This window comes from Brachyistius frenatus, unplaced genomic scaffold (assembly GCF_029030835.1).
Source record: "Brachyistius frenatus isolate BFR_SWC_R1_liver_20210118 unplaced genomic scaffold, ASM2903083v1 Contig_39, whole genome shotgun sequence".
NCBI lineage: Eukaryota > Metazoa > Chordata > Actinopteri > Embiotocidae > Brachyistius > Brachyistius frenatus.
The window spans coordinates 2,144,071-2,427,027 of NW_027210638.1; the positions used below are offsets into that span (position 1 = coordinate 2,144,071).

The following is a 282,957-nucleotide window of genomic DNA, read 5'->3' on the forward strand; positions in this document are numbered from 1 at the left end:
CTACCTGCCAGACGCTCTCCACTAGACAGAAGTGAGGCTGTGTTACCTTGTAAGGATTTGTTATCACGGAGATATTGAAGCTGCTCGTCCATGTGATTTTGAATCTGTGCGTGCGAGCGAGAGCATATGTGGCTCCAAGCAAGTGGCGCATGGCCGGAGATGATTGTGTAGTCTTCTTTTCACTTTTATATTTTGTCTTGAATCAATCCCCAGAGTGTAACAATACCTATTTCTCTCTGTATAATTGGAGTGGATGACAGGCACATCTGAAGTCAGCGGATGAAAGCCTCTCCTGACAATAGAGTGTCTGGCCTGTGACATGACTTGAATGAGGAGGAGATAATGCTGACACACACACACACACACACACACACACACACACACACACACACACACACACACACACACACACACACACACACACACACACACACACACACACACACACACACACACACACACACACACACACACACTCATTTACTGTAGGTGCCTAAGACATAGATAAGCAAAATGGCACAAAAAACTATGCACATACACTCATCACCAGAACATCAAGTGATCACAAAGGCAGATGGGAAATGAAATGATATAATTTGTGTCATGATCTCCAATCTTCACCACAATAAATCTCTTCTGTATATGCAGAAAAATAAGTTGCTGATAGATTTATTGCACTGCGCACCAAATATTTGCTGTGAGATTTCTGCATTCTGCTTGCTCTGCATAACGCTACTTTGACAGACTGTAAGTTTGACTAGCTGCCAGTGAAACAAATTATTATTCATTTTCCCCTGTATTCTGGCTTGCCTATTTATATCTGCGTGTGAGGGTGTGAATGTAAAATCCTACATCCTGATGCATATAAACCCACACAGAAGTACACCAGGATCACACACACACGGTAACAGATTGCGAACAAAACACTGTGAATACATCTCAATAAAGCACTCAAGGAGGTATTTGTAAAACCAGATTCCCCACTCGTGCCCCCAAAAGCACAAAATGTCTGTCTCTTAGTGTATTTGCTGTTCGTTTTGTCACCACGGAAACCACCATTGCCCAAACATCGGCACTCTGATGGACACTTACATTAAGTGTCTTCTCCTCTCTGCCTCTGTTAAGCCCCCTTCCTTTTCCCCCGTCCCTTTCATCTCTCTCCCCTGTCATCAGTTACCATCATGTGGTCAAGCAGGTAAACATCTCTGAGAAACTGTGTTTCTCTCACAGCCAGTGTTTTATTTTTGTTCTTGATCTTAGAAAAGAAAACAAAGCTCAGGCTCAAAAAGCCAATAAAAAAGGTGTATTCAACGTTTCTTTTTCAAATAAATTAAAGCCGCTAGTGAAACACTATGTGGCACATAAATCAATAATTTTACAAGGCAGAGAGTGAAATGTTTCTCTGAACAGAACATTTATTTATCTCCCCCAACTTGTCTATATTCATACTCTCTAATGACACCCTCTGTGTCACATCATGTACTATGGCAAAGGTCTGTGTACATGGATGTACACAATAGGTAGAGGAGGATATAATAGCAGCTATAAATCAATATGACACAATGTCCGAAAGTGATTGGTTTTCTTTTTGCCTTTTAAATCCTTCACAACCTGAACATGGATACAAAGAGTATGTATCTCTACCCAAATGTTACACCAATTAAAAAAAATGATTTATTAAAGTGGGAAATCTTCTGCAGCATACTGTGAAAAAATATTAATCATGAGACAATTTAATAATATAAACAGAGAGCAACCCGTTTTTCTTGAGCAATTTTGAGCTTTCTCTTTTTGTTAACAGAAAAACAGTGATAAGTGCTTTCTCTGCGTGTAGCAGGCAGACTTATAGTACAATTTGAAGCAATGCAAAATGAATGCAATAAATGCTGAAGTTTATAAAGTTCAGCTTATGTAGAGACTGTCAGAGAGAGGTTGATTAAAGTCTCTGGGAGGGTTTGAGGCTGCAGTTTGTGGTGTTGGATTGCATTTGATTGGATTCATGCTCTACAAGTATGTTAAAGGACATTATGATATTATAGTTTTTATGTAATCTGTTGCTTTTAAAATGTGAATTAATCCATGTATTTCCCCTTTAACCAACACATTGCCTGCATAGCCAAAGTAAGATATAGCTCTGCAGTGTGTAATATAGACCAACATTATTGGGCAGAATTGATTAAAAACAAATTCATGAGCCCAACTGTTGCACTGGATGATGTGCTTCATTGTTACAATAGACATGGACACTGTGGTTTGCTGCCATCAAATGTGTACTAATCCACACTTGGAAAAATTCCACAAAAATACAGTAACATTTGTTCAAAACTGTCCATATCTATAACACTGGATCAAAGGACTGTAATGTGCGAGGGATTGCTTGTATATATGTACCCACAAATTAGCACCCGACTCTGCAGTTCTTGTTGTCTTTTTAGTGTCTTTCATCTTGTAATGTTAATATTTGGGTACGTTTTCAGATGTAAAAGCAGCTGTACACAGCCTTACTAAAATCCAGCTGTATGCATGAGAGACACAAGCTGTGTCTCAATTTGCGTAATTACAAAGCGGCAAACAAACGGGGCATCTCCAATTGGTTTGTGAATGGCCGTTCTAAAGCTCTGAGTTTGGTATTTTGGCTCTTGCCGTCTTGCTATTTTGGGGACAGAAGTGACCTTATTGGGATGAGCTGGGGAGGAGCGAGCAGTGAATCTGACTTGATCTCCAAGAACATTATAGCAGAAACCTGACTGCGCCACAATAGACGATTTTAGACAAATAGACAAATCTTACTGCATTTGGTTGGAACTACTCCAGCTATGGATTAATAAACATTTGATGGCTGCAAACTACAGTGTCTGTTACTGTTTATTGTAATAAAGAAGCACATCACCTGCCAAGCAAACAGACTGTTTTTTGAGGCCGAATTTCTAAATAGTGACGGGATTATTTTCAGATGGACTGCCAGAAAAGTAATAAGGAGTACCTTCAGCCAATAAAACCATTATGACTTGTGGGGGAAAAAAATGAGATTTTGTATTTAATGGGAGAAATTGAATGGGAGTCTATGGAAGGTTCGCCATCAACGGTCGCCATCTTGGTTACACAGCGGAAGGGGAGGCACCAACAATTCTTTTCAATCTGTTGAAATTGGTGCAGAGGAAGCTGAATCTGTTGCGTAGTCCCACCACACTGCTGTAGGAGAGAAGCCATCCGTATGTTTATTGTCATTTCATCATCAACATTGCAGTCGCCATTTCCAGTTAGTGCAGAATAGCTTTGATGGCGAACTGAAGTACCAAAGTACGCAAATTGAGACTTAACCAAAGTTAGCAGCTGGCTGGTGAATGTAATTTTAGCAGCTAAAGGTGACAGGAGTTGGAGGAGACCAAAAGATAATCAAATATATTAATCAGGTGTCTATGTTAGGATTGACTAACGTATTTATTATATTAGCCTTTTGTTTGTTGCTCGTTCTGCTGTCCCCAATTGGCCAAAATCAGTTAATACAACTTTCAAGCTGTTGTTCTTGGGTCTGAGACATGTTTGGGAAGTCAGATTGTTCTGAGTAAGGGTCTTTGTTAGTTTTGGTCTTTTCATGGAATAGTTAACAGTAATAAATGCAGAATGACGTCAGACAAACATATAATGCAATCCAGTGAAACACCTCCACAAACCACAGTCTCGCGTTCCCTCAGCACCTCTCTGACAGTGTCTAAGTAGCATTTAATGCAGGACTGTACCATTGATCCCATTAGACTGCAAAAAGTGTCCGGCTCAAAGAAAATCAAGTCCTGTGTTATGTATGTGTTGGGGAGTTTGTACATCTTGTTAATGGTGGGAGCAGTGGGAATGATTTAATGAATTCTCCCACAGCTTAGTGAATCCATCATGATATGGCTCTCTGACACGCTGGTCAGCAGCAGCAGGTGGTATGATGTGGCTGAAGTGTAAGTGGCTTTCACAATGCAGGATAGCCTGTCAGCCTGAGGCCCTGAGGGGAACAGCTTCACACCATGCAGAATGCCCTTTACACACTCCCTTTCTGTCTCACTTTGCGCGCGCGTGCGCGTGTGTGTGTGTGTGTGTCTAAAGTTGACATAAAAGCTCATCTCTCGTTTCGTGTGCGTGTTAAAGCGGGAGAGGCAGAGGATGTTAGTCGGTGGGTGTAAATCTCTGTCCGGCAGCACATTGGGATGGGTGTTTGGGGACTGGTTGGAGAGCTGGCTCACAGGAGCGCAGATTGATGAAGTGATGGTGATGGATGGAGGTAATAAAGGCCTGGATGTCCTGTCTGTTGCCAGTGATGAAGCTGGTATGAATCACCCGTCTGGGGCTGCGGTACATGACGCTGCTCAATCCCCAGGCCCTCCACCCTGCCACCCAACTCCGCCCCTGTCCCTCCATCCCTTTATATCTCTGCCTTGTGACTTCCCGTCATTATGAGGAGGCTTCTGCCTGACCGAAACAAAGTGTAAACGTTCAAGATCATGCTATTACTGTATCAATCTGTGTTGATGCATACTTTGAAAGATATTATAAAGCTTGTTTATCCATCTCAAAACACAGCATGCACACAGTTCAAAGCATTGCACGCTGTTCATTAATTTTGTGTCCAAACATCACTTGTTGAGTGATTGCGAGGCATGCAAGAAAAAAATCCAATCAACTCAGTCCACCACTCCTCATGAATAGGGTCATTTGAATAAAGAGGGGCATCTGGAATTGCAGTGTTTGTGTCAACATAACAAGTTAATGATCTCAGATGATAATTGGTAGTTGGATGCTGGAACGCCGTGTTGTGGCCCATGAGGTTCAGTGCCAAGGACCTCCTGTGATAAAAGAACCAGCATGAGAGCCCTCAAAGTGGCACGATGCTGTAGGCAACACAATTCATCACCGCCCCATGAATATTCATTCAGCTCTCCGTTTCCTCCAGGGCTGGTAAAAACACGTCCATATTAAGTCTCTTCTATGTGTTGTGGTTTGAAGACACCTAAACCTTCTGGCCTCTCATTACCACACTGTGCTCTTGCTGCCCCGCACTCAGCTGCCTGCCAGGGAGGGAAGCCACGCGTCATTAAAATAAAAAGGAAATTCTCTCGCTCCATGCACTAACAAGGCAGAGGTCAGACAGTCAGATGATTGTGAATTCACCTCTCTGCCCATGCTCACGGGGGTCAGGATTAGTGATTGTGATTGAGCTTTGTCCAGTTGAGTGTGCACAGGACAAGTGTGCAGATGGATTTTCCAGCCCGTGCGTGGACTCAGTCTGATGCTTGTTGTTAGCAATTTAGGGAACATTTGCGGTGTCTTTTTCTCTGCCGACCTTCCCGCTGACAGGAGCCCAGAGTACCATGGATTGGTTTCTGGGGCATCTTTTCAGGGCTTTATCAGACCTGCAGGCTTCTCAGTGCTGTCCCCAGATTACAGTTTAGGAAGAGGGTGCTTGACTGACAGGCCTTGGCCCTGGTGGTCCCTCGGGGGAAGGGGAGGGGGATTTGTGATGGCTGCACTGACTCGTACTTCTCTTACAATTTTCTCCAGGCTGGTTTCAGACTGTCAGGCTGAGAGAAAGCTCTCTCTGCATAATTCATTAGATCTCCTCTCTTTTCCACTCTTGGCTGCTATGTGGCAGGCACCGTAGCCCCATTGTTTGTGAAGATAGAGTAATGGGGCTTGTCACAATATGTTAACATAGTTTATTGTTCACAGCAACAGTTTGGAAACAACTTAACTTCCTTTGAAACAAGCTATTCAGCACAGAATGATTATGAATGAAACACAAAATTTTAATGGGCTATCAGAACAAAACAGCTGAAAACCTTTGCCTCTTTTAATTTAGAATGGCCATAAAAAATGATTCATTAATTATAATAATATCTCCAATGCCTATAAACAGCTTTGGCGGTAAGAGTGTAATCCAAAACAGGATATTGCTTTACAGGTTGCCACTCCAACAAACGTTGTTTTGCAGCCAATTACCCCAGCATTGCCTGCATATGACATACACACAGGCATGTCCTTTTGAAGCTTGTATACTGTCTATGGTCATGATCTAGCTGGCATTTATTTCTCGGAAATCTGCAAGGGAAAATATCTCATCTTTGATGATACATGACATCCCCTTTCACAGAAAATGGCAACGAGCAACACACAATCCTGCATGTTGAAGCCGGAGGACAACTTCTGTCAACGTAGCAGTAAATAAGAGCTGGTAGGGAGGGACTTCATGAAAACCCTGATTGGATAAAGAATTCTTTAAGATCAGCGGTTGCAATGTGCACAATTGAACTGTAATATTAATGCCTCTGAGAATTTCATTCATTTATTTCATCTCATTTATTATGAGCCAGTTTGTTTTGCTCATTTTGTAAAAAAAAAAAAAAAAAAAAAAAAAAAAAAAAAAAAAAAGGATGATCTTTATTTGTTTGTCTGATGTCATGTCTAAAGGAATAGCTTTACTGTCGCCCTGCATGAATATATGTCATAAACTACAGAAATATGTTGCAGATGGTGATGTTTTTAGATATTTTGTGTTCTGATGGTTTGATATTGAACATCAAAAACAGTCAGACTTTATAGGTAAAAAAAAAAAAAAAAAAGTAAGATAAATTATATTTGATTGTTTAGTTGATTTTAGTAAATTATGTAATCAAACTTCTTATTTGGTTTAGTTGGACATGTTTCTAATGTTAAGTGTTCAATATATCAACTTATTGATAACTAGCAGATTTAAAAACACAAAACTGAACTCAGATCATTCACAGATGTCCCTCTTGTGATTTCTCTACAGTTAGAGCTTGTGATAGGGGCAAATATACTGTAAGTCTTAGGCTGAAGCTAAGAACACAGATTCGAAATTACAGTATTTCTGAATTTTAGCATCACTTATATTTGCTACAGGTATATTATTTTCTTTGTACTGTAGGTGTCTTTGAAGCAAAGCTGCATATTTGTGACATTATTGTCTTATATCACCTTTTAGCTCTTGTAAAGATAAATGTCATTGACTACAAGTCCTGTTTTGCTTGATGAAGATGTCATAATGTCACCACAGCAGGAAGTTGAGCATTTTGCTTTAGAGAGAAAAAAAACAAACAAACACATGAATTGAACAAAACATGCCCCGAGGGGGAAAGTTCCAAAACGCATGCAAAAAAAGTTGCTGCCCAAATATGCACATTAATATGAAAGTGAAAAAAATATTCTTTCAGGTTCGCAGCCTGGTGTTAGTCTTTTGATTCAACAGTAAAAAAAAAAAACACCCGTGGCTTCTAATTCAAAGTTACCTTTGTTGGCTGAATTAAAAGTCTCAGGAGTTTTTTCCTGTGTTGTTTTAACATGAGTAAATAAACTTGACAGGTTTCACACAAGAAATTAAAACCAAGTCAGTCAGTTCCAGTTAGAATTAAAAGGGTGGAACATGTACAAATGCAAATTTTAAAAAAAGAATCACAAATCTTGCACAGGATCATAGATACTTTCATTCTCCGTGCAATTAAATACCACCATTACATCACATTAACTTTGCGCCTTCTCTCGTAGTTTTGTTTATTGTTTTGGCCTTTTTTTTTTTTTTTTTTTTTTTTTTGCAGGTATCCCTGGTCCTGGAGCTGCATGTTTCTGGCTAGCACTTACTGGCCCAACAACAGTTTAGTGTCCCCTGTATCTCTATGCTGTTCTTTTCTCTCACCGCTCTCCCCTCACCCCAACAGATGGCCGCCCACCTCCGAGTCTGGTTCTGTCGGAGGTTTTTATTCCTATTAAAGGGGAGGGTTTTTTCTTCCGACCTGCTGCTCACGTGGTAGTTGTTGCATAGTTGGATTCTTCTAAAGTTGAAAGGTTCTGTTGTAAGGACTTTACTAGAGTTAAACTGTAGTGTAGGTTTAATACTGCAGTTCTTTTAAATGCCCACAAGGGGCAGTGAGTGTCTGTAGAGGTAGGAATGCTGACAGGTAAAAAAAATTTTAAAAAAGAAAGAAAGAGAAAGTAACTACGAGAGAGCAAAGGTCGGCGTGGTCGCTAGCTAGTTTACCTTTAGATCGGAGAAATGGAGAAATGAAATTATCTTTACTGCTTAATAGTGGACTTAAGTACTACGGAGCAGCGATAAAGTGTTGTGGGATGTGTTGAGAAGAGTAAGACAGATGGAGTTGGTGTGTCCGGTTATTTTTTTTCTCCTTCGAGTCCATTTTGTTTTACTGTGTTAACTAATAATAAAACGACATTAGCTTAAGCTAATTGGAAATGAATGTGATTGTGGAAGAAAAAAAATAATAATCAAGAGAAATGTGTGTCCGCTTAGTCTTAGTGTACATGCATTTTTGTCCAAACTCATTTAGACGTTGCTGAAAAGAATATATGAATTCTAAGACGTGGATGAACTATGGTCTCAATCTCCCCCTCTGCTCCTCAGTAATGATATTGAACAATGGACAGAAAACACTAATAATGATTTTATCCTTTCAGATATTTGTGTGAAATGTTGTCATAATTGATGTATGAATTATTTAATTATGGTCACAAACATGTTTTATGAGGTCACGGTCACCTTTGACCACTAAACTCCAATCAGTCAATCCTTGAGTATAAGTTAATGTCAGTGCCAAATTTGAAGGAATTCCCTCACGGTGTTCATGAGATATTGGATTCACCAGACTGGGACTGACAGATGGGACGGACATGAGATCATACAGACTTTGACATCTTACCTTTGATCACCAAACTATTCCCGGTTCCTCTTTGAGTCCAAGTGAAATTTTGTTCCAAATTTGAGGACAGTGGGCCTCATTCACTAATAATCTGCGTAGAAATGTTCTTACTTTGTGCACAAGCAAAATCACCGTGGGATCCATGACACATGCGCTCCATTAGTGAATCAGAATCATTCTAAATTGACAGGTGCCTGTCAGAGCTCTGCAATTAGCATACGGCCACGCCCCTGTTTCTCCATATAAGGACACCCGTTTGTCTGACGCTGTATCAAGAAGTAAGCGGTGAAGTGAAGTGAAGTGAAGCAAGAGTGAAGAGAAGTTGATAGAGATGCCACCAAAAACTAAAAAGAACACTTTCACAACAGCAGAATTTGAAACAAGAGTATCTGAGGTGAAAGTCAGAAAAGGCACATCTTTTAAAAGTATTTCTTCACAAGTAACTATGGTTAAAAAAAAAAAATTAAAAAAAAAAAAAACGGATATTCTCGGAAACTGCATGGCTTGACCTTTCCAAAAATGTCTTTGCCTCGTCTGTGTAACGAAGCGTTGCGGAGATAATCAAAGTTGTAGCGCTCCCCCCGCCCCCCTCCTCCCCACCGTCCCTACACCTAATTGAATAATTCCCAAACTCCTGAACACTTCGCAACGTACTGTAGCCTCGATCAAAAATAAACAGCAGAGCTTCCTCTTTCTGATGATACCCGCCGTTTCTCTGTACGCTTGTCCAGTTTTAAAATCACAGCTGACCTCTGTACTGTCTCCAGAATAGGGCTGACATCACATCCCACCTTGTATGAAAAAAGAAACAATGATAACAACGTATTCATGGGCCTCACTTGTAGTGTACAGCTGAGGTATTAGCAAATATCACAGGGGCAACAATGACCGAAATATGAGCTTAAAAGTAAAAGTGGTGAAATATCCTAAAAAATAGCCTGGTGTTCATAGATGTTAAAAAAAAAAAAACTAAAAAAAAAAAAAAAGTTAGCTAATTTATTTCAATATTTATATAGTGTAGCAAGACATCCTCTTCAATAGAGCATCAGGTGATCCTGAAGTCACAAGAACTTACGACCCAGGACACCACTGGTCCACTGGATAAACTCCCGAAGGCTTTCACGTCATAAAACTCACCGGGGCGAATAAACATTTTCTCCCTTTTCGGCTTGGGTTTGACTCTGTCTCATGCTGTGGACCAGCTGTGGACCAGCTTGTGGGGGACGGAAGGGTCAGCCCCACAAGGTGAAACTATCCAGACATCAAATGTCTGCTGCCCTATAGTGGAACATTGTTACAACTCCACAATGACAAACTCAATATTCAAGCTGAAACTATAATGCAAATATAAGGTTTTATTCTCGGTTTGTTTCTCATGCAAATTAATAACACATATACATATCATTGATGTTTATAAGCCTTGTTTATATAGTTAATCTGCATACTCTCTGCCTGTCTTTAGTTACTCATATTGCCTAACAATATAAACTTGTATGAAGTATTTGTGTAACTGATATCAACAAGTGTTTAACTTTAGTCATGGTGGACGAGTAATAAACTTTTATTCTTAGCCCTTTTCTTAAAAGCATTCTCCCTCTTTTCAGAGCGGGCTCAGTGATTGGTCATCTGACACTTGATCCCGCCTGCAGCCGGGCCATTCATAAAAACTGTAGACCTCAGACTGAACGCGGGCTTTTTCTCTTCTTCGCTCTCTGTCTAAATTATTCTCACACTTTCCAATTTTTTTCCATTTTCCGGTTACCACGCTCTATATTTCTTATTGTAAGAAAACTTTAAGCCAAATGAAGAACGAGAATGGTTCTACTGGGAAAGATGCACCACGAGACCAGCAGAAGAAGCCTGGACGGGACACCAGCTGCGGGAGTCAACACCCACAGCACGATGCCAAACTCCAGGCCTCTGACATCTGCACGGAGGTCCGCAGGAAAGAAGCTTGTCTGGATGACTGGGACCACCCTCCAGTAAAGATGGGACCACCTCCAGTAAAGAAGGGACCACCTCCAGTAAAGATGGGACCACCTCCAGTAAAGAAGGGACCACCTCCTGTAAAGATGGGACCACCTCCAGTAAAGATGGGACCACCTCCAGTAAAGATGGGACCACCCTCCTGTAAAGATGGGACCACCCTCCAGTAGGCAGAATCTATCTGAGTTCTTTGATCCATTGGGTTTATGTCTGATAGCTGATTTATCCAATTCTAAAATTCATAATCTCTCATTTACATCAGGAACTAGCTCTGTTTTTAATAACCTACCTATTATTCGTGCCCACCATTACTCCGCTATAGCTCAGAAATCCTGCCCATGACATCCATGATCCATACGCTACAATAAATATTCATATAGTTTATTCTTGGTGTAAATATTGTTCAATAAATATCCTTATAGACCAAGTACTTGTTTTTGTGTATTTCCTGGAAGATATTGAAAGAAATCTCTGAATGCAGAAGTCACGGTTCAGACTATGTTGACTCAAAACTTTTATATAGGCCTATGCAGCCTATTAAAATCATATCTTGGGTCTTTCTGTTAAACAGAAAATGGTGCCCCGAATACAAATCTAATTAGCTACAATAGTATTTGAAATGATCTGTCAATATGTGAATAGTTTCAATTAAGACAATAATTGATGTGGATTAAAGGGTGTCAATTTAATGGTTAGCGTATTTGGTCAATGTATTAGTAAATTAACATTTTTCGATTTAATCCCTTTTTAATTAATTCAGTTTTAATATGCTAAAAGGTGTGTGTTAACATTTCCTAAGGCAGCAGGCAGTTATCATTTGTTCGTATGCATGATCTGAGGATATTCTAAATTTGTTCAAATTCAGGGAAGAAAATATTGATGAATCAGATTTGTGTGTCAAATGAGTCCAATTGAATTGTTGTGCCACATTTGAAGAAATTTCCTCTTCGCTTTCCTGAAATATTGTGTACACTATAATAGAATGGGTGAAAAAGGGACAGACAAGAGGTCATGTTGACCTTGACCTTTGACCTTTGGTTACCAAAATAAATACACGTCACCCTCGCGTCCAAGTGACCATTGGTGCCAAATTTGAAGAATGTTCTTCAGGGCATTCTGGAGATATTGCATTCACAAGAATGGGGGAAAAACAAAAGGTCACAGTGAACGTGACCTTTGACCTTTGCCATCAAAATCAAATCAGTTCATTGTTGAGGCAGTGTGAACATTTGTGACAAATTTGAAGAAATTGTCTCCGGGCGTTCCTGAAATATTGTGCTCACGAGCATGCGTCAATGTCAGGTCACAGTCACCTCGACCTTCTGCCTTCGATCACCAAAATCGTATCAGTTCATCGCTGGTATCAAGTGAACGTTTTTACCAATTTTGAAGAAATTGCGTCAGGATGTACTTGAGATATTACGTTCAAGAGAACAATATTCAAGAGGACGGACGGATGAACTTGGTTTTAAATGAAAACACTTTCCAGATCTGGTATAACTAAAGAGGGAATAAGGACAAAACCAGAGTGCACTTAGAAATCACTGCCCAAGTATCTGCCAATATTTGAACCGAAAGAAAGGGTGAGAAGAGAATTAAAAAAGAGAATTAAGAGTTATGTGAACTCTCAGGAGTTTATTTCTTCCGTGTAAATAAATGTGTTACATGTTTGCAAATGAGGCGGTTTGGGTCACTTATCATCCTCCCTATAGAGCTTAGAGCATAGAAAGTGGTGCATTACAATCAACCAGTGGCCTGTGTTGAGTGCCTTGAAATAACCTGTGTTGTGATTTGGCTCTACCTAAATAAAATTGAATAGATACGTGTTCTTTTGACGAGTGCCTCATAATCAGTATTCACAGGAGACCAAGTTCTGCATATTGGAACATGACACATCACTACTAACATGGAAAATTCAACACGACGTTGTGGGTTCAAGTAGCGATTCACCCAGAAATCTTTTTTTTTATTTCCCTTTACGCACGGTTCGGGCAAAAACTCACATTCAAGGGTCAGGTTCAGGTCTCTGCAGCCCAATACCAACACTATAATATAGACACCGTATAAGACACTGAAGCCAAATCAGTTAATCTGTTAAGTCTGTTTCTGCAAATTATTAATACATTTGTTTTAAGGTAAATTGGCTCATATTATGGCCAATTGATGTGGATTAAATAACCAAATCTAGCTAATATGGTGTTATATGGCATCATGTTTAACATCTACTGTGAACTCAAGTTATTCCAAAGACACAAGTTGCTGAGACAATACAAAACAATGATGTTTGCATTTAAAGAAGCGCTTTTAAAAAAAAAAAAATAATAATAAAAAAAAAATTTAAACTACCCCTCTATAACAGTTTTTGTCAAATCAGGAAACTGGACTGAACCCTGAATAAAATCTAAATTTGGAATTTACTTATGTTTAATGAGCCACTTAATAAGTCACCTTTTATAACATTTAATACAATAATAAAGCATTGATTTCACAATGGTTAATAAGTTGTGCCATTTCCATGGAACTGATGCCCTTACAAATTTAAATGATGGTAATTAAAGAATTGTAATGCCCCTCTTAATTAAGTGTATTTTATCTTATGAAAGACAGGAGGCAATTTATTTGCATTTATTTAAAATAGCTTCTCTGTCCACTGTGTGAAATCATATTTAATTGTATTTATTCATTTTGAAAATTCAGATGTCATTTCTTTTAAACACCAAAGATAATCAGCTTGCCAATGCATGAAATGATTTCTTGTCACCAAAAATACCTGTCCATTCATTTCAAATACAGGGAACATTTCTGCTTAGAATACACCAGTCGATTTTTATTTAATCTCTGTTTTAGGAATATATTTAGAGCTTGTTTATTTTGAGAAGGTGCACATGACTTGTAAAAGGTAAAACCAGGCCGTCTGGAAGTGTGGACAGCTAGAGATAAGCTCCTTCATGGATTTTTGTGGTCTGCGAGAAACAGAGCTGCCAAAGTGAGTGAACAGTGCCACCTGCTGGGGAGCATTATTGTGATCATCCACAAACATTTGAGGAAGAAAACAACAAAATGCCAAAAAGTCATTTCAGACATTTGTTACGGCACATCAGTATCCATAAAATGATTATACTCTCATGTTCTCCAGCAGTTTGATGTGATGCAATGTAACGGAGAAAATGCACAATTAGCTCTCCACGTTAAATAAATCAGTGCTATGAAGCGACGAGAAACAGAAGACAATAAGAAAGAAAATTAGGTTCCTCTTTACTTTGTTCTTTATTACACATTAAATAGGAGTGGTGAGATTCATGGCAAAAAATAGACTCATTTGAGATCAGATCACCACTCTACACTGCCCACAACAGGTATGTTGTAAAGTGGTCATTCATTCACTTCCCTAGACCTGGACCCAGTCACACTCTCTAGTCACATACACAGAGCGGAGTGAAACTCCATTAAAGCAACATTCATTTAGACACACCAACGAAATGAAGCACAATTTACAAAATATGCACCTTTCAGTATCACAACTATACAAAGGTTGTTAAAATACGATCCAGGTATAAATGATACATTTCAGAAATCAGCTGTTGGCACGCAATAAAGGAAGAGGAACATTTCAAACATTACAGTAAAACTACTTTTGAAACAGTATTGTTAACAGGAGGGTTCCATAATTAAAATTGCATTAACAGTTATTATCTACTTCATGAGAAAAAGAGGTAATAATAAACTGGGTCAAAATCCATTAATCCTGAAAGCAAGACGTATCATGTCCAGATTTTCTGTGAATAACTTTACCCCCCCCCCCTCCCAAAAAAAAACAGCATTCTGTGTATCTCATGAGTACACGCAGGACAAAGTAAATGTGATCGTGGTTCTTTCTACCGTCTAAATGTAGCACCTAATGCGCAGATAAAAGGCAAATAAAAATCCCCAGGCAAACAGTGCGTGAATACAATGACAAAAGGTGAAATATGGGTTGACGCGAGAAAGAAACGAGGACTGTTTTTAAATAAATTCAGACAATTTTCTCAAAAAACCAATTTTATGGCAATTATTGCCTCATTTACAAAAATCTGTTCCAGTTACATCACTACGATACACAAGTTTTGTGAGAATCATTTTGCTGGACAATCATTTCTGTTGAAAGGCGAGCCAACAAACAATTTCAACAGTTTAGCAAATGGATCCAGAAACTCTTTTAAAGGCTCTGTGAGACTGAATCTGAAAATCCATTTGGACATTTTGAACAACCTCTTTGACTCCACACCAAGACAAATATTCCTACTTTAAAAAGATGCTGTCCGCTTTCGAGCATGTCAAGTCAACAGCTTAGGAAAACGTGCACAGCATGTGACACCTGTATGGGCAGCTAAGGGAGACTCCAATCCTTAAATTTATCATTTCGACGAACAAACATTCTGTCCACATATGAAGTCCTCCAGGAGGAGTATGCTGAAAGGTGTTTTGTTACACATAGCAATGAAATGATTATTGTCAGGAAGATTCAAAACAATCCTACAGTCGAGCCTTGGCCTAAAAAAAAAAAAAAAAAAAAAAAAAAAAAAAAAATGCAGGAAAGATTCAACAAGTAGAGTCAAACGAGGCAAGAATCCTGCAACACGAAATGACCGACACAAAAATCCCACTGCTAGCCTCATTTTATTATTACAAAAATGGACTAAAAAAAAAAATCATCATGGATCTTTGAATTTGTCATTCATCCCCCCCCAAAAAAGGGCCAATTTCGTTACAAATATTGATACAAATATTGATTACTTTTTTTTTTTTTTTTTTTTTTTTAAACCTGAAAAAGCTGACTGATGTCCACTTGAGTCAGAGTTCCTCGTCACTGGCTCTTTTAAATGCATCAACCAGAGGCAGTTTGTGATACCCATGTCATCAGGGACACAATGCATGCAAAAAGAAAAGGAAAAACGCATCTCGTCTCATGTAGGCAAGAAATCACTTCCCACACAGTACAACGCATCGACAAATTGCAAAATTAATTAAGAGCTAATTAGGGTGTTAAAACGTTCGGAGAAGTGTAGGAGTTTGCATGCATACTTATCAGTGACATTACTAAGTCATACCTAGAGGTTGTTAGAGACGGGGGACATTACACAGTGGCTGGGACATTTGGAGCTCATCTGGCTGAATATTGGTCCTTACTTCATATCTGTTTTGTCAGCAGGATGAAAATTCATTCTTTGGCATCCCATACTTGAAAAGGGCATTACAGAACATTTGCAGATCATGACCTTTCAAGCAAAGGAAATACTAACTCAGAAGTCGCTCATGAATATTTCATCAAAATGTGATTTGTGATGCAATTAGCTCCCAGCTCTGCAGTTATGCAAAATTACCCAAATCATCATCATAATCCTATAAAATCAAAATCATCAGGCTGTTGGACCAACGCACGTCGGCAACTGGCACTAAACTGAAAATGAAGCTTATCGGTGTCCAGGTAGCAAATAACAGAAAGGCAGAAAATTCAGGTCAGGTTTAGTATTCAGTAAGGTGGGTATTGAGAAAGAGGCTAATAATTTAGTGTAATGTACAAAATGTATTACTTGAACTGTTCAACATAGTTTCTTTTGTTTTTAGTCTGTCTTGAAAAGGGGTGACGGTTCACATAAGTGTACACTTTGTCTTGGACTTCTTTTTCTTCTTTTTGCCCTCCTTGCTCATCTTCTCCTTATGCTTCCGGATTTCTCGCACTAATGTGTAAAAGGCATCATCAACGCCCTGGAAAAAAAAAAAAAAAAAAAAACAATAACAAGAATTAAAAAGTTATTAATGGACAATTTAAAAACAAAAATGAAACCTAAATCTCCAAAAAATCATCCGGGATAAATTCATTTCCATTTTACATTGCGAAAAGTCATTTTCTGCCGAGTGACCCGTCAGTAAGTCTGTCAGTGTGACACACATTAGAGATCAATCTAATTGAGGCTACGTGGGACACCGCTGTATAAGTGCAGCTCAAATATGTACTTCAGGGTTAAAGTCAGCAGTGTTTCCATTGACAGAAACACAGACTGTAGCTGCAGTTACATGAGCCAATTTATTTATTTATGACTATAATCAGTCAGCAAAGGTTTAAATGGTTGCTAAATAAAAGACAGAACGAGCTGTCCTGTTTACATTTGTAATAATTGGTGTGAATCCCACCAACGCAACCAAACTTAACAAAAAATAAATAATATATTTTTTTTTTACTGGCATCGAGCACTTGGCACCAATACTGCTTTGAATTTGTACTGAAGCATCAGTTTTATAGAAATGAGTTTTTGAACAGACGGCAGGTCTGCTAACTCACTCCAAATTAATAAACTATTCAAACATGGTTCTACTGGGAAGCATGCACCACTGAGAAAAGAGGTAGGAAACTCTCATGAGCAACAAATAAAAGCAGAGTGGCACATCCTTCTCAGGAAACAGCTTTGATTTGAGTCAAGAGCGCAAACATGGTAATCTGAAAATAAAAACCTTTATAAAAAAAATTCAAACCACCTCTTTCAAACTCAGCAATTTTTTTTTTTTTAATTTTAAATGTGCCAATTTATTCAGACTCGGGTGTTTCATTAAGGTTTTTATTCTCCGGCCGAGTTCTTATTCTGATTACTGGTGAATAAGAGGCTTCATGGAAATGCAGCTCGTCTTTAGATGCCACACTGAGGTAAGTAAGTGAGTACCTGACCGGTCTGGATGGTGCAATAAATGTGACAATAATCTGCAAGGAGCTCAGCAGAGCCTGGGGCCACTTCAGCTGGTGGCAAAGACAGCAGGAAAATAAAGAGAGGAGATGAAGGGATTTGTATCCAAAAGAAAAGCTTTCTCTCACCCACGAAAACACACAAACACACTCTCTTTGTTGACAACATATCTGCCGGTTCTTTAACACACGTCCTCCACAGAAATATTTCAGCACGTGATTTGAGTCCCAGGTTCACCATAATCTCTTTTAATCACATGACAGCTCACCAGCCTGAACCCCTTTGCTCATGTTGATTTCGGCACATTAGGACACTTTCACACTGGTAGTTCAGTCTGAATCTGATGGAATGATTGCTTTTTCTGAACATAAGTGCAGACCAAGGACCCTTTAACAAGTCAACTTGAAGCAGGTGGTTATTAGTCCTTTTTTTTTTTTTTTTTTTCTTTTCTTTGGTATTTTTTAACAAAACAGGACAGATTAAATACTTCACTCAACCCCAACTTGATTCCATATTTGTTTTTAATCTTCCAGCTGAGTAGTAAAGGAGGAGCGCTTGTTTTTATTTCGCAGCCTGGGATATACATCAGTCTCCATTCAGACAAATCTCAATGCGCACCGTCATCATTAACTTATGGAAACAAGGATAACCGTCTGCACCTTCATGAGGAAATAATACAAACGTACACCTGCGAGAGAGAAAAAAAAAAAAAAAAAAAAAGAGGAGGAAGTGTGAAAGCAGCCTAGCTGGGGTCCATTTAAGTTATACAGACTCAATAAATGAACCCAGTGTGAAAATGACCTCGGATTATAAATCAACCACAATACACAGAGACACTGAAAAGAGAAGAAATCATCAGCTGTTCCAGCCTCTTGTTAGACCCTCACCACAGCCCCAGTAGAAACCAGCAGGTTAGCTTTGAGACCACATGAAGCACCAGCTCTCACTGGGTGTCAACTCACATTGCCTTCTCCACAGTTCCCACTAACATCACACACACACACACACACACACACACACACACACACACACACACACACACACACACACACACACACACACACACACACACACACACACACACACACAGAGCTGGTAGGTGCGCGGCTGCATACACTTACCCCTTTCACATCACAACACATTTTTTAAGCTTGACACAGCGCGGAGTCTTTTCTTCCTTGCTGATTTTATTGAGCCGGTACAGCCTGATCTCCCGTACCAGAGTGTAAAAGGCATCTTCCACTCTCTGTAGTATGAGACACAACTTTCCTCAATTCTGAGGAATACAGGGGGGGGGACACACTGTTTGGGTGCAGGTGGTATAAACTATAGACACAAAGGAGCGAAGCAGATCAACTGTCTGATGTGGGTCTACTGGCAATGCCTGGACTCCCTTATCATCTTCATACCCTGATACTCCAAAAATAGTCAACACTCACCTCCTGTAGGCTTGGAAAGGTTCTCACTTTCCCTCATCTGACTGAAGAAGGACTGTGGCTAGATTAAATTTCAGTGTGCATACAACAAACTTAATTTAGTCTGAATAATTAGTTTTTCCAGAATGCAGCCAAATAGACCGTTTCTGTTTCACGCTTTTTGCACTCTTTGAAGCTCTGAAAGAAGTCCTGCATTTAGCTGTGTTTTGGCCAAACAACGACAGCAACATACTGAGCATAAACGTGGACAGTGGAGGTGGATTATGTTGCAGGACTGTTTTTTTCCCCCTCATAAAAATGTCACCATTTAAGTAAATCCTAACTGAACTAAAAAAAAATACAAACCATAAGCTTTAAACAGCCACCTTTCAAGCCTGCAGTGGGTGATTGGCACTAAAAACATGGCGGTGGAGTATAACTTCAACTGTCTGGCCTATTATAAAAAGGAGAAGTGCATGCATTAGGAGCATATTTCGTGTATTGTGTCTGCGATTTTCCGGAGAAGTCAGACAAAATCATGGAGGATTTGAGAAGCTTTAAATGAGAGTGACAGTTGCTGGTCCATCAGAAGCAGCACCACTTGCACAGTGAATTACTGGTGAACTCAGGTAGGAATAGGTGAACAAAGCTGTAAGAAACGAGTCATTGTGTCATTAATTTCCCCCCCGAAACCAGAAGAAACTGTGATTCACCTTAAGTCAAAGAGACCAGGAAATATGTTTATAGATCACACCATCAGCCAGTCAGCTACCTGAGGCCATGCTCACAACACACACCGCTGGAGGCGACACCAAGGCAAATCTTTAACCCCGAGTAATTACCAACAGTTTGTCTTTTCATGCAGACTCCTTGACACACATTTACTGATTTGTTGATTATTTATAATGCAGGACCCTTCACAGGTGGGCTTAATGGTGATGTAATTTCACACTTCCGTGACGGGGTAGCATGCAATGATTACATTATCACCCATAAATAAGAAATTCAATTAACCAAAAGGGATTTAATGAAGCACAACGCGTTGCCCGAGAGATTTCCAAGCCACATCGTAAAAGAAAAAAAAAAAAGAAGACCATTAGAGACAAATCAACAGCACCACATGATTCAAACACACTTCCTGTGATCCACGTGCCAAGATTATGAAGCTTTTTCACAGATAACATTACTGAGAGTTTAATTTCTCTAAAAAAAAAAACTAAAATTTCTTATCAAAGTAATAATGTATAAAATGACTGCCAGTATCCCTGAGACCACATGCACCTTCTCACCATTCACCATGCTCTACAGACCTGCAGTGGAAATCTACAGCAGTTTAGTGACAGATTTGACAAACAAAGTGTTCGAGTCTTGAGGGCGTAGCCGTCTCCCGCCGGACTCTCACCTGTCTGGTTTTGGCTGAGGTCTCAATAAAGGGAATGCCATAGCTGCGTGCTAAGTCCTGAGCCTGCTTGGTGTCCACTGTCCGGGACGGGAGGTCACACTTGTTCCCCACCAACACCATGGGGACGTCCTCAGAATCCTTCACCCGCTTAATCTGTTCTCTGGACAGTCACAGACATAAACAGAAATTACATTGGATTTTAACCGAGGTTTATAGCCCGATGGTTATGAAATGCAATGTTAAAAAGCAGTAAGAATAAGGTCACTGTTGGCTTTAGCGCAAAGCTTCAACCGATTTTAAAAACACGTCGCTACAACTACAGGGTTTTCCCTCCCATTATAAGACTTGGATGCAGCACTCAAGCCATTTTGGCTGCCACCTAAACTGAATCATTATGGAGAGCATCAAATTAACAAATTGACTTTCCCCTTCTTTAGCAAGGTTTGTCTTTAGGCTTTTTTTTTTGTTGTTGTTGTTTGTTTATTATGCGTTGTAGCTTTTCCAAATATTTTAGACATTTTTTTACAAATATTTGGTTATATTAATGATCAAATGCTGCATTTTTTTTTATTATTATTGAAAAACGTAAGATTTGCTGGGGGGAAAACATCCCATAACTTCTCAAAAATCGTCATTTAAACTTTTTTGTTACAGATTTTGATCCTACTTGTTTCTATTTATTCAAACATAAGAATTGTGACCAACAATATATAAATAAAGAGTTTTGTCACACTAAAAATAAATTGAACATGTATTTGGACTTACTAAATTGTCAGTCAGCTTTATTTTGCCTTGTAAAAAGTTCTCCTTCACTTTGCACATAGTGCAGAGCAGTGAGGTGATGAGGTGATGACTGAACTACTATACATAAAAACTTGACAACAAGGGTTCCCAGCGACGTTGTGACTATATAGAACAATCTTTACCCCATTCAGCCGATAGAACACCCCGACATTTTTGCACTTAGTGGTGAATAAAACACTGCATTCACACCGGGTGCAGTCCTTTAGTCTCCTAGCTCACCTATAGTGGTGAATATCTTCAAAGGACTTTGTGTTGTTGATGGCAAAGACACAGAGGAAGCCCTCCCCTGTCCTCATGTACTGATCCCTCATGGCGCTGTACTCCTCTTGACCTGCAGTGTCCAGGATGTCCAGCAGACACGTCTCTCCATCGATAACCACCTGCTTTCTGTAGGAGTCCTGGAAGAGGAGAAGGTCAAAGAGTGATCAGAACTCGGGGATTAATCGTCCAAATAACAGCTTACTAGAAAATTTTTTTTTTTTACTAAACTGTTAAAAGAATTATCTTTAATTACACTTCAGGTTACTCTATGCGTGTTTTAAACATCTACGCATGACAACATTTTTAAGGCTAAGCATGACTTTCCAAAATCAAGCATATTTGTTTTTTTTTTTTTAAATGGTTGTATTTACAGCTATGTAATTAAAAGGATAATTAATATCACAATATATGTAGATAATGGCATATAACAGATCAGCAAAAAAAAATTTTTTAGCATTGAATTCTGGGAAATAGTACTAAAGTAAAAAACTATTTCCTTTTTTTTTTTATTATTATTATTATTATTAATTTGACCAGAATTTGTCATTGTTTCAACATGAATGTATTAATAAGTGTAATGACATGATGTTAATCAAAGATGTCACAGGACTCCTTTTAATTATTGGCTTTCTCTCGTTGTAGTCGGGCACTCCAATTTCCAGCACAGCTCAAATTACAACAAGGTCCTCATTTCCACTGAGTCAAAGTACTGCAGCTTTTCATCACACTGATGGCCAGACTCAATCTGATCCAACACAAATAATTACTGCCTGATCCAGTGAGCAGCCATACTTTGACATGCTGTCACGTCCTTAAATATTCTATAGAAACCTGCAACAACACATTAGTAAATGATTGAAATGATGTTGAGACTGATCACTGCAGAAATTGTTGTGCTGCTGAGACACTCGGGAGGCAGACATGCACGGAAAGTTATTAAAAACCTGCTTGGTGTCTTTTTAAACCTTAAACCAGTAGAACCTGTTGCAGCTCCTTTTTTTTTCTTTTTTTTTTAAAGAGGAGTTTCACCATGTTCAGCCCCCCTCCAACATACCCCCGCCCCCTCCATATACACAAAACCAAAGAACAGTCGCAGACTTAAGTGCACAGACATTCACACATTTACTTTACCTCAATGGTGGGGTCATATTCATCCACAAAGTGATTCTGGATGAGCTGAATAGTAAGTGCGCTCTTGCCAACACCACCAGCTCCCACCACAACCAGCTTATATTCTGTCATGATTCACCTGTGGGTCCAAAAAAAGAAGATTAATTACATGATATCATCACAGTGCCGCATTGTGTAGTCATGTCACACGGTATCAAGTCATTGGGGACATCGTCAAAGCCTTTCTCAGATGCTTAAACCTCTCTGCTCTAAAAGAAAGACGAGAAGACTCTGATGTGGATGGTTAAAACTCTTTTGAGTACTGAATCATGAGTCATCGAGCTCCATTTACTGCTTGTCGTTTCTGTTTGACAACCTGTCGGTTTACTGGGAAATCTGCGCCCGTGGATTGAGAAAATGATAATGTCTGGACATCACTTCCAGTGAGTAACTCAAATCAAAAACTCAACTGTTGCTGCCGACTCACTGGAAAATTAGATTTTACACCGTCAAGTTTCTTTTTCTTTTTATTTCAAAAATCTCCACTTTAGTATTCAACAAGAAGCTTGTAGGAGACACCACAATCATCACAAATGCAATATGATGGTTAATCTGCATGAGATCATGTGCAAATAAGGGAAATTAAACACTGAAAAATACAGCCGTATTAAATCTTGAAAGTGTGGGTTCAGGAGGCAGACACCCTCTCGACTTTTAGGATTAGGCCAAAAACCTTTTTATTTAATAAACCTTCTCATGTTCATATGATATTTTAAGTCTAGGTTTTTAACAACGGTATTTTAACAAATTTTGTTGTTATTCGTTTCCATTCTGTGTGCTCTCTCGTGATTGTAACGTGTTCTTGGACCATGTTGTGCGATGATTTTAACTTAAAAAATTACTAGATATTGAATTAAATTATCAATCCTAAAAAGGTCACCGAAATGATGAAGAAACACTTTCTGAATATTAGCTCAAATAAAAACCCGAGACAAAAATAACAGGCTTCACGATATCCAAAATATTCAGGTAGCAAGGTAAAATAAAAATTAAAAAAAAAAGATACAATCGTCTATACGTGTAGTTAAAAGTCTGAACCCAGCAACACATTGGGTGGCATTTTCTGAGTGGCGGCCACACAACAGAATCCAACCCCAGGCAGAAATCCATGACGTTACATTAAAGGCTCCAAAATTGACAGGCGACTGGGAGGCTCTCTGCTGTCTGACTGCTTTGTAGAGCAGCACCCGTCAATAGTGGTAGCTGGCCTTTTCAGAAGTTACAGTACATACTGCTCACAGCTCTGCACAGCCTGCAGTCAGGGAGGAGCTCTACTGAATAATATTGCCATGTCTAGACAAACAAAACAAAAAACCAGAGTGCGGTTTGATAGGTATTTTGGCCAACAAAAGTATACTTGTTTGTGCTCACAACACTGTCCGAGATGATCAGTTGCATGTTATAGATTAGGCCTGACCCAAGTCTGTTGATTTATCTTTACCTGAGACTACTGACAAAAAAAATTAAAAAAATCTCACGGACCTCTCCAGATCCACTCTGCCACATGCTCACCGTGCCTTTATGAATCACTTTTCCAGCCTTTCAGGCAGTGAAAATTGAACTTGGGTGGCTAAACGGTGGCTCCTGTATAACAAGCTGCCAAATCTATTCAGCAAACAAACAGGGATGTAGTGCAGCAAATTTGCGGTCTAACAAGTAGCTTCAGTTTTCTCATCCTCATTTGTGCAGCAGCATGGTTAAAGCGCATTTTTAAGGGTTGACATCTTCCCACTGGACTTCACAGTTTGTTGTGGAAAAGTTATGATGCTGTGGAATTTAAAGGGGGGTGAAAAAAAAAAATATGTGTCGTGAACATAACGCCAGTCGTGGTTGTTGACACACCCTTTTATTTACTACCTTCCCGACAACAAGAATATACCCAAAGGACAAAAAAAAAAAAGAAAAAAGACACCGAACAAAAATCAGCAGCACGATTTAATGGAGATTGATTAGCAGCTACTTGTTAGCAGTTTGACACCTCTGTTAATTACCCGGGCCCTTTTTTTTTTTTTTTCCCCAATAAAAGCCGCTCCACTTTGTCCAAGCAAGGCGGCAACACCGAGAGTGGGGGCTGGAGGAATTTGATTTAAATCCGCTGCCCTGCGGCCGCGGGGTTCCCTGAATGGTTTCGCGTGAAAGCCTCCCGAGCTCCGGGGCTGCTGCTGCTGCTGCTGCTGCGCTTAGCCACTGAGCTAACCTTAGCACCGGAGCTCGGGCACAGCCTCAACAGTGAAGCTAAGAAGCCGCTACAAGCTTAAACTAACGTATTTGACCAAAAGTCACCGATTAATTCAGCTTTGTCTGCACCGCCGAAGTGGGGTGAGGGGGTGGAGGGGGTCACCATCATCCATTCAAGAGGGGACCGGGGCAGATTTTTGGAGTCGCCATTGACATGCTAACCCACAGGTCTGCATTGCAGGGCCGGGCGTTAGGTGCACAATTGGGCGTAGTTTGCACTCTCAACGAAAATTAACATTTCCACTCCATTGTATTGTTGCGTGTTTACACAGCGGACACGGCGGCCCACCTAGTCACACGAGTCAATACGACCTTGCAATACACACCGAAAGCGCCACACCTGTAATAATCCTATCCGTTTTATTTTTTTTGTTTTACCTTTTAGCGAGTGGAGGAGTTCCGCGTCCGAAGTAGCGACCAAATAAGTCAAGCTGATAATCCTCCCGTTTCACACGATCTCTGCATTTCCTATTTCACACCCAAACGCCCGCATTTAAGTCGGTCTAAACGCCGTATCGGAAGCGAGCGGGAACATGCAACAACAACAAAACAACAAAAAAAAAGTGGGGAAATTAATCGATTGAACTTTCCATTTGATCCAGCGTCCCCCGGCCTAGCTGCTCAGTTTGGCCTCCTTTACGCGAATATGGGCGGATACCAGGGCGCACTTTACCCAGAAAGCATAGCTGGGCATTTCAGCCGGTCTGGGGAATATAACTCCACTCTGTGTCGCAATATAACCCGTAATACGCCTGTTTTCACATTTGTGTGTACGCCATTGGTATTTTAGAGAGGTTTGGTTTATTACTGTAGATTTATATGAGCCCTGCTGGTCTTTGTTATGAATATATGTGCATATTTTATCGTATTTTTCTGAACAAAATCTAAATTTGAAAGCAGACAGAGTGATGGGCATTCATACTTTAATGCTCACGTACATTATTGTTGCTATATAGTGTGCGTTTCAGGACGTCTCCATACAGTACTGTGACTGCTGCTGCCTGCTGCAGAGTCAACAAAGCCTAGGGGGCGACTCCACTATATATAGGCGCTAAATATAACTGGAATGTGCAGGAGAGACGTCATTCCCAGGCAAGGAAATGATTTGGCAATCCCATGTCAGTTTTCCAAGGTGTTCACGAGGGTGCCTCCTGCGCGCTGCATGCGCATATCTATGCGTAAACGTAAAGTTTGTACTGAAACCAATGAAAGACTGGCACACACTCCCAATTCATGTTAAAAAAAAAAGAAAATAAAAGTGAAAGCAGAAGAATCTTTATTTATCGCTCATGGTGGGTTAGATGCCATCTTATCCACGAGGCTGTGCTTGAGGAACAGCAACAACAACAAAAATAGTAATGGGACACTATCCGACAAATGCAAAAGCCTATATTCAGTGATTAAATGCATTAAATGCAAATTAAAGCAGAAACTTAGCCACCTACCACAAACCAAATAAAATACTGCTCAGTTTTAGATCCCTTTACTTTTACCTTTGAAGTTTGTACCATAGTCCTCGAGTACCTATAACTCCATATTTGATCTAACATTTTTAGATGATATTTAATCCAGATAGGTCATAGCAGAAAAAGCACAGTGTACCTGATAACTTTAACAATGTATGAGTTTATTGTCAGTGACTCACTGGACTGATGGGAAACTTAAATGCGAAATGCCTTCATTGCCATGATTTGTTACTCCAGTCTTTCCCTGCTATGACGTTAAAACGTTTGCTGTGGGTCTCTTGCACAATACCGCAGAGAATAATTTGCAGACGGTTTAAATGGTAGTTAAGGAAGTGATTACTTCACTTCATGCACTTCCATTAAATAAAGTTCATCGTTATAGCTTTACAAGAGACTTCTGATGAAGTAATACCAATTACTGTTCATGTAATACCAATTATAATTTTTTTTATTTAAAGCTGCTGGTGACTCCACTCCAACGTCCTGGAAACCAATTTGATTTCTAAGAAAAGAAAATATTAAGACAAGCTGTTATTTCATGACATCAGATAGTCTGTTCTGTCACAAGAGGGCAGTAAACCTCCACTTATCCAACGAGTCATCTGCTACTATATGTTTTCATTTATTTACTTTCTTTTTTAAAGAAACGTATGCATCCATAAATTCTCCTCAGTCAGGTGCAGTGGAAATACAATTATTTTTTTACGCTGTTTATTGCACAGTGACTGTTTACATTAATCTCTCATAATATGCAACAAAAATGGTCTTTTACCACTTTTACCAAGTGATTTTGTTGTAATGAAGTGTTTGCATTATTTTTGTTTAAATCACTGACCCATGAATTCATGATTCCGACACACATTGTGTGGTTTCATTTTACGGGGAGTGTATCTCATTTTGGCTTTATGGTGTCTGCAGAATAGGACAAGAAATATCTTATAGTGTTTCAAATATGAGGTATTTTTCACCATTTTTACTGTTGCAGAGATTACATCAGGTAGCACAATAAACATGTTTATAAAACATAGCAGACTTAATTAAAACAATAAAATACACACAAAACATGAATAAAATCAAAACTGCAAGTTGCGACAGGGACTCAAGTGAACTACAATTTTTCTGAGGTGAAAGAAATGTTCAGATCTTTTACTCAGATCAATGAAACTACCGATACAGCAATGTAAAAATACGATACGAAATAAAAAGGTATAAATCCTGCATGGAAAATCCTACATCAGTAAAAATTCATTAGTATCCAAAGCAAAATGTAGTTAAAGCATGAAAGTAAAAGTCCTGGTTTGGTCTCTCTGACAGATATATTATTATATATAACATCATTAGATTATTAATAGTGAAGCATCAATGTGTAAGCAGCATGTTACTGTTGTAGCTGCTGCAGGTGGAGCTAGTTTAAACTACTTTATATCCAGTTTTATAAACAGCAGATAAATCTCAGGGGTGGTCAGATGATTACTGGGAGAGGAAAGAATTTAAAAAAAAAAAAAAAAAAATTAAAAATTCAATTTTTGTTGAGGTATTGGATTATTTTATTGAAATAAAACCCTCGTGAGAATTAGTAGTCAAGTAAAGTAGCCTACCTAAAATCTACTTAAATACAATACTTGAGTAATTGTGGCATACCGAGTTACTTTCCACCTCTGAAAATGTTTTTTTTTTTTTAAAGTTCATTTTCTAAAGGTATAAATAAACCTGACACTTCCTTGCTCATACAAAGCCTCTGCAAAAAAATGCTCTTTATCCAAGTATTTTCGATACTTAGCTCCTTATCGATAAGAGAAGTCTGTATGTTCTGTTTAACTGTCCTGGACGTATAAAAAGTTGGTTGAAGGTATCCCCCCCCCCCCCTCCCCCAGCCTCGCAGTGTTTTGCAGCTTTAAACAGTCCACAATGCCTTGCGGTGTCCCAGTTCCAATGCGATGTATTTACCAGCAGCAGGAGTAACGAGACGGGGGAGAGGGGCATTTTCCGCAGCTCACTGGTGAGACCGCAAAACACTACAGCGCCCAGGGGGGGGGGGAGACACACAAACTTTCGGACAGCGGATTGAAATACGTTTTTCTGAAGGGTCGTCGGTATCCTTTTATTCTGCTCTCGAAACGTGACTTTGTCGCAGTTCGTTGGAAGTGATTTACTGGCTGGGCGATGCTGAAGAAGGACACATTTTGCGGAATTCACGCCTTTACCTGTGTTTTCCTTCCAAACTTCAACCCGGAGAGGAAGGACTGAGTTGAATCCCCTTTGTGCTGTGAAGGTAAGACCATTACAGGGATTTAATTCTTGCAGATTGTGGCTCGGCTGAGACCGCTGTAGTTGTGAGGCTGAGATAACGGAAACATTTCTGTAGAAGAGGAGTTGGGCTACTCTCTGAACCCACTACAGCCCGTTATCGCCATTTCCCCAGTCTCGTCCCACTCGGCACCAAAATATACAAGGCAGAGGTGCATTTTCGTACTAAAAGATGCTCATAGAGTTTGTCTGTCGGGATGTTCAGTGCCAAAATATCAAGCTCTTAATGATTTGACTTGTGACTCTAAAAAAAATAATAATCCTGTAAATAATCCAAATTAAAACCCTTTTTACATGTTAATTCAGACTTTATTATGTTGCAGAGGTTTTTGACAGGCCATATGTTTTGCAGAATATTCACCTAAAATGTTTCTTTGCCCCTTTTCACTCTATCTGTCTGTCTGATACGGTAGAGCTTCATCTGCAACTTTTTCAAGCCCTAATCGTCTCGAAACGTATGCACCATTGATAATAACAGAATATATCAATAGATTTCAAATCAATCCCTCATACGTCATTGTTTCTGAAGGTCCAGTCTTCCTCACGACTTGCGAACACAACTGCTGCAGCGGAACCAACCTGTAGAGTTGTTGCACTCAGACCAGGTTTCACAGTCCTATTCTTTGTGATCTTAGAGGTTTATTCAACTTTAGAAATAGAATCCTGTCAGTTTGTGTCATCTCATTGCATCATGAAGACCAGGCTGAAAACAACCACCTGCAGACTGGAATTTTTTTTTGGGGGGGGGGGCTTTTTTTGTTGTTGTTGTTTGTGACTGCCATCCCAGCTGCTCCCGTACAAAACATTTTAGATCTGTAAATGCTTAGTGCAGCAAGAGTGGATTTCAACACCAGATGATGTTTTACAAACCGCAGTAACATGTTAAAATTGGCCAGAGGCCTCTGCGTTGCCCCGCTGTGTTGCTGCTGTGCCTCTGCCCTGGTGCAGGAGCCTGCTGCCTGCCCTGCTGGCTCTTCAAAGCTGGCTAGTGAGCAGTGAATATGGCATGGGAACAAAGGCGGCATTATTGCTGGCTGAACGTGCCGTCCAGATGTTTGACATTCTGCCAGCACTGACCTCCCAAATGGGGGAGGCTGCTTCAGCGCCTAATAGTTTAATATCAACCAGGCAGAGGGAGAGAGAGGAGTGTAGCTGCAGGGCGGGGGCCACTGGAAAGCTCACAGGAGCTGGGGGTGTTGTGTGTAGCGTGACTGGATGGGGGTTTAATCCCAAACACCCCAATCTTCAGATTGAAAGCAGAAAGTCTGAGCAAGCGCTGCAAAATACTTGTTCCTTTTTTGTTTTTATTTTTTTGGGTCATTTCGGTGCTTTAGGTTGTTGGGATTCTTTTCTCCAATTTTGCAACTATATTTGAGCCTGATTTAAAGGTGGCACAATGTAGTCTTTAGCTGCTTATCACTTAATAATTATTATAATTAGTCCAGGCATTGTTTCCTGTCGTTCTATAGATGTTAATACAGCTGAAAATTAGTTGCGAAAGGAAGCAGAAAATCATCTCTGGCTCTTCCAATGATTACCGATTATGCTTAAATACACTTACGATTGGATGCATTATGTTGAAGTGCCACTGCATAGCTGTTGCATTGCCACCAGGGTTTCTGAGCAGAGGGACCCATAGCTTTCTTATCTCTTGGCCCGTTGCATTCTCACAGCCTAGGAATGCTTACCCTGGATGTTATCAGTTTCCACTCTACAGGATCAAGGCTTGGCCCTGGTCTTTACCATGCTCTGTAATGTTTGCACTTGCAGAGGGCATTGTGTACACACTGGGCTGGCATATTTGTGACGAAAAGTATCTTTATCAGGTTATTGCTGCAAGACCTTTTCCCCTTTAACCACAGTGATTTTTGCCATCAGCATATCTCGCATTCATGACAAACGTTTGAGAATCCAAAGTGATTTAGGCCCCCGGATTATAATTGCTTCAGCAGTTGCAGCGCTTGATAACTATCTGGAATAACTGAAAGGAACGACCAATTTCTTCAGTGTGTTCCAACCCAGTCACCACCAGCGCCTCCACAATAAACCAGCGTCTGTCCCTGGCTGCTCACAGGGATCTGTTTCACAACGGATCTGTTACCAATTACAGCAGAGTATAAATTGCTAGTAATTACATGCTACTCTACAGGGTGTGCAATTTGAATTAAAGTTTGGTTAAGCAACAGGCAAGAAGGTTTAAGCACTAGAAAAGACTGATGTCGCTCCACTCTGCAAGAAGATTCCTATTGTCTTTAATTAACAGCAGTGTGGGGGAGTTTTGAACATTAGAAACTTTCTATTATAAATTAGTTTTAAAGATCTACTTATAAATACATTCTTTCCAAATGACAAGGGTTATTAAGCTTCCGCGCTTTATGAAATGGTTGTATTGTGTTCCACCTTGGTGAACAATGTTCAAAACATTTGAACAGGAACTGGAGTGTAATAGTGTCTGTTCGCGGCGGTAGTACATGTTGGTGTTTTCCTGAGATAATTTTTCTTGACTTGGTTCAGTTGCTGCCCTACAGGCTTTCTCTTGAGTCGAGCTCACTCTTGGTTTTGTTTTAATGTAATGAATGCCCTTTTTGTTTTCCTCAAATACCCCCTTTTGGAGCAAACTGCCAAACTGCACGATATCCAGGCCAGTTCGAGCTGCTTGATAGATTGTAAATCCCTAAAAGAAACCGTGCCATATTTTGCGCTCTTACTGGAAAATCCCCTACAGTATTTCTTTATGGTGTGTGTTATTGAAGGGTATTGGTCGTGTTTTAACACCCACTGCAGCATATGGTAGCTTGTTTACACCAGCAGCCAGTTGAAGCCCTTTGCCTGGCAGCTTGGTGTGCTCCTGTAGGTCTGGAGAGTTGTCATCAGCAGAAGGGCAGGCAGGCTGCTCGATGCAGCTCACACACCTCACACACCTCACTGCTCAAACAGGAATGCACTTTGAGTCAATGTTACTCAACCAATACGAGACTAAAACAAATGAAAACGGGCACTGAAGTCATCTGGGTTTGACGTTTTTGCTGCAGCTGATTGTCTCTCGACTGAAGTTTAAGTAGATTCACAGGAATTCAAGTGCTCCTCTGCCTCATGAACTGCCTCTTGGCACAAGACAGGCTGCACAAATCAGGAGGTGGGCATCCCCCCAGGCTGCGGCTTTGACAGGCCAGAGGAACAGAGTCGGCAGAGCTCAGGATGGCACTCTGCCCTGCACCGCTGTGCCTGTATCATCAGCTGGGTTTTCTGGGTTAATGTTAATGAATACAAATGTTATGAGTCTGGACCAAAGCATGTGACATTTGTAAATGCCCCGCTGAGTCTTCTTGAGCTTGTACAAGAAAGAGGCCTCGAATCAGCCTGCAACTGTTTCAAACGCCAGTGCAATGCACCTTATTCCAGGCAGCAGGCTTTCTAAATCCCTCTGACTCAGACGCCATTAGTCCTAAAGTGTTGCTATAGTTGGTATTTTTCATCACTTTCTCCCTACAGTGTATCCAAACACCTTCTCCCTGGCTGATCCGCTATGCCTGCTCTACATCAAGACCTACCCAGTGCCTATTACTGTTTCCACATCCCACCGGAAAAAATGGGTTAAACAAAATGGTGATAGTGTTTTGGGTCACTGCAGAAAAATCTCGCAGCATGCCTGTGTGTGACTATTTTCCTGTTCCACTCCATCTTTCAGCACTTTTAATGCCATTTAAGGGCAGTCTGAAAGAAGGACAAAAGCACTTTCCAAGCAGCTGTGGACATACCAAGAATAGAGCAATCAGGCGACCGACAAAGGTGACACTCGTGTACATACAAATGTAATGACTGTACCTACTAGATTAATACAAGATGAGATGCACATACACACCAAAATGAAACTACACAAGGTTTTGTTTTGTTTGTGGAGTGGCCAGGACTAAAAATGTAAAAAACATTTTCAATACTCTATCAGTCTTTTATGGCAATTATCATCAAAAATGTAAAACTTTGCTGCTTTCACTTTCAGATGTGAGGATTTGCTCCTTTTATGGAACACTTTGGGAATTAGACTGGCTAAACAAGTAATTTCAAGATGTCACCTTGAATTTGTGATGGGTATTTGTTACCTTTTTTTGTTGTTTAAATAAAGTAAACGATTCATCGATCTACTGAAAATAATGATAATCAACAATGACTTCATGACAGCTCCATCTGTTTGTCTCCTGTATATCAGCAGCAGAGCTCACTGTCTTGACCATATTTAGAGAAGCAATCAGCAGAGGGTAGGACAGGCTGGTGTGGATGACTTTGTGAATGTGGATAGGGAATACATGGACCGGGGGAGATGTAATTGGTGGGGGGTTGGGGAACAAAAGGACCTTTTGACTCCGTAGTGTAGGTGCAGTGAAGGTTAAAGCAGATACAGATCTGCAGAGATGCCATTCAGTCTGTCCCTGTTCGCTGCCCTTGAAGAGCACTTTGAAGGATTCCTCCTTCTAGATTTCACATACAGCGTCATGTTAGCAGTTATTCACGTTTTGATGTGTGCTTCGTCCGTCTGATAATTTGAGTTACCAGTTTACATTTTCACATCCACTTGGCTGATTTTATAGGTCTTTAAATAGCATCAGTTGGTCACAAACAAACTTTATGAAGACACCCTGTCACTCACGTTTCTGCTATGTGTTTACACAGTAGGGAATAATACTTTCGATCAGTGCAGAATACAGACCATAGCAATGTTAAATGTGTTACAGAACAGTGAAAATAACTGTCAAAAACAAAACCCTTCTCCCCTCCCCTGTGTTATGATTCTTCCAGCTGTCCCTTTTCATTTTGTAATTAATTTCCCTTCCCTGTCTGTTTCTGTCCTTTCTTTGCAACTGAGTTAATGTTTTTGTCTTCACTGCGTCCATGTAATTCTCTGTACAAAAGCAGGAACTGGGCTTGGGAATGTCTGCTGGCAGATTCATCCTGCACCCCCAACAGACATGTACCTATTCATAGAGAAGAACAAAACAACAGTGTTATGGCCAGCTGGTCTTGGCATGCCTGCCTCTATGATTCTCTACTGGACTGTCCTTTACCTTCACCTACAACTGAAACAGCCTGACTGTGCCTTTGACTGTGTATAATTTTCTTCTGCTAAACTGACCACTTGTGTTAACAAACATTGCCATAGGAGCCTTAAAAGTTTGGCCGTGAGCACATCCTGACTAACTGCTTCCTGTTTTCTTTTGTGTTTCCTCCACAGTGAATTAGCCAGAGGGGCTTCAGCTGCCCTGCACCATTGCAGCCTTCAATAATGTTGGGGCCAACACACCACAACCGGCCGCCTTGCTTCTGACCCAACATGGAGCTCAAGGTCTGGGTGGATGGAGTCCAGAGGGTTGTCTGTGGTGTCACTGAGGCAACCACCTGCCAGGAGGTGGTGATCGCTCTGGCCCAGGCCATAGGTAAATAATACCCATTTTATAAAGGCAACAACAAGCACACCTGAGAAAAAAAAATCTCCTACCCTGCCCTCTGTTTGACTTAGTCAATATAAATTGGGCTATACCACACATCAATTAGTAATTGACTGATGTCTGCACACAAATTTCCTTGATCTTTTTTTAGCACTTACACCAGAAGGTCCCAAATTTTACACTTTTACAGTGTTGTATTTGCAGTCTTGATATTCATCAGAAGATATTTTTGTGGTTATAAGCACCGAAATACAGCTTTTCTCTCTTTAGTTCCACCAGGAACAAGTTGTTTTGTGTCTGTGTCTTTAAGGCATATTGATTTCAGTGACTCTCTTTTTTGATTGGCTGACTCTTTTCTGAGTGAAGCACACCCAGTTCAACCGCAAGGTTTCTTTCATCTTTTAATTTGCTTGCTCCACGACAGAGTGACAGCGCGGTTTTTTCTTTTACATAAAAAGTTGGACAGTGGGCCCCGCTGAAAGCGGACATATCAGTGAATGTGAGTTTGTGACATCACAAACTTAAAGAAGTCCAACTGGTTCATTTGCTCAATACAGGTGGTGTGTGGACTGAACATTTTGAGACGTTCAAGGTCTTAATATAACACTGAATGCTGTTTTATAATCAAAGAAGAAATGAAAATCTGGATTTTGAACAATATGGGACCTTTAAGTTTAAGTTATACCACGGACATTGAACAATTCTAAAACAATGCACACAAAAAGCTTTTTTTTTTTTTTTTTTTAATTTTTATCAAGTGTATTAAGTATTCACCAACCAACAACTGTCATCTGGGTTTATGTTTCTCCCAAATGCCAAACTGCCTTTTGTTAATTGAAAAGAAGTCCTTATGAAATAAACAAGTATCAAATCTCCTGCCTACATCTTAAGCTCCTGCTGAGATACAGTGGGTCATAGGCTTTAGTGGTACTTTCTTGGATCTAAGCGCTCCCTTTTCCCATATGGCTCCTTCAGGAACGGGGGAACTTGAGCATACTGTATTGACATCACTTCCCACAAAGCGCAGGGTAGGAGGAGGGAAAGTCTGACTCATCCCTCAGTCTCCTGCCAAACTGAGAAGGCAGCTCTTCTGAGCCCTTCTCCTCCTCTGCCTATTTTTTTTTAATTAAAACCATGCACACCATGTTAAGTGATCAGACAACAATAATAGTTTGGCTCTTTGGTATTTTACAAGTGTTTCTGACTACATGCTACTATAAGTATTGTGTCTAGGTTTTCTCTGAACAGCACAAAGCTTTTTATTTGTTATAATCATTGAAGAAATTGTAATGTGAAATGGTTGCTTGAAGCACTAACACCACTGAATAATAGCCCTACACTGCAGATCTGTGCAGCTTACACCCTTTTTTGCCTGATTGTTCTGTATTGCAGCCTCCATTTTTACTGTATGATTGGGACATAAGGCTCTCATCTCACTTAAAAAAAAATTGTAAGGTGTTTTCAGATGCCACAAACAGAAAAGCTGGTTAGAATTAAATTCTCTCTTCAACGAGATTATAGTGTTAATCTGTGTCTGCTGAAGGTTCAAGACGAAGCTTGCTTTCCAACATATTATCCTAACAGTTTCATTCGCTTATAGTATATCACGGCCACATTTCTGCAAGTTTGTTTTAGAGTTTTTCTTCCCTCGAGTGGTCAAAGTTACCTAAAGCATCTTTAACTAAAAGTCAACATCCTTGCAATTTTCTCTCTGTTTAAAGTTATGTTTTTCCTGAATCTAGCCTAACTCTTGTGTTGTTTACAGGTCGCACCGGGAGATACACTCTGGTAGAAAAATGGCGAGACACAGAGCGTCACTTGGCCCCCCATGAGAGCCCTGTGGCTTCTCTGAACACCTGGGGACAGTATGCTGGTGATGTCCAGCTGATCCTGCATCGCACAGGCCCCTCGCTGACTGAACGACCCCCCTCCGAAGGCCCCCCTCTCAGGGGTCCTGAACGCGGGCTGCATCGGCAGAGCCTTCCTCCTCTTGCAAAGCTTCGTCATCCTAATGATCGTTCTCTCCGCCGCCGTGAACCGCGCCGCAAGTCTCTCACGTTCACTGGTGCACCCAGAAGCCTCAGGGAGATACTGAGTGGGGGCAGAATCGGTGAGGCCGAGGCCAAACGAAGACTTCTTCTAGGAAATGGTGGGAATCATCACCATGCTGGACCAGCCATGGGGACCGCGTCCCCCGGCCTGTGGGCCTGTCGCATGGAAGATCTGGTCAGATTGGTCGGTCTACAGAGAGAGACTCTCAATGTGGTGGAGAAGAAGCTGGAGGCCTATGAAGCTGAGCTCCAAGCCTGGGCTGAGAGGCGAGGCGGGCGAGGTGGAGGGTTCACTGGGGATCCAGGAGTAGGCGGCGGGCTGATAGAGGAGATTCGGAGACTAGAGAAGCACCTGAGGAAGAATGAGGTGGAGATGGAGGAGGAAGAGTTTTGGGCCACGGAGCTGCAGATTGAGCTGGAGAGTGAGAGACAGCTGGAGGAGAGGCTGCAGGAGCTACGTGGGCGTCTGCAGGGCTGTGAACTGGATATTGAAGAAAAGCTGGCAATGGTCCAGGTGTGGGAGAATATCATGATATTGAATTTTAGAAAAGAAATAAGCTTTTGTTGTTCATCATGATTGTTGGGGTATTACAGTCTTTCCGGTGATTGTGTGTTGTAGCTAGTTTTCTTCTTTATCCTTAGCTGTTTGGCCTGTTTTTTCCCCATCAGGGTGTCGAGGCAGGTCTGGAAGAGGAGAAGCTGCAGAGAGAGCGGCAGGAGACCCAGTGGGTGAGTGAGGCAGAGGCTCGGACTCAGGTCCTCAGGGTCAAAGCCGAGTTGAAGGCCCAAGAGAGACAGGCTGTCCAGCTGGAGAGCAGCTGCAGAGCTGTGGACAGGTCACTTGGACAAAGCTGCAAGAAACTGCAGGTGAGCAACACGCTGGGGTTCCTTTCATTGGTCTAAGTGTTGAAACAAAATAATACTGCAGGGAGATATAGAGACAAGGGTAACCATCCAGCAGCAAGAATTGCATTTAAGAATCTGTACACCCGAATCGTCACCCACTGTTGGTGCTGAATTTTAAGGAAAAATTGTTTTCCTTCTTTTCTTTTCTTTTTTCACACATCAAAGTCTGTTCACCGGTCTTGGAGAGTACACATTTTTAAAAGTAGTGTGCAAAATCCAGTTAATGGATTTAAAGACTTTAAAATGAACAAATTTGTAGGTGTGGAGTTAAGTCAGCTTACCAGATATCTCGAGCTTTTACTGTGTAGCCGAGTTTTGACAGATAATTCAATATCTCTGGTTATGTAGGATTCTGACTTTCCACCATGAGGCAGCCCATATTTGAGTATTTAAGTGCAGGGCTAAACTGGTGGAGTATTCACATCAATCAGTACTAATATCAATCAGTTTGTAATCAATAGAATATAACAAAGAATTGGCTTTAAAAACATCGGATTTTTGATGTCATAAGCTGGCAGAAAACAATATATAACAATGCCCTGCAAAACATTATTGTTCTCATAATAAGCCAGGCTGACAGAAGATTTCAGTATTTATCAGGAATATTGCTATTGGCTTGTTTAATTTCTAAATATACAAGTCAATCAGTTTCAGGCTGCTGGTAATGTTTTACTCTTTTCTGAAGAATCATTTGACTTTGTGCTTTTTCATTGAAGGACATGCAGCACGACCTGGAGCAGCTGACTAAAGAGCTGAGGCAGGTTAACCTGCAGCAGTTCATCAAGCAGACTGGCACCAAAGTCACAGTGCTGCCGGCTGAACCCACTGAAGATGAAAGTAGCCACAACAGTCACGGTATAGGTAATGACATTTTGTTCTAAACATCACGAGTGGATTTATCTTTTTCTCTTTTAAGGAATGTCTTTTGGAGTTATGGATCCAACTAAGGCAAGGCTGCGAAATTGCAACAGTTGTTCAAAAGAAAGGTCAAATAGATTCGTGCCAGTTTTTCCTTCAAAAGAATTATGGATTCAAAAGTAGCAAAAATATCTTTTTTAAATAGGCATTGGTGGTATTAAGGTATTAAACTATACCGCTGTACTTTGAAAACGTCAATACTGCAAACATATGGTCTTATTTTCTTTTAAACTGATACAAAGATACTTCAACATGATGTGTCGTAGTGCACATCAGTCAGTCATGATACAGAAGGAGTTCTGGGTTCAGACCTGAAGATACAGTTCAGCTGACCAACACAGACTTTGTGTGCCGTGTCTGCTCCTTCACAGTTGTGAGAGTGGTCTGCAAATCCCTCTACACGTGTGCTTCAAGGGCAGCTATGGAATGTATATTCTGTGTTGTGAAAACTTTGGATCTCATCTGAAATACACAATGTGATTGGTTGATGCATTTATTTGTGGTGCGAAAGCTCCGAAAAATCGGACTCCTTCCAAAAAAATAAAACGTTTTAGCCTCATAATATTTGCGTTCTGCGTGAAAATACTCCTGACAAAAACAACAGTTCGAAAAAATATATTGTTGTGTGAACTAATCTCATGAAAAGACAACGCCTGAGCTGTGCAAAGGCCTTTAATTGTATGTCTGAGTGCAGGCTGTTTAACAATAAATGGTGCTCTCTGGTTGTCATTTACACAGCCATCATACAACTTATTCTTATTAACGTGCAGAAAGTGCAGTTTGTGTTTGAGTCTGCCTGTGCATTAGTGAAGTCATTCTGTTCCATCAAAACGCTTATTACCCCCCCCCCATGTCTTGACGGCCTGCTGAGAGAAAATGACTCAGCCTTGTTTTCAAGTATGTGTCTGTGCGGTTGTGACTGAGGAAATTGGGACAAAATAGGGGTAGTGAAGAGTGCAGTATTAGTTTTTACCCACTTCAGTGGCAGTTACAATCTCCATGCCAACAACTGCCTGGATACAGACAGACCTGGCATCATCCATTCACCCTACTTTCTCTGTGCATCCTTCAGTCCTTCCATCATGCTGTCCCTCTATCACATGCTCAGCAGTTTCTGTGATGGGCTCATTGGAGCAAAGCTTTGTCATCCTACAGGAGGCCAGCAGAGAGCTGACACATAAACTAAGAGCTCTAAATGATGACTGAGCAATGTAACAAAGGCTATACACTCAGCACAGCCATAATGATAAGCCAGCTGGTTATTAAAAGCTTTATGGTAATATAGTAATAGCTATCAGCTTGTAATTAAACCTTGCAGGCAAAGAGCTGGTTATTCAACTAGCAAACAAAGATAAGAGGTAAAAAAAAAGAAAGTTCAAATTTATAAAACAAGTGTCTGAGCACGAAAACAAATCTATAAACCTAAATGTCCAAATATTAACATTAAATTAAGCCTTTATTTTCAAGCACACCCTTGACCAATTTTGTATTACACTTATCCACTGCCTTTAAAAACTGGTAGTAGATATTAATATCTCTTTTTTTTATTGCATTTTATAGTGTAAATGGAAAGTATTGGATATTTGACTTCTCCATTTTACAAAATGATTTGCATTTTTTGTGTGAAACATGAAGAAGCACACAAAAGAATACTTTGTAGTTACAGTGAAAGTGTAATAATTTATGCCAATTTGCATTTATTTTCATCGTAATTTGTAACACTGCAGTTAAGGCCCCATCTTTACTTGAATATCTCAGCAGATATTTTTCTTACTGCATTAAATGGAGTTCATGTTTGCGTAATTAAGAGATTCATTCTCCTAATTACACTTCATGGTAATGGATTTCAATTATGAAAAGTAATAATGGAGTGTTGATAATCTTCTTGTAACCTTTCAGTATATGTGTGAAAGTCAACAAGAGCTTTGGTGCCCAGCCATGAAATTCACTGCATTGTCTGATTCTCAGCACGGCTCAGTGGTGCCTCCTGGTGGCAACATAGCAGAAATACATCACATTGAATCACAGCATATGTGTGGCTCAGAATTTTTTTTTATTTGGGAATTTAGCAGAAATTAATGAATTTATTGGCTCTTGTTTGGATTTGAAAATTTTGAAAAAGATACATTTTAAAAGCAAGTGCGAAAGGACTTAATGTCTAACCAAATCTTTGAAATACAGCTGAGGTGAAAGTTGATTCTTAATCTTTGAAACAGTAGTATGACAAAAAAAAAGAAGCTATTTTGGGGGGTCTCTAGTACACGTTACAATCCTCTGTTGATGCAGTTTGCTTAGTTGTCACATGCCACAACTCAACGCTTACCAAGCTTTTTCTATTTGGTAAAAATTTTTAAGTACACTTACATTCATTCAATGTTTCTCATTTTATTTCTTTTAAATGTTCCCCTCTCAGATTTAGTCCCCCTGTCTGGCTCATTGAAGCGCCCTGTGTCGTCCCACACGATGTCCAGTCATCTCCGGGTCCTCCACAGTCCTCTCACTTCTGGCCTGAACCCAGAGGGGATCTATGTGTGAGCCAATTCAGCTCAGCGGGAACACCTGTTTCCCCCATCAAGACCCTGTTTCCCCCTAGAACTGATTTGTAAGTTGATATCTTAGTACAGGATGCCTCTGTAGCACACTACTATGCACTGTTTGTTTTTGTTTTTTTAAATTACCCAAATGGCAACCTTTGGTGTGAAGACATAATCTTTAAATGGAAGTCATGGAGCACTTGGTGGGAATGAAAGAGGGCTAGAAGCTGTGGCGTGAAAACAAAACAGGGCAACAGCACCATGTTCCATGGTGCACAGCCTCTGAACATGTCACTCTCCAAACATCAGGCTTTTGTGGACTTCCTTTATAAACATATCCAGTAAATGTACTTTTACTATCACTTTAGTACCTGCTGAATGATTCGTATTGTCCCGTCCCTCCCACCCCCACCCCCCTGCATCGTGACTCCAAACTTGCCTTTTTGAACAGTGTTCTTGAGAAACTTGGTATGTGAATCTATGAACTGTATCTTTGAGATCATGTGTAATTTCTCCAGCATTATGACTTGTTCTTATATAAGTGAAGGATCCACTTGTGTCTATCGTAAAACCGTGACGACTCTATCATTTTGCATATCAGAATCTATTCCTGTGTTCTGTTTGTTCAAGTTAAAACTATGCACAATTGGTTTTGTTACTGAAGAATGTTACTGTATGTACCAAAATGAAGGCTTGCTGTAAATATGTTTTCTTACTTTCCAGCTTTATTTAGTGAATTAGTATATTTTATATGAAGCTGTGCATTCACAGTTACAAAAGTGCAGTCCCTCTTTCCCGCGGTAATATCTGCACACTGAAACAGTGTTAAATACCCTCTTAAGCTGATTTTTGCTGTTGAATGACAACACAGTATATTTTTGCCAAATGTATGATGCTTGTTTTTCTGAAGGAGCGCGTGGCCAAAGATTAGCAGGCCTTGTTGCATGATTGTTTTGTCCGTAGATGAATGTGCAGAGCACCCACAGTCCAGTAAATCAGTCAGTTGAATCTAAAAATGGTGGCATGTAATCATAGAATGGATAGTTAGAGCCACAGTGTGTATTAGAGTGTGTGTGTGTGTGTGTGTCAGTGATTACAATAGCGCATATGTGTATGTTTGTCTGCATGCATGCGTAGGCAGAGTCTGAATAGGTCTTCTGTTATTGATAGCGTGTGCGTGTGCGTGTGCGCGTGCGTCAGAAGAGTCACAATAGCCAAGATATGACGCCCCTCTTAGGTTATAGTTCAGCTGCTAATCACATCAAAGTGCCTTATTCATTACACAGTTGGTGTATTAAAATAATGTACAGTAAAGCTTTAGTAGAGACAATGAAGGAAGGATCGTAGCCAGATTAGATCAAGTTGTCAGTAGATACGAGTGCTGAACTGAGACGAGTGGTGACAGCACAGAAACAAAGAGGAACTATACTTCTGTTTTTACTGTCAGTGTTTTGTAGAAATGTCAATGGAAGGAACATTATTTTTAGTGCTTTCTACTTACTGTAATATTGTCACCATATATGTGCTGTAAAATGTATAAACATTATATTTGATTTTATTTCTTGTCATGCAACACATGTATACTGTAGTCTGAATCAGTACTGTCGCATAGTTATGGTCACTGTTTACAACTGCATATCTTCTAGAGAACTGTAAGATGTCGACTGTACAGAACCTCTTTTTATTTTTTCCTGCCTTAATATACTGCAAAGTATTGACAGATGTATGGCTGTAACAGGTTGCTGATATGACATGGATTGCATGGTTCAATAAACCATCTGACAAAATTAGATGTCACAACTGGTGTGTCATTAATTGGTAAACAATTGCCTCTTGAACGTAAATGACAGGGAAGTTGTGCTGTATTGTATTTGAGTGTTTTTACCAGTAGGGGGAGACATTTACTAAGTAATGGTGGAAAAACATGCAACCACTGCATTGCAAGTAAAGAGTAAAAGATTTTTTTTTTTCTCCACAGAACAATGAAATGAGAGGAAAATCCCTCAGCATATAAAATGCTAATTAAGCTTGAGAATGGCTAATATGACTTCAAATGAGGTTTATAAAGAGTTGGCATAACTAGGAAAATAAAGCAATTCACCTAAACTTCTAGGTTGTAGAACTTAAGAGAGCAAAACTAAACAAAAAATGTGTAGTTTGAGCCTTATTTTAACAAGACGCTGAATTTATTGAAAAATAGGACACACCTCGAAGCAACACGCGTCCTCCTCCCAAACCTTTAAAAGGTGTAAACTGGCTGAAATTGCACATATATCTTGCCAAAAAAAAAAAAGAAGAAATAAGATATTGGGAGAAAAGATAAGTCTTTTAATTGTTCCTTAAATATTAAACTGATATTGTAGTAAGCCCATTTAATGGCAACAACAAAGGCTGTACTTGAGCCCGCTTAAAGCTTTTGACAAGTTGGGAGGAGGCCCCTTGTTTTTCATCAGCCTGTACAGACTGACTGTAATCTCACTTCATCACACCCAGTCACATATTGTCACATGACATTTGTTTAAAGCCTCGGCTTACAGTAGATTCCTCGGCTGCGACCTGTCAGCTGATTGTAGTGTAACAATACATCCCACCTTCTGAGCTTCCAGTATCGTTTACACACGAGTGCTTTAAGTAATACTGAACTTTTGGTCCTGTGTATGTAGAAACTTTCTTATATGTATTGCAAATACATAAATATTACAAGTCGGTGGTAAAGGCTCACACATGTTCACTGAAGTCGAACTGCATTTGTTAACATGCGAGACTGAAGAAACACAGAATAAGTGTAGTACAAGAAGAAGCCTGCAAAGTTTAGTTTTGGATATTTATTTTACAACTCATCAGCAATAATTTAGAACAGCATGTGTAAAGCATTAACGAAATGTGCAACAGTTGCTCAGTTAAATCTTTTTAAAAAACCCATAGACTTCTACAACATTGACAAAGACATGTATACTTCATGGTATATTCACAAAAACCTATTTACAGACACACATGCCACTTTATAGAACAGTTGATAACAGATCAGAGGCAAAACCAGCTGAGGAAAACTACAAAAGCAATGTCCTGTATGCAAAATACAATGAAAATCATCTGTCTATTCAGTCACATGTGAAACTTAAAAAAGCAGCGCAACACTACACTTGCAGGAATTATTTAGAAAAGAGGCCGAGATAAAGTTCCTAAAACGGCAATGACCACAGTTTGTTTCCCAGTTTTGTCAAATTTTTGAAAAGCAATGTTTTACATAATGACAGCATATAACCTGGATGGCCTAATGTGTGGAGGGGCGGCGGCTTGTCAAATTTAATCAAGATTTTCCCATGAAAGAGCTGGAAATAAGCAGTGCTTTGTAAAATCGGAAAGATTACTGAATCACCACTTTACTGCATGAAATCATCACAAACCATCTTCTCTTTGAGATGAAATGAAATCATATCTTTTTTTATATCAAGACAACTCAACACAATATAAATGTTCAAAGAGAACTACAGTGATTGACTTTGAAAATGATCAGGTGACTGTTAGAGGGGGGAGTAAAAGCAGAAAAAAGTGCACTTAACTTCTCAGAGAGTAAAGTTCATCCTACATACAAACTTTTAACAGCTGGGAAAATACAAGTACATTCAAATATCAAAGATCTATAAGGTGCTATCCTACAATGTTTCCTGGAGGTACAGGAGGTCACTGCATCTCTGTACAGAAATGCTTAAATCAGGGGGCGTACAATAAAGCAAACCCTTGTGAATGAAGGGTTTTGTCTTCCTATTATTCTGAATTATTTCAGTATTTTTTTTTTCATCACAAGGACAAACAAGCAAAAGGAAACCAGGGGTAATCTTTTGTAAAGATGAGTTCAGGGAAATCAGGCATAACACCTCTCCCGTTATTGTGTGTGGTTGTTAGAATAGCTGATTTTGGGGTATGCTGTTAATGGTCAGAATGGTACACGTGTGTTAAGGGGGTTACCATTCATTTCTTCTCAGGAGGGGCAGTAATGTGCCTCCTGATCAGCCTCCCCCATGCAAAGTTGGGGATGAGGTACAGTAGGCATTCCACTTCCAGGAGCACTTCTTTTATAGGCCCATTTAGTGCACATTTACATATTGATGATTCAGACTATCTTTCAGGTAATACTATTTACAGTCAGAGTGAACCAAGTTGTTAATAATCTTGGCAGAGGTCAGTTGCAACTTCATACATCCAAAGAGACTCATTGATTGGGGGTATTGCGCACTGTTGCAGTACTCAAAGTTTTGGCACCAATGTTGCCATGTCAAAATATTTTATCAAAGAGGATAAAAAACTAACTCCAGCACAACACAGCCGTGTAGTGTCAATCATTGTCGATAGTCATTCAGATTGTTTAATCTAGTATAAGTGCAAAAGGCACACGCGTCACAACTGTCCCCTGTTTTGCCAAGATATTGTACAAGAGAAACTCTCCTGTGAAACCCCGTTTTAAAACTAGCCTAATTTTTTAAAAAAAATAAAAATAAAAATGAAAATACATAAACTCCATCAGAATGCACAGAAAGTTATCACAGACTGATTAGCTCGTCTGACAACCAGAAAACTGGTTGTGTGGGCTATTCTTGCTCTCCTGGAACGTGTCACCTACGTCACCCTCTCCTTCGTCACTCGCGGGACTTTCCGCGCGCTCCTCAAGTGAGCCCTCCTCAGCCTCGTGTGACCCGTTGTTGTCTTGAGAGTGTGAGTCCTTGGATTGAGAAGAGGCTCCAAAGTGCGCAGACAAGCCGGGAAAAGCGGCAGCAGCAGCAGCGGCTGCGTGTGCAGGGTATAGCCAGGGGAAAGGGGAAGCGATCGCGGCCGCCGCTGGGTACATGTACTTTTCAATGTTGTTTTTGTCGAAAAAAGGCATATAAGACGCCGCGGCTGAGGGATTGATGAAGTAGAAAGGCATGCAAATTGGTGTCTGCTGTCCAACGTTGCTTATTCCCATCAGAGAGTTCATAAACGCCACATCGGGTCTGGTGGGGTCTGCGCCTGCTGTCCCGTTCACAGGCCAGCTCATCTTTGGTTTTTTGGCAGCCCGATCATCTCCGAACTCTTGCTTGATCTTCACTGCTTTGGGTCCCTGCGCCTTATTTCGCTCACATTCTTTATCTTTGCCATCGCTCTTTTCGGCTTCGCCCCCGTATCCGCTGTCCGTGTCTGTGTCATTCTCGTTAAGCTCTCCGCCCTGGGTCCTCTGGATGACCGGGACACAGTTGGCTTGACTGTCAGATTTTTGCCCGTCTTGTGCGTCCCCGGTGGGTAGCTGGTGCTGGAGCGGCGGCGCGCCGGGCTGGAACTGCGCCAACACCTTGTGAAGGTGGTTGATGAGCTGCGCGCACCTCTGCTCTCGCGCCGTCCAGTTCTCAAACTGACTCAGGTACTGCAGGACCTCTTTGGCACAGGCCTGGAACCCGGAGTGGAAAGCGTCCAGATCAGCATGAATGGAAGATTTCATCGACCGATCCCCTGCGAAATTCAGATTAACAGATCATTATTCTGTAAAGTGTAGCGCATCATAACGGTTACAAAATGAAGCGGGCGCTTATCAACAGCACGTTTGCATGTCTGCATACCGACGAAAGAGTGCTGCTTCTCTCTGATTCTGTCAAAAGTATAAGTTTCTCTAGTAGCTTTTCTAATTTTAAAAAAACCCCCATTATATTCTGTTCCATATTCCTTGTTTTTCCATATATGCTGCTGTAAATTCGTCTAATAGCGTCATGCAATGCAGTTAGTTTAATCAAACAACTTAATTTCACAGAAAAATGTTCTACAACGTGTAGATTCAAGTTTAGTTTGTTCATCTTACCATTTTGCAAAGCAATAATCTTTTGGTGCTGCTGCTCGGTGACAGCAGTCAGGGCGTTTAAATGTTTCAGCGTTAACTCCAGGACAACTGCTTTCTCCAAATGCCCGAGCGTCTGTGGAGAAAAACAGAGGATCAGTCGGTCGTTTGTGAGATCTCTGTTGTGTCTAAAACCCTTATCCGAGCACGTAAAAACTTTTTTTTTTTTTTTTTTGTCATGATCTCACCGATAGCTTGAGATGTTCGGGTAACAAATCTTTAAGTTGTCCAATACATTCGTTGATTCTGTCTCTCCTCTTCTTCTCTATCAACCGGTGTGGTAACTTATAAGCGTCCTGCTGGCAAAAAAAAAAAAAAAAAAAAATACATGCGTTTACAGTATTAAAACAGAAATCTGTAGGTAAGGAGTTGTAATACACAACATACAAATTCTATTAAGTTGAATTAACATACAAATGGTGGATTATCTAGATGCAAAATATTAAAAGAATTAAAAAAAACCGCGCTCACCTTCCCACCATCCTCTCGTTTTATTCCTCTTTTGGATTTGCACATGTAGAGAGAGGGGTAATCCACCCTGAAGTAAAGAGGAAAGTGTCCGGTTATTCACCAGGATGTCGTGAGTTTATAAGAGACAGTTTGACACAGTTTGCCGAAAGCACACTCACCCCAAGAAATCCGCGTGCTCCATGAACTGCCTGTCCTGTAAATGCGGTATCCTTTCGTCCATCACTTCTCTGCTGCTGGTTATCCGCTTCCTAACTTCTTCGGGGAATGTTTGTTATTCCACGACCCACACACGGATGGCCGAGGGAGATGATGCACAGTGCGTGTCCTCCAGTGGAAGCTGCGCTTCAGACTGATGTCTATAGTTCCCTGAGCTGCCACTTTGCAAAGCCGTCGGCTCCGTGGTTAGAGCGCACGCGCGCCTCCGGTCGAGAACAGCTTCCGACTCACGTGTAGGCTGCACCAGCACAAAGTCCGGTAATTAGACCTCGTCTGTGTTATAGCTCCTATCGCCGCTGTTCCTATAGAGATCTACTCTAAACCATTTTGATCTGGTTGCTGAAACGTGATTCGTGCGCAATATGCAGGAGAGGAAGAGACGCACATGCGTGAAGAGGCATAATCTGCAGAAGCTGTCGTTAACTACAGCAGCGTTTTTGCATCCAACATTATGCTCTCCGAAACTTTACAGCTCGTGCTGACTGTTCACGTGCAGAAACGGGCCGATTTGTGACCGGATACGTCCGTTTTCACCAAAGTAGCTCGCGTACATTCGCAGCTCGGAAGGAAGCACGTCCGCTCCTCTGTGTTTGTTAATACAAGGCGCGTATTTTGTTGTGGTTTGGAGCAAAAAAAAAAAAAAAAAAAAAGGTCAGTCGATCACTCCGAAACCAAAATGCAACTCTTCAGTGAAAACACGGAGGTTAATGTGGAGTCAACACAGAGCGTAAACACGGGACGCCCTCGTCCAAGTATGTAAAGCGTGCGTGCTAGTGCGCGTTCATGCAGTCTGTCGCTGTATGTTGTTGTGGGGCAGGGTAACCTACTCATACATCAATCGTCCAAGGCTGCGTTGTCAGTAACCATGGCACCGGCCCAGCTGTGTGCTCAAACACGTGCGTCGCGATTCTCTACTAATCTCAGCTTGGGCGATGCTCTCCCACCTTCATCAGGAGTTGTTTTTTTTTATTTTTTATTGCAACATGAGGTTTTGTGACTTTGACTTCTCCATTAGGCGGGTGTGCCAGAAGAATTCATCTCTACTGAATGCACACATTTACCCAAAATAATTCAGTCACTCAATTTGTGTTATTATGGCACTATAGTTAATCATAAATGTATGAAACAACAATAATTTCACATCAAAATATGTAACTGCAAATCACAAGTTTTATAATTGACTCCAGGAAGTTAATCTGATAGTCAGTGACACCTGCTCTTGTGAACATTAAAGTGCTCAAAAACACTCAAATCTGAGCTCCTCTAATGCCCTCACATGCCTTGTGATCACATTACTCCTTCCTGTAAGTCATGTGACTTTTTCTGGCTGGCACCATATGGCTCTCTTGTGTAACAGTGCTGACAAAGAATGATCCAGTCACTCTCTCTAATGAAGTGTGACCTCCTCTGTGCTGGTTTTTCATTAACTCGTACCTGCTTTGCCTCTGTACTTCCCTTTCTTGTCTTTAATGTGACTACATGAGAAATCATCTCGGTGTCGTATGTTGGAATCCCCCTTCGTGTCTTCCTGCCTCCCTTCCCTCCTCTTCCTTTCCTCAGTATGCTGCCTGCTCTATATGTGGCACTGGAGCCGCTTTAGGAATCCGGTCCAAATGTTTTCCATATTAGTTCAGAGCCTTCCAAATAGCAGCCGAGCTTGGCTTATGGTGAGAGAAGGCAGGGAGGGGAAGGGAAGGGGAGCGTGGCAGACGGCAGGCAGGCTCGTCCACCCCAAACATTGCAACAGTAAAAGTTGTGAGGACAAACAGGGACAAAGAGTGTGAAGACAGGCGGAGGAATGGGACAGGGGCAGAAAGGTTCCTCAGACAAGAAGGAGGCCAAGAGGAAGAGAGATGACGGCGCAACACCAGATGATGGCCATAAGTGTAGAGTCTGTCGTTTCCCTCTGCTCGTCGCCCTGCTGCAGCTGCTGTTTGGGGTGGCTGTCACAGTCGTGGCCTTCCTTATGTTGGCGATCAGCCCTTCACTCTTGGCCAGGGAGACGCCACACTGGGCTGGGATCATTGTAAGCGCCGTCCTTACGCATCCAGCCACTATATCCACTTGTTTGCATGAAACCCGAGTCTATTTCTGATACTTCTGCATGACCCTCAGCTACTTCCCGTAAAGTTACGTCCATGTTTACCACACTGCATGTCAACAGTTGACCTCACCGATCTATTTCAGTTATATAGGCATTGGAAATCACTGCTATTGTCATGTTGCAATAAATCTCCATCTGTCGTACTCCTTCTGAATGCATACACGTGAATTTCCCATCCTGAGTCACACGAGTCTGCCTGCACGTTCTGTTGTTTGTTTTGTACATCCAAGAAATGCTCAACATCTGGGCAGATGAGACAAATCACCCAATCACAGCATGAGTCCAACTGACCCTTTGAATGCCTATATAGCACTTGAGGATCTCATTACTTGCAATTGTTATGTGCAGGCTTGTTTATACCTCCTCATTCTTACCATCTGCCTTCACACACACAAATACGCCACACATTTAATTATTTTCATACAAAAGTTTAACTTCTCTAACAACTATGCAAACAGTTAATAAGCCTTTTAATTATGTTTATGTGTGAAACTTTAAAAGTAAGTGATGTAAGCAACGAAGGCAGCTGAAACGTGAGTCAAAGTGTAAGAGATTGAGATGGTTAAAGATTCATGTCAATAGTTGGAGATCAAAGTTGATCGATAGTTAAACTATAAACAACAAAAGCACTTAAAATTGAATTCGAAGGGCTTCATAGAGCAGAAGTTTGTTAACAATGACATTTAATATGCTGAAAGCAACTGAATTGTCAGTTAAAGTGTAAGAATAAAAACAAGTGATCAATGATTATCTTTCTCTGTCAAATTCAGAAAGTGAAACAATTAATTGTTAAATTTTACATATTATATGATATGAGAAAAACAATATTCTGGTCACACTTTAGTGACAAAGAAAACATGTTGTTCCTGTTTGGGCCCTATGCTAGCCAATCACAGATGCCATCTGCTCTCGAAAACATCCCTGGATACCAGCATCCCGAGTTAGATGCTCACGAGATTCAGCCAAGTGAAAAACACTGAGGTCATCAAGAACTTTCCAGAGAATCCTGAGTGCTTAAGAACCTGGGAAAAACATCTAAATAAGATGCCGCACGTTAGTCACAAGACTCCAATTGCGCTGGAGAGATAGAGTGTGAGCGTGTCTGTGTGCAAGAGAGAGAGAGAGAGAGGGAAAGACAGAGTAATGTAATCAGATGGCAGCTTACTGCTGAATCATGCAATATTAACAAAGACTCCTAAAAACCTAGGACCTAATTATTTTCTAGAATGAGATTTTTCTTCCTTTTATAGCAGCAAACATACATGTAGATACTGTATATCACATCATGCCAACAAATTATATACATGGGTTGATCGCAGTCTTTGTGATTGCCAAAATAAGAGTTGACATTTTCAATGTCTTGATAGGACTGAATCTAATCAAACAACGGCAAACATTTTCTGGTGTGTTGTTGCAGCTGTGTTTAGTTTCCATCCTGGGCTTCATCCTGTACTGTATCTCCAACCTACCTGATGAGAAGGCGTCTTTGAAATTCATTGTCAAGGTGAGTTCACAGACAAACTGATGCACTTGTGAGAAAAGTGAGAAAAACAGTAAATAACTTAAATCAGATTCATTATCAATTCAGAATGAGCCTCTCTTGAAACTCACCAAAGACTATCTTGGTTTGCTGTCAAAAGGTTTGATCAGATGGGTCGCTTTATGTTCCAGAAAACATTTCTGTTACTCTCTGATTCAGTACTCGGCTGTTCTTAGGGAACACCTGTCAGTGCCACAGAGAGAAAAGAAATTAACTGCATTCCTGTTTAAAAGAGCTCCGCGGGGATCCCTGTGAGTGGAGGAGTGCTTTCAGTAATGCGACTTGATCGTACAGCTTCATTAGCCACACAGTATATGCAGCTGGAATTTCAGGGCAATTAAAAGCAGTCCACCATTGTTTCCGTGGAAGCAGCATCTTTGTATTTTTTTGTCTGGCTCTTCTGTGCATAGCAGGATTAAATATGTAAATACAATTTAAAGACTCCTCAGCAGTATTTTGCATTAATACACGAGTGCAGCTAATTTACAAATTTGGTCTTTGAAGATGGGCACGTTAGAAAGTCAATGCCCACTGTGACTGTGTTGTCGTTTTTAAACACCATCTGTCTCTCTCAATCACCAAATTACACTGATTATGTTCATTTACATTTTCATACATATAGTGTACTTGCTCGCTGTTGAAATATAACAGTGTTTTTTCCATTAACCTCAAGATAATGCATTTGCATTGTGGACTGTGTTGACAGGTCATCATTGTAAATGAGAATTGGTTCTCAATTGATTTTACCTGGTTAAATAAAGGTCATATATATATAAACTGAGACATATCAACAAAATCTTGCACTGTCGTACGAGTACTTTGTCTTTTCTCTCAATTTCCCGTCCATAAGTACGGTAATGTCAGCAATAAGGGCAAATAAAGCTCTGCTATAAAATCCATTAATAATGTGTATGTCGGAACAGCTGAAATCAGTCTGCTGCATCTCTCTCCCTCAAAACCAGTGTGCTGTAATTTATTTATGTTGTTAATTCAGTGACCCCAAGGCTACACTATATTCACTCGTCCTTAAGAATTTATGTCTTTGCAGTCAGCTCATCTATTTATTTCAGTTCCCCTGGGCGCAAGTTGAGCAAGTAGAAAATGTGCTGTAACTGGAGATATTTCGGATGTTAAATGTTTTTGTGCTGTCAGATGGGGATCCTGGCTCTGATGTCCTCATTTATTATGTTAAGACACTCATGAGTTTGATACGTTTTCAAGGGCTCAACAAGGAGTGTTTGAGGACCACATGGACTGTAAACAACAACAACAATAACAACAACAACAACGAGTCTTTTCAGTTTCTACCTGCTTTTGGTTTCAGATTTTTCCATGTTGTGAAGCACTTAATGTTCAATAAAGTGCTTGTTGAGCAGCGCATCTCCCTGTAACCAACCATACTCCACATCTCACAACTGCGCCAAAATTAACATAAATGCCATTTTAAATCAAGCACCACTCATCACTTGCATAATTCCATAAGAAGCATGTAACCGAGAGCAAAACACACCCGTGAACGAGGGCTCCTGTTATATAAGCGATGGATTAAGATGAAGGTTTAGTGTTATTGAGATTGTGCAATTGCATAAACAGCACAAAGCCTCCGTCACATTTTCCAACTGTATTTTTAGACGGTCTCTGTTGTTCAGTATACTGACACGGGACGTGCACTAAAGGTGGAAAGCGGCTGTAGCTGCAGGGCAGTGTAACATGTGTGGTATCTCCTGTCTGTGCTCACAGCTGGGCTCCTACTTGGCGGGTCAGATCATGCCCTGTAGTATTGTGGGTAATCTCTTTGAGCTGAATTTGCCATAGGCACTGAGCCAGCATGTCTGTTCCTGAGCTACACTTTTGGCACGATGGGGTAATCATGAAACAACCGACTAAAGCAGGAGCCAGATCGTAATATAAAAAACACCGAATCAAAGATCAAAACAGGTTTTCTGTTCGAAGCTTTCAAAGTAAAAGTCCAGGATCTCACGCCAGTCCTCTGTCCCTCTGCAGCTCCTCTACTTTATCCTGTGCACCATTGGCCTGGTCATCTCCGTGCTGGTCGTGGCGTTCGCTGGACACCACTACTCCCAGACCAGCAGCTTCTTCTGTGGGCAGGCGGGAGAAGACTGCGTGTGCACGCTGGATGAAGATGACCCAATCGCTCGCAACTTCACCTACGAGGGCGTCGGCGACTGTGAGGTGATCACCGGGACGCTCACGCTCTACTTCCTGCTCCAGATCGTGCTGAACCTGGCCCAGGCTCTCGTCTGTGCCGTCGGCACCTTCATCATGTGGAAGCACCGCTATCAGGTCTTCTTCGCCGGTCTTCAGATCAGCTCTCCCTCCACCCAGGGATGGCAAAAAGTTTAGGGCGATGCCGTCAGAGCTGATGGGACGACTCTGCTCAGTCAGATCAAGATGCAGGGTAATGCCACTTATGTGACGACACTCTGAAGTACAGGGACATTTGCCTTTTTGGTGTGTGCCTTTGTGTGTTTCCTTCTTCCTGTTAACATTTTGTGGTAGTTGTTCTATAATGGCTATTTGCACAAATTTTGTATTCACGTTTAAAACTTTGTACTTTCATCCAGTCGTCGGTGTTAACAACTTGAATACACCGATCAGCCAAAACATTAAAACCACTGACAGGTGAATCATTACTACAACAGCCCAACGATAAATCCTCCATTCATGAGGATTATAACATTCAGTTAAACTGCTCTTGGTTATACTGAGAGGCTTTCATATCATTTTGTTAACCCTATTCATTGGAAACAGGAGGAACAAAACATTAGGAACACCTCTCAGTAGTGCAGTTCAACAGCTCCATACAAATCTCCAAAATAACCTTTAAAATAAATCAGTGCCATTATTATCCAATCATATTGCGTCCTATAAATAATACTTAATGCTTCACCTGCCAGTGGTTTCAATGTTGGGGCTGATCGGTGTAGATGAAGACAGAAAGACAACTGGGTTCTTTTTGAGAAAAAAAAAAAAAGTATTTCATAATAATGACTTTTTTTCTTTTTATCTTGACATTTGCTCTTGTGACATACAGCTTGTATACAGTTGCATTACTAGACAAATTATAACTGCATCAACAAAATATCCCATTTGTTTTGTATCTCCAAAAATCTACATGGTCTTTCAAAATGTCTTTTGGTTTAAATTACTGAGATTAAATGATTATGGTAGCTTTAGGAGGTACACTGCATCTCGTTGTTCTCAAGTTACAATTTGCAAATGTTAAAGGGTACTGCCTCAAGCTTTAGTTTTCACACCATGAAATGTTCAAATATTAACTAAACCTAGCAGCAAATATTAGAAAGATATTCTTTAAATATTAATTTAATTAAATGCTTTAATATTTTATTGCTTTACAATGAATCGGCAATCAACATCTATTAAACTTTGCAGCACATTTTTACATTATTTGCTAAAATAAAAAACAATGTTTTTGGAAGGGGGCAATTATGTCAATTTACTTAATGAATAACTTGTGTTGTGTCTCATTTGTTACCATACAAACATATGCAGCTATGTAAATACTGTTTAAAATCCTTGATGGAAAACAATAGCACAGTAATTTTCAGCTAATAGAAGCAAAGCCCCGACAGACCAGAATGTAAAAACTGATGCTGACAGCGGTAACACAACCTGGGCAGACTACACTCCATGAGCCTGGAGCCAGACTGAACTGGGCTGTGGCTTGCGAAGGTGGAGGCCAGTAGCCAGTATGACTCAAACAGCCAGTAGGAGTCAAAACGACTGCAGCCACAAAGGGAGGAGCGGGTGAGCTGGGGTGAGGAAAGGGGGACTCAGACGGGCAGCTGGACTGAAGTAACTAAATCATTTCAGTGTTTGAATTGTGTTCTTCTCATTCAAGCAGCGAAAGAGAGGAAACGACCACAAAAATAATAGGTTTGCATTTTAAAAATACAGCTTTATTTCCTGATTACTCTCACCTCAGGTGCCGACAGCCGTCGCAAACAGTCTATACATGCTGAGAGGCAAATGGTAAACGTGAGGCCGTTTCCATAGCAAATTAGGTGGAATAGGTTCCCAGAGGGAGAGTGCTGTGACTGCAATACCAAATCTGTTTTGTAATGGGTGAAAAAAAAAAAAAAAATGATATCTTTCTCAGAAGCCTTACATGTGGTGATTTCCAGGACATTTCTTCATGCAAGACTGTGAAACCGTTTGTGGTTACAAATACAAACTCAGAATCACCGTTTGCAATTAATTGTATTATTATTGCTCAAGTAGAGAGCGGGCATCTTTAATTAGGCCTCCCGCAAGCCAATCCAATTTCTGAACACAAGACCAGCATTTCATTAACGTTAATGGAAAGGTATACATCACAACAGAATTTGTTGTCGATGTTAACATCAATGTAATTCTCAAAAGTAAAGCTCGAGTACAAATGTATGGCTATTGTGTGACATCGGTAAAAGACAAAGTTGTTTCTGTCAGGCTCTGGTTGCGATTTACTGTGATCATAACTTTTAATCTACAGAAGTTAAGTGGGACAACTCACGGTGATTAACTGATACAGCAGGCTTCGTCAAAGATCACTCAAAGATCAGGGCAATACAGTTAACGTGCAAAACATGGCCTAAGAAACACGATCACAATCATTTCAGGGACGGAGCTCAACACATTAATCGTAGGAATGATTGATTCATTCTGTTTAATAACACATTTCGCATACAAGTGTGTGATGAAGAACAAAACTGTTTGCAATATTTTTCCATGTGCTTGTTACAAAGTTGATGCATCGTGTGACTACAATGGGCTCAATCTTGCATCCGGACACAGGAAGCCACATGCCAGTCGTAATGGTAGCATGTTTATTTACAAAGAAATGATAGTGAGGAGGGACGTTCCCACCTCCTCCTCCTACTTGGCAAGTCTCTGTGTGGTCACTTGTTGTTTTAAAGGCAAAATAAAACAAAACTGAATGATATGTGCCGCCGCTAATGCTACTCTGCGTCTTTCAAGGAAACTGCAGAAGACACAGGATCAATATGTCCATTGACACAAATCACTGAAACTTTCACAGCAAGTCTAAAATAGACGAAACTCTCAACCAGTAATTTAAATCATTATTTTAAATGCATATATATATATATATATATATACACACACACACACATTATGTATTGTTTATATCCAGCTAAATATATAGCGCTTGGTTTAAATTTATAGTTTAAAAAATAAATGAGTGTTCCTGAGAGATGTAATTTTGTCTCGATTCTTTCAGTGCGTTAAAATGCTGGACTCAGTCACACCGCCTCCAGCCACAGAGGTGTATGGGACATTGCCTCGTATTTATTGACCTTCTCTGGGTGTTTTCTCACTCTCTCCATGGAGGCTAAGCGCATGACTCTTGATTGTGGTTTGCAAAAAGATGTTTTTTTAAATGACACAAATATGTCTGAAGTTGAGTAAAAAACAGTAAATAATCACGTGCAATAAATAGGTTCAGTATGTCCTGGGAGGATGAAATGAAGCAGACTGTCTGTGTGTATTACTTTAAGTAATACCATTTTTTTGGTGAATAGACACCCAAGTTAAATGTCTTCTTTCCATGGTCAAAACATACATCTGATAAAACGGTGTGTTTTGGAGGAGATGCAAGCCGCAGCAGTCGTATCACAATATGGCAGTAACACTTTTTCTAGACAGTAATGATAGTCCTGATATTATCCTCTATTTCCCTCCCTCCCCTGACTGAGTGCGATACATTCCAGTGATGCTGCACTTTACCCTTCTTGTCTATGCAGTGACAGCTGCTCACCATTATGGCACCGCGTGAACTAATTTTAATGGCTGTCACAGGCAGCGGGAGCAAACGCAGGCCTGCCAGCGTAAACACTGAACTGAAGCCAAGAAGGATGGTCTTCTCTGTAGAGGGTAAATGACGGGACAGGATAAAAGACCCGTTTACTTTCTGCGATTCATTTATCATCTCAAATATGGTACACAAGCACAAACACGCAGATCATCAACCAGCCACAGTTTTAAAGCATTGATAAGTAACGAGGGCTGAATTACCAGTGTGGGTGACAGGACTCGATGTAGGTTAACCAATTCTTCAGGGGGTTACAACTATTTTCTCTTCTAACTGAACTCTCGGTGTTCAGGTTAGTTTGGTGAAGTTTACAGCTTACTAGTATGACCTTGAGTGACAGAGCAAATCAATAGGACAAGCATTTGATTTTAGAGAGGGGGCACAAAAATCACCATGCCAACTAGAGCCAAACTGATATATTGGTGGGCCAATTTTAATCAGTATCAATGTATATAAAAACTTTTTCTTACAGAATATAACACATTAAAAGATGCTTGGCGTAGATTACAGAGTTTTCCCAACCTTCATAATACTGAGGCATTATGTCACAGCACTTAAGACACTATAGCTTCACTCTATTTATTTTACAAATTTTTGGTCATTCATTTTATTAAAATTTTTTATGGCAGACAGAGCATTTTTAAATAAATATTGTCATAATAATAGTCCAAAGTTACATGAAAATGCCTTGTTTTTAGTCATAACTGCCCACCACCACTAATACTACTACAGCACCTAAGCCCTCCAGAAACCAGGGAAAACCATGAATTAGAAATAGTTATATTTGTTTTTATAATAGTCATTCATAATTATTAGATTCTCATTGAAGTTTAATGTTTCAGTGCACTGATGTCCGTGTTAAATATCCTGCCTCCATGACAGATCTAGAGTGACAATGCTTTTAGGATATGTCTTTGGCTATTAGTTCTAAACTTACTGGTGAAAAGCGACTGCACTGTCAGCTGCACTATCTACCCGCCAAAAATCTTAACTCGGTTGTGACGTCTTTTTCCAGCGTCGAATCAATCAGCATCACAGCCTGCGATTGGTCAAAAATTACATCTATCAAATAGGTTTATATGCGAAAGCTGGGCGCTGCCAGAGTGAGCGATCAGTTTAACGGGCACATACGATTTGGCCCGTTCCCGACCTGGCCTTTTGTGGTAGCCAAACATTTCAGTAGTTTATCTGTTGCTATTTGCTCATTCCCAACCATTTATCTATTCTAAAAGTGATTTTGGACAACCATGTATCTATTATTCCTTGCCGTTTCAACCATTCATCCATTACTTTAATTGATCCAATTCCACATTTACCTCATTACTTGTATCTATTTGTACACAGCTTCCTTTTAAGCTGTTAAGATCCACTTGTTAACTACTTTTGACATGTTCTTGACAACATGCACATTGCTACATTTGTTCAGGTGTTTTTAAAGAATATCATTATTAATGACCCACAGATAAATAATTATCTAGGCCTACTCTATCTTTCCAAGTAGCCTACCTCCTTCAAACTGCAGCAGCTCTGTTGGTTGGGAATCACTGTTATAGAAAACATGCCTTAGCTCTTGTTTTCGTTCTTTAATAACTTAATAAGCCTGTATTTTTTTTAAAGTACTAAACTTAAATAACAGCAATTCTCATAATTAATAGCCGATACAATGAACAATGTGTCAAGATAGAATCAATGGTCAAGAATATCTGAATAAAAAGCCGAACCGTGACATGTTTTTTTTTTTTTTAACTTTGCCTTTAATAGTAGATGACTGCGTGAGCTGAAATATGATATTGTCTTCTCTTTTCAAAGGTCCTGGGTTGCCTTCATGGACAAGTACAAGTTTAAGTAAGTCGACACTAAGTGTGTGGGTGGCCTCGGACAGAGGGGGTCAGGGTGATTATGGGAGAGTTACTCATTCATCCCCAAAGACGACAAAAAGGACTTTGCAAGAAAACTTCCGACTCAAAGCACGCAAAACAGTCTTGTTAAAAATTTATTATAACATCTGGCCATAAAATACATTTTTCTACACCATGTTTATCAGGAAGTGTCACAGGACAGTTACTATGAAGTGCATGCACTCATAATCTGCCATTCATTTGTGCAAGTTTAAAAGACAAGTTCAGACTCATAATCAACTGCAGTCCAAGAAGGAACAGTGAAGATGATTGACACTAAAATAAACTGTAATAAACAGGAGAATATGAGAATGAAATGAGCAGATACAGTAAATATTACAGTATTAGCTGACATCTCTTTAGACAAGAGGATGTTCGTCTTGTAACAAAGAACTCTGACGTTATCATTTTCAATCAGTACATTATGTACCATTATAACATTTAGACTTAAAAGACTTAAAAGAAGTTTCAAGTAAGTTCTGCACTGGTAATCATTATTTTTATTCACATTTCTGTTACTTATATACTCTGTAGAAATCTTTAAAAAGGCAACTGAAGTGAATGCATATTTAAACACAACACAAAGCATTCAAAAATAATACCCAAAGCTAACCATTGTTTCCAGTTACAGGTTTGATTTTTTTTAATCTTTCTTTTTATTTTTTTTAAAAGTGCACTTTCAGCAATTGCAATGTGCTGTTTATAAAAGTTAATGACTAATGCGGCATGATTCCTTTTCCAAAATCCCAAAATAATGCTCTCATAATTACCAACAGAAATCTTAAAGGCAAAGGAGAGAGTCCTTAATGTTAACGTGCACACTTTTCCCCTGAAGGGCTGCAGGCCAGTCGTTGACCTCTGTGAGGCTGGTTGTTCAGCACTGTGACAGTGGTGGAACGTAGGCCAAGACATGGCTGTCCACAGACTTGACAGCACTTAACCATTAACCTTACCCTAACATTTCCCTCGACCTCTGTCTGGCACACTAACACTACACTGGCAGATGTATGCCTGGCCAATCATTCACAGAGGCGAGTGCTGCTGTGTATGAGGGTGTGCTCCTTGCGGCTAAGTGGGCACACAAGGCACATTTTGTATCCCATAAGGCAGTGTTTGTGTCATAAACAAGGCACGTCTATATGTCAATAATCATGTGTCAACACTTGCTGGCCTCTTTCAGCTTAACATCAGTAATTTTCGCTGTACATCTGAGTCCATGTATTGTTCTTAAGGCTGGAGTTTGTGGCGTCTGCATTTATATCTGGTTTTGTCGCGATACTGCAGCCGAGCGGCTCGTCACTGTCCTATTTGAGGCTCACAGCCCTCAGTGGGCTGGGATGTGATGGTTGGGCTGAGGAGGACCCAGGAATCCAAGCCTCTGCTTGTTTTTCCTCTGTTCTGTCATCTGTGGAGGAGTCAGACAGAAAACATGTCAACCTAGAGTGGCTTTTAATTGGATTGGGGCATTGAAATGACACGCAAACCTGTGTTTGTGGTATTACTGTTCTAGTGGGCATTTTATTATGCAAAATACAATATTCCAACTGGCACACATAATCATAGCATTCCAGAGGGGACTGTTTATCTATTTGAACTGGCAGTGCAGGTAATATCATCCTCCAAATCTTTATTTTATGAGTGAACAAATGTGTTAAGATCAATCAAAATTCAAATTTGGCACATTACTTGATAAATGAATCAGGTTCAGCTGACATCTGTAACAAAATACGTAGGATGGAATAACAAAACTTCTTGTCATTTCAAACTTTGCAAACAGTTTTGTATCAATTTTATTTTTCCTTTCCAACATCGGACTTAGAGTCAATAAAAGAAAAATCTTCCGCATAGTTGTATGTAAATAACTTTGTTCAGCACCGCTGTTACGACAAGAAACTAAAATGTCCTTTGGAAACTTCATTAGAGGACACAGTCATGTGTGGGCGTATTTGTGTGCAGAACTGTGACCTGCACGTTGGATGTTGTATAAGTGTGTGTGTGTGTGTGTGTGTGTGTGTGTGTGTGTGTGTGTGTGGGAGGGGGAGTTTGTGAATCAGAAGTGTCATAAATGGGCTCCACTAGTTCTGTAAAAAAAAACATAAACTGTACATGGTGATTAAAAGAAATCAGGATGGCTGCGTGGAACCCTAAAATCCGCAAAAGCAAATAGCAGCACACGCACTCACGCACTCAGAGTGAGAAGTGCCGAGGTCAGCAGAGGTTGTAATGAGGGGGGAGCTGCAGGAGAACTTTTCTCAGAAACAGTCTGAGTTTAGATTTGGTGCGAGACCTGCAGACTCGCCCTCGTGACTGCAGAGCTGTGGTCGGGCCTCACCTATTTCTCCATAAACAGACTCACAACATGGCCTACAACAGAAATTCTATTCATCATAAACGGGGAGAAACTTGCTTACAAACCCCATGACACCTTATTTGTCAGTATACACTACAATAAATCTAGATTAGAATAAGACTGCCAGCATTTGACCCAGCAGATTCAAAGACAAGACTTCGGTGTCTTTGCTGAAGAGCGCTTTAACAGCACACAAACTTGGTTGTTCAACGGGGTTGCATGAGGGAACCCAGCCAGCAGGGTGATGTTTTCGACTTAACTGCTTGGCGAGGTCGACAGAAGTTGTTGTTTTATTTATTGGAGTGTGATCCTCCCTACGTAGGAGTTGTTTTCACACATCTGGCAGAAGAGGAACAAGGACAAGCCTGTGACTGGAATCACATGCAGGGGAGGCAGGTGATGAGAGTGATCAGTCACACTGTAGCAGCGGAGCTAGTCATCCAAACAGCCAGAGGCTCACTGGTGGCTCTCAGTCCCCCTTATTGCTGATGTGATAGTCACCTGTCGTGTTGCATTCAGTAGTAGAATCCATGTAGATTAGATGGATAGTGAAATGAGACTGCTGAGGCTGCCTCTTTCATGTGACCTCTTCCCCTGCAGGTGTTTTTAGGTGAAAGGAGACTCGAGGTCAGGTAGCACATGGAGTTCATAATCCATGTGCTACAGTCAACTGAGCAGCTGCTGAATAAGATGCTATGATAAAATATCGTTTTTTAAAATTCAGAGCATTTTACTAAGGCTTTGAGTTTGAACAACCACAATGCTCAGACCAGACCTTTCCCACCACCGCATGAAAAATAGCTTAAAGTGTCCATCTACCTGTTCTTTGAGCTCAGCCAGCTGGCCTGAGAGCTGAGTCACCAGAGTGACAGTGCTGTCCAGTTTGTCTTGGAGAGACCGCATCTCATTCTGCTCGTTGTCTCCCTCGCTGCTCACCAGAGACATGGCTCTCATACGGGGGAACCAGTCCAAGTTCTTCTCCTGGAGGAGAAGGGAGAGATGGGACATGAGAGAAACGGTGAGAGGTGAAAGTAGTGAAAGGCTGAAATAAAGCTGACTTAACAGGTCAGCGAGACGGCAGAGACAGTGTGTTGGCACAGACATCGACATGGAAGATTTGCATAGACCTGCCGGTAGCATTACAGTGCCACAGCCAGACTGCAGGAGGAGAGTAAACAGAGAGGTAGTGGTAACTGGAGACAGACGTGGAGGTTTAATATTAATCATCTCATCAGAATGGAAGCTACTCTCTTGTTTTGTGCTTGACACTGTAAAATCTTTAAGCAGCACTGCTGTCTTCTGGATACTGCAAATAGCAATAATACACTAAATGAACAGTAACTGGCATTTCAATTCTCACCCACTCCATAAACACACTGCTGATGTGGGGATGAGTCACGGTCGTCTATCCAAACACAACTGGGAGTATAGTGTTTCTTATGCGTGCGTGTGTGTGTGTGTGTGTGCTCACATACAAAACGTAGCGGTTAAGTTTATTATCTGATTTCCAACAGTGCAGTGGACAGAGCAACCCATCTGCAGTGAAGCTATGAGAAAGTGTACGCTAAACAAACCTATAGAATTATGTAACAGACTTCAGTGTGTCTGTGTTTGTGTGGGTGTGTGTACTGCTGCTATGCATCTGCATGGATATGTACATCGCGCACTGCGAGCGAGTGTGTGTTTTACAACATGCATGCTCTTGTGCCTCTCTGACAGTGAGATAGGTTTCACAGAGACAGACTGCCATCAGCTGATCTTATGTAATATTCCTTTGCCAGTTCTTCAGATAAAAATCACTTAAAAAGGTGCCGAGAGTGGGATTTGACTGGCACCACATTAAGTCCAGTAGGAGGAGTGAGGTATTCTCCCACCTACTCTTATATAAGAATAGACTGCAGGAATAGGAAGACTGATCAGCGTGAGACGCTGAGGACAAAGAAGAGGACGTGAGGGGAGTGTAGTCTGAGGGTGGAAAGGGATGTGGAGTGTGTGGGGGTTATTTGTTTTTGTTTCTTTAATTAATGAGTTTATCACACTTTGCTAAGTGAGATGTTAATAGCCGTGACATACCATGGGATTGCTACTTCAAATCTGAACTCACTCATTCAGCAACATGAACAAGAAACTATTATTAAAACTGAAATAAAAAAAATTGAGAAAATGAAGTCACTATGACTAGCAGTGGCAGCCCTCTTTAATTCTGAAATTAATGTTATTGAAAATCTGGAAAATGGCTTAAATTTGAGATACATTCTACTTTTGGCAATAAAAAAATAATTTACAACTTACATAAGAATAGAGAGGGACTGCAAAGCTGCTTTTACCAGTAATTTGACTAACAAGAAGACGGTTATAGCCATAATGGCTGTCTTAATATTCACTTCACACCAGAAAACACAGCTGACATGAGAAATTCCACTGGCAGGATAAAATATTTACGAATGAGAGGAAGTTATCGCCAATGTGTTACCTAAATCAACAGTTTCTCCTCCATGCAGTTGTCATTCCACTTCATCTCAGGCTCAGCTCTACTTGGTCTCACCTGCTCAGTTTTCATTGATTTTAAACTGGCTCTTCAGACTTTATGTTTTAGCTCACAGTCCTTCAGCTTAAGCAACACTTTGTCAGGCTCAGCTGCGCTTCGAGTAGCATTCGAGTAGCAATTGTAGCATTAGAAACGCTAAAATGCTAATATTAACCAAACTTCTCATGTTAACAATGTTAACATTCTAACAATCATCCCGTTATGGTGTTTAGCTCAAAGTTCAACTGAAGTTTAGAAACAGAAAAACAGACAAACAGAAAGGGGCTGTGTGAAGCATGCGAGTGAGGACGGGAGGAAAAGTAACAGATCACAAGTTCACAGATTACATTTACTGAGTGGCTTTCTGTGAACTTGTATTTTCCCCAAAAATGGGTCTTCCTTCTTTCACTAAAGGTAATTGCTGTATTCTAGTACTTTTGCAACTGTCATGACATATTTAGATCTTCTAAATAATGATAAGCCAACATATGTGAGCTTTGTTTTTTGTAATAGAAGTGACTACTTTGAACAGTTTCAGACAGAGATTGTCAGGGGGTCAATTTATTTTAAAAGGTTATAGTCTGGATGCCACATTGGCCCTTTGGCACTGGTTTTCTGTAATTTATACATCTGACTCAGAGTACTCAGAAATTAGATCTCTTACTTCTTTACTGTACTTAGTGAGGTTGTTCCTTTAACTAGAATACTCTCTCCACTGTTGACAACAGGCAAAGCAGTTACACTGCGTTAGCTACACAGTATGAATCAGCTCATTCTATAAGACTTTGCCTAAAAATCATGGACTAATTTGGGCCTCTGGCATTAAGGAGGCGATGAAATAAAAAGAGAATAGTTTCCTTTTGGAAAAAAACACAACGAAGGCTCTGAGCTCAAGGAAAAGGCGTCAGCATTACTAGAGCTGAGGACTATTTGATGCTTGTTTTAAGTCGTCTTTAACTGATCAATTAAGTAACCTCAAAGATTTGAATATAATGTTCTTTTGGACGTACAGTCATTTATGCTGGCTGAAGCATCATCGCTTATGTAAAGAGATGAGGTTCAACAAAGACTGTACAGAATCTGAACTATCCCACCAATGTCTTGTTGGTCTTCATTAAACTATGCAGTAATCGACTGTGAAAGTATAGAAAATGTCCTAAAATCTATTTTATTCATTAAATTCTATAGCTTTAAATATGAATGTAAAAGCAAACCATGATATCATTAGTAAATTTCCTAAATGCTTAAAGAAAATAAATATGGCCTCAACCCAGCTGTAATCTTATAGATTTTAGCATAACCTAACTTAATTTACATATCTAAAGTAAAAGGGTTGTTTACAAATGCAAACAACAACAACATCACACTAATTGGTCAGCCCTTCAAAAGTGGCTGAAATGCGAACAGCGCTGTGAGCACTGGTCTGGTGTTGCCAGACTAGACTATTGGTGCTTTAACACAATGTTTAAACATGAGATAAACAATATCAGTAATGTGGATATAAAGACTAATTGGGTAAAGGCAAATAATAAAAGAGCTGGAACAGCTGGTGAGTTCACAAAACGACATCACTCCACTGTCATGCAGCGTTTAAAACCAGGAAAAGACAACATCTGTGCTATATCATGATACTATATGCAAAATCGAAGACAATATCTAGGCTTATAGCATGATATCAATATGATATTGACATATTGCACTATCCTAAGTTCAAAAGAAAATAGTTTTGAGAACTAACTGAAACCACCAACATCTAATGGTTACAGATTATAAAATGTGATGTCTGCTTCTTTTTTCATATAAAATTTGTCGTTGATGTTGTTGTAGAGAGAAAAAAAAAATCATAAAATGAATCTATTATGAAATAAGATTTTTAAGTCTGTATTGATGTGTAATATTTACCTTATATGCATGACTGCACTTTGGTCACAAATTTAAGTTAAAGATAGTGGAGTTCGGGCTGTTGAATAATGTCACTGCACTACATTTGTAATCAGCAGCCAAAGACACAGAGGACTGCCAAGAGATACAGTGACACAGCGCACAGACCCGTACACAGACACCAGAGTCACCTGACACACACACACACACACACACACACACACAGTCTTTGAGCAAAGCAATTTATAAAGAGCCGTAGCCATACTACATCTCATTAAGCAAAATCTGGCCTGTGCTCTCACTTTACACAACAAATGCTGGCCCTTCATCCAGTTCTGCTGCTGCTTTTACTGCAGACAACAAGTCACATGTGTGATATGAAGGGTTCATGATGTGACAATGACTATGTGCTGGTGTGTGTGTGTGTGTGTGTGTGTGTGTGTGTGTGTGTGTGTGTGTGTGTGTGTGTGTGTGTGTGTGTGTGTGTGTGTGTGTGTGTGTGTGTGTGTGTGTGTGTGTGTGTGTGAGAGAGAGAGAGAGAGAGAGAGAGCGAGCGAGAGAAAGGGACACGAGAGCACGTGCCAGGCAGGGCTGAGCTATTAGCAGGCCACTTGAGATAGGTTATGTAACAGCGTTGTGGCTGCTGCAGTACCTGCTAGGCCTGTAGTCGCTGTCATAATTTGACACACAAACAGCCACACACTGATTCACGTCCATATGCACAACGCACCAACTAAAAGGTGTAACAAGATCCCACTCTTTTGAATTTGAAAAGTGGAGCCCCAAACTGCAGACTGACATTCAGTATTCCTACGTAAACATAAGTCAAAACCTGCTCTGGCTGCAGTGTGAAGACTAATAGAGCATGCTGCTGCAGAGATAAGCATCATGGACTACTGCTACTTTCTAATTCAGCTGCTCCTTTATAGCTTATGTCAATGCACCTATGCACTTTCGCTGAAAGTTATGTGTGAGAAGGTTAGCAATTTCGTTTTTTGCTTTGATTATGTTGGAAGAGTCACAGATTCTTAAAGAAGAAAGGTCATAATCGAGGCAGTAAAGTCTGAGAAACCAAGACTTTTCATCCCTAGTGGGACTTCCTGACGGCATTTAAACGCTCCCTGCTTAGTAAAGGCTCACATCTCAAACTCCATACCCCCACTCTGTAAGGCAGGCTGTCTGAATTTATAGTCTAGTTATATTAGGATTACTGCCTCGTGGTTGTATGGCTCCAACAACTAGTGAAGTTGCAGTCTTTCCAGACTCATGTAATATATGTACTGAAGACTTTGATGGAATTTGGCAAATAAATCTGATTCAGTTTTAAGTTAGACATCAAGGATTAGTGTGAATTCAGTGTTTGACCAAATGAAAAATCACAAATTCGTCTTCCGTTCCTGAGTTAAGGTGTTGAATAACGACCAGAAGAGTGTTTTTGAAGAACAATATGATGTCACAAGTACATTAACCTTTGACCTTTTGGGTACAAATGTGTCCTGGCTTCATCATTGTATCCTGTTAAACATTTGTGTGAAAGTTTGTCAGAATTAGTGCATGAACTCTTCAGTTATGGCCACAAACATGATTTGTAAAGATTTGAAGAAAATCCCTCAAGGTGCTCCTGAGAGTTGAAACCCTCACTGCCATCTGACGAGATGACACACTCTTTATTTCAATTTTAACATTGTTGCGGCATTTCATCATGAACGGATATAGTTTTATCCAATCCATAGGTAATGTATAAACAAACAGTACACAAAAAGTTGTGTAGTCTATTACCCTCCTGTGTATGTTTGCACTCTGCAGCATATTAGGAGGTGTTAATATAAACTCCTGACTCATCATTTCCTCATCACCCAGCAATACCTTGGCCCAGCATCAGAGACCCGACCTGTTGGAGGACCTGCTGATGCATATTAATTCAATGCCTATCACCTGTTTGTTATGCAAATTGCTCATTACAATGCAACCATTCTTATGCCCATCACGGCCAAATGTTAATCACAAAATGTGCCATTGTGCTCCGAGGCTTCATTTGAATCCATTAACCTAACAGCAACACCTTAAGTTGCCCTTACATCCTTCAACTTCTTGTCTGTGTGTCAGTGTAGCAAGTTGGTGCATTGATGATAATAAGGCTGGACTGGGTTTAATTACTATTTAACCATACTGTGTCCCAGCAGGTTAGGAGCTCAGCATAGTGACGACTACCTGAGCACAGAGACCCGTCTCTCTCCAGCAGTGAAGGGAAGGAGAATAAATTGGGATGCCTGGCACAGGCCTGGAGGCTCGGTCTCATTTTTCGATTGCTTGTCTGCTGTAGAGGATCACGCTTCTGTAGCACACTGTGCAAGTCTGCTTACTAAGGAAGGCTAGAAAACTTTAAGAACTCCAACACTGAGACATCTGTATGCTCATCTGCTTGGTACAGCTTGCCAACAAAATATGAATTAGGGGGTGAAATGAATGTGTTTGTTGTCCATATGTTCCTGGAATAATAAATAGGGGCTTGGGTGTGTTTATGTGCTTGTGTGCCATCTTAAAAATGGTTCAGTTTCAAATTCCAAAATCATCACACGGTTGTACTCTTTAAAAACACCAAATATATACCTTGTATTGTAACTAGGGATGGGTACCAAAATTTGGTATTAATTGGAACTGGTACCAGAACGTCTCAGAGCAGGGGCGGCTCATTAAGTGATGTGGGGGCAGCAGGTAAACTACTGCCGCTAAAAATACTGTCAAAGAAAAAGTCCTGTTTAAAACAATGCTGCTGCAGTTTCCTACTCAAAAATGTTAATTTATATGCAGTACATGATGTGGTGTTTTTTCTCTTAAAAAAACAAAAAAGAAACAATCAAAGTATCATTAGAGTATTGACTCAATAAGCAGCACAAGTAAGAGTAGCAGTATCATTAAAATCCCTCAACCGTATAGAAAGAAGACATTTTATTTTTTTCCGCCAAAGAAGTGATAATCAAATAATCATTCAATCTTGTCACATCTTTACATGTTATGTCTTTGTTTTTTGCAACAAATTCTTGAGAGTATTATCGATAAGTGGTATCACTATCAGTATTGGTATCAATAAAATCCTAACAATACTCATCCCTAATTGTAACTAAAACAGTATTTTGAATGCAGAACAGCTTGTGTGATGCAACAGTCAAGGTGCATTAAACTGCCTTAAAAAGACAGTGTAAAACTGTTTCCTGTGTGTGTAGTGTGTATTTGGTCTACTAACTGCAATCATCTGGGCCACGTAGCTCTCAGGTCCAGTGTACTCGGTCGGATCCTTCACCCTCACTAGGACCAGGAAGTAAAGGTAGTGCCACATGCTGTGTTCGGATTTGATGTGCTCCTCAAAGGACACCGTCTTGTTGTCAAACTTGTCCCTTTCCAACCCTGCAAGACATTATTTCAATTAACTGTAAATTCTTCCAAATATACCGTTTATTCTATCATTTTCATGCGATCACATAGCTGTACACACCACAGATGAAACAGGTGGTTTTGAGGATCTCCTCCTTCCTCTGTTTCTCACTCCTTAAGTCAGCAAACGTGTCAATGATTACTCCAAAGATGAGGTTAAGAACAATAATGATGACGACGAAGAAGAAGAGAAGGTCGTAAACCACTCGGGCCGCAAACAGAGGCTCCTGTTTGGAGAGGTTACAGGTACAATACGGAGAACATGATTAACTGTAACTTAACCATATATACAGTTGTTATATTTTCATCTTAAACAGAGCACACAACACAAATACAATTTTCATATAGTTCATGTCAATTCAAATGACCGTCGTGTATAGAAAAAAATGCTCTATTAAGAAAACAGACTATTCAATTTGTTCATTTCAAAGTTGTCCTACCTCTTTGGAGGGTCTCCTGAGAATGTCTCCCACACCTCCTCCATTACGCAGTCCCTGGTTCAACACAGTGATTATACACATGAGCAGAGTGTCGCACACCCGTTCTATCCCGTCATCTTCATCTAAGACAAGACACAGACAGAGAACAACATGTGAATGGCAAAAACAGACAGAGTCCCACAGACACTATTACAATGAAAAGAGAATTTATTATTAAAGGAATATATTATAAAGGGTAAAGATGCAGTATTGGCTGCTAAATATCTACATGTGTTCCAGCTAAATATACAACACTTGTGTTTTGTAGAGGGGCCCTATAAATGCAGATGTCTGTCACTGAAAGAGTGAGGGATAAAGCTGCACTACTGGTCAGCTAAATGCCATGACTTCCTGTATCCGTTTCAAATTAAAAGCCTTTGTTTAAAGTTAAAAGCCGTATAGCATTTCATATAGGATATAGCTTTATTTTATTTTTTTAATAGGAGCTTTTCTTTTTTGTCACTATGTTTTGCTGATTTAAAGATAAAAGACTCAACTGGACGTTTTCACTATTACAACATTTGATAATTTTTTTTCTCATAAGGTCAGTCTGAATTTAACTGAACTGAATAAAACAAAACTGAACTAAGAGAACTCAAATTAAGGAAAAAAACAGCAACCTTATTTTATTCAGGTACAGTCTGACAGAACAAAATTATCATTCAGCCGACTCTGATGGATGACTGATTATAAAACATCTTCACATCCTTCACTCCCTCAAATGTGTGAATAAACTGAAAAAAATATATAAAATGCACGTATACTGTTTATAAATAAAGTCATGCACAGCATGAGTACTGAGGAAAAAGAGGAGGTGAAGGTTGTGGACGAGATCACGTGTGTGCCCCTATAGTGCAGGTGATCCATGGAGACACACGAGAACAAACAGGTGTGTGAGTCACCCCCTCTGCCTCATCAAGTTTCTTTGTGTGCACGCCTCAGTGTGTATCTGTGTGTAACAATGTATGACTGTTTGCGTGCCTCAGTGTGTGTGTGTTTGTGTGTGAGTAACCTTTCAGGAACCAACTACTGCCAGAAAGGTCACATACATACACACCCACAACCCCGGTCAAACCACAAAATCTTAAAACATGTCCACTCAACAGTGACTTTCATTATGGGAAACATATGCTGATCTAATTTTACCATAAAACTTACCAGGAACTGATTTTGATGTTGAAATAGGGCAGCTGTCTTTCAAACATGAGTCTGAAACTCCACTGTTGCTCAATAAATCCCTTTTTCCTTTAAAAAAAAAAAAAAAAAAAAAAAAAAAAAAAAAGAAGAGCAAAATGGGATTTAATGTGTTTTTGGCTAATGCTAACAGCACTGAAAATTTCAATGAGAGATGATGATTAAATTGTGCTCCTGCATAAAAATGTCTTCACGCTAATTCTAATCAGCAACGGTAAAATCAGCAAGAAAGATATAGTCAAACATTATGTAAACTGAGGCAGCAGCTGCTGGGTGGGCGGTGAAGTGTTGCTGAAAAAAATCGGAACAAATCATTTGCACATCGGCAAAGCCCTGAGCAGCAGAGGAGCTGTATTGCCTGCGTGTGATCAGCTCAGGCAGACAGGCAGACAGGCAGAAGGAGAACTGTAAACCTGGGCCAGAGTGTCACCAAAGGGGCCCTCCTCCCTGACAGTCTGGAGCACAGAGTGACATGCGGAAGAGGAAGATGAACAGAGTTTGGTACAGGGGGGTCTGAGGAGCGATGCAGGGGTCACAACCCCACGGTGGAAACAGTGTGGACAGGGTGCCCCTCAGCCTTTATGGAGCTCCAGCTGTATCTCAACTCAGCTCTCAGCTAACATACAGACAGGCGTGAGCCCAGCTGGTTATATAACCCACCACTGTTCTGCTGTGTCTGCTGCGCTCTATTCAGCAAAACACAGGATGGTGCGGCCACCAGGTTATGCAACAGGTGCAACATGTGCTGGCAGGATGTCCTCCTGACCGTCGGTGCCGGAGCTCATTAACACACCCACACTCTCCAGAGTGTTTTCAAAATATATGTATGGGTTTGTATATACAAGATACTGTACATGTTGTACAATTTTTTTTTATGTAGAAATTGTATATGTGCAAACACTGATTTGACCATTTTTACGAAGAAATTGTAAAGCAAAAAAGCAACAAAAAAAAAGGTTTACATATAAATTTACATACATTTAAATGATGAATCAACTATCGTAGTGTTTAATTAATTAATTTTGAGTCTAAAATCCTTGATGGTTCAGACGTTTCTGTCCCACATGTTGAATAGTTTGTGTACAGCCATCAACTGCCACCTCTGCCAGTCTGTATCAGTATTCTTCGCTTGAGGTCTGAAACTCGTTTCTAGGAAGTACAATCTGAGTTGTTTACAGGTTCAAGAAAAAGAAAAACAGCTCACAAACAACACACAGATGTTCATGACAGTGTTGTAAAATAGCACAAGTTTAAAATGTTTGAGGTTAACTCCAGTTCTATTCAGGAAAAGAGTAGCCAGGGCATAACAGATATAATACATTAACTGAAAGTATAAAGTACAACTTTACTTCTCTCTGGAGAATGAGGAAAACTATTTTTGGTCTGTTTATACAGTACAGACTCAAGGGAAATAAAGGGACATAGAGGACAACATACATACGAATGTCCCTAGCTGGGCTTGAAAGGGAGACGTTGCAATTACATGGGCTGCTTGAATAATTCTGTTCATTACATTGTACTGATGTTCACTTTATCGATCAATCATGTACCTGTTTAAGACAAGAGGTCCGGTAACAGTGATGCCTTGAAGTGTTTTTTAAGTTTAATGTGTTCTGACCTGGTGCAGGAAGCCGGTCAACCTCCATGCGGAAGTCGTCCTTGAGAAAGAGGAAGCCGATGATGGAGAAAAAGTAGACAAGAAAGATGGCCAGAACAGCTGTCAGAATAATGGAGCGTCCGTTTCTCGTCACACTCTTTATCACGTTGAGCAGTGTCTCCTCTCGGATCACCAGGTCGAACAGCTGTGAAGAGATATCAGCATCAGTGAGACATCAGAAATTATTCAAAACAATAAATTAATAATTAAGTGATGCACTGGTGATCATTCAGTCCCAATGCAAAGCTGGTTTCTTACCAAAAAGCTGTAGAAGAACTCGTGCACAAAGAGGCCCAGGACGCAGATGATGGCATAGCCCAAATGGTAGATAAAGAGCATGTCCATCACAACTGCTTTGTAGCCTCGAGTGAATGTTCCCTGGTTGCCCACAAAACTTACAAGAAAGACTAACTTGTTGAATAACTGAAAAAAGAATGAAAAAATGTCAGGGATAAAAACAAAAGTGCAAAGTTGATGTATGAAAAGGCACAAACAGGAATGTCCTTTAACAACATTTTTTTCCATCACTTACATTGATAGTGCCCAGCAACAACAGAGCAGGGCCGAGGCCCATAGTGTAGATGGCGCGCAAAATGAGGGAGACCAGGAAGAAGAGGATGCCCCACGGCTTGGGTAAGACAGGAAGTAAGAGGGTGAAGACCCCCAATGCCACCCACAGTGAGATATTCCAGAAAGGAGACAAGATGCCTGGGTAGAAGAATACACCGTTGAACAAGGGACAACACATCAATGCTTTGAAATGTGGCATTTCTCTAATGAATTATTCACCTGAGCTAAGAGCTTAAGTTAGCACACACTGTCAAAGGCAACACTTTAAAATGTCAAACAGAGGTCCATAGGGACCTCATCAGTCAAAACAGCCATCTCTTCTTCAGCTCACAAAGTAAGCCAACAAAGTGAAGCTCAAGACTCTTTAGGAAACTGCAACACGATTTATTGAGGAAGATGGATTTCAGGGAAACATTATAACACTTACGTTTTCTGTACCCCACAAAAAACACATATATCTGCATATTTCAGGAAGTCTTACCATTTCATCACACCGCAACACTAACAAACCTTATTTTGCTCGCGTGTATTGGGTACAAAAAAGTGAGTAACTGATATGGGTGTCGATGTGGTTCACATTTGACTAAAGCTGAAGTCAAGTTTTCTAACACTGCAGAGATTAACGTCACATAAAGAGATGAAGTGTGAACGTAGGAAAAAGGAATACATGTTACTTAAATGCTCTGCACTCCCATACTGGTGTTTTGTCTTAATCTGTCTGATTAGATCTCAGGGTAAAGCTGGGTGGAGCCACGCAGGGAATACGATGACGGCAGCAATCTCCACGAACCAATAAACATGATTAAAGTCCAAGTTGTCGCACATCGAAAGGTGCAACCAGAGAGTAAGGAGGATTTCATTAAAAAATACACTCCCACATTGTCCTGAACAGAAGTGTGATAGGCACATGAGGGAAAACACAGGTGTGGGTGGAGTGTAGGTGTGTCAGGCCTTTAAATAAATTGACCTCAGGTGACACGGGGTAACCATCTTTAAACATCAACACAGTGATAATTAATGGTAACTATACAGCTCCATAAAATACTCTTATCAAACTGTTTATTCACTTGAAATAAATAAATACAAACTGCACTCTTGGGTCACAATAAATTTGTAGTTTTAACAGTCAGTAGATTTATTTTAAAGGGATTTATGTTTTGGGTATTTATTTTATTACTCAGGACAAATGTGCACGTGGCAGCACCCGACCCATCAGCCATCGCGTCGCCCAAGTCAGTCGATTTTTAATGGAAAAGGCTGGGAATTAGTACAGGCCAAGGGCAACACTATTACACAGACCTGTATATAACTAATTATTTCATTAGTATAAAAAAAAAAAAATCTTTTAAAAATTTGTCTGGAATCAACATCAGTGTTGAAGTTCGTTGTGCTGCAGCTTCAGCACAAGTTAACACTACCAAATAGCAGTTTAACTTAATGGATGCTGCAGTATACTGACACATAATGTCTAAAGACAGATGTGTAAGGACTGGATGTTATGTCTCGATTATTTACCAGTCTGTCTGCTGTAAAGCTGGGCTCCAGACAAAGTCAGCACTTCTACTCCCAAAAAACATATCAGCTGTGTAAAAATGGTGGATAATGAAAACAGTACATTTAGTGAAAAATGGACCATGAAGTGTGTATTGGCCAATGTTCCATCTTTAAAACTTAAGATAATAAAATGTTTTCATCATTCCTGTTGAATACTACTAATGACTGTGTTTGCATTTAAATTAAAGAGATAAGGAAGTGTTTAATTAAAATGAAGCGGTTTTATTTTTCTTCTCTGTTTTCTCTGGTGAGTTAATTTGATTTTATTTCAGCACCGAGGGCTGTCCCTACAATAACCTACAGAGCCTTGTACACAATGCAAAACAAGTACTGTGTTATTGGTTTGATCATGGTTGTATTGATTATTATGTGGTAAACTCATCTCTACATTTGATCTCAAACAAATGTTATTTTTGACCTTTTCAGTGCAACTTGCATATAAATATAAATGATGAAATTCTCACCCTCATCTCCATCGTCACCAAAGGGGTAGAACACAGCGACAGCGATGTTGAGCAGACAGGCCAGGTAGAAGGAGATGCTCCCCCACAGAGAGATGTGGCGTGACAGGCAGAACATAGCTTTATTTTCTGTGCAAACATAACAGGAGGCTTAAGTACAGGCACACAAGTTCAGAACACACTGCAGGCCCGTCAATTTACTGTGGAAATAAATTAACCAGACTATTTGGATGGTATTCATGATTTACCATCCTGCAGCCTGCTTCCGCTGCCACCATCATTATTTCCCAAGCACTGGATTCAGAGTGTAAAGACTTACTGCGGATCTTCTTCTGCCATCTCATCTCATTGTAGAGGTTGTCAAACTGCTGGAAGAAGTCGTTGACCTTGCTGCCTTGGTCGTCTCTCTCAGTGGTGGTGAAAACGCGTACCTTGGACTCATCAGTGAGGTACTCGCAGATATTAGGGACTGGAAACACAATCTGTTCCATGGTGCGATCGCAACGCACAATCTGGCAACAAATTATTCTGCATTACAGGTTTCAGGTATCCTTTTTTATGGCAGAGAGGAACTGTTGTAAAAAGTTTTAGACTTTGTGAGGATGAATTATAATGATGTTTACCTCTATCTGAGCTGTGTGATTGGCATAGTAATGAAGAGCATCATCCTCCTCATATTCTGGGTCCACTCCGCTCCCCAGCCCCAACCCCGACCCCGGCCTCAGGCTCTGCTGCAAGATCTTATTGTGTCTGGCCAACTAAGAAACATAAAGAAAACACATCGTTTAATTCAGTTTTAACCAGTACAACACATGACATGAAAATAAGTATGTACCATGTATGTATATAACCATTCTTCCAAGTTATAGTTTTAGAGTCCCTGTGATTATAGATTGATAATATCAGATATTGCTGTTTGTTTTGCTTAGAATTTAGTCTTTTTCGCTGTTTTTCTTTTTATGTACATTTGACTGACCATTTTTTCTGCTTCTCTGGGAGACTGACATTCACCTTAACTGTGTACAATACAAAAGAAGGATAATATAACAAATCCCATGTGACAATAAAAGACGGCTTGTAATAGCGGAATGTAATCGAAACTGTACTTTGAGTTTGGATGTTTTTTGTTCTCTGTTTGTTTTTAGCTTATTTTTTGGAAAAAAGTTTTACTCATCTATTTATTTGAATTACTGTATGTAATTGTAGAAAAGGGAAAATAAATATAAAGAGTTTATGGAAATCTCTTTCAGCCAAAAAAATATATTAACAGTTGTTTACTCTTCACATTTCTATTTTCGACTTTTTAATCATTTACTTCTATGAATTTATTGACTCATTATTTATTTCATACAACTGCCCTGAAGATAAAATACCAAGATAATATATTCAAAACATACTTGAGAAGTTCATGTCTAAGTTTATGTCATCAGTCATTGTGTGTTTTTCTCAGGCCAAAAAGAAAAGAAAAAAAAACAACCTTCCTCATCATGGTGAAACTTGTCTGATGGGTAGACAAAAATATCCTGTCTGACACTTGACTCTAAAGAGGCAGAAGTGAAAACATGCTGGGCATGGTCTGCCTTCTCCAACTTACATAAACTGTAGACAAAGACTGAGACACAATATAACACAACTTCTTGCTCAGGGGAACAATACTCCTGTTTCAGTTCTTCATTCTCAACAACCTGGACAAGACGGACCGAATTTATTTAGTAGCGCAGAGATTACCTGCCTCAAACTCCTAAACCCAACCTGTCTGTAGAACCAGTGTCACATCATGAAAACTAATTTTAGAAAACTGTCAGAGCAGTTCATTCACAGAGGAGCGGTCTTCAATCACTTAGCTCTCCTGCAGTGCATGGCTAAGAGGTCAGCAGGAGGTCGGTCAGACAGAGGAAATGCTGTAATGACTCAGTCACAGACAAATACAAGCTCAGGCTATGTTTCATTACCTGGTGGGCCAGGATGTAAATGTTGTGTCCGACGTCTTTGGGTTTGATCAGGTCTCCAGCACTGTCCTCGTCCTCCTCACTATCCAGACCCTGCGTGTAGGCTTCCTTCATGACATCCACCTGAAGCACAACAGTTAAGAAAAATCTCAGACTTTACATGGGACCTAACTAAGTATGGTCTATGTATGTGTTTAAACAAAACGTACCAGTTCGGTGGGTCTCATCTTGTAGAGAATCTTCTCTGCGTTCTCGCTGTCATGTCGGCTCTCCATGATAGCCAACAGGAGTTTGGAGGCGTTGTTCTACAACACAAGGCTCCACCAGTGAGCTTTAATATTTTGATCAAACGCAAACTACATAGCTGAGGGATTAAGGAGTTAATGACTCAACAGATTTAGCAAGATCAATCCATTTGAATGTTGTAATCTGACTAAAGAGCTGTAACACAAAATATAGCCACTAAACATCAGATCATCTCTACAGAAAAATACGGCTCCATCTATTGCCTAAAACATACCGAATTTATTTGCCATATTGCTCTTTTGAACACCGGAATTAACCAAATTACCTCCAGTTATCTTGCTGCAAGTCTCCAGCACTTTAGATAATGAATACTATAAACAGCAAGTTGTAAGCATATTTAAGGTAATGGCTGTGCGTTATGGCGGGACGCCTCTCAGGTTTCTCAAACACCTACTGCTCACCTTGAGCTCCAGCACCAAGTCCAGCCGATCCTTCCCGAGGGGGTTGATGGAGTTGACAATCAGTGCTATAATGATGTCAATGCCATTTGACTCATGCCTGGCTATACAGGTCTGGAAAGGAACAAGGGAAATACAGTGTTTAGTGTTGAGGACATGGGACATAATTATAATTCATAAGAGGAAAAGTTTCTCTACTTAAATAGTATACAAACTATATTAAAAGCTGATTATTATAAAACCTCTGTGTGTTGTACATTGTATAACAATTGACAGCAATCAATCATATTTTTGAATGCAAGAAATTACACAATTCAAATGACCTGTATCACAACAAACAAGTTGAGTTTTTCTGGATTTTTTTTTTGTCTGACAACTCATAAATGAAATGTTTTACACTTTCTATAATGAATATTCTTTGGGTCAAGCCATAACACCAATAAAGAACACACACACACACACAAAAAAAATCAACTAATATAGACTCTCATATCATTGTATTGATATTAATTTAATATATTGGCTACTTAACTATCTGCTAACCCTTGTATCTGTTCTCAACTCTCCAGTCATCCACCCACCTGGTTTTCATGGCAGGGTCCCTGGCAGTACTCAGTAATGGTTTCCAGGGTTTGGCGAACCAGATCCACATTACTCTTATTTATATAAAGTCCCAGCAGCCCGAGGCCTCCAGTGGTGCTCCCGCAAATGCAGTCCAGGAACTGAAGAGTCTCACACACCAGATTGTAGTTAGTCTTGTTGTTCTGATTGCGCAGAAAGTTCTGGAGTCAGAGCAGAAAAACAGAAGTCAATCAGCAGTCCGTGTAGCAGTGGTTAGACTTTGAAGGTTCTCGAGGAGTTCCTGTACCTGCAGGTCTGAATTGTGGTTCTCACAGAGCAGCTGTAGGTAACGTAGGATTGGTTTCATTATGGTGATGGCTGGGCTCATTTGAGTTTCCTCTAAGGCCTCCTCCGCCTCGATTATCTCACTGTTCTGGCCGAGTCCTTCAAGGTCGGGGTCCAGCTCCTTTTTGAATGCGCGGAAGGCCTTTGAGGTGACTGAGGAGGCGTCCTTTAGCTGCCCTCGCATGTCCTCCCTCATGTGAAGCCTTGCGTCTTTCCCTACAAGGGATCACGCATGGAGGATTAAACACCACAGTTCACTGTTTAATTACTCCACAGTACAGGAACAACTGGCAGAGGATGGGTCTTTGCAAAAGGATAGAAGTGCACAATTTTACATGATATACATAACGGTTACCATTTTGCAAGTGACAAATTAAAAACAATAAAATCAAGAGACCCCCTTGACGAGAGGGCAACTATTGAGTGGGGTTCTGCAGCATGAAAGCACACAATCTTGATACAATGGCCTTTTGATAGGCCTGTGATGTGGGCCGTCACATGGCCTCTGACATGTGACTGCAGGAGCAGGGAACAACAGTCTGCACAGAGGTCAGCAGAGCAACAAAGATCACTCTGGATTTATCTGTCACTATCATTTTAAACCTGAGGCCGAACTGAACTTCAGGACCTCCATTAATATTTTCGAGTCCTAATTGAGTGTGTGACTTTAAACTCACCCCAGCTCTGTTTCTATGGCAATGCCTGGCTGTGCCCAGGACATGACCTGTATGACTCAGTATGTCACTTTTTAAATGCTCGTCTCCAAGTACCTCTGACATTATTACGTTTATTCACTCTAAATTAATTTTACTGACTTACTTGCAGCTTAGTTTTGGCAGTTTAACAGAGGTTTGCTGCATGTTCCAGATGGCACAGGTAACAAATATTTTCTTGCCATATTTGGGACTTAAGCCAAGGAACCATGATGTGTTGGTCATAATTAAATAAATAGAATACAGAAAAGTCAAGATTCATCATTATTGAACTGTACCTTTCTTGAACCTGATGATGTCACTGTCATCATCCCTTTTTCTGCAGCTGAGTTCAAACATGTTGACGGACACGGTAGCTCGAATCTCCTGCTGGGCCAAACGCATGCGGTCATAGAAAACCTTGAAGAACCTCTCAGACTTCTTCTGCTTGTACAACTGGTTGTAAAACGAGTTCTGGATGGAAGACAGAGCAGTGATGAGCATAAATAACCAAAAGCATGAAGGGGAAAAAGGGATATGAGCGTCCGTGTAGCCCACCTGTGTCTGTGTGTTACCACCCTGGAGAAGAGCGATGCCCAGCAGGATGCTCTCCTCAAACACCCGGTCATTCTTGGTGTTGACAATGAGGTCAATGACCAGCTCTGAGGCCCCAACGTTGTCCAAGAGACACTGGATCTCCACCATACTGCTGCCGGGCTTGTCAGAGTCCAGCATGGGAGAACCTCCTGCAGAGATTTAATATAAACATTTTATGAAACCCATACGACTACACACATTATGGATATTCATATTCTAATCTACTATATTCCACAACTGTCTGGACCTAATACTTATGTATATTTATGTGTTGCTTTAGGAATCTCTTTAACCAGATTCAAAGGCTGCCTGCGATTGTCAAACATCTCCTAAGAAACAGATTGCTGTCATGTTAGTTACTGTTGTTTCCTCGGCAGTGAGTAGCTATTGCAGTGTCTGCTGGGTTTATTTGGGGTTCTCGGTACCTCCAGATGACGGCTTGACAAAGCCGCCAGATGAGCTGTTTCCACTCCCAAGCTCAGATTTGGAGAGAAGCTTTTGATTTCCAAAGTAGCGTGTGAGAAGAATCTTTCTTAAATCATTTCCCTGTGGAGACAGAAATCATAATGTTAAATCCATATCACAGCCTGACAGAGTGCCAGTCTAGAAACTTGTATTTTTTTGTAAACCATAACCATAAAAATGATATAAAAATTCAGGGCAAATGTTAACAAATGTCCCATCCAAGAGAACATTTGTGGTGAGGTGTGTATACACTGGTATGAAATCTACCCAATCATCCCTTAGAGGGCCGAGCAGATTTCATTTCATTCCACCTAATAGGAGAGATCGCCATCATGCCATGATTTCTGTCTTGATGGGAGCAATGGCTTGCAGGACCACAATGACCTTATCAACAAAGAAATTGGCGCTTTAGAGAGTATGATAGCAAAAGTGTTGTCCAATAACTTGATCCTAACTGAGTATTTATGAGGAAACCTGAGATTGCAGCTGGGACGTATTATGAGAGAAGCTATCATAAATGATTAGAAAAGGTTATTTTAAGAGTTTTATAATTAGAAAAGTCTTTCCTGAAATCCTCTATGTAGCTGTTTTCTTTTTTCTATTTAGACTTTTTTAGATCAAGACAAGCTTTCCCTGTCTTACTTAACTTTACAGCTGTACAGTGTGTACAAAATGTGCCACCGTCACTACAAACACTTAAGTGAAAATGAGGGAGACTGTACAGAACGCAGTCATTTGTGTAATGGTTGATATATATGTCAGAAATAATATCTTGCACAAAACCAGTTTTCTTCTAGCAGCGTGTTTATTTAAGGACTGCATTTATTTTCGTTCCATCTCTAATAAACATCTGTGCGTCTTTTGTGACATTTGACAAGGATGAGATGAAGATATTCACGGAGATAATCTCCTACAGTGGTTGTGTAATCGAAGTCCGAGTGATTGACAGCTGGATGACTTTCATTGTGTTTGTCACTACCTATTTTTATTGTGCAACGGGGCGGGGGGTGGGAGGGGGGTGAAGGATAGGCAGATGGACGGATGGATGAATGGCATATACAGAATGTATGAATACTAAGGGTGGTAGCATCCGTTTCTATGGCAACGTAACAACACAAAATGGCCTTATTTTGATGATATCATCACCGTTATTTATCCCCCAACTGGAAGGACAAATGAAAAGACAGATAAATAGATTGATGGAAGGGTGGAGCAAAAAAAAATTAAAAAAAAATGTATGGACTGCAAGGGGCCCACCTATGCTTTCCATGGAAACATGTTAGCAGGCCGAACAGCCTTCCTCTGCGATGCAGGTGGCCATCGAATTACCTGAAATACGTAATGTACTACAGCTTCCCAGGAGATACAGTTTTCATGAAGCTTATGCAAATAGTGGTGACGAGGTATTAAACCAGGTTGATAATGATTTTTTTAGGCTGTTTATGATGTTGTGGAGCAACTTAGATCTTAAACAATTAGTCAATTAATCAATTTAGTCAATCTTTATCAACTGTTTATGGTGTCATTTTCATCAACAATGAATCATTCAATCAACAACAACAACAATCAGTTGTTTATGAAATAGAATGTGACTATATCATTGATTAAATATCTGTTGGCTTTGTATCATTGGTCAACCAAAACAGGCAATCTCGAGAGATCACCTGGGGCTCTGGGAACCTGTGATGGGCATTTTATTTGACTCAGATTAGAGCAAAATAATTCATGCTCAGATTAACATCATAAAAATAATCATACAGTCATAAATGTTGACATTTGTTCTTTATCATATGCCATAATTTTGCAGTGTTTGTGACTGATGCACTGGCAATTATCATTTGTGTAGGTGCCTTTGAAGGTGTTGTTTACACTAGTTGCTTCTTACAGTAATTTGCACGTAGCAAAACTGTAATGTAGCACAGGAGTCTCTGCTAAAACTGAAGCGGAACAAAAGAAAAATAATGGTCACTTTTGATGGTATATTATGTTTCAAACTGCACCCTCCAGAAAAAGACCATCAATACTTTGGACAACAAGAGCAATAAGCGATCAGACAAATGAGGCACCTCCATGCCTGACCACGAAAAGACTGGCCAGGTACAGACCAGCTAAAGACTCCCAAACTAAGTGCAATGAAGAGCAAAGATGTGGAGGAGCACGTGCAGCTGATGCTCCCTGTGTCAGTAAACACTCCATCTCATCTGCAGTCAGCAGAGACACTTGTCTGCCTGCACTGTCTGGATGAGCTGTCTCGCAGACACACACACACAGAGACACACAAACACGCGCGCGCGCGCGCGCACACACACACACACACACACACACACACACACACACACACACACACACACACACACACACACACACACACACACACACACACACACACACACACACACAGCACGCTTTTTGAACTGAAGGTGAGGATCCATTGAGCCGGCTTCTCTCATCTCCACACAGAAATACACAGACACACTCTGCAACTCCAAACTCAGGACTACAGGCAACACATCCCAATGCACGCTCTTTGACTGATTGCAGATTGAATCATGTTTGAATTCACATTTCCCCTTTTCTGACAGAGGACATGTTGGTTTTTCTGCTCTCAAATACCAGCAGGGGGAAGGTGAAAGGGGATGGGGTGACAGTTTTTTTTTTCTCTTGGTTGCCTCTACTTCGGGCAATGCAGTCTGCTGGCTAAATCTGCAGAGAGAGTGAGAGAGAGAGAGAGAGAGAGAGAGAGAGAGAGAGAGAGAGAGAGAGAGAGAGAGAGAAGAGAGAGGAGGGGATGGGAGGTAGGATGGCGGTTGAGGAGAGTCAGCCCAGCCTGACTCATCTGCTTGCTGCTGCATTGACGAGAAAAACTCCAGTCAGGTGATGTAAGAGCCACGAGAAAGAAGGAGAGATAGGAATAGAGGTAGAAGAACCGAAAGCAGTAAGAGGAGGTGGAGGGGGGGTGTAGGAGGAGGAGGAGAGGAACAAATAAAACCCAGCAAGGAGCAGACAGTCATGGTGTTTTAAAATGTGCACCGGCACGCCACACTGCGGCTATGGTGTCCAAGCCGGGGACGAGCTGCCGATCGCCCCCCTCCGCCGGCATCTTCTCTCTCTCTCTCACGCACACGCCTGTGCAAACACACACACACACACACACACACACACACACACACACACACACACACACACACACACACACACACACACACACACACACACACACACACACACACGCCCCGCCCCGCCTCCAGACTTCTCGCAGCTCAGCTATCTGCAGATCTCTCTTACTCCCGAGGGAAGCATGGATAAAAAGACAAAGACACAGCATGCCCTGTGCTACTTTAGGTGGTCTGAAAACTCACGCGGGCAGCGGAGGGCAGCACTAGCTATAAAACCAGGACAGACAGTGCCAGGAATGGGTGGAGAGTCTCGAATTGCAGAAGGGTCAGATAAGGCTGACTGTAGCAGACACTCAGTCAACAAACAAGGACAACGTTTTCCCCAAAAAAAGGTTGATATTGGAGGGGTGGGGATGGGTTGCTAATAGTTCTCAAGTAAACTGTTATACAGCACAGTTTCCCCTATTGGCCATGTGAGTCGAACAACTTTACTATCAGGCAGCAACATTAAAGTCCCTGCAGAAACACTTTATTCAGGATACAGTTTCATACCTTCTGTTGCTGTTGTGGTTTAGCTCATGAGACTAAAACTCCAACTGAAATTTAATCTGATCATGTATAGAGAGTAAAAGCGTGAGTTGCATGTTATCTAATAAAAGCTTCGGTTGTCTCTAAAGAAGGTTTGAAACTTGAGGGAAAATGAAAAGCTTAAAGTTGGGGCCTTCTGTAACATAATACATATCCATATCAATGTGTTTTGCAAGGTTTTCTCACCATGGGACTTACTTCATGAATAGGAGCAAAAATAAGGAAGACACGCACAGTCACATTATCCTGCTGTTTTAGTACAAACACAGCAGGAATGTGAAGATAGACAGAAAAAACAGCGATGTGTGGAGATACAGGCAGTTTTAGAGCTACCACTGATGATACTCAGATCATGTCATCTGCTTTTTTCTGAGAATTTGTTGGCTCATGACCTTGGGATTTCAAAAATCATGGCTAGAACCTCTATATACAGAGGGGATAAACAGCTTGAATTAGCATTATATACTGCTACCGCTAATTACAAGGTGAATTATTGATAAGGCACTTTATTGCTCGGCTGTGCTAAGCTACATTAGGCTATGTTAAATCAAGTTAGGCTTAAAATGTGCTTGCTTTTTACTGATCCTTCTGAATGATATGAAACGTGTACATGTAGATCTGCAGCTTTGAAGAGAGAGACTAAAGTCTACAGATGTTACGTGCATCTGATGGAATCCTGCAAAAGACACGCGCATCACGTGCTGCCATTTACAGCGTCTTTAAGTTGCAATTCCACAGCACATGAAATGTTTTTACCCAACAAACAAGCACATCAGCAAAACAAATTAAGCCCACATGTGAGAGCAATTGGTGATACTGATTCAGGGAAATACAAGACCAGCAGCGTAAACAAGCACTAAACGGTCTGCTCAGCAAAGGCCTTACTGTTAACTGGTGGGTTCACTGTGGAAGTATACGTGTTATTCTCTATCATCATTAAGCACTGATTGTGTTTATTCAGAAGTTGATGATGACAAATAGTTGGCTGGCAAGTAAGGTCTGTTTTGGCTCCACTACAGCTCAAGCATTTAAAGTGGATATATTAAGAAGAACTTAAAATAATATTTTTTCTCTGGCTTTATGTTGCTGGTCTTTCTGACAGTCAGTCGTTCCACCACTTGGATCCAGCTATGGAAGAATTCAACAGAAATGAAATGGATCATCATTAAATATGGTACAAACATTCATGGATCTCAGGGCATTAGTCCGTATGACTTTGATAATCCCCTGACTTTTCATCTAGCGCTTCCAGCAGATCAAAGTTTCCATTTATTCTGTAAAATATCTCAACATCTACTAGATTAATTGATACCACAATGTATACACGTTTATAGTTCTTAACTGACTGATATCTACGTTGCCACCATGAGGTTTATGGTTTTGAGTGACGGTGTCAAAAACTGTTGCATTAATTGCCATGATTTACATCTACAAAGCCATTTTTGGGATAAACCTTTCAGCCTATGTCTGTTCCCTTCTCTGTTTCAGCTCTGGTAGTTTTTAGCTATGCTCCTCCTAGTGCTTGCTTTGAATGTATCCTGGGTTCTGACAGATCTGGGAAAACTGCCTTTTCCTACTCTGCACCGTTGGACATGAAATACTTTTACAAAATGATCTATTAGACACACTTGTAGCCATTGTTGAATTTAGGGACATCATAATGTCAGGTATGTGGTTGCTTTTCTTAAGAGGTCACTGGGTTTAAATAGTTGTGCCACTGTTAATCACGGATATTGTATATTATGTTGTGTATGCTGCATTAGATTTATGTTTGTGAGTTTTTATGACTACTACCCTGGTCAGGTTACGTTTGGCAAAGAGATTTTGGATCTCAAAGGGATTTACTGTTAAGTAAAAGTAAAATAAATAAAAATGAAATTTGACATCTAGACATTCATGTCCCTCGAGGGATAATAATGCTTTTGATCCCCTGCCTTTAATTTTGTGAAAATGTCAGGTCAACACCAGAGTAAAACACTGTGGTTTGTAACTTAAGGATTAGTAGCATTTAGCTAAAGCGTTTTACAGCTAAAGGTGTGAACACTATTTTCACGTGAGTTACTGTAACAAAAGGTTAGGTGCAGCTGTGTGCATTACCAAAATTGGAAGCTCGAAGCAATCATTCAGAAAACAAAATTGCAATTCATATCATTCATCCTCTCGCCTGTCATGTGCCTCTGAGCACAAGTGACCTAACTCGCATGCAATCAGATTCGAATAACAAACTATGAACTATGTCGAAACACTGTTCACAATGACAATTAATCTCATTCATAGTGGCCTTCACATGCATGAGACTCTGACCACATGGCCTCAACATTTTCACACACTGAAAAAAATGACATTCAGGAAAGAAGCTTATTTGAGAATGGTTAATTTTCTTTCACAACAAAAGAATAAAAGTTGTCGAGCACCGAATGTGCTAGAATATGTGGCTTTTTTCATGGTAACTGGCATTGATTTGTCATAGTAAGGTGCTGAAGCTATTATTCTGCTAGAGCTGACAGGAAAAAGTCTGACTAATGCACTTGACAGTCTAGTTTTAAGCATCTTCAACTTGACTTTCTAACAATTCATTGCTTACCTGAAGAATCTAAGCCATTTTTAAAACAATTTTTTAGGTTTGACAATTTTTTTGTAGTGGCTAGATTTTGCGTCATAAAAATGTATCAAGTCATTTTTTCAAATGATCACATTTCTCTATAGTTAAGAAAATTGTTTTGTTTCTTTTTTGAGGTTAGTTGTTGCAGGGCAAGTGTTTTTTTTACAAGATGTCTCCCTCCTCGAGAGCATGAAATAGTGTTCCAGGTCTGAAGGCATTTCTACACAGCATACGCAGACTTCCGACTTCCTGTGCCCAGTCACGGTCAGACCAGACAGACAACATGTGCTAATCCCTCATCACCATGGTAACCAAAGCATAAAGCTCGCCTAACAGACACCTGACAGATAGATTGAGGGGAGTGAGGGCAAGAAGAAGGAAGGACAACCTCTTTAGCACAAATTCAGGTAGTAAAACAAACTGCATATTCTAAATAGATTTCCACATATATAGTTATACTTTTTTGATATTATATAAAAAGGCATTGAGAGTCCATATTTTGTATGAACATTTTCGAACTCTAACTTTCTGACTTGACTCAGCATGCTGTGTCAGCCTGAATTCAGCCAAAGGTCAATCTGAACGAGGTACCCAGGAGGTCATATGACTTTCTGCCTGCCTGCCTTGCCTTGCCTGCCTGACCTTGCTCAATTTAGAAAACTTGAGCTATGGTCCACCATGACCCCCATCAGTAGACAAACAAACAGGGAAAAACCCTGCAGGATGAGCTCACCCAGGGACAGCCAGCATGGCACTGCACGCTTTGGAGAGAGTGTGTGTGTGTGTGTGTGTGTGTGTGTGTGTGTGTGTGTGTGTGTGTGTGTGTGTGTGTGTGTGTGTGTGTGTGTGTGTGTGTGTGTGTGTGTGTGTGTGTGTGTGTGTGTGTGTGTGTGTGCGCGCGCGCGCGCGCGTGCCTGATAGAGGCTTTCCGTCTACATGCGTTCATGTGATGCACTTAGCATCGAGAGGGTGGTAATCTGTAAATCTGCTTTGCCTTGGGCAGGTGGTGTGAAACTTGGCAAGCAAGAAAGAAAGAGGGAGACAGGGAGAGACAGAAGGTCAGAAAGACAGACAGACAACGTGTGAATGACAGGGATGAGTGTGAAAGAGAGGGAGGAAAGAGAAAGTGTGTGAGATTGGTTTATATTACATAACTGGCTTTTTCAGTCCTCTGTAAACAAGAGGACATGCTTACATATACATACATATGACACCATACATAAGCATGAATCTATTCAAAGGAATAACCTTTAAAATATACACATTAAAATAATCATCCAAAGTTGCTGTCAGTTGTAATTGTGTTAAAGGATACAGATATTTTATATTGTTCTTATTGTCAACAAATCCCATAAAAGGGCTAAAACCAACAATATACTGATCCTATTAGCAACTATTGTCTGTTTAGCCAAAGGCTTATACAGTATATCTTCCTCTGTTAACAGACTGTCATTGTTGTCCAAAAAGTATTGTAAACACATAAATGAGCCAGACTGTTGGACAGGCCAATATGGTCCTGCATTACAATGAATGTGAGCACTGTCATATATTTTAAGTCATTTAGTATTCACTGGCACAAAGTGAACTCTTTGTTGAGTGATGTTAAATACTACAGCGCCCAGATGTTTTAGATAATTACTACATACTTGTGATGCATCTTTTAGATCGTCAGATTTACGTGTTCAGTCGCAACAAACAACTCAGAAGCGGAATACCAACAGATTATTGGCTATGGGTTTTCAATGGATTTCTTTAGAATAAAAAAAAAAAAGTAGAAAATAATGCCAGCTTTATCCTTTAAAAAACAAAGAAAAGAAATTAAATACAGGTCTACAATGTCATTATATCCAACTTTACTGTTGTGTCATGTTTGAAGAAAGTATCAGTGTGCATCAAACACTTTTTCCAAGTCTATTTTCACCATCGACATCTGCAGGGCAAGTGGGAGCACAAACATTTATGAAGCTGTCCTCATCTGACAGCCAAAACAAGGCAGTTTTGCTGAAGTGCAGCATTAAGAGCCAACACATCTCATCAACACATTGCACTATGACTGCAGATCTTGCCCTAGGTGCCCCACCAGCCCTCCTGGCATGACCTAGGCAAATGCATAGCAGGGCCTGAGTGGGAAGAGAGGGAAGGGAGGAATAGAAAATAACTTGGGCGGCAGACAGAACGTGATAGACTGAGGACAAAGCATGGAGGGAGCAAAGGAGGGAGAGAGAAGCAGCAAGCGGACAGAAGAGTGAGCCTAAGGAGGGAGAGAGGGAAGGGAAGGAGGGAGGGAGAGAGGGAAGGAGGGAGGGTGGGTGGTAGGGAGGGAGGGAGAGAGGGAAGGAGGGAGGGAAAGCGGGAGGGAGGGAGGGAAAGCGGGAGGGAGGGAGGGAGGGAGGGAGGGAGGGAGGGAGGAGAACGTGATGGTCCACGTGACGCTGGCTCAGCCACTGCAGGCTGTTACGTAAGCGCACCTCCTGCCCTGTCTCCTCATGGACTGAGCAGACTCTGCTTCTCTCCAATCCCTCACCCTGCAGCCGCTGCCCACTTTTTTTTTTTCCCTTCTACTCACATGGCTCCTCACATGGCTGCCTGCCTCCCTCCCTCCCTCCTTCCCTCCCTCCCTTTCTCTCACTCTCCTCCACCCACTCATTGCACCCCAGGGGAGCCACCAACCTCTGCTGCCTATGCTGTCACTCTCTCTCTCTCTCTCTCCTTCTGGTTTTGTCTGTCTGTCTCTCCCTCTCTCATTATTTCCATCAATGTTTTCTTCCCCCCCCCCCTCTCTCTCATGCAGTGAGGCTGCAGCTCCACACTCAGGGCTGCATGGATATGACAGAGAGGCCACAAATACATGCTTGAGCACACTCACTCACACCTACACAAACTGACATTTCACATATCGTTACCACACTGTCTGGCTTCTCGAATGCGCCAAGCTGCTTTTGAACAGTGACTGTTTTTCCACTTTAAATTCTTTAGATCTCGTTCCACACAACTGTTGAATCATTTGCCTTTATAAAAAAAAAAAAAAAAAAAAAAAAAAAAAACAGCTCGGCTCACAGACACAAGAGTCCAACACAAAAAACGTAAAACAAATCTGTGAGTCCTCAAGCAGCTGTAAGTGACAGTGGTTGCCATGCACTATATTGAGAAAGGCAATCCTTACAGTGTTACTAATGCAATTACACCGAAAGAGACAATGAAGACACATAGGCACGTTCTATTTTAATAAGTCGTGCTCTGGTGCTACAACAACAGCCCTTGGTAGGATGACATTGTGAGCTAAAAATAATCATATTTTGTATGAAATCCCACACTGCAGAGGACAGTAACATATGCTTTCCCATAGTTTACATAGGGAGAGTGTAAAGTACAATACATCAGCTCCAAACAATGCAAAACAACGGACGATTCTTTGGAGTTGCTGTATTTACAAACACTTCATGCCCTACTTGAAGTCTTGGAGTGGATTGGAGCAGCACATTCAGAGTGAATTTCACAGTGACGCCTTCTGTCATCACACTGCCGGACCAAACACTCCTAAAACCTACAAGTTGACAGACCTGACTTTTGTACTTGGCTCCCTCACTCCTGTGTGTGCACACAAACACATGCAGCCACCTCCTTAAGTCTCCTACACCAATTCTTGTCATTCACTTTCCAGGCCTCTGGCTGAGAGGGGGTGCAGCAGGGCACAGGCTCCTGTGCCCCCCCCCCCCCCCCACTCACTCACTGCAGTATTGATTTGTTTGTTCAGTGCTTGCCCCCCCCCCCTCCCTTCCTTCCTCCTTCCTATTCCCCCTCTCAGTGTGAGTGTGTCCTCAAGTGCCTCCCTGTCTTATGTAACATATAAAAGCCCACAGCATACTGATGAGGGGAGTCTGGGCTCAGACCTGGGAGAAAACAAGGAGTACACTGCACTGCTGATAGGGGTACGGCACTGCTGGCACATGTTGACAGGGATAAATGCACAGAACATTTTTAGATATTTTCATGGAATTAATGTGTCTTTAAAAGCAACAGTGTGTATGAGGCACGACAACCATTTTCTTATAGAAACCTGATGTCTTTTTCTCAAGGTGATGAATCATTACAGGACAGGTCAAGTACTTACAGATTCCTGAAAGCATTCCTTCTTGTCAAGCATCTCTCTGAGTGTCTGCAGGATCTTGATGCACAGCTTTTCCTCTTTGTCCATAAGCTTCTTGGTGTGTTTGATTAGTCTGGCAGAGGGACAAAGAGGCATGCTGTATCATTTACAGCTATTTCCCGCTAATGCAGTCTCTGGCTCACAAAACAAAGCAATGCTTTATTGATCACCACGGGTGAAATGTCCCTTTCTGTTCTCCACAGAGGTCGGACAGAAACAGTGGAGAAACTGCACCTCTGGAGGTTTGATAATGTATTCAAACTATATATTTTTTTATTATGTATATTATATTATAAACACCTTACATATTTTCCACTGCCAGGGATACGATCAATTCACAGTTTTTCTTAACATATTTGCCACCGTTAGATTCAAACTCATTTAACCTCAATGCACCACATCAGCCATGCTGGTGTGGTGCAGTCTGCCCTGTAGCCAGACTGTTGCTTTAAAATGTGGCTTCTGGGCCTTCAGAAGTGGGTGATGTGCTCTTTGTTCTTTACATGGATTATAGACAGCCATCTTACTTGGACATGAAAGCTCCACTCTCACAGCGTAACCGAGCGGCCTCTGGAAACAGCAGCTCAGGGCTGTGAAGAACATCTACCAGCACAGAAAACTCTGACTGAACCTTCGGACTGAACTGCTCCTCCAGACAGGAAACAACCCCCTGTATCACAGACAGACACACATAAATGAATAAATGCTATCCCAGAGGCTGATAATGCTGATGAACATAAATACATAAAGCCTTCAAAGTCTACATCTTGGATCAGTCCACCACTTTGGCCCAGACTTAAATATCTCCACTAATATTGGCTGTATTGCCTTGAAGTTTTCATCATTCATCTCCCCCTCAGGATAAATTGTAATAACATTAGAGATCGCTTAATATTTAATCTAGCACCATCATAACGTAAATTTTTCATTTGCCTAAAATTTAACACTTTATGAGCATGTCTCGTAAAGTGTAAAGAAAGTAAAGAAAGTGCACCTGCAGCTTCTCAATGATGTTCTTGTAGTCAGGGACACCCAGCGGCTCCTTGCGAGGTCGCGTGCGGGCAGAGATCCTCCAGTCTTTCGCTGCCCGCTGCACCATGTTGCTATGGACCTTGAGAGACAAAGTGTTGACCTGACTGTCCAGGTCGACTGGGATGGCGATGGCCCGAGCCTTAGCTGGAGAAAAAAATATGTAAAGTTAAATGTCTGTGTAGGTTTTTGGTTAAACAGCAAATACAGCGCAGGCACATGAAACCCAGCTGATCAATAGAGCTTCTCAGTGGTAAAAAGGTACTCTGTAGCACATAATTACTGTGTACTGTGATATCAATTTGTAAATAAAAGATGTTAAAAACAACCCTTCTCTGATTAGAAATGCTTGTAGAAATGCAGCCCAATCAATATTTACTATTGCATATTATTTCACATTCTAAAAATATACTTTAAATTTAAAACATTGCTCCTCTTCATCAAGGCTGGACAGCAGAGAAGCAACACTCACCCACGTCAGCCAGTGTTTTTATACAGCTCTCAATATTAGCCTTCTGAGCTGAGCTGATCCAGGTGCAGTTGTATATCCTGAACGAAGACTGTAGAAGCTTGATAAAGACAGACTGGTTTGTCTGTAGAAACAGAGAAGAGAGAGAAAGGGGTACTGTTTTTTTTAAAGGGCATAAGTGCAGAGAAAGTGAGAACCAGTGGGAACACTTCAATACTGGGAAACATAAATACATATTGCATAAAACACCTCAAGCAGCTGTTCTAGATTCGAATATCTGCGATGAAAAGGTCCCAAGCGAAAGTGCAGTAAAGGAGGTATTCTGCTGTTAAATATTTTTTATGTAAAGCAGCCAGAAGTTGGTAAAGTAGTTGGATATGCCCTAAGTGAGCACATATCTGCACTGAGGCACATTTCACCTGCTTGTTAGAGACTGAAAACGATACCTGCAGGTTGGAGTGGTTGACAGAGAAAGGTGAGCTGAAGAAACCCTTGACAATTGCCATCACTGTCTCTGTCACGTACTTCTCCAGGGCCAGATCTGCATGGTTACGGTCCGTGGTTGTGTTGCACACCTTAAATACAGTAAATAAAGTAGAAGAAAAGTTCTGAACAAGCTCATCATCACATCACATCTCATTGTCACATATAATTTTCTCTGCACCTGCAGTGTGTAAACAGATTCATCCTATAAGTGAGCCGTCGTGTATCTTGACACATACACTGGCCCATTAGGAGAGAATAAGAGGTGTGTGTGTGTGTGTGACCTTTCGATCTGACAGAGCCTTACACTGGACATGTCCACAAGGAAGTTGTCAAAGAGCCTCCAGATGTGGGGGGAGGTGTAGATCTCCTTCATTTCTACCTCTGTGTCCACGTAGCAGTGATTCACAAAGTTCACGTAGGCAGTTTTCACCTGGGTGACGAAATAATAAGAACCCCTGATCACTTCCAGATAAGAGATACAGTGTTAACGAGCAGCCAAAACAGTTTTGACAGAAAATATACAATTTATCTGTTAAACATAACAAATCTGCTCAATCTATATCAATATTTTCTCGTAAAACTTTGTGGCAACTACCTCTGATATACAGTTAATGTCAGTGACGACTTTGACGATGTCATCCAGTGGTAGCAGAGAGTTGCATTTGAGCTCAGTGTAGACGTTCTTGCCCTCGGTGCAGGCAGCCAGCAGCTCCACAAGTGTGTTGTGATACGCCAGAGCTCCATCTTCATCAGTCCGCTCCCTCTGAGAGCCCATCATCTGCAGCAGCACTGAGAAGGACGAGCGGTCGTTGTAGAAGACCAGTACGTCCTCACCACCGTTCACCAGCTAGACACACAAACAGAAGATCAACATTAACTCGAGTCACATTTTTACTGTTTTGGAGTATCATTCATGTAGTCACCGCCAAACAAAAATGTATGTATATCTTTAATAGATGGGTAAATCTGACACAGTGTTGTGACTGAAATAACATTGTTAAAGCTTAAGGAGACCTAAGGCAATGGGGACTGGATCTGTGTGAACTAGGATAACATCAGACTTTCCATTATACTAATTAAACATTCTTTCTTTGTGCATTATTTGACCTTAACAAAACCATGACCAATGTCCATTCTGTACAGTGTAAACTGAAAATAAAATTCTCACCTCTGTCATGACTTTGTCCTGACATTTCTTCACGTACTTCCCATCGGCTTTCACAATGGTTTGCAAGAACTTGAGGTACTGAACATGTCTCCCGTGCGTTTCGATGCAGTGGACAAAATGATGGACCACACGGTCGCTGATCTCATTGCACAGGTGGTAGTTGTTCATAAAGATGTGACGCATCGTCTCAGCTTCTAGCAACTGGTGAAAAACAGGAGTCATGATTCTTTTAGAAAACCTTTACAAAACTGTATATTGAGTCATTTGTATAAAAAAGAAACAAATAAAACTGTACAGATACAAGTAAAGCGAGGTCATATTAACACACCCCTGGAGTGAGGAAGAGGTTCAGGTGTTTATGTAGCAGAACTTGATTCTGTGGGTTTGCTCTGCAAAAGTTCTGCAGAAACGTATGTGCCAGGGTCATGATCTCATTCATCTTCTCATCACTCTGTGGAAGAACAGAAACAAACAAACGAAAGTAAAGATGATTAGAGAGTCAAACAGAAAGTCATCCAGGAAACTGTGTCATAAACAGGTTTAATCAGTCATTCAGTTGGATGTTGCGTACATTACCCACCGTCTCATAGGGAATCTGCAGCAGATCCAGCACCACAGTATGGGCTCCCATGTTCTTCAGCAGCCTCTGCTGCTGCACTCGACTCTTCTTACTGGGATAACACAGTTTACTGAGCCGCAATAGGATCTGAGGAGGAGACACAGAAATATTTTCTAGACACACAACAGTGAAGAAGACATTTCACAAGTGTAGCCTGGAAATAAAGACGTGCAGCTCACCTCTTTGACTATGTTATAGTTGTTTGCCTTGTTACTGTCAATCTGAGGTTTATTATCTCCATCCTGCACTGGGCTCAGAACAACCTCCTGGCAAAAAATACACATGGAGAAAGACCAGACACTTAACTTTCTCTATCTACTTAGAAACTGTTTAATCCAGAAAAGTGAACAGGTTTAGGTTAATGACACAACTAACTAAAGCTGTATTCACCCCAAAGGTTTTTTCTCCAGTTTTATCTTTGTAGTATGCCACAAGCTCTACATCCTGACCTTAGGCATTAAAGAGTAGAGAGAAGTGTGCCAGCACTGATCTTTATCACTGAGTTACAATTACAATAATGATTTAAAAACATTACGTTACATGTGTGTTAAATACAAAATTACTTGCTGCATTTTTCTGTTCAGTTTGACAATATAATTCATTATTTCTATATGTACTAAACTAACAAAACAATTGGCACAGTTTTGTCCAACAGCACAAAAACAACAAAGAAGTTGTTTAAAGTGCAGCAGAATGACTGATGGGACATTAAAGACAAACATAGTAACTTCCTGTAGAGCTGTAAATGTTGTGCTAAAATCGTAAACGTGAAACTTTGCTTTTAGATGCTGCTTTTAAATAGTACGGCACCTCCATGTTTGGTTCATTGCCCTGCCTGACCACCAGTTCCTCAATGCTGTAGACTCCAGTCTTCTCCACCCACAGCTCTGACTTCTCAACAGTCAGACGCAGCTGGTCCAAGTCGGCCTTGATCTGCTTGTAGTTCTCTACATCCTGCTCTGACACTAGCAGCTGGACCTGAAACACACACACACACACACACACACACACACACACACACACACACACACACACACACACACACACACACACACACACACACACACACACACACACACACACACACACACACACACACACACACACAAACACACACTTTGGATGAAAAATAAACTAGGCACAGATATATTCAACGAACAAATGCATGTGAAAGAAAATCTCTGCCAAGAAGTGTCTACACGCCACTTTGGAGAGCCAGCGTAAGATGGGATGCAGTTTTTCATTCCAGCTGAGACATCTCTTAGCGAGTCATTTTACAATAGCTGCTGTTGGCTTCCAAATCCACACTAATGCCAAACTGTTTCAGCTCACAAAGTGTCAAGTCTCACTGCAGTGTCACTACCTGTTTGAAGGCCTGCAGCACCTCGGCTCTCTGACTGAAGTGTTTGAAGATGAGTTGCAGCGAGCCAGACACCAGCGGGGGGTAATCTTGCATGATGAGATGGATCAGGACCCTCAAAAACGTCCGTCCACCCTCGTCATCCAGCTCCACTGCACTTAACTCCGAGCTGAGATCATACATATGCAGATTTAAATCTTTCAAGTTTCTCTGTGTGAATGTTTTGAAAGTTTCACGTGGAGTCGACAAGCCAGCACCTCTTCACCTACCTTCCTGCAAACATGCTCTCCGCTTTGGTTGTAATCTCATCTATGTCTGGTTCACAAGCTGAAAACAAATGAAAATGAACAAGTCAACGAGGTATGGCCGGCTGCAATAATAATCAATTAATGACATTAAAGAAAGGTCTTCAGCATTTGCAGTATGTCAGAAAAATAGAGAAAAGTCTCACGTGTTATAAAAGGCAAATCAGCCACAGAGAGAGAGCTGTCAGTTATGGTCTTGTCTCCAAACTCTTTCTTGTAGATGGACAGTAAGTATGTGATCCTGTAATCCAACCTCACACTCAGGATGAACTGATGGGAAAACACAAAAATACACAAAAATAAATCAAACGGATGAAAAATGAAGTAGGAACGACAACGAGAACATATCATAATGGTGCTTACTTGAAGGATCTCGATGATCTTCAGCTTGGTGTCCATCACCATGACGTCCTCATTGTCCGGCAGGAAGTGTCCTTTCCTGTAGCGCAAGGAGGGCGACGTGTCAGGGAGGCTGTGTGGCACACCTCGACTCATCACCATCTGAGTCATCATTTCTCCAACGCCGTGGATCGTTCGCAGGACGTTGTTACCTGAAGAAAACATTTGTTTTCACACATCTTAGATTGTAAGTGTGTGTGTGTGTGTGTGTGTGTGTGTGTGTGTGTGTGTGTGTGTATAAAGCCATCATTTATATCTATGAACATTTGACTGCTTATTATACAAGCTGAAACAAAGAGACAAATCTTTTTTCAGCTAAACAAAAATAAATCTAAAGTTAAAGTCCATGAAACCTTTCCATACTTTATAGTTACCACTTTGTCAAACAATATTTCCAAATGAAAGGTTTTTGGATCCATTTAGTCTGATCTGCAGAAAAACTTCTATAACTTCATATCCTCATGTCTCAACTACTGTACATCCTGCTGTAAGTTCATATTTTGCTCCATTGACTTATCTTTATCCGGTCCAATAATAGAAAATCTCTTAACATTAATTTAGATTAACAAATTTGTTTTCTCACTCTGCTCGCTCCCCATTACTTTCACAGCTGAATTCAACCCTTATACTTTTATGCTCTGCCTCACTCCTGCATACATGTAACTGATGCATCCATATTTCCATGAATCCTGACTGATGTTGGACTCTGTTCTTCACTGAGGAAAAATAAATCACTTGGTTGTAATTTCAGACTCAAATCAAGTTTTTTTTTTTTAATTAGATAAAAAGCTAAGTTTAAACACAATTAATGAATGAACTTCTGCTCTGTAAGTGCACTGACCAGCCTCTGGGCTCTTGTTGAGCTTATTCATGAAGGTGAGTGGGTGCTGGACAATGTCCAGGATGGCCAGTAGGGTGCGTGTCAGACGCAGCAGCTCACTGAAGCTGTAGAAACCAAAGTAAACCAGGTTTCGAGCCAGATTCACCACCTGGGAGAGAAAATAAAAGACACATTTCATCATGAGAAAACTGTCAAACAGTAAATGAAAACCTACATGGGACAAAGGTGCTAAAGTTGTTTTAAAAGAATATGTATCTGCACATCATATTGAGTTTATTTTACCTCCAGTGTGAGTTCATTCTTATCTTTATCCCCAAATGGAAAAGGCTGGCTGACCACATCTTTAAGATATTCTTCCACAAACTCCATGGTTGGAAAAAACTTCCTCTTCATCTCCTCTCTGGAGTTGTCAGTTGACTCATACTCAAACCTGTGGAAATAATCAAAATCCACAAATAGTGACTTGCAATATATCATCATGCATAACACACATGATCTCACAGGTAGGTGCTCACTCATTGATGGTGATCTTGGAGGGAATCTCGGTCCAGAGGCGGGCATACCGCACAGGAACCACAGACTCCTGAGGGTCACGGTCCACGTGCATATGCAGCATGAGGCGGCAGAAGGAGGCCCTTAGATTGAAGGGCAAGCAGTCGTCAAACATGCAGCGCAGGATCAGATCCACAGGTAGCTGGCTGGAGATCTGGTTGATGGCTAGGTACTGACGGTCCAGACACATTTTAGCAAACAGGTTCAGCTGGTATCTGCAGAGGCGGTGAAGGATGTGGAGGAAAAGGGGGACATATTGACTTGTGCTTGATTATTTCTGCTATTTTTATGTTACTGGGGGAAGATCATTTAGCACATTGAGGGAAACTAAAAGTAAGAGTCACCATCACCTGTAGTAGGTGATGATGTCTGCATCGATCTTGTGGTTGCCTTTAGCGTCCTGGGCCAGGTGGCGGATGGATTTGCCGTGGGGCTCTTTGTGGCTGTCGATCCAGTAGAGCCAGACCTCCTCCTCCTCCGCCTCCTCCTGCAGCAGAGAGGACTCCAGGGTGGTCTCCGTGTTTGAGATTAGTCTAGAGGAGAGGGGAGGGGGAGTGTGTCATAAAGCTGTTACTAGAAAAATTGCCCACATTACACTCTGATGTAGAGCTGCTGCTGAAAATATCCATTTCACAAGAGGCAGAGACGCTGGAGGAAACAGCTCTTTTTCATGCTGTGGAGAGTACATGCATGTTTAAACATGTTTAGAAATTGAGGAATGAAATATGACAGGATCAAGCAGGATGTTTTAATTATAGATAGCACAAGGTGTGACTCACTTGGTCTGGATGAGGATATCTGCGTTGGTGGGATTCAGCATAAATTTACAGATGAGCTCTTGTGTGACCGGGATGGCGGTCTTGTTGGACACGCAGAGATCAGACAGGTAATCCAGGAATCTGAGAGAGTAGGCCAAATAAAATTAAACAATGTTAAACACACAAAGTTTGTACTACACTGCAAAATATAGAGTCAAAATTAACATAAAGCTGACAACAACCAAATCTCAAGCAAAATTAATGTGCATGCAAACTATTCATTTTTTTGGTTTTTCCTGTATTTTTTTTTCCTAATTGTTCCTTTGGGTCATCCAATCTTTGGGAGGTAAATGTGTCTGACCTGGGCTCTCTGTTGCGCCTCAGCAGGCTGACAAAGGTCTCGATCTCTCTGGCTGTGATGTGTTTTTCCAGCAGCTTGCGGTTGTTGTGCAGCAGAGCAGTGATTGTGTCCTCAGCCAGAATCTCATAACCAATCTGAGACTGCATGATTGAGAACTTTTTGGCGATGTATTCCTACGCGGCAAAAGAAACATCTTTGTAAACACGGCGGATGTACAAGGTAGGGAAGCTGAGAAAAAAAAAGTTATACAGAATAACCTTTAGTGAAGGAGAACTAGCTCCAAAAAAAAAATCTTGATCCTGATTCCCATTCATGAAGTTACTTACAGTTACACTTGAGAGTTGCCTCTGACATGCACGGCCTGTTAGCCATTATTTATTAGCTATCTGTGGTTTTTCAAGAGTTGCAACTGTTGGTGATTTTAAAGAACTGATTAACAGTTTAGCTTTTGAAATGTTAGAAAGATATTGACAAATACACTTAAAACTTATCAAAGCCCAAGTGAGGTTGTGCATTCATGTAGTTTACTTGATTGCCTCTAAACATCCTCAATATATTAGATTTGTAATCAAATGAAACTGAGAAAAGTAACTAAATCTACATGTTGTCAAAGGTGTAACAAGCAAACATTTGGCATTTTATTTAGTAAAATTAGGTAAAGCAACAGTCTCACTGTGGAAACACGTGGTAATTATGGCATCACGGTGCATTTGTGATTTTCTATCATTTTGTTAAGCAAAAACATTTTTTTTTTCTCACAGCAGAATTTTGATTTGTTATAGTAGAAAAACCCAAGTGATACTAAAAACATTAATGAAGGCTCTGCTTTAGTCCTGATTCCCAGTAAGCCACGACAGTTGATCATTCATTTTATGGTATAAACCTGTGTTTTTAGTGACAATTTGAAATGTCTTCTGTCATAAAAAAAAAAAAAGGCTGTTGCTTTAATAACATATCTATTAGAATAAAGAAAATGATAATAAAACAATAAAAAGAGGTAGATTAAAAACATTAAATGTGCCCTTGAGCAAAATACTGTGTATTTCTTATTTTACTCTTTTGTGTTGCACTAATGTTTTTTGGTTGCATTCTAAAATGCAGTAGTTAAAGGGAACAGCTAGCTACCTTCAGCAACTGCCTATAATTGACCAAAACGACTAAGCGAGCAAAAGGTGTATAGAGGTTAAAAAAAAAAGGGCAGTTGGGTCCTTATGAACTGTTTGTTTTATATCGGAAAAGTTGCTATTCGTACAAATTATACTAGCTCACTTTCATGAGGACTTGTCATGAATTATTTGTGTTCACTAATTGATTAAAAGACTGTTTGGGCACTACATTGGTAGATCGTCTATCAGAATCTGCACTGATTCCAGTCAAAAGCCACCTCTGTCCTTAACTTCCTCTCTGTCCTTAACTTCTGTTGATAATGAGCATGTAAACGAGCCTGATGAAAACTCGATGAACACTCAATATTGGCCTTGTGCAGAGGCTGGAAACATGCCTGGTTCTTGCGGTAGTCCTGCTGTGAGTGTCGGAGCACCCTGTAGCAGAGTCTCAACATGTACTTGAAGTGAGCATAGCGCTGGTCTCCCAAATCCTCCAACCTCAGCATCGGACCGTCGCCGTTGTCTGCAAACGGAGCCTTCAGGATGCCAAATATCTGCAGGAACATAAACCCATATGAAATGATGAGGACTCAGTCGAGCATCTACAACCTGTAGCAGAAAAATACTTTGATGAATACACCTTCTGAGGCTGAGGTGAAGCAACTGTAAAATATGTCACAATACAACTTAAAATTCACACTCAGTCCTCCTGTTACCGGACAAACAGACGTGTGTGTCCGTGAGTGTGTGTGTGCGGGCTTTTATTCGTGCCGACCTGGGCGAGGATGTTTTGCTCTCTCATGAGTTTCTGCCTCTCGCGATTGGGTGTAGACGTGACTACAGACAGCACGTCCTGGCCGTTGTTCGGTACCACACACACAAAGAAAGCTAGGTCCTCCAGAAGCTTTGTCACAAACCTGAAATATATATGAAGGTAAAATATAATGAGAAGTCATTAATTATACACACAATCTGGTGTGTCACCAGTGTCATGATGCTCGTTTCTCTGTACCTCCTCTCATTCTGAGCGATGTTGGCGTACTGAAGCTTCCTCACGGTGGACTCCAAGACCTTGCTTGCATCATTAGCAAAATCCAAGTCTCTGACCTCCGACAGGGGAACAGACACGATGGCAAAAGCCTCTTTGTCCTCTTTAGTGGGACAGGTGCCAATCTATTGAGACAGCCAAAAGAAATTTACAGATAATGTATCTGTGTTTGTTTTACTTGTGTGAACGTGTGTGTGTGTGTGTGTGTGTGTGTGTGTGTGTGTGTGTGTGTGTGTGTGTGTGTGTGTGTGTGTGTAGACCTTGAGCATAACCGGACGCTCCTCCTCGGCATCAATTGGGATGTTGGTGCTGGTCACCCAGGTGTTGGTGCACAGGTGTCTCAGTCTCACATAGGAGTTTCTGAGGAAGGAGCAGCAGATATGATTTTAAGTTGATTCTATGATGCAGCTGCTGGTACTGAACTGAAAATTATCCATCTTGGTACGTCAGTAGATCTTTTTCATGGCAGACATTTGGACACACGTCTATTAATGATGGCTCAGTTCCATTAAGTGTTCCAATTAGCCATGATAGTGAACCAACATGCACAAAAGCAAGAAGTGGAAGTGAAATGCAGCCATCATTAATAAACCTGTGCTTTCCCTTCAATGACAAATGCTGTGTTCCAAATGATTAATTACGTACTTACACACAATTTTGAGCGCTCGCACTGTGAAGTATGGAAACACGCATGCACTACAAGTACCCAGATGATGCACACAAAACGGTCCAGAAATTGAGTGTGAAACTACAGAGACTTTCCACACTCAACCGTCATCATTATGAGTGTGTAGCAGAAAGGGAGGGACCGCAGATGCAATGTATTTTAAAATTAAGGCGTCTGAGGAAGACAGTTCAGCTGTTGCACAGCACCACACAAAAATGTTTACATTTCAATAACTACCACCATGCTGCTGTTGGACAGAAGGCATCAATGTGTTTATTGTGTGCGTCAAACTGAGGACACGAAAATACAATCATTTCTGGGTAAAATAATACAAGCCAACAGTTATGTTGACAGGTGATGCTTTCAAATGTTTTGTTATTTACAACAGCAGTGTGCAGTTTGAGTCAACACTACTCTGTCAAAATTCAAGTACTACACAAGTCAGTGTACGAACATGTAAGAGTACTTTGAGTGAGTGTACTAAGGGAAGTACGTCATTTGGAACAGTCAAAATGTCTGCTGTGAAAAAGGTCTATCAGCCTTATACCCATTCTTTAAATATTAGTTTTTAGCCACAGTAGCTGCATTGGTTTAGAGATGCCAGTCAGGATGATCCCCAGAGGATAAAGCCTACAGTCTTTGGTGATTCCCTGACCACTACACTGGGCCCACCGTGACATTTCTGTTTTTTCATAACTTTTCCCTGGATTGTCATTATTTTCCAAAGTTACAGACAGTTAATATCCCACTCAGGGTGAATTATAATAGCTAACGTATTCAAATTTTTCTTTTACTGACAACAAAATAACACCAACTTGAAGAAAACTCACAAAAGCATATGGTTTGGAGGCAAATAAGTGACATCATCTCACCCTAATGGCAGATTTTCTGACAAGAACTGCTGTGCTCAGTGATGTGAACTCTGACTGAAAAAACACCTCCTGTGGATACAACTACAGCAGATGAAACTTGTTTTTGTTAGTGGCGCCCCAGAGTGAGTGACTGACCTGGGCACAAGACAGTCGGCCCGCTGCAGAGTGGTGGGATCGAGCTCAAACAGAGAGGCTATGTCGTTCCCATGGGGAACAGAAAGCAGGGTGAAAGCAATCTTCTCTGCTGCTTGATGTTTCCTCTTTGAGTACACAGTGTCTGTCTCGTTCTGCAGCACACACACATGCACAGGGGAAGTAGTAATTAGTGCGTGCAGACTAAAAGCTTACATGGCACAGGCAGAGAGGCTGTTTATCAATACTCACACAGTGGATTTTATATTGTCCGAACATAGAGGACACAACACTATTCTGTAAATTGTCTTCTTGAACTGATACATCAAATTGATTGTTTTGTTGTGCAAACATCAAAAAACTGTTTACAGCTGATTTGATTTGTCAAATAATTGATTAGTCAGTCAACAGAAAATTGATGGACAACTTTTGCCAAATTATTTAAGCCGTTTTCCAAGCAAAAATCCCAATCATGAACTATATCCAACTTTTCACGTGTTGATTTGTACTTTTTGAGGTAAATAGCTTGTTTTTTGAACTATTAGTTAGACACAATAAGCAAAAGAGACACATGGGAAATTGCAATGGATATTTTTTTTAAATTTTCGGACACAAAACGAGAGAGAATAATTGTAAAAGTGAGCATCAGTCAAATATATTACGACAGTAATTCAGAATAATTCTCAAATCTTTTTCATTTCCAATAACAACATACAGAAAAGAAATATTTTGTAGTTACAACTAGAAAATATTTGATATATTACTTATATCACTCACAGATCAAGTGTCAGAATTCTCTGTCCTAATAATTAATAGTTTAGCCCTGAAGGCTGTGCCCACAGCAGTAAACACCATCTATTCTTTTAATGTGCAGCCAGCACTCTAACAAACTGACCAACACCTCAAGGCTACAGCTTTAAAATGCACTTTACACAAACAATATACATTTTGCTAGATTCAAAAAAATTCAGCCACGTTTAACTGAAGAGGAATTGTTGAGTGAAACGTTAAACATGACAAGTATCAATGAGTCGATGTGACTATGAAGCTGAGTGTGGACACACTTAGTGTCAGGTTGTCTTATTCTTTCCATGCATACTAATGTCAACACTGATAAAAGAGCCCCACTGTTGACAACTGCTGATAGATACCGTTGTATAATTGAGGACAGACAGATGTGAGCCAATCTACACTGTCACAGCATCTTACACTAATGAGGTATCAAATTACACAGAAATGTACCAATAGAGCCGCAGCATTCGACACTGCAGTACGTAGGCTGCTACAGTGTGCAGAAGCAGCACATAATGGCAAGGGTTAATTTCTCCCACTGTTCTCTGCATGTCAATGGGAAGCTCCCCAGAGCTGCCTCCACGCCTCAGCTTCTCTATCCTCCTACCCCCCCCCCCCCTTCCTCTTTCTTCCCCCTTCGCTCTGCTGGTGACTCACCCCACCATCTTAGCACAGGCGAGTGAAGCAGAGCAGACAGCACGTCTGCCTCCCCTCCTTCCCCTCTCACAGGGCACCCCCACACCCAGACGTTATGTAAGGAGCCCCCTGTGTGTCTGAAATTCAGCATGTGCATGAGAAAGTGTGAGGTGCAGAGAGTTCGTGTGCGCCGTGTTGTGTGCGGCGCTGCTGGAATACAAATGTACAAGGTAACTGAGAGCTGAAAGAATGTCTCGATATAGATTCAGACTTTGGCAGAGTTTGTGTATACAAGTCTGCTGTGAGAGCAAGGTAACTGAACTTGTGGTATTGCATAACCAAAAGATGAGGAGACAGAGCCTGAAGTTTGAATATATAACAGGTGAGATAATTGTTCTTTCTGCTAAAGCACTCATAATTCCATAATTTTCTCTCTTACTCATTCACTAATTTTCTCTTTCAGTCAAGTGCAATCAGACTTGTCTATGGTTTAAATGACACATTATTAATGTTGGAAATATATTTAATTATAATGATTGACTTCATATAAAAGGTCATGTGAAAATGTGTCAGCAATATCCGGTATGACAGTCTGAGGTCAAGCGTTCAGTCTGTGACTTTGCAGGTAAATGTGCTTGTTTGATTGACTCACCTCTCCTTTGGACTCCACCGTGTTGTCTTTGAATTCAGGGTTCACCTGCAGAGAAATGGACCAGTCAGCGGCTTCACATCTAAACAGCTCTGTTGACAGTCATGTCATTATCATCAGAATCATTCAGACTATCATGCAGACTATTCAACAGCAAAAGGATGGGTGATAGTAGCCATAACAATGGGAATACTGCCACCTACAGCACATCCTCTAAAGTCCCCTCCAACAGTGTTTACTCAGAAAAATAGAAACTCTCAACTAAGGAAAAAAAGGACAATATGATTGGTAATACAAGCTGGCTCTAAAACTACAGTTAATTTTTTTAGAAAACAAAATTAAACAGGTGAAATCAGGAGCTTTGACACAAGCTGAAGAGTGAAACTCACCTCAGCTGCAAGGTAATTTCCTGTCGCCAGGTGTTTGAAGCGGAAGAGGCTGTTCCACTGGCCGGCTCCACCCCTGCAGGGGTCGTAGTGCACAACCTGCCATGAGGACACAAGATAAGGGGCATTGCACATCTCAAAGCATCACTCTTTATCATGTGTTTGTGGTGTTTTTTATCTCGTGCATTATTGTCAGTATGTGCCTGCCTCATGCTGCTGTGATAAAGTGGAGAGGGACTTTTTATTACACTGTGAACAGTTTTCAGTTAACTTCTCTGCATGTAAATTTGGTTTCTCATTCTCTTCCTCTGACAAAACAAGACAGCTTGTTTAAAAGCTGTCAAAGGATGATTTCTGTCAAATATAATATATGATTAGTTGAGTGAGAATGAGATCAGAAACCAAAAGAAACAGACGCACGTCTTCATTTTCAAACACCAACATACTGTAATTTCGCCTCACTGCAGTGTCAGAACGAAAGTCATCTTTTATGTATGTGTAAGTACAACAGAGACGTGTTTGTCATACAGGCAAAACAACATGTCTGCAGCTGATAGGGTAACATTCAAGTACACTCCAATACAAACAGTAACAAGAACTTAAATTTAGTGCAAGCTGATAAAGAGGAACGTGCAGTACAATAAATGGGATAACAAAGAACCAAACGTTAAAGAGAAAAACAGGCAGACAGTATGACGAAAGAGGAAATTAAACTGAGGAGCAAATAAACGTCCTTAATTACTATGTGATGCATTTGAATATTCAAACTGAGCCGAGTAAAGTTTATGATTCAACTGGCTTCAGCAGGGTGTTTACTGTATTGATATATGGCTGTTTTCTGCTGAAAAGGACAACACATTCATTTCAATTTCACTTACCTACTCCCAGACTGAAATGTTACAACAATGTTAATGAACTGTTTCAAGGCCTGATGGATAGATATCCATCAGTCTCTCTGTATGAAAACTGCTACTGAACACAATGAATGACCATGACTTCTAAAAACAATTATTTTAACATTTAAATAAAACAGAATTCAATGCAGTCTCAAGCTCTTTGTGTTTTAAAAAGGAGAAATTGTTCATTCTGGTCTGTTTTACCTCGATCTCCCAGAGAGCCTTGGAGCTGGTGGCAGAGGTGGCAGACTGCCGCAGTGTTGTCCTGAGGAAGACATGCTGCTGCTTCTTGTACTCGTCACAGGTCAGAAACTTCTCCTGCTCAGCGTGAAACAGCCTGACCACGTCTCCCTGACAAGAGGACAGCATGCAAAACATGAGAAAACTGCGTGTAAAATTGGCTTTAAAAACAGGCACATTACACATTGTGATTTTAAAATCATCCACTAAATAAATAGAATTAAAATAAGTGGGAAAAAAAAACATACTCCCTTCAACACATCGTCCCTGTAGTCACTAAACTTCATGAACAAGGTGACCTTCCAGCTGGTGTTGCAGTTAACAGCATTAACCTACAGCATGAAGCGCAGAGTCGCAGACATAATCAACACAAAATTCTGATTTATGACATATGATCTTTACAGTAACATGCTGCCTGCGGAAATCCTTGTAATATATTTCCCTCCTTGTAATGTTTCAGTGCTGAGAGAAACAACATAAAAAGGACGAGTCACACCTCTTTGCAGCCAGGGTTATCTAACAGCTCGATGTTACTGGCATGAAGCGGCTGCCCGGCGTTCACTGGCATCAGCACCACCTTGTCTCCAACCACCACCTTGAAGCCAGTTGGAGACAGTCAAATTGCAGCAGGAGACATAGGTTTGCAAACTTTAGGCATTTTTCAAAAGGTTTTAAACATAAAGTAAGAGTGCGTCCATGCAAAGGGTTTATCAAACATCTCTTTTTTGTTGTTTTCAAAAGGTGCAACTGCAACAGGCCGGGCCTCACACGAGAGAGTGGATGAGCTGTTCACTGCAAACAGATTTATTCATACCAGAGGATATGAATGCAGCATACAAAGATGTGGTGACTGAAAAGTACTCTGCCTACTTACTATTTACTATTACTATTACTTAGGCGCTTATCTAATACATGCTCTCTAACCTTGCCTAACGTAAATTGTAATATATTCTAAACAGTCAGTTGTTTCTCTTCTGGAGCAGCCACAGACAAGCACACTGTGGCTTCAGAAGAAAGTGGCTCATCACACTTTTTCCAGTGCTGTGCAGAAGTATTTAAAAATAGCAGCATGAAAGTCTACATGCATTTGAATGGGTGTTGCATTCATGCTTTATCTTGATATCCTGCATCTGACCTACTGCACAAACAACATGCACAATCAAGAGCAATACCTTTAACCATACGATGCTAAAGCCAAAGGAGAGGGACAAAATCAGGACTGTTATTGGAGCAGGACAAACAATGAACTGACAGTCTAGATACAAGAACTTCACGTTGTTCAACAGTGCTTCACGTCTACAGAGAGGTGGTGACAAACAGAGGGAAACCTACATTATCTCCTTCGCTGCGGAGCTTCCAGAAGGGCTGAATGTAGAACCAGGAGCCCTCGTTCCCAGCCGGGTCCAAAGAAACCCGCATGGCGTTCTTCTCGAGCAAAGCAGGGAGACGCTTGTTCACCGTCAGGTACTTGTTGCTCTTTATGTGGAGGAGCTGAGACAGAACAATCAGGCTGTTTAGATACTACAAAGGCAGTGGTAGAGGAAATATTCAAATATTTTACTTACGTAAAAGTACTATTTTACAATACTACATAAAGGGTGAAAGTCCCGCTTTAAAATGTTCCTTAAGTGTTTTGGCATTCAGGAAAATCTACTTTTTGTTATATTAAGAATTAATCTCCAGATTCTTTTCTTAATTAATTGTTTGATTTACAAACATTTTGAAAACTGAGATCACACTTACACACAGCCAATGCTTGTTTTGTCCAAAAACAAGTAAGTTGTTAAAAATAAATATAAATCATTCAAATAATCAGAGAAGAGCAGCAAATTCTCACAATGGAGAAGCTGGAACCATGAAATGTTTGGCATTTTTGTGGGAAAATGACTTAAACAATAATCAAGATAGTTGCCAATTAATATTGCGACAATCGACCAACCTACTAATGATTTTACCTCTGCTTGAACTGTGTACAATGTACTGCAGGGTAGTTTAATCTGCAACAAGGCATCATCTTTTAGGCATTAACACATTTCCTGATTCCACTGAACAAACAAGCTATTAAATTATACTTTTGTTTTAAGTCATTCCTGGTAAATTGCTTATTGATAAGGAGAGTTTTCATTGGCTGCTGCCTTGAACACCTTCGTGCTACAGCGGTTAAATAAGTACCTTCTTAATTCAACCTTTAAGACAAGAGGTCAGCAATCAGTGAAACCAAACACTACCATTGTTTTTTTTTTAAACCTGTCTGAGGTTTTAGGGATTAGATGACAGTAACACAACCTTGGTAAACAAGAAGACAAACACAAGGCTCCAGACAATCTGATGCCAAAGGTGTTCACTGCAGAGAGGGGCCCTACCTGGATGACATTACTGTATTTGACAACTTCTCCGAGAAGCTTCTTGTTCTCCGACTCATTCTGCTTCTGCTCCAGTTCTGCTGCATGCTGAGTAATGAAACGGAGAAACGTTGAAACACTCAAAATGAAGAACTAAATGCAGATTGAGGTTAAACAAAAAGGGTCATACCTGTAACTTTTTAAACAGGTCTCCTTGTGTGTTGTTGTTTCCTTGTTTCCCCTGTTTTGCCTTCCAGAACTGCTTCTGAGCTGAGTATCTGTTCATGGGACACACCTTGAAGAGGCAATCTGCAGAGGAGGAAAATCATTCAGGCTCACAGGAGTCACTCTCTTTGAGTCCAGTCAAGATTCAAAATGTGGTGAAACCGCATATTAAGGTTAATGGTTATATTTACCCGCCAGAGGCCTGTAGAGTCACTTAAACACATAAAAGCTTTTCTAAAACCACAATGTTGTGTTAGACAACACAGAGTAGGAACGTGTGTGTGACGAGTTAAATCCTACACACCTCTGAACTTTTTGGGTGGGTTGGCAAGGTCTCCCGCATCAGGCTGGACCACACACCTGTCATCGACAAGCCTGCAGAGAAAATGGCAAAAGTCCAAAATCCTAATTATTCTCAAGTGCGTTATTGTTGCAGATAATTTTAATGCAATCATTCTATTATATAGTATATCACTAGCTTTCAAGCTTTATATTTCACAAACTGTAGTGTAATTGTGGTATCACAGTTAAATGCAAATACATGGGGGAGAATCTGACACGGCTACTAAAACCAATCATTTGAATAAGTGCCACGCTGACTGGCCACCTGCAGGATGAAAAGCTGAGCTGGAAAGACAAGACAAGACTGAACGTCTCTGTTCAAGATCATATCCATCTCCTGAGAGCTATCACAGCTTCTGGAGTGACGCTGAATATTTCTAGGTGAAGCTCATCCACTTTAACAGTGTTTTTAGCTCTGCTTTCCAGCCCAACATGACTGCTCAGCCTTGTAGTTTGCATCAACATAAAATAACCAGGAGTAAGCTGACCTTCAAGGTTTCTTTGGCTTTCACATAGGCAAAGCAAGTTTATTTACACAGCACCATTCAGACACAAATGATTTGCAGAGGCATAGAAATACATTAAAAAATGAAATGTTAAGAAGAGAGAATAACATAAACCAGAGAATGAAAAATATAAGAAACACAAAACACAACCAGATGTCAGCAAACGTAAAATGTTAATTAAAGCTTTGAGAGTGAACATTGTTGGGTCATGGATGAGTGGGCTCTCCTGTCAAGTCGTCTGCAGATTAACAGAGCATGCAGTGGGTTTCTGCCACCAGAGGAAACCATGTGGTTACTGTGCAGGGTTGATTAGAAGTCATCCAGTTAACTACTGCTTTGTTTCTCACATCGTAGCTTTTTATTTGCCCGTTGCTGACCAATCTACAAGGTAGAAATGTTTCATTGACACGTTCAGAGACGCACAGCAGGTCAGCCAAACTCACACCTCTGACACATTTGATAAGCTCAGGGTTAAAATTAAGAAACTGAACGATGACATATGACTGAGGAAATTCTTCACTTCATAAGAGCTAAAACAAGACTAAAGAGGGAAGCACAGGGACACAGTACGTTAAAAATGAACAGCCATTTAAAACAGCCTCATGTATTACTCTATCAGTTGAATCAAATCACCTACATGGATCAGGATCACAAGTAAAGATGAGCAATATCTGATGACATGAAGTGTGTTATATTATGTGCTGGTATCATAGACAGGGTGTGAAGTAGATCAACAACAGATATTTTGTAATCAACAATATTTATTCCTGGTTAAAAGCTGGCTTTCTGCAAAATATCTTCATTTTTTTTTTAATAGTGCCCGATAAATTGAACCACATTAATTTAGCAACTTCTGTTAGTAGTCAGCACTGAGGGAGCTGAGAGTGAAGTTGCTCAGAAGCTCGAGTGGCAGAGAGCCCATTATTTAGTGAATCAGCAAAGAAAAAGCAGGCACAACAATGGAGACGAAAAAAGAACCAGTTTGCAGACAGAATACGTAAAACACTGAAGTGATCAGGGAGGTACAGGCTTTCTTTTTTATGACAAAAATGCAGGTCTGGGTTCTAGAAATTAATTATCTTCACTGCTTTTTCTCTGTACATGTGAAGAAACTCTGATTATATCAAAATGATTGTACTGGTTGCTTCTATCTAAATCCTTATCCAAGCTGTGATGTTTGTTGGTTTTCCATTCGAAGAGATCAAATAATACAAAGTCTGAAGTTACACCTGCCCTAAAACTTTAATTAAAAACTTAATTTCATCCTGCAGGAGCTCTAATCTTCCATCAGGAAATCAGTCTGGCTAAATTAAGACGAGGCTGGAGGCAAGCAGACCATTTTGGAAAAGCAAATTTGAGATAATCTGGAGCAAAAGGACATTTAAATCTAAATACATTTATGTAAGGAAAGCAGTTCTGTCAGGATGAGGGTCACAGAATTTAAGGAGGTTTAAGTGGTTGTAGGATGCTTACAGCTTTCCAGTCACAGATGAGAAATACTTCAATTTCAAACTGTTGAAATGTAGTCTATGACACCAGCTGTGATCCACAATACAAAAGACTCCATATCATCCCATGCCATTTATCCCCTTTGCACCACAGTTCGAGGTGCACAAGCACATCCATTCATCCCGTCCACTGAGGAGAAACATAATGCAATGCACAATTCCTCTAATTCATACAAAGCTGGCAGCCCTGCTCCAGTGAGCCCAGCCATTTCCTATTTATGCCACGGCACTTGATCAGTGTCAATCCACATGCTGTGTATTATTTCCTCTGCCTCTGCATCAAAGTTACATCTAAATGAAAGACAATAGCGCCCAACAGGAAGTGTTATCAAGTGTTAAATGGCTAAACAGGAAGGCTCTCTGGAAGAGTCTCCTGAGCTCATAAATAAGTAACTATAAGTCTGCAAAGAGCTGGGCGTTAGTACAAACACAGAGGCTTTGACACGCTGTAACCAAGTTAAACATGAACCAAAGATAAATCCGCCAGGCTGGACACAGGCAAGCTAATTATAGCTATTGCTTGTGTTTGGTGGACTGAGACAACACAGAAAAAACATACAGCATGTAACGCAGAAGTTCCGATACGATTCTCCTGTAAAGTGTTTTTCTAGGGAACAACAAAAGGCAGCAGAGTGATTCATGACTCATCTGTAAGAAAAGTGTACGATGGTGAAAGATTTTACCAGCAGTGTGAGTTATTGCATGTTTCAACCTGCAGGTCTAATGTGACTGAGTCACACACTTTATTAAAACATTTGGATAATTATCACAAACAAAAACACTTAAATAATTGTATTTTTTTTTATTTATCTGTGTCTTACCTTGTACTTCATTTACCTACTGTAAAGTGAATGGATTATTATGAAATAGAAAAAAATATATAGTAAGTAAAGACATGTGAAAGCACAAGATTCAAAAAGTCAAGGTCACTGATAAATCAGGATCCAATGAGCCCTATAAAAAAAAACTCATAGGTCAGCTGTCTTTTGAGTTTTTGCAGTCTAAGGTATGCGAGTGCCTCGCAGCTTTAATGTCATCCTTAACTAACAGGCATGGGCAGCCTTGTGCAGTCGGGGTTACATGGTGCTCACAGGGTCTGTGGCTCAGGGAGGCCTCTGCAGGCTCTTTGCTTTAGCTACTGCCGCTCTCATTGGGCCTCAGTGAGCTCTGGCACTGCACAGCTCTTGATAAAGCACTCAGGGCTCCTGTCAAACTGCATGAGTTATTGAATAGCTGATAAAAAAAAAAAATTCACTGCTTTGCTTCACAATAACAGGAGGTGTGACTAATCGCAGCAGTGCACTTTTGTATTTTGAATTTACAGCCCCTGTGTGTGTGCTGCCGCTTCAGCTGCTTACATTTGCATTATCAAAGCCCATTACAGTAACACTTCCCAGCAAAAGAAATGAAGTTGGCTGTGTCCACTCCAGACGACACCAAGTAGGGGAACGTAGTCGCTTACAAAAAACTGATGTGATGTTCCTTCTTGCAGGAAGAAGTTAAGGGAGGAAAAGGAACAAGAGAAAAGCGAGAGGAGGCGGGTGGGGCAGACTCATTCCTCAGGCCAGTCAATCTTTCCAGACTTGTTCCATAGGCTCAGAGGCCAGAGTGCACCCGGAACCACCGAGGCATTTCACCTTGCACTGACGCTTTCAGATCAGAGGGAACGACAGCCAAACAAACAGATCGAGGCCTTTTTTTTTTTTTTTTTTTTTTCACTGCTGTGTGGCGAATGACACGGTGACTGTGGCTGTTTCCAATAAACCTACACACAACTTTAAATATCAGGTCAAACTGACAGGCTGAGTTGATAACACTTTTAGATGAAACACTCACTTTACCTGTGTTTTCCCTTTTTTTGTCTGTGAAACATTAAAATGACGATGGATATTTTGTTATAAAAAAACAACAACTCCAATTCGTAAAAAGTCTTACACATTTAATGCAACTTTTGACATTTCTTTTTTTCTGTCCCATCATCTTATGGCCTCTCAGGTTTATCCTGTGACCCACTGAAAGGGTCCCAGACCCAAGGCTGGTGACCAGTGCATTAAATAACAACCTGCAGTGATTGGATTTGACAACAATCTTAAGATCTTTGGTTGCAAATCACTGCCAAAATGAAAATGTGGCAACTAGTTTTCCTTAATTTTTTACCTTTTTGTTTTTGTTTTCATTTGTTTAATATCCACTCTATTCAAGGGTTTGTTGTAAATTGTTTCATGTTGACCCTGATGAAGGCCACAAACACGTTGGTCTAACATTAAAGTTGTTCAACATACTACAAAAGTGTTGCTGGAGTTTTGACTGCTTGTAAATGATTTGTCCTTCTCTGTGCACCTGTCAGCAGATGAAGTTGTACCAGAAACATCTATGAAATAAAAATGTAGCTCAGATTTTCTAATGTCCTTGCTGTTGTACTACACAATATGGAAGATCATAACTTATTCCATTACTCAAATAAATATTTGCAAGGGAAGATGGTGTTGTGTCTTATAAGGCCGCTGATTCTCATACAAACACAAATCAAATGGCTCGAAAGGTCAAAATGTCTCCTTGTATACCTTGTCAGGTTAAATCACTGGATGAGTGAGATGCAGTAGAACTGGCCACCCTAACATCAAATGAATGAATACAAAGTGGCATTTCACTCCTCCCTCATTTTGCTGGTGGACCCCCTGATACCTCCTCATGTCGCTCTCTCGGTCCCCGAACCCTACTTTGGGGGAACGCAGCAAACTAGCAGTCATTGCCGCTCGTGCATGCTCGTGTACCTGGGTAACACGCTGCTTTGCATTCCTGTTACATTTGCGTAAACGTGAACAATTTTCCAAGAAGCAACCATTTGCGCGCTGACAGGCCCTGACCGCAAGCTGCGCGTCAAGTTTTTACTTGAGAGTTTTACTGTGGAAGCATAGAGATGACGAAAGAAAGCTTGTGTCGGTTATAAAGTGAAAGCAGTTAAGAGTGCATATGAAAGGATTAATCATCACTGGGTAGAAAGTGAGCGGTAGACAGGAGGAACATACCCCAAAGTACTGATGAAGCCATTCACCGAGCCTTCCGCGTACAGAGACACGATGTCGCCAATGTGAAGGAAACTAGACCTGTGCTCGGACATTTTCACTGAAGACACGCTCTCGATTTGTTCTGCTTGCCCATTTAGGAAACAAATGGCACTTCTGCTCGGCTGAAGTAATCCACACGTTACAGCACCTCCAGTTCAGCAGCAGCCCTCAGATTCACCTTCATTCTTCCAGTTCAGGAAGTCCAGTCGAGAAAAAGCGAAGCGAAAAAGAAATCCCCAAAACCTGCAGGATATTTTAAAGAAAGCGCTGTGCTTTTTTTTTTTAAGACTTATTCAACTTCTTCCTGTATGTCAGACAGACCCGAGGGTGCTCTTCTTCACATCCACTTCAGGGGGAGGAGACTGCTGCTGTCAGGGCTGTGAGCAAATTCCGTTCAATGACATGTTTTTGTTTTACTCAGAGCAGACGCAAAGAAAAAGTAATTAAAGGCCAGCTTTTTGAGGAAACTGTAGGTCTATAGCTGTACATATTAGAGAGATATTCTTCCTAAATAAACATATTACATTATTCTTTTGTTGGAACATTGCATAAGACTTTTCGATAGATAGATAGATAGATAGATAGATAGATAGATAGATAGATAGATAGATAGATAGATAGATAGATAGATAGATAGATAGATAGATAGATAGATAGATAGATAGATAGATAGATAGATAGATAGATAGATAGATAGATAGATAGATAGATAGATAGATAGATAGATGTGTTTGGAATCCATGCCCACCACAATACACCTGCAAAAGGTCCACATCTTTAAAGTTATTTGACCGGTTTTTCCAATTATAAACACACGATGAGCTCATTAAATCCAGCACATTGACAAAGATTGTAGCTGGTGACCCCTTAAAAAAAACACAGTGTCTAGTTGAAGCTCCTTGGCATGTTTCCGATGTTTGTTTTCAGCAGTTCCATGAATTAGATATTTACCCTCCAAACATTTAAACTCCCGTTTCAGAGATTATCAGATATTTCACAAAGAGGAAAAAATTAGACAAAAACTGAAAAGGAAATTATTCAAATTTGTGCGTCAGAACTTTTTTTTGGTCTTTTTTCCTCTCCCTAATCATATCTTCTGACTCTTTGGAAGGGCCTAAAACTCACATTGGGAACCATTGAACTAATTTACCAAGCTTTATACTGTATAATGTCACCGTTAAGACAGCTGCTTACGTGTTGATGAACAATCAAATAATACGCATTAATAATATACACATATATTAGTCAAAGGGGACAGAGCAAAAACTTCTAATAGCTATATTTTGCTGATAATTCTTCTTTTACTTAATTTAAGGATCTGAGTAGATCTTCAAACACTGACAATGACAACAATGATGACGATGATGATAATGATTTTCTGGGGAAAATATGAGCCACGAAACCCACCGAATGCCTAAAGTATGATAACCATGGCACTGACGTGTGAAAACATTGTGAGAGTGCAGATGTTATTTCAGCCGATGTTTATCCTGCCAGTTAAAACACTTTTTTTTTTTTTTTTTTTTTTTGGAGCGCTTTAACCAGCAGTAGAGGGTCTAAATATTCCGCGGTGGAATAGTGACAGATATCTGCTCATAAAGAGGAACAGGGTTGTGGTGGTTTTTACAGGCTACATTGCGTACTGCCTACTTTAATACGGCAGGTGGCGCTAGAGGTCCAACCTCACAGAATTCAGATTCCAACGTCACAAAGGGAGTCCCATTAAATGATCTGTGTCGCCCCGCAGCGTTCACTGAGCTGAATCAACTGGTAATTCAGCTGCTGCCCTATAACTGTGTTAAATACAAACGCTGCAAACTGTCATTTCATACCGGTTTGAATGTCTGGTTCCTTACAGCCTATGTAAAAAAAATAATAATAATAATTTAAAAAAAAACATTTCCGAGAGATTACTCTATAGTGAAACAAGAGCAGATGGCAGGGTTGTATAATGATAAGAGTCACTTCTAACCAGAAAAGTGCCCTGGAGTTCCCACAGAGACGTTGGTTTTTATAGCACTCCCTTGCGTCATAAATTATTAGTGTACTGATTTAGAGACTAGATTATTTCTACTTAGAAGTGCAATGTTTACAGCCTTGGCGTGAGTACTAGTAATTTGATGAAAATGAATCTCCGACAGAACATAAGAAGTTCAAGTGCAGCACTTTATAGTCACTATTTTTTATTTTTTTTTATTTTTTATTAATCTGGTGATTAAAACAAACATTCGTACATTGGCATTAAATCGTTTATTGTTTAAGTGTTCTATCTATTTTAACTGCTGTAATGATTTAGACTGTAGAGAGAGATGCTTTTCACGCTCGTCCATTATATAAACTCTGTATACGCGACAGCTTCTGTGAAACAATGAAGTGTATTCACTCCAGTTCTGCTATCATCTGTACAACCTTAGTTATTTAATAAATCAAATTTGAAAAGCAAACACACACGATCAATGTATAAAATGTGATGCTTTTATTTTTTTTATTTTTTCAGATTAATAGATAGAAAGAAAAAAAAAGAAAGAAAGAAACATTAAAAAAAAAAAAAAAAAAAAAAGTAAATAGAAAGTTCACCCCATGTGTTTGGGAATTTCTAAATATTTTAGAAATGCAGGAAGTTCGTTTTGTTACTTTGTTGACTCCATACAGCCTTGGTACAGTTACTCTTCTCTGAAATGTAGCCGAGTGGAGGTATTAAGTGGCAAAGAATGCAAATACTTCAACGAGGTGCAAGTACTCCAAAATTGTAGTGTACTGTTACTTTCCACCGCTGTCCACGTGACATTAATTAAGGCAACAACAACAAAAAAACCTGAGTGATAATGAAATATAGTTTAAACTTTATTGTTCCTGTGTGTGTGTGTGTGTGTGTGACGTATTGGGTTGGAGATTAAGAGAGAGAGAGAGAAAGGCACGCACACACACACGCACACACAGACACACACACACACACACACACACACACACACACACACACACACACACACACACAGACAGAGGGAGTCGGTGTTCCCATGCAGCAGCAGCAGCAGACCAGTTGGTCGGTGGCACCTTTTCCGCCAGCTCCACTCTCTCCTTCACTCCGCTCCTCTTGGACCCGTTTCTTCACTCTTGTGAGAATCAAACAGCTTCAGTCGGACAGACTTTTTTTTTGTTTGTTTGTTTGTTTGTTCCTCCCTCTCAATCCGTTTTCCAGCCTGCTCTGTTTTTGTACGGGACACCGGCGGGACTCTCAACGGTCACACTTTAGCGCCCGTCGCGTCCGAGTCGTCGCGAGGCACCGGCTGCCAGTAAGTAAACCACGCTCGTTAAAGTTTTACACATCTTTCCAGACACGTCGTGCGGTTTCCACTTGTCAACGTCGGTCGTATTTAGAGGAGGGAGTTGTCGCAGTAAAGTTGCAGGTGCGTTGTTTGTTCTTTCTCCCTTTCACCTTTGTTACCTCGTGCATGTGCCGAGTCATCAGCTCGCGCGGCATCGATTAGACAATGACATTCACCTTTTATAGAAAAATAAGATGAGAACGACAGCACAGAGAGTCTGCATATCAAACAATGGAGTAGGCTATAATGTGAACGCTTCCTTTACTTCAATTCATTACTACTTGTGTCGATAGAGCAGCCAGTTAATCTCCACGGTCCGTCTCTGCTGTAGCATCACTGTTCCTCCACAAGTCTAATCCACCTGTTTGTCAAGCCGTTTATTACATTATAAACATGCTGTCTCTTTTTTTTAAGGCGTCTTCAGTGCCAACTGACCATTTTCCACCCTGATCAAATTCCCCTTTTCGAAGATTAAGAGGTCAAGTTTGTGCCGAGCTCCATTCGCTGGCGGGCGTTGACACATTTTCTGATTTCTCCCCTCAGAGGCTTGAGAAGTGAAAGGTGTGAACGGTGCTGGAACGCAACAGGATTATCATCAGACTCCGAGAGGCGAAGCAATCGCACCATGAGATTAGACGTTTTCTGATCTCTGCTGCACTACGATGCCTTTGAGGTTACAATGTCTACGCTGAAGCACGTCGTCCTGCAGGAGAAAGACCAGGACAATGAAAAGAAGCTGGACTGGAGTTACATCGAATGGGGAGAGAATGAAGTCGTCACCGCAGGCGTGGCGAATGCGCAGACGCAGACGGACTCGGGGCCCGTCGAGCACAAGGAGTGCCAGACCAGCCACCCGGTCATAATGCACATCGATCTCACACGGACACGCTCCAGGCCGAGACACCTGTCTCTGGTGGACCCCGACAGCTTGGTTGCGCCGTCCTTCCAGTTCGACCGCCAGGCCCCCGGGCGCATCTCCACGTCTCCCACGCTGAGGAGGATGAGGAGCACCCGCCGTCCCCCGACGGACTCTCGGGACCCCGCCGTGATGGGCAGCACTCGGGAGGAGCCTTCCTCTGAGAGCGCGCCGGCCCCCGTGAGCCCGCCGTCCCCCGTGAGCCCGCCGGCCCCCGTGAGCCCGCCGTCCCCCGTGCGCAGAGCGAAGTCTCCTCTGGCGGCGGGCCCCCTCTCTGACGAAGAGATCTGCCACGACCATCCGACCTCGTCATCGGGTCGACCGAGAAGCAGGTCAAAGACTTTTGACAACGGTATCACTTCCGTGAGACAACAGTGTCGCAGTGCTCATCCTGCTTTTACTGAAGATTTTGGATTTCTTGCTGGTGAATTGCAGGTGAGCCTTTACCGGGTTTCTGGGTACTTTCAGTGCGCACGCAGTCATGCAAAAGCAACTAGCGGCCCCCGATCTCCACACAAACCTCCTCCCAACCATCACCTCGAGGCATTTCGCCCCGGCCTGCTGTGGATTTTTAGCTGAAGCCTATAAATGAAATGGTTACACATTCCTTCCTTGCGGAAACCTTCTCTCCCTCATTCTGCTTTGCCTCCTGCAGCGGTCGCTCACAATGCGAGCTTTTGACGGCAAAATGGATCAGCAGTTACGTGCACTGACAGCTTTGACCAAACCCCACTGCCTGGTAGAGCTCTGGGAAGGGTTCTCCTTGGGGGCCCCCCCCCCATTCACCGCAGTCAGCAGTCACCCCATAATGGAGGGGTCAGTGAGCGATGGAACAAGATAATGGGGAGATCTATTCATCGGCCCGTGGTATTCAAGCAGGCACTTTCTCAATAGAGTCCCGACATTCTCCTCCGATATTGGAGGCTTTTGAGTCCAAGCGGCCACTTAAAACACCGATTTGAATGTCTTTGAAAGTGATATAGTGGTGTTGTTAGCAGAAGGAGGTCTCCGCAGCCTCTAATTGATGCTGAGTGTACAATACACTTCCTACGTGCAATAGGACAGTGATAATATGGCGTGTAGATAATTACTGCTTTGGAAAGTTGACCCCACTAATGTTTGTTTTTGTTTTGTTTTTTTACAGGAGAAGGAGCACTGCCATACCAGGTAAGTGTATTTTGGGCTGCTTTGCATGTCGCATGTGTGCCCTGTCAGGATTTGACCTTCAAGTGTACATATTTGCTTATTGGGAGTGCAGTCAAATTTTTCCTATAAATAATACAGCGCTTCTTTGTCCCTTATATCTGCTGCCGTTTCCAAAACATCTCTTAATCATTCGCAAAAAAAACAAAACTGGAGCCGTGTCTTGTAAAAGTTCCTTTGACTCATGTGCTCGCTGGATGCTCGTGAGCAAGCCGGGATGATTGGACCTTCGCTTTAAGGAGCCCCATTGTGCATTCATTGCCATTCATGTCTTTGTTAATGGTTCATAAGCTTGGTGGGTTACGTTTTGAGAGTCCCATGGTTATGTATGGGCGAGACAAACCCTCATTAAGGCTGTTTTCCCTTACTGCCGCCCACACCCCTCCTAATGGGCGGCCAGGCTCTTCCCCTCACTGGATAATTAGGCAGCTATTGTCCCTGTAATTACGCCCTGGCCCTGTGCCTCTTACAGTGACCAGGCCTCGTGAGCCATTGGTTGGGACAGTTTTGTTTTGGGGCATCATTATTTCTCTTGTGTAAGAACAAAGCACCCATTTTTACAAGTGTTCTCGGTGGCAGAGAGGCTGACAGAGAGATCTTTCTGAACGCCCACAAAGCAACAGGATGTCGTTGTGAGGATGCTTTGGAATGAACTGCAAGGAGACACTGACCCGCTGCGGAGGAGGGACGGCGCCTTTTTCTTGCCGTCCCATCAGAAGCATCACCCGCTGCAGGGCTCTGGTGCTGCCGGCCATTATCTGTTTTACTGTCGATTCAATTTTCCTGCCAGTGAGAGCGAGAAGGAGTCGGTACTTTCACAGTTCAACAAGAGTGTCCCGGAGGGGGGAGAAAAAAAAAACCCAACCCGTACCAGGTTACTCCTGTTCAATTGTCGACTAACTTATCCTCCAAGCGTACAGGTTGGCTTGCAGCCATGTGGCCTACATGTGCACTCGTGTTAGTCTCACGCGCCGCCTGTGCAACTGAGCCGGCACAGCGGCGAGAATGCAGCTACTGTATGAGGGAATGTTGTTAGCTGCAAAAGGAAGGCAGTCTATCAGTCTAATGAAGAAGTTTTTATGCATGAAAGCACCGGTATTCTTCCTCTTCCATGTACTTCTGCTCCAGTTTATTGTATTGTAGTCATAAACGGAGACATCAGCCCTCATCTGCAAGCCGGGCTTCCTTATGGTCTGATTATGTCCTGATTACCTTTGTTAGTCAGAAGGTGCGCTGTTGATCCCCCCCCCCCCCTGACTGAATGAGAATGTGGTCTCAGATTTTGTGCTTGTTATCAGTTCCTTTTCTACGTACTCCTGAACTTTAAACTCCCTCCATTTTGAAGCCGAGAGCCTGAAATATTTCGAAGCGGAACCGCCGAGTGTCGACGTGGGTCGCTGACCAGTTGCCGATCAGTGTCGGCGTGCTGAAAGTGAACCTTACCTTCAGCTAAACCAGCCCGTCTGGTTGCTTTGCGCCTTCCCCCCCCCACCCCTCTGCCGACTGCAGACATATTAAACGGCTGCGAGTCTCTTGTGAGCGTCGGGACCGTTTGGATTGTTATTGTCAGAGCCACCCTGTCGCCGATCAAGTTTTGCGAGGTTTAGACTCTTTTAATTCTCATAAAGAACGAAAACACTCCCGTGGCCACGACCTGCATATTTAATGTCAGCGTCCATAACGCGATCACGTCTATCAAGGTGTTTGGGTTCAACGTGTGCAAGTCTATTTTCACTTTCGCCAGTCAAAAACATTTTGAGAACAGTGGCTGCTTGAGCTTTGCCAGAGGCTAAAAGGCCTCGGGTGTTTTTCCAGCCACGCCTCGGTTACTAACTAAGAAAAGGAAACCAAGAGGATTATAACTGGCACACACTGACAGCTCGCCTCCCTCCACACAAATAGAGCGATCCATTAATCGGCAGCCAGACGCATTATCCTTCATAATTTCTTCCCCTCATGTCCAGCACAGATGGTACTTCAGAGTTATTTCAACCATGTAAAATGACAAAAGGAATTCTGTTATTTCCTGTGGCTTTCACCAAGTCTATTCTCTTTTACAATGGAGTGATAATCCTTGTAAAAGTGTACTAAGATGTCCACTGAGGAGTTCTTTTCACAGTATGAAGTACCAGTTTAAATCTTTGCATATTATAACGGCTATAAGTTTGTCTGTCTGCTTCCGTGTCTTCAGGCGTCAGGAAAGGAGGCGGAGCTCCGTGGTGGTCAGTTTGTCCGGATTGGATGTTTCACCAGGAGACCTTTTTGTGTCCAATGGAGCGGCCGACATCTTAAACGATTCAAATTTCTCTGGTAAAACTGTCCCATCATTTTTATTCGAACGCTTTTGCTTCTCATTCTCTGGACTCTCCGATTTAACCCCGTCAGTCTCGGCACAATGCGACCCCGCCCTCTGTTTAAGTGACGTTTTCACTTGAAAAGATTTGTGTGTCTTGTGAGTCAACATATCAGCCGCCTCAATCCTTAAGAGCAAAATAAGCTTTCATGTATCGCTGCAACCTGGCCTCGCTCGCCGTCACGGAGATCCACGCAACAAGTGTGCATCGCAGTTTGGTTTCGATTCTGGCTCACTTTATCTATTGAAGAAAGAGCCTGTCCCCTATATCGTAGATCTACATATGCGTGATGCAGCATAAAGCCGTTGTGTAAATGCAGCTTTACACATTTTCATCATTTATAATAACCCCCAGTTACTTTGAAAAAGGTCATGCTCAACTCGTCAATAATTAAGAGACTTTGAGGGGCAGATCAGTGGAACGAGCACAGAAATACAGTTTTGAGGCCTGGGGTTGAAACAAATAAGCAGCAAACGGCTGTTTAATGCATCAAAGAATGCATGTTTTGTCTGTCTGTGGTGCAAAACCATGAATCATGTCCAAAAAGCAAGAGGGCGACATAATTTGTGTCCTATTTGATATGAAATTTATCTGGGTATGTTTGCAAAAATAATAATAGCTTTGCACTCTGCAGGTTTTTTTTTTTTTTTTTTTTATCCTAAAACACCCTGTGTGTGTGTGTGTGTGTGTGTGTGTGTGTGTGTGTGTGTGTGTGTGTGTGTGTGTGTGTGTGTGTGTGTGTGTGTGTGTGTGCGTGTGCGCGTGTTTGTGTTTGATTCTAATCTAATTTGCTGGACGGACCAAAATCCTTCTTGTTTTTTTTTTTTGTGTTAATAAGCAATTTTATGTTTACTATTTCTGCAGATACTAAGAAGTCAAAGTGGCCTTTTTCGAGGCGTAGTACGGTACGTGTGCTGTTTTTCTGGTAGTGGTTGATGTTTGTGTTAGCCTGCCAGTGGTGTGCTTAGTGTACTTTTTAGCAGGGGGGCAGTTGGTTTAGACATTGTTCTCTGACCCACTTCTCAAAGCAGATTAGTGTGCTTCCTCTTATCCCTTTTGGCCCACGCAGGTTTTGTAATTGGTAAACACTTGAAATGCAGAACTTGAGCCAGACGTATTAATTTAGTCTTTGAGACTGCCAGACTGTTATGTGAACGAAGCAAAAAAACAACAAAAAAAAAATAATAATATTAATCACATTGATTTTCTGGTAGAGCTGAAAACCTGCCTGATGTCTCTGTGCGTCTCTTCTCTTCAGACTAAAGGGAAGTCGCAGACGGGCACGGTGTCAGATATCGAAAAATATCTTTCAACCGTACAGATTCCAGACTGGAGAGACCCCGATCTTCAGAAATATAAGGTGAGAACTGAGCGCTGTCAGCAGCAGAGGCCCTCAGGCATCTGTTTGTGACATAGATCCCCATGTTGGTTCCGTCTGTGGAGTGACTTACAATCAAAGCAAAGTTTGAACGACGAGATTTCCAATCCAAATACAACTCTGTGTTTAAAAAGTGAGTCAGAAATAACAATGTTGGCAGTTAATAGTGAAGTTCCTGATATGTTTCAAGGTTGTGAAAGAACTGGAATTTCTAGGCAGTAACCAGTCAGGTTTACCCTGCACAGATATATAAACAAACACTGATATACTCTCGAGTCTATCATAATGTGGGAAATTTACGAAACAATTTACGGAACAATTTAAGTCACGGAACATGTTTTTTTAAAAATTATTATTATTATTTTTTTTTTTTAAACAAACACATTTTGTGAGGTGTGTGAGGACGATGCACCTGTCCTGTTGTCATCTGATGTCTTTTGTAATAGTTTTTACCTGCCCGTCTTTCCGTCTCTTGTCTGCGCAGGACTACTCGCTGGCTGAGTTCCTGCAGGACCACTCTTCCCAGGCGAGTGCTTCCTCTGACCCTCAGGGCTTCAAGAGACAAGAGGCCATCTGGGAACTCCTCACCAGCGAGTGTGTTTACTTCCTGGATCAGCTCATGGTTCTCAAAGAGGTGACTCTGTCTATACAAAGCCCCACAACACACACACACACACACACACACACACACACACACACACACACACACACACACACACACACACACACACACACACACACACACACGACCACAAATAAATAGACCAAACCCAAGCGAAACCCAACACCTTCTGCTTTGTGTTTTCCACCATTTCGCTGGATTTCTGCTCATGTAAAAAAGTCTGTTCAGGTTTTCCATTCTTTGTAGCTTCGGATTTGAAACTTAATGCGAGCACGACGGGTGAACCTGTTCCCTCTCTCTGACTTCTTTGTGCCCCTCAGGTCTTCTTGGCGACGCTCACAGACCTGCAGTTGAGGAACTGCCTCACTGACGTTGACTCGTGGAGTCTGTTTGCAAACCTCAAAGAGCTTTGTCTGGTGAGACATGATGCGAATAGGGTGCACGGAGCCAGCTGGTTTTATAATGCACCATGTAAATCCTTTCACAGCAACGGTGCATTCACATCCTAAAAGTAACAAGTCAAAATGTCAAGAGAGCTAAAGATGGACTCCTGAAAAAGAAAATGTTTTTTTGTTGTTGTTGTTTTTTTAGCCTTTATTTAACATCAACGCCTCATTATATTTAGACAATGTGTTCAAAAATAAGGGAAGAAGAACCCAAACAGGGAACTAAAATGTGGCAATTTAACTTCAGGTTGTTTAACTGAAAGTGTCACGAAAGGTAACACGAAGTGGTTTTTTTGTTTTTATTCTGCCGCAGGTGAGCTCTGATTTTTCAGGCAAACTCCTCCGTGTCATCAAGGACACGTTCGAGATCACCGAGGGTGGCCGGACCACCCTGCTGGAGCTGCTGGGCAAGGCAAATGTCTTCTCCCACACCGACACACGGACTGCGACGGCAGTCTGCACTCAGTTATTCATTCACTTGTTTACAGTCCGCGGATGAGACGACGGAAACACGTCTTCAAAAGAAGCGATCACGCGTTCAAATTCACTGATTAATATCAACATGTTTCAACGACCGACTGGAAAAATCCATCGGATGGTTCGGACTTTTGGAATAAATATCCCCAATGATCAAAAGATTGTGCTAATTAGTCCACACGATATGTGATTTTGTGTGTTCAGTAAGTATGTCTATACCACAGAGAAGAAAGCAGGCCACGCTGTGGTGGCCGGGTACGTGGTGCTTTTATTGTGCAACAACTTTTACACCGCAATCGAGAACTACTTTCTTTTAAAAGAAACCGACACGTGTGCACGTATCTGATGCGACAGTAACATCACCGGTGTCTGGAGCTCGTCTCTTTTTATCTCGCACCTCAAGAGCCCGTTGAAAAATGAGGCGTGAACTTTTAAGGAGGAGGACGTGATAGAAAACGTGTCTGCGGCAATCACAGTTTACTATTTTGCCCTCCGATATCGAACAATTTTGAGCTGCAAAGTTCAACAGCGACGTCTTCATATCTTCGCGTTAAATCGAGGATCGCAGGAAGCAGCCGAGAACAAATATCAAACGCGGGGCTTTTTAAGCGATCCGCACGCAGTTCGGCACCTTTTTTTTTTTTTTTGTATTCGAAATGATTTGTGCGTCTGCAGCTTAATGCAGGACGTGACTGTCTCCCGGTGTTTGTGTAACGCTCCTTGTCTGCTGGCAGGCGTTCCGGGAGAGGATATGCCACTGCCTGCAGAAGTACTGCCTCAACTACTCCACGGCTCTGCTGTATCTGGACCACCTGAAGCCCAGAGAGGACTTTGGATCTTACGTGAAGGTACGGGGGAGGGAACTCGCTAAATGCCGCTAAATTGTGTTTTGCCAGATTGGACGGAAAAGGACGCCGTGTACTTTGAGACTGGAGAGAGGACACGCTGCCAATGAGAGGGATGCTTCTCCATTTGTCCTTTGTGTGACCTTCCCTGTGATCACGCACATGTGTTTGTGAGGGCTGTCATTGTGTTGTGGGCTTGGTTGGTTATAATGTCTCTTCACGTGCATTTAACGGCCCATTCCCCCCCCTCACACACACACACACACACACACACACACACACACACACACACACACACACACCCTTTTCCCCTCCTGCTCTAACAACCAGTGTGACAACCTCTCTGATCTCCTCGCACGCCGTCCTGTCTCTGCTCTCCCCTCTTCTCCCCGTCAGTGGGGCGAGAGGAACCAACAGTGCCGGAGGCTGCAGCTGCGCGACCTGTTGGTGGCGCCATTGCAGCGGCTAACCCGATACCCACTGTTGTTGCGGAACATCGCGAGGAGATGTCAGCTGGACGAGGAAAGCAGCTGCCTGCAGGCTATCGCAGAGCAAGTGGACACATCAATATGTGAGCATGTCGTCACCCCGGCTTACAAGAGCTGCCTTTTAATCTACGAGCTGCATCGACAGACATAGCATGCTCTCGTTTTGGCTTCCGCCTCATCAGCAAGACTCTCAGCGATTTGAACGAGCACGTGGCGTTGCAGGGCGGGTTCTGGCTTCAAACACTTCGCACAGATCTTGAGTGACAGCTGATCGTAACTCGGGCGCTTCTTCAGCACCGGCAGGCAGATAACAAACGCGTTTAGATACAAGAGGCATGTTAAGTAGGTGTAATTGTGCTTATCTCGCCACAAACAGCCTGGTCCTTTTTTTTATTTTTTTAAATTTTTTTTAGAGCAAACAGGTTACCTGCCTTGGACGGCAGCCAGCGGGGACACCGACTGTTATTCTTCCCAGCTTGCCTCTCAGCCTGCAGACAGGTTGTGGTGGTTGTCTGTGGAACTAAATGGACAGACTGTGGGAAATGTGCTGCATCAATGCACCTCAATGTCCTCTTGTTGCATTGAACAAATAACCTCACAAAACCCAAAACGGCGTGGGCCGTCTTGAATCACACACTAGTCCGTAAACCATTAAAAAAAAAAAAAGGTGCGTGACGACCACACCCTCTTAATGCTCGAGATTTATGTGAAGCACAGGCGACGTGGAGTATTGTAACCACGGCTGTGACGTGTCTACCAACGTCCTCTTCTGGGTGTGGGCGATATTTACTGCACTAGCTGACGGAGCAGCAATCTCTCGCCATGTGATCACACCCATGTTTTGACATTACTGTACAAGACAATAAAGCAAGGTAATAAGGGTTATTAGCCACGTTGCTGCACTGCAAGGAGCTATTCATGTGTTCCATAACGTAAAAGGTATGATTAATAACGAGACTATTTTATTAGAAGTGGTTAAAAATAAAAAATTATTCTAAGTAACCACAGCTGTAATACCTGCCTCATCATTTTTAGCATTACTTTAAGAGTCGGAGGTTCTGTTTTTGTCTCTGCTGATGATGTCTCAGACGGTCAGTGTCCTGTCTTCTCTGTTTCGAAGGTGATTTAGAGGGAAAAGTCAAGTGGCTGGATAACTACCAGAAGGTGAAACAGTTGAGAGACGCCCTGGTGTGGCTGCCCGTATGGGAGAGAGACAAGCGCGCCGTCGTCCCCGAGGTCTGTCTGCTTTATGCGTTTGTGTGCACATTCATATTTGTGTGCGTTTTGTGTCCTCAAGAGCTGACAGACCAACGCGCTAGTCGCAGATCAAGCACCAACACTTGATCTTCTGACACCCTTTATTTTTTTTGCGTGCAGATAAAATGTCCGATAATTTCTTCACACGTGAAATCGGATATCACGAAAAGCAACCATTGCGGAGTTTACGATGCAGTGCGTCGTCAGCTGACGCTGTCAGAAACTCCCATCTTTCAATGTCAGCTTACATGTCAAAAGGTGAAGGCCATTTCTTTCTTACCTGACTGACCGCTTCTCTTTCAGAATCTGAAACATCTCCTGAAGGCCGTCACGCTGGAGAATCTCATTTCTCAGAGAAGTCTGCTGCACCAAGGGAAACTGGCGCTCACGGGTGCGTGACGGCCGGCAGAAATCCGACACGGTTTACGTGCCCGTCGCAAAATCTTACACCATCTCTCTTCGATCCATCACCAGAGAACACAAAGCTGGTCGACGTTTACCTGTTCCTGTTCGACGAATTCCTGCTGATTACGAAGACGAAGAGGAACAAGAAGGTACGCCGCTCTCTCATCCTGTTCTCGCTCTGCTCTGAACCAGCGAGAGATGTTCGGCGTAAGGCCGCTGTAGCTACACCAGCTTCCCCGAACTTGCTCACCTTGTGTGCCGACTTCCTGTGCAGAAGTCCGTCGGTCCGGAGCAGAACTCTCTGAGGCTGCCGCAGAACCTGGAGCTGGACCAGCTGCTGAAGGAGGGCTGCACCTTCACGATCCTCGACCAGCCCGTCTCTCTGGACCGACTCCAGCTCAAGAACATCGATCAGCTGAATGCCTCCAGTAATTACGACTTTTCAGACATCGTTTTTGTTGGGTTTTCCAGACACACTTTGAAAAGATAGAATCTGTTGAGCGTCCGCTGGCAGAGCAGACAGAAGAATCAAAATACCATGCCGGGTCACAGTTTTCTGTGTCCGTGTTCGCGGCCGGTGTTCCATGTTGGTGTTATTTATTAAAAGGATGTTCTGCTTTCTTCACAGCGTCTGGGCTGCCTCACTCTTTCATAATAATGCACCAGAACCGCTACCAACAGTGTATCGGTGCGTTCGTCCTGCAAGCGGCATCCGAGTCTGCCAAGGTAGTTGCAAAAGCCACGTGATTCGCTAGGAGCTCCAGAACACCGATTACCTCATGTTCACAGAAACATTGGGTACATATCACATGGATATGTTAATTATATTCAAATATTTCTGTTTTGGGAGAATAGCATCAACACGAGATTTCAAATCTACAGAAAACTACAAAAATAACACTTTTAATGAGCTTCTTAAATGTGTATTTTCCATTCAGTTTGGTACGCAAGTCACTTTAGATTTACTTTGGATGCGGAATTGTTTCTAGATATAGAATTGTAAATCTACCCACAATCTACAGGAGATTTACCAGAGCTGGCTTTTATTACCTAACAATAAAAGGCACGTGAATATTACGGTTTAATTTCTGCACAAGTTGTTTTCAAATTTTTGCCTTGAAATGAAGGCCAAAATAGCCACACAAAAACAACAACAAAAATTGTTTTATCTTCCTTGCATGAAGCTGTTTTAGCAAAGCCCATATCAACACACATTGGAAAGGAAGAGCTGTGCAAATAAAATACATAATATTATTTGGACAGTCCATTCAAACAGATGTAACCCCCCCCCCCCCCATTAAGCCTGATATTTCTGTTTCTGAACACCTTCTTATGTGCCTTTTTCCAGAGGGTGTGGATGACAAAGATAGAGGGCGCAGTGACGGCGCTGCTGAAGCTGGACTCTCAGCAGCCGCGAGTCAATAGCGCCTCACTGTGGCTGGAGTCTTCACAGATATGATCTGTCAAACCGCACTAGAAGCCATCTGACATCTTTCTACTGTCAATATGCACTTCGCTGTACCTTGAAGTCATGGAAATGACTGTACTAGCACTAAGATCATTTTGTAAACTAAATGTTTGCCATTAACGGCACCCGCTGTAGTAGTTTACAATAAACATCTGATTATGTAGCAAAAGTTGTGTTTTCTTTTATTTCTTTTGCACATTTCATCTATTTTTGTAAACAATTTCATCAGGTTTCTTGATCTTCAAGTTCCACTTGTTTATGAGCTTTTGATCATATCTCGTTCTTTTAAATCAACAAAAGTGTCTCGAGATTTGCGTTAACATGGACAAAACAAGTGAAATTTGAACGGCTGCAATCCAACTTGAACTCCCATCGTTTATTTTGTTGTCACCTTTTATTTCCAGGGAAAAGAATGATCCTCAAACCTCGAAAGAAGATCGAGCAAACTCAAAAGTAAAACACATTTAACTGGGTTAAACGCGAACGCTTGAGGGGTTTCAGTGCAAATGCTTTGAGCAGCGAGTCTCCGGTTTGATTCACGCGCTGCGCGAGTCTTCTTCATACGGGAGCAAAAAAACGTAACAAGAAAATAGAAACATACTGTAGGTTTTTATTTCGGTTTGTCATGACCATGAATTAAAAAAAAAAAATAAAAAAAAATCAAGTGGTGCATGTGAACATAAATTACATAACTTCTCTCCTCCCTTCAGGTGAGCTGAAGTCGCGCTGACTGTGGTGATACGTGGCGCACGGCCACCGCTCCCGCTGAGCAGCGAACGTGCAGGATGTCGGCCTAAGGCACGCTTTCACAACCACCAAACGTGGGAGTAAAACGTGAGCCACAGGCCAGTCAAGTCATCATGCATGACAACGGACAGCAACACGAAGCAAGCCGCAATTCAGTGTGTACGGGTCTGTGGTGCCATTTTGTAAAAATGAATAAGACACTGATGAATCCACATACAGTTTCACTGTTGTCAATGTTTCTACATCCACAAGTGTTATATATTTCATTTTTTTTTCTCTTTCCTTACAAACATTTACAAAGATAATTATGACAGCCTTAGTATTAATGAGCAGTTAAGTACATTGGGGCTAGAAATGCTGAAGCCTGTATAAAGTTGGCGGTCCTATGGTGTGTGTGGCTGGGCTCTCGTACAGGAGGCGCCCAGGTTACATTAAGGTGCAAATCATCTCGCTAGATTCCGGGGGGGGGACTGTACAACATGATCGGTCCGTCACAGATTCTTGATCAAATGCAGGCAAAAGTACAACATTAGTGATGTCTTCTCGTTTAGAAATAGTGCTTTTCCTGTGCCAATCTGAGGTAGACATAACGAAACCAATGCAACGCAAGAAGAGACGGGTGTTTTCGAGAGATCGCAACTGAAAAGGACATTCTTCCGAAATGAGCTTACAAACGTGAAGAGACCGTTTGAAGTGTGAAACAAGCCGCTTGTTGCGAAACAGCGTGCGCCGTCACCCGGCTTGCAGCGTCATCGCCTGCTCCAGCCTGCAGAACAACAGATCTCACCGGTATATCTGCCAACAATCATAAATTAACACAAAGCAGGAACGAACTTTTACAGGCGTTCTCATCTGCGGGCAAGTGGGACAGAGGAGCCGAAAAGTAACCGCTGGACCTGAAAGCAGCAACAAAAGTCCCAGAACAACGTGCCGGAGAGATACTGAAGCTCTGAGCAGCCAGCAGTCACACGGTGCATCTCGGCAGGCCTACGACACTACAACACACACACTCCGTTACAGCGACGTCACGCACAGCCACAGTTATTGCTTCAAAGCAGAGTACAACACACACGCGCAGCTCCAGCAGTATTCAGTGCTGTTGAGTGAAGACAAGTAGCAGGAAAAAGAAGAAACATGCAGGCACCTTCAATGACTGCATTACCAATTTGCAAGAAAGCACCACGACTTGTAAAAAAAAAAAAAAAAGAACAGAGAAATGTGGCACAGGAAAAAAACAACAACAACAACAACAGCTGAAAGCTTCTCTGATCGCCACACATGCCGTTTTCAAGATAAAATTTTTAAAAAAAAAAAGTCAAACCCTGTGATTTAAAACTCAAAAGCTTTCAAATGACGCTTCGAAAAATACTGAATTACGAAACAAAAGCGGGGCTTTCAGCTCGGCTGTGTTCCTGCTGCAGACATTCTTTGGTCGTGAAATAGGCCGAATACGTTAATCTCAACATATTCACAAACACTCTGCCGCACAAAGGAGACACGCGGTAACTGATTTGAAGTTTTGTACAGAAAAAGCTGGTGCAAAAGTCAACCGATGAACTGTTTTCTTGTTCCGGATGATTTATGATCCACAGAAGGACGTTTTAAAACCTCGATGTGTTTGCTTCTCTGTACAGCACAGTGTTACTGACAATCTGGACCTGTTTACCCATGTAAATAAAAAAACAAATAAAAAAACATAATACTTATTCCTAAATTTAAAATCCTCTTCATTATATATTTATGTAATACTGTACACAAACCTCAAATCAAAGCTGATAGACTAACAAGCTTCAACAGCCTTGATTTGGAGTGTAATGAACTGTTGAAAGTTGAAAAACGTATTCAACACATCTTTGCGTTTACACCACAAATCTGCATGTTACACTTTAAACACAGTTTACCACCTCAATTGAAGAATTATACAAAAATGTTTTTTGTACTTGCAAATTATTTGAGTTTAACTTTCTTGGTATAAAAACGATCTGTTACTCCACTGATGGAGAGTTATACACAGACAATATGAAACAGTTACCTGCATTTACCTTTGTAGGGCAGAAGTTATTCTCAAACACCACTATTATAATATTCACTGTGTCACGCGGACCTTTCACCTCCTGACGCCAAACGTTTCACAACGTACAAAGCAACCACCTTACGACTGCTAATGATGCCCGACAACGGTGGAGATGTGAACATAAAAGAGAGATGGGTGGTGTTTAATTATCACTGTCTCCGCTCTCTGGCAGTCCACAGGAGTAGCAAAGGCACAAAAACAGATACAGACAATCCCAACCAAATCCCTGACCCCCGTCCCGTCACATGACCCTGGTGTCTCCTCAGTAAATCCCTTTTAACGTGTTTCCCTCCACACCGGAGCCACAGGTCATGTGCGGGTGGGAGTCTTTGCACTGGGTCTGTCCTTTATAGTGCACATTAAAAATGACAAAGACATGCCTTCTTCCGCCCACTGAAATAGAAAGGTGAGGGGAAGGGGGGGGGGGGGGCGGGTTGGTAAAGGGATGAGTGGGAAGAAGAAAAAAAAAATCAGCCTTGGAGCTCCTCGAAGCACGTCTCGCACACCCGTACTGACTTTTTAGAGGACGGCGTGAAGGCGTTCCTTGACGAACACTCGCCGCAGAAGATGTTTCCACAATGTCTGCAATGGTGCTGGATATTCAGAGACGAGGAGAGAGGTAGGCACTTAGTAACATACGCGCCTCAAAAAGGAGACAAATGCATCCACTTGCTCTCATCCTCACCTTCCTGACGGTGACGGTGAAGCCTTTCCCGCAGGCCATGCAGTTCTGCACTCCGTGATCCTCGGCCCACTTTCTGGTCAGACTTTGGGACTGTTTGATCTGAAAGGCATCAGCAGCGGGAGTTACAATCAGAGAACATCCCACTCGATTTGTTCAGAAACGCAATAATGAATTCTTGTTCTCGTGCAGAGTTTTGCAGCTGAACCTGCAGCGACTGATTCTCTCTGCCGAGCTCCTGCATGGCTGCGGTCGTGTCGTCCAGTTTCCTCCTGAGCTCCACCACTTTGGCCTGCAGTTTCTCGATCTCGCCTTCCCCCTTCACACACCTGGTGATTTTGTAAAGATGAACAAGACACTGACTTCATTCTCAACATCTCCATTTTATGTGTCGAAAGCAAAATTAAAACAAAATCTTTTTCCTTAAATGTGGCCCTAAAACTCCATTCATACCAAGGAGACAAAATCTTTTTAAAGTAAATAGAAACGGAACATATTTAGACTTCATCGTCTTCTCGTGTCTCCAGTCAGGCCTCTTCACATCATCATGGACATCATGCTGTATTTTTCCTTTTTCTTTTTTCCCTTGTGTTGCAGTGTTACATTCAACAGCCATTTAATAAATAATGAAATTCTTTAGACTGTAGATGATTTAATGTGAGGTTGTGGGTAAAATGTCCCTGAAGCAATGTTCAGCAGCTCAGGATGATAATGTTACAATGTGGGCTGCCTTAAATAGGTCTTATAATATTTTAACCAGTGTATTATCCCAATTTAATTTAGCACAGCTTAATCACAGCTTTTTTTTTTTTTTTTAGAATTGAAGGCACGTGCTTTGTTTGAAACAGACGCACATAAAAAGCCTTGCTCTTCAAAAGCTCGACAATAAATCCTGCTGACCTCGGAGCCCCGCAGTGGACGCACATGACTTCAATAGTCGAAAGTATGTGCCGTGAAAATGCAACGACGGTTGGCGAAAAAGCTGACTCCGTGAGCTCCGAAGGCCGTTCGAGCCCATTCGAAAACCTTTAAAGGCTGTTTGTATGTTTTCTCAACAAGTCGTCCCCCTGCGGGGAGATGTGGCGTGAACGAACCTTTCCAGAAGAGCCCGTCGCTCGTCCTGGTTGTTCTGCACGGTGGCCTCCAGCACAGCGATCTCTCCCCTCAGCTCGTCCGTCTGTTTCTCGAGTTCACCGACTCGCCGCTGGCTGCCCTGCCATTCCCTCTTCATCGTGGCCACGTTTTCATTCAGGGCCGTCACCTGCACGCCCATCTTGGCCTGTGCCTCCTCCCTGCGCTTCGCCTGCTCCTCTCTGGCTCGCTTCTCGGCCGCCTTTTGGAAGGAAGCGGCGACCGTGTCACAAAAAAAAAAAAAAAAAAAAAAGAGAACCGTAAGAAACGTGAATTTGACATTTAAGACGCCGATATTTGTTGGGATTTAGCAAAATGAGCCCACCAGCTGATCCTGGACCGCCTTGGTTTGGGAGAGGAGCTGCTCCTCTCTCTGGCTCCTGCCGTCCCTGCTGGCCTGGTGCTCCGTCTGCTCCTGCTTGAGGGCATCTTGCGCGCCCTCCACCTGACCCTGCAGCTCCAGTTTCTTCTGGATCAAGAGCTGTTTGGCTTCCCGCAACTCGCCCAGCTCCTGAGAAGCAACAAACAAACAACATCACATCACGTGGTCGTTAAAAGGCGCTAAACGTGTCGGATGACAAAGAAGCAGCGACTCATTTCTGAAATATGAGATTGCAGAAGGGGCTCAACTTCAAAGGACTTTGAGCCGTTATCGCTTTGACAGCTTCAGTGAAACTTACAAACACAGCTTTGTAGATCTGAGAAATACATGTCAACATGTCGTCTCAGGCACACGGCTGTGACTGAAGAATGTGGCTCTTCCGTTAAGCTGTCTACATAAGACACACTCTTGGGAAGCTGCTCACATCAGCCAGCATGGGACATGTAGTGTTCAGTGTCTGCATTAGCAGAGGCTCTGAAACTCGGACTATTCCGAATGTTTCTGAAGTATAATAAAGCCTCTTCCCCTTAAATCTAAAGACGGACATCGCAAGTTGTTGATTGTTCTAAAATGGGACCGACCTTCTCACTCTTCTCCGTTAGTGTTTTTAGCTCAGAGGTCAGTCTGGTGTTGTTCTTTTCCAGAACACTCTTGGCTTTGTTCAGCTCCTCCACATTGCTCCTCTCCTTCTCCAGTTGCTCCTTAACTTGACCCTGAATGAAGCAGCACAAGTTAGAAGATGACAATGCAATCATGTCAAGCCACATACATGTGAATGTTTGTGTGTGTTAATAAGTTTGTCTGACCTGTTTCTCCTGGAGCTCCTTCATGGTTTGTCCCTGCTGTTGGAGCTTCTGGTCCTGTTTGGCGAGCTCCTGCTCCAACGAGCCCCGGCCCGCTTTCAGGTTCTGGATCTGAGCCTCTAAGCCTGTCTGATGGGTTTGATTGGCAGCCAGCTCCTCCTGGACCATGTTCAGTTTCTCATCTGATACCTAAAAGTTAAGAAAAAGTTAAATAAAGAAATCATTGATAACAGAAGATTCTCTTCACCCGCCTGTATTTTTCAAAAAAAATAATGAATACTACCTCTATAGGTAAAACTGCAGGTTCATGACTTTCTTAAAATAAACTATAACCTGCCACTATTCCTCCGTCTGATCTTGCATAACGTACCTTAAGGTCTTGTCGCAGGGCAGAAACCTCGGACTCCTTGCCGTAGAGGTCAGACTGAAGCTTGGTGAGGTTTTCCTTGCTTTGCTCCAAGGCCTTCTGCAGCTCTGCTGTCCGGCTCTTCTGAGAAGTCAGGTCCTGGCCGAGCCCCGACACCTGAGTCCTCAGCTCGCTCTCCTCTTCTGCCTAAAAAAAAAAACAACCACAAGTCGGATAAATTCCTAAATATGCATGGAGACATTTGAGGTTTTAAGATGATCATCGATGTTCAAACTGCTTCACAACAACCCAGCAGAAAATACATTCAATAATAATAATAATTAAAAAAAAAAAATGCTTGTTACTTACTTTCTTGACACCGACTTCTTGTAGCTCGGTCACTTGGCCCTTCAGTTTTGTAACTTCCTCTTCCAAGGACCTCTGAGTCGTCTTTAGTTGTGCCCGCAGCTTCTCCAACTCATTCTCCTTTTCCTTCAGTGTCCCCTGAGTCTTTGAGTGCTGCTGTTCCAACGAGGTCTGCAGCACTTTCAACTTTTTCTCTGCCTAACATTTATAGACACACGACCGATGTTTAGGTGTTGAATTCAAATAATAATGTTTGATCTTCCATAGTTTCAGAGGCTTACCTCGTTCATCTGCTCCAGCTGCTCTTTAGATTCTTTCATGGCCTTGGTGATGACTTCATTATTTTTGAGAAGCTCCTGTCTTGCCTTTTCGTTGGACTTTTCCTGGAGATTAAGATATTATTATTCTGTGATATAGTAAATAGGTGGTTATTTCTAATTCCCTCTCCTACAAGACAAATCTCCAAAGAAGAGAAATCCAAATAACACAGATGTGGTTGTAGGTTACCTTGTCCACCATGGCTGATTTATGCTTCTTCCTCTCAGCATCCAGTTGACTCTGACTCTCTTTCAGCGCCTTATTAGCCTTTCCTAGGCTCTCCTGACTCGAGGCGAACTCCTTCCTCTGAGTCTCTCTCTCCTGTTGGGCCTTCTGTAGCTCTGCCGCCAGACTCTGAGCTTTCCTGTCCAGCTCTGCATGCTGAGTCTTTCCCTCCTCAGTAACCTTGTCCAGGTTCGCTCTCAGAGCAGCAATCTCCTGCTCACAGCGCTCCAGCTGCTGCTGGACGTCACTCAGAGCAGCTGCCTTTTTCTTGAATTCCTCCTGCAGAGCTGTAGCCCTTAACAGAGGAAACACATGCATGTTCTATTAGGAATTATTCAATAAAATACGATGGAACAAACACAAAAACAAAACCCAACATGGTTGTATCGTCACAAAATACAGTTACTGACGGGTATTATTCCCCTTAAAATCTTTAACATATTCATCACAGCTAATGCACCAGTATAGTTTATCTCACCCTGCTTTCTCGGTGTCCAGCGAGCACTGTAGCTCTTTGACTTTCCGTTTAACCGCTGAACTTTCCTTCTGCAGCTTCTGCGCTTCCTGCTGTGCCTGGTCCCGAGCAGCCTGCACCTCCCCCACCTGTGACTCCAATTTCTGTCAGATTAAAGCACAATGTTCACTTATAGAAACACATTCAAGTATATTCAAGGCATCAGAGGCAGTAATATGTAGGCGTAAAACTATCTTCTCACTGTCGGTCTGGTATTCAACACAAACCTTATTGAGCCCCTCCAGCTGCTCTGTGCGCTGCTCTGAGGCCAGAAGTTTGTCTTTGCAGTCCTTCAGACCGGTTTCCAGCTGAGTGCACTGCTCCTGTCTCTCTTTGAGCCTTTGGGCCTGCTCCTCCAGCTTCTTCTGAACTTTATTCAGCTCCTGCACAAGACAGCAAGGAAGGGTGTAGGATAAGTCATGAAAAGGTGAGGAGGGAGAGGAAGAAATCAACATAGAGAAGTCAAGGATTGATGTGTTCTACTGTTCCTATTCTCAAAGCAAAGGAATATGGTACATGACATTACATTTCATTACATTATATTACAAGGGGAAACAGCACGGCATTTTCGTCAAATTTAAAAGTCAGCGTCACGAAGAGGAAGCTAACCTGCTGCTTGTCTTGCAGGGCATGCTGAGCGGTCTCCAGGTTGTTCTCCAAGTTGGCCTTCTGTGCAGCCTTTGCTGCTTCTGCAGACAGCAGCAACTCTGTCTTTGCCTTCAGCTGAAGTAAAACAGACAAACAGAAACTGTTATTCTCACTGATAAAAAAAAAAAAAAAATTTGTAAGACAACATACTGTGTGTGGATCAGCCTTTTCATTACAGTCTTTGCAACATTTGCAGTGACACCACCATATCATGTTTAGCATGTCTTACAGACACATATATATTTGGAGGCTTACCTGAGCATCCAGCTGGGATACTTTCTCCTTGCTGTCTGTGAGCTGGGCGGTGAGTTCAGTGACTGAGGTCTCCAGGGTGTGAGCTCGGTCCTGAGCCGAACGCACCAGAGTCTTCTGCTCCTGGACCTGCTTGTGTAGGTTGTCCTGGGCCTGCTTGTTGCTCTCTGATTGGTTCTTCAGCTTGTCTGTCAACTGTGTGACCTTGAAGAGCCACATAAATAAAAGGTTATGAGCTCAGGCAGTGAAGGGTTCCCTAATATTATTGTGTTACACATAATGCTAAATTCCAACCTACACTGCAGGTATGGAGGTGAAGCAAAATGGAAGTGTGTGTGTGTGTGTGTGTGTGTGTGTGTGCGCATGCGCGTGCGTGTGTGTGTGTGTGTGTGTGTATCCACCTGTTCTTGTAGTGCATGGTTTTTTTCTTTCAGCTGGTTAAGGACAGCCGTCTCTCCCTCCCCGGCCTGGATCTTGGCACACAGGTCCTCTCTCTCGGCTTCCAGCTGGCTCACGATGTCTTTACCCTTCTGAAGCAAAGCTTCCAGGTTCTGGATCTTCTGGTCTTTATCCCCAATCTGACGCAACACCTGCTCCAGGTCATTCTACAGCATGAAACAAGATTACGTTTGGTATTTGGCCCAATATTTATACTTTGAAAGCATTTCCATGTCAAGGTTATACTGTATTGTGTATACACAGAGACATGAGGAGTGGAGACTGCAACCATTTGAGGATTGTGTAATCTTTCCATATCAAAAGATTTCATTCTAATGAGCTCAGTGGATAGTGTACAATGAGGGTGTGTCACATGTCACTCCAAACAAAAGCTCTAGGGAAATATGAACAATATAAAAGCATTTGTCTCGTGTTTTTTTCCCTCATCAATATTATCATCAGTGCCTCCGATGAGTGTCCTGGTGAGTAGTACCTGCGCCTCACGAAGTTTGCCGTTGGTGTTTTGCTGCAGCGCCTGCAGCTCCTGGTGCTGCTGCTTGGCTTTTTCCAGCTGGTGCTGCAGGTCTGTGTTTTTACTGCCGCTCTCCTTCAACTGTGGCAAAACACAACAGCAGCATTATGTATTTTGTTATATGTCCTGCCTATTTAACCATACCCCTAGAAGTACCATCGTAAATCTATGCGAGGTTTTTAATCTGGATTTGTGCATTTGTAGGTGATAATTTTGTATCTGTTGTTTTATCATTGATTTTGTTCCCTTGTGTTTTTAATCACTCTGCTTCTCAGTTTTAGCCCAGCAAATGGCTAAACTACATTTTAATATCTCACAGTGCAGATTATATCTCACAATACAAACTCTAACATCAGACGTTCTGATGTCTGTTCTGTCACATTCGTTCTGTTTCCCTGCAGCAATCATTCAACTTTCAGCTGATGCTTACCTGTTCTTCTGCACGGGAGAGTTTGAGCTGCAGGTCGGCAGCTTGCTGCTCGCGGTCCTTCAGTTTCTCCCCGGACAGCTGCCTCTGTTCTTTCAGACGACCTTGCACCTCACCCAGCTGCCGCTCCGCCTCCAGCAGCTTGGTGTGCAGCTAGAAGAGCGCAGAGGCAGGGATGAAGAGTAAAGACAGAGAACAAAGTTGACAAAGCAAGAAATACAATAGATGAGGAAAATGGATGTCTAGGTATCTCTGCCATTGTGTTTTATAGACACATTTTTTTTTTGCATTGGGTGACCCTGGTAAGGTACCATGTAGCAGGAATCATCAGTGTGTCATAATTCAATTGTATATTCATAATTTACAAATGGCCTACATTTATCAGAATTCAGTCTAACAATTGTGTCAATTTGATAATCTGTTGTCGATTTTTTTCTTTCTGCATTTCAACTAATTAGTTTTATTGTATATAGTAGTCTGTGTGGGTTCTTTGTGTGCCTTACTCACCTGACTGATCTCAGTCTGCTGCTGAGCACCTTGGCTTTCTTTTTCCTCCCTCTGATGTTCCAACTGTTTCCTCTCAACCTTCAGCTCTGCGTGTTTCACCTCCAGCTCTGTAATCTCGCTCTTGAACTTTGCCACCTCGTCAGCCTTCTCTGTGATCTCCGTCTGGGCCTTCTGCAGGGAGCCCTCGGCCCCCGTGGCCCGGGCCTGAAGCTCTTGCACCTCCGAATCCTTCTCCCTCAGGTTGTCTTGGACTTCCTTCTTGGCAGCTTTCTCAGCTCCAAGATGCTCTTCCAGGTCTTTGTAGTCCTTTTCCTTACGTGCGAGCTTTTCCGACAGGCTCTGTGAGAAGGGACGGAGAAAGCATGAGGCAGATATGCACGGGTGGTCCTAGAAGTTTGAGACTTGTGTGGATGAAAGTGGTTCATGATTAAGACTGAAAAATGGAGCAAATTTGTGAAAAACAAAACAAATTCCAATTGTTTCTTGAAGGAGCAGAGTCTTATTAAAAAGGCTCATAATCAGAAGTTAGAGTCACCACTTAGGCCAAACCAGAACATGAACCACTGGTCATTTCTAAATTAAAACAGTTTGCGTGCTGGGAGCTGCAACAAGTTATGAACACCTTCACCCCATGTGACATAAGCAATGGAAAAGAAAAGTCAAGAGTCAAGAACAAAGTGTGGTATGCCGAGAGGATAGTTTATGACACGAGACTGTACAGCACTCGCCCTGCTCTAAGCTCTGGCAGTAAACTTGGCCACAGGGTGATAAAGAATAAATGTTGTTAATGGTGGAGCAAGCTGCTAACTAGGGAGTGTGACAGGGCACCTGGACTTAACAGATGTCCAATAAACCTCTACTGACCACTGCAGCTGACTAACCTTAAAAAGCTTCTCTAGCCACTTTTATTTCTCTCTTTTTCACAGACTGGTTGCTGTTCTTCTTTTGTGTCACTGTCACAGCTCCATGCTGTGCCTCTTCTCACTAATCCTCCAGTTACAGACCAATAAAACCCCTGTTGGTTGTCCACCTGTCCGTCCTTAGTCCCGATCCTCTGTCTCACTATCCGCTCCAGCTTTTTTGTTTCTATTCTCACATGATAAGTATTCGTATCAGATGTGGAGTATCGTGTTGCGAGAAGAAGCGCAGGGCAGTGGCATCGCATTGGACATCCACTTTTTTAAGCCCCCTCTTACTCGGAAACCGATTTGGCAAGGAGACCATTGGCGCTCCTGATGTGAGAGGACTTATTCCCTGGCAGGAACCCTGTGCAACATCCCCCAGTTCCAATTGCACCACTGCTGTTACCTGTGATTGTATTTCACCCTAAAAGCGACAGAGCTGGCAGTGCTGCGATCCCTCCTGCTGGTTTAATTATAGTGCTGCGTGCAATTTTTGTCAACATGTCTCGGTTGTCCGAGACGGCTGGTGACAGCAGAGCATTGTGATGGGACCTGATGCTGAGCAACAGAGGAAGGTTTACAGAAACTGAGATGGCGTGCTCTGTACATGAGGGGCAGCTGGTGAGGCTTGTTAACATTACAGTTTCAAAGTAAATCCTACACATTGCTATCATGCAACAGTTGTCATGGCAGACATTTGTTCAGAATCTTAAATCTGTCACATGGCTTTCATTGCTGGGGTTTATATATGTTACCTGACTTTGCTGCTGCAAATTATTCAGATCGCTCTGCAGCTGGTGGATCTGTTGCGTGTAGACGGCTGCTTCCTGCGGACCTTTCTCCAGCTCTGCTTTTAGTTGGGATATGGTCATCTGCAGTATAGCAGAAAGACACATTAGACTCTTTCTGAAAGGCATTCAGTGTATATTCAAGAAACTGAAGCAGCACTGTGAAAAACTGACTCAAAAGAAAACAAAACACAACACCGATTAGTAACAACCAGGCATCACTTGCACAAAAACTCAATGAAAAGAGGTTACAGACTGTTAAAGGAAAGAAATGAATTTCTGAAAAAGAAAGGAAACTCCAAAAGATGAAACTACATTTGGGGCCGACTTGAAACGACGTGTTTTACCTCTAGTTTACGTATCTTGAGTATTGTGAGTGTTGCAGAGGGATGCAGTGTGTGAGAAGCAGTAGAAGAAGGGGAGGGAAAGAGACACAGGGAAAACGGTAAGTCATGAAACAACAGCAAGCAGCCAACCTGCAACATGGAGCTGCTGGGCTGAGAGAATAAATGAATGAATTCTCTGTGACAACGTCTTGCCATGGCAGCATGAAGCAGAATACTTTAGACAACACAGGGTTTGGTGTGGCTTTTTTTTTTTTTTTTGCTTTGTCATGTTGCAAGGGCACACAATACACAAACCTGAAGAAAATATTAAAGCAATGTTGGCAGAGATAGAGACAGGCTGCTGAGCTCAAAAACTGCGTTCATACCATCAAACTTAAAACTGGGAATTACAACTACTGTTTGAAACAGCTTGCAGACTGTAACAATACCACTTGTTAATTATGATCTCCCAAGTCTCTAATCACATGATGTTTCTGTACTATGCACTGCCTCACCCCATTTAAATATCATGACATCACAACCGGGGCTAATCGCCAAAGACTCTCACATCCCTCATGCTTCTCGAGGATGTCAAGACATTTTTTTTTTATTTGTTCACTCAAATCGAGTCACTCCTGATTGAAATCGCTTCATTGCCACAGATTGTCTGAAGCAATTTAAGTTCCTCCATTGCCAATTGACACAGAATTTGATTTGTGCTAGTCTCTGCGCCAGTCAATGGTGTCATCGCAAATGTACCTGGACAAGTGGTTAAAAAAAACGTTTGTAACTCAGCTGCTGATTTTGATCACGAGAAAGCCAAAGTTAAAGCTTCCCCCTGCTCAGTGCACGTCACGGTGCTCTGCTTGGTTAGCAAACAACAGGAAAAGTGTCTGAACTATTAGATCTACCCTCATATAACCGAGAGCGCTTATGTAATTAATTTATTTGTAATATATTTAAAATATGTCTCCTCAGTGTGTAAAAATAATAAGATAAAGAGATCTGATAAGATTCAGAGTCTGGAGGGGCCTGAAGGAGCCCTATAAATACTCCTCTCTTTCTGGGGTAAAAATAGAGGAAATAGGACTGAATTATTCATCAGGCATTAATTAATGACTGAATAAGGTATCAAAGCATTCTGGTGAAAAAGAAAACCGACCGTACATGAAAAGTATTTAACTTATTTCACAGCTGTTTCTGAATAAGAATCTGTCCTTTGCTGGGAGGTAAAGTTGGTGCACTACGCAAACAACGGACAAAATGGGAAGGGAGTAAAACTAGAACAAATATTTGACCACACTTAAACAGTTTTGTTGATGATGATGCAGACTGTGGACATTAGTGTGCATGTTCATATGTTTGCGACAGGAAATATTTAAGGCGGCAAGTGGCAGCTTTTTTGCCACCCATTAAGTGTTTTGGCTTCCTAACCTCTGAGGTAGTGTAATTAGCCTGCAGCTGCTCGTAGTGGTTTTTGAGGCGTTCCGTCTCCTCCTCCCTCTCACGGGTCATACAGTCCATCAGCGTCTGCACCTGCACCAGCTCCTTCTGCAGAACCTCCACATCCTCAACTCCCGGTCGCTGCAGCTAGGGGGCAGAGCAGACAGGGAGTTTATCAGGAGGAGGCTTGGAGGCAAAAATATGTTTTTGAATTGCCATAAATCAAACATTTGCATTCTTAAAAATGTCTGCACTGCTCAGGTTTATACGAGAGTCACCAGGCGTGCACACTTCCAAGATTTGAGCAATAGCAACAATATGGTGCTCTGTCTTCATCACGATAAATCCAAGCATAATTTATTAAACTACAGTACAGGAGACATTAGCAGAAGGTTTTAGCACCACTCTTATGTTCGTGTAAAGCCTTTTTTTTTTTTTTTTTTTTTTAAATCGCTTTGAAAAGTTCAGACCTTTTCAGGCCAGATGAGGAAAGGTCAGTGTTCATAATTATGTACTTAACGCAATTACCACACAGCTCCACTGTAGAGGACAAGTGTAGATTTTTTTTGGGATGAAGTTCTTTTTCATACTTTCACAACAGTGATGAGGTTACCTGAGCAGCTAGGAGCTGTGTCCATTCTTCAACCACACAGCTCCAAGACAAACTGATTTATCTGTGTGAATCAATATTTCTTCAAACTCCAATGAACAACATTCACCAGATTAAATATCAATAGAAACTACAGAAACTTGGGATGCTTCTATACGTGTTACTCTGTACCGTGCTCAGTGTGAATGCTGCAGATCATAGACGAGCACAGTTCGCCAATCTGTTCCCGAGTTCGTTTAGGAAGGCAGACTCGGGTCCAGATCAGCGTACTCTGGTGCAGTACACACTCGGTATGAAAGCTGGCTGTACTAAAATCAGGAAGTGTACAGATGATGAGGACATGACTTCAACCTTACCGTACTGTCTATAACCTTTTCAAACAGCCAGAGCTAACAGGATCGCTCTGATCTCTGATAATGAATGTTTACTTGATATTTGGTCAGGCTATCCAAAATCAATTAAACAGAAGTCACAAAAATTCAGACGTGTGTCGAGTGTCCACCTCCTTGTCTGTGCATCCAAAACAAATGTACTGTAAAGTCAGCTGAACTGGATTTGGCACACAATTATACAATTTATAAAAGTGTCACGTGGATGATAAAGTAAGCATTCTCAGTATGGACCCTTGATGTCAATGGTGGACATCAGGGGAGTTTGAGGTGAGGAGGCCAATCACACTTAAGCATGGTACAGATTAATTGTATTTCATCTGGAAGCCCCTTTGTGTGTGTTTTTGTACCAGTTCTGTTTGGAGTCTCTCGTTCTCCTGCTTCTCTTTCTGAAGTTGTTCGGTCAGTTTGGACAGTCTCTGGTCAGCAGCCTCCCTCAGGCTCTTCTCCTCATCATAGCGAGACTTCAAGTCTATCAGATTCAACAAAATCCCACACAATGATATCCACAATCAAAACACAAGACCCTCACTTGTTCATGTCATCACATTGACCAAAAGTGATTCAAGGAAGACGTCACAGTGTAAATTGTGAAACGTATTTCTTCAGGCTATGTTGAGGAATGGAAAGCAATGTGTGCAAGTCTGGATAAAACACACGAGATTGAGGGTAGCAGAAGTCCAGTAAAAGAGCACTTCAGTTTGTGAAATGATGCTGACCCACAGACACAAGGCCAACACTAACCTACTATCTCTGTGGCCAGCTGGGCAGCTTTCTGCTCAAACAGGTCTTTCATCTGTTTGATGTTGAACTTTTCTGTCTCGGCTTCATTCAACTTCCTTTCAAGGGCTAAAACAAAGCACCACATATTAGTAACAGAGGATCTGCATCCATTTCCACATGTGATATTAAATATGATGTCCCCTACCTGCATCTTCTGAGCTCACCGGCCCGTCGTTCTGAGAGAAAGAGAGGCAGATGAACAGTGAGAGTAAGCATCGGCATCTTGTTTCACTTAACAGCTTTACACTCCAGAAGCCACTTCTTCATTGTAATACATTATAATCTTGAAGGATTTACTTGCTTCAGTTGTCCTTGGACTTTGTCTAATTCCTTCTTTAGCTCTCCAGAGAACCATCTTTCCTCCTGATCAGAAGAAAACACACAGTCAAGTCTTTGTACAAGTATTTACACACCTCTGTACGAGCCACAGTTCAGACGCTTCAAGATACCTTGAGAGAAACATGCAGGTCCTGAACCTCTTGCCGCAGCATTGTAAGGTCTTCCCTGAAAGAAGGAAAGAGCGTGCTCACAGAAAAATACAAAATAAAGTTCTGTCTAGTGCACAGTCAGGTCAGTCTCACTCTCTTAATCGTAACATAAGTCTCACCGAGTGGGGGCCACATGAGCAGGGAGGTCTCCGGTATCATGGAACAGCTCATAGTGTTTGAACAGCTCCTCTGCAGAGTTGTGAGACTTCATGCACTGAGGACAGATGAAGCCCTGCACCCACAAACAAACAAAAGAAAACCTCAAATTAAACCGCTTCAGTTCTGCAGGTTAGCTGAAAGGTTACAAAAATAACCTACGAGTTCTCAGTTACAAAAAAAACAAGCATCCACGTTACCTCAGACGTCTGATCGTGGTTAAGGTCTGTGCTGGGCTGCTCTGACTCTGCGTTCTGGGACCCCCCCTTCCCAGGAGTCTGGAGAACAAGAAAATGAGGCTTGATTAGTTTGAATGTAAATAGATAAATTCAGTATACCATATATATATTTGATTAATGACCTTGTTGCCTCAAAAACGCAGTTAAGCAATAGTGGAGCAGATTTGATGTTGTTTTTTTTTCTACATCTACAGTATGTATACACCTCTGACTTTAATATTTGTTGTTGTTGTTGTTTTTTTATACTTATATTGTTTGCATTGTTTGGTTAATGTTGAATGAAGCAAACATTTCAGAAATGTGAGATTTCTCAAGAAAAAAGGCACAAGTCCTCGCTCAGGTCTCAATGACAACAACACTGGGTCCGACTTATTAGCCTTAAATCAATATTTTCAAAAACGATAAGCACTGAGCCGTAATGTTGTTGTCTTTTCGTTTTGATTATTCAAGATGGTAAGTGTTGTGGGTGACAGTCAGTGACTAAATAAAATCCCCCATTAGGGTTTTCCCGGTGAAATAGATTTTCTGCTTTGAGTAACAGTGAAGGTAATTAAACTTCAATGATAACGGACAACAGAAAATAGTTACACACTGGCACATTTGGCCTTCTTCACTGCAAAACTGCTCAAACTTTGTCGAGTTAGATGGAGACTGCAGAAGCAGTTTTCATGTCCGGCCACAAATTCTGGACCGGACTCGGGTGTGGACTCTGACTTGGCCACTTCACGACACCAACGTGGTCATTTCTAAACCATTTCAGTCTAGTTCTGGCTTTATGTTTGAGATGTTTCTGGAAAATAAATATTTTTTTTCTTCCAAGTGGCAGTTCATTTGCAAACACAATATTGCTTTGTAATTATTTCTTCCATTTCACTGCCACCTGCAGAGTAGCATTTCTCAAAGTATGATGTTGCCACCATCACCATGTGTGGTCTGTTCTTCTTGCCATGATGTTTTAAGATTGACCTTATGTTGTGGATATTCGCTTCCTTCCCCCTGTTATTTTTCAACAACCATGCTGCACATAGGATTTCCTTTGATATTGTCTTAGCAAAGATCATGGCTAACAGGGTGTTTGTGCTTTGAAAGTGACTGCATTTAAATACAGTGATCTATGTTCCAGTTCAACTTTGTGACTATTGAACATTACATGTACAATTTATTTTCTCTAATTAACTGGATGGCATTTGGCGTAGCGTGTTTATACACACACAAGACTGTGGCCCTCCAAATGTGGATGTATTCATGTGACAAGCAATTGGCCACTTTCTATGAACCAATCTTTTATTTAGATCAAAAGAAACCGGGGAGGTGTTAGGCTGATAAAAGTTAACACTCTCTGCAGCACGGACGACGTAGAGCTGATTATCAGAAGTAAGGTCAGTCTATTGGCCAGAAGCACAAACACACTATGTTGACGCACCACAGGTGGCCCATTCACAAAATGGATTTGTTTGGGCTGGTGATATACTGCCTGAATGAATGGGAGTCAAAATGTGTGGTGTTTGTGTGGGTCTGTGTTTGGAGGTGGGGTTTATTTGAGCACTTTGAACTGAGTCATCTCTGAGGAGTGTGTTGGAGGACCGACAAATAAATCTTTGAAAGCAGGCTGAATGTTTCCATCATGGAGCAACCTTTGACCTGAGCCAAACAAACTACATACAAACACCAGGACTACATTGTCTTTACCAAAATAAAACAAGTATTACTAACCACAACAATGATTGACTACAGATAATTCAACACAGGTACTACACATAATAAGATATTAACTTACATTACATTGTCTTTGCATTGACTTGGAATATGCTTTTCCTACTTATTACAACATTAGATATTAAAATGGTTGAAATGTACTTCAACACAACTGCAAATACTGGTCGAAGGTGGGAGAGAATCTCTGACAGGAAACAGTAATAAAATGCATTGTAAATCATTCTCCAGGCAAATGTGCCCCAAAGCTTGAGGAGTGTTTGGGTCATAAAATAACTCAATTATCAGGCAACATAATATAAGTGAGAGGTTCTAAAACTTTTCTCATATGTAGGACAGGTGTAAATGTGTTGTTATTATCACACTGCGTGTCTCCTACAGGCCCCTAAAGCCATGATAATGGCTGTAGCTTCACGGTCTGAATAAGGAGGAAAAAAAAAAAAAAAAAAAAAAGCAGGTTAGTGAATCATAACATAAAAACGTAATTTCGGTTGAAATATTTGCAGTAAAGTCACCCGGAGGTTACAGGTGCCAATATGACAATACCTGGCCTAAATAAGTATGTACTATGTCAGTGTTTTCCTGATTAACAGGCCTTGACTTCAAAGTGTACACAATGATGCAGTGAGCAATGCATTGTGGGAAGTGTAGTCCTGCAAAAGAAGCTAAGCTAAGTAGCTACCCTCGGTTCTTGTTACTTTAATGGCAAGCAGGTAGTTAATTTAACCACGGCCCTGTTAATGTTAGAATAAGCTCGACTGGATGAAACGCGTGTTTCTCTCCGTGTTGCGGTCAGCCAGCTGACACAGGACTTTCCCTTCAGCGGTGTGGCTAACGTGAAGCGTTAGCATGTGATGAAGCAGAGGATGAATTAACCTACAGCTATTTGCATAGCTAGCTGACGGAAACTATGACAATAAACAATTTGGGTGACCAGATACGTTAGCTAACTCATATATTCCTTACCCGACTAACCCTGTAAAGGTGCACACGTTAGTTGTTGTTGTTGTTGTTTTTTTTATACACACACAGGCACTAGCTTCGTCAATTGAAGTGTTAGCATTTAACGGCTAACTGTGTCAAATCAACGCAAGGAGCACTTGATATGTTCACCTCGACCTGGCGAGGCGGCGGGGTTGTTGTTTTTCCGATTGAGGAACTCCCGTTCGTTAACCTAAAAGCCCCGCCCATCGGCGACACGTCGAGTTCCAAAACATACCTCCCTATCATAAAAAACCCCAGCCGTGTTTAGGCCCGTGTCTCCCTGGGAAAACGAAACACTTTTTTTTTTTTTTTTTACTAAACAAAAAGCAATCCCGGTGTCTTTGTGTTGCCCCCCCGTCCCCCCCGTAAACTTACCATTTGAAGTATCCGTCTGAGCATGGCCTTCCTCGGTTGTGTTTGTCCCGACACCAAAAAAAACAACCTAAACAGTTAAACCAAACGCAAAGTTTACGTCTCGATCACACGGAGCACCTGACCAAGGCTCAGGCAGCGGCGGCGGCGGCGGAGGAGGAGGAGGATGGGCGGGTCACGGGGAGGATGGCTGAGCAGCAGGACACACAGCCCGGCGATGGTCAACGTTATACAAAGCGCCCGCAGGTTTTTTTTTTAAAGAGCATTTATTAAAAGAGCGTTGACGATGGGACGGAGTAATTTGTTAATTTAATTGTTTTTATGTACAACATGATTTGTGCACAGCAGAATATTCCAGTCACACGTACACAAAATAGAGAAAAAAAGAAAAAAGGGTTATTGAATGATCATCCCCATGCTCCGATGACAGTCAATGAGGTAAAAAAAAAATCAATTGCACTCTCTGAGATGTGAACAAAAAAAAAAAAAAAAAAGCTGGCTGACACACTGACAATGATTTCCTGTCATAGTTTCCTGCCCATGGAGGGAAGGGGTATTTCCCAATGAAACATAAATAAATAAATCCAGTCAATGCACTCTAAATACTGAACATTCAATTGTAACAACAAACCCAGGTTTCCTTTAACATCTTTGGTCTAATCTAACCAAAACTGACTAAATAATCATTTTGACAGTGTGCGTGTAAAGCTTTTTTTCCTCAGCGAGTGGATTTAAATGTCTAATGTTCATAAGCACTTCTTTTTTTTTTTTTTTTTTTTGATTGTGAAGGCACTTAAGAATCAGACTGAAACACTAAACTAACTCTCCTTTAAAACCAAAGCCTCCTTCTTGCCTTCTCAAACATGAACAAAACTGCACATTTGATAAATGCACTTAGTTATAATAGTAGCATCTTCTGACGGTGTGTGCTATTTCTATACTCTGTACTTCATGATACAGATACATAATGTTTGTAGTGTTGAAAACTGTCCTTTTGGCTGACTGCTGTTCTGTTCCACTATACAAAATCCGATATTCATTAAACTGTCACAATATTCTGCAATTTGACAGTCACACTGACAACATCAAATATAAAGACACGTTAAAGGACGTCTGAGGCAGGACTATTTAAGGCTTAGTTTCAGTGTGGTGGATGGTGTGCAGATACTATCCTAATCTTTATGACAGAGGTCAGTGTTACGAGTGATTAGACATGATACTGTGTGTACTTGTAAAGTGGTAATTGCAGGCAAAGTAATGTTGTTCACTTTCTGGGTCAAAGTAGACTTTACTCCAACTCTCTTTAGGCAAAAGTCCTCGCAATTAATGACCTACAGCAAGATGACATTAATTTTAGCCCCCACTTCCTGCCAAGGAAAACAAAAAGAATTCACAAAAAAACTGAATTGTAATGAAAGTATCGCACACTCGCAGCAATTTCTCCTCAAAGCATCTTGCAGAAGGACATCATTTGTCTCCGAGTCACTGTGGGAATAGGACTTCCACTAAGAGCCAACATTTCCCAGTACCGGCCTCCAGGAAACCAGCAACACACTGAGCACACTGCCAGTAAAATCTTCGACACGGAAGACTAAAAAGTACCTTAACATTGTATAAGCAGCACACTGAGAAAATCCACCTAAAGCTGAACACTTTTAAAGGGGCATGTTTGCTCTATCAGCTGGTGATGGTTGTTAAAAAATATACATCCAAAAATCTTAAATACATTCGGAAAACATTTTGGCACTCTTCAAGCTCACTTCAAATGGGTTTCAAATCAACTCCCAAGAAGTTCATACTGTGCATATGAAGAGGCTGCATTAGTAATGCACGAGTCTCTCAGATCACGTGTCCATCCTGGGGGTCCTCTCTGAAGAACTGCCTGCCTTCCTATCTGTTGACCAGATCTGAGCCCTGCGTGGAGCAAACAACATAATGAGGTGCGCTGTTGTCCGTCACCCTGGAGCTCGGGGCGTTGCCGTTAGTTGGGCTGCATGCAGGACTGCAGGTGGGATTGCAGATGTCAGCGAGTCTTCGTAGGTACTGCGCGTGGTCAGGCTTGTGGCTCTGCAGCACCCTGACGGCTTCGTCAACCTTAAACCACTTCCTCTTCCTTCCTGTGAAAACATTCAAGACGGGACAAAAGCTTGTTTGTGTACGGAATGCATTGATCAATCGGTGGAGGCTCGGAGATGTGCTCAATAACACCTCAAATACAATTCATGGTTGATGACAGACATGTTAGCCACAGTTGGGATCGAACCTTGTGTTTTCGAGTCGATCTCCATAGTCAGGCCTTCATCCTGCTGATTGATATAATTAATAATGGATAATACCAATAATAATAATAAATGTATTGCTATCTTGTGTTTTTCCCTTCACACTGTTTTCTTCTTAAACAAGACAAAGTATAAACATTTGTAAACAGAAATAAAGCATTTGATAATTTCAAGATATTTCTCAAGTTCTCAACAGTTTCCCATCAAATTTGTAGGAAATTTTTCCTTTAAGTTGATAAATTCCTCCCTGAAGTCAGCTTTAAATTCTTCTTTGAAATCACTGGTCATGTTTTGTTGTATCTGTGTTCTTTGCCATTTCCTCAGATATGTCAGCTTAGCCATTATATAAAGCGTCGTATTAAAAGCCTGGTCTTGTGTTGCCATCCCTTATGACATGTAATTTTTGAGAATGACAGATGATTAAGATTAATGTGCTGCTGACACAGTCCGACACTATTAAAGTCTTCTGCCTGACTGACTTTGGAGTCAAAGTGTTCTGCATGCAAAATAAACCTGAATTTGCTAAAACATGCTATTATACAACACACACACACAAAAATAACTCTGCAGCATGTGTTGCAGCACTTAGGTCAGAGTGAAAATGGACGTGCCTGATCTAATTCAGTTTGTGTTTATTAAGTACTATATGTCACCAACCCTTCCTAAAAAAAACCCACCTTCCATAAAAAATGCTGACTGCCAGTAAACCAGCAGATGGAAGTTATTTACTGTATACTGTATTCAAAATCATCATCTCCTCCCATTCAGTTATAAACAGTGTTTTGTTCAGGAATTCAACATGGCCTGTGAGAATCAGAGGATGGTGTGAGGAGGAGGAGGATTCGCCCACTTTCTGTGGGCACCCTGACGTACACCACTACCAGCTTTTCAGCAGAAGTGAAGAGTAAATTCGACCCGTAGCGCCGAAGCCTTTCGGTCGCAGCCCTCATGCAAGGCAAGATAAGACAAGTAAGGAGGGGGGCTGTGGTGAGTGATGATACCTGGAAAACACAGCAAACGCTGCTCCCCCTTGTGAACAGCCTGAACTCTATTTCTGTGGGTGAAGGGAGTGAATGATCACAACCACATTTTCCAGACCGGTTAGAAATAGTTTGTTACGAGTTACTCAATCCCAGGAAAAGGATTAGATTTAAAATATCAAAACGCATTCTAAACAAATAATGATCACATGCCTAAACATAATCCACATAACAGAAAGGATTAGACAATTTATAGTGATGGGATAGAAATAAGCAAAGGGGGAAAGGCAATATGAATTTGGGGGTGCAGCTAATGAATATTTGTCTGCACCTCCTGATGTTTGTCAGAACAGAGCGAATGAAAAAGGACACAAATTGCTGCTGAGTGTTTTCTGTCAGGATTTTAGGTTCTGTAAACACCGCAGGTCAAGTGTACTGACTTCACTGAATTTCAGTACGTCTGTGTCCCAGTTTCTCAGTTTACAGAGTGATGATTGGAGGCCACAACAGTCCTACAGTTTACTTTGAGTCACTTCACTCAGGAATGCAGTCTGTTGCTGCCTTCATCACCAAATCCATTGATGATGTGACCCACATGAAAACCACCACCACCAGGGCTAACACCCCCCCCCCACCCCTAACCCCTCACGCCTCACCTCTCTCCCGCTTGCCCCAAAAATGTTTGCTCTGTGGACCCATATTTGCACTACGTTGTCTGTTTTTCATTTTGTTTTTGTTGTTGTTGCATATTTATGCTTTTCTTGTTTTGTCTATTTATTTTGCACACAATACGACTGTAAGAAACGTTTTTTCCATCCATCTGTATGTATGTCTGTATGTCATATAGTGGATTGACATGACTGAAGTTGAAGTTGACAAGAAAGTTACAGCATGGAGTTTTTGACCACCGCTAGCAGTGTGGAGTGCCGTTTTTATGAGTAGGCTCTTGTTTTTATTGTACCATAACTGCATTGCAGAGCACACATAGCACAGGCGGGACACGATTTCACACAATTCCACTGGTTGACAGGTGGTGGCAGAAACACACAAAGAAGTGAAGCGGTGCACCAACAAGGGCAAGGAAGAAGACTGCAAGGTAGCAAGCGAACGTGATTAAAGATGTACTTTCAACACATTTCTTTAGACCTTGAGGCTACGTGATCCAGTGAGAAACAGTGAATGTAAACATAAATGTTGTTTGTGTATCTCCTCAGACAGGTCCTTTAATTTACCTCAATGGAGTCGGTGGAGGGGCTTTAATTACATACTGAGTAGAGATAATTGTGCGTCTCATCTCAGGGGACTAAATCTGAATAAAAGGTAGGCTCAAATTCAGTTGGTTAAATAAACCCCTACAAGTAATTTGATGGGATGCGTGTATTTTATGTGTGTAACAGATCTGATAACATAATGGCAAAAAAACCACATTTGAACCCTTTGGAACTACCTGGTTTTCTGCATTAATGACTCATGAAATGGTTATCTGATATCTGTGCTGAAATTGTCTTGGGGGGAGGGAGGGAGTAAATGAATCCATGGATTTGAAATGTGGATTTATTAAAACTTCTGGTGAAAATAACCTCAAACAAGCAGTTTTAATAGCTGCAGATCAGACCTAGAAGGAATTTCTGGATCACTCTTGCTTACATAACTACTTCAGCTAAGCCATATTCTCAGACTGTCTGGTGTGAACTGCTCTATTGAGGTCAATCCGCAGTATCTCCACTCTATGAAATCTTTTTCAGGTTGGTGTCTGGGCTCTGACCTGGCTACTCCAAAACAGCAGTTTTTCTTTGTTTGAAGTCATTCTGGATTAGATTACCTTGGACCTTTAGGGTCATTGTCCTGCTGCATCACCAAACTTCTGATAAGCTTCAGCTGCCAGACAGCCACTCTGAAATGATCCTGTAAGGTACTTTAATACATTTGGGAAATTTTTTTTTTTTCCTCAATTGTGGCAAGCTGTCAAGGCAAAGAGGCAGCAAAGCAGCACCAATGATTTCTACAAAGAATTTCACGTCACCTTATCACAGACTTAAACCCTTGTCTCCTGGGTGAAAAGCCCTGGGTTTGTTCCATCCAACCAACCCGACCTACCTCCCTTCAACACTTTTGTCCTTCATCAAATGACCTCTGTCACCAAATCACCTTTGTCACTTGACTTCCCTTTTCAACCCTGGTCATATGAGTATGTACTTTTCACACCAAGGCGTGGTAAAATGTGACACTGACAAAGTATCCTCTTGTGGACTAACCAGCTAGCCAGGTTCGGCGTAATACACACAACCTGTACACAAAGTTATTTCTGCTAGAGGTTGTTATACTAACTTCTGAGGCCAATGTACTTTTTCCACAGAATAATGTCAATAATGTCACATCTATTGATATTCATGTTCAATAAATGCTTTAAAAAGCTTATTTTGGTGCATGAAAAAATGTTGGTGATATGTCAAAGAAGGACACGGAGCGAGGCATACCAATGTTGACAGAGTCCTCCCAGTCTTCCAGTGTCTCCGTCACTAGGAGGGTGTAGACATAAGTCCTGTGTTTTCTGTCTTGATTGTGCTGCAAAGGAACAGATGAAGAGAAGATGACTTTGTATCACTGTGTAAACTCAATGCACACAAAGCTTTTATGTAGAGTTATAAACTGTGACTAACTGCACTGCTTCTTTTATAGACAGATGTATACATATACATGAACCGAACAACAACAACAGAACAATCCTCTGTCGACTGGCACATACAGAAATCCCATCATAGCAGTAGGGTGATTGCCAGGATTTTAATCGGTGTTATACTGCACATGGCGACGTGACAATGTGATCAACTTACCTCAAAAATCCCAAGTAGTCTGCCAAGCTTTCCCTTCACGCCAGCCTGCACACACAAAGAAAACCGTCAGTCAATACATTTACATTTGAGCGAACACGCAGCTTAATTTATTATGTGATATTCAGCCGATACTGAATACAGTGAACCCTCGTTTTTCGCGGGGGTTACGTTCCAAATAGAAACCGTGATAGGCGAAATCCGTGAAGTAGTAACCTTTATTTTACAATTGAAATAGATAGAACTGGACATTAAATATATCTACGTTACATATAGTTGTAATGTGATTTCAATGCACGATGCAAATCCGTGAAGCAGCGAGACCGTGAAAGGTGAACCGCGTTATAGCGAGGGTTCACTGTATTACAATTGCATAATTTTTTTTGGACTTGAGTAAATAGGGCCGGAAAGTTGTCATTTTCACGCTCGGCGCTCTTACAGCTACACGCAGTGAGAACACGTGGGCTGGTATTAAGAACAGCTGTGCTAATGTGTGTGCATAGCTTCAGTTTAACTCCGGTTTTCTAATTTAGGACAGGAAACCCTGCAGCTCAGCATCACCCTGGCATGGCCACGTGCCTGTGAGAGAGCACGGCGGAGATGACCAGGTAGACCTAAACATAGTCTGAATGACAGAATGAGGGGCTTAACTGGAGTACAGTGCACGAGTGAAGATCCAGTTCTGCTTATGCAGTTTGTTGCAGAGTTACTTTAAGAGTCTGCAGCCATTGAATTTAGCTATCGGTCATAACTCGAAGGTTGAGACCTCAGCGAGGACTTTCAAAATTAATTTTCTAAAAAAAAATCAGCTTTAAAAAAATGGTCTTTTATTTTCAGACATCTTTGCTGTTTTCTTGTGCGATACAAGTTTAAACTCTTCAAACTCCAAAATATACTACACCCTGAGACGACGGGTCAGAAATATCAAGTGTTTAAAAGGGTGCTTGATCCCAATCTTTTTCTTCACAAGCAAAAAAAACAAAACAAGCACGCTCCAAGCCAGAGGACTCCAATGGTATGTGTATTTAACTTTTTATAAAAATAAAGTGTAAAAGAAAGATCTCTCTGTTGCAAGCTACAGGACTCAGAGATATATTGATGGCACTCATAGCTTTGTTTGGTACTTTTGACTGTTGTTGTTTGGCATATTTCAAACTTCTGACTTTAGAGATGTCAGGATCAGTCAGCACGTCTGGATCCCCACAACAAACAGAGACAAGTACAATTTCACACAACTAATAGTATCCAGTTTGTACTATTAAACAAATTTTCCAGAAATCAACACGTTTTTTTGGGTTGTTTTCCAAGATGTTAGAAATCTGTTAAACCTCTATTTGCAATATATTTTTGTTTTGTGTTGAAGCAGGTCCTCAATTTTTCCTTGTGCATGCCGTTATGATGAAACAGTGTTTGTCCCTTCTCCAGACTTGAGTACACTACAACCTCAAAATCTGTTTGTGTGTATTATAAAATTTGAACACGGCCATCGTCTAAAGTAAGAAACCTCAACAGGCATTACTGTCATTGTTGTGAATGTTTTCCAGCACTTTTGACATAATATTATCTATGATTCCAGTAGTGTTGAACCCAGAAACAACACAAAATTACACATAAAATAACCTTGCAAGATTGAAAAATCTCACATTTGCACAAACACAACTATCATGAGATGTGATGTTGATGTTGCTTGATGTGTTGAACTTGACAGCGGGGCTTCAAACTTTACGATTTGAATTGTTAGCTTGCCACAGTCGTGGATTTGAAGCTCATTTATATCCAGGTACATGTCTGGTGTGTGAGGCCCAGGATGTGAGTAACTGGAAACCCTTCCCAAATGTCACTGCCATACATCAAAGCTGTCAGCACACTACTATTCACAGCAGAGGCTCACAGTTCACTCGCCTGTAAACACTCTGGCCAACATCCAGCAAACCCCTTCACTACACCGCAGAACAATTAATTGACCATCTTTGCATCATTGCCAAATATTTCTGTTCATCATCTGGATATAGCTTTTAAAACAGCACAAGCATCTTCTACTGTGAACAGTGATGACAGTACCGAGGAATGATTTGCTGTATTCACTCTCTGTTTATGACATTGATAATTTGTGTCGGACCGGTTACTGAAGATGTTGCTGGTGTTATGTAAGGTCAAAGGATTATACAAGTGGTTTTGGTTGCATTATAAATTCTTCTGCTTTTTTTTTGTCCTTCATCAAAAGTTAGTATAACATGGTAAGGCACTCTTGAGTGTGACTTTTTAGAAAATCTCTGACACGTGCATGTGTTTGAGAGGAAACTCGACATGTGATTCTTTGAGTCAGCATCTACAGCTGACTTTTTGAACACATGAAACCACACCACCCTCTCCACGCTTGCTTATTTGTTGATCTTCCACTTTCATTTCATGACATTATAGCTGGTGAAAGCAACGCTGTTGATCAGCTGACTCTAATAGCTCGCATGAAAAACCAAATGAAGGTAACAATAATAAAGTTTCTTATCCTTATGATCTTGTAACAATGCTATAACTTTGACCTATTTTAAATATAATAAAAGGTGATGAAAAATGGCAGAAGAAAGTAAGTTTCGAGTCTCTGAAAGTTTCTTTTCGTATTGTACTAACATTAACTTTTACAGTGGCTCCACGGGAGGTGGTAAATAAATCTAAATACATACAGTGGCCTCTGGAAAATGATCAGCAGTAACGTAAAGTGTATGTAATCTGTAGTAAAACATCCAAAAACACTACTATGGACCTTTATTGGTTTAATGAGCTGTTTACCACAAATGCAAAGTACAATAAGTACCATACACGCCTCTGCGTGTGCGATGAGCTCACCTCTTCGTACACCTCCCTGACGGCGGCTCCACAGGGCTCCTCATTAGGCTCCATCCCTCCTCCTGGCACAATCCATTGGTCTGGATGTCGACTGCTGCTCACCAAAAGCACCTGCCAAGGAGAGAGGCCTCAGTCAGGTGTCTTCTGTCGAGCTCTTGGTGCAAAAAACCCCGGCAACGGCACGCCCGACTTCAGAGTCAGACACCACCGTGGCTGCCACGTGAGGTGCTCTTCATTCAGCAGATGCATATTGAACATTTCACATATTTTGACGGTCATTCACTTCATTTACTTAATGTAATATGAGTGGTGTGGTGTGGACTGGGCTGCCCTGCATGTCACTATATTTGCCACATAATAATAATAATAATAATTAAAACAAGTAAATGAGAATAACAAATATGGTGTTTCATGAATCGACCCGTTTTTAACTCGTAAGGGATTTTTATAAAGGAACAATTTATTAAAAACCTCAATTAGTGTGACCACCTTTAGATGAGCTATTATTGATTATGTATCCATGAACAACAACCTCATTATTGAACATTGTAAACAATAAAATAAAGGCCTTTCTGAAACACTCCTACAAATGACCATGTCAGCCATTTTCTGAAGAATTTGTATTAACGATCTGTCAAAGATAAACAAAAAAATTTGAGGAAGTATAACTACAACTTGACAAGCAGATGGATAAATCAGCAGTCGAATCCAGAAGAATCAACCTAAAGCCACAGACTATGTTTAACTGACACAGGCAGTTTTGGTGGTTTTTTTTTTTTAGCATGGTGTCACTCTGGTGATGCAGTCACTTGACCTTAAGCCCTATCTGGCATCACACTGACCCGCATCAAGTTCACATGTGAGTACTTTCTCAATCCTGCCTTGAGCCAACCAGACACGTGCAGCCAACTCATCTCCCAGTAAAGGAGAACTCTCTCATGGTTCCCTCGACAGCAAAGGCTGAATACAAACCAGCCTCCGAAAAGCCGCTCTTTGCATTATCAAACGCTCACAAGTGAAACACAACTGTTCCAGCAGAGGTGTTAAGAATCGTCTGCATTCCTGCTGAGACCTGATAGTGGAGGCATGGCAGATTTGTGAAGAGCACTAACAGTAACATCTTCACTGCCATCCAAGCTGGTCTCAGTTGCCACAGAAATGACTGTGATGAGTGAAACTTCATGCTGAATGACCCCTTTGCTGTAACCAGGTCAAACCCAGTAAGATAAAACGCACATCAAATCTCTGCACTCAGAGAGCGATATTGTTCAAATATTGTTTTGATGGTCTCGCTGTTAGCTGAGCTTTTTCAGTCATCAACTTTATCGACAACCAGCACAGGACAAACCAAAACTAAAAAACTCACAGAGGAGACTCTCTTCACCTGATTACAGGCTTTGGGTGACTGATATAAATGCTTTAATGCATGTGGATGTGACTTTTAAAAACTCTCTGGAGACCACATTGCTTTTTCTTTTTTTTAATACTGGCAACTCTGTCAAAATTCATGTGTAGGAAAACAGATCTCTGCAAAGTGATTTAAAACTATTACAAATATAAGGGCCATCATCATTTATTCATTGCCCACTAGTAGTGTTGCACTGCCCTGATGTGGTGTACAGAGTTTGCTGCATGATGAATAATCATGAGGTGGCAAATTAAGAGATGCAGAGTGGCGAGTCTCATCTGAATCCCTGCCCAGTGAATTCTCTGTGCAGGGCCCTGGGCACTGTAGAAACACTGCCAGTTGTCTCACTGAAACAAACTCACACAACACACACACACACACACACACACACACACACACACACACACACACACACACACACACACACACACACACACACACACACACACACACACACACACGCGCAATTTCACACCGACGCCATGTGAAACACGAAGGCCCTCGCACGTACACAGCTACTCGCATGCAGCCAAACAGCTTTTCAAAAACCACTGGATCAGCAGTTGGCTTTCTGTGTGAAAAGAAAAGGGCTCAGCGGAGGAGGTTAACCACCCCAACGAGCACCACACACACACACACACACACACACACACACACACACACACACACACACACACACACACACACACACACACACACACACACACACACACACACGCAGCTCAGTGAGACCTCGGAGTGAGGCAGAGCTTTGAGTGGGCACGTCCACAACAGCTTTACAATCTGATTACAATCAAAATACTGTTGACAGACTATATCCATAACAAGTTAAATGAAGGGGCAACAACTTAAAGCATACATACAAAACATACATTTATGGTCCACTGACCTTGTGTACAGTGACTGGCCACAATAATAAAAAAAAAACTTTTGTTCATGCTTTTGGTATAATTTTCAGCTTTTGTTGACAATATGTCCCAAAAGGGTTGTGCGACAATTCAAAAATGTAACTCAGCGTTTTGTAAAAGTCTACTGTGATGGCGTGACCATACTGTGTAACCGGTCCAAATTCTGTGATCAAAAATAAAATGTCTGAGCCAACTTTGATCATAAACTGAACTTCTGAAGTTTTACATGTGCAGAAGATTTTATCTGACACTTGTCCAGATTGTGATTTGCATCTTTTTTCAGTATTGTGATACTGATTTCAACCATGCTGGCCAGCTTAAGTCACAGATTTGATTACAGTTTTAACATTTGGAGACATGTGTTTTAAGTACCAGCCAATTACAGAAAGAAGTATAATATTCACAACAAACTTAACCAGGATAAATAATGATGCTGTCTCACCTTATATTGAAAGGTGAAAGAGAATAACTTCACAAAGTGAAGTCATCCTGCCTATCATTTTTATGCAGACCTGCGACTGTATTGCTGGACTCCAGCTGACATGTTGAGCAAGTCGCTGTAAACCAGGCATGCAGACTGGATGGATAGTTTACCACATAAAGGGTGACACAAAGGTCAGCGCAGCACACGAAACGAGACTATTTCCATCATCCTTTAGTGCCATTAACTATAATCAAAGTAACTTTTGGCTTATGTCAGCACATACGTCACAGGCGACCAGCGGAGAGACCCCGATGAAAGGCAACAGTGAGGGAGAGAGACGAGAGTACAAGCACAAGGAGCAGGAAAGCAAATCTGTCAGGGAACAGCAAGTGCTGGCACCTTGTTTCTATAAATTGCAGCTGATAGGTCACTTGGTGTTTAGCACACTGTGTAACAGCCCCCTCGGCCCCCTCACCCACCCCCACTCCTCCTATCACATGTGGTCCTGAGCTGGGCTTCTGTCATTAGGTACACGTTATGATCTAGGACACCACCCGGTAACCTCCCTGTGTACCTAAACACAAACAAAATATTAAATAATAAAACAAATGTGGAGGCAATCATTACAAATACAGAAACAACAGAGAACAAGGAGCTGCATGGTGTCTTAGCAAAAAGGTTGTTAAGCACCATCGAAATGTTCCTTCACTGTAAAGGACAAATGCTTATGGCAGAGCCGGCTAGAAATTCAGTTACAATATATTTAATATGACAGGAGTTATTTAAAGCCTCGGGAGTTTTGCATGTGCGAGGTGGCACTAATGTTTGTAATCACATGTAATATTAGACTTGTGAAATGCCAAAAATGGCATCAAATAAATTCTTGACTGTCACTGACAATAGTTCAGGCAGCACAGTCTGCTCGGCCTGGACACAATGAGGATGCCTTGTCTTTATGAATTACGTCTTATCTGGATTTCCTCCTAGACAGGAAATTAAAAATGATGGTGTCCTGCTGGGTGCTGGCGGTGCAGGGATGCTTTTTATTAGGTCAAACATTTGGCCCTTCAAGCCAAAGTTAAAGACACCTGAACGCACCCACACATTATACTGGAGCACAAATGTGTGTGGCAAGTCTGTGCACTGATTTAAAAAACAAAAAACAAAAAAAACAGGCTTGTGTGCAAGAGCGGCAGTTAAACTGGGAAAGTGTCAAAAATAGAGCACGTTAATAAATGTCCTGTCGTCGTGCCAACACTTAAACCATCAACTCCAGCCGTCCACAGCCACAACAGGCTTACCTCGTCCTCGGTCTCGGTTTTGAAACACAAACACGCCGCTCTTCTCTTGAACCCTTCGCCGTCGTACGTCCTGGTCTGGTTGGGCTTCAACTTCATCATATATATTCCTAGTAGTCGAGTGCCGGGAAATGAGAAAATATAAAAATGGGAAAAGCACCAAAAAAAAAATCTGGATTCAACCAGACGCCGAAGAAAGTGGCGTCGTCCGTCCGTGAGAAGCGGGAGAGAGAGAGAGAGAGAGAGAGGAGCGTTACCAACTTCAAGACGGTCCCGGTTACAAGACGTGCGCCTCGTCTTCATTCATGCCTCTGCTATGAGACAACGTCAGACTGCATCTATGTTGCACATACCGTGGCGGTTCAGTGCCGCTGTCAACACGCATGATTCAACAAACTCTCACATCTGTGGTCGGTGAGCTGCTTGCTACCAGCTGACCTGAGAGCTGCGCAACAAGCCGCCCGTCGGCTCCCCGCGTTACGCCGATGTCCGTGATCATCATTAGCGCGATTAATCAACGAATCGAGCACGAATCAAGTGTCATTGTAGAGTTGGAAGCTGCGCGCGGCTGTTGGTTTCTGCACGGTTGCTTAAGTAATCATTAAAAACGTCGCGCGCGCGCGCGCGCATGAGAAACGTCTTTCTCGGAATAACTAATGCTGCTTTCAAGTGCCGCTCTTGAATTGTTCAAACCCGAGCCAAGGCGCTTTGAAGATCATTTCGGAGTGGATAAATCAGGTACTTTTCAACTAATAGATCCTCACGTGTCCCCCTTTCGCTATCCGCTTTTATTTCCTGCTACAAAAACGTAAATTATTGTTAACGGTGAAATGGTAGGGGGGGGGAAGGGTTGGACATTTTCCACATCTCACACAATAAGCAAACACATCTGAAAGAGATAAATAAATACACAAATATACCATACATTCACTTTTTGCATTACATTCAAAGAAATTCTAACAAACTAGTATTCAAGGCGGAAAAAAAAAAGTATTTACCAGTTGCATTTAGATTCTGGTTGCCTGGTTTCCTGCAGTCTTTAAAGAGGCCGTAGGGCTCTGCTGCTTTAGGAAAAGGCGATGCTTGGGGCCACTTTATTTGCAGTGAGGCCGCTTATTTACAGCAGCATTGTGAAGTAAGTGAAGCCAGCACTGTACAAAAGTGACAACGCTCAGGGCTTCCCTCTAGCGGTATAGGACAGTCCTTTAAGCACACGGTGTGTATAGTTGTACAAAAAGGGTTTAAGATGTTTAAAAAATGAGTGCCTCATTAGTTGGGTGTGTACTGTACTGTCGACTGTCTCCAGAAATGAGGATACAGGCATTCATAACTAATGAACAGGGATATTTGGCTGCAACGAGAACAATAAAATATTTTTTACAAAGGGTTTACGTTTAAGAGGTATTGATTAATATCATTATGTGAATGAGCCTGCCCCACATACAAAGGAGCATTGTGACTTAATCTGACTGAAACAGAACAATGAGACCGGAGGCAGATTTATTAACCTGGTGCTAATATTATATTAAATGTATTACCTTTTTGAGAGCCTTAATTGCAATTTAACAATTACCTGAATACAATCAACACAAAATGTAATTATTTTGAAGTAGTTGTATTTAGCAAACTTATTATGTCATACACGTGTCCCTTTAAGAATCAAACCCAGATAACTGTTTATTAATCAACATAATTTATTTACAGAACATAAAAGTATGCAAGTGGACTGTTTCATAGCATTCTGAGAGCAGGAAAACATTTCCTCTTCAGATGAATAAAGAATTAATTTACACAGTGAATTGAATACCGACTTTTCAGCCAAAGAGCGATCGCAACACTCGAGAGTCGAAGCCTTCATTGGTCTTTTGGAGTTTGATCCCTTGACAATCCAGCATCTATTCTCATGCATATCCGGCCCTCGAACCCCCATCCCAGCCCCTCGGTCCCTACTCACATCATTAAACAACTCACGGCTCACATGTAACCACTGCTTTGTGAAATAAATGCCATTGGGAGGAGGTAAACCACAGTCTTGTAGAATTAGACTGTGATGGGAAAAGGGAGGTGGGAGGGGTAAGCAAGAGGGAGTTAGTACAGCAATAGCAAGAAATATTCACATATAAAGGACTAGATATGGTGATAACACATATGTGCTAAAACTATGGAAAGGTCCACGATGTCAACTGTACCCACCGGACCCTCTCACACCATCCGCAAACCTGCAGTACATCCAGTACACCGAGAGTGGTTGAAAAAGATAACGTGACAGCGGCAGGCTCAGTTTGGTCTTTAGTTACATCATTTTGTATTCAATGAAGCCAGATATAACTTAAAGAAGTAGGGCGTTGATTGTTTATGTGAGCTGCTGGGCAACTGACACAGGAAAAAACCCTCTCCAGGTGAGTGTCTAAATACAGTGGGCTAGTAGTAGTTAGCTGCTGTTAATAAACAAACAGCAACGCCAAAAAATCAAGTTAAAACAAACATAAAAAGTATATCATATTGACCACGTCTAGCCAGTCTCTCATCCCCGTTCAATCCGCTGCTCTGGCTCCCCCCGAACCCACATTACCCCAAACATGTGGGACGCAAGACACCATTTCACCAATTGGACAGAAAAGCCAGATGAGTAGATCTAAAACCTCTGCCCATGCATTTGAATAGAAGTGAGTTAGGACAAAGACAAGTCATTTCTCTTTACTAGTGAGCATTTAAATGTCAGCAGTTGTTTGTTTGTGTTTGTTATATGTATATACATATACACATATATATATATATATATATATATATATATGTATATATACATATATATATATACATTATATACATATATATATATACACATTATATACATATATATATACACATTATATTATATATATATATATATATATAACATCAAATAAAAATACAAGACTGTGTCCTTAAAATGCAAATGAAGCAGGAGGTGGTCTTGGCAGCACTTAACTTGTGTTCACACTTGACTTCCACTTGTGTCTCGACTTTTTAAGCTGCTTCACACTTCATTTTTGCTTCCAGCATAAAGCCTGGTCCATGTCTTGGCTGTAAAGTAGAAAAAAAATAATATATACACAGTTGTTTATAATTACAGTTTAGATACAGTGACTGGAATATGAGAAATAGGGTGTGCATGCTGTATGTATATGGTATATGGAAAGACTCCACCAATCCACCATAATACTAAATGGTACAGTCTTATCCAGACTGTGAAAACAATCTCCCTGATGGTGGCGCTCTAACAAAGGTTTTCAAACAGAGACGCTCGCCTTCCCGGGGAGAACCTCCTCTGAGGCATTTGGTGTGGTGAGTTTAGTATGGGAGTGTAGTTATTGAAATTGAAATATTCTTTTAAGAATCCATTTTGTGTTCAATAAACAAATGTTTCATAAGATTTTAGAAACATAGATACACAATATACAATATGGGCATGGTAGAAATAATTCTACTGAAAGATGGCTGAGAAAAAGATGCAGTATCAAATACAAAAGACCGCGTGAAAATGCAAACTCCATCACATTTCTGCATGCATCTTTTTCAGGCAGGTTTTAAATTCAAACAAGAAGTTGAAAAGCGAGCGCTGTGCTAGCCAAAAGGTGGACGAAAAACCAAATCCTTGTTAAACCCGCGGCTGAACCAGGTCAGATCACAGCGCTCACCTGTTTCTATGGCTTCAGCTTCACTGGACTTCCACTTCTCTGCAACATCGTTTGCTAGGGGATCGTCAGGGTTGGGCGCACTTAGTAAAGCCTGGATCGATAGCAGCACCGTACGAATCTGCAGAGCTGGTGACCATTTATCTGAAAGAAATGACAAACAGAGACTAATGGAGAGCAAGACCAACAGAGGGATTATAGAATTTAGTACATTAAAAAGATTTTTAAAAAAAGAGTAAAGAAGTGACATGGAAATAATGCATCTCCTCACTGCCTTTTAATGCAGTGAATATATTGGTGATATGCAGAAGTGGAGGCACAAAGTTCCAGATAGGGTCAAAACTGTAACATTCGAGGTGTTTGATCTTTTGAGCAAGATGAAATCGGCAAATCCCTCACTTCAACCAGAGGTCAAACATCACAGGACACAATACATACAGGCATTCCCACAGTAACATGCCTAACCCAACAGACCAAAGAAAGAACAGAGGCAAAGTGACGACTAAAGCTGCTTGGGAAAAGACTCATTTTCTGTTAGCTGTTATTTTTTTAAATATCAGAGGATGAATAAATGACTTTTCATGTAAGACACGCAAAGGATTATTAATCAGAAAAGAATGTGCCGAGCACCGACTGCGACATGACAGAAGACTGGCTTACCTTTCAAAATGTCTAGACATATTCTTCCCAACTTGTCGACATTTGGATGATATATTTTAGTCATGAAGCGTACTTTAGGAGCTGCCATGGGATATTCCTCAGGTAAAAAGAGTTCAAGTTTAAACGTGCCTCCCTCAAAAGGTGAGTCCTGAGGTCCAGCAATGACCACGTGAAAGTAGCGGGCATTGCCTTCATCCGGCTCTGCTTTGATGCCAGGAACAGGCTCTGCAAGCAAGCGCTGAGTTTCCTGATAAATATATAAAAAACAAAAAGGAAGAAAGAAATTAATTACATATTGTTTTACAAGACAGGGCCATAAACTGCACCGTCACGTCCATAAGATCCCATTCAGGCAGAGATGCATTGTTTTGGCAAATGCTTTTGAACTCTACATCTCAGTAGAAAGATATAACTCCTTGTGTTCAGGCAGGTTCAGGTGAGTGCTGAGACTGCACAATGTGACAAAACCTAACACAGCATTTTTACAGGAGACACAGCACCTGTCGCACCACACGGGTTAGTCATAAGAGAGCTAGAGGAACCAATCCGCATTCATGGCTCACTTTTTCTTTGTAGCTGGACATTACTCATCTCTCTCCCTCTCATCCAACACACTTAAGAACCAGCATCAACATTTTGTATATCGCAAATGTCATTGATATGCTAAGTTTCTTTTGTAAAGGTATGTTTTAGCCAAGTTTCAGATTTGATGTGCGCATCCAAAAAGAACTGTGACTAAAGGCGACCGATGTGACCCTCTTTCTATATTTACAAAAGTGTTTTAAGCACCTGTGACAGTCAACATTGTACAAGCAAGATTTTAAAGAAAATAAATCAATAAGAGAGATGTATGACAAAGCTATGCAAAGATAAGCATTACATGTTTTTTTACTTGGGTTGAACTTTTTTTTTTTTCCACCTCCCTCAGTGACTGCAGACACTGGGGGAAAAAAAGGTGTAATGTTTATAAATATACAATAATTTATAATTGCAGTTACTCACAAAGTTGTGTTTTATAGACATCCACATCTGTGTCAAGCACCACATTGCAGTGAATTAAAAAAATATTTTATTGGGTGAGATGCCCGAAGAATATTTATTGGTAAAACTTAAATATGAAAGATTTATAACTACATTAGCCGACATCAGAGCTGCAAATATTTGTGCTTTACCATTACTCTAACTACAGGGATGATGGCCAGAATATAGAAGGTAGTGTGCTTGGCTCTTATCCTTTAACACAGAGGGGAGGGTGGTTTTCACTGCAATGTTGGCTCAATGCTGCGAACCTGAACACTGTGGAGTATGTAACTGTGTTTTAGAGGTGACACTGACTCAGCCACCACCCCACAGGAGGCCAGTACGTCCATTGTCAGCCACTGCAGCAAGACTTCTCCCGGCTCATAGTGACAGCAGGCGACCCACAGAAACACATACCTTTACTGTGAAAGAGGAGCATGTATCTGATCTGGTTTGTGGTAAGCATGAAGCAGCAGACTGTAAGTGATATGCTTAAGATATGCCATTAACAAGGAAACCGCATAGTTGACAACAGTGCAGTCTATATAACATGCATCGTTGTGAGCCTGAATGCACTCTTCAAATTTACAAATCACACTGCTCCTGTTGTACTACATTATTTGATTTTTTTTTTTTTTAAACTACAAAAAAACTTGTATTCTCCTTGTAGCTGCTTGAAATGCACACCTGATTATAAAAGAATAATAACTAATCAACTATATGTATAAAAATACCATCTAATGAAGTTGGCCAACACCCACCCCTCTTGTTTTTGACACTTTGTCCTCCATGCAACTGCGAGTGAGATTCCTGAAATGTTTCAGATAACCCACAGACAAAACCATGCAGTGAAAACACAGACAGGAGAGGGGCTCCCGGTCCCAGTCACACGCTCTGAGGGCTCAAGGGCTCGGCCCGCTAAGTACTGTTCCCAGCCCTCCCGTCTTTTCCCACCAACTGCAGGCTGCGGTCTGCTTCCTCACACACCTGTAAAACCTTTCCGCCTCATCTTCCTGTTTTGCTGTTCTCCCCGATAAATATCAGTACACTAATAGTAGGGCAAATGAATGACTTAATGTTATTTGCAAAAACACAACCATTACAACTGATGAGTTTGCTAAGAAAAAACAAAAAAAAAAAGAAAGGCTCATATTAGTCTATAATAGTTTATTCCCACCGCACTTCAACAGGAAACAAAATGAGGAAACAAACTAAATAGTTCACAACTACTAACACCGGCCAGATTTCCTGTGTTTTATATCACTATAAAACCTAATACTTTTGGGATTGTGGCAGCTGGAAGGACAAATGCAACAAACCGCCCTGGTTTCCGAGAACTTCAGAGTTTTACATTTAATAATTTTGCATCTCTAAAAAAAAAAAAAAAAAATCAACACCACAGACAAGCAGCTTCACCAAACAATCAAGAGTCCTTCTCAGACAGAAATAATAATCGTGTACTTTTGTTATTTCGTCAGAGCACATACAGTTTCACTGAATACTGCTGCTGTTATGATTGGATAGTGGACTTGTAATTCATAACATTAGCCTTCAAGTAATGGACCACGTGGTGACAGTCTGCCCTGCAGGTGATTTCCAATCAGCTGTTCATAGTTTCATCCATCACTTTACGTTACGACGTGTAGCTTAGCATTCTGCTAACGTTACTTAGTCTTTAAAGAGTTAACGACAACTTGGCTAAATGGGGAAAAAAAATAAATACAAAAATAGGAGTACAAAGGAAAGACTTTATTTCATGTTTGGTTACAGACATGATGCGTCGTTGAGTGTTCCTATTTATTTATTTATTTTAATCATTCAACTCAAAAGCTAACCAACTAGCCGGTGTTAGCATATTTAGCCTGGTTAGCCCTCAGCACCGCCAGCAACTTGAGAACTGAGCTTGAAGAGTACACAGAGAAAACGTAATCCCGGTACCAGAGCACATTGATCGTGGATGTATATATTTATTGAACTCCCCGTTGTCTCGGTGCATCGGCACAACAGGAATGAAGCGGAAGTTACTTTACCAAACTGACGTTTAGCCCGCTGGATGCTAACGTTAGCGCACCAAACTGTAAACCGGACGCACTTGAGCGACGTGAGTTTAATCTCTGGATGTGCGGTTCTCTCCCGACGAAGAGCTGTTTTAGAGAGCGAAACAATTACCTTAATGATCCTGCGGGGCAGTCCTACCATCTTTGTGTTAAATGCGGGCTTATAGCTCTCGGTCCTCTCTCTCTCTCTCTCTCTCTCTCTCTCTGTCTGTCGATGGCATTGACAGCAAACACACGTCTTCCGGGTTCTCTACGTCACGACAGCAGCTGTTCATCTGACGCGCAGTGGTCAACATCACGCAAACAAGAGGTGGTGTACCAACACGGATTTCAGAGAAATACGGTTTATGATGATGCATCCCAGCGAACCGGTTTCCAGGAGTGAAAAAAAACCAAAAACATTTTCAGGTCTTCTACCTTCAGTCAAAGTACTGATACCACGCTGTGAAAATACTCCATTACAAGTAAACAGTCTTGAAAACTTTACTCAAGAAAAATAATGTTGCCTAAGTATTAGCAGGGAAATTTAGGCCTACTTAAATACCAAAACTAAAAGTTATCATTGTGCAGTAAAATGCACCCCGTCAGTGTTTTACTTTTATATATAATATTTTTTGATAGGTATTACTGCTGCATTATTGTGTGTTTTGCATTTTACTAGCTAATTTGAATTAACCTGATATATTGCTGGGTAGTTTTATCTGCACCAATACATTGTATTTTATTCGATGAAAATGTGTTTGTTTACAAAAATTCAATTCTTTACGAGTTTAGAAAATCCTGTACCGTTTTCAGCTGTGTGACAATGCATTTCCAGCTGATCTAAATGGGTTTTTAAATTGTTTATTTATCTGAATTGGAAGAATTTTCTCAAATTTGATATTTCAATTTATCAGCAACATTTAAACTCTTGACAGGGTTCCCCCGGTCAGGAAGGGTATGAAAGATTACAATCTTAAAAGTAACTTAAGGTGTCAGAGCAATGTAGTTAATGAAAAGTACAATATTTGCCTCTGAGATGTAGCGAGTAAAAAAACTGCATGAAATGAAAATACTCAAGTAAAGCACTAGTACGCTGAATTTGTATTGAATATGTACTGAGTTTCATTCCATCACTGCCAATTTCTAAAGAAATATGGACATTTCTCGAGTTCGGAGCCCATGTGCACGTTTAAAAGGGATAAAGCAAGCGCCAAACAATATAGAATTAAAATGACATCAAAATAAATTATTACAGATATATATACAGAACAGTAAGTGGACACAAACTGAAAAGTAAAGAAATGGTTATTTTAAGATTTTTATTTTCTAAGAAAGCTGTTGAACCATTTTATTTGAAATGCTGTGTGGAAAATGATTCATTTACAACATTTTGTTATAGACTAACATATAGACAGGATTGCCTGATTTTAAATGTAATGTTTTTTGGGGAGGGGAGTGGGAGGGAGGGTGGGGAAATTTCTCATTTTGTATATATGTTTAACTATAAAATAATACAGCATAAATTTTACTTTATAAAAGTATAGCGGTGACATCCATTTAACACTTACAATAATTGAAATGGATATAAAAAGGAGTACTTTGCTTTTCATTCTTTAAATGACATTAGAACTGATATGTATATTTTAAGTTTAATTTGAACCACATTACTCATTTAAGTAAAGAATTTAAATTATTTTCAGTATTGTGTTGTCTAAGCATTTTATTTTTTCAAATCAAATCACATCTAAAGAGTGCAGCCTGTTTGCATTGACTGATATGAACATGGCAGGTCATTTCTTATTTCAGTTATTCAAAGTCCACTTCCCAAACTGTTCATCTAAATCTGCTTAAATCTGCAAACATTTTTCTGAAGTTACCAGAGTTTGTTTCTCACATCTTCTCCCCCTGCTTCAGACAAAATTTAACACCTCTGAGGGCCAATAGGCTGCACGGTACAGCTGCATTTTCACTTTTTTTTTTGCTGCAGACTGAATAGAAGCTAAAGATTGGAGGGGGTTTGGAGCTCCACCTCCTCACATATCTGTATGGACAAAAGCTTTGTCCCTTTGGGTGCCAGACCTGTTACGTGGACATTAGCTGTGCAGCAAACTCACAGGAACTTTATTTTAAAATCTGACTGCCGCCAGCATGCAATTTCTGACCCAACGTCGCGCAGCAGGTGGGTTTAATATTTTTTAAGTCATCTTTTTGACATGAATCTGTGATTTCATGATCTATTTAATTGTATTCATGCTTTATTTTTACATTGCTGTTACCCAAATGTAAATTATTCTCATTAAGAACACAATTTTACTGTGTAAATTGTTTTGAAAAATGTTGAAGCTATGAATGTTAAGATTTTGAAAAGTTTACTTCACCCTGAAGGTTAGAGCATCTGACTCCTATGAAGCTGTGAAGCTGTTATTTTCCCAGCTCTTGGTCTTAACTTTACTAGCACGGCTTAGGGCTAAATATCTATCATTAGTCTTCTGTAAAATATGCATATTACAGGGGCAACAACCAGGTGTAAAACATGAGCCTACAATTACTCATGTCTGTTGCCTTTACAGGTGCAAAGTTTCCACTCATTCAGTCGAGGTCATGGAAGCTCTTCAGACAAATCTGAGCTTGTGGTATTTTAAATTGATCCATTTTTGTACACATGAACAACATTCTGAAATATTTTTGATAGTTTAGTAAATTTCATATTGACATAATGATTTTCTGCCTGAATACGACGTGCTCTTTAAAAGGTGTAAACAAATTAAGTGCCGGTTTAAAAAAAAATCTACAATTTCCATATAAATATGTTCATGAAAGTAATTGATTTGTGGCACCTTAGTCAAAGCAAGGATTCATCTATACTTTGCGGTGGTGTCTTTTAGCATTTTGCCCTGCCCCACCTCACCAACCCCCTGAAATTTTCCATTGTTCAACACACACAGGAACAGATGAACCAGCGCCTAATGCAGTCCCTTCTCTCAGTGCACAGGGAGAACAGACAATATCAGCCACATTACAGGGGCATCTGCTCACACCAAGAGTTTGATCTGACTGGGAAGATTTATGTCAACAGAGTGTAGCCAGACTTCCTGATCAACTGTTTCATACAGAGGAATTACTGAATGTGGTGGCCTGATAGACAAAACTTACTCTAACCAAAGTGTGCTTCACTTTGATATCAAGAGTGTCTGCCAACCTTTTAGGCGTAGGTGGCCACAAGTCATGGCTTTATGATGAAATATATGCCGTGAGCATTTCAACTAAACAGTGATTGGATTTAAAATTTTCAGTTTTCAGAGACCTAAAAGCAAAAATTTGTTAAAGAGAGAATGAAGAGCTTCTGCAACAGGATTTTTTCCCCCCTCTTTTCTGAGGAAAACATTCCACATTATTAGTAATACTCTTACTCATTTTCTACAAGAGTCAGATGAGTAAATCGACACAGTCCTCTTTTCTGTGTGTTAAATATGAGTGCTACACCAGCACTACTTTAGCATAACAACTGGAAAGGTGGAAGCAGCTTGCCTGCTAACAAAATCTACTTCTACCTTGCAAGATATCCAAAAATGGTACATAACACCCCATAAAAACACAACTTTTTTCTTTTTCAGTTCAGTTTTTGTACAAATTAAATAAACAAGATGTAATGTGGTAACCACTGAGCTTTAAAGGTACTGAGTGGCGGATTTTTGGGGGGGGATAAAGCCAGTGTTTCCAGTTTTGTATTAAGCTAACTCTCGGTAAGAAAGCAAATAAGCACATTTCCAAAATGTCTTCTCCCTCAATCTGGTGACCCCTGAAATTTGTCTTGTGACCCCTCTGGGAGTCTCGACCCTCCTGTTGGGACAACTCAAATATCTAATTCACCAGCACTTGTGTGTCTGTTATCTGTAAATGTAATTTCACAGATATGTTTTTCTTATTCTTAGCTCACTGGAGCACACAGTGCTACCTGGCATTTTTGTTCATCATGATAACCTACTCTGGACCAGTTTCGCCTCTTCACACCCCTCCAGTGACAACAGGCCTCCGCTCTGCTTTCTCAGCCACACGATCCAGCAGCGTGGTGGGAGGAAAGGAGAAGGCAGTGACTTTCAACAGGCTCACGGTCAACATCGGAAGGGATTTCAACCCAGACAGCGGCCTCTTCCGCTGCCGTATCCCCGGGGCTTACTACTTCTCCTTTTCTGTGGGGAAATTTCCCAAAAAAATGCTCTCTGTCATACTGGTGAAGAATGGAGAGGAGGTGCAGGCTATAGCCTTCGATGACTACCGCAAGAAAGGGAGGAAAGTTCAAAGCCAGAGCGTAATGATCAGTTTGAAGGAGATGGACACTGTGTGGCTGCTTTTACAGCAGAGCCCTCAGTATGCTTTGTACAGTAATGCTGGCCCTTACATCACCTTCTCTGGTTACCTCATCTATCCTGACATCGCCCCAACCAGCTACATCAGCAACCACATATCCCCATCTTCACTGTCCTATCCAAACTGCCCACCTCAGGCTGATGCCTGGGCCAGAGGTCAGATGGTGGAGGAGCCACAGTCTGCCTTCTCAGTGGCCCGCACATCTGCACTCATGGGTCAGAGTAGTAGGCAGCAGGACAAGCCACCTCTGAACTTTGATGTGGAATATGTCAACATTGGGGGCCATTTCAACAAAACCTCAGGCTTGTTCACCTGCCACTTCCCCGGGGCGTACTTCTTTGCATTCACCGTGGGGAAACACCCCCGTAAGGCTGTCTCTGTGAAGCTAATGACGGGGAAAGGAGAGGTGCAGGCCATGGTGTTCGATGAGGATACATCAAAGAGACGGGAGATGCAAAGTCAGAGCTTGTTGCTGTCTCTCCGCAGGGGCGACTGTGTGTGGCTGTACAGTCAGCAGGATGAGCGTTACGCTGTTTACAGCAACCAGGGGAGGTACACCACGTTTTCTGGCTTCCTGGTTTATCCTGAAGCAGAAACAGCTCCTAACAACCAGGACAGAACTCACCTATAAATAAATATAAATGTCTTAACCCCTCGTGGTGTCTTTAAAAAAAACAGCCTGTTTTGTAGTAAATTTGTAGTTTATCTCCATGAAGATTGATCTGAGAGAATCTTCAATCTGTGTTTAGTATAGGTTAAGTGCTTTTACTGCTTTATTTGATTTTTCCTGTTTGTTTTTTTCATAGTAAATAATGTTATTCCAATGGTACTGTATTTGTTGCGCCACCAGATGGTGCTATGAGGCAAAAATGGACACTAATCAGCAGGAAAGATGGTTATTCTTGTCCTTTAAGTGCAATCAGCTGCAAGACATCAGAGAAAGTGTATACATTTTGGGTTTTAGTTCATGGATACGTTTATTTCAAAAATTCTTTGTACTTTGCTGGACTTTTTACATGTAAAAATGTTTGTTGCATGGCGAGAATAACATGTAAATGATGTAAAGTTTATAAAAATGTACCTACTATAAAAAGGAGACTTAGAGTGACATTGTGGTCACGTTATGTATGGAACTTTTACATTGCGGATAGATCTGTTTTAATGTTTTGTGTGCATTATGGGAAAAAAAAATACAAAATTAATGTAATAAAATAAATATTCATTCACTTCAATAAATTTAAAAGTTCTTATTTATTTGGCATCAAATGCAAAAAATGTTACAAAAAAGAAAGACCAAACATTCAACATGAGGATCAACATTGAAAATAGTCAACAGCAATGTTAAATATTTTAATTGGCTCTTAGAAAATTTGCAAAAACACAGTCATGGTGTTTTAATTGCAGTGCTGTTGTTCTTTATGGAGAGTTAACTGTGGGCATAAATAAGGCATAAAAAGTCATTGATTTTGTGGGCTATTGTAAGTAATACAATAGAAAGCTATATATTATTCATCAAGGAAAGTCAAACATAAATATTTCAATATTTAGTCAAATTCAACATCTCACTGTTTGGTTTATTGAGATAAAGTTACAGGTGGATTAAAAAAGGGCAAGAATCTTAATTTTCCACATGTACCAGATTTAGTTATCTACACCAGATTGAATAACTATATCCTCTGTGCTCACTAACATTAAAAATGTAAATCTGTTCTCTGAAAACCTTGTCTTTAATTAAGGCAGAACATACCACATGTAGCAAGTTCTACAGAGATTTGCAAACAAAATATGAATGAACCCATCATCAAACAATGCAATCTAATTCTCACACTTTTCACAAGCACCATATTTAATTTGAATACGTTCCAGTGTTTTTACTTGTCTATAATCAATACATTTTATGTGACGTACACAATGAAAAGCTTCCCAAATCCAAACCCTTTCCTCTTTGTGCTAAAAACCGTGTTACAATTAATAATAAAGATGGTGTGAGCCATGAAGAGCTTCAAGAGCATAAAACACCATTCTCAAAGTCACTACATGACTAATGCTGTCAAGGCCAGGGACAACAGAAGCACATAAGCTGTACAGAGATTTAATTCTGGATCCTCACGTCCTCCAGTATAAATATGCACTGCAGCTGGGCTATGATGTTGTCTTGCACGTTGAAATGTTCATTTTATCATCCCCGTTACCACTTTCTGCTCTTCATGTGTCACTGCACGTCCCAGATCTCACAAAGCAACGGGGTAAATTTGTGGTCATTCATCCTCCAGGATGTGAGCATCTCTGCGTGGTAGTGGTTGAGTGTCCTCAGCTCTGTCAGACGGCCCAGGAGACGGGCGAAATACTGCGGCTCCTGCGGATGCTGCAGGGCACACAGCTTCCTCAGCACATCCAGCATGGGCTCCTGAAGTCTCTCAACAGCCTGCTGATCCTTCACATAGGGGCGATCTAAAGAGGAATACCATGATTATACATTAGCTTTTAAAGGTATCAAAGATTGCAGATATTGATTCAGAAAACACACCTCGCATAAAAAAAATAAAAAAAACACCTCTGGATCAACACAATAAAAGCTTTTCACATACCTGGTGTCAAGATTGTTATGGTGGTGAGGAGAGCCTGTTCCTCCAGCATCATGTGGAGTTCACTGATGCTTTTGTAAAAGTTGAACATGGGTTTAATAAATTCTTCTGATATACCTGCAGAACAAGACAGTCACATATTTTTGTTTATATCAAATGTCTAAACATATTCACAGTAACAAGCAAGCTGTCCTTAAAAACAGTTAGGTGAGCTGGCTTTAGACCTCTGCTTTAATTTCTCAAAGTAGTTTCAATGCATATACAATAATAAATAAATAATTCCCACTTTAATTCCCACAATTGCTACAGGTCACACAGCAGAAACCAGAGGGAGCAAAACTTTTGATATTAACCATGTGATTTGGACTAAATATTAATTATTTCATTACAGCCACTGCGGTCTCCCAAGTGAATAACAACATGTTTAAACAATTTTACATGGGGGTTTATAATTACCAAAATCTACACACAGATAATGTTGGTCTGCAGCTCATGTGATGAACTACTCTGATGAACTGATCTGCATTATTGTCCTCTACAGTACTATCAATGTCAAAGTGAAATCTAAAATGACGCATACTGTGCACATTCAACCTGAAGCAGTGCAGCTTCAAATATATTTGACTTTTATGTTTTATATACAATATAGTTATTTCACACATCGAATAAGACCATTAAAAAACAGACAGGAGAAACACATTTTAAGGTAAAAATCTGAATCACAACAATTACAGTCGGCCATGTGGGTTACTAAAAGTTCCAAACATTAATTTCAACATTATTTAACCTGGTGGCCTGGGCTCTAATGTATTAGGGTGAGTGTTGTTGACTGAATAAACTGAAGAAGAGGACAGAGTAGCTGGGAGAGAAATGTTAGAGGAACAAGATAAATAACAGAGCTCAAAACAGGTATTTAAAAAAAAAAAATAAAAAACATGCAGCAAAAAATACATTCCTGCAACATGCAACTACAAAATTATTTCATATGATGACTAAAATTGAAATAACTTGATTTTCATTAAAGCTTCACCTTTGATTACATATTTTCTTGCCAAATGTTTTTACAAATCAAAACGGTGTAGTTCTGCTGCAGTAGAATAGGCTTCATCTCTAAACAGTGCACGTTTGTTCTGAGCCCTCCAGCACATACCACAACAAACATAACAAATACTGCCCTCTCTGCTTTTCTTCTTTAGGTAATGATTCAATAATGAATCAGGATACATATTTCAAAGTGCTCTCAATATAATTTTAATGTTTTTGCTCAGTTTGCTCTTGCATATTGGCAACAGTTACTACTTTTGACGCTCTTCAAACTAGTGGAGGTTGTCTGTCTACTTGGACACATCATCAAGCATTCAGAAATGCCAGTGGGGCTCAGAGGGAGAGAACTGGACAATACCACTCTTGATGTTTTGATAAGGAACAATGGTCTCTTCAGACAGCTTTGCTTCCTTATTGTCCCAGACTGGCCTTTAATGTGAATATCTCTTATCCCCACCATTCACACCAGAGCAGCACTGAGGGACCCAGTGACGCACACACACTCCTGCCATCACCGCTACTGTCTGTCTAACTGTCCAACTGGGTTGACATATTGACACCTCACATAAATATAAATATTTTTAAAAACCAGCCTCCATGTGAACTATTTGTGGTGTAAATAGAGAGGCAGCAAAACATTATGCATTAATAAAAACCTTTTCACTGCAGAAACAACGTATGTGTGTTTTAATAAATTAATACCAGTGGTACAAATGAGCTGAGTGAGCGTGCACACACACACACACACACACACACACACACACACACACACACACACACACACACACACACACACACACACACACACACACACACACACACACACACACACACACCTAAACATAATGAAACTGTACCCAGCGAGGGTGTGTGTGCATGTGTAACCTACACCCAGCCAGAGATCATCAGGTTAGCACACATCTCCCAGCTGCATCACTCAGATCAAATATTAAAGGAGGATCTAACTAGACTTTTCTGCTTGACTGCTGCAAGTGAATGCCCGAGACTGCTGAAGGTCACAAATCAGGAGTTAAAATCTTTAAAAGTTACATGTTGAGTATTACTCTTATTTGGGTGATCAAAGTTTGAAATTGCTTTTTAAAGACACTATTATTAGTTGCACCAGTACGTAATACAGACATTTTCAGGGGCACTACTTTAAGCGGACTCACCACTCTTGCGTATCCTCTCCTCTAAAACCTCTGTGTGTCCGCTGGGCATCTTTCTGCCGAAAACCTGAGCTGAGCGCAGGAACATGGCTTCCACAGCTGAACCCTTCAGCAGAGCGATCTGATCTTCATGATCGAGAGACAGAAAACCTACCAGAAGCATAAACACAACTCATTACAGCATGCAAGAAATAATGAGGCAACTTGTGTTATTATTTTCACTCTCAGTGTTGTGCCTCTTTCCATGGCCATGAGTTAAACTCTACAGGATCTCCAAACGGGGCGAAAATACCTGGAATATTTTTTGTAAACTCCACCAAAACTTGAACTTGACTTGTCGCCATTTCCGTCAATAGCAGGAAGTTTTCCTCTGCACTGTACTGTTCTTGAAGCTGTAACAATAGCAGTAAACAACAGTGAAACAGGTCAGCGCTCCCGTGAGAAAAACAACCTACTTTATCATGGCAAGGCAACAGTAAAGCTTGTAATGATGCCAGCATAATTTTAGCTGAGTCTGACATCTACGTGGACAGGTGTTGTGTTTATGAGCTGCACTCCTTTTTTCTGTAGCAGCATTTGCAGGATTGTTTAAAGTCAATAATTCACATAAGTTAAAGATAAATGCGACGTACCAGTTTCTTGGTAACATCTTGAGGAATTTGATGTCTGTTGTAAGCATCTACAATGAGTTTCATGACAGCCTGCTGCTCTTTAGTGATTTTCACTTTTTCCTGGATTTAAAAAACAAAACAAAACACACAATTTATATGATACATTTTGTGAAGCCTGGAGCAATTTATCAAAGCGGTTGTGTTTACCTTTGACAGTTTGGTGGTTGAAGTGACCTGTTTGTTGTCTGCGTTGTCGGCACCCTCTGTCTCCTCTCCAGTCGACTGTCCTGGAGAGGCCTTGGGGTTCTTCCGCAGCCTTTTCGATTTACACTGAATCTCTGTCAGCAGGCCTGTCAGCATTGACAGGCTTCACTTTGTGCTTTAAATACCTTACAGATCTTTATCCACAGCAGCAATTCTACCTGTTCACTTTCATCTAGGCTGCCTTTGATCAAACTCATTACCATCTGTGTACAAGAACAGTGCAACTTTGAAATCCTGATGATTAATTTTTTACATCACATCCATGTTAACTTGCACTCCATCAAACACATGATTCTATTTTAATTCATAGCAAGTTAGACATTTTTGATCATCTATTTTATACCTTTTCATTGTCTGTCCTTTACTTTTCTGATTTCAGTCAGTTCAATCGAATTCTGTGTATGGCACATGTTGCAGCATATGATAACATGAGGAAAATATATAACATTTTAAACATGGAAATCTACATGGGCTTCACACATTACACCATGAAAATGTTCACATTAAATGTATGTGGTTTTCTGTAAGGGTAGTGAAAGAATTTAGACAAACTAACAGTGAGAGGAGGGATGAAATCAAAAGAAAGAAAACAACGTCTTTGTTAAATTACCATCCGTCTGCTCACATTATGAACAAAAACACTGACTTGTTGAGCTGTTGTTGCGGCTGCAGATAGAGTCGTGAATGCCTTCCACCCTGCAATATTCATCACAACTTCCCTGCACTATTTATGAGCAACAGGAGTCTGGTCTTTCCCCCCGCTCTTTTCAGCTGACAGCTCTTTAATAGACTTCATAACTAATAATCCCCCACTGACCCTACTTCAGAGAAAATACATGTTCATATTAACAAGTTCGGTACTCGCACTGAGGTCCGCTCAGTGTTTGAAACAATGGATAAGAGACAGTGGTGTTAAGATAAAGCAAAAAACACCTTTTAATGACTGCCGCCACTTTGAAGGCGTTTATTTTTTCTAAATGGAGCTCAAGATTTCAGTTTAACTGCTTCTATTCCTGTAACAGTAACAAAAGCTGGGTCTTTTGTATTGCGTAATATAGTGAAATACAATCCCTCTGTAAAATTCAACAGACCATGTCAGAATGGAAAAGGAGGGCTAACCTTTGACTGCATCAATGCTATTGAAACGACAGAACAGTGTTTGCATATGTGTGGACGGTGCAAATACATTTGAAATATGTCTGCAATCTTTTCATTCCCGATTGTCAGTATGAACAGGGACCAGAGTCTCTTAAAAAAAACAGCGATACTCACATTCTGCCAGCATGCCCATCTCCTTGCACTTTCTTAGCCGGCACTCCTGACATTTCCGGCGCATATACATGTCCATCTCACAGTTTCCGCCACTCTTGCATTTGTACACAGCGTTCTTTGTTATGCTCCGTCTGAAGAAACCTGGACATGATGGAAACATGGTATCATCATGAGTGAGGTAAAGAAGACACTGCTGGATGTTTTGTACTGTGATACACAAACACATGGGCCACATACAGTAAGTTCTCTTGGGCCACACTATAGTACAGTGGTAGGAAGTAAGTTTGCTCAACTAACTGTGCAATTTTTAGTTTTTTTTAAAATTTATTTATTTATTTGTTTTTGATACAACTTTCAGATTGGTACAATTTCCCAACTAACAACCAGTTGCTCGTGGTGGGCTTACACTCACAGCTACGCAGTACCAGTACCTCGACATTTTACTCTTTGATGTGTCATGACACACACATCAAAGCACTGGAACTTCTCACAAGCTGCCCATACTCTCTTTACTGCCCTCACTATTATCAGGTTATCTGGGCGATTCATAAAAGCAATTATTACCCAGGAGGCGCTACGTGATGGTCACCTGTTTCTGCTCTGACCACTTAAAGAGTCCCACAATGACACAGCTGAGCTTTCAAAGTCAAAACCTCCCCGACCACGACCAAATGTAGACAAGCGGGAGCAGCAAGCTAATATTAGCACCACTGCTGGCAGCAAAGAGCAAAACACCTGTTGCTAAAATTCAGTTTAACCCTTTAAACCTAAAACAGGCTGTTTACTTGGACTCAAGGATGAACTGATTACATTTTGGTGGCCAAAGGTCAAAGGTCACCAAGGCCTCACAAAACACATTTATGGCCATAACTCAGGAATTCATACGCTAATTACCACAAAAACTTTTGACTTTTACTTTCAAAAGGTCAAAGGTGACATCATAACATTCTGCAATAACGCTTTAGCAGTCTTTAGTCAACGCCATAACAGAAGGGGAGATTGTGAAAATATTTTACATTTGGGGGTTATTGAGTTGGTGATACTATTTTTGGGTGTCCACCTTTAAACTGTGGAGATCTTCTGCACTGTTGAGTTGAAGATGTGTATGAAGCATCAATGTTTTTGAATTTAGTAACTTCTTTATTGCAACAGCTATATTTGACGCATCGCCTACTGTCATGGCAACAACTTTGTGGTCTATCAGAATCAGGTTTATTGGCCAAATTCTCTCAGTCTTCCCTACATGTATCGTATGAGTCTGGACAGACATGGACGTAAATTTCAACCTGACTGGTTATGAATTAGTTTGGCATACAACCCTGAGGCGGTAATTCAAGTTTGACCACAAAGTGACTTACAAGCTGTTACTATAATCAGATATAGATAAAATGTCTACCTCATAAGCTACACAAACTAATGATGCAGTGACACCAGTGAACCCTGCTGGATCTGATCCACACACACACACGCACACACACACACACACACACACACACACACACACACACACACACACACACACACACACACACACACACACACACACACACACACACACACACACACACACACACACACACACACACACACACACACAGTTACGAGACATTCTGACATCAATAAGCACAATGACATGCATTAGGGTAACTCAGCTCAGGTTGCTTGTGCATTGTGCAACAGAAAGCTGAGAGGGAACCCAATCTGGCAGCAGTACCAGGTAGACCTGAGCCTATCCTCCGTCAAATGGCAGGACAGGTCAGCTGCCGCACTCCTGGCATTGTCCAACCTCACAGTGTGGAATTACACTTACATCCATTCACCCTGTCATTTGGCAGGAATCACACCAAATTGACAGAGTCACGAAAACATGGGGAGGAGCTGCTGAAGGCTGTGACTTGCCTGTCACCAAGTTCATTATTTGTACATGGAGAAAGGGTTGTAAACTGCTTGTTCTTACTGTACTATTACCTCATTTTATTGTTTTTGTTCCCCTAAAATCAGCTGCAATCCTTTCTTTAGCTGTATGTTGTATGATTGCACAGATTTACTGCCCATCCCTGTCAGGTAATTATACAAGGAATCAAAAATGTTATAATAAATGTTCAGCTGTAGTTGCAAATGGATGTTAAATGTGGCTTCAAAATCTTTAAAATGCTTTTACCAACCAACTTCATGATGTTGAAGAGCTCAGTGGCAAACTGGATATTAATTGCCACATGCCTACACTATGACTCTTCACCTGTTGTCTGGACTGCAGATATAAACATAACATAATTTTTGGTATGCTGGCCAAATGTCATTCAACTAATGAGTAAATAGCTTAATATTCTGACTGCCTGGAAATGAAACAGTACAACTTTGTCTGCCTCAGATAAATATACTGTAAAAGCATCAACATCAGTTAAAGCAAATGCAAAATGAACTCAGACTAATACAGAATCTAAACGGAAGTAGCTTTTATGCAAGACAAACTGTATCTCTTACTTTTGTAAAAAGGATAAAGATAATATTAGAAAATATGAAAGAAAATAAATTAGCAACTGTTCCAAGTGATCAGTTCATTAATTGACGTTCTTTTTTTTCTTTTTTTAAATGCCAACCACTCTTTGATTATTGCAGCTTTTCATTTGAAAATGTTATCAATTTGCTGAGAAAAAAATAATAATTGAAAAAATAAATTGTTCTAAATGTCTTTGGGTTTTGGACTGTTGATGGTATAAAACAAGCGACTACAACTTTGGGAAATTAATCATAGAAATAACTGACACATCAATCAGGAACTTATCATTAGTTGCACCTCCATCAGCTGCCCCTATCATTGAAATCAACAGAAAGAAGACAAACTATTCTGCTGTACAGTTAAAAAGATCACAAATGACTGTTTACAGTATCAACTCACCTTTACAGCCCTCACAGGTGAGAGCGTTATAGTGGTATCCAGAGGCCTTGTCTCCGCACACAACACACAGTTCCTCCCCTTTGACCCTTCCTGCTTGTGACATGTGCCGGGTCCTCTTGCACACAGCCGGCACAACAGAGGACCCCTCCTCCATCTCTGCTTCATAGCTTCCCTCCAGGGGTCCTTTCCTCAGTTCATATATCCCAGTGTGTGAGTACCATTCGTCTCCATTGTACTGAGGGTAGTAGTTCTGAGTGGAGTAGTATGGAGTGGAAGACATGTTGGGGTCCATGGATGGGTAATGCATGCTGGGATAGCTGGTGAAGGGTATGATGTCGGGATCCTGCAGGAGAGGACTGCCTTGGTCTGCCAGAATATCTAAGAGAAGAAGAGAAAGGTTATAAAACAGTATGAACAGAAATTGACAGTTAAAGCAGTGGTAATTAATTTTTTGGGCTGTAAATGTTACCATCTAATATTATCACCTTACAAAATTGATACAATGAACATTTTACCTAGAAGTTGCTTAATTAGACATCCAGCAGACATGAAGTCTGCTTCATGAAGTCGGGAGTTGTGTTTCTGTACATCTAACAAATGTCCAATATTCACTCTTCTGTTTTTTGTTACCACTCACAAGTCTGGAGGGAAATATATTTTTTCTAATCCTTAGATTGTATCATAAAATTGACACAGTTTGAAAAGTGAAGCCAATGCGGAAGTGCCTTAATGTGCAATACGACTAAGAACCACCAGAAGCTGGCTTCAATAGACTTCTGTTCTAAAAGCATCAACGTCTCTCATGAAATACAAAGTCAATACAATTTTTCCACAAGTCAATATGGTGTTCAGAGACAAGTGTATTTATGATAAGTGTTCAGAGACCGACAAACCTCTGTGTCTTTCCCCAGTGATTTTTATGAGGTATAGACTCATTTCATTGTGTTTTTACAGATATCATCCTACAACAGGGACTGATTGATGCACTGAAGCACTGCACTTGTACTTATAAGATCTGACAGTAAACCTACCCACCGCTTTGAATTATGATTTTATATTTATTTCGTATTTGCAGGTGAAAGGATAAGACTAAAACTTTAAAACATGTCATGAGGATAAACAAGATGGCAACAGCCAAAAAAACCAGACTCAAGGCTTCAAAACAGCCACAAACCAATGTGTGACGTCATGGTGGGTTGCCACTTGTTGTAATGGCAGATAAATCGCATACTTTATTCGACAGGGAACATTGTGTACAGAGTATTTATCAAAGCCTAATTGTCACAGAGAACCGCTACCAAATGTGGCTGAAAATAAAGTCAGTGAACCAAAACATTGAAGTCGGATAACCAAAACAATGAGCTGAAAGGTGCTAAAACACACACAGTGATGAAAGTAACTGCAGTGTCCTCATTCCTTATATCTGGACCCACTGTTAATGTAAGATATTTTCAGAGCAGCTTTGATAAAGACTGGTCGATCATGTTTTTGAGACATATCATTTCCTCTTTCATTAAACCCTCAATTTCCTGTAGAATCTTGTTAGAACCGGAAACCCACATAACATATACTATAAACCCATAAATGATTAACAACATGCTTACACAGAGCACACCGTGTCTTTTAGAGTGAAATGTAACAACGGCAAACAAACTGGCACTTCTGATTGTGACACTAAGTTAAACATAAACTAATTGAATTGTTTCAATTGAATTGTTGATTTTCTGTCCAAGTGTGGCATAGCAATAACTTTACCTTTTTATTTTCTAACTTTTCTTTAAAAGCAACAGACGGTGGATGCCTACTTAAAAAAAAAAAAAACAACAACGCACTCAACAAGAATCACCTCTGAGCTGTACAGTAAAATTGTCATGTATTCAAATCTGGCCTTAAAGCAAACAGACACATTTAATACTAACACAATATCTGTAAAGTATAATGTAACACTGACCTCTTGAAGACTTGTTCTGGATCATGGCCATCGCCGTGTGACCACACACACACACACTATTCTGAGACTTTACTCTTTGATCCCCACAGTACAACAATGTTTTGTACTTCAGTGCTTCCTTTGTGTCTAACCAAAAACATCATCTCTCATTTATTTCTGATGATTGGAAAGTTTTCCGATAAAGATGTGAGAACAGCACTCACCTATTGGCACTTGCTTGAGAACTCCCAAGAGGGGCAAAGGTTGCCACAATTACTCATTAACCACACTGTCATATTTCTTTACAACATTACAAATAGCTGCCTGATGTCTGAAGTCATTCACAGATTTGGGCACTGCAACCACCTAACTGCTACTGTGTGGTGTGATCAGGCTTGTGAGTGATCAGCGATGACGTGAACTGACTCCTGCAGTAATTAGGTGGAACTCCTCACAGGTGTGGGATGAAAATTATCCACCTGCTTGTTTTAAGTTTTTCAAAGTGTGTTCAGTTTAATTGATTTTAAAATTAGTAGTATTTTACACTTTAATGCTATAACATATATAGCATATATATAAAATACATATAAAATATATATTGAAATTGCTGATATTTAAGATGTATCTCCTTTTGTAGCTTTCAGTTCTCTTCTTGCTTTCTCACAAGTTTTTTTTTCATCCTCAAGTGCAATATGTTATGGTCATGGTGTTACTACTCAGTCAGACTGGTAGTAGGTGTCTTAAGCGTATGACAGCTGTGTGTATATATACACTCAGTCACCTATAAATTAGGTACACTGAAGTAAAACTAACATAGTCTGATCCAAAGTAGGCAATCATTACCTTCTAACTTTATGAAGGTTATAATATTCAGTTTTTGTTGAAACTGTTTTGTTGAAACTGATTCAAGTCTTCACCATCTCTTTTGCAAAGCAATTTGAGACCGCTGAGTTGGTAAAGCGCAATATTTACATTGACACATGCTAAAGATCATTATATTTTCAATATGAGCATGTTAGCATGCTGACATCAGCATTTTGGTCAAAGCACTGGGCGGTTGTAGACTTGTCTCGTTTTGTCGTTCTCTGTATGGGTTCCTGTTCTCATACCCAGGGCCTCACACACTGTAATGTCAAAGCCCACTGGCCTCCCATAGATACGCACAAGTTGCCCTTTAGCAGCAGTACTATGACCACCCGAGACAGAGGTCGGGTGAGAAAGTGTAAAAAGGGAGGAAGTGTGCATGGAGAGGATCTCTGGGAGGTTGACCGGATGAAATACATTACTTTCACTGTGTTTGAAATCAAAGTATTCTATTTAAATTACATAACATTTGTAAAGTAACTTTTATGACCTATGTAACGTTACTTACATAATGTAAGTAATTTATTTATTTAGTATTTATTGAGACCCAACCCATGACCTTTCCCTAAACATAACCAACTAGCTTGGGTGCATAAATCTGAGGAACCTTTTGTGTATCTCTGAAATTTCAGTGGGCTTTTACAAAACGGTTGTATCTGATGTCTTGAAGTGAGAACGTGTTCTTCCTGCCAAGTAGACTTACCAAACAAGTGCGAGCTCTCCGAGATAGAGAATTCATCACTGGGTGGGATTTGCAGCGGTCCCACCACATTGATGTCGGGGCCCACCCACTCATTCATTCAGGAGGGTTGTCTGTCACCAGGTCGGAAAGCACAGCTCAGGCTGGACCGTAAAGTAGCACCAAGCCTTCGTTAACCTCTGTAAAAAAGCATCAAAATATGATTTGAGAACCACAATAAAAATGTTCGAAACACACATTTGCAGGATCCTCGGACACCTGAATCACAATGTAATTAAACATCATCCTGTGCGTCTCCACATGAACACACCTGACACACAGGGATGAGACATTCAGTAGCCGACTGCTGGGAGGTGGGGGATGAAGGTCAGGGTTGGGAAGAGCTGTACTGTCTGAGCAGTTATGTATCACATATTTCATTCCATGTTCATGTACACTGTTTCCTCAGGGCCCAGCGGACAGGGTGTATAAGATCATTGTTCATCTTTCTTAATGTACTTACATTAAACATAACAAATGGAAGCATTCACTATTGGTCAGCTTACACAGATTATTAAATAATATCGTAAAACCTGAACAGTAGATGAGATCGAAGGCATCTCGTCTTCAAGGTACATGGTCTTTCCCTATATCCAGGCCACAACATGGTCACTTGTGAGGCATTACTTTTTATAGACCTCACCCGCCACATCTTTTAATTAACTCAGTGTAATTTCCCCTGAGATAAAAAAAAAAAAAAAAGCAACCTACAAGGATTCAGAAACCTCCAGCCCACACAGCAGCCAGACCTACCATCTCTACCCGCGGGCTCAGAAGTCACCAGTGAATGTAAAATATGTTCATACTCTCACGTTTCTTACCTTATCCTAGTCAGTTGATGTTGAATTCCTGCCTGCTGACTTCTTCTGCCTTTTTTCCTGATATCCACGCTGTTAGCTAGAGCTCCATCAATATTTGCCATTGAACATGAAGCTGCTTGTGTCTGGACTCCAGTGAGAGCATGTGTGACTAGCTGAGGTCAGGGAGAAATGGATGGTGGTTATTAATTAAACTGTCCATTCCTGTCCCTGTCCCCCCCCCCCCCCAAAAAAAAAAAAAAACCTCTTTATCTCGACAAGTCAAGAGGCTGCCTCATGAATTCCCACCCATATACACAAGCATCACACACAGATCATAAATCCAGTCATTGTCGTGACACAAAAAACTGGAACAAGTGTGAGCAAGCTGACCAAAAGTATTTAGTATCAGTAAAATAGTTTATATTTCTAGCCTTGTTTTAAACAGGGCATTATGGTGTATCCTGGTGAAATGTGTGTCTTCTTTTCACTGTACTTCTACTATACTAACATAAGTAGGAGAAGAAATTGATGTTATCGTAGAAAATCTCTAAAAGTAGACTCTGTGGCACTCATTGCAATCCGTCCTTGAACCGATTAAAGCCATTTTTATCGTGTCAGTGAAGCGTGCAGGTCCAGACTGCACCAGGTTTGTTTATAATGGCACCTTCAGACTTCAGTGTATCTGTCCTGTTGCCCTTTGTATACTCTAAGATGGACATACACAGAGGAAATCAAAATCGTCTAGTCTTCATGATTCTTAATTTGTGTAAAAACATTAGTTTAATCATTGATGGGTTGTTGCTTCATCCAAAGAGGCCCTTCTGAGTCAACAGATAGTCTCTCTGAAATAAACAGAACCTTTGCCATTGGTTGCTGTCTGTTTGTGGACTATCTGGTCTGTGTTTGAGAGCATGTGAGGAATGAAATGGCAGCGATGGCCTCTAAGGACACAACTCCACTCAAAACATTTATAAGTTACGTGTGGTAGTCAGAGCTCTTACAAATGTGGATAAGGTTATTTTCTAAAAACTATTTCAACACTCACTCATCATTTGCTCTCAAAATGTTCTGGAACAGATATTAGGTGTTGGTTTGGGCTTTCACCTTGGTGTTTCTTTACTTATTCCAGACAGATCGTGTTGTTGCGAGTGACACACTCATGAAATAATAGTAACACACCTTGGAAAGTGACATAATTGGCCACGTGTTCATCAGAACTTCAGAGCGCTATGAGGACAACCAGCAACAAAGTCCATAACCTTGAAATTTCTTATCACCATGTGAAAGCGAATAATCATTAGACTTTTCACAGCGAAATCACACAAAGCAGTATTTAAATGTTTTTCAAGTGGACTCAGCTTGTACAAGAAGGTTTAATGCTGACATAGAATATCCTGTCCGGTAATTATCTTTGTTGGTGAAAATGAAGCAGGCGGACAAAGACAGATAAGCCGAAGGATGTTTACAGTGTGATGGGAAACAGACCCGGCTTTGGAATATTTACAAATGTCTCATTTGAGCACACTGACATAAACAAGCACCATCAGGGACAACTTATTCAGTCAAATAATGAGAATATAACTAGTATTTATGGCACATAGTGCTTTGTGATAATAACTTAAGGTAAACTTTTCTGAGGCGCGATAGAAACAAATCGAATTACCTTAATGATATTATAGACAGTAAAAAGGCAACAAAGTGTCCTCATAAGTTTTATTATCATTATTATTATTATTATTTAAGTATTGTTGTCCACGTATCTATGCTTACAGATTGGCTCTAGAGATGGCAGACTAAAATATCACGATAACTATTGGAGAAATTTCACCCAACCTCTTGTCCTCCAGACGATAATGTCCACTGACTTTGGTGATTCCCTCAATTTTTCTCTTGCACCACAATAAAGTGGGTATTTGTGGTTTTGACTAAAATGTTTTGGTCACTATGGGATAGATTGACATTATTTTGTTTAGACATTCACATCCCTCAGGATGAATTGTAATCCGTTTGGTGACCCCCACCTCTCCCATCATCTGGTCAAAATTTCACTTTTCTAATAGTTTGGTTTAACCTGCAAAAAAAACCTGCAAAACTAATTGCTGCGGTCAAATGGGGTCGTATTTATCATGTGTATGAGAAGAGTCCATATGAATGGCCCCTTTTTTGTTGTATTAACAATGTCAGAACTCAAGATTTTCTGGAAGTCTCTAGTTTACGAGTTGTGATTTGTTTGCTGACGTTTACAGAAATGGCAGAGGCCATGGAAATACATTTTCTTTGATGTTAAGCTAAGATATTGTAAATTTGGTCATGTAGAGTTTCTTGTTATAACTTAGATAAAAGCCTGCGTCAGAGGAAAATGTTAACCTTCCCATAGGCCTCATCTTTTCCCTCTGTGCCTTTCAATTCCCTGCAAATTGTTAGCCTGTGTGGCTTCTAGATGATGTCCACTTTGCCGTTGCCTAGCAGCAGTTGCGCCTAAGGGTGACATTTGAACGCAGCAAGTGACTTTGCTAAAAACTCGCACAAGGTAACTAACCCGATGAACATAGTTAACATTATACCCGTTTAACATCCGTGTGTTAGCACAGTCATTGTGAGTATGTTGCTACATTTGCACTAACATCCAACAAGTACAACCTCGCAGAGACGAGAGCACGGCTGCTAAACCTTTGGCTGTGTCTCATTTCACGTACTTACACTTGCTATTTTGAGTACACGTGCATTCAGACTGACAGGCGTGGCAAAATGCAGAGTGCTATGGATACCTGGCTGGTGTACTCAAAACTGTCAAAACATTCAGTGTGAGATGCTGGACAATTTCCACACTCAACAGTCGTCCTCATCGCCACGTGGTGGAAAGGGAGGGACCACGAACATATTTTCGAACTGTGGTGTGTGAGAAAGCTGCAGCTGTTGCGGAACATCGCACTATACCAATGCAAATTGTACACTTTCACACAAAAGTGCTGAACCTTTACTAACACTATGCAACTGTTGGATAGAAGACATCCAAATATGTATTGTGTGTGTGAAAAAGAGGGCTTTAAACACATTAACTTCTGGCTAAAATAACCAAACATAGTACAACAGATATGTTGGCAGGTGATGCATTCAAATTATACGAATATGTCGAGTAAGTGCAGAAGATCAGTGTAACGTTTGAGAAAACACTACTGTGTCGAAGTTGAAGGACTACACAAGTATGTGTACTAGCACTTAAGAGTACTGTATGTAAGTGAAAGGAAACACAGCCATACTGATGGCTTCTGTCCAACAGCCGAATGGTGGTACTTTGTAAAAAATAAACACTTTTGTGTGGTGTTGTGCAACAGCTGCAGCTTCCTCAGTCAGCAGTTTTAAAATACTTTTATGTTGGTGGTCTCTTTCCACCACGTAGCCAAGATGGTGACAGTTGAGGGTGAAAGCTGACCAGTGTTTCAGACTTGATTTTTGGACTGTTTTGAGTGATTCATCCAGGTACTTGTAGTGCACTGCATATTTCCATACTTGTCAGTGAAGGCTCTTATGCACTGATAACAGTGAGAGTTAATGTACAATATATAAGTACGCCATTTGGAACATAGGCACAGCCTCAGTCTTGTTTTCCACTATACCACCTGAACCATTTCCCATTGGTTGATTAATTATTTTTAAAATGAGTTTGAATAAATAAAGTAAAACATTTTTTGGAATAGTCTCATCCATGTGTGTCACTTAGTAATCCAGAACCTTGAAGCTGTTGCTGCATTTTCAGTCAACAAACATGTTGTTTATCACATCTTGTGGGTTCATGAGCAAATCCAATAATTTTTCTTTCTCAAACAATAAGATAATAATTTACTGTACAAAATGGATTTTCTCTTTTTTTTTTTTTAGCAGTAATGATAAACAGTGGGTGTAAATTTGTCATATTCTTTTATGATTAACTTTACCTCACATTATTTTAAGAAACAAAGTAGGTCTTCATGTATCAAACATTGAGAAATTGCAAAAAAGCCAAACACCAGCAGAATAAATAGTTACACTAAATGCTTCAACACTGAAGTCACCATCCATTTTGTGCCATTATGAGCTCAAAGCTCTATAAATAATGAAGCATATATAATGCTTTAAGAAGTGCATCACAAACAGATGGTGAACTAAGACCTGCTCAGACAAGGAGAGCGAGCGAAGCGGTGAGAGTGCAACCATTCGGCAACAGCAAATACATGCAAGCAAAAAGAAAAAAAAACAACCAAAAAACAAGACTCATTACATTAACACTGTGGTCTGCTGTCAAACCCATCAATACATTCTAGTTGTACGTCTCTTTTCACGTTGCATAGCTGACATAAAACATTTCAAAAACTGGATCAAGGTAAGCTGCGTAAAGGTCAGTCACTGTGTGCTTGGCACAGACGGACGCTCACACAGGTTGCAAGAAAAGTAAAGTCTGGTTTGAAAGTTGATATGTGTTTCTGATGTTTCAAGACTAGTTGGTCCACGAACATTAACCTGTAGCATCCGTTGTTCTAAGCATACTAGTCTAAAGTATGTCAGCATGGATTAAATTTAGTGTTTAGTCTCTGATTATATCAAGTATTCGTTGATGCTTCATTCTTCCTCATTTTGCTCCTCTCGGTTTCTAATAAGATTTGATTTTTTTAATGTTTGTATGATTTTTTTTCTGCAGACATTAAATCACAGGTAAACTGGTGTGTTGACCAAAAATGAAAGAGCCATTTTGAGGTACATATGATGTTGCTGCTCCTGTCATTCCTCAATTTCGGACATTTCCACGGCAGTGAAATTAGGCGTTTTGGAAGTCCTTCTCCCCACAGGGCATCTCACTGATAGCGGTCCTGGTAGTCCCCATTCCCTAAATGTTCCTCTTCCTCTTGCATGGTCACCCCTCTCTTCTTTTTCCAGCCCTGTTTTCGACTCGATGATTTGTCTGTTGTTCCGTAGCTCTTTTTGGGGCCCATCATATTCTCGCTGTTGAGCTCTGACTCCTCAGCCAGCTCGTCCTCATCAATAATGCCACATTTATCCTCGCTCGTGCTCTCAGGGTTGGCCCATTCCTGCTGCTCTCCCGAAGCAAAGATAGCATAGAAGATGACCCCTGTGTAATGCACCATGGACGCAATAACAAAGACATTCTGCCACTCTAGACGAGTCTGTAGGGAGATAAATGGAGTCAATAAATTTCCAGTTCGAGGCAGACTTACTGATCTTTCAATGATGTACCACTGAGGTAACCCTGTAAATCCACTGCCTTACTCATGGCACTGAAAATACTAGAGCTGCAATGTGTATAATACATTTTACACGGCCATCAATTATTAACAATAGCCTTTGATATGTGCAAGATTACATACAGCAAGTCAGTGGCCCACAAAAGTCATACCTGATATAATTTATACACGTGATCGGGAAAACCTTATAGAGGGACACTGTGTCTAAATGTCCTGTCAGGTTGGGTATATACATGTAGAGAAGAACATTTGAAGATATCTAAGGTAAACTACTGCTGAAATAAACAAATAAATAACTGCGAACACATATGCAAAACAGTCAGTTGTACCTTGTGTTTAGTCAACGCTCCGACAATTAGGGGACACACCATTCCAGACAGCGTTCCCACCCCGTTAGAAATGCCCATCAGGATGCTGGCATAGCGAGGAGCAATGTCCAGATGATTGACATTAAAACCTAACAACACAGAACACAAAAGAACGTTTGATTGTTGTAAGTGGAACACAATAATACAACAAATTCATATATTTTTTTTTCTTTTTGGCAATTGAATATCTTGTAACAGTGAACATGTTTCAGAACTGCATATGCACTTAAATTTTTTTGGTTGCCTTGTCTACAATCTATAAAATATTCAGTAGAAGTGCCTCTGTGAATGTTTGGCAGACTAATGCATGTATACTGCATCACACCCAAAGGAAAATACAGCATATAGTGTTTCATTTTTGAGAAAATTCTTTCATGACCCGCAAGAAAATTGAGGAAGAGGAACAATAGGGGGAAAAAAAGGCTTGTTAGCAACCTCCTGCAGAGTTGACTGTTTTCCACTTGTGGAGTTTTATGTTAAACTTTAAATGATCAAGCGTAAAATTCTAAGTTTAACAAAACATTTCTGTTGTAATACCTGAAATGGCGAATCCACTGAAGCCTACAGCAAGGACAAGGAAGGAAATGGCGACCCCTCGAGTGTGAGAAAACCCCACCACCAACAGCAGAGTAGCCTCCATACCAAATCCTGTGACAAAACAGCATGTGCAGAATTAACTCATGTTAGAAACTCTATATTCATACTCTCCAGTTGAATTGCACATCAGGTGTTTGTAAGAAATGTATCCATAACCTCCCAACCTACAGAGCAAATGGAAAATAATTGGCTAATAATGTTGCTGTCTTCCAAATTACATACTTCCCTTAGTACACTAACAATTGGTGCTGTCACATGTTTGGACTTTTACTTGTGTAGTGCAGGAATTTTGACAGTGTAGTGTTGTCTCAAATCTTAATTAAGAAGTTTCGAAGCTCTTAGTTATTTGTAAATGAATCAGTCATTCTGTTTCATTGCATGGAGATCAACTAGTTCATAACTCTCCAGCTAGAAGGAACCACAGAGGCTAAACACAGAGGGGTACTGTGTGCACCCACAGACTGGGACACAAATATAAAAGGGTGATTAAAACCGACCTCTGGACGGTACCCACACAGGTTGACACTTCAGTACAGCAGTACTACTATAAATAGCAATACACATAGAATTTACATTGTAAAACATGTCCATAATAAGAATAATAAGATATGTTTACACAGACGTACCTCCACAGTTCATGAGTTTCCTCACATTGGTGGTAGACATGATTTTGTTACTGCGTAAGAAGTCAGCCAGCTGTCCTCCAATAGGAACTACAATCGTCATCACCATGTGGGGAACAGCAGAGATGATCCCCACCTGGAAGCAGTTCACACATTCAGGAAGCAAATCCACAGGTGAAGACCAAAGAAGAAGAATCTCTCTTTATGGACATTTGTCACTGTCTGTTAGATAACTACAATGAAAATGTGAGAGCTACCTTGCTGATGGGGAAGCCAAACACTTCCTCAAAATATGCCGGCTGGCTGATGAGAAGCAGATAGAAGGTCCAGCTGCGGCAGAAGTTGGCTACGATGATCGCATAGACAGGCATTGAGGTGAAGAAACGACGCCACGGAGTCTTGAATTTCTGTGATTGGAAGACAGAAGTCAGTATGCTTTTCATGCGTATGTATTTGTCCGGGTTTTTGTGAAAACATAACAAACTGCACCGGTATGCCCTCAATTTGACATCTTGTTACACACACACACCTCAGTCACACTCAGTTGCTTCATTGTTTCACCGATAGTGGTCTCAATGTACGTCCTCTCCTCGTCCGTGATTGTGGGATGTTCAGCAGGACTCCCATAGGCCAGCAGGAGCCACAGGATGTACCATATCATCCCAAAAACACCTTTTGATGAAATGATAACAACAAAAGTGAATGCACTCCTTCCTTTGTACATGCAGAGATGATTATTTCTAAAGTGATGGCTTTGTAAAGTATGAAAGAGTGGCTTGAGCGTAGGACAGATTAATTAAACCAAGCCTGGACCTTCTTTGGACCACGAACATTTTTCATTATTAAAAATGAAACCAGCGTGAGTCACAGAGCCCAGACAGGAAAATGTTAATTTACATCAATAAATCATGAGATTATATCGCAGCAGAACCAGAGTGGGTTTTTATTAAAACATGTTGCCAAAGTATGAATTTTATGTGAATGTTAATCATTTTAATCAAACTCAAAAGCAATTCAGATAACGCTTATTGAGCAAAGCATGCAAAGTACAACTGCCAGAGAGCAACATGTCAGTCAAGGATTATGAAAACCCCTTTTCATGACATGATTTAAAGACGCCACAGCTGGTGAACATCCTTAATGGTTTACTGTACATACACACTAATTCATTTTTCTATTATAGGATTTATCATTTATACCTATTTGTTTTTTTTAATGGTTCACAAAAATTTTATTCACCCTCTGTATTGGCTAAGAATGCTGTCATAAATGTTGGTAATCCATTAATACTCAAGTGCTCTTCTATTAATCAATAAAGTGTGGATTTATGTGTGTCAGGATATTTTTCATGAATAAATGTCAGTCCAGATTCTCTGCAGGTTTTTCCAGAAGTTAAGCCTTCCATTTAGGGGAGCTTCCAGATAAATTAATGAACTTAAAAGACTAAAAAGTGTCCTGCTGGATGATAAACCGCAGCCAGAGGATTTTTTTTTTTTCTCAAACTGGCAACTCAAAAGAACTTCTTATTAATGGGTTGAGACATAATTTAGGTAGATTATTTATTAACTTTTAACAAAACAAATAACTGTTTATAAACTTTGCAGCAATACTCAATGAATTTATTAGAGAACCCTTTAAATCTTAAAATAAGGCAATCAGTAATTCATTTCAGATTTTACAAAAACAAATAGAAGTAAGATCATTTTTCTACCAGAGGCAGTGTAAAATAAACTTTTGACATAAAGTGTCTTTGTGCAATTGGACACTGTTAGCAGCTACTGTTTGTATGTCTCTATTTCATCGGCAGGTCTGTCTGTCTGAAGGGAACTCAGAGCAAATGTTGACTTGTACTCAAGGATAAAGTGATGCGATTTTGGTGGTCGTAGGTCAAGGATGTGATCTCATAAAACACGTTTATGGCATTTACTTAAGATGAAATGCGCTAATTGGGACAAGGTTTCACACAAATGTCTAAAAGGATCAAATGATAAAGTGATAACATTGCATAGATCTTCTGTGCTGTCAGGTGAAATATGTGCATGAAGCACTGGCATTTTAGAATTTGTAGCTTCTTTTAGCAACGTCCATATTTGTTGTCTATTGTCATAATTTAACTTTGTTCTCGATCAGAATCAGCTTAATGGGCCAGATTCCTTCAAAGTCCTCAATACATACACAGTATTATGTAAGTCTGGACAGACATTAACCCCACAACTGTAAGGTAATTGTAATTTAATTAGTGTGAACGTATTTTGCATTTTCACGCTGTTTTTATGTGTGAATAAAGTCTGTGATATTCTTTCAAACATTTGCCTTACCATAAATATAGAAGACCGAAGACCAGCCGACGTACTGAACGAGCACTCCAGCTAAAGGCATGGCGATTACTGCTCCTGCATATGATCCTGGGAAAATTGGTGTCAGATATCAATATTATTCAAGCGGTCACACTTGATCTCTGTGATTTCTGAAAAAACAAGACATGTTGTCTTGTTTATTTTTTTTCACAAGTTTCAATATTATAAACAACTGAAATCTCTGACGTCATGTAGTTACAGTGCAACAAATGTAGACTGTACTGCAAAAATGTGTCTTCATAAGAACAAACATATGAAAGAAACACATTAGTTTCACTGAATGAATGCTGTCAAAATGAATCATTAGCACTGCCATTACAGAGAGGGTGCTTTCGTGTTTTCTATTATCCGACAGATTCATGAACACTGTTGTTTTGAATAGAGAAGACTGTGTGATAGGGCTTTTGGACAGTAAGCAATGTGACACTTCATTTAGGTGAATAGCGGGTGAAGCTCCTTCAGAATACGCAGGTGAGCCGTGTTCATTTACAGACAGTGTCAAGAGGGTTTTGATGCATGGGTTGTCATGGTACCAATTTAAAGTGCAACACGGTCATTTTCATTTCAGCAGAGCCAGCAGGAAACTGAATCTGCAAAACAAAATAAGCTCTTTCATGTCCATTTAGTAACCAGCCCCACTTTGACTTGCATGGTTGTGTAAATTGCAAAAACAGGTTTGGTGAAAATCACTGTGCTGACGTCAGTTTGGGGAAATTCGCAGAACATATTTGATCAAATGAAACAGAGGCGTCCCTCACCACAGAATGATGTGGTCGCCAGTCGACTCCGTTCAAGAGGTGGCGCCCATTTGGACCACATCCCATGGCATGCTGGGTAGGTAACACCCTAGAAAAGTGAAGATGACAAAAGTCAAAGATCGACTTGAGGTGAAACCTGGGATTCACGAATGCTTTAATGCTTTAAAGCAATAGTTTGATGTTGTGGTAAATATGTTTATTTTCTGACTGAGTTAGAGGATTAAATTGATACCTTTATCAATAAATATAAAGCTACAATGGGCAACCAGAGGTTTGCACAAAACCTGCTAGTCTGACTCTTTTAAAAATCCAGAATTTTGTCCAACTTTTCAAAAACCGAAGATTAAAAACTACGCGTTTGCTTTGAGAGGGCATTTTGTGCCAGTTGGTATAATAGTCACAAACATTTGTAAAACAACAACTTGTTTTGTATTCCTGTGCAGATTAAACAAAAAAACTACAATGTGGCCATCATTGAGCTTCGGAGGTGCCAGTAGATGGATAATGTTATCTTTGGTTGTTTCCCTCCTACTCCTGTCAACAGGATCGCTATTGTTTTCTCCCATATTTGTTATATCTTACCTCCACTAAGCCCTGGAGGATGCGCACAAACATGACGCAGCCGTAGTGCACCCTCGCTGCTGATGGGATGAACATATTCAACACTGACGTCAGGAAAATGGCAGCCCCAAACACCCTGTAGAAAAACTGGGATGTCATCATTTAGTGTAAAAGTGAAGACGAGTCAACTTCTTCACTGCAGGCTTTTAGTGTAGCTTAACATAAAGACAGGAAATGGGTGGAGGGGGTTGGTGGGTGGAGGGGGGCCTTTCTAACTAAGGAGAGAGCGTTTGTATTTACCCAGGGTCCTAAGGTTCTGAGGTCCTGTGCTCCTATTTTCCCAGGGTCCTAAGTACCCAAGTTCCTAGGTTCTCAAGTTCATATGTTCCCATGGCTTTCTGTTCCCATGGCCTTCTGTTCCTTTGGTAATTGTTGTCAAGGTTCTATGTTCCTACTGTCCTATGCTCCCCATTTGAACCCTAACCCAAAAGCCAACCCACAATAGCCCATGTCATATTAAGCTAATAAATAGTTTCCCATCGTGTGTCATATAAATCCAGGGGGACATGGGACATAGGACCCTAGGAATAAACTTGGGGACACCTGAAATAGTCTAATATTTCAGCATCTTGACTGTTGTGTGTTGTGATATTGTCCAGATCTGTGAGTAACACAACAAACACATGCGACCCAGCGTCTGAAAGCTACTGTAGGTGTCTAATATTGGCAGGCAGTATATCTCAAAATATCTGACAGTCAAAGCATCTCAGTCAGCCTTATAATGAGACAGATCTCATGCCTCTGCCTTTCATGGACTGAGATAAAGACATCCCATTCAATCCACAAGTTTCTGCTTCATCAATGCGGTACCTTCTCCTTTCTCCTTCACCTCATCCCCCCTTCCTCCTCTTTTTCCAAAACAGTGTGTAAGTGACACTTGTAATATTCCAGTGGCTGGTGTTTCAGAAAGAAATCAGAGGCAGGATCTTTCATTATTAACTCTGTCAGTGGCGTGTCCTCTTTTCCTGTGAAGCTTTTATTACAGGACTGCTATCTACTCCATCAGCACAGCTCACCACACCGTGCTGCTTTAACCCTTTAACCACAAGGGCTGAGGAGACGCTCCCTCAAAACCTTTACTTATTCATTGTCCTTCCTATGATCCTTTCTTAACATACATAATCAGGACCGCCATCATCTGTGTCTACACATCTCACCTCACATTTAACAACAAAGAGTTTCTGTCTCATCATTAACAGCATCAGTGTTTCTCTACACTGTTTAGGGCTACCTCCAAGTTTTACTTCCACTACTGACTGATTCGTTGTAAAGTTATATCAATTAAATGCTTTTTTTCTTCTATTTTTTTTTTTTTTTTTAATAAAAAAAAAAAAAAAACCCATAACAACAAAATATCGAACTGTTGGTGATGTAAAACAGGGATTACAGTTAGCGTGAAGCTATAAACAGTCACGAAGTCAAAAAGTGCATGTGACCTGTTGGCGAACAGCTTGTTGGAGATGAAGCCACCAGGGATTTGAGTGACAATGTAGCCCCAGAAGAAGGAGCCGTGTATCAGCCCCACCGTCTCTGGGTCCCAGTTAAACTGAGCTTTCTGGAAAAGTAGAAAAGGGTGATGATTGGAATTTAAAATGTAAAAAAGTAGCACTTTTCTTATCCTAATACTGAACTCATTACTCACTTAGTCCAACTCTAGCTTATGGTGGCTGGTATTAACTTATCAAACTATAAATAGCCTAAGTAGTGCTGTTCAACTGATGTTACAATGAGTTTACTCTAACTCTTCACTACTTGTACTGCTGTTAAACTATGTTTTATTTACCTCGATATTGTCGTTACAGTAAATGCTGTTCAATAAACCTGACAGTGTCACATAAATCCCTTAAACATTGATTAATATATATGAAAGAAAATGTAGTCTACATGTAAAGCCAGACTGTCATCTATGTTTTATTCCATGGTATATAAAGCAACATAAAAGAAACACATTACAAAGGCCTAAAAAATGTAGTAACCCAGAGGGGCCTAGTCTCCAGCTACCTGAAGCACTGGAGTCCCATTGATATAGACAGTGTTGTTGTTCACCATCTCCACAATGGCCACACCAAGATTACATCGAATGCCAAATGAGATGCAGAAGCCCAGGCCGCTGAGGATGGCAATTATATAGCGTTTAGGCAGGCCGCCGCAGCTGCAGTCCAGCAGCGGGGCAGGACGTGATGTTGATGCCACAGGACGCCCATCTTCCGTCAGCTCAATGTCGTCCTCTTCTTCCACATTACTGCCATCAATTTTCCTAAAGAGCAAATCAACATTTATCAGTTTATCTTGGAAAACCATTAACATGTATCCATGTTCCTCCTTGACTTTGTGTCCCGTTTACAAGCATATAATGTTGTCTTGTCTATAACTTCATCAGAAAAATAGCACAGTGACAAGGCAACATCCTGCTGAGGGAAGAGGAGAAAAAGGTCACAGAGCTGTAGTTATCAGGTTGCTTTCAGGGGCATCACCCTCCACACCTGTTCCACCACCCAGAATTTAAAAATGTATTGTCCACTGGTGCATTGACCAAAATTGGCTGATAAAGATTGACTTGTATTTTTTCAGTCCAATATTGTGCAGCTTTTACAGGTATTTATGTTGGCATATTTGTTGATATTTTTTCAATTATGTCTATGTTATTGTAACTCACATATGAACTGCATTATGAAAAGTGTATTTTTACAGAGAAACAAATTGATGAACATTTCAATTGATTTTGATTGTCCTTAATTTGGATAAACGCATTGTGATGAATGAGAAAAAAAATCATATTTTGCACAAGAAAATGCACATAAGTGAAAAAAGGTGTCATTTAAAAAAATCTAAAGTGATGGTGTAAATAATAATTGTTGTTATTAAATCTGTATGTTGAAATAGTAAGGAATTCAAATATTCCTTTTCAAATGAAATGTCAAATTTACATGACATATTAATGTTACACACACAGAAGTCATCCTCTAGGAAATTGCCTACTTAGTGCTCTATCTCCTAAAATGAATTCAATCCTATTTCTATATTAAGGCTCACCCACTATACACACACACAACCTTCTGTGAAATATGTATCAGATATGAAATATGTATTCCCATTTTAAAATAAAATCTATGATTACATCATTGGCATTGCCTGGCAAGCACAGGAATCAAATATTTATTTTTATCGTCAAGATCCCGGCGAACACGCCGGGCTTAATGTGCTCGCTCACAGGGTCTTCAAGTCCCTTCGACAGCAGATGTTTCAGCCTTTTCAGTTGAGCTTTCCTACAAAGTTACCTAAAAAAATAATCTCTACTGTGAATACAAAACACAGATCATGAGTAAAAAGACTGGTCTTATTGCGGTCCAACATCTATAAAGTGTAGTTTAAATAGCCGGGGCACACACACACACACACACACACACACACACACACACACACACACACACACACACACACACACACACACACACACACACACACACACACACACACACACACACACACACACACACACACACACACACACACACACACACACACACACACAGTCTTCATGCTTCCCTCCCATCACTCTGCATACAAACCCTCTCACCGCTGCAGTTTTCCCAGAGAGTCCCCGACAGTGTTCTTCACTTCCTCCTTCCCAGGTTTTAGCACCTGCTCTTTCAAACCTGCTAAACTAAAAGGCATTTTTCCTCTAGGTCTTTCTCTTCCCCCGCTTATCCCAAAACACTGTCTTGATACCTCACTGGCACACTTTGTTCTAAGAAAGAAAAACAAAATCCACTAGAAGCTGTTCCTCATCCTTCCCGAGTTTGTGGCACTGGGGATTGGCTCCACCTTTCAGGGGTGCCAAGGGTGCCTCAGAAGTAACAAGGACTTTTCTCCTCCACTTTTTGGAGAGGATTCAGTGAAGAAGTCGAGGGGAGGATGATGCTGAAGTATTCCTCAATGTCCAAAACATAATTCATTTAGACCCTCTGGCACTTGCTCTGAAAGATCCATTCAAGTGTGATGAAAAAGGACGCAAGCAAATGAAATTGTAGTATCCAGTGTTTTTAGTCTTCAAGCATCGTGGTCCCCTTTTGTCTGCAGCTAAACTGAATGAGCCTCTTCGATCTCCTCTCCATCTCATAACTCATCCATTCCTGGTGAGGAGGGGCAGGTGTAGCTGGTTTTTCAAAACCCAGCCCCTCGCTTTTACACATCAGCATCTTCATCTCCCCAGCACCACCCCTTTGGCTTGTTAGGTTCATCTGATAGCAGCCCAGTGGACGAACTATTAAATATGCATACGTTGCGTTGAGAAGAGACAGGAGTAACTGGACTGCTGTGGTGTAAACGTGGGAGCAGGTGAAACCGAAGACAGTGCAATTGAGCTCCAGGTAACCCTTCCGTTCTCTGACAACTTTTCCATGTCTACTGAATAAGCGATGGAAATCATAACTTCTGCCATACAGTTGAGTCTTTCATAAACCTGCCACCACCAACAACATATTGCTTACCATCTGACACTGACGGGCAGCTCCCTGAAAGACCTCTTTTGTCAGCCATGAGTGCATTTTCTTCTTTGCGGATCATTAAATATGCAGAATTTTAAAACAGAAATTGAGATTTTAAAATTTAAACAGCAGACTTGATGGTGCAGGCCTGGGCCCTCAGAATCTGGTTTAGCAATGGGCTGTAGCAGAGTGACTGCTCAGGGTGGTACTGGTCCTCCAGCTGGTTATGCACTCCATAAATAAACCAAGAACTCAGTCCCCAGTGAACACTTCCAATAAATAAGGTTCTTTTTACCAGAAATATCACACCCTTATTAATGAAACATGAATAGACTGCCCTGGTGTATGTTCTTTGAAATGTACACTGGTTTTATGTTTTTAGGCCTATTTATTGATCTACTTTTTTAGATAAGGGGATTTCTCAGTTGATTGGTGGAACATTACGAATTATTAGTCTCTTGAAAATGCATTGTTAACTTCTAAATCTATCTGAATTAATAATAATAATAATTTCAATGGTTATGGATGATATAGATGATATGATGGGGTAACTATAATTACACCAGCAAAGCCCAAACACTCTCACGCGCTCTCTCTCTCTCTCTCTCTCTCTATTCTTTCAGATGCAACTCAAGGTAAATGTGCTGCTTATTCTTCTTGGCAGTAAGAGAATAACATCTGAATATGAAGCCAAGGACTGTGAATAAAAAAGGCTTTCCACTTCTAAATAAGTCGTGCTTGCCATCTACTGTTTGGAATCAGGAAGTGTTCATCATATTCTGCAAAGACACAACCAACAAACTGAATACAATTATGATATTTACACAGTGGTGAAATATAGCTAAGTAGATATAGCTAAGTGTTAGAGGTCGAACAGAAGGAGTAACAAACAATGCGGTGATCTGACAGCTGAAGGAAGGAGAGGCAGAACTAAACAAACAGGGTGCTGATGGGCTGATGAAACACAGCTGAGCACCAGATATGCCGGGGGAAAAAAACTAAGACAGGAAGTAACACTAAACACACAAAAAAGGCAGGTAATTTCAAAATAAAACAGGAAACCTAACAAACTAGACGCCATGGCAGTATGATGCACTATTGTTGCACTGAAAAGTAGCATCCTTGTGTGTGACTTGAGTGCTGTGTTGGAGGGGTACAGGGATTTGTTTAAGGGAACTTCAGTGGTGCAAACGAGAAAGAGGCCAGCTCTACTAATAACATATATTTGGATTTTCCATTTGCTAGGTTTTCATCTGAGTTATAGTGATATTTTATTTTTTTATTAAGATAAATATAATTTTGCGTGTCATGGTGTAAAATGTGGAGAACTGTTTCCTGAGGAGTTGTTTGGAGACACAGCTAGAGAAGCCCAATACCCAATTATGTTAATTTCAATATTAAGTATTGGCTAAAGAGCTTCAACTGTTTGCTTTCTGCTACCAGACACTACTTAACTACTCACCCAGGACGTTCAGTACAAATGAGAGGCTGAATGAGTTTTCTGGAATTATTTTGCATCAGATCATCTTCATCTTTGGAAAAACATTTTTACCTTTGATCAAATTATCAGGTGATGAGGTCAAAAACAAAACAGGACAAGTAAGGATTGTGTTTCAGGAATAACATACCGGGAAAAAGATCATATGTCATGACGAAGAATGTATAAAATGTGTTGAAAAATGGCTTAAAACAGCAAGAACATGCTAAAATGGGTTAAAACACGAAAGAAGAAAATAATAATAATTTTTTATTTTTTTATTTCAGGAATTGTGTTAGATATGAATTAATTGTTGTTTTATCAATCCTCTGCTAAGTGGCCTGATCAGCTATCCTGAGTTCAATTGCTTTTGTCTTTCCTGTAAATGCCTTCACTGAGGAAACATCACATCGTGATTATTTCTCCCCTTTTTCAGGTGTAACATGGGCACCTCACTACACCAGTGTTTCGTCAAGCTAAACCCACGATGGATTAAAATTTCCATTTTATAGCACATTAAGACTAACTTAATTGACTCGATAACTCTTCGTAAAATAAGAACTTAACGGTTAGTTCAAACAATGTTCAACTCAACAGAAATAAAATAAAACGCACTAAAAAACGCCTCATTAGTCTTCACCTTGGTCTAAATAAATAAACCGATGGAAATGGTACTTCACAAGTTCTGTGGTGTCTGTAATATATTAACACTTTGCATAAAAATATGATGTTTTCCAGGTTTCTTAGCGGCATTTAATTTCTAGTTGGAAAAGATTTGACTCACCTTGAAAACAGTGTAAATGATGACAGTATCTAAATGTTCGAAGGGACGGTAGCTGTCAATGCGTGCTAACCGTCTTCCATGATACACTTCGACAACAGCCCCAAAATGTGTTATCCCAAGAACTTTTGTAATCGTTTGTCTGCCTGAAATAAAAGTTTTTGTTAAAATACCAAACTGGCAAAATCACATTTTACAGTTCACCATCATTCTAACTTAACTATTAATTCAAATTGTAATAGTAATACTAATTTTAACTCATTCTAAATACTGCAGTGTTGAATGCTGCCCATTCAAGTGAGCAGTCAGGGGTCTGACTCTGAATACAGTTTGTCACGGTACAAAAAGCACCGGCTTGTTATGGTGGATCAGGAAACGGACCCAAAAACAGAACACAGTTTAACAATGAAAACAAGTTTATTTTTATTTTTTTAATTTATTTATTTATTTTATTCACTTTATTAATCCCTGAGGGGAAATTTCTTCACTACAGCAGGGGGGCTCTGCTGTAGCAGGCTGCCACTAGTGCAGCGCCAGGTAACCTGACATGAGGTGCATGTTTTTGGATGATGGGAGGAAGCCGGAGAACCCGGAGAGAACCCATGCAAGCACAGGGAGAACATGCAAACTCTGAACAGAAAGGCCCAGGACCGGATTCGAACCCAGAACCTTTTTGCTGTGAGGTGACAACGCTAACCACTGCACCACCGTGCCACCCCTATTATTGAAAATTGGTTGTGGTGTGGTTAATGTGCAGGGATGGGTGGACAGAATATCTGAACAGATCCGAGGTTTGATGAGGAGAGTTCAGTCTTGGTGGGCTGCAGCAGCAGGTTTAGAAAGGTAGGTAGGCAGGATATCCTCCGGAGTGGGAAGGCAGACTCTCGTGGGATAGGTGGCAGGTCAGCAAATGAAGACAAGTGAGACAAAACAATAATTTGGACAGAGTTCAAGTAACAAAGACGTACTATCGTCGGGCAAGGTGGTCTGAGTTATAGTACTGCGGACTGAACGATCTGACAAGATGGTGTGGCGAGCCCGGGTTGATATACTGCAAGGGGTGATTAGTTGAATGAAGGTCCCCATGGTGATGCGGCCATCTTGATTTCCCTGTTTGATCAGCCCCATACCAGATTTTAGTTGGCAGTAGGGTGGGCCTAGTAAAACCAAATTTGTCCTTCTGTATTAGGTTCACCTGCTGCTGTTTTGTTGGTTGTTTTATTTAGCATTTTACTACTTTGTTCTACAGTGTTTTGCTGCTTGTACTATTTTGCTTTTCATTTTGTTTTGGTTTACATCTTGTTTTGATGTGTTGGGTTTGGCTTTGCTTGAATATTTTGTTTCTCTGTTATTTGGGAACAGGATGTCTGTGCTGCACGTGGGTTTGTTTGTATTGATGATGGAGAGATGCATGGTTCATTTTGTGCACTAATAAAACATATATACCTATGTTTTGAAGAAATCATATTTTATTTTTCCAATTACGAAGGGTTCGGTGAATGCACTGATGAAGCTCGCAGGGTTCAGTACCTCCAATAAGGTTAAGAACCACTGCGTTAGAGACTCTGGTGTCTGAGGGTTGAACAGTGATGGAGTCCAGGGGTCCGGAGAGTGAGAGTGTGTTTGAGAGAAAGTTCTCCTGCTGGGGCTGAGTCAAAAACGCACTGGTGGAACAGCAGCGAGACGGATGTGAAGGAATATATGAAGTATATCTCTGGCCTTGTCTTAGTTGCAAAGTTCATCATATCCTCTTACGTGTTTTAAAAGAGTGCAGCTTCTGGTAAACTGCTGCAGTCGTCCTGAAGACTGTTAAAGTAATCCCCTGCGCTGCAGCTGGGGTCTGTAATGGATTGGGAAAAAATTGTGTAGGCCACCAAACCCACAGATACAGAAAAACAAGTTGAGACGCCAACATAATAAGTGACTTTAAGTAGTTTTTTAGCCCAACGACGCCACAAACCTCTGGTCTGAATCATAGCAAGCAAAGTGTCAGCGGTAGGTGTTTGTTGACTTTCCTCCACTTGAAGTTGAAAATCACACAATTCTTCCCTAAGACTTTTAATCTCTTCATCTTTTTCCTCTACCTGATTTTCCAACAGCTCATCCTTGGCAATGATATTTGCGTTCTCGTTTTGTAGTTCCACTAAATGTTTGTTAGTCTTCTCGGCTTGACATTGAAAAGCACGCAATTCTTCCCTAAGACTTTTAATCTCTTCATCTTTTTCCTCTACCTGATTTTCCAATAGCTCATCCTTATCAATGATATTTGCGTTCTCGTTTTGTAGTTCCACTAAATGTTTGTTAGTCTTCTCGGCTTGCCATTGAAAAGCACGCAATTCTTCCCTAAGACTTTTAATTTCCTTACGTCCTTCCTCTACCTCATGTTCCAATAGCTCATCCTTATCAATGATATTTGCGTTCTCGTTTTGTAGTTCCACTAAATGTTTGTTAGTCTTCTCAGCTTGCCATTGAAAAGCACGCAATTCTTCCCTAAGACTTTTAATTTCCTTACGTCCTTCCTCTACCTGATGTTCCAATAGCTTATCCTTAGCAATGATATTTGCATTCTCATTTTGTAGTTCCAGTAAATGTGTATTCTCAGTTTGACATCGACAATTACGCAAATCTTCCCTAAGACTTTTATTTTCATTACATCCTTCCTCTACCTGATGTTCCAATAGCTCAATCTTGGCAATGATTTTTGCGTTGTGCTCATTGAAAACCGATTTGTAATTTTTTAGTTGTAGTATATTTTGTTGATTCTCCTCCACTTGAATTTGAAAATCACGTAATTCTTCCCTAAGACTTTTAAACTCTTCCTCTTTTTGCTCTAGCTGATGTTCAAATAGCTCAACCTTAGCAATGATATTTGTGTTGTTCTCATTCATAAACGATTTGTAATTTTTTAGTTGTAGTATATTTTGTTGATTCTCGTCAACTTGAAGTAGAAAACCATGCAATTCTTCCCTAAGACTTTCATTTTCACTACGTCCTTCTTTTGCCTGATTTGCCAATAGCGCATCCTTAACAATGAGATTTGCGTTGTGCTCATGTTGTAGTTCCACTAAATGTTTGTTAGTCTTCTCAGCTTGACATTGAAAATCACGCAATTCTTCCCTAAGACTTTTAATCTCTTTATCTTTTTCCTGTACCTGATGTGCCAATAGCTCATCCTTAGCAATGAGATTTGCGTTGTGCTCTTTCATAACTAATTTCTCATTTTTCTGTTTTACTATATTTTGTTTATCCTCCTCCGCTTGATGCTGACAATCCAACAATTCTTTCCTTAAACTTTCTTCCTGTTTACATTTGACCTCCAACTGATGTGCCAATAGCTCAACCTTAGCAATGAGATTTGTGTCCTGCTCATATTGTAGTTCCACTAAATGTTGGTTAGTCTTCTCAGGTTGACATTGAAAATCATACAATTCTTCCCTAAGACTTTTAATCTCTTTATCTTTTTTCTCAACCTTAGCAATGAGATTTGTGTTGTGCTCATTTATAACTGATTTGTCATGTTTTAGTTGTAATATCATTTGTGTGGCCTCCTGTACTTTATGCTGACAATCAAGCAAGTCTGCACAGACATTTTCAGATTGTCTCTGTGTGACCGCAAAAGCACGACGGATTTCTGCAATTTCCTCCTGCGAAAATCTTCTCTCCCTTTGTGATTTCACGGTCTTTTCTTCAACCTTGGTTTTAAGGTTCCTCTGATCTAACTCCACTTCACAGATCCCATCCTGTTCACACCGATATTGTCGTAAATAGTAGGCCATTCTCTCATTTAACTCTAACTCGAGATCATTAAACCCCCCCTCCTCAGGTGTTATCTCCATCCTACTGTTGGTATGTTCAGGGTTTCCTACTTCATGCCGATAGTGAAGCATTTTTGCATAGAGACTTTTAAATGTTCTCAGGTTTTCCTCCAAAAAAAGAATCATTTTTGGAATTCGCTTATACAAAAGTCTCCCCTCACTTTGTAGTTTCACTGTCTTTTTTTTAACACTTTTCTGCTGACGTTCAACTGCTGAAATTACCATGGGGGACTTGAGTTCCTGCTTGTCAGGTGTATTGGTCATTTTGCTTTCATCATCGCTCGGTTCCTCAAACATCCTCAGACAAGGCGATTCCCTCTGAGAAACTTTGGAATTTCTTCGAGACATAGTGACTTATCTTGCGTTAAAGTGAGTTACAGGTTGTTTAAACAATTGTTTAAATAATGCAATTTCTGTAACCGGATTAGTAGTGTTTTAAATAAATTTCGTATCAGATTTTCTGACAATTATTTCAAAGTAGTACCTTAATATGTTCACTGAAGTTTCCTGTAGATTTGAAAAACGCTTCCAGTAGCAGTTAGTTGCTTCTCAGGCTATGTACAAAACACAATCGAGACCAGGCTCCCATTGTGACGTCAGAACAACGCCCAAGAGAATGTGACGCCGTAGCCACGCCCCTTCCCGCCGTAACCATGACAACAGTTGATCGCTCGAGAAGCGGCTGCGATGCCTTCAAAGGACCGGTAGGAGGAGGCTGTGTCCTGTCTTCCGCGATCCCCACTTTTCTCCACACTGGCCGAATTGCACCGCACAGCAGCATCTTGGAGCCGGCCGCTGCCTCATCCATGCATTGGAGTCCCCGGCTCCAACGCACCCGCTCCGGCTCCGGCTCCAGCCATGTCGGCCAGGAATGCAGCGGCTGGCGGCGGTGACAGAGTGAGAGGCGAACTGGCAGGTAATCAAACAATCGGGGCAGCTATTACCGGTTTGAATATGTTGATCCAAGGTCTGTGCAACGAGATTTACCCGAAAGAGAGAAACGCGACGGTGTCGTGTTTATTTATTTATTATTATTTTTTTTCGCGCTGGTTGACCGAAACTTTGTGTTATTCCAAAACTAGGTCAGTAGACCAGTGGAGCAAGCTCTCCCTCCGACGCTTCGCCATTTACGTAACCACGACGGTGTTTGTCACACAGACGACGTATTGAACTGAATATTACAGTGTTTTTAATTCCACATTTTAGTCTCGATAACATTATTTACATGTCAACGGTGTGTTTTACGGCCTGCGTAGGGAACCCAAACGACGCAAATGTTAGCTTAGCAGTGGCAGCAAGGCCTGTAAACCAGGGCTCCACTAAGATCGGTCTATTAGAAAGGAGGCTTACAGCCCACAACCGCTTTTTCCTGTGGATATGGTTGTTGTTTTTTTGACACTTTGATAGTTCATGTTTCCCGTTAAAAGTGGTGTCAAACAAACATTAGCCGCTGTTTAGGCCTTCCTCCGGTCGCTCGTCCCACCGGTGGGATCCGTCAGTCTCATGTTTTAAGCGAGGTCGAAGCAGCCGCTACTGGACGTCCTCTGTACCTTGAGTGAACACATCATTTTGAGCTGAAACCACTTAAGAAGACAAACTTCCACGTAAATAAACGCAAGAGTTCAACTAAGTCGTGATGGTGTAATTTGTTGTTAAAAAAAAAAAAAAATCACGACATATTCGTGTAATCTCGGCTCAGACACCCAAGTGTGTCACCTTTTTTTAAATACACACATTTGAAGACTATTTATATACTTTAAACACAGCGACCGCAGAGCTCAAACTGAACAGATGCGTAGGTTTATACGTTTAAACGAAAAGCCTATGTTCTGAGACAATAAACAGCTGCAAACAAAATAAGATAAGATCAATAATACAATATCTGTCATCACTTGTGTAGCCTGTGTGATACATAAAATGTACCCGAGAGAACTACATGTACTGCAATAAACTGTATGCACAAATGTAAAGTAGTACAAGGCCTTTTTCAGGCAAGGGGGAGCCTTGTGAATGTTCTCGGGTTATATAATTTAAGTCAACATCAATCTCTATATGAGGCTGTACTAGCTACTATCAGGGTATTACACCAGAATCTCTCAGCTGTTGCAGGTGAAATTGCACAAAGATGATATCTCTGGGTCTGCTGCATCAGTAGCCGAGTGATCACGGTGCACGCCACACAACGTCCTCTGTTCGATTCCAGCTTGGGGTCTGTGTTGCACGCCATACATGTCTCGCAACCCACGTTTTCTGTCTGCTTTTCACTGTTAACTGTCCATTACAGGCAAAAACTGCAATTGTTCATAATGAGTTTGATAATGTCATAGGAGTGCAACCCTAAATCGGTGAAGTAGGGCAGTTCAGTATGAAGAGTTGATTACGTTTTTTTTTTTCTTTTTCTTTTTCTGACTGGCAATTAGAAAATCTGGTGTGGGCTCTCCTTTGCCTCGGGATTGCAGAGGGTGTTTCATCCAGTGCACTTTAGGGTGGTGCGAGGTGGAGGTTACACCCTCCGTCGCTCTCCCTGTGGGTTCCATGCAGGTCTACCCAGGCGCACGAGTCTGCTGCATCCTGGCCCTCATGTAACCCCATCTGCAGACCTCCCCTGGTGAAGGCCGCAGCCGCTGGGGACTGGCACGGTCCAAACACCCCCTAGTCTGGGCCTTGGTCCCGACCTGACAACTAATGTGTAGTCACATTTCAACTTCAACAAACGCAGTCGCATAAAAGAAGCGACCAATTCACTTCCGTGTGTTTTCAAATGTATAATGAGGGACAGTAGAGATAAATGCATAAAAATAATGTGTCCCACTTGCTTTTTTTACGATAAACATTAGCTCCATCTTAGTTTGTAATAAACAATGGAAAAGTCACAACAGAACTGACTACTTTTGCCTCGCAAGTTCTCATAATGTTCTGGTTACGGAAAGCTCCAAGTTACATGTCATTTAGTGGAAAAACAGCTTTTGCATTATATAATTTATTACTGTTGTGATCAAAGATTGCATGACAATGTTTTAGTATTACCTGCATTGTGACTATGAATTCATAAGTATTGATAAATTTTATTTTATAAAGCAAAAATTAAAGATATTCTTTCGCTGAAGTTTATCAAATATCAATTTTTCAGTTTTTTTCTTGTTTTGTATGATGGAAAACGTATGGTATACTAAACTGGTGTTTTTATTGTTGGTCGAATAATTCAACAAATAATCCCATTGATGGTAAAATGTCTACTGAACTGAATATTCTAGTGCTTTTTCAGGCCGTTTCTTTACATAACAAGATTTTCTCTGCTTATCAATACATAAACTTGTAATAAATCATCATGCAGTTAGCTATATGTTACAATGTTGTCAATGTTTGATGGCCGCTTGAGCGTTATATAATTATGCTGTTGAGTCTGTAACAATTGAAGAATGTGGACTTGCTGTGCAGATCCCAGGTGGAGGTGTTTGGTTTGTGAGCTTAACTGTATGAATGCGAGGTACAGTGGGACAAAGTAGTTCATGGCCTAGTTTGAAAACACAGTTGGCCCTTTTCTCCCCAGTCCTCGCACATCTGCACTCATTGTTGTTGTGCACATAATATTGATGCATACATGTAAACACCCCACTGTGAAAATTCCACGAGTGCTGTTGCAAAATTGTTGTAAATATAACGTACAGATTCAAAATTAATCAGAAACTGGTAATTTAAGTGCAGCAGATGCTTATTCAGGTGTTGAATGAATGACCAACTTATGGACGTGTAAGCTTGAGAGAGTAATTGTGGCAGTTGGTTGAGGGATGTGTTTGTGGTGTGATGTCCAGTCATATACTTGCCTTCTCTGTATAACCCTGTAATCCAACAGAATTTAACTGGGAAAGTGGGATTAAAAGTCAAGTCTGTGCTGATCTGGTCATGGCTATTTGGGTCACGAAGTCTGTGGAACATAGTTAAAAATAAGTGTCATGGATATCAGCCACATTTGGGTCTGTTTGTGTTGTTCTTTTGGGTTTCTCTGCCACACACACACACTCCAATACTTCTGAGGCCATGGCTAAATCACTGTCGTGCCATCTCATATCCCAGAATAGATAAATGACTGTAGAGTGATAGAGAGGAAGGCTGCAGTATTTTGCTGATAGGGTTTAAAGGTCTGTTAACACATTAATGCATCCATTGAAGTACAGATATCTGTGGTAAGGAGCTGTTTTCAGGCACTGACAGCACGTATGTTTCTGTGAAGGCTGAGTAACACTGGTGGATTGTTTTAGCTGTAGTAAAACGTAAACTGGATTTATGCTCTGTCTGAACCGCATGGTCACATGGCATCGGAAACTTCAGCACTACACCTCTCTGATTTATGAGATGACAGCAGGCGATTTCTCAGATTACCTCTTCTTCAGTAAAATCACCTGCTCTAGTCTTTACCTGAGGGGATACTTGTCTCAAATGCATTTGTGAAAAGAAGTCTGTAATGGATTACCTGATGAAGAAATGAGACCACGATCGCTCTGATGAGCAATTAATAAATGTCATCAGTGAATAATAAATATGTTGATTAGAGTGTTTTGTTAGGATTTCCCCTGCGTACTTTTGTCTGCTCACACTAACGCAACATCCTCACTTATACATTCGAGTTTTAAAGTGCATATCTCTTGTTCATTTTCTGTAAGGCAATTACACGACTGCTGTTTTCGAACTTGTAAAATGTAGTAGACTGAAAACACTGCTGACCCAGTTTTAGTTTGAAACTGGGTTTGCAGTTAATTCTGGATGGGCAGAAACGCAGAATTTTGAAAACGTTGACGCAGACAAGCACCATTGGGATTTATACTTTAAGACCAGTCCTTCCCTGATTCATTTCATTAACTCTACCATTAAAAGATTTGTAGTAACAATGCTCTTATACCTATGTCGAAGAGAATGAAGTTCGAGCTGTTACACTGGAACAACCGGTTATATCTGTGGTATTGCTCTAGAGCTGATTTTGTGCATGGTGAGATGATGCCGATTCAATACTTTTCCTTTTCAGGGAGGAAGGATTGTTACAAATTTACCCAGTGATGGAAAGAGTACTGGAAAGTTTTACTGCAGTAAAAGTACTGTTATTTGAAAGAAATGGTACTTAAATAAGACTGCGTGAAAATGTAATCAGAACTATTAAAATATAGGACACTAGCGAAGTCAACAATATATTCCTTTTCTGTTGGCAGGAACTTGGGAGCCCGAGCACACCTCTGATTATCAGTTAAAAATATCTACAACTACCTCAATGTAGCACAGTCCAGACTTTATGTTACAATATTAATCTATATGAATCAAATCCACATGACATTGACAAAAGCCAATCCTGCAAAAGCAGCTTAGTACGGCCCTACTAAACAATCATGCATGCAGTCAACACTGTGTGTCTGCACATGTAACTTCTGTAACAAAATATTAAATTGTCTTTTGTTTGAAATGGATATGTAAGGGAGCTGTATGATCAATAATGGAGGGTGTTGTTGCTGATTATTGGACAGCTCTGTCATTTCAGATTTTCCTAGCCTGAACAGATGGAGCGCTCTCTTGCCTGCTTATTTAACTTCCTGCTGTTAGTTCGACTGATGTTGAGTCTTTATTTAAAAAAGCAGTGAGACAAATGCTACCCACGAGAAACTCGTCATCAGGGCTGTCTGTGAGCTCCTAATACGACCACTGTGATAGTTTCGGGTGGACCCTGCTGTTGATTTTTTTTCTATCACTTCTGTGTGAAGGCGCCATCTGATTTATAGTCCTCATAGTGTGTGGGATGTATAATTGTACTTGCAAATAATATCAGGTTCTCACAAGTGATGATAACACTGCTGAGTTGTGTGCGTTTCAGATGATGTGCTGGTTGAGGAAAAACAAAGCAGTTCGATGTCTCTGCCCAGCCTGATGACCCCATCCTCAGCTGCAGGGATGTCCTTGAGCATGGAGATGCCCCGGAAGCGCAAGGGCAGCATGGACAACCAGTGAGTATGAGAGTGATGTTTTTATTTTGGCTCAGGAAAATCTAAATGTAGTGACCTAAATTAATACCAGTTGTTGTCTTTTTAGGGATTCAAAATCTGCTTCAATCCTTGATGCAGACATGGAAGATGACCAAAACAGGTACCCTTTGTTAAACAACAATTGTTTATTTTTGTCAGCAAATTGCATTAAAAGACCAAAACCAAAAAATAATTGATCATATTAATAGTTTTGGATAACAATGAAACTCTGACAGAGAGGAATAATCTAAATCAGTCTCTATACGCCAGTATTTTGTTGCTCACTTTTAAACCATCTCAAATGTGTTTGTCTTCTTACCAGGTCAGATGGAGAGGACCAACATGTCAAGATTAAATGTTTCAGGTAAATTCTATATAAAACTTCCCCATGTTCTTGTAATATTTTACAGAAATGTTGTAAAGTTAAAGCAGGAAACTCAGTTAATTTATGTCTCCACAGGGAACCGCACAGCCAAATTGAGAAGAGGAGACGGGACAAAATGAACAATCTCATCGACAAGCTATCAGCCATGATCCCGACCTGTAACCCCATGTCTCGTAAACTGGACAAACTCACTGTGCTCCGAATGGCAGTGCAGCACCTCAAATCCCTCAAAGGTACCAAATCAATGACTGAATCAGTGAACAAAAAAAAAAGATCTGTCCTGACTTTGTTGTCTCTGACTCATTCGGTTACTTAAAGGGTGGTTACAGTTACAATTTAGCCTTTATTTAAAACATAAATAAATAAAAAAATAAAAAAATTTGTAGCTCTGATCAACAAGCCAACATGTTACAGATGATTACAATATGAGGGGTAGTCAATAAGTTCAGAGACAGTTTCTTTTGTGTGCAAACAGAGAAAAGCCCTGTGACATGCATGGAGCCTATGCCTATGTGAAATCTCTTGATCAATGCCAGCACACTTTTGTGGCCATTAGGCTGGGCGCATCTGCGAGTTCACCAGCAGCTTTTTGTCCAACTCAGGAAATGGGCAACAGAGACCCTTGAAATGCTTCAGAAATTCTGCGACAATGAAGCGATAAGCCGGGGCAAATAGTTTGAGTGGCATTCGCGTTTTAAGAGGGGCAAAACACGAAGAGCCCAACAGGGTCAGGTCTCTTTCACATTCGTTGGGTTGCGCACCACAAACAAATGTGCACGTATCAGTGGTCACAAAAATGTGTTTAACTGAAGTGCTGATGTTGAAAAAACGGCACACCTCCTAATACATAAATAAATAAAATTGTATATATATATATATATGTGTGTGTGTGTGTGTGTGTGTGTGTGTTTTCAACAATGACATTGGGATTGGACCTCGGTATTTGTCAATAGGCCTTATGATTAAAGCTCTTAAAAAAAAAAGAAAAAAAGATCCAATTTGTGATTAACACAAATCATTAAACCATAGTAGTTAATATTGTGGTAACATGTGTTGTCTTGTATTTTCAGGTTCAGCAAGTTCCTTCTCTGAAGCCAATTACAAACCATCATTCCTTCCGGATGAGGAGCTTAAACACCTTGTCCTCAAGGTAAATATAAATTTGACAAAGACAGCAGTCAGTTATCTGCTGAATAATCTTGATACAAAGCATAACCTGTCAATTATTTGAAGGTGTCTTGAACTTTTCATTTAAAACCTGCACAACATGCTATTTATGCCAGCGAGACTATCATGCAACAAATACCAAAATTTCTGTGGAAATGTTTCAGTTTGTGTTTTTCTGCCATTGGTATGTATCTTACCATCAAAACTCAGACCACGCATTGAATTTAGTTTTTAGTCAGGGTGGTAAAATAAATCATGATTATAATGTTTCTACTTAAAAAAATATAAATAAAAACTATATGAATACTCAGTGGCCTCTTGCTTTTGTTTTGACCATTTCATCACATTGGCTCTTTCTTTGCTGTACAGGCTGCAGATGGGTTCCTGTTTGTTGTGGGCTGTGATCGAGGAAAAATTATTTTCGTCTCAGAGTCCGTCACGAAGATATTAAATTATAGTCGGGTAAGAGTTTTATAATTGTCGCTGTATCTCGGCATCTCTTGTTCATATTAACACCACCGGACACACCAGATGGACTTGAAGTGACATGTTTGGCATCCTGTGTACATTTTTCATCATAGTACACTTAAGAAATACAAAATTGATGACTGTTGCGTTATGTCTTTTGAATAGCACACCAGTGCATCCCTGGTAATTCATGTTAACTACTAATGATGTGCTCCTAATGATGCACTCAAAATCTGCACAGATTGTTAAGGTTTCTCCAAAAACTGTACTGTCCTTTTGAATCCGAATCCCCACACAGTGTCTGGTGTGCTGCGGGGCCAGCAGTCCACAATCAGTGTACATGGTTAAATTGTTTGTCAGCAGGAATTGCTTTAGATGCAGAATGGTTTTGACATGTTTTTTTTTTTTTATCAGCATAGGAGCTTTTTTTAGGCTAGTTTGATAAGCTATTTGTTTACCCCCAGGCGGAGCTGATTGGACAGAGCCTGTTTGATTATATACACCCCAAAGACATGGGAAAAGTGAAGGAGCAGCTGTCGGCTTCTGAATTATACCCTCGTGAACGGCTAATAGATGCTAAAAGTAAGGCAATTATTTTTGTCTCCGTGTGTCTTTATTTGCTTTTAAGAGTACATTTAAGCCTCCTGTCATGTCCACAGCCGGTCTGCAGGTCCAGGCTGACCTCCCAATTGGTGCAGCACGATTGTGTTCCGGCGCACGTCGTTCTTTCTTCTGTCGCATGAAGTACAACAAAGTTTCTGTGAAATTGGAAGAGAAGGAATCCCAAGCCAACACCTCCAAAAAGAAAGGTCGGGACAACATACAGTAAATTACATAGCAGGTCATTTTAGATCGGTCTAGAAATGTTCAGGGTTGAATTTATTTGGTTTGTTTTCAAAAGACGTTTTGATGTATTTCATTTGTTTTAGTTTGTGTATCTCATATTGGACGCATGTGATTTGTGTCTGCATTTGCTGACAGAGTCGCAGAAGTACTGCACAGTCCACTGTACGGGCTACATGCGCAGCTGGCCTACGAGTCAAATGGGAGCAGAAGGAGAAGGAGAAGCAGACAAGCAGGATAGCTCCCACTTCAGCTGCCTGGTGGCGATGGGACGCGTCCACTCCCACTCATCTCCCCAGGTTAATGGAGAAGTCCGAGTTAAGCCCACAGAGTTCATCACACGCTACGCCATGGATGGAAAATTCACCTTTGTTGATCAAAGGTAGAATTGAATTTTAATAAGAGGGTGGTGGAGGGTTGGTTTTTCTTCAATACAAATGTGGCAATTTATTGTGGCGATTCAGTTTTGAAAATTAATCAGGGTTTAGATTGGTTTGCTTTGAGGTCCATGTCATTCAGTTAACAAGTTAAATGTCACTACTCCTCATTCAATTTATTGGGATATTTCAAACATCCAATGACATCTTTCTATTTTTATGAATTGCCCATTTTAAAACAAAGAATGACAGTAAAATTATTTTCCTTGGCATGCTTTCAGCATGATGTCAGTTAACATCACAGTGGATGTAATTAGGAATTTGTAAGCAGGATTAGAACACTAATAAACAGAACACAATTTTACTGAATTATTTCAATGATATTTTCCTTTTGTTTCACAGAGCGACAACCATTCTTGGTTATCTTCCCCAAGAGTTGCTCGGGACATCATGCTATGAATACTTCCATCAAGATGACTTACCGCATTTAGCTGATAGACATCGAAAAGGTTAAGTATATTTTCATTGGCCACGTATCGTCTATGTTAACTCTGATTGGATGACCTGGAAGCATTTTTCAGTGTCTACCAAGATTATATGTGCCTGCAGGGCAATTACACTTTATTGAAGTTCAGATAAATCATTTATTGCACGAAGTGACTACATTCATATCTACTGGCCCTCTGCTTGCACTGGCTCTAAGCTCTTTATGAGTTTACTATGTTCTCTAACTTATCTTCTTACTGTTTCTCTTCCACAGTACTCCGGAGTAAAGAGAAAATAGAGACAAACTGCTACAAGTTCAAAACAAAATATGGCTCCTTTGTCACACTGCAAAGTCAGTGGTTTAGTTTTGTCAATCCATGGACCAAAGAAGTAGAATACATAGTGTCAACTAACACAGTCATATCGTGAGTATATGCTTCAATCATTTTGTACATTACCTAAATCTCTGTGTATATGTGTGTTAATCAGAACTTCATCTGTTTTCTCATCCCATGAAAAGGCATGATCACAGTCGAACAGGACGGTCAGAAAATAAGTCTGAACAGTCAAGTAATTCCAAGGCTTCTGAAGGTCAGCTGAAGTGAAAAAAAAGTGTATAAAAGATATTATATAATCTATATTTCTGATGTACTGTGATACCTAAAAATACAGATTGTGTATTATTAGTAAATAAAGACTGTTCTCTTTTCCTTTTGCTTCACCAGAAGATTGCAAGAAATCCCTTCCTGTTATGCCAGGCATTTCCACCACATCTGGAACTATGATATATGCTGGAAGCATAGGGACCCAGATTGCCAATGAGCTGCTGGATTTCAACAGGTGTGGCATCACAACAGCAGAGCTTGTCTATTTTACTTTTTGTAACAGAAAGGCATAATTGTAATGGACAACTACAATTACCTTTTTTAGATTTTCATTCTCTTTTACATAAAAGCAACAGTATTTTTACAGCTAAAATTGCTATGCTTATCAGTTGTTGAAGATGCCACTTGGTGTAGTTTTAAATTGATCTGTGTGGGTTTCTTTAGGATGAACTCATCACCGTCCAGTGGTAACGTCAGCCCGTTCAGTATACCACAGGATAAGTCTCCACAAACTCACAATCAAATCAGCAACAATGTAAGTCTTTCTTGTGTCTGTCCCCATCACTAATGTGGTGGCAAAGCCCGCAACCTAAACATGCTTTTTTTCCATATACAAAACTGAAAAATAATATGTAGTTGTACAATAGTCAAAAGGGTATAAATTTGCCTAACGACATCATCTTGGTAAACATTAGTGGAGGAAAATAAATAAGCAAAAACAACAAAAAAACTATGTGCAGCAATAGAAACTTCTCCACTCGTGTACACATGTTCACGCAGCCTGCAGATAATTATCAATACCTTGTACCTTCCTGGGATGGGGCTAGTTATATATTTTAAGCTATCATTCATCAATTCTCATGCCAGAATTTTTTGCAAATATAGAAGCAGAGAAATATGTTTAAAAGCTTTTATTTTACTCGTCAAAAATTGTTTTACTTTTTTTGGGTTTTTTTGTTACATTTCTGGCAAAGGTTTTTTTTTTTTTAGAGGGAGAAGAACTATAATGTTAACCCACCACAACTGTATGTGCTAAAGTTTTGGTGATTTTCCTCAAAGGATGAAAGGCATAATTTCATCCCCTTGATTCTTTTGATCCATTTCCTCATGGTTAGTAAACTCCTGCCATGGTTCTTTATCATTTGCTCCTCCTTTGGTCTCTAGGTGCCAAATGGAGAAACTTCAGACATGGAGATTCCAGGAAAGTCCAGCTCAGAGGATGAGCCCCAAGGAGCTGCATTCTCAGGAGCAGAAGCACTCATGGGTACGCTCTCTGATCCTGTTAACTTATACACTTGCTATTTTTACTCCTCCCGTATTGCAACTCCATCACCTTGCATTTTTTTTCTGTTACTCCATCTCATCTCAGGGGAGAATTCCCAGCTGGATTTGGACAGCGTGGTTGGACCAGGCCTTAGTAGTCTTAGCAACGATGAAGCTGCCATGGCAGTGATCATGAGCCTCCTGGAGACTGACACAAACTTGGGAGAGGCTGTGGACTTTGAAGAGATGCACTGGTCTTTATAGAATCTGCATTACAGTGTGATGTGCAGCACGCTGGGAAACACTTGGCCCGTCAGTTTGGTGATGGGAAGAAATGCTTTCTCCAAGAAGCAGCGTTTTGTTTTTTTAAAGACTTTAATTTATTAATTACCCTTTTCCACATAAGCTGTGTAGTGTTTGGGTGGTTGCTCAAACACGAGCGGGACTGACTACAATAAGGGACACCTGCTTTCCCTCTTCAGAAAGAGGATGTGCCTCTAAAGCCTTACAGTGGTCTGCGTGCCCTGAAACGCTGTTCCTCACTGCTTTCTTCAAATCTACCGTCAGCCTCACAAGGCTGAAGAACCCATGAACACAAATGACAGTGATATGATGTATATCATGTTGGCTCGGGATTCCTGCTTATTATCCTCTCCTCCACCTACATTTGAACAAAGGTTGAGAGTGGCGATGCAAAAATTGCACTGACTTGATTTCATGTTTTTTAAAAGGTTGAAATTTCACTAGGTACTGTGTATGTTGAATTACAATGCGAGGAAGACACCTTAACAACTTGGCCCATCTCTGCAACCCCTCAGGATTCAAACCGTAGGTATCCAGAATACCACGGAAGACCACACTTCCATAACCTCTACTCTCTTTGAGAAGCACCTAAGAATGTGGCACTCAGAGATATTCTCTTAACTTGTCAGTATCTGAACATTTTCCATGGAAACAGTCTAGTAACCTCCTATCTTATACACTGATTTAAAGATACTGTATATGCATGGAGTTGGTATGATTGCAAACTCCATGTCTTCAGACCATATGTGTCTTAAAGGGATAGTTTGCATAGGAAGCCCTGGATGTTATTAGTTCTAGCTTGACACATTTAACATTTCTCAGCAGAAAATATCCACCTTTGTAAATTTGTTGCAAAGCTGCCAGTTTTGGTGGTTGACCATTTATTAACTCCTATGGATTTATGAGCGCTATAGTTCGAGTTTGTGCAAAGCAGAGCAGCACTTTAGAGGTGCTGAAATTGAAGTTTTGGTAGCAATGGCTGAAGAGCAAACTCATTTCACATCTGGGACATTTAATCAGTCTGAGTCGGATGGTAGAAGTGATAATTCAGAGTTATCCAGTTTAAGGTTTTGCATACTTCCCTTCACATTGGCATGTGGCGTAAAGAGTGTGTACTTTTTTACCTGTGTATCTGTGTTCTTACTTATTGTCAGCTTTATCATCTTGCAGGTAAGCCATAGCTTTAGCTGTTTTTTTTTATGTACTGTTATGCACTGACAGTCTTTTAAAAGACATCTTCATGTTATTTGTGCTTGTTAGAGGCAGACAGTGTCGTCATGCATACATTTATTAAGGGATTGTGCTATGCAGAACTATCATTCCATAAATTCTAAACTTAAGGGTATGTTCATTTACTTTCTATGTAACAGTCACGTGCATGACTCCTGAAGGTATAAGAATCATTGCTGACTTGTGATATGACATTTGTTTGGAACTTGAATAAGTCTCTGAGCGGTATGGGTCTCGTTACCATTTACCTCATCTAGAGTTTTGTGTTGCCCATGCTATTGCACATTTTAACTTTTATTACTAAAAAAGAAAAACTTGATAGCCATCATGTGATGACGTGTTTGTTAGTGATCCACTGCTAAGAGCCCTGTGGCTGCGATGCTGGCCATGTGGGTGGATTTATATTATGGAAGTACCAAATTATATCAAAGTGTTGTCACACAGGTAAAATAAAATAAAAATAGAAAAGAAAAGAAAAAAAGGGTTGGCCGCTTAGGCCATACTGATGCCAGATTATATAAAAATTCTCTTTTTGGTTCAGTTTGATAAATAATATTCTATAGTTGTTGTTTTTTTTTTGTTTTTTTATAAATGTATGCACTTTGGTATATGTCCCGTTTCAAATTATCAGAAAAAATTTAATATTTTTTAACATGTAATGAATACAAAATCTATTTACTATAAATGAGTAAAGAAAATTAAGAGATGCACTACTGAAATCCAGCAAAATAATAATTTGGTGCATGGCACGTTGTTTTGGGAGTCGTTTCATACCACGGGGACTGATGTATATGTTACTTTTACCAGTTTCATTTGAAGTGTTTTACACGGAGTGCAATGGAAAACTGAATCGAGACATGTTATTGGATTATTTTTTTTTAATTCCAAGATAAGTACAACTTTTGGTCCAAAACATTCTGCGTGTCTGTATCTTACCCTCAGTGATAAGTATCTGAACCACTCACACCTAAACATATGGAACACTAGATTTTATGTCATGCCATTGTTTGTATTGGTATCTTGGGCCATGATTTATAGTAATTTCTTGAGGACTGTTAAGGATTTTTCAATAAGAACTCCTGTCTCAAGATTAGAAAAGGTTGTTGTGAATCATGAAGAATACTGTCTTTTCTCCCTAATGCTTGAAGGAGCCAGCTGATGGAGCAGCTGAACTCACGAGGACTCTCCTGCCTGTGTCCGAAGTGCCTTTGGACATTCCTGCTCGGGCACACAATGAACCTGTGTTGCTTTTGGGGGCCGCCTCCCACATGGCAGACTGAAAGGAGGGCTAAAATATATCATTGGATTAACCTGATGCAACATGGCATACTGTGCACATCATGAATGAAGTGGATGCTTGTTCATAGATAAAGCAGGAGCTTTACATGTTGGATTCAGTACTCACTACCTAAACAAACAAGCAGAGCTATGGAGTCGTGCCATAGACACAGGCTGGTCCTTTTTAAAGGCAAAAAGTCAAACTTGTATTTTTATTTTTATTTTTCTGTTCCTGTTGTTCTTTTACAATAATTGCACTGTTGTAGCTGTTATTTCCCCAGAAAGCCAAAATATTATTTTCACATTGACTTATTTTGTGGTGACTGAGTGATAAACCTTTTCAAGAGGTCACATATTTTGCTTCTGTCTCCATTTGAAATCAAATACATAGGATTTTTTTTTAAAGATAGGGAACATTATATTTTGATTTCATGACCATCTTTATGTCTATAGTTGCATGTTGCTTTGGTTTCATTTGTTAGTTTTGTTTTTTTATAATTTGTTTGCTTTATCGGACACAGGAAGTTCAGACAGACTGGTGTTTGTGCGTGCACTGACCGCCAACAGTCCCGGACGACGGACCTTAACTTTTGGGATTATATTTGGCAGTTAGGAGTTTGTTACTGCCTCTATTGTACCACACTGCCACTTTTTAACTTCATTCCTGTTTGATTTTTGGGCTCCAGCGGAAACGTTTTCTGTATTTGTCTTTTGCATTATTGCTGCTACGATCAACATGTCTGGGCCGTATCCCAGGTTGTCATGTTGTTAATAAATATTAGTTTACTGAACCCCCAACAGGAACTTTGGGAATATTTTGAAATATCTATATTTGGTTCAAACAGAAATACAGTAACAACACTGATTTCATAATGTTTAAGCACTGTTCAGTCTTCAGTCTTATATCTCCTGGTAAGGTAGATTAAGTAGCAGCCTGCCTTTTTAGTAATTACATTTTCCTTTTACTATACCCACACACAGCCTTCCTTTTTGTTCCCCCCTCTGAGGGGATTAGCTCAGAGTAATTTGTCAAATGTGATAAGGCAGTGGTTGGTGCAATTAAGAAAGCATGGCATAAGCTGGGATTTGTTGTGTATATAAAGTCTGCGGTGAAAGTGGAGCTGTATCTCCTCCTTTACAGAATGGGCCAAGCTGCTTCACCGCCTTGCAGGAAAGGAGAGTCTTATGTTACGGAGCTGTACGAGTGGTTTAGGTAAGGTTTTAAATTGCTTTTCGAACGTCCACAGAAAAGCAAGTGATTCCATGCTCTTAGTGTATTCAGGTATACTGCAGGCAGGTTAGTAAAGTAAATGAAAGAGGAGTACAGGGGGAGTGGGAACTTTCTAGGGTACCATTTGTGCTGTTTAAAGTCACAACATGCAGAGCTACTGTCTGCAGCTTAAAACTGCAGAATTGTGGCTTTACAACATTCAGAAAATGTCTGAGTTCAATCTTTATGGTATATAGAATTCAATTTCCAGATAAAATCTCTCCTTTGCCTGTTTTATTCTTTGATCTATTTAATCTGCTGTGTGAGCATTGGTATAAGCTATCATCTTTGAACCTACTTTATTCCCTTGTTGGTGGATTAGCTTCACACTAGTATTTCAAAATCATTTGACCTAATTATCTTGGCACTTGTGTCGCAGGGCGTAAACAAGCTTTCAAACACATGTAATCTCTGTGGGTTGTGGACAGGTTGACCTTGTTTCTCTTAATTCACACTTCCACACATCCTTTCCGGCTACAAATATGACCCTTTGATGCCTTTTTTGTTCGCTACAGCTGTAACCGATAATTCTTCTGTTTTTTAATACATCTTTTTTTGTGATAGGAAGTTTATTAATGAATGTCCAAGTGGGCTGATCACCCTTCATGAGTTTCAAAGGCATTTCTGTGATGGAACTGTTGGCATTGAGTCAGCCGAGTATGCAGAACAGATTTTCCGCACATTGGACAATAATGGGGTGAGCAAAGTACTTTGAGTGACTTTATTCAGGATGTGAGGCAATACTTTTCTTGCAGCACTAACAAGGCCATATTTAATGCAATTATTTTGTAATTATGCATCATAAAGTTGAAATAAAGTGTTTACCCGGGTACCTTTCTTCAGGACGGGGTAGTTGATTTCAGAGAGTATGTCATGGCCATCAGCATGCTTATTGAAGGTTCAGCTGTTGAGAAGCTGCGCTGGTCATTCAAGCTCTATGACAAAGACAGAGACGGAACCATTACAAAGGACGAAATGCTGGAAATCATGCAGGTGTGTGTGCTTTGCAGTGCAAAGCCAAGTCAGAACTATCTTGGAGATGTCCAGATGTTGCATCTTTCAACTGGTGTGTGTCCTTGTGTTTACAGGCTGTTTATAAAATGAATGTGGCTGCTGCTTTAACCAAACCCAACCCACTCACCGCTGAAGAATGTACCAACAGGATATTTGTGAGATTAGATAAAGACAATAACGGTAAGGAAGTGATTTCCCCTTTTCTACCTGAAATCATGGCATGTTGTTATTTCAACCTGGAATAAAATCTCATCACATTCATCCTCAAATCCACTTTAGAGTGTCTTTTTCCCCTCAGAGAAATTACCTTATAAAAGATATGCTGAAAAATATGGTAAATATACCATCAAAAGAGTCCCTCATCAAATAGCAGTTGGGTTTCTAATATTCCATAAAGAACAACTCAAGTGAAGTAATGAAAAAAAATACAAATCTTAACATAGAACCCATGACCTTTAAAAAGAGATTAAGAGATTTTTTTTTATTGTTTTATGCGCAGTAAAAACACGCATCACTATATCAACCCTTGCAGACATAAACTGAGGTAGCGGATCAGATGACATTAATTGATTCTGTCCTCTGCTCTTTGTCTCTAATTACTGCCTGTCCTTATCATGACTGCAGCCGTCATCAGTCTGGAGGAGTTCATAGAGGGATCGCTGGATGATGATTGGATCAGAGTGATGCTGGAATGTGACCCGAGCACCGTGAAGGTGGAGAGGCCGCTGAGGAGGGACGCCGCTTTGGGGACCCATGGTTAACCTGAACTGGGGTAGTATTGTATTCACTGTGTGGGGGGAAATTGACCAGTCCATGCTTGGACTGAAATGTCCAGCAATCCAATTATATCATATTCTGTTGGGTGACTTCAATGTAGACACTTTAGAGCATTAGGAAATTTAGATATTACTTTATGACGTGTTCACAACATGAAATATATTGTTTCCTGCCTCTTATGTTTATATTTTATTGATGTTTTCTTTGCTTCATCATTTGATGTAGTTTTGATCATTCCTGTTTGGTTTTTTCTTTCCGGGGCTTTCTACCATGATTTTGATCTGTAACATGTCGTCTGTTCACCTGTTCTGGCCCATGCAGTACCATTTATGCAAGTATTTACTTAAGAAGGATTCTAATGTATGTACAGTATTCGGATATTTCGATACTATTTCACCTGATACTTTTTCCCTTCATTTCAGATGGCAATGTTGTACTTTCTTTACTCCAATACATTTATCTGACAGCTATAGAGAATAATGAGTTTGCAGATTAGTTAAAACAATATGATGCAATGTTCTTAAATTAAACTACAAAATAGCGTTGAGATTTGTTAGAGCTATCGTAATAAACTACAACAATAAAAATACAATTTAAATGTTAATGCAGCACTAACAATAATCAAATAATGTGAATAACAAGTTGAAAAGGGTTATTCTTCATACTAGTTGTTACTTCTGAATCTTTTTGTTCATACTTCTAGTGTTACATTGAATAAAATTTTTAATTCAGGAATTTTCCTTGTATTGGAGTATTTTTGTAGCACAGTCTTGCTATTTTGCAAGGATGGAAGATGCTTCTTCTACCGCTGATACTGATCGACCACTGGATGTCGCCTGTGCTCGTTTAAAGCTGACACACGAAGCCTTACAGACTTTAAGGAGTATGCTGCTTTCTGGTTCCAACAAAACCTACGGAAAGTTCCCCACATCGTTGACCTCAACGCGTATAATGTTGAAAGTTGTCGGAAGCGACAGTTTATTACTGTCGTCACTCGTTACGGACTAACAAAGAAACGGAGATGCATCGCGTTCCGAGCAATGTTTTTTTTAGCCATGTGAATTTCTGGCGTTAACAGTGAAAGCGTAAATCCCGCAGAAAATTCCGAGATCCCAAATTTTTACGGGCTTTCCTGAATGCACCAGATAGGGCGGGATTTTTTTTTTTTTTTTTTTTTCCAGCCATGACGTCCCAAGTTTTCCAGCGGCCCTGTCACTCCGACATCATGGCGTAGTGATGTGGACGGACGGGGGGTTAGTACTGGTGGGCACTGCGAAGTTCAGAAACCAAATCCTGTGGAATTTTTTTTATTTTTTTTAAAAAACAATAAATAGGGCAAACAAACAAACGGAATTACAGAAATTTCTTCGAGCTGAGTTTCGGTAAGTGAATTCGTTGGTGTTTAGGTCTGTGATTTGTTTTGTTTTTACTTTAACATCCTGTTTAGTCGGAACAAACTGCTGCTGTGGCTCGCGCAGCTGAACGTGCACGTTTTCTCAACGTAGAAACGTTTAACTGTCGCTTTTAATTTTTTTAATTTTTAATTTGTTTTAGTTGTGTTAACGGCACCCGACGTGTCTCAGGGCTCGAGAGAGAGAAACAGTTTTGTTTTTTTGGGGGGGGGGATCCTAACTTCAAGTAAACTAAGGGTAGTGTTAGTTAAATTGTCCTTTTTATGTTACTTTTTGGACACGAACACGGTAAGAAAAAGTTAAGTGCAAGTGTTCTTAACGTGTATTGTAACGCCCGTAATGTAGTTCATGTTTTAACATTACCACAAAACAAAAACATCAACATATATAAATGTTTCTGACATGGAAAACGTTACTTTGGCGTTGTGGTACATTTCTGTCCCCGAGGCCACATCTTTTTGCATTTAAATCTCATCTGTTTCTATGTTACCTTCAGGTGGTGCTGACTAGAGGGATTTAGCTTTGATAAAGATGGTGAACTGATCCACACTGTAAAGTTTACAATCTGGATTTTTTTATTTTTATTTTATTGTTTTATAGCCATGCAACTTGATCAATTGTTGTATTGCCCTCAAGTCGACCTCTAAAACGGTTTGGTCTTCTTCTTCACATGCTTTTCAAAACAACAGATTTGTCTGTAAACCAGATACTAGATGCTCTTAACATATTGGCCCTGCTGCAGCTTGTTTGGGGCTTTTATTAATTAACCCTGCTTCTGCACTTCAGGAGACTCAACTATGGCATTTGTTGTCTATTTGTGATTTATTATCTGTCAATTGTTCGTCGCATTTTAGGGAAACTCCCAGGGCTTTCATATCAGCTTCTTCCTGTCTGTACAGCAGCAACAAATACAAGGAATTTTATTAGGGAAGAATACCAAAGAAAGAGGGAAGAAATTACTGATGTTAAGAGATGTTGGGAGACCCCACAGCACCATGTTATCACCATACTTAAGGAATTATACGACATAAATGCGAGTTAACAAATTTAGTGATATGGTGAGTATTGGGAACATTTCATACAAGTTATGTCTCTAAAGGAAGGAGACATACCAACAAACAAGGTAATAAAAATATGTTATGAATGTGGGATGGACCTGACAAATGAATTGTTTAATTTAAATGTGTTTCTAACCAGCCGTCCACCCCACCCCCAGGTAGTCTTGTACATATTGTAAAACAACTGTATGTGGACCTTTACCTGTAACATAACCACCCCTCTCTACCACATGTGCACTATTCAGTGTTGCATTTCATTGCATTAATTGTCGTAGATGAATAACTTCTTAGTCAAGTTAAAGTACAAGCTGTGCAGTTGAATGTAACGTGTGTGCTGCTGTCCAATATAAATGAATTGTTGCCACAATCATGTTCATACAGGAGGTTGAAATATTTTATAACTTTAAAGCTCTTTATTTAAAAAAATATATTTTTTTCCTAGTTTTTTTTTTACATTGCATCATTCATTGCATGGATCTCTTTCAGGTATTTTGTTTTTTATTCCCAGCCCATCTTAAGATACAGAAAAGGGTCCGTCTGCTTCTCGTATAGGCCCTGCCGTTTGGTGGTATAAAATTAGTAATGATCTGTTCTGCCTGCTCACCCAGGTTGTAAATAGCAGCAGGTTATTCCAGAGTAGCGTCCTGCTGGCGGCGTCTTGTGTGTGGTAAAACAATATATGGTTAGATCCCAAATATACCACACTGATGCCAAAAAAAACAGCAATTGTGAATCAGTTTGATACAAAATAACAGGTTAGTTCATTGTTTTGTGACCCTTCAGCACTTTCTGAGGTTTTCAGCACTAAAAGACTTTTCCCTGTTTGAGGTAAAAAAAAAAAAAAAAAAAGAAAAAAGGATGAGGTATTCAAGCCAGAGTTTAGCTTTTCTCATGGAAATATTGTGTGTAGGTGACGGATGAGTCAAGGTCGGCATGAGTCAAAACATAGAAAGTGGCATTATATGGAGAGACTTTGATTTATCATGTTGTGACCATGGAAAACATCACCATACCTGGTAAAAAAAACAGAAGAAGTAAAGCAAACCTCTGTATGATTTGTGCCTGGTTCAGAAATTCCTCTCTCTCCAAGTCTTTTTACCCCCATAGCAACTCATCTCAACACAGGCTGTTAAAGTTGGTTGTAATGGCTGTAAACCGTCTCTCCCCTCAGAAACAAGTGACCCTGAGGCCTCTATTATGTTTTCTGTTTCCTGTGCATACGCAGAAGGATAGTTCACTAGTCATCTGGGACTGAAGAATTACTCGATCCTCTCTTCTTCTTTTTGTTGTTGTACCAGGAACACTTGAGCTCTCCGTAGAGTGTCCAGTGAGAATGGATTATGATGGCTCGCTTTGCCTAAAGGGACCAGAGCTGAAGGTTTTGAAAAGCAATTATAGTGGTCCACTCTCCCCCTTGTATTCATTATTCTCTGCATGTCTCTATGAATTATATGGTTGTTTTCACCACCGAGGGCAAGACTGCATTTTGAATGTTTTTTTTTTTTTTCTCTTCTGGTTTAGTTTTAAGGCTATTTTAGTCTGAAAAGAGTACGAAGGCAGGTGTTGCTGTAAGTGCCATGTGTACTGCAGCAGTGCAATTAAGTTTTTTTTTTTCCTGTCTTTGTCTTCTTATGATTCTCAGTCAAAATGCCCCACTATGATGAACAATAGCCCTCTTTGTGTGTCCTATAATTGGAGTTAGCGGCGCTTATAGAATGGCAGACAGTGACATTTTGTTTTTGAGAGCGATGGTAGCTCGTTGGGATTTTTTAGACGTCTCCTTTAATAGCAAACTTGCACAGATGGGATGCATACATTGCGGTTTATGCAGGTACACATCTGTATCTCCTTGATTCCCTTTTAATCCATCACAAGTACACGCACGCACACAAATTTAACTTAGAAAATTAATGTTAACTATTTTTAATAGTTGATTAATTATTTTTTTTTTTTCTAACAACTGTCAAATATTTAACAGTGCCAGCTTATTAGATTTGTTCCTACTATTTGTCATATATTATATTCAACTAATTATTTTTGTGGTTTGCCCTCTTTATCAAGACAAGAAATATGAAGGTGTCACCTAGGGCTCTATGAAAATATAATTTATTTATTTAAATTTGTATGCTTTCTAACAATTTTTGAACAAATGAAGAAAATGATCAGTTGCAGACATTCTGGCCTGAAACAAATGTTTTTGTTTTGTCTTCTTGCTCGACAATTCTGTTGTGTTTACATATGACTAACGCATTATGGAGGCTTCCCAGGACTTGAGGACAGCGTGAACTTCTCTGTAATTACGCTTTCGTTGCGCTGGTCTCTGTGTCCATCCAGGATGCAGCCGTGGAAATGCCGAGACAGGGTCTTTACTCTTGTTTTGCATTGGCTGACACATGGACAGCAGGTTTGAAAATGGCATGTCTGGTCTTGGCCTGGTGGGTTTAAAGTATGTTTGCTGAAAGCTACGAGTTACCCTTGCATGTATTTGCTTTTCTGCTGGAAGACAAAAACTGACAGGTACTGGAAGGAGATGCCCATCAGGCCCTCATTCCAGTTGGAGTCATCACGATCCAAACTTTTGGCTGCTGTTAAATGCTGGATTCGTGATTTTCTGTTGCTTGAGTGTAGTAGGTGGTTTTAGTATGCTGGCCCCTTCCTTAGTCATTTGTTTCTGCCAGTTCATGCATGCACCCCAGCGTGGATAGATTCTCCGAGACATCACCATAATGAATGTCTTCACTTAATTTGCTGTTGATCCATTTTAAGATAAGTTATATCTTAGTTTCAGCTTCTAATTTGTGACTATTTGCTTCTGGCTTTGTATTATTTAATAGTGAATGACAGTATTAGCCCAGTTAGAGTCAGTAATTAAATGAGAGCGGTTATTTAAATAGTCAGTAAATATTTTATGATATTTTTAAGTTCCACCATAAAATACACCCGTTTAAATGTCATGATCTCTTGACATAATCTGACGAAATCTGTCCCAAACCTTTGTAGAAAAGCATTATAAAATGCTAGCAGAACATTAGCGGTTGTTTGGACGTAAGCAGCTACTGTAAGCAGCCTGAGTAGACTTTTTTTTTTTTTTTACCTACATTCAGAATTTACTTTTGGAAACCACTTAGCCGTTTACTATGGACCAATAGCATGCCTGGTCCTCTCATCTCCTCTCAGCTTGCTGCGTGTTGTGTTGAATTATATATTTTAGTGCATGCTTGCTTATTTTACACATTATGGAAAATGTGACCACAGAAATGCTGAAATAACAGTGCTAGGTCTGTGGGTGGTTTCCATAAACTTTGAAAATGGTGTTGCATCCCAGTGTTGGCCACTCCCAGGATTTGAGGCAGCTGATTAAAGGAAGAGGTGTCTGTGCGTGTTTGTGTGCAGATGACTGGCTTCTGTATGCATGTTTAAGCGTGTATGACTATACGGCACAGTCTTTTGATTAAACGTTCATGCATAAAGGGAGTGCTGTGCTGTTTGGGCAGATGTCCAAGACTGGGACACTAAAATGTATCTTCACTCAGCTCCAAACAAAGTGTCCAGTGTCCGTTGGGCAGGACATTCAGTGCGCCAATATTTTAGGTAAATGTCCTGATTGATATTCTGAAAGACATTATTCATTTGTCTCACTCTGGCAAAGTCTACTTTCGATCTCTCCAGTATTTAGCTGAAGACAGTAGAACAGCTCAACAGAGAACATGTCCGTTTATTTCATTCATGTTTTAAACCCGGGTTATCATGGAACCTTTCAGATGGAGCGCTCAGCTTAACCAATTTATACAGCTAACCCCATCACACAAACATTTTACCAGCCAGAGTCTTCTTTTAGAGTCGAGAGGATGTACTGTTGTTATAGCCTAATTCCCGGGCGGAACGATTTTTTTTTTGTAATTACGTGCTTAATGCCGATGTTACTGCACTTCTTCGACCGGAAAACTGAACACCACTGTAGCCGCTGCACTGGATGTGTTTCCTTTCGAACACTGTTGATATTCACATCTCAAACTCATAAACCAGCAGACTTGTCTCCTCAGACTAAACTAAGATTATCAGAGCGTCACACTCAACAAACCTTTTTTTGAAGTCTATAAATAAAACCTGTGTATTATCTGTTTTGTTATGCCTTTTAAGAAAATGAGGCAAATTATAGCTTTTCAGTTTTCAAAAAGATTAAACTACAATCAGCTAATTGGTTTTGAAGACTGACCTTTCTACATGGTTTCATTGCTTCTTAAAGGTTTACAGGTGAATGAAGATGATGTCTGATGCCAGCGATATGTTGGCTGCTGCCCTGGAGCAGATGGACGGGATTATAGCAGGTAAAGTTGTCTGATAGCATTAAGCGTCAGTAGTACAACATTTTATCTTGACTTTTAGCATTTAAAACAATCTTCTTGCAATTCCTTTATTATTCTTTTTTTTTTTTTTTTTTTTACAGTTTTGTCAAAGCATAAGAGGTTGAGGTTGAGTCAACATTGATAAGACTTTATCTGGTGTGTTCTTATGGTTTTGTTGCAGAGCTGACATTTTAGATGTATATCATGTGATCTTCAGCGCCCATGTTTTTCAGAGCGGTTATAGCATTTATTCTGTGCTCAGTTAGGCTGTATTGTTAGATTTGTATAAATACCATCTTGTGTTCTGTATTAATAGACAATTAACATAAATCTTCCATAATGTGTTGTAAAAGATTTTAGAAACTCTGGATGTGGCTCCAGAGGATCAGATGTCAAACCAGTGCTTTGAATAATTGTCTCCAGATGACATGACTGGATTTATTTACGATAATCCATTTTATGATAGCAAACTGAAATTCACCAACAACAATACTATTAGGAATGCATTACAAGTAGTTTTATTACTTGTCTGTCACAGTGAATTATTACTTTGTGCTTTAATCCTCGTCCAAACATGAGCCACAAAGTGTTTCATTGTCTGTTGTTGTCAAAATAATTACAGCTTGATATATGAGATTGTACATCTGTGTCTATCTTTAAATTCCATTGTCTTTTTCCTCTCCTATCGTGATCGTTTGCATCAGGCTCCAAGGCTCTGGACTACTCGAATGGTTTGTTTGACTGCCAGTCGCCTACGTCACCTTTCATGGGTAGTTTGCGGGCTCTTCACCTTTTGGAAGACCTGAGGAGCGTCCTGGAGTTGATGGACACAGAAGAAAGGGAGAGTCTGCGCTGCCAGATTCCTGATTCCACAGCTGATAGTCTGGTCGAGTGGCTCCATGGTCACCTGGTGAGAGACTTTACACGTCGGAAAGACATATATGCTGCATTAAAATCTGTTATAAGGTTTAGTTATGAAACTGGCTCGGGTATGGAGGTTTCTTAACACAGGATCATCAAATACTCCCGCTGAGCGCTTTTCATCTGATTAGTGTAGCCTCAGGGCAGATCATTTTTACTGGTACTGTCACATAACTGGTTTATATTTAAACAAAACATGTAAAATATTGGTCTCGTGTTGCTTTTTAACCGCATAAAGGCTTAATTTTGTCTGGGATGGCTGGATGGAAAGTTGTGCAAACAAGCCATAGTGCGTCTGGTTTGCCTTTGATTGATGTTGTTCTGTGTGCTACATTAAAACGGTGAATGCAGAACAGCTCTAGCAAACAAGTGCAGAACCGACTCGTTTGCTGAGCGCAAGCATGATTGTTTTGTTCTGCCAAGTTCCCTTGGAATGCAAGATGAGTTGCTGGTGTTGCCAACGTCACAGCCAATGTGCAGCAAGAAACACGCAGACTTTTTTGAGGAATCAAGAGTGGTGGCTGGGAGAGAGATGGGCTGCAGGCCAGACAGAGTTTTTGTGTAATGCTGTAACTCACTCTTGTGTACAGCAGTCTGAATCTGAGCCGCCTTTTCACCCATTTAAGGTTTTGTTTGTCGAGGGTAAAGCAGTGTAGCCACTCATGCTTCAATGTGAAGAATTTCATCTGAGATCATCATTAGACTAGCACAACAATTTAACTTACTGTTACCATTCTGCATTTGAAAAGGTCTAATAGAGTTCCTGTAATGACTCCATATTTTCTTCTGTGCCTGCAGTCCAACGGGCACATCTCTCTGGGTGGAGGTGACCACTACCAGGAGAGGCTCTCCCGACTAGAGAGTGATAAGGAGTCTCTGGTGCTTCAGGTACCCGTCTGGCAATACTTCCATCAAGACTCAAATCTCAAATTCATATCTATGCTAGATGGACATAAAAAAATGTTTATTTGGTTGTTGTGGGTTTTTTTTTAAAGAAGGATATAACACTTTGCTTCTATGTAGGTGAGTGTGCTGACTGATCAGGTGGAGGCTCAGGGAGAGAAGATCCGGGATCTGGACTTGTGTTTGGATGAGCACAGGGAGAAACTCAACGCCACTGAGGAGATGCTGCAACAGGTGTGTGTGCTTTTCATGTATAATAAGTCTCGAGTCAAACTGTTTGCACACAAGAGCCACTACACGCGGTGCACATGTGTGGGGGCGCTACTAACTTTGAACTGCAAGATCTGAGTTCATGTCCTCTTGTTAGTAAACATCCACTGTGTTCGATAAATGCAAATGTACCAGTGTGCTGATGTGTCAGTTAACATGTGTGGTGTGTACCAGGGGCATCAAGGCTTCTCCTTGTACCAGTCAGTTATTGAGATCCTGCTGACTGCTTTCCATGTCTACACCTTTACACCAACAATGCTCATACTATCAATGTTGTCCTCTCTGCCAATACTCACTACGTAGCAGCCACAACGTTCTTTTTAGACAATCTTCATTTGTTGTTTTAGGAGCTTCTGTGCAGAAGTGCACTGGAGACCCAGAAGCTTGAACTGAAGTCTGAAGTGTCCAACCTGAAGCTCAAGCTGAACTCCATGGAGAAGGAGAGATTAGACTTTGATGACAGATTTAGAGACAGTGAGGTATGCGAGCTAATTCTCAGGACATGAAATCTCTTTGTTTCTGCCTGTGTCCTTTCAATTTTGCCACACACACACACACACACACACACACACACACACACACACACACACACACACACACACACACACACACACACACACACACACACACACACAACAAACAAACAAACACACTCATTCATTCATGTTGTCTAACACCTGTGTGTGTGTGTCTTTTTTTTATTGTCAGTCTCAAAGCAGTTAAACTAGAAGAATAAAAAAGTCTGAAGAATTTCTAGCACCTTAAGAAAGAGTCAACATTCAGTAAAAACTAGCCATGAGAAACGTGCCTGCAGCGTTTGAAATGTTTATAAATGAAAACTTTCATGAAATTTTGTCGCCCCCGGTCAAAGACTTTAAGAAGATTAAAATGTCAGTCATTTGTTTACTGGAGATGGGGAGATATCTGCTCTCAGATGAACCGTGCAGAAAGCTTGGAAAGCGTTCAAACACGTCATGTTATTGTTGCACCAGCGCGGTCGTCTCTTCCACCCGACTGGAACAAAAAGCTGCTGTCCATGTTCCGCCTCACAGCACATAAATCACCTCTTCTCTACAAGCAGCTTCCTCTCAGTTTATCCCTGCTGCCGCTTTACGCACTTACTCTCTAAGGAATTCCCTCCAAACATATCTGCTGTTGCTTTATTATAGTTTGTTTTTACTATACTACACCAATTTTAGCTGCGTTAAATCACATTTGTAAGATATAAACTGAGAGCTGCCATGATGATATTTATACTGAAAAATCAACAGCCATTTGAAAAGCATTGATGTCCCAGTTACCAGTATTTTAGGCCCTTACTATTTTTCAGCCATCCTCTGACGTGCCCTCTCTCTTCTCTCAGGATTTGATTCTTGAAATTAATGAACTGCGGTACAGATTGACAGACTTGGAGAATGAAAAAGTACAGTACGAAAAGAAACTTAAATCCACAAAGGTGAGTTGACACAGGACTCTTTCCTGGCTCATTATGTGTCTTCAGGAGATTATACCTCCAGATAAACAAACTCTTTTTCGACAGAACCCTTCATGTTGTTGAAATTTTGAGAACGATTTGGACAAATTTACGACTGAACCAGTTCTCCAAATCAAATCAAATCAAATCTATTCACTTCTTTCATGGTGTCGAGAAAAACATTCATGTCACCCCTCTGTCCCTATTAGATTAATGTAGCTCTTATACACAGCTGCTGTCTTTCAGTAGTGACCAGGTCAAAAAACATCATGCCAAGTCTGCTCTATTAACAGACCTCAATAAGATTGATTTGTTTTTATGAAAGATTTATTCTGATTCAGAGATTCTGGTGGCTGTTTTCAGGCTCTGAATTGAGTTACTGAAAATTGTTTTGGCCCCCGTTAATCTCTAAGATACCTTGATCAGGGGACAATGGTGTTGGATTTTCTGTGTTTTATCTTGAAATGAAATGAAAGGAGGAACATCCCCTTTACAGTTTTAACCCACAGAGTTTAAAACAGCACTTTAATTTGTCTTCTTTTAACATTGTCCTATTAATGTTCTTCATACTTTAAATATCTTTGTTTGAATCTTGGATATTCCACCTTCTTGACCGCCTATCTTCACATCTTCTATCATCTTTAATGTCTTTTTTTCCTGGGTTGTCTCTCTACTGCTAGTCGCTAATGGCCAAGCTTTCTAGCCTGAAAATCAAAATGGGCCAGATGCAGTATGAGAAACAGAGGAAAGAGCACAAACTCCAGGCTATGAAGGTTGGCTTTTCTCAGGATGATTGTTGTGCTTGCTGTATGATTATGGTTTGTGACCTCTCCCTTTGGCTCCTCTGCTGTGTTTTTTTTTTTTTTAATGTTTTTAGGCAAAAAATAATTAAATCTGGTGGGCAGTAGTTTTCTTTTTACCATTTTTAGCAAAATGATGTCATATTTTGCAAATAATGAAATCACTTAGTCTGCTGAACCATGTAATACAGTAAAATTGAAAAAGCCCAGTGCAATCAGAAATACAACTTCCTTGCATCTGCAAGGCACTAGTTTTAGCAAACACTCAAATTTTTAAACCACAGGTATGCTTTAATTTGGGGTTTGTGTCAAGAGTTGGCAGAGTTCTGTTTCTCTGTATCTTTTTTTATCCCTCTTTACACTTGTCCCACTGATTTCCTTTTCTCTGACCCTTTCTATTAAAACCTTATACAGTTTTATGTGTCTGTCTCTGCTTCATTCCTGTTCTGGTCACTTAAACACTTATAATGGCTTGTGTATTTGTTATTACATCCTCAGCCCTCCCTTACATCACTGCTTCCCACTCACCTCACACACGTTACCCCTCCAGCAGGTGTGGCTTGCGTGCCTGTACGCCACGTCAGCGTCTGTGAACCTTTGTGTTGTGATTTGTTTGTAGTGTTGAGTTGGGGTGGGGGGGAGGTGATGTCTCTGTGGAGGAAATGTTCTCACTGTTGTCCCCTGTTGGACAGGAGGACCTAGCCATTCTGAGGAGGCAGCTAGAGGGCAAAGACGGAGAAGTGAGGAGACTACAGGAGGAGACGGGCTTCAAAGCTGTGGCCTCGGGCAGCGCAGATCCCATGGAGAGAGGTGGGAAAGCCAGTCAAATCACAAGACACAGTGTAGATGAGCATGCATGATGTCTCTCCCTTATGTAATATGAATGAGTAGTAATATCTTAATCTTATCATTTGCAAAGTATTAGGCTGAAGTTGTACAACCAGTTTTTGTTTCATAATGTTTTGTCCTGTTTAGTCTCTCATCCAGATGAAACTCTTAGAAAGAGGCTGAAAGAAAAACGTAAGGGGGGATTTTATTCTTGTGTTTATTACTTCACTTAATGATTGCACCCACCTCAACCCCTGTTTGCATGAACGAGCATGAGCCATCTGAACTCTGCTTGTCCATTATAACCCATTAGAGTGAGCGTACCTGACCACAGAGCACTACTTCTTAGTTAAACCGTCCAACTTTTATTTTTCCAGTTTTTTTTTTTGAATGAGCAATTCCAAGGTCCTCCATTGTCACTGTGTTTTTAATGTCCAGCCTAAAACAGCAACAAGAACTGTTTGCTTTGTGTTTTCAGCAGGAATGAGGAATGAACCGTGTTGTTTGTCATAACCATTCAAGCTGCTCACTCATCCTACTGACTCATGTCCTCCAACAATAATCCCCTCCCATACCCCTCAGCACCTCTCCTCATAGTCCTCTAAACCTTCCCCTGCTCACACCAACAGCCAGTGTGTGCCCTGCTAACCTGTACTGATGTTGTCCTGTTCAGTGTTGTCTGACAGTATCTTTGTTGTGAGAACTGTCTTCATATCTGTGCCTTTTCCCCTTCAGTTCTATATGTATTCATTTATACAGAACAGTTTCATTTTTCACACACAGCCGACACTCCCTCAACATGACTCTGCTCAAAAAGCAGTCCAAATTAGTCCCAATTTTTTATTTTTCGAAATATCTGATTAATGTTACAGTGGCAAGGAAGAACGTATGTGCGAACACTTTAATGCACGTAAACACAATGTGCTTCAGGTAATAACACGCAAACAATTGTCGTTCATGTCTTTGTATATAAATTAAAGTCCTGTGGCAGCTGTAACAAGCATTTCCGGTAGTTGTGGATCAGATCTTCATAAAGTTTAGGAGGTTTTTGTCGACCAACCTTCCTCACAGAAATGCTTCAGCTCAGCCATGTTCTCAGGACATCTGGTGTGAACGGCTCTCTTGAGGTCATTCCACATTATCTCTTTTGGGTTCATGTCTGGGCTCTCGCTGGGCTACTACAAAAGGAGGATTTTCTTTGTCTGAAGTCGTTCTGTAGCAGGTTTACTTTGATGTTTAGGGTCATTGTCTTGCGGCATCACACAGCTTCTACTGAGCCTCTGCTGGCAGACAACCACCCTGACATTATCCTTTAAGATACCTTGATAAACTAGGGAATTCATTTTTTTAGCAGCCTTTTTACAGCATATCAAGGACAGCATTTTCTTCCCAAACAATTCAACCTCACTTTCCTCAGCTGATAAAACATTTTTCCAGTCACTTTCTGTAGTGTAAAGATGTTCTTTGGCAAACCTTAGAAGCACATTCCTTTACGCCTGTAGCTGTTACTCTGGGGTTCATTGAGCATTCTTTGTTGTGCTTTTTGAGTGATCTTAGCTGGGCGCCCACTTCTCTGTAGCCACAGTACTCAATCATCTCCATTTAAAGACACATTTTCTGCTGACTTGTCAATATCTAAACTCTCTCAGATTACTTTGTAAACTGTTCCAGCTTTATGCAAATCAACAACTTCTAATCAGAAAACCTCTAAGATTGCTTTTTTGTAAGGTACAGTTCACATTAGCAGGTGCTTCTTGTTGAAATTAATCTCAAAATGTTTGAGTGTTGTTTATAATATTTATAAGTAAAAGTTGCTTTAGCCCCAACCTACAATCGTGTTTGATTGATCGGACTCCAGGTTTGTTGATGTTATTAGCCAAGGGGTTCAAAATAACTTTTTTGATGATGTTTACTCAATATAGACCAGAACAACACAATGATTTGTGTGTTAATTGTTAAAATATCATGTGTTACTTTATGTTTTCTTGCCACTGTATATATTGCAGACACGTTCTACCAAGTTTAAAAAAAAACTTTAAACAGTGTGTGTGTTAAAGAGAATACATTGAAGTAGCTTTCTTTTGGGTTACTTATCAATAGAGAAAATGCTTTAATAACAGAGGAGGATGGTTGACTGCACAGAGAGCTTTGTGTCAATGTGTATTCTGAAAAATGAAAATGTTCTCCAAAAGTCAAATGTGTGAAACTCCTGCTCACACAAGGATGTTGTGTATCCATTTGAAGGCTCCCCAAAAAATAGACATTGTGGCCGTGATGTCAGTCTAATGACAGTTAATAATGTTGAGGCTTGTATGGTCTAAATGTATTAAATCCTCTACGTGCACCCTTTTAGTTCAGGCTTATTATCTCAACCCACGTTTTTCCCTCCTTAAAGTTCACACTCTGAAGTGAACTCTACAGTTCTTCATCTGAAATCCTTGTCATTTCTCACTAGATGTGGAAGTGCAGAGAATGAAAAAGGCAGTTGAGTCGCTGATGGCAGCGAATGATGAAAAGGTACATTCGACAAGCCGAGACTCACTTTGCATTCCACCACGTGATTCAGCTCTCCTCCTGAATTTGCCTTTTTTTTCTTTGCATTTTAATTATCTTTTTCTTTGCAGGATCGTAAGATTGAGGAGCTAAAGCAGTCGCTTCTGCGGTACAAGAAAGTTCAAGACATGGTGATGTCGGTGCAAGGAAAGAAAGGTTAGACTGAGTATTGAACCACATTAATGTCTAAGATAAAGAAGCACTGAAGTAGGTACACTGCAAAAGCATGTTTTAATCAATTTACACGATAGTTTAAAGTCGTTTTTTTAAAGCATATCATGAGTTTTGTAATGATGTCCTGTTTTCCAGGCAGCTACTGGCTTGATTTCAGAACAATATAAAAATGCCATGTTGGACAGCAGGCACTGCTTTAAAAACTGCCCTTATTGATGTGTTAAACAATGCTCCTATATTTTAAACATAGTTTAGCTGCTAAATTCACAGCCATTTAAAAAAAAATTTGCTCATTGGTTTGGGTTTTTGTGTGTGTGTCTATTTGTATAATTTTCTATTTTCTTATACACTATAAAATTCTCACTTTCTGTTACAAAATTTCTGTCCGGAGACAGTAGTTGGGCTTCTTTGTCTTAAATTTCACCTGCCAAATGATATAGTCTGACATCTAATTCATTTTCCCCTTCAGAGAAAACAAAAGATACTGAGCATGTCGAGAGTCCTGGCGATGGATCGATTGCATTTTTGTATGTTAACCACATGTCTGTGGAGTCCGAAAAGCAGGAAGTTACAGATGTCGAACAACTGAAAAGAAGGAGCCCAGATGAGGTTTGTACAGAATAACAGGTCACAAATGCTTACAGTTGTAAGTTTGTTTTACAAGATATGTCTTGGAAAAAATACCCAGTGTTTCAAACAATAAAGCAAGTGAAATGTACAGTAAATAATATCACTAGAAATTATAGTGTTTCAAAGGGGATGAATATGAGATAACATTGTTAAGAAAGTGTCTACTGGAAACAAACGCTTGTGTTATTTTCATGATTTCTTGGTAATGTGTAGTTGAAAAAAGCGAATCCTCTTATGCTGTGGGCTTTTTTTTTTAATCCTCAAGCAACTTCACATCCCATTAAACACTCACAAAAACCTCACATCTGTATCACACTTTTGAAATGCCTGTTGTAGGGCCCGACAGCCAATTAATTGAATAACATCTTCTGTCAGTTCTCAAAGCCCGTGTGCAGACTGAGACTTTTCTTAAGGCCTGAGTGGAGCTTTCATTTTCTATCTGTCTTCTTTCCTCATTGTGATCCATGTTTAGCTGGAGAGTCTTAATGGACTGTGTGAAGAACCTTCGCCGACACCCAGCCCCTTTGATCCAGAGCGAGTATCAGAGTCGGCACAAACAGATGTAGAAAGGTGAAATATGTGAAACATTTATCTGTCATTCATTGCTTTACTCCAAATTTTGTGTGCAGAGTTCGACTAATGTCGGGTTTTTTTTTTAAAACAAAGATACAGAAAAGTTGTAACGTTTTTGTGTCTACTCATTTATATGACTGAATATGAGTAAAAAAAATTAAAAAAAAATGCCGGTTTTGTAACCGATGTGTATGATTTTAGGTTTTGTCAACTGAGCTTGTGACACTGGTGAGCACATTTGTCTGGGACAAGTAATAGATACATGTGGTCTTGTGACACGTGTTTGACTTTAACATGTCTTTGTCCTCTGTCTCTGACATAGTTTCCTGTCACACTCCAGTGCAAAATGAATACAATGGTGTCTCTTTTTTTTTTTTTTTTTTTTTGTCAATCATGGTATTGTGCTCTTAAGTAACAAAAAAATCCGGCCGGAGGTTTGCTCAACACCTATACAAGATGGACAGTAATTACTGCTCACCATTATTGTATTAGAGTCTGACCAGACTTTAACAAAATCCAACTCGGCATAATATCATAAATACTAGAAAACGTCTCGGTTTTGAAGATTACAGGATTTTGTTGTGGTTCTAATTTAATAGAATAAACTGAGGTTTGAATATTTTCCCCCAACCGTTCACATATACAAGCACTCGCTCCACACTGCTGTACTCTGTAAGTAGGCTGGAACATGTTTTTGTCCTTTTGCTGCAGTCTTTAGTGTGAGGAAGTGTCCCAGTAACCTTTAAGTTACACATTGAAAGAATGTGTGTAACAGTGGTTCATCATATCCTGTAGATTCACACTGTTGATTCTCAGGACCATGTGAGACAAGCATGCATATCTCAACTACACTCCCATAAGTGAAATGTGTGTTGTTATGGTTTGTCATTTCAGCCGCCAAGATACCCCTAAGACTGTGAGCCAGGACCACGAGGACGGCAGCAATATTGAGAAGGTAAAAGGAAAAATGTATATATATATATAATATATATATTTATAAATTGAAAAAACTGTCCCCTTTTTTTTTTTTTTTTTATTTGCCAAAAGAAAAATAGTAATTTGTTACAAATACAGGTCTGCTTTTAGTTTACCAAAACCTCTTCTTTTACAATAGCATGTTTTACTTCACCAGAAACTCCAGCGCCGTATGTGTAGATATAGACGCTACATTTGAGTAATGTTTTTTTTTTTTCTCTCCAGAGTACAAGTGAAGAGATCAGTAAGATGAGTGAGAAGCCACCCGTGAGTCCGTCTGCCACTTTGCCTACCACCACAGATGATGAGAGCTTTGGCTCAAGAAAGGCCCGTTCATCTTTTGGAAAGGGCTTCTTCAAGATACGTGGGGGCAAGAAGACGACCAGTACCCCTAACCTCGGTAAGAGCAAACAACGTGATATGTCAGCATGTATTTGATATTATCATGTGTGGCATTAAGCCAACTGTGGAGTTGATTGGCTATAAACTAGAGGGTGAGATTTTTGTGGAGGTTTTTCCTCCACCAAAGACAAGTTTATATTTTCCTTAGCCACACCCATGGGGTGCACTATATGGACCAAGACCGTAATTTGCAGCCCACACAAGCTGTGGTCCCCATTTAATTATGGAAGTCTGTTTCTGTGCCGCTGTATACCCTTCGTCCTGTGTGTGTGTGTGTGTGTGTGTGTGTGTGTGTGTGTGTGTGTGTGTGTGTGTGTGTGTGTGTGTGTGTGTGTGTGTGTGTGTGTGTGTGTGTGTGTGTGTTGTACACATGTACGTCTGTGTTCCACCTCTCCAATCACGTTATTATTTCAATCATATTTTCTGCCCTCTTGTTTTGTTCTTTCCCTGTTGGACCCTGTCGTGTGTTGTGTGCTTTGTAACACATGAAGACCGCAGCAGGAGTGCGAGTGCGCCTATGCTAGGTACAGTATAGACTGCAAGTCATTGTAGGATTTTTGTTTCCATCGAAGCCTTCCACGAACACAAGCTTGTGTTGAAACCCAGATTATTAGATAAAAGGATTTATTCAGATCTTGAAGGCCTCCCGCTAAAATCTAAAACAAAATGACTAATGAATGATTATTTTTTTATTCCCATCCAATCAAATCCAACATCAGCATGTCTAATGCGTGAATACTAGAGAGCGTATTGCTTTTACTGCACACCATCACCTCTCAGTCTGTCTTGGAGCCGTGATCTGTTTGTGTCAGCGTTTTCTGGGTCTCTGCACTGGCTCTGTGCAGCAGCTTTCCAGCGATCAGAGCAAATCTTACACACTGATGCTGATGATGTTGTCTGGGTATTTGTTTGTACAGCTGAAACCGAGCAACAAGGCACTGACCATTTGGATCTGGCCGGGCTGCCACAGAGGTCATCCAACAGCGACAGCACACAAACACTCCCTACAACCCCAGAAAGCAGGAAAAAGTCCAAAGGAATAAAGAAGCTCTTTGGAAAGTGAGTAGAAAATTACATGAGAATCTTTTAACTCTTGATTTCAAGATTAGAAAAATATCTCTCATGTAAAGTAATAATGAAAGTGGATTTTTACTGTTAGGCTGTTTTGATATTTAGACTTGAATTCCTTTGTTGTTTTTTTTAGGCTAAAAAGGAGCCAGTCTACCACATTTAATCTGGATGACAACCTACCAGAGGGTGAGTTCAAGCGGGGAGGCGTGCGTGCCACAGCAGGACCGAGACTGGGTTGGTCTCGTGACCTCCACCAAGCCAACAAGTGAGTCTGTGCATTCAGCATGAATAATGAAAGCTAGAATGTGGTTTCCTGTTTTGAATCACTGTTGTAGCCTGAAGTTTAAAGACAATGAAGAGATTTGACAAAGCAGTTTTTGTTGGAAGAACAAAGTACTGTACTGTATTTCACAATTATTCTTACATCCATGTATTACCTGTTTTGCCCTCCGACGAGGGTGTGTGTGGATACTTCTGACTTTTCTTTTCCCTTTTGTTCATAGTGATGTGGATGCTCCCTTCGCACGTTGGTCAAAGGATCAGGTCTGTGGCTGGCTGCAGGAGCAGGGTCTCGGCCTTTATGTGAACATGGCTCGTGTGTGGATCTCGTCCGGACAGACTCTGCTACAGGCCTCACAACAGGACCTGGAGAGGGTGAGAGGGAGCAGAAGAATTTAATAAGTTTACTACCACAGGCAGACACCCAAAACATTGCCGTGCTGAACTTACTCAGTCGTACCTGAGCGACGTTTAGTGTCATCCTCACTTGTCTTCTTGTGGATGTGCAGGAGTTGGGCATCAAACAACCGCTGCACAGAAAGAAGCTACAGCTGGCTCTGCAGGCCCTCGGCTCAGAGGAGGAGGACAATAAGGGAAAGCTGGACTACAACTGGGTGACAAGTGAGTACGATGACATGAGTCAAGTTATCGGAGCTCTACTGTCGTTTTTATGTTTGTTTACGTTTTTATTCATTTACATTCAGTTATAATTTGATTCATACTTCAGTGTTAAGTTATTTGTATTCCTCTTTCCAATTCTTCTCAGGATGGCTGGATGACATCGGCCTGCCTCAGTATAAAACCCAGTTTGATGAGGGGAGGGTGGATGGCCGCACGCTACACTACATGACAGTGGTGAGTGTTGGCAGAGACGTGAACTCCCTTCACAGCGCCTGCAGATAAGTAGGCACGACGACTCCAGTGCCATCTCAAGTTAGAATTATTGCACAGAGACTCTGATGAGCTCCACTGGAGGCGGCCTGGTCTCAGCCGCTGTGATATTTGAGACAACGCTGATGCCTCTGACCCTGTTTAAATTAGGATTTCTTTACAGTTGTACCAAAGACTAATTTTTCCTGCAACTAACTAATGCTAAGCCTCAACTGAATTTTTACATTTGCTTAAATTTGATAGTTTGTCATTGATTGATGCTTTGACTGCTTTGTCCCTTAGGATGACCTGCTTTCTCTGAAGGTGGGAAGTGTCCTGCATCACCTCAGTATCAAGAGAGCTATTCAGGTTCTCCGACTCAACAACTATGAACCCAATTGTTTGCGTCGAAGGCCATCAGACGAGGTGCGTTCACTTGACAGAAAGATGATTTGACAGGGCTAAGCAGTCTGTTCTCCTCTTTGATATATTAACTTTACAATGCACTGCAGTGTGTAAACATAATCCCAGTCTCTAATTTGTGATTTATTCATCTTTTTTCTGCACATTGCGTCCATAGAACAATATATCACCTGCAGAGATATCCCAGTGGACCAACCACAGGGTGATGGAGTGGCTGCGGTCTGTGGACCTCGCCGAATATGCTCCCAACCTGAGAGGCAGCGGCGTGCATGGAGGTCTAATGGTGAGAGTGTGAGGTGTCAAGTTTCCCTGGGACGCATTTATTCTACTGAAATGTGTCCACTCCTAATACGTCTGCTACCTGCTCAGGTTCTCGAGCCACGGTTCAACGTGGAGACCATGGCTTTGCTGTTGAACATCCCCCCGAACAAGACTCTCCTGCGCCGCCACCTTGCCACACACTTCAATCTGCTCATTGGCTCAGAGGCCCAGCAGCTCAAACAGGAGTGTCTTGAAAACCCAGACTACACTTTACTTACTGCCACCACTAAGGTCAAGGTAATGCATTATTTCCTGAGGATAGACGGTCTATTCTCTCAATACTCTTAAGTATTTCTCCAAAATGGGGATACATAAATGTAGCTGTATAAAACTAATACACTGCATTCTTTTATCTTCTCTCTTCTTGTTTGTTTGTTTTTTCCAGCCAAAGAAACTGTCATTTGGTAACTTTGGCAGTCTGAGGAAGAAAAAGCATGATGAGAATGAGGAGTATGTGTGTCCGATGGATGTGGAGATGCCAAAGGGACGAAGCTTCCAGAAAGGATTTGAGCTCCAAATCTATGAAGATGACCTTGACCGGCTAGAACAGGTGAGCTTGTTCTTCAAAGAGCCTTTTGGATGATTTGTTACATAAAACATGGATAATTATTGCTAAATGCAGTTACAATATGTGATATCCACTTTTGTTACTTGACCACGCGCATGATATGTATTGTTCTGAGTCTTGACTTTTTTTTCAGATATGTATTCAGTGGATATCTGGTCTGTTTCTGTATATTCTGTTGTGAGTCTCACTTTATTGAGTTGTGCGTCTGTTGTTCCCAGATGGAGGACTCTGAGGGAACTGTGAGACAGATTGGAGCTTTCTCTGAAGGAATTCAAAATCTGACGGTAAGAATCCAAAGGTTGAGAAAAGCACATTGATTATTGCTTCTCTTTGTTGCGTAATTAATGTTTTCCTCTATCGTGCCTTTTACCAGAGCATGCTGAAAGATGATGAATTCTTCAATGAGATCTCAAATTCACCAAACCCCAGCGTAACAGATGAGGACTCCAATGCATGAGACTGTCAAGCATCAGACCTGGTCCTGCTGTGAATGAAACTCTGTGCCAACCCTCTCCACTTGCACACAGACTTGTCTCAACACACCCCAAGAATGCGCCCTCATTTCTTTTTAGTGTTCCATTCAAGGAAGAGCCAAAAGTATTACAGTTTCTGTCTGTTTTAAACAACAGTGTTGTGGAAGCCCAGAGTCCAGTGGCCACTATTTCTCCTGATCTTTGTCTCCAGTACTGTCGTCTGATGTCAGAGGGAACATTAGGACAACACCACTGCTCGCCTGCCAGCTGGTTTCTGGAGTTATTTTGTACTCTGTTATTTACAGGCAACTTTGTGTTAATGACAGAATTGAAGTGTCAACCAGCAGAAAAATGACATCTAGAAAATGCCAATATAGATTTAATATATGTCTTTGAAATTGCTGACTGTAGAGATATTGGAAGAAAGAGATGGACTTCATTGAAATAATATGCTGAGAAAATGTTCCCATTTTCTTCAAAGTTAGAATAAGTAATAACTCCAAACAGCTGCTATGTTTTTGTACACAACTGAACTATGCTAATTAAATAATAATGGTCTTATATTTTATCCTATTCTGAAGATATTCAGTAGTACTCATGCATTTGCACATATACATACACAGTACAAAGCCTAATGCATATCATTGCATGGTATTGAGATCCAGTTCATTCTTATAAGAGCTTGTCATTTTTCTTATTTTTACCCTAAATTGATTTTTAAACGGAAACCGAAAAGTTCTTTTTGGGAAAATGTTGTAGTTTATAAAAGACTCGTGAGATGAGATCATGTCAGGTAATGATGTTTCTTTTTCGACCACACTTGAAAAATTAGATTGTATTGTATTGTTTGTTTTTTCTACACTTATACAATTAGTAAGATCAATAAAGTAATTTAAATAAGTTGGTATTTTCCTCAAATGGACACAATCAGAACATACTGGGAGCAGAGGGAACCCCCGAGATAGTTGCTCGTTTATTTCACTTCGGAAAAGAAGATCAAACTACGTGTCCTAAAAACGTGGCTGTTATAAGAGTTGAGCAGGGTGTGTAATTTTGAAATCATGAACTCGGATCAAGGCAATGAATCGAAGGCAATATGTCAATTGCGTTCGTCTGTATTTATATTTTAGCTCAACTTTGATCACGATGACCGATTGTTTGGAAAAAGCTGCAGGACAGGAGCAGTACGTTAGGAGACTGAAGAGGACAGGATAATGAAGCATGGCATGACAAACCATCCAGAGGTATCTCCACTATTCATTTGAAAGGAAACTATTTGATCTAACATAAGGGAGAGGAGACGGGCGGCTTTTATGGGAACCAGACCTGACTTTTTTTTTTTTTTGTGCAATGCAACTTCTGATGTATAAAAAAAAAAAATCCTCTGCCCTTTGGTTAAAAAGTGTAACAGAGGAGACACACAAACTCCTAGTGAGGTATAGCACCGAAGCGGAAATTTGAAAAAGGCTGGCACAGGATATAGTTTGCACTCTGTACACAGTCTGTAAAGAACCTTGATGATTGAAGATTAAAATTTGTAACCCATGATTTTCGAACACATAAGATCAAGTTAAAAACTAAACAGTAGAAGCCAGCTGAGACATTTCATCTTGACGTTTTATATTCAAATATATTAAAAGTTAATGTTGTAACATGTGACTTGCTTGAAGTTCAGTTAAAGTGGCAGCTCAGGTTTTTCTGTCATCTCTTTTTTGAATCAATTATTCTCTTGTTTCCTCTCTCTCAAAAATACATGCAGATCAGCAGGAGTGACCTTTAAAATATTCAGAGAATACAAGTGATTTATTCTTATTTTATTCTTTCTCTTTTGCATCTGTTCTCTGCCTTAATGTAAAAGTTTATTCTCACCTGTTCATTTTTCTTTACGGTTTAGTCTCTCCTTCCTTCATTTACAGTCACTTTTCATCTTTGATCTTTTCATCCTTCCTGTTCCCTCACGTCTCTTCCTTTCTATCTCCTCGTCAGGTTTTCTTTTTTCCCCTCTTTATCACAACTCATTAAAAGACTGATTATGAGTCGGACATTATGAGTTAGGCAGGATAAACCCAGTGTGGGCCAAAAATGCCAGCCTTATTCCATGCAACTGAATGACACCTCTGTTTTACAGTTTTTCTCCACTATATTGATGAATTTTGAGGCACAGAAGGTTTCAAATTTGAGAAAAACACAAAAATGTATAATATCCTGCCAGTCTAGGTCACAGACAATTGTTGTTTATCCACAGATCTAGAGTTCACCTTTAATTTGCACAGGCTACCTTGCATGTAAGGGTGTAATGATAATAAAGTCCTAAGTTTTTTTTGCAATGATCCAGCAACAGACACATTTCAGTGAGACATGACTATTGTTTTACAAACCCTTGTTGGCTGTTAAAAAGTAAAAACAACCGTTTAAAACAATCAGAAAACATGAAGTAACATGCATTTAAAGTTGTGCTCACTGCTTTTGCAAAGTTGCATGCAAAACCATGGCAACAAACTGCATCCTGAAACAAAGCGCCCCCTGGTGGCTAAACGTGGGCACCAAAAGAGTTCTTTACATGTCAAGATTTGCCCGTCCAACCCTTGCAGGATATTAAGTGCTGGGTGGAGACTGGAACTTTAGCCAAAGATAAGAGTGAGTACTCTACTGTAGTCTGAGCTGAAGAAGTGGAGGTTTCAACTGGTATCATGGCTTCAAGGTGTGTATTTTTATATTTGGGCAGACAACAAACTGAAAATGGATTTCATTGTTGTAATTTAAAGACATTTTTTAATGTTAGTAGACTAAAGGTCAGAATAACTAGGCTGTTTTTTTCTCTTTTTAAAGTGTTTATAGAAAATATGTAAATTGTGTAATATGCAGGTTGTGTGGATTTCTGCTCCTTGCCGTGTTTCTCAATGGACTGAATGCATCAAGGTACTGTGGCATTAAATTATCATTATGTTTCCTGCATTTGTGTCAGTATTTGTCAGATTGCTGTATTTCATCGGCCTGACTCTTCCCATAACAGATTAGTGATAAATCAGGAACTGACCAATATTTTCAATGAGCTGTGGAGGCTGGATGTGAATCGCATGCAGCCGGGGATAGACTACACCGTCTCTGTTCAGGTATGGCACATTTTCTTACTCAGACAACACTTATCTTCCTGACTTTTACAAAAGTTTATTCTGTGTTTGAATCGTCTAGGGTCGAGCAAACTTTGTAAGCCAAGGCAGCCATGTTGTGCAAGATCGCGCTTCACTGCCTCTTTTCTCCAACGTTGATGAAAACAAACTGAGGAACACAACAACTTTCTCCCGTAAGTGTATCTGAAACAGATGGAAAAGAGTTCCACACTTTTGAGCCTACATATTAAGGTTGTTTTGCAGACTTCACTGTAATAAATGAGGTCTTTGTGCTTGCAGTCCTCACGAGACTCTTGGACAACTATGAGCGGTCCACAGGCGTGACAGAACAAATCACAACAGAGGAGCGGACCGAGATTAATCTCTTCCTGGATGCCGTCTTAGAGACAGAAGTCATGAAGGTATATGTAACAACTAGTTACTAACTGAATTTTACCAGTTCAGTTTGTAATTTCTATTGCTGGCACATGTTTGTTGTATGCCCGGATGTTTTAGGCTTCTCAGAGTAAGAAAATAAGGCATTGTCTCTTCCTGCTGTACTGCACTAAAAACATTACTTCATGATGTCAGAGGGAGAAAAACAACAACATCTGTGTGCAGCTGTGGAATGCTGCGCTGGCTTCAGCAAACTCCCCAAAGAGGAACAGTGGAAAAATGTGGACATGCAGTACTTGCTGTGTTTGGAATAAAAGCCTGTTTGTCAGATGGACCTGATTTGTGTAGTTGATAACAGTTTCAGCTCTTCTTTCCTACAGGACAGTTACACATTTTAGTGTTCGGTTCTCACTGCTAATCAAGCTTGATCAAATATATTGCAGGTTCTCCCACCAAGTGTTTAGTAACAAAATGTAACTCTGGAACATTTTTAAAATTCATCATGTTTTGATTTAATAATTTGTCTCATACACACATAGACTGACAATGGTGCAGGCATAATAAACAGAGACTAGATATACATAAAGTATGATTTAAAAAAGAAAGACGGGGTGGAGATATTTCTAAGGGGTATTGTGCAAATACTACATTTACAAATGAGTCGTGTTTTATTTACAGTGAGTTTGGTCTCAGTATATTGCTGCAGATTTATAAAGATGGACGGTTAATCCAGTCTGAAAACATAAGTGGAAAGTGTTGCTTTTAGTAAATATATTTCTTGGAAGATGGAAAACTCAGAGTTTTCACCTATCAACAAAGAACAATACAGTTAAAAATGTTCTTTTAAAAAAAAAAATTGTACTAGAACAATTTCCTGAGCTGTCTTTTCTCATCTGGTTGATTTGATCTGTTTTATACTGTGAGAGAGGACACAGAGTCAGGTTTGAATTTATGAATGTCATGAATGTGATTTCTCCACAGCGGGCTCATAAGTACCTGGTGAGCAAAGGAAAGTCCAACAGTAACCTGAGGCTGTTTAAGAATCAGCTCAACTTAATCTGGTTCCAATTCTACCACAGGCAGAGAAACACAGGGTGAGATGTCAAAATATTACCGTGTCTACTTGTGAAATTTATCATTAAATCAGTGTGTGCACAGAAAGCAGTCTGGGGATTACCACAACTGTGTTAGACATTATATAACTGTTTTGAGGTAATATTTTCTTTTTCTGTGTGATATTTCTGAACTAAAACATCCAAAGCTTGGACTCGTGTGGATTTGAACATGTCTTTGTTGGAGAGACAAAATCTGGAACAGAAATCATCGGTTTTCACAACTGGATCCAGTTCTACCTGCAAGAAAAAAACCATCACTTGGACTACAAAGGTTACAAGGCCAGACAGAATGACTTAGTAAGTATGATAGTTAATCAAACAAAAGAGATGCATTTGTTCCTGTGACAACACAACCCTTTTTTTATTATTGTTTTATTGTACTGAATTAACGCCCACATGTTTCTGTCTGCAGCCTGATCAAGACGACCATGTTCTGAATCTCCAGTTCAGCTGGCATGGTCTGGTCAAGCCTGTTGGCAGTGCTTTCATCGGGACCAGCCCCGAGTTTGAGATGGCCCTCTTCACCATCGTCTTCCTCATGAACACAGACAGAAGCACCACGGTGCTGGTCAACATCGACCAGTGTCAGATGGAGCTGGTGGTCATCAGACATGGACGCTCCCTGGGGACAGCGTACCCTAAACTGATCAGCAGCAACAACAGACATGTCAGGCAGCACTCACACTGATGTGGAGGCTCGGGATTAATCACTCTATTCACCTCTGATATCAAGGTGATTCACAAATTTATTTTAAAATATGTAGTTTCATTGTTAAGGTAACACTGAATATTTACATAAAAGATTTACGTCAAATATTTGGTGTTTTCTTTGCAATTTTTTTTTTGGCATAATATGACTTTTTATAACCTTTAATATACAATGAAAACACTTTCTTATGGTGATGTAATGTGTTGAGTTGTGAGGGTGTGGAAGAAATACTCAACTCTTCCCAAAGGCAAAAGTGACATTAACACATTGATGAAATATCTAATTACTTTATGTTATACTACATGATCAATTATAAAAATATAAATGAAAATTGTTGATGCCTGAACCTGGACAAATTAAACTGAGACTGGGAAAATATTTGAAATTTGTGCCATGTATTTATTTCTATGTTGCAGTTAGTTAATCTGTCCCTTTATTGATTATTAGTAATATACAATAAGTACGATATGATATAAAGTATAGGTAGAGTTGAAGTATGCATTCTTCTCACCATACTTCAAAATCATAATCCCTCCTTGCCACCTCTGTGCGTTTATGAGTTTATGGGTGTGTTTTTACTGATGTGACTAACCAGACATGCCTCTTAACCCGATAACTGTTAGTCAGATTAAGTTACCACAGTTACTGTTTTCGTTACATTTTCTGCACCACAAATTTAGTGAAGGCGGAACTCTTTCTTTCGTTCCGGCCGCACGGACATTTTAGAATGGAACACGGAAGGAGCGCATGTCGCATGCGCTTCCCGACGCCGCATATCAACATTGGCAGTATCATCTGAGTTTTACGTGTTTGCTGTTGAACAGTAGAGTTAACCATGGAAGTCTTGGGAGGAGAGTTTGGTGACATGACTCCTATGGAGCTGGCGGCTCCTGTCAACACGGTGGCGGTGAGTTTGACGAAATAAGGACGGAAAGTTTCGCACCACGAGTACAGAGAAGCTACCGTGGTGTTGGCTACCGGCACACCGAAACAACGACCTGGGACATAGTGTGGAGGTGTACCAAAGATACAGCTAATGCATTATTTTATTTAATTTTTTTTTGCGTTTCAAGTGTTATTAATGGAGGGGAAATAGTCACTTTGATATATGTATTTACTTCGAGCAGCAGTCAGGCTGCAGCTTGGAGGCATTTGCACTTAAATTACAGCTGCAGAATAAAATGTGTGAAGTAAATAGCCCTCATTGACTTTAAGAGCAGACTTAAGTCAAATCTGATGTGTTGTTTATTTTGTTTTCTGTCTCTCTTTTCAACAGGAAAAATGGAAATTGTTGCCAGCCTTCCTCAAGGTAACAGAACACGAGCTGCAACAAATAGTTGATTATTAATTAGACTAGAGTATCATGATATTAATGCGAATATCCTTTGGTGGTGTAATATTTGTGAGTACAAAACAAGACATTTTAAGCTGTACATGGGGCTTTGGGAAACACAGGACAATATTTCTTTTATTTTTTTTTTTTTACTATTTTCTGACATTTTAAATCCAAACCGCTTATTGATTAATCAAGAACATAACCAACAGATGCATCAATAATACAAATATTTATTTGCAGCCCAAACTGAACACAACAGTTGTGTATCCCAAACTTTTTACTAAATTTATAGAAAAGTGATTTTACATTGCTATTCCATTATGCAATTTGGTATGTGCATTTTGTTAAATTGGATAAAATAACCCTATTAAGGAAAGTGTGGGTTTTTTTTGTGGCTAATTTGTTGCATTTTCTGTTGATAATAGATTTATTGATTAATCATTTCAACGCTCACTTATACATCACATACTGCACTGTTCAGTTTATTTATCCATGCATATCACTTTCACTTGTCCTTCAGTTATTGACACAGTTATTGTGTGTTTTGCAGGTGAAAGGTCTAGTAAAGCAGCACATCGACTCATTCAACTATTTCATCAATGTGGAGGTAAAACACTAACCCGACATGACTGTGTGTGTCACAGCTGTTTCAGCAGCATTTTAATTTCAGTCTTCATGTCTTGTTTTCCAGATAAAGAAAATTATGAAAGCAAATGAGAAAATCACAAGTGATGCCGATCCGATGTGGTACCTGAAGTAAGTCAGATCAACCGTCACTTATCTTAACGCTCCCGATGGAGAGGCAGCGGCTTCTAGATTCAGATTTGAGTTTAAATAATGGAAATGTTTTTCTTCCAGATATCTCAATATCTACGTTGGCATGCCAGACGTCGAAGAAAGCTTCAATGTTACGAGACCAGTCTCTCCTCATGAGGTGAGCTTAGTCTGTTGGGCAAAAAAGAATGATAACACAATATTGTTAGTGGAAAATGGACTATTTAAACAGCTGAGTACTTGGTTTAAGTAGTCAGCTGACAGAAAGTTAATTGGAAACAATAATAATTATCAAGTAAGCATCAAATATTGCTTTTTTCAGCTTTCAATACATATTTATGTGTTTTGAACAGTTAATCAGACATTGAATAAAATGTAAAGACATCTCATTTAGTTTAGGGACTTAAGGGACTGCTTATTTTTTGTATATTCTTTTGGTTAAAAAAATGGATTATGTGCTACATTGATTAATCAAATAGTTAATACACTAAGGAATTAATATTTAAACTAACCACTAGTCTTAGCCTCGATATTTGGTCATTTTCTTTGCGAAATATTTAAACGTACAATATTGCCACCAGTTAAGATGATGTGATACTGATAAGAGTCCAATGCCCGTCTATTAAAACAGCTTTATAGGTCCACATGTAAGAATATGATACTCTGTCGCTCATAACCCCTGTTTGTGTCCACAGTGTCGTCTCAGAGACATGACTTACTCAGCACCCATCACAGTGGACATAGAGTACACCCGAGGCAGTCAGAGAATCATTCGCAATGCACTTCCAATTGGAAGGTAACTTGTATAACTACACAATATAATCAACAGTTCTATTTGTTTTTGTTATTAATATATTAAACTTTGTTTTTGTCAGGATGCCGATCATGCTGCGCAGCTCGAACTGTGTTCTCACAGGAAAAACACCCTTGGAGTTTGCAAAACTCAATGAATGTCCTCTGGATCCAGGTACATAATCATAATACAGTCATCTTAAAACTGATCAAATACATGATCTAATATAACACTGTAATTCAGTAGAAAATTTATTTAGTGCCAATCGTTCTACAGTCTAATTGTATCGTGTTTTTTTTTTTTTTTTTTATACACACAGGGGGTTATTTTATCGTAAAAGGTCAGGAGAAAGTCATTCTGATCCAAGAGCAGCTGTCCAAGAATCGAATCATTGTGGAGCAGGACAGGAAGGGTGCAGTTGGAGCCTCAGTTACCAGGTACTGTAACAGCATCTCCCCTAACCAGTGAAGCGGTTCAGTGACAGTTTATGAAAGCCATTCTTATCAAACTAAGTGTAGCTTTATTGATTTGTAGACAGCAGATAGTTGAAGAGTCTCAAGCCATGGCAAACAAGACATTTAGTTTTGCTTTATTTCTATTTTTTTGTTGTTGTTGTCCTTTTCAAATTCAGAAGATCACAAAAAGTTTAAAAAGACTTTGCTGCAGACTTTGACAAGAATCAAACAAAACACAGCAGCTTTTCTACAACCATTAAGTAGACTATATGCGCTGTGGGCAAATATGCATTCAAGATAGCGGAGGGATTAACGTTCACTGAACTTCACAGCTACGTGGCATCAGTAAGTCCTGCTGGGAAAAGAAGCTTCTGCTTTTGTGAAGGTCTTTTATTTGTTTGGACACCTTTAACTACATTTCAGTAGCGTTAAAACACAAAATTTGAGAGAAGGCTGACAAAGGGAAGAGAGTCACCCTGAATATGTTGTTTCAATAGCAGGAAAGACAGATTTTTCTCCTAAAAGTTTCACTGTTACTGTGTTCATACAAAACTTTTCATGTTCATGTTCTTTCCATTTTGTTTCAGCTCTACTCACGAGAAGAAAAGCAGAACTAATATGATTGTTAAACAAGGCCGCTTCTACCTGAGACACAACACGCTGTCAGAGGACGCTCCCATCGCCATCATATTCAAGGTAGAAGAGTTTTTGCCGAGCACTGACGCAGATGAGTGTCTCTGTGTGTCCAGTAGGAGGTGCTACAACACAGATAGATGAGTTTAGATGAAGTTGTTTTTGAAGTAAAGACCTGCTTGTTTCCAAAGTAAGTTTTAATGATTCGGTAGTATTTCATCTTTAAGTCTGTATTTTTCTATGTTGTTACTTCAGCTCTGAATAGTCTGAAGACGTGAATGATACACGTATGTATGGGGAGGTTTTGATACAAGTTAGTGAATAGCTATAAGTCATACGTTTGAATAGTTGTTCATCAAATGTAATTTCATGTGTTACCCTTTGTTTTAATGAAAATGTCAGCTGGACAGCTGGTTTCATGAACTCCTTTTCCCTCTTGATGGCAAATCTCTCCAAACATGTTACCTCATGAGCGTGAAGTGTCATTATCCACAGTTTGACACAGTTTGCATGCTCGGTTTTGTTTGCTCTGTGCTTGTATATCCTGGGTGACTTCTTCCCCGGCTCTGCCCGTGTTTGGCAGAGGCTGCAGAAACAACCTCGGATCCATTGTGGGACACACAGATCGGTTCCCACAGCTTCACATTTCCATAAGCAAATGTCAGACAACCTTGTGACTCCCAGTTCACCTCTCCCTCCCTGTAAACACACTTCACTTCCTTATGTCTCCTCATCTCAGCTCCTGTTCCAGTTTCAAAATGTCTTCTGTGTGTGCTCTGTTTTGCATCGCGAGGTCATTGTCTGGTCACACAGGTTGAAAATATAAGAGTTTTATTTTAAATTGGTGCCCACATTCCCCCCCCCTGCATCTCTCCATCTCTTCTCAGTTCCCATCACAGACTGTTTACATGTAATCCACACAGGGTATGGGTGTAGAGAGTGACCAGGAGATAGTGCAGATGATCGGTACGGAGGAGCACGTCATGGCCAGCTTCGCCCCGAGCCTGGAGGAGTGCCAGAAAGCCCAGATCTTCACACAGACTCAGGTACCTCGGTGGTCAATACCTGCAAGAGCTGGGCGATGTGGTGGAAATATTATTACAAACATAAAGGTCACTTTACTCGCCTCAGGGTGTCCCGCTCAGCGTCATGCGGGAGCTTTAAAGACAATCTGCATGTAATGTCGTCATTGGAACAAAAGCTTTCGGCCCTTATCCAAAAACAAGTCCAGAAGAAAAAAAACACGACCACCAACTGTCATGTGATATATTCAGTTCACTATAACAAAAAAACAAAAATGTAATCACAAACAAATGAAGAGGAAGCTTTTAATGCCTGAGAAAATAACTCTGATTCTGTCGAGGTTTAGTCAGCCTGAACTTGAGACTTTTAACAGAACCTCTGTGGTACAAAATGTCACCGGGGAGTCTGATGGATGTTTGTGTCAGGCGGGAAGGGGCTAATAAATAGACACAATATCTGTTGCATTATGAAAAATGTAAGATCCAGTATGTTACCACTCAGCGAGCAGCTGGAAACAGCTAGCCTGTCTCTATCCTGCTATAAAAAGATCTGTCTGCTTGCACCTCCAAAGCTCACTAATTGGAGTCACAGCTGGTTGCCAGGCAACCTGTCAGTGACAGCAAGACTAAGTAAAAAAAAAAAAAAAAAAACACACCTTGTTGTTTTCGCTATTTTTTATTTTATTTTTGTACACATTTACCAAGCCGGATGTAACATGTCAAACAGTGAGCTTGAAAGATGTCAGCAGGTAGATTTAGTTTCTGTTTCCACCTGTTTCTAGTCTTTGTGCTAAGCTAAACTACCCACCATCATATTTAAATGACATGACAGCCACCATCTTATCTTCTAAACCTCAGCGACCACAAATATGTGGATAATGTATTCCAGATCATGTATAGAATGACCAAACTGATGTTCAAAACAATTACCCTTCCTCCGTTGTGTAAAACAGTCAATAATTAATTTAGTTTCCTTTTATGTCACTGCTTGTTGAGAATAATTAATTTGGAATACAGAAATGTGTTAATGATAACAAGATAAGAGTATAGTGTGATTCAGCTGGAAGTCCATATATTTCAGTGGTGAGTTACCAGTCGGCATAATGTGTGATCATTAACTTGGTCTAAAGAGCAGGATGTTGTTGTTGCGACACAGAAACAAGCGGCTGCTGTCCGTTGACAGAAGGTATTTTCTTTGTCTCTCTGTGATCAGATGACTCAGGTTTTGTCTTACCAGACAGTTAAGTAATGCTTTCCACGAGTTATTCAGGAGGCCCACGTGTTTTCTTTGACATCTACAGATGAATGCAATCGGCCAATTTGTTTTTCATAAAGATTATGTTGTTAGAGGAACCACTGATGCATTGATGAGGCCATATTTGCTTCCTAGCAACCGGTCGCGGCAGCTCGTCGGCCAGCCTCCATGATGTCTTTTCATGGTATTCATTGGGTCATTGTATTGTGCACAATGAGGCCTAAATCTATATAATTAAAGGCAGATAAGGCTTAAGAAACATTGTTATCAGATTATGATAAGTAATCTGCCGAAACCAAATTTGACTGTCATTTTTTTTTTTTTTTTGTGATGTATGCTTAGACACCAAAATCTAATGACAGGTGATTTCATCAAATCATTTATTTTCATTTCAATCATTTTTATTTCGCTGAATTAGACAGTGATTTATTTGTTGTTGTTGTTGTTGTTTTTTACACGGCTGCCTTTCAAGCTATTTATGTGTGTATATTTTTATGTATTTCATGCCCTGTGGAGGGCAAGGTGGGTGGTCCTGGAGAAAGTCTCAGCCTCATTAACCTTTGACCTTTCCTATAGCACTGTAGAGGACTCCAGCTGAACACCGACTCAGGTGTGGGTGTGTGGCTGGCTGTGGGTGTGCACGCACGCTGATGTGTGCATTATGCCCTTTGTTTTTCACTCGTCTTACCACGAGTTTGATGCGCGTGTTTTCTCTGTTCTTTCGCTAGAAAATTCAACGCATCATTTTACTCAACATTAGCATCTATCGCATAATGCAGCAGTCGTCTGATATAATGACTGTTGACCGTAACGGGTTATCGAACCCCTGTATCTTTTGAAATGCAACTTAACTTTGTCTGTTGCATCGATTTTTGAAAGCTCTTTGAAGTTGCGAAGCATTTAAGCATTCTCGTGTCTGAGAGGTCTGAGATCCAATGTTTCTGATTTGATTCAAGGACCTTTGTTGTGATCCTTTTCCTTCTCTCTGCTCGTTACTTTTATTCTGTTGGGTGTCAAAGAAAAACAAAGGTTGGGCAGTGGGCTGTGCCCAGGGTGGATATGTGACATGAGGGTGAGTTTGTGACATCACAAAGTTACAAAAGTCCAAACATCACAGTTGCTGGATACGGACAAAATTTTTCTTCATGTACTGAGAATTTAGACACTTTCACAGTATTTATATGGCACAAGGCCTGACTTATATAATAAAAGAAGAAATGAAAATCAGAATTTACACATTAAGGGGTCCTTTTGGAAGTTTCAGACGAGACTCTGCTCTGCTGGTTTGTGTTTCTTGACCTCTGCTGTATCTGCTGCTCTGTGTTTTCAGGCTCTGAGGTATCTTGGGAATAAAGTGCGGAGACAGCGCATGTGGGGAGGCCCCAAGAAGACCAAGATGGAGGAAGCCAGAGAGCTGTTGGCATCACTTATCCTCACACATGTGCCTGTATGTAAACAGACCAGATGTTGGATTATACTCATTATAATAACTCATACATTTTCAGATTGCTCCACAAAAGAAATGATAATTTTATGATTTTTCTGCAGGTCAAAGAGTTTAACTTTCGTGCGAAGTGTATCTACCTGGCTGTGATGGTTCGGAGGGTGATCCTGGCTCAAGGGGACAACAAGGTGGACGACAGAGATTACTATGGCAACAAACGTCTTGAGTTGGCTGGACAGGTAAATTTGTCCTCCATGTGGTTTAATTTACTGCATGTATTTTATTTAATCCTTCATTCAGTGAGTTGTTATGGTTTATATCACAGGACTCAATATGTTGGCTGTGTTCATTTGTCAGCAGGAGACTGTAAATGAGCTAAAGTTCAGTTATAACATTAAAGGCACTCTATTGAACTGGTCGGTCATTAACTTCATTCACTGAAAGGTGTTTTACTGCCTTTTCTTTACTCATAGAGCCACTACAAAACAAAACATGATTGATGCTTATTAATCATATATGCCCATAAATATTCCATTAACGCTCACTGCGAATGGATCACAGCACTGCACCAGAGGACAGCGGTGGCTCCAGCCCTGATCTCTCACCTGCATCTTTGTTCCTGCCACCTTCTTTTAATAACACTCATTATTTTCCCTCAGCTTTGTTTTTCTCTGTTTTGTTTTGCCCCCCTCCCCTCTCCCTGTATTTCAGCCTGGCTTTGTCGAGCTAGAGATATGCAGTGGCACCAAAATCCCGAGGCTGTGGAAGCATGGGGATTTTTCTGTACCGTGACAATAGAAATCCTGCCTTGACTGGAGCGATTGAGCTAATCCGCAGGCCCGGCTCTGATAATGTAATTACTGCTGTCTTAAGGCCTTTAATTTCCCCCCCAACCTGCTCTGTATAAGGAGTAGAAGATGGGAGGGGGAGGGCACAGAGCCCTCTTTCAATAGGGGGCTTACACACTAACAACGCCAGCAATCTCCTCACTCTCCAATTATGGTTCCCTGACATTCAACTAATTGGCCTAGCTGCGCAACGGAAGCTTAATTTCTTTATTAATTTCAAGCCGCGCTGCCTGTTTGTTTTGATGTATGCTAATGCATAGGGTGGGTGGGGGTTGTGAGAGAGTTTGCCTCCTGTAGGCTTGGTGGAGGAGGAGAGGGACTTGGGACGAAGGCCAGGTCAGGCACATTTGTAAGCCGGCACACCTGGTTATTAAATCTGACGGTAAACTCACCTCGGCGCTGATTAGAGACATGAACACATGCAGCGTGCCAGGAGAGCTGAGAGTCAGACTGTGTGAAGATACAATGACGACTGATCTTTGTTCTTATCCAACATCTAGTTTGGAGACCTGACAGGTGAATAATATCTAAAAAGTTATTCCTGTCTCTCTGTCTTTCTGTCTTTTCTAGCTCCTGTCTCTGCTGTTCGAAGATCTGTTTAAGAAGTTTAACTCTGAACTGAAGAAAATTGCGGACCAGATCATCCCCAAGCAGAGAGCAGCTCAGTTTGACGTGGTCAAACACATGCGGCAGGATCAGATCACCAATGGCATGGTCAATGCCATATCCACAGTGAGTCAGAGACCATACGTATAAAGAAGTAATTGAATAGAAAGGATGCAGCACTGTTTTGTATCTATATGCTTACAAACAGCTGGCTTTCTGAAGAACCTTTCCTTTAGCACTGTCTCTGTGGATCATGTCGAAAGGGACACACAAGTCTTTAGATATTTTCATTTAGCAGATACTTTCACAAACATAAACTTTTAAACTTTTTACATCTATTTAATATATAAAGGTGTCCTGTGATTTTAAAATTCAATTCAATTCAAACGTCTAGATTTACTTACTTGGTTATACCCAGGGCTCTCAACTTCTATTCACGAAAGCTTTGGGAATATCTCAGTAGGTGCACCATGAGTTTGTTTTCTATCAATTTGTATATTCCCAGGTTCATAAATGAACCCACACACTTAATTAACGTATAGACATAAATGCTGTGATTTGATCTTGAATACCCCTCAAATAAAACAATGTTGAAAGGTTGTTTTAAACCCAATTATTTTGTAATAATCTTAAATTTTGGAGGTCAGTTTTTCTTTTTAGTCATAAAATGTATCCGCAGGCATGAAATAGTTCATATAGATGGTAAGAAATAAAGCTTGAAGCCATTGTGTATTCGTAAGTGTTCACTTGCTGTTTTCTGTCGACAGGGCAACTGGTCTTTGAAGAGATTCAAGATGGACCGTCAGGGTGTCACCCAGGTCCTGTCCCGTCTTTCCTTTATTTCGGCTCTGGGCATGATGACCAGGATCTCCTCCCAGTTTGAAAAGACCAGGAAGGTCAGCGGGCCGCGCTCCCTGCAGCCGTCGCAGTGGGGCATGCTGTGTCCATCCGACACCCCTGAGGGAGAGGTGAGTGAGCTGCAGCAGCAGCCACACCTGACCACCTGTGTTCCAAATGACATATCTCCCGTAGTACACTAACGAATAGTGCTCTTGCAAGTTAGGACTCTTTGTTGTGTGGCTTTAATTAATTTTACCCAGAAATGAATGTGTCCGTGCCCTCTGTTTAACACACTCGGTAAACATACTGATGGCTTTTGTCCAGCAGCAGCAGTAAAGAAAAATAAAGACTTTTTTGTGGTGTTCAGGAACAGCGGGAGCTTGCTCCCCTCCCCCCCCCTTCCTCTAAGTAGCCAAAATGGAGAGGTGTTTCAGCTGAAAAGTGTCCAATGTTACACACCTCTTTTTTGTACCGTTTTAAGTGCATCTCCCAGGTACTTGTAGCGCACTACATGTTTCTGTACTTGACAGTGTGAATGCACTGATGCTCTCAAAATAGGGATGTTAGTACACAAGTATGTCATTCGGAACACAGCGTGTTAGTCTGGAAGTTACACGAAGAAGAACACATCCTGTGTGAAAGCAAACGGCTCTAAATGTTGAATATCTGAAATGTCAAAGTTATATTCATGGAGCAGAACCTAAAGCGCTCAAGCATGTGGGATGCGTGTACACAGAAAGACTAATATACTGTGACAATAAGTGTAGGTTTCGGAGCAGATTGTCGTCTCAAATTATTCAGTTGGCTGAAGCTATAGGCTCAAGTTGAAGGGATTGGTTGCTTCAGTATGTGACATATGTTTCATATGTCTGGCTGTCTGATTTTGAGGCTCAGTGGTTTCACAAGGCAACGAGGAGTCTGTACAGAGCCTCACGTTTTAGCTCTTGTTGTGGAGGACGGGTACCACTGAAAATGTCCTTTGCTGTAAATTTGTTGTGGTTTTCAGAAAGACTTGTGTTTCTGTATTTTTGTGTCTTTCCACATGGGTAATATCGTATTAAATATGTGGATTTGTAGGCCTGTGGTCTTGTGAAGAACTTGGCTCTGATGACTCACATCACCACCGACATGGAGGACGGACCGATCATCAAACTGGCCTTCAACCTCGGGGTAGAAGACGTCAACCTGCTGTGTGGGGAGGAGCTCTCCTACCCAAGCGTCTTCCTCGTCTTCCTCAATGGTAAAACTGCTGCGCACCAGTAGAGCCTAACAACTATATATATATATATATATATATATATACATATATATAAAAAAATAAATAAACAGAGAGAATTAACACTGGATGCTGTTGCTTTAGATCACTTGAAAAGAAAGTGTAATCCTCCCTGTTTTAAATGCATTGCTTATGAACATGAAGGGAAAAATACTCTGTTTAGTTTACAGAAGCTAATTTTGTATTTTGCAGTGAAGCTGATTAATTTCACGGCAGCACTAGGTATTATTCTTGAGTCAAAACTTGGCCCCTTAATTACTGTATATGTTTGTCTCGCCACTGATAACTGTCAAATTATATTAGCTGCCATACTATTTAATTAGTTGGTAGCAGCAGGTGTCAAAGCCCTTCAGAGTGTGTTCAGTGCAAATGTGCCCTCACACAGAGGCAGAGCACAGTGTCTCCTCTGTTCTCCACTCATTTGTCTGTCAGACTTGATATGAACAAACCCCTGCAGGCAGTTTGAGCTCTGCTTTTTCCCGTCGTCAGAGGTTCGGAGTACACTGCCGTATGTCCAAACTGCCTGTTTCACCCTTACTTTCCATTTTAAGTTCGTGAATGTTTTTACGTTCAACCAAATACCTCAATATCGATATGACTGTTGGTGCTTTTACAAAAACAACAACAAAAATATATATATATATATGCAATGAGATTTATGATAAACATCAGTAATGTGGAAATAAGGACGAAGTAGATAAAGGTAAATAACAAGATCTGGAATTGTCTACTAAACTTAGAAAATGACATCACTTTACCGTAATGCAGCCTTTAAAACAAGGAAAAGACCACACTTTTGTCATTTCACAATTTTACTACATCAAAAATATCTGATGTTATCTAGTCTCCTGTAATAATATTGCTATAATATCCATGTATTACCCAGCCCTAATCCATGTGCATGCTCTTAAGCGCTTGGTGCATTTAGGGGGTTTACAAATCCATTTTTGCTACTTCAAAAGCGAATAATCTGAGTGCAAAGTAATGCGCATGGTTCAAAGGGTGGTACGTTGTGCCCTGAGTAACCACAGGTGTGTTTTGGGTGTAACATGAAATAAAGAGTGTCGGTGTCATCTCCCATTCCCTTTAAATGCCAGGTGTGCCTGTAGATTTATATTATAGTATAATATATTTCTAAGTTGAGGAAAAAAAACACTTTTCTGTCGAGGGAACCAATCTTCTCAGCAGTGCGATGTACACAATAATAATCTTTCACATTGTAATCCTTTTACTTTCAATCTTTTGCATATTTATGAGGTGTTGCATGTTTCTGTGTGTGTAACAAATGAGTGTACACGTGTTGTTCACCTGTCTACATAGGTACAGTTTACCATCTTAATACTGCCCCCCTTAAAACAATGCGCCAACAACGCATCTGACCACATGTCATTTTAAGACCAACATGCATGCGGGTGCTCAGATGATACATTTGCTATTCAAACAATGTGGGCGTTGGATGAGAAAATGTTGATGGCATCACTGCGTTACCCGTGATGCTGCTTTATGCCGGGTGTAGGATTAAACCCTTACAGTCACAATTTGAAAATTACCTGCAACTTTGAGTGTTAATTAATCATTTGAGTTGATGACTCATTCCCCATGCCACAAATTTCCCGTTTCAGATTCTCAGATTGTTCAAATTTGCCGCTATTCCTCGTCTCACACGATAGTAAACAGATTATGTTTCTGGTTCAGGTTGCCAGTCGGACAAAATAAATAGATTGCATGTGTCACATGGAGCTCTAGGACATTGCAATGTTTCACAATTCTCTTATATTTTAGAAGAGAACTGGCAAATTAATTGAATATGAAAAAAAAAAAAGTTCTTGCTGCATTTCAAAATGATTAGAATAAACAAAGAAATTAACAATATTTGTTGGGTCCCTATCAAAAATCGCACCAGTGAATACCCAGAAATCAGTGATTAAGTGATTTAAACTGTTAACTGCAGAGTCAAAGAGTGCTCAGATAAACACATCAATCTTCTATGTCAATTGTGTTATTAATGAAAGCTTTAGCTTTATATCCGTCCGTCTAGTCACGTCTGTATTACCTCCACAGGCAACATCCTCGGTGTAATTCGAGACCATCATAAACTGATCAACACTTTCAGACTGATGCGCAGGGCAGGTTTCATCAACGAGTTTGTGTCCATCTCCACCAACTTGACCGACCGCTGTGTCTACATCTCGTCTGATGGAGGACGTCTCTGCAGGTGGGAAAGTTTAGCATGACCAAAAAATATGATGAATAAATATTTCTGATACGCAACAAATGGAGCATAAACCAAGGTATTCTTGTATTATATTATTCATTTCAGAACAGCAAAATTCAGTCGACTTTGACTTGTTGTTATGTTTTAATAATAAAGAAAAGCAGTGAAGTCCCTCGGTGGTTTAATGTTGTTAACTTTGTTGTTAAAACTTTCTTCTGCGTTGTTTTTCCCCTGCAGACCGTACATCATAGTGAAGAGGGGAGTGCCGATGGTGAAAAACAAACACATTGAAGATATGTCTCAGGGCTACAGGTAAAGCCGAGTCATGAGAATCATTTGTTGAGACAGTTATTGAGAACATTTGTTACAGGTTTTCAGTTTAATTTATACATTTATGCCTTTATTTTCATGCCTAGAGATAACCAAAAAGAAAATCCAACCCCCCCAAAACAAAGAAAAGATCATTTATACCATTTCCCAACACAAAACAATTCATTTATTTGAGGACAAAAGATTATGACATTCATTTAATTCTTATTTTTCTTGGGTGAGTCATTTCTTTTGTCCCACACCAGAGATCTGGGTAAAATGTTCAGGTCCTGATATAATGCATTCATATTCAGGTCCTTATATAACATTCTTACCATTGCCTGAAATCAAACTCAAAATAAGTCTTTTAGAGCGATCAGACCTGACTTAAGGACTTCCTAAACGGCTAATTTTATTATCTGAAAACACGCTTTACTCCAGAACCTTTGAGGATTTCCTGCACGAAGGCCTGGTGGAGTATCTGGATGTCAACGAGGAGAATGACTGTCAGATCGCCCTTTATGAACACATGATTAACAAGTGAGTGCCACGTGATGCAGCTGACATTAAAAAAAAAAAAATGGGAAAAGATCCTCCTGCTTCATGTTAATCCGCACACTGTTTTTTCTGCCGCTCTTGTTTTTTTTTTATTTCTCTAGAGACACAACACACTTGGAGATCGAGCCATTCACGCTACTCGGGGTGTGCGCCGGCCTCATTCCCTACCCCCACCACAACCAGTCGCCCAGGAACACATACCAGTGCGCTATGGGCAAGCAGGCCATGGGTAAGACTCAGCTGAGAAGGTAGCTTCAGTGAGCAGGCAGATCATTAAACTATGAACATCTCAAATCCTTTCTCAAACATCCTCCTCACAGCTTCAAGGCTTTATCCATACACACACACACACACACACTTACACACATACAGTAAAATAATCTTTCGTGAGCACTGTTTTTAAGCCTTCTAAATTTGCCGGTTCAGAGTTTAAAGTTACATTTGCACAAGTTAAAATCATACAAAAAGTACATTTGAATAACAAACGGTAGAGATACAAGCAGCCTGCTGGTTCGTCTCCCCCAAAAACTCTGCTCCTGCACTACTTCTTGTCAGAATACATTTGTACGCGTGATTGAGTGTTTGCCGTGTGTGTGTGTGTGTGTGTGTGTGTGTGTGTGTGTGTGTGTGTGTGTGTGTGTGTGTGTGTGTGTGTGTGTGTGTGTGTGTGTGTGTGTGTGTGTGTGTGTCAAACATGGGGCGCTTGCGTAGGTTCTCTATTGTGCCGTGTGTGCGGAGGCCCTTTCCCTGCCAGTCACCCAGAGTGTCATTAGCAATTCATTGTGCCTGCTCTGGCTGTGCTCAGGGGGTCAGTGTGCTCAGCTGCAAAAGACCACAGAGTGTGCACCCGAAGCTCCTTGGTAACCAAAACTTCCCCAAACGGCCCTGCTAACATTCGTAAGAGCTGCGGTCCCCCCCCCCCCCCCCCGCCCCGCTTTACCTCCATCCATCCCTTCCTCCCCTCCCCCAATCTTTACAAAAACACAGACTGGAACTATATTTGGCACAATATCCTCTGCCTTGTCTGTTTTGTGTGGACATCCCTATACATGTGCAAATCTGGTTGTGCGGCCCGGCCCTATTATCACACACTCTGCGCTTGTAGCCTGATTGTGAAGTAATAGCATCTGACAAATGTCAAGGTGTCCAGGGAGGTCGGGCTTTATGCCATAACGCCCCCCCGTTCCTCCATGGCACCACTTTGAGACAGGCCCGCCTAACAAGAGGATTTAACACCTGTAATCCTCTAAAAATGTATTTATTGACAGTTCTAATTCTAAACACCAGAACATCAAAATAATATTACACACATAAAGAAAAAAAAAAATCTCAATTTTTAAACAATGACTTACAGAGTAAGTTTTTAAATACTCCAGGAGTCTTATTGAGCTACTCTTCATGTCTCATCTCTCCAGGTACTATCGGCTACAACCAGAGGAACCGGATTGACACGCTGATGTATCTGCTGGCGTATCCTCAGAAGCCGATGGTCAAAACAAAAACCATCGAGCTGATTGACTTTGAGAAGCTGCCGGCTGGTCAGAACGCTACCGTGGCCGTGATGAGCTACAGCGGCTACGACATTGAGGACGCTCTGGTCCTCAACAAAGCCTCACTTGACAGAGGTGAGAGCGGGTCGTCTCAAAATACTGTTGGTCTCTGCTTTAAAAGATTTCTGTTATTACTTGTTTCATACAACAACATATTAGCGTATCAACAGACAGTTCAGGCAGCAGACAGAAAATCGAATGTAATCTAAATATGTTTCCCTCCAGGTTTTGGGCGATGCCTTGTCTACAAAAATGCCAAGTGCACACTGCGGCGTTACACAAATCAGACCTTTGACAAGGTGATGGGGCCCATGCTGGATGCCACCACAAGAAAACCCATCTGGAGGCACAGCATCCTGGATGCCGATGGCATCTGCTCCCCTGGTGAGTACCAGCAGGACTGGAGGAGACCCAGCATGCTTTGCTGCTCCTCAGCATACTGTAATGCAGTGTAACCCAGTTTTACAGGTATTCAAGGCCTCATGAAATGATGTTTACTTGCTTAATGTGATTTTCTGTTAAACAAAAGGGATACAGAAATGATCTTTGTTGACATGCACACTCTACGAGTAAATGAAATACACGTATCCTCATTAAAGATTGGACAATGCTGAAGGCAGACATATGACATGAGCATGAGTTTGTGACATCACAAAATTAGGCAGGCCCAAACAGCACAGTAGCTGAATATAATCTGTGTGCAATTCTCCATAGACTGAGCATTTTGAAACTTTTACAGTATTTATAGAGAACCTAGACTTGCTTCATTATAGAAAAATACAAATAAAAATGGCAAAAAGTCACAGTAACACATGTATAAAAGCACTTGATGAACTTTAGAGTGTGTATTCGGGCCAGTCTCACACTGTTTGATGTATCTTGTGCGACTCAGGCGAGAGAGTGGAGAACAAGCAAGTGTTGGTAAACAAATCTATGCCAACCGTCACCCAGACACCACTGGAGGGCAGTACCCAGCCAGGCCAGCCACAGTACAGAGATGTGCCCATCAGGTGAGTGCACTTGAGCTCCCAACGCCACACCCACCCACTGCAACAGGTTCATGGTGACCTCGGTTTGTGGTGTCACCTCGCCGTTGGCCCATTTGTTCAGATGATATATGTAGGAAGGAACAAAAAAAAAAACACGGGACTCTATACTTTCAATACTTCTAAATTCTGCAAATCACATTGGATATACTTTTTTTTTCTTACAGCTACAAGGGCTCGACCGACTCGTACATCGAGAAAGTCATGATCTCGTCCAACGCTGAAGATGCTTTCCTCATCAAGATGCTCCTCAGGCAGACCAGGAGGCCAGAGATCGGAGACAAATTCAGCAGTCGACACGGGCAGAAAGGTGCGCAGTCACACGGCCTTCTCTCTTGAGACAAGAGCTGCATATTGAGCTCAAACCTGCAGGGAGAATACAAAGGGTTGCATTGATATTGAGCACTTTAAGGCCAAATTTCAACCTGTTGCAACAGATTGTAAATGACTGGACAAAAAAAAGCAGAAAATGTTTGGTCGTCTCTGTGCCGGAGCATTTGTTGAGTCAAGTCCCAGTGGCTGTTGCTCTGTCACTGCCCCCCTGTCCTCATCTTTCAAGAGCTCTTTTCAATTAATTGGCTCTTTGTCCTGTGCCAGACTATGCAAATTTATTACACCCCAGCAGTATTCTGCTGCTACTGGGGAAAAAGTGTTTACAACCCCCATTGTTTTGCAGCACCTCCCCTATAGAGGGCTTGTATGATGTTTTAATCAAAAAGCTAACTGGCGCCATGCATAATTTACTCTCTTCATTAACACGGTGGGCACTGGGCGGTCAGCTCAGGATGGGACAATGTCTTCTGTCTCAGATAGTGACGAAGAGAGAGGGGTCGCCGTGGGGTTAGCTGGAGCAGATCTGGCCGGAGACGCCCAGATGTGCAGCTGATGAACGGCTAGTTTTTAATCAGAGCCCTCTGCAGTTACGTCAAGGTCTTCACAGCTGCTTTTAAAGATCTAAGAGAAGCTTTAAAATCCTGCATTTTCCCCCCAAGTGGGTTTGTCTTTGTAGAAATAACCAAATTTTCTCGCCCGTCAGACATTTTAAAAAGAACCCTGAAAAGAATACTTAATCAACATATATGCATGTGTAATTATTTAATTAGAAGTGATTTTGGCTGAAGTGATAGCTCTCCCAGCTACTCATGACTAGTCTCATAAGTCCTGGTCAGCAGAGCAGAATAAGTTAATTATTTACCGGACACACAGACACACACACACACACACAGCTGTGGAGATGGGGGGGTTGTCAGTAGTAGGGACCTATTGTGCAAGCCGCCAGTGTGGAGCTGTATGAGCTGTGATGGAGGGCTCTGGACCCTTGCTGTTGTCTTGCCTTTCTCTGTGAATTTCATGCCTCTTTTATCATTCACTTTCACACAAAACAAACAACACCAAGGATGTCTGCTGTTAGAACTAGTGTCTCTCTCTCTCTCTCTCTCTCTCTCTCTCTCTCTCTCTCTCTCTCTCTCTCTCTCTCTATTCTTTCTGGTGAACTTCTCCATTTTCCACTTCTTTCCTCCTCCTCTCATTCCTCTTCCTCCCGACTTTTACCCTTATAGTCGACCTTTTTTTCTTTTTGCCTTTGGTCTCTTTTTTATTTTCTTCTGGCCCTGCCTTACTCGCCTTTTCTCTTTTCTTTTCACCTTCTTCCTGCTGTTGGAAGGCTTTCCAGTAAATCGCCGCACTTGTTCCCAGTCAACATCCTGTTGCAACATCCTGTAAGGCATCAGCAGTCAACTGTGTGCTGTGTGTTGCTGACTGGTCGGCTAATACTGAATTTTTCCCACGTGCACTGATTCAATTTCTCCTCTCCAGTTGATCCCCTCCACTTCCTCTGAGTTGAGCTGAAAGTCATGGGTGTGTAATCCTGCTCGCCCTGTCCAGCTAAGCACCTTTCTCCACTTCCTGCTCTCCTTCTCTTCACTCCTCTTTCTCTTTTTTTTTTCATTTGCAAATGGGTCTACAATCTGTTTACCCTGGCCAGTGAAAAGTGCTTCGGCCCCTCAGCAAACATTTGCACTCACACTTAAACTCCTGGCTACCGGGGTGCTTGTCCCCCATCATCATGCGAGTCAAAAGAGGACCCTGTCTGTCCACATGAGTATGGAAATGTCATGCTTTGCCAGTGGGCCACACAGCCTCGCAGCACAAACACACACAACAAAGCTGTTTTACTAAGGTTTTCTCATGTTTTAGTCAGCTGTGGTCAGTTAGATAAAGAGATGCACATAACTTTTTTTATTCATCTTAATCTTGTGACTGTTTTTTTTAGATACAATATGTGGTGCATAGAAGATAATGAAAACAAGCTCTAAGAGCCCAAAGTGATGTCTTCAAAGTTTTGTCCAAAATTCAATGTACAGTGATGGAAAAATTAGAACGACTTCAAATCCTCTCGTATAAGAAGCAGAAATGTTTGCAAAGAAAACTGACAAATTTTAATTATTCAACTGCTTTTTTTGTCTATTAATTTTCTTTTGCTTGATTGATAAGATAAAAAAAAAAACCTGAAGAGAAATTTATATAAAATGCCAATCATGCATCATCTCAAACTTCCATGGAAGCACAGTTGTCCTGCTGTGGACGACCGATTCTTTCTGCTCTTTCCCCTCAATATGTTTTTTTCTGTGTGTTTCAGGTGTTTGTGGCCTCATCGTCCCACAGGAGGACATGCCGTTCTGTGACACAGGCATCTGTCCAGATATCATCATGAACCCTCACGGATATCCCTCCAGAATGACGGTACAACTCCTCACAACTGCAGAAAAACATATTTTGCAACATGATTTCAGATTAATCGGCAAATTATTTCCACAGTAAATCATTTTATTTAATGTCCATAACAAGTCCCGAGAGAATAAAGTGTCACATTCAGTTTAGGGCTGCACCTCCTGATTTTTTTGTTATTATCAGTTAATCAGTTGATTATTGTTTCAATGAGTTGATTAAATGTTTGGGCTAAAAAAAAAAAAATCTCTTTAAATGTCTTGTTTTCTTTAACAGTGCAAAATGCACTTTACTCTCATTTATCAAGACATCACAATTGAGCAGCTGCATTTTTACTTAAGCAGTGACTTAAATGATTAAACAATTATCAAAATAGTTGCATATGACCTTTTTACTATTAATTAATTAATCGACTGACTAATCATTTCAGCTCTTAATTTTCTGTGTAACATTTATCGGGGAGGTTAAATTAACTTTTGTGTTGGTGAAAAGGTGGTAATTTGACAGCTTATCCAGGACCTGAACTCGGTTGTTATTTGTGATTTTTGGCTGTGACTTCAGTCTGAATCACCTCCGTCACTGTGTTGACTGTCGCTCTTCATAAGTTTGTGTCGGCTCTTCTGAGACAAAACCCTCATTATCACTGCTCCTCTTCTCTTTGGGTTATCATTGGCTTCCAGAGCACACGTCCATTGATGGCGTTAAGCAGCAATCTCACTGTTCACAAACAGATATTTGTTGCTGCGGAGACGGCTGCCAGCGAAGCCACCGCCTGTAGCAGAGTGTGGAAGTTTTATCAAACAAGCCCAGTACATCTGAACTGGAGGATGGTGCTGAATGTGAATGACATGAGACTTGGCCCCGTTTCTGGCTGCTTTTTGTGCCTTGCACTGTAAAAACCTGAATGATCTTTACTGCTGAAGTTGTCAGTGCCACTGTGTTTGCTAGCTGTGGTTGCCATGGAAAAGACTGAGAAATGTTTGGCTCGGGAGGATGTTTATGTGGCCTGGGAGTGATATGAGAGTAGGTGTTTCCTTTTATGTGATGGGGTCAGGGGTCCTGTGGGTGCGACCTCAGTGGAATTGTTGAAATCAGTCATCCTTAGACGGCCCTCCCCAACCCCAAGGGGTACACATGTAATCTAATCTCACCCACAACATCAACATTCGGTGTCAGGAGAGGATGTAAATCACAAAAAGATTTGTGTTATTAACAGAACTGTCGTTGTTTTTCTGGACTTCATCAGGTGGGAAAGTTGATCGAATTGCTGGCTGGGAAGGCGGGAGTCCTGGACGGACGGTTTCACTATGGTACGGCTTTTGGAGGCAGCAAGGTGAAGGATGTGTGTGAGGACCTCATCCGTTACGGATACAACTACCAGGGCAAAGACTACGTCACCTCAGGAATCACCGGGTAATTAAAACATCACGTTTATCTCAGTAACCAGAAATCGCTAATACGACGCATTACTGGTCAGCATTTCCAAAGCAATTCATATTTCTTGTTTTTGTTTTGATTTTTATCAGTGGCAGTTTTTATTTATCTGTCCACATTAAGAAAACCAGCGTGTGAAGACAGAAGAAAGAGTGTATATAATATAATATCCCACATATTGGACACACATTGGAGTTATGCCATACTTTTATTGTTGGTTGATGTTTTTGATTTTTATGAAAGTTTCACAATGCCCATGTCTGTGTATGTGGCTGTCCACGCTACACATATGTAAACATGCATGAGTTTTGCTTGGACACTCTTACATGACTGTTTCCTTTTCTTTCCGAACGGCTTGTTTGATGCAATACATTTCAATTCCAGCCCTGTTGTTATTTTGACAGAGTTTGGTAAAGCAAATCATCCGTGCTGCCAAATGTTAAATGTAGGATATTGAACGTCTCGGAGACACCTGAATGCAACATCGTCATCATGATGTTTTCAGCATCAAGTGTTTTTAAAGCAGCTCCTGCCCTCACCTGCGTTTACAGCAGACAATAATGCGCTTTGATTAATGGAGGAATTTTTAATTGTTGCTCCAATAGTCAAAAAAGCCCATAATTGTTCATCAAGAAATGATCCCAACCCTCATATTATTGTCTTATTTTATATGATAAATAACAGATTTTATTTTGCTGATTTGTAACCTACTTCAAATATTCTGTATTGCAGTGTAAGATATTTATGGATGTGTCATGAAGGTTTGACTGCTGTATTTTCCTCAGAGAACCACTGGAGGCTTATATCTACTTTGGACCGGTGTATTATCAGAAGCTGAAGCACATGGTTCTTGACAAGATGCACGCCAGAGCTCGAGGCCCCAGAGCCGTTCTCACCAGGTAAAGTCAGTGGTCTCTCTACTCTCCGGGGATATGAGGCTGCTGCTGGTGACGAGTTTTTAGAATTTTCCGAAAAGGTCCATCAGTATTCAGTTCGTCACAGAGTCAGACAATTTAAACTTTTAGGCAGAGTGACGATAATCCACCTCTCCCGCTGACAGGCAGCCCACGGAGGGCCGCTCCAGAGACGGAGGGCTGCGTCTGGGCGAGATGGAGCGCGACTGTCTGATCGGCTACGGAGCGAGCATGTTGCTGCTGGAGCGCCTGATGATCTCCAGTGACGCCTTCGAGGTGGATGTGTGTGGACAGTGCGGCCTGTTGGGATACTCTGGTTGGTAAGTTGAACAACAGATGTGAAGGTGTTTCTTTTGCTGATCAGTTTTAGCTGGGCGCGAATGTAACAGCTAAAATGACGCGAGTTACCGTAGGTTTCAAGAAGCACACCTGGAATGATGGATGTCCACTCACGCCATCCAGTGTGCATTAATAAGTACAGAAAGAACTACAAACTTTAGAAAGTGAATTATTTAAATAATGTAATTGTTAACGGGTAGCAATCTTCCACCATGACTCCTCGCTGTTTAAAACAAAGTGATGAAATCAACTCTAAAAAGCAGGGGGTGGCTGCGTGACCTATAAAGTCAGTAATCCTCTGGTTTGTGTCCGTTTCTGTCCTTCAGGTGTCACTACTGCAAGTCGTCCTGTCACGTTTCCTCCCTGCGTATCCCGTACGCCTGCAAGCTGCTGTTCCAGGAGCTGCAGTCCATGAACATCATCCCCCGGCTCAAACTGTCGCGCTACAACGATTGAGCAGGGCAGGGACAGAGACGCTCTATGTGAGTGAAAGGTTTAGAGTCAGAGGAACTTCAAAAGTCTGGAAAGCATTTAATTTATTAAAGATGTTCAAGCTTTGAGTGAACAGAGAGAAACAGGACTGTTTTCACACAATGGGAAGTTTCAAAGGTATTTTTCCTGTTTGTCATTTATGTTGATATTTTCTCACCCTGATGCTCTGTTTGTATACATAATAAACACAAAACAATTATTTCGCAGTCAGCTGCTGTCTTGTACAATTTAATTACTTTTAACCGAATTACAAATATTAAAATAGACACTCCCAAATCAAAGTATTTGATCAAGCCTTAATGATAACATGAGGAAAATACCAGCAGCCCATGAACTGTGCTTTCCTTTCCTTTCCTTTCCTTTCCTTTCCTTTCCTTTCCTTTCCTTTCCTTTCCTTTCCTTTCCTTTCCTTTCCTTTCCTTTCCTTTCCTTTTCTTTTCTTTTCTTTCTTGATTTAATCCCAATTTAGATTATTATATAATCTTGTGGCAGCTGCTGGTTTACAAAGAAGAGACCTGAAACTTGCTTTCCTCACCTGACCTTTTGACAGCCAGGTGGCCTCACGTTTAAGATGCAAAGTTCCTGGTTCGATTCCAGCTCCTTGTTCCTCTACATCTTCTGTCTGCTTCTCTACTGTCTAATAAAGCTGAAATGTGATCAAGGTAATCATTACAAATATAGCTGGGTGGTCATACAGTTGAACGTACAAACAAAAGTCGAGGGGGGTCACTTATTGTGCGTTCATATGCTAATTAAATGGCTCCTCACATTGATAGTGTTGTTAGGTGTACTGTAATACATTGATGATTCTGTGGCAGAGTTATGGATCACTACCTCAACAGTCCAACAGGTGTGACAGGAAAATATTAAAAATGTTGTTTTATTGACAAAATATGAATTACTTCTACAAATGTTTACAAACATGTACATTTAAAGTGGAGATAAAGTGAAATACGCGACTCGCGGTGGGAGTCGGTCTCTAGAGAAATCCTCTCCTTTCAGAGAGAGAAAGTTAAAATCATTAGCGCAGTGTTAAAGGAGGAGAAAATAAGCATGTTTTGTCTTATTAATATATGTCAGGATGTAGTCGATAAATGCATAATAACATATAAACTTACATGGCACCAAACTCTCAACAAATTTGTCAGTTAATTTCAATGTTGATTGAATGATTAATGACCATTACAAACCCGGGATTGTGTCACGTGATTGTCTAGTTTTGTTTGACCAAAACCGCAAAGACATGCAGTTCACGATCGCAGCAAACAAAAAGAAAGTAAGTATTCACATTTCAGAAGCTTGAACCTGACAATTTTGGCATATAAAGAAAAAAACAGACTGATTGATTAAATCAGTGATTAAAATTTCCGCAGATTAATTCTGTTGATTGACTCTATAACGCAAGATGACATCATCATATCATTTTCTTAAAAATCAGTACGGAGTAATATTTAATTGTCCCAAAGCCTTTGTTAAATTGATAGTCAGGGTTGATACAATAACATTTATTAGGAAATAATTGGCTGATCATGAGAGCATCAAAGGAGTTTTGTTTCGGGTGTTCTTTTTAAAAAAAAATTTTTTTTATGAATTTATAACCCGAGGGGATTTAAGTGTCTCAGAAGAGAGTGGAGGACCTCTCTCATTCAAATTTCATGTGACAGCTGGACGCTCAACGCAACAACGTTCAGTGACATGTAGAAATATACGTAGAGCTGCAGCGTTATTGATGTCGGTCAGAAGAGAAAGCCGCTTTGAGTCGTATGGTTTCCTCCTTAAACTGAAGCCTTAATGCCACCAACATGTCGTATGCAGCGTAACCATACCCCCCACTCGCACATACACACACAACTCAATTGGGGTCTTTTCACAGAACAAAAGCAGGACACATCCGTTTGTGCAGGCCGAGTGTGTGAGAATAGGAAGGATGGAAGAGGCTCTTTTGGTGACTGCACCTGTCCTATTTTATGAGGCTCTAATAGGCAGATAACAGTGGCAGGGTGGGAAAAAAGATGTCCACTCGGCGAGATACAGGCTTTTCTTATTAGACTGAAATTAATTATATCCTCCGTTGAGGCCACGACGTTCAGTGTACCATCTTTTAGACCTTTGGATATTCAGTCATTAATGCGTTATTGTACGTTTTTGTGAAATCTTGGAATGTATGTAAAATGATGTTCCTGTTTGTCTTACAGTTTCTTGACCTTTCACTCGTTCCAGCAGCTCTTTTCTCCCTGTGTATAAGTCTGAATGGATGCTCACCCCTGTTCCGACAAAGTGTGACCCGGTGCACAGTGCACCATGTGATGGAGCTGCCGCCCCGTCCCGCCCGTGCTCCCAGGTGGCTGCACGCTGTGTGCTGGTGAGTATCAGCAGTGGTGCCCACGCCTGCGCACTGGAAGAGAAAGTCCTCCTTTGCTATCCATGGTGTGGTGAGTAATTCAGCCATAATCCGCCTTTCTCCTCTCCCCTCTTCTTTCCCCTCTCCTCTCCCCCTCTCCTGTGGTTCCATTCATATTCTAATCACAGCTTTCCCTTCTCCAGCTCTCAGGCACTCCATCAGAGCCCTCCCAGCCTCGGGCTTTGCACTTTTACTTCCCCCCCTTTGTGACCGTTCCCTCTTCTCAGAGGCACACCAAAAATAAGGTTGCCACCGCAAAAGAGTGAGCGAAAAGAGGCGAGAACCGCATCGAAAAATTCCCACTTGCGCAATTTTAGCACGTTTGGATGCATGTCTGAGCACATCATGTGTCGCCTCTGTGGGGGAAAAAAAAAAAAAAAAGTGATCACAAAGATGGGTTTAATGGTGGAATGAGATGTGAAGCTCAAATGTGGCAACAAGTGTCTGTGGGATGGGAAGTTAGAGTTAAAAACAGAAGGAGAGGCAGGAGTGGTGGTTGTGCATGTATGTTTATTTGGAGCTCGGGGGTGTATAAAAACGTATTAAATGGCTTAATGGAAGACGGGGAGGCCACAGTGTTAGGACTGCGTAGATCTAAGCCTCTTTTTTTTTTCGTTGGGAGGGAGCTTTTCTTATTCAAAACAGCCCCACAAAAGACTTCCAGTGAGCCTTGCCACATCCCCATCTGACTTGGGGCCATTCATCAGCCTTCCAAGCCTATCAATGACATGTCCCCATCAGGGCTCCTATAAAATCAGCCCCTTTCCCATGAAACATCAGCAAACATTTTGACGGGTCTGGCTTTCCCCCCGCTGGATTTCTGGAGTCTCTACCCCCCCCCCACCCCCCACCCACCTCTCACCCACCCTCCCCCACCCACCCTTTCCACCCTTATTCCCACCTCCCCCCTCTCCCCTCTCCTCCGCCAACACCACCCCTCTCTGGGCGAACCTCAGATCCTCAACATCTCTTGTGACGGGCAGTGGTCACGGAAACACAGAGCGAGACAAGGGGAGAGCCGCTGAGGAGGGGGAAACGTGCACTAAGCCATTTTCTTGGAGGAGCTAGTGTCGTTGATGGGAAGAGGATGCATTGCGGGCTGCTGGAGGAGCCTGATATGGATTCCACAGGTCAGTCCTGTTAAACTCTGCTTGTCTGGATGTGTTGAGAAAATCAACACCCGGGCAGAAACATTGCATGAGCTTCCTCCGCCGCTGCACTTCTGTAAGTCCCAAACTTTCTCTGCAGTCACTCAGAGGGACTGTGTGGACGCTCATCTGTTGATTTTAACCATTTAAACTTCTGTTGGGTTTTTATCAAGGATTGTTTTGGGTCACTCGCATTTATGGAAAGTGCTGGTAGAGGACACACTGATTTAAGAAAAGCAGGAAACAGAACTTAAATCTTCCATACTGGCTCAAACAAGTGACTTTTGTATTTTATACTAATCAGTTAAACTGTTGCACTGATCGTTCGGTAAAATAAAGAAAGAAAAACAAGTGCACATCTTGGTGCACCTGCTCTCTTCAGCTTATTTCATGAGTAGAGCACTGAAAGACTAAGTCATGTATTCAACTTCAAAACTTATTTTTACTGAGAATTTTAAGAAGTGAAATGTTTTTGTAGCTTATCCAGTAAAAGTGAGTGTTTCTAGAAATATGAATGATTCATGTCAAATGTTGATTGTGTGATATAAATAAGACAAATTATGCAGCAATTTGTCTTAAAGCTGAGAAGTGGATTTATTTGTTAACATTTAATAGAAATGTTTGGTTACACAATTGTCATTTATCATATTTTGTAGTTTGGTGTAGTTTCGTCCCGAGTGTGTGTGTTCATAAATGAGTGAACGTCCGTTTCACTTGTTGATCAGATTTAATCCAATTATTTAGATCCTCAACTTATCTGTTCTTGTGGCAAATGAAGCTTGAGATCTGAGCCTCTGTGGAGAATTAGCTCCACTTCAGTGGATTCACTTTTTAATTTCCCGGGTTGTTTTTTTTTTTTTTTTTTTTTTAGATAGAAAGAAAGCAAATACTGTTTGTAAATGATGAGAAACGTCAGAAGACTGTCCGTGACTCTGGTGGTGCTTAATTCAAAGTTAAATGCAAATGCACAAGCTGTTTTTAACTGAGGGGAAAAAAAGGAACATTGTCAGTGATGTGAAATACTAATAATCGTTTATTAATGTTAAAAGGTAAAGATAATCAGACACAGAGTAGTGAAGACTCTTCGAGTAAACTTATAGTAATTATTATAATAATGTGTGTGAAACACAGACACAAAAAAGTTCCTCTTGTTGTGCTGGGCAAGTTTTACGTTTTTGTCTTGACGGGACTCCAACTGCAGTCTGACCTTTTCTGTCAGCACGTGCCGAACATCGAGGTGTAGATTCCTCATCGAATGTAAACTTCTAAAACTTTTCAGTGTCTGTGACCTCCATCGGATCCGTCTGTGGGCTGCATCAACAGGTCGTCCTGCCAGCAGTCTGTCCTAGCAACAGCTGCTGTGGTGAATGTTTTCAGTTCACAGTCCGGAAGAAAAAGATTTACACCATTTTGAGATTGTGTAATTTAAGTGGACAGTTTTTATGTTGCGAAAGAATTTAGAAGTTACTGATTGAGTCATCTTACGTCGAGTACTACATAAACATTTACATTTTAGGTTACATAATAGTTTTATCCACCAGATTTAATGGGACAAATTCTGCTTTTTATTTAAATTGATATATAAACGTTTGTGAAAGCAGAAGTTGCAGCTTATGATCATAGACCAGTTAAATTCAGAAAATACTTACAAAATACTAAAGGATGTTAAACATATACTATTTCCTTATAGTTATATTAATCATTACTTCTTGAAACACGAAAAATAATTTGAGAATGAAGAATGGATTTCCACTCTATCAGGCCGTTTCTACATGAAAGCCTGGGTGTTTTGCTGCTGCTCGCTCACAGAAAGCACACCAGTTGAGCTATTTCTAAGTAGAAATTAAAACAGGACAATGGCCTCTATTCCACCAGACTGCTTCGGTAATGTGCGCAGGCTCTTTTAAGCAAGTGTGTATGCTCGTAGTCTCCTGGGAACAATGCTGGATTCCTGCCGTCTTGGTGAAAACATCTCAAATAGAGCCATGGCTGCACCGCTTCCCATACAATCGATTGTAGTCAACTCGCCCTGTCACATTAGTGACATTTAAAGTGTCCTGTATAGGCAGTGATTTGCACTGTTTATGTAAATACAGCTTTGGCTCTTTTCTGCTGCAGTGTGATGTTAGATCGTTTTCAGAAAAGACGTTTTTAAAAAGCCATTTTCAGTTTCTGTGAAAATTAAGACAAAATACAGAACAAAAAAGTAAACTGATGTTTTTGCCAAATGACAATTAAAAGAGTCACTGTTGAATTTTTTAATAATACTTTGTGAAGGCCCATAATTTCATTAACACTTAAAAAGAAACAAAATAGTTGTTTTTTTTAGTTGTACTATGAGGTGATCTGTGGTCCTTCATGTCTTTTCATAGAGAGCTGGATTGAAAGATGCCTCAATGAAAGTGAGAGCAAGCGATACTCCAGTCACACGTCTCTGGGGAACATGTCCAACGATGAACGTAAGCAGGACCAACACTGTCACGCTCAAACTACTGACTTCTCTGAGGAATCTTGTAAACTGTGGCTGTGCTGTATTCTTCCTATTAAATCTTATAGTTTAGTACAGAAAATGCTTTTTAACTATTTTTCCACAGAACAAGTAAGATAGTTTTTTAAAAGTCTAAGTTTGTGTTTGTCCCAAACTTGTATCATTTTACCCAAATAACTTAATTCAGCCCTACGTGTGTTGTATATTGCAGATGAAGAAAAAGAAAATAACAGGGCTTCTAAACCACATTCGACACCGGCTACTCTGGAGTGGTAAGTTTTTACGAATATTCATATTTTTTTTTCCTGGACAAATACATGAGAGAACAGTGGGAACATGTAAAAAAAAAAAATGCAACTACTTATTTAATATATTACATTTTATGTAATAAAAATAATGATGAAAATAATGTAACCAGTCCTCTAAAACAGCCAAAGTTATACAATAATAAAATCTACCTGATGCTTCCGTCATCACGTGGAAGAAAAAACATAAATGATGGATATCTTGTCAAGAATGAGTCGATTTTATTTTGAAAGGGTTAAGATGAAACACATATCACAGCATGTTTAGTCTATTGTCTTAATCCTGCTCAGCAGTGATGACTTGGTGGTAAATCATAAAGGATTTCCTTCATCTTGTCAGATATAAAATTTGCACTAAATAAAAAGTTTTAAATGACAAACATATGACACTTTGATCACAGGTTTCTCTGCACACTGGTTTCTTTTCTGGAATTATTATTGTTTGACGTGTGTACATCTTGAACACATTTTGTACTTTTAACAAATTTTTTTTATTCATTTTTTTTTCAAACCTTAATCTTGCATCTGATCATAAAAATCTGATCTGATTCGATTTCATGACCTGGGGAGGAAATTAGTTTTAAACTCAGTTGAATGGTGATATTAACACGTACAGACCTAAAAAGAAGAGCAGCTTCAGCATGCAGCACATCCTTCATATCCTCCGCATGCATAAAGTATGAACTCAATACCTCTAGTTTATGTGCCTTCCTGGTGCATAGCTCTACGACCTGTGACTTATTAACTCTGTTTAAACCTGCAATCCTGTCAGTTGTTGAGTCAGTGTATTTGCAATTATGTGTCTTTTAAATAGAAGCTCCATAGACATAAATATGATTGTAAATACCTCCTGTAATAAACCTTTTACTTTTCATGTTCAGCATTTTTTCTCAATAAAGAAGGTGATAACTTAATCTAATAAGA

At 40.7% G+C, this 282,957-nt stretch overlaps 18 protein-coding genes and 1 long non-coding RNA gene across 37 annotated transcripts in view; 11 read left to right on the forward strand and 8 right to left on the reverse strand.

Moving 5' to 3' along the window:
• Positions 1-13,940: 13,940 nt before the first annotated feature.
• Positions 13,941-25,388, reverse strand: kras (v-Ki-ras2 Kirsten rat sarcoma viral oncogene homolog). Its single transcript, XM_069701939.1, has 5 exons — positions 25,082-25,388; positions 22,427-22,544; positions 21,254-21,432; positions 20,231-20,390; positions 13,941-16,442 (listed from the first exon to the last, which is right to left on the reverse strand). The coding sequence occupies exons 2-5, from the start codon at positions 22,535-22,537 to the stop codon at positions 16,326-16,328; spliced, it is 567 nt and encodes a 188-aa protein (XP_069558040.1). The 5' UTR covers positions 22,538-22,544; positions 25,082-25,388; the 3' UTR covers positions 13,941-16,325.
• A 2,766-nt stretch (positions 25,389-28,154) lies between these two features.
• Positions 28,155-42,116, forward strand: LOC138622846 (ras association domain-containing protein 8). The gene is made up of 6 exons (XM_069701940.1): positions 28,155-28,441; positions 33,704-33,905; positions 35,683-36,482; positions 36,638-36,835; positions 37,591-37,735; positions 40,206-42,116. The coding sequence occupies exons 2-6, from the start codon at positions 33,803-33,805 to the stop codon at positions 40,325-40,327; spliced, it is 1,368 nt and encodes a 455-aa protein (XP_069558041.1). The 5' UTR covers positions 28,155-28,441; positions 33,704-33,802; the 3' UTR covers positions 40,328-42,116.
• A 1,020-nt stretch (positions 42,117-43,136) lies between these two features.
• bhlhe41 (basic helix-loop-helix family, member e41) lies at positions 43,137-47,389 on the reverse strand. 2 transcript variants are annotated; one of them, XM_069701942.1, is made up of 5 exons: positions 46,819-47,389; positions 46,661-46,727; positions 46,378-46,485; positions 46,154-46,265; positions 43,137-45,810 (listed from the first exon to the last, which is right to left on the reverse strand). In XM_069701942.1, exons 1-5 carry the CDS (start codon positions 46,878-46,880, stop codon positions 44,879-44,881), a joined length of 1,281 nt encoding a protein of 426 aa, XP_069558043.1. In that variant the 5' UTR covers positions 46,881-47,389; the 3' UTR covers positions 43,137-44,878. The 2 variants fall into 2 exon arrangements, with proteins under 2 accessions (XP_069558043.1, XP_069558042.1); XM_069701941.1 differs by having other exon boundaries at positions 46,378-46,488; positions 46,819-47,384.
• Positions 47,390-48,532: 1,143 nt separating this feature from the next.
• Positions 48,533-54,663, forward strand: sspn (sarcospan (Kras oncogene-associated gene)). The gene is made up of 3 exons (XM_069701944.1): positions 48,533-48,902; positions 50,398-50,484; positions 52,525-54,663. The coding sequence occupies exons 1-3, from the start codon at positions 48,675-48,677 to the stop codon at positions 52,882-52,884; spliced, it is 675 nt and encodes a 224-aa protein (XP_069558045.1). The 5' UTR covers positions 48,533-48,674; the 3' UTR covers positions 52,885-54,663.
• Positions 54,664-58,351: 3,688 nt separating this feature from the next.
• itpr2 (inositol 1,4,5-trisphosphate receptor, type 2) lies at positions 58,352-114,233 on the reverse strand. 2 transcript variants are annotated; one of them, XM_069701946.1, is made up of 57 exons: positions 113,864-114,233; positions 108,783-108,853; positions 108,444-108,562; positions 108,275-108,361; positions 107,244-107,402; positions 106,408-106,506; positions 106,160-106,243; positions 105,876-106,022; positions 104,779-104,874; positions 104,393-104,437; positions 102,316-102,467; positions 100,902-101,001; positions 100,606-100,766; positions 100,369-100,510; positions 99,989-100,147; positions 98,488-98,660; positions 98,148-98,267; positions 97,719-97,901; positions 97,332-97,583; positions 97,099-97,246; positions 96,817-96,964; positions 95,940-96,127; positions 95,723-95,846; positions 95,541-95,598; positions 95,275-95,440; positions 94,722-94,889; positions 94,091-94,177; positions 93,873-93,998; positions 93,621-93,743; positions 93,293-93,493; positions 92,720-92,971; positions 92,429-92,554; positions 92,085-92,213; positions 91,642-91,762; positions 91,135-91,316; positions 90,668-90,810; positions 90,105-90,213; positions 79,648-79,768; positions 79,184-79,371; positions 78,925-79,099; positions 77,896-78,149; positions 77,609-77,809; positions 77,031-77,141; positions 76,533-76,628; positions 76,327-76,446; positions 74,998-75,132; positions 74,694-74,886; positions 74,378-74,503; positions 72,322-72,497; positions 72,048-72,212; positions 71,751-71,934; positions 70,097-70,183; positions 68,900-69,021; positions 68,521-68,686; positions 68,272-68,432; positions 61,439-61,600; positions 58,352-59,674 (listed from the first exon to the last, which is right to left on the reverse strand). In XM_069701946.1, the coding sequence occupies exons 1-57, from the start codon at positions 113,953-113,955 to the stop codon at positions 59,594-59,596; spliced, it is 8,064 nt and encodes a 2,687-aa protein (XP_069558047.1). In that variant the 5' UTR covers positions 113,956-114,233; the 3' UTR covers positions 58,352-59,593. The 2 variants fall into 2 exon arrangements, with proteins under 2 accessions (XP_069558047.1, XP_069558048.1); XM_069701947.1 differs by lacking the exon at positions 70,097-70,183.
• On the forward strand, positions 105,917-106,835 carry LOC138622852 (uncharacterized). The gene is made up of 3 exons (XR_011311043.1): positions 105,917-105,975; positions 106,372-106,550; positions 106,653-106,835. It is a non-coding gene; the product is annotated as an uncharacterized lncRNA (long non-coding RNA).
• A 2,878-nt stretch (positions 114,234-117,111) lies between the features above and the next one.
• On the forward strand, positions 117,112-129,358 carry plekhg7 (pleckstrin homology domain containing, family G (with RhoGef domain) member 7). Of its 3 annotated transcripts, none has more exons than XR_011311044.1 (17): positions 117,112-117,195; positions 117,772-118,579; positions 119,289-119,311; positions 121,539-121,657; positions 122,566-122,606; positions 122,960-123,061; positions 123,564-123,713; positions 124,022-124,117; positions 124,461-124,559; positions 125,359-125,472; positions 125,866-126,040; positions 127,078-127,193; positions 127,518-127,605; positions 127,689-127,768; positions 127,894-128,047; positions 128,248-128,417; positions 128,968-129,038. XR_011311044.1 is itself a non-coding variant. In XM_069701952.1 (17 exons), the coding sequence occupies exons 2-17, from the start codon at positions 117,908-117,910 to the stop codon at positions 129,076-129,078; spliced, it is 2,238 nt and encodes a 745-aa protein (XP_069558053.1). In that variant the 5' UTR covers positions 117,112-117,195; positions 117,772-117,907; the 3' UTR covers positions 129,079-129,358. The 3 variants fall into 3 exon arrangements, 2 of the variants coding, with proteins under 2 accessions (XP_069558053.1, XP_069558054.1); XM_069701952.1 differs by having other exon boundaries at positions 128,248-128,345; positions 128,968-129,358; XM_069701953.1 differs by having other exon boundaries at positions 117,118-117,195; positions 117,643-118,579; positions 128,248-128,345; positions 128,968-129,358.
• Positions 129,359-130,905: 1,547 nt separating this feature from the next.
• eea1 (early endosome antigen 1) lies at positions 130,906-148,830 on the reverse strand. 3 transcript variants are annotated; one of them, XM_069701948.1, is made up of 30 exons: positions 148,676-148,830; positions 145,565-145,642; positions 145,328-145,440; positions 145,170-145,224; positions 145,018-145,083; positions 144,866-144,896; positions 144,682-144,786; positions 144,288-144,409; positions 142,930-143,085; positions 141,517-141,531; positions 141,137-141,253; positions 139,480-139,818; positions 138,976-139,125; positions 138,507-138,626; positions 137,977-138,180; positions 137,579-137,779; positions 137,285-137,398; positions 136,903-137,058; positions 136,640-136,779; positions 136,126-136,456; positions 135,900-136,001; positions 135,622-135,816; positions 135,277-135,459; positions 134,910-135,095; positions 134,685-134,816; positions 134,047-134,232; positions 133,685-133,923; positions 132,799-132,919; positions 132,594-132,692; positions 130,906-132,501 (listed from the first exon to the last, which is right to left on the reverse strand). In XM_069701948.1, exons 1-30 carry the CDS (start codon positions 148,697-148,699, stop codon positions 132,379-132,381), a joined length of 4,203 nt encoding a protein of 1,400 aa, XP_069558049.1. In that variant the 5' UTR covers positions 148,700-148,830; the 3' UTR covers positions 130,906-132,378. The 3 variants fall into 3 exon arrangements, with proteins under 3 accessions (XP_069558049.1, XP_069558052.1, XP_069558051.1); XM_069701951.1 differs by lacking the exon at positions 148,676-148,830 and adding an exon at positions 148,283-148,647; XM_069701950.1 differs by lacking the exon at positions 141,517-141,531.
• Positions 148,831-148,964: 134 nt separating this feature from the next.
• On the reverse strand, positions 148,965-162,406 carry nudt4a (nudix (nucleoside diphosphate linked moiety X)-type motif 4a). Of its 2 annotated transcripts, XM_069701956.1 has the most exons (6): positions 162,075-162,406; positions 161,648-161,754; positions 157,607-157,717; positions 154,766-154,810; positions 154,409-154,496; positions 148,965-150,789 (listed from the first exon to the last, which is right to left on the reverse strand). In XM_069701956.1, the coding sequence occupies exons 2-6, from the start codon at positions 161,744-161,746 to the stop codon at positions 150,563-150,565; spliced, it is 570 nt and encodes a 189-aa protein (XP_069558057.1). In that variant the 5' UTR covers positions 161,747-161,754; positions 162,075-162,406; the 3' UTR covers positions 148,965-150,562. The 2 variants fall into 2 exon arrangements, with proteins under 2 accessions (XP_069558057.1, XP_069558056.1); XM_069701955.1 differs by having other exon boundaries at positions 161,648-162,405.
• A 914-nt stretch (positions 162,407-163,320) lies between these two features.
• On the reverse strand, positions 163,321-169,276 carry ube2na (ubiquitin-conjugating enzyme E2Na). The gene is made up of 4 exons (XM_069701957.1): positions 169,168-169,276; positions 165,979-166,225; positions 165,322-165,462; positions 163,321-164,707 (listed from the first exon to the last, which is right to left on the reverse strand). The coding sequence occupies exons 1-4, from the start codon at positions 169,195-169,197 to the stop codon at positions 164,661-164,663; spliced, it is 465 nt and encodes a 154-aa protein (XP_069558058.1). The 5' UTR covers positions 169,198-169,276; the 3' UTR covers positions 163,321-164,660.
• A 3,734-nt stretch (positions 169,277-173,010) lies between these two features.
• c1qtnf13 (C1q and TNF related 13) lies at positions 173,011-174,036 on the forward strand. Its single transcript, XM_069701845.1, has one exon. It carries the CDS (start codon positions 173,011-173,013, stop codon positions 174,034-174,036), a length of 1,026 nt encoding a protein of 341 aa, XP_069557946.1.
• A 601-nt stretch (positions 174,037-174,637) lies between these two features.
• On the reverse strand, positions 174,638-187,752 carry nr1h4 (nuclear receptor subfamily 1, group H, member 4). The gene is made up of 10 exons (XM_069701835.1): positions 187,604-187,752; positions 186,747-186,922; positions 183,250-183,627; positions 180,351-180,491; positions 179,022-179,164; positions 178,836-178,934; positions 178,496-178,595; positions 178,207-178,353; positions 175,994-176,107; positions 174,638-175,856 (listed from the first exon to the last, which is right to left on the reverse strand). The coding sequence occupies exons 2-10, from the start codon at positions 186,841-186,843 to the stop codon at positions 175,618-175,620; spliced, it is 1,458 nt and encodes a 485-aa protein (XP_069557936.1). The 5' UTR covers positions 186,844-186,922; positions 187,604-187,752; the 3' UTR covers positions 174,638-175,617.
• A 3,735-nt stretch (positions 187,753-191,487) lies between these two features.
• Positions 191,488-202,196, reverse strand: slc17a8 (solute carrier family 17 member 8). The gene is made up of 12 exons (XM_069701836.1): positions 201,721-202,196; positions 200,145-200,400; positions 199,580-199,698; positions 198,105-198,219; positions 197,523-197,610; positions 196,726-196,812; positions 194,937-195,079; positions 194,665-194,814; positions 194,411-194,543; positions 193,725-193,835; positions 193,149-193,276; positions 191,488-192,741 (listed from the first exon to the last, which is right to left on the reverse strand). Exons 1-12 carry the CDS (start codon positions 201,816-201,818, stop codon positions 192,412-192,414), a joined length of 1,758 nt encoding a protein of 585 aa, XP_069557937.1. The 5' UTR covers positions 201,819-202,196; the 3' UTR covers positions 191,488-192,411.
• Positions 202,197-209,395: 7,199 nt separating this feature from the next.
• bmal2 (basic helix-loop-helix ARNT like 2) lies at positions 209,396-223,465 on the forward strand. Its single transcript, XM_069701958.1, has 17 exons — positions 209,396-209,619; positions 214,558-214,687; positions 214,773-214,826; positions 215,028-215,069; positions 215,166-215,323; positions 216,161-216,240; positions 216,627-216,719; positions 217,190-217,307; positions 217,385-217,534; positions 217,707-217,950; positions 218,348-218,454; positions 218,706-218,856; positions 218,952-219,022; positions 219,157-219,271; positions 219,481-219,571; positions 220,201-220,300; positions 220,406-223,465. Exons 1-17 carry the CDS (start codon positions 209,562-209,564, stop codon positions 220,561-220,563), a joined length of 1,920 nt encoding a protein of 639 aa, XP_069558059.1. The 5' UTR covers positions 209,396-209,561; the 3' UTR covers positions 220,564-223,465.
• Positions 223,466-223,555: 90 nt separating this feature from the next.
• On the forward strand, positions 223,556-226,836 carry LOC138622858 (guanylyl cyclase inhibitory protein). The gene is made up of 5 exons (XM_069701959.1): positions 223,556-224,323; positions 224,945-225,077; positions 225,224-225,373; positions 225,469-225,574; positions 226,019-226,836. The coding sequence occupies exons 1-5, from the start codon at positions 224,253-224,255 to the stop codon at positions 226,153-226,155; spliced, it is 597 nt and encodes a 198-aa protein (XP_069558060.1). The 5' UTR covers positions 223,556-224,252; the 3' UTR covers positions 226,156-226,836.
• Positions 226,837-227,401: 565 nt separating this feature from the next.
• Positions 227,402-248,395, forward strand: ppfibp1b (PPFIA binding protein 1b). Of its 10 annotated transcripts, XM_069701961.1 has the most exons (29): positions 227,402-227,553; positions 230,976-231,045; positions 232,888-232,969; positions 233,692-233,897; positions 234,707-234,796; positions 234,932-235,045; positions 235,429-235,560; positions 236,445-236,537; positions 237,236-237,328; positions 238,048-238,165; positions 238,331-238,375; positions 240,639-240,700; positions 240,808-240,892; positions 241,380-241,519; positions 242,013-242,110; positions 243,008-243,068; positions 243,314-243,488; positions 243,982-244,014; positions 244,408-244,549; positions 244,695-244,826; positions 245,065-245,215; positions 245,350-245,461; positions 245,607-245,695; positions 246,014-246,136; positions 246,291-246,416; positions 246,503-246,691; positions 246,840-247,004; positions 247,241-247,306; positions 247,396-248,395. In XM_069701961.1, exons 3-29 carry the CDS (start codon positions 232,900-232,902, stop codon positions 247,477-247,479), a joined length of 2,994 nt encoding a protein of 997 aa, XP_069558062.1. In that variant the 5' UTR covers positions 227,402-227,553; positions 230,976-231,045; positions 232,888-232,899; the 3' UTR covers positions 247,480-248,395. The 10 variants fall into 10 exon arrangements, with proteins under 10 accessions (XP_069558062.1, XP_069558061.1, XP_069558064.1 ...); XM_069701960.1 differs by lacking the exon at positions 230,976-231,045; XM_069701962.1 differs by lacking the exons at positions 227,402-227,553; positions 230,976-231,045 and adding an exon at positions 227,854-227,871.
• A 1,711-nt stretch (positions 248,396-250,106) lies between these two features.
• Positions 250,107-253,203, forward strand: endouc (endonuclease, polyU-specific C). Its single transcript, XM_069701971.1, has 8 exons — positions 250,107-250,196; positions 250,361-250,414; positions 250,509-250,608; positions 250,688-250,799; positions 250,906-251,027; positions 251,983-252,095; positions 252,263-252,413; positions 252,529-253,203. Exons 1-8 carry the CDS (start codon positions 250,186-250,188, stop codon positions 252,802-252,804), a joined length of 939 nt encoding a protein of 312 aa, XP_069558072.1. The 5' UTR covers positions 250,107-250,185; the 3' UTR covers positions 252,805-253,203.
• Positions 253,204-253,591: 388 nt separating this feature from the next.
• polr3b (polymerase (RNA) III (DNA directed) polypeptide B) lies at positions 253,592-275,901 on the forward strand. The gene is made up of 28 exons (XM_069701972.1): positions 253,592-253,732; positions 254,102-254,134; positions 254,712-254,768; positions 254,853-254,917; positions 255,020-255,095; positions 255,631-255,731; positions 255,811-255,902; positions 256,048-256,165; positions 256,771-256,879; positions 257,740-257,862; positions 260,424-260,540; positions 260,642-260,776; positions 261,956-262,117; positions 262,759-262,959; positions 263,909-264,071; positions 266,169-266,322; positions 266,560-266,634; positions 267,073-267,171; positions 267,291-267,418; positions 268,605-268,814; positions 268,965-269,123; positions 269,632-269,749; positions 269,953-270,095; positions 272,424-272,527; positions 273,759-273,925; positions 274,732-274,845; positions 275,007-275,180; positions 275,526-275,901. The coding sequence occupies exons 1-28, from the start codon at positions 253,661-253,663 to the stop codon at positions 275,653-275,655; spliced, it is 3,399 nt and encodes a 1,132-aa protein (XP_069558073.1). The 5' UTR covers positions 253,592-253,660; the 3' UTR covers positions 275,656-275,901.
• Positions 275,902-278,451: 2,550 nt separating this feature from the next.
• rfx4 (regulatory factor X, 4) overlaps positions 278,452-282,957 on the forward strand; it is an 18,724-nt gene continuing 14,218 nt past the window's right edge. For 2 of the 3 annotated variants that reach the window (XM_069701973.1, XM_069701974.1), the window contains exons 1-3: positions 278,452-279,222; positions 281,613-281,699; positions 281,940-282,000. In XM_069701973.1, coding sequence (XP_069558074.1) covers positions 279,180-279,222; positions 281,613-281,699; positions 281,940-282,000 — 191 coding nt within the window. In that variant the 5' untranslated portion in view covers positions 278,452-279,179. Of the gene's footprint in view, positions 279,223-279,242; positions 279,317-281,612; positions 281,700-281,939; positions 282,001-282,957 lie in introns of those variants that run through there. The other variant, XM_069701975.1, reaches the window with a different exon arrangement.

What these genes read in the sequence shown, in the direction of transcription:
- nudt4a (XM_069701955.1), bottom strand. Translation starts at nt 161,947, where the DNA reads ATGAAGACGAGGCGCACGTCTTGTAACCGGGACCGTCTTGAAGTTGGT. An exon ending in AAACCGAGACCGAGGACGAG is followed by an intron (nt 157,718 to 161,647) that starts GTAAGCCTGTTG and finishes TCTCCTTGGCAG; the next exon opens with GTGCTTTTGGTGAGCAGCAG. An exon ending in GACTACTTGGGATTTTTGAG is followed by an intron (nt 154,497 to 154,765) that starts GTAAGTTGATCA and finishes GTTCCTTTGCAG; the next exon opens with CACAATCAAGACAGAAAACA.
- kras (XM_069701939.1), bottom strand. Translation starts at nt 22,537, where the DNA reads ATGACAGAATATAAGCTGGTTGTGGTGGGAGCTGGTGGTGTTGGCAAG. An exon ending in AATATGACCCCACCATTGAG is followed by an intron (nt 21,433 to 22,426) that starts GTAAAGTAAATG and finishes CTCCTCTTCCAG; the next exon opens with GACTCCTACAGAAAGCAGGT. An exon ending in CCTCAGCCAAAACCAGACAG is followed by an intron (nt 16,443 to 20,230) that starts GTGAGAGTCCGG and finishes TTTTTTTTCCAG; the next exon opens with GGCGTTGATGATGCCTTTTA.
- ppfibp1b (XM_069701961.1), top strand. Translation starts at nt 232,900, where the DNA reads ATGAAGATGATGTCTGATGCCAGCGATATGTTGGCTGCTGCCCTGGAG. An exon ending in AAAGAGGCTGAAAGAAAAAC is followed by an intron (nt 238,376 to 240,638) that starts GTAAGGGGGGAT and finishes ATTTCTCACTAG; the next exon opens with ATGTGGAAGTGCAGAGAATG. An exon ending in GACCAGTACCCCTAACCTCG is followed by an intron (nt 243,489 to 243,981) that starts GTAAGAGCAAAC and finishes TAACACATGAAG; the next exon opens with ACCGCAGCAGGAGTGCGAGT.
- itpr2 (XM_069701946.1), bottom strand. Translation starts at nt 113,955, where the DNA reads ATGTCCGAGCACAGGTCTAGTTTCCTTCACATTGGCGACATCGTGTCT. An exon ending in AATACAGTAATGTCATCCAG is followed by an intron (nt 107,403 to 108,274) that starts GTAGGGCCCCTC and finishes GTTCTGTCTCAG; the next exon opens with CTCCTCCACATAAAGAGCAA. An exon ending in ATCACACAGCTCAGATAGAG is followed by an intron (nt 74,887 to 74,997) that starts GTAAACATCATT and finishes ATTTGTTGCCAG; the next exon opens with ATTGTGCGTTGCGATCGCAC.
- plekhg7 (XM_069701952.1), top strand. Translation starts at nt 117,908, where the DNA reads ATGTCTACGCTGAAGCACGTCGTCCTGCAGGAGAAAGACCAGGACAAT. An exon ending in TTCTTGCTGGTGAATTGCAG is followed by an intron (nt 118,580 to 119,288) that starts GTGAGCCTTTAC and finishes GTTTTTTTACAG; the next exon opens with GAGAAGGAGCACTGCCATAC. An exon ending in CCGATCTTCAGAAATATAAG is followed by an intron (nt 123,062 to 123,563) that starts GTGAGAACTGAG and finishes TTGTCTGCGCAG; the next exon opens with GACTACTCGCTGGCTGAGTT.
- c1qtnf13 (XM_069701845.1), top strand. Translation starts at nt 173,011, where the DNA reads ATGATAACCTACTCTGGACCAGTTTCGCCTCTTCACACCCCTCCAGTG.
- LOC138622846 (XM_069701940.1), top strand. Translation starts at nt 33,803, where the DNA reads ATGGAGCTCAAGGTCTGGGTGGATGGAGTCCAGAGGGTTGTCTGTGGT. An exon ending in AAAGCTGCAAGAAACTGCAG is followed by an intron (nt 36,836 to 37,590) that starts GTGAGCAACACG and finishes TTTTCATTGAAG; the next exon opens with GACATGCAGCACGACCTGGA. An exon ending in CCACAACAGTCACGGTATAG is followed by an intron (nt 37,736 to 40,205) that starts GTAATGACATTT and finishes TTCCCCTCTCAG; the next exon opens with ATTTAGTCCCCCTGTCTGGC.
- LOC138622858 (XM_069701959.1), top strand. Translation starts at nt 224,253, where the DNA reads ATGGGCCAAGCTGCTTCACCGCCTTGCAGGAAAGGAGAGTCTTATGTT. An exon ending in GCACATTGGACAATAATGGG is followed by an intron (nt 225,078 to 225,223) that starts GTGAGCAAAGTA and finishes ACCTTTCTTCAG; the next exon opens with GACGGGGTAGTTGATTTCAG. An exon ending in AAATGCTGGAAATCATGCAG is followed by an intron (nt 225,374 to 225,468) that starts GTGTGTGTGCTT and finishes TTGTGTTTACAG; the next exon opens with GCTGTTTATAAAATGAATGT.
- nr1h4 (XM_069701835.1), bottom strand. Translation starts at nt 186,843, where the DNA reads ATGAATGAGTGGGTGGGCCCCGACATCAATGTGGTGGGACCGCTGCAA. An exon ending in CAACCACCAAACTGTCAAAG is followed by an intron (nt 178,935 to 179,021) that starts GTAAACACAACC and finishes TTTTAAATCCAG; the next exon opens with GAAAAAGTGAAAATCACTAA. An exon ending in GGAGAGGATACGCAAGAGTG is followed by an intron (nt 176,108 to 178,206) that starts GTGAGTCCGCTT and finishes CTTGTTCTGCAG; the next exon opens with GTATATCAGAAGAATTTATT.
- eea1 (XM_069701948.1), bottom strand. Translation starts at nt 148,699, where the DNA reads ATGCTCAGACGGATACTTCAAATG. An exon ending in ATTTGCAGCAGCAAAGTCAG is followed by an intron (nt 139,819 to 141,136) that starts GTAACATATATA and finishes CCCTTCTCACAG; the next exon opens with AGCCTGTCGGAAAAGCTCGC. An exon ending in GCAAACTTCGTGAGGCGCAG is followed by an intron (nt 138,181 to 138,506) that starts GTACTACTCACC and finishes TTCATGCTGTAG; the next exon opens with AATGACCTGGAGCAGGTGTT.
- bhlhe41 (XM_069701941.1), bottom strand. Translation starts at nt 46,880, where the DNA reads ATGGACGAAAGGATACCGCATTTACAGGACAGGCAGTTCATGGAGCAC. An exon ending in AACGAGAGGATGGTGGGAAG is followed by an intron (nt 46,489 to 46,660) that starts GTGAGCGCGGTT and finishes TTTTTTTGCCAG; the next exon opens with CAGGACGCTTATAAGTTACC. An exon ending in CCGAACATCTCAAGCTATCG is followed by an intron (nt 46,266 to 46,377) that starts GTGAGATCATGA and finishes TTTTCTCCACAG; the next exon opens with ACGCTCGGGCATTTGGAGAA.
- ube2na (XM_069701957.1), bottom strand. Translation starts at nt 169,197, where the DNA reads ATGGTAGGACTGCCCCGCAGGATCATTAAG. An exon ending in TGCCCCGCAGGATCATTAAG is followed by an intron (nt 166,226 to 169,167) that starts GTAATTGTTTCG and finishes TATATTTATCAG; the next exon opens with GAAACTCAGCGCTTGCTTGC. An exon ending in ATGTCTAGACATTTTGAAAG is followed by an intron (nt 165,463 to 165,978) that starts GTAAGCCAGTCT and finishes CATTTCTTTCAG; the next exon opens with ATAAATGGTCACCAGCTCTG.
- bmal2 (XM_069701958.1), top strand. Translation starts at nt 209,562, where the DNA reads ATGTCGGCCAGGAATGCAGCGGCTGGCGGCGGTGACAGAGTGAGAGGC. An exon ending in CAACACCTCCAAAAAGAAAG is followed by an intron (nt 217,535 to 217,706) that starts GTCGGGACAACA and finishes ATTTGCTGACAG; the next exon opens with AGTCGCAGAAGTACTGCACA. An exon ending in AGCTGATAGACATCGAAAAG is followed by an intron (nt 218,455 to 218,705) that starts GTTAAGTATATT and finishes TCTCTTCCACAG; the next exon opens with TACTCCGGAGTAAAGAGAAA.
- polr3b (XM_069701972.1), top strand. Translation starts at nt 253,661, where the DNA reads ATGGAAGTCTTGGGAGGAGAGTTTGGTGACATGACTCCTATGGAGCTG. An exon ending in ACTATTTCATCAATGTGGAG is followed by an intron (nt 254,769 to 254,852) that starts GTAAAACACTAA and finishes CTTGTTTTCCAG; the next exon opens with ATAAAGAAAATTATGAAAGC. An exon ending in TATGGGCAAGCAGGCCATGG is followed by an intron (nt 267,419 to 268,604) that starts GTAAGACTCAGC and finishes TCATCTCTCCAG; the next exon opens with GTACTATCGGCTACAACCAG.
- endouc (XM_069701971.1), top strand. An exon ending in CACAGGCAGAGAAACACAGG is followed by an intron (nt 252,096 to 252,262) that starts GTGAGATGTCAA and finishes AAACATCCAAAG; the next exon opens with CTTGGACTCGTGTGGATTTG. An exon ending in AGGCCAGACAGAATGACTTA is followed by an intron (nt 252,414 to 252,528) that starts GTAAGTATGATA and finishes TTCTGTCTGCAG; the next exon opens with CCTGATCAAGACGACCATGT.
- slc17a8 (XM_069701836.1), bottom strand. Translation starts at nt 201,818, where the DNA reads ATGCCTTTTAGTTTAGCAGGTTTGAAAGAGCAGGTGCTAAAACCTGGG. An exon ending in TCTCTGGGAAAACTGCAGCG is followed by an intron (nt 200,401 to 201,720) that starts GTGAGAGGGTTT and finishes TTTGCTCTTTAG; the next exon opens with GAAAATTGATGGCAGTAATG. An exon ending in GGCGACCACATCATTCTGTG is followed by an intron (nt 196,813 to 197,522) that starts GTGAGGGACGCC and finishes CAATTTTCCCAG; the next exon opens with GATCATATGCAGGAGCAGTA.
- sspn (XM_069701944.1), top strand. Translation starts at nt 48,675, where the DNA reads ATGGGACAGGGGCAGAAAGGTTCCTCAGACAAGAAGGAGGCCAAGAGG. An exon ending in CACACTGGGCTGGGATCATT is followed by an intron (nt 48,903 to 50,397) that starts GTAAGCGCCGTC and finishes GTGTTGTTGCAG; the next exon opens with CTGTGTTTAGTTTCCATCCT. An exon ending in CTTTGAAATTCATTGTCAAG is followed by an intron (nt 50,485 to 52,524) that starts GTGAGTTCACAG and finishes GTCCCTCTGCAG; the next exon opens with CTCCTCTACTTTATCCTGTG.